The sequence below is a fragment of the Cyprinus carpio genome, chromosome A17 (genome assembly GCF_018340385.1).
Source record: "Cyprinus carpio isolate SPL01 chromosome A17, ASM1834038v1, whole genome shotgun sequence".
Taxonomy (NCBI): Eukaryota; Metazoa; Chordata; class Actinopteri; order Cypriniformes; family Cyprinidae; genus Cyprinus; species Cyprinus carpio.
Window position 1 is genome coordinate 2,775,791 of NC_056588.1, and position 249,633 is coordinate 3,025,423.

A 249,633-nucleotide genomic window follows, 5' to 3' on the forward strand; every position below is an offset into this window, starting at 1 on the left:
AGTGTCACCTGCTGGCTGAGAGTGAATCTGCTTCTCGTTCAGCTCGTCTGCTGTTTCTGTTTCATGCAGATATTTTTTATGTATAGTTCACAAAACTGAAGTCAAACCATTCTGTTTTTGCTTCAAATGTTTAAATTATACAGTCTGATTTAAATTAAAAACTGCTCATGTTGCATGTATGCAGCATCTTTGTTTGGATCATGATTAAAATGCAGTGGTTGCCTCTAATTTTAAATGGAAAAAACACAGACAAAGCCTTATTTTGTTTATATTAAGAGATTTATTTTATTTGTGTTATTTATTTGATTTGGGGCTTGTTTTAAAATTTCAATTTAGCTTTGTTATTTACATTTACATTCTATTTAAATTTTGACATTTAGCAGATGCTTTTATCCAAAGCTATGTACAAATGAGGACAATAAAAGCAATCAAAACCAACAAAAGAGCAATAATATGCAAGTGCTATGTTAGTATATTATAGTTATATTATGATTTCACAAAGAAATGTACAACATTTCATCCAAGCAATAATAAAATGACACAGTTAATTCATAATTTGTCCATAATTTTGTTTAAAAATAAAAATAAATCGTGAAATCAAAATCGTGAATCGAATCGAATCCTGAGTTGAGTGAATCGTTACATCCCTATTGGTTTGGAATGGCATGATAGTGATTTAATGGGGAGACAAATTTCATTTAAAGGTTTGGAATGGCATGATAGTGATTTAATGGGGAGTATTTTTTACTTAAACACTAGTGATTTTTTTTATGTTGTACATGATAGTGATTTAATGGGGAGACAAATTTCATTTTTGAGTGAACTAATGTCATTGGATATTTTTTTTTTCTTTGAAGAAGAAGGTGAGTGGCCCATCACAAAAAGCAATTATATGGCCACAAAGTCTTGTAAGGACACTGCTGTTGGTTTGACAAGGAGAAATTGTACTAACGAAAGTTGGAAAAAGGAAATCTCTTCTTGTGTGAATGCAGAACTACATAAAGTTCAACAGGCTGTAGAGGTATCATTCTTCAATATTCATTAATCTATTTCTCACTGCTGGCCAGATTTATCCTTAATACTAAATGCTTGTTTTCCTTTCATAATAACAGATGTTGGATAAAGGCATTGGCTTTATTAAGAACGATGCAGACAAACTTTTCAGTGAAATACAGCATTCAACCACTGTGGAGACATTCAGCTCATTTGCAAATATTAATATGTCTGTAGTCATTTTCCGAAAGATGAACAATGTGTCTATACAGCAGTTAAATCGATGGAATGATACTATCATGCCTGTATGTATGTTTTCTCAAGTTTCTTGTAACGTTATTATTAAAATTTAACTCTTCTTTAAAATCTTTAGTAATATTTGGTTCGGGAACAGGGCTACCGAACTTTACATGTGCCAAAACACCTGAAAATTAAAATTAAAACAACAATTTACAAGAAACTCAAAGGACAAAGAAACTATCATCTTAAATATTTCTTCTTCTTTTTTTAATTCCGTTAAACAAAAATTAGCTTTTGTTATTTAGAAAGTTGTTTATGTCACAAATTACGGGTCCAAAAGCAAATAATAGCTCATTCTTTACTGGAAACATGTCAGAAATGAACTCTAATTAATTAGAAGCAATACCATTCATTCAAAATGACAAATAATCAAATTCCTGTGTTTGCTCAAAGTCTAATCGCATTTCATTTTTTTTCTTGTTTTTACATTTCAGAACTTTGTCAGCTCTATAAGCAACACTTTGAATGACACAAACGCCTGGAAAAATCCTGAAACTGAAAACACAACTTTATCTGTAACATATCTACACACTATTGAGGAAATGATAAGGAACTCAAATCTGACCTCGAATGTTTCTCAAAGTTCTAAAAATGTTAAACTGGCGCTCTGTAGTAAGGCCAAAGGGGAACATTGCGGCGGCTTTAATGCCAGCGTCAGTGCAGACAATAGTGTTGTTGTCGTTGGATTCCGGAACCTCCATGATATTTTACCACAGTATGAGGGAAGAAGCTTAGAGACCACCGCCTTGTCAGTTACCACTGTAAATAATACCAATAAGAATAATTCCATCTCTGTTAACCTGGTGTTCGATTACGCTGAAAAAAGACTTCGGAATCATGAAATGTATTGTGTTTTCTGGGATGTAAATAAGAATGCGTGGTCTTCAGAGGGGTGTACATGGGGTGGTGCGGGAAGTCCAAAGTTGTGCACATGTGAACACAATTCTGCGTTCACCATACTGATGTCCCGAAGTGCAGAGACCCTTCCGTATATTAAGGAACTGACCTACGCTGGCTTAGGAATATCCGTCGTCTCACTTGTTCTGTGTTTAATCATTGAGTTTCTGGTATGGGATACAGTTGTAAAGTCAGACATCTCTAATTTTCGACACGCGGCCTTAGTCAACATCTCTTTATGCTTGCTGTTGGCACACTGTGGATTTTTAGCATCAGCTGTTCCGAATGCATTGCCCCCAAACTGGTGCTCCTTCCTCACAGTATTTAAACACTTTTTTTTCCTCGCCGTCTTCTTCTGGATGCTGTGCTTGAGTTTCGTGCTTCTTCACCAACTGATATTTGTCTTTGACCAGCTGCGGAAAAAGGTTTTTTTGGTATTGTCTATCTCTGTTGGCTATGTATGCCCATTAATATGTGTGGCAACAACCTACATTACTTTCGAGAACGGTAAAGAAGAGGAATACTATTCCAAAGACACCTGCTGGCTCAAATATCGGGGTGTGTTGAAGGGCTCCATCTTTTCCTTTGTAATTCCTGCCATAACTATTGTGATTGTAAACCTTTTCACGCTGGTTGTGGTGATCATGAAGATAGTAAATCCTACTGTGTCAGAGTCGAAGGCTCGGGACCAAAAGGATGTTGCCAGGAGTATGATTAAGACAATAGTTTTCCTAAGCCCTGTCCTCGGAATAACTTGGCTCCTCGGGATTTTGGTGCTGTACTTTGATCTCACACAAAAACCTTTTGCCCAAATTGTGGGCTATGCATTTACATTGTTAAATTCACTGCAGGTAAGGGTCAAGCATCAGACACTTTATCTGTTTATGTACTCATTTGTGCAGGTACTGTACATTAAAATAATTTGTTGTATTTCATTGCAGGGCTTTTTGATACTGCTGACAAACTGCGTGGGAGAGAAAAAGGTAACTATGTCCACTACACGTGCCCTCCGTATGATTGATCATAATTGTTTAAGTAATTTAGTCTGAAAATATAACATCGGAACCACTTTCATTCACATCAGTTGAGCATTACTGATCAAATTTGCAAGGTTTTAGTTTGTTTTTACAGTCAAGCTCAATATAATGATATTTAATTTTTCCCAAAGGTTCGTGATGCACTTCTGAAGCGTTTCAAATCCAAGGTTAGTATGTAAGAGAGAAATGTATGCTTTTACAAATGCAAAATGCATCACGAACATAAATACATGAAATAACACTTGCTCACGTTCCCACATTTTCTTACGTTAGCAATTAGTGCAGTCTAAAACTGAAAGCTCAACGAAAGCGACATCTTCAGTTATAATGAAATAAAGATTGAACAGATTAAAGGTAAGTTACATTTGTGCTCTTGAGAATATTTGTGACCCTGGAGCATAAAAGCAGTCTTAAGTCGTTGGGGTATATTTGTAGCAATAGCCAAAAAAACATTGTATGGGTCAAAATTATAGATTTTTCTTTTTATGCCAAAAATCATTAGGATATTAAGTAAAGATCATGTTCCATGAAGATATTTTGTAAATTTCCTACTGTATATATATTTAAACTTAATTTTTGATTAGTAATATGCATTGCTAAGAACTTCATTTGGACAACTTTAAAGGTGATTTTCTCAGGATTTTGATTTTTTTGCACCCTCAGATTCCAGATTTTCAAATAGTTGTATTTCGGCCAAATATTGTCTGATCCTAACAAACCATACATCAATGGAAAGCTTATTTATTCAGATTTCAATTTCAAAAACTGACCTTTATGACTGGTTTTGTGGTCCATGGTCACATTTTATTGAGTGTCTAACATATTTTTGTTCTAATGTTGTTTTCATCCCAAATCAGCACGTGAATGATTTAGTCGATGTCTTCTAAACGTACTGAAAGACACGAAACTCATGGGAAACTTGAAAAACATCATGGATTAAATTCTCTCACATTCAACAGCTATAAAACATTTAGTTAACTATTTTCTAGAACACTGTACAATCATCTGTGATATTGTAGCCCGTAGGATTTAAATATATGTAGATGTATTCACGTTAGTCATATTTATGAATGCGCTTAGTTTGAATGTATTTAGGGTGAGTAAGTTTTATTTCTGAAAATGGTTTATTCAATTCGATGTATATTCGTATTCAAGTATAATTATGCTTGTATGTCTAAAGCCTACTTGGTATTACTTAAAACTGGTAAAAGTTATAGATGAATATAAATTTTGGTGTATAATTTAGTGAATGAGTTAATTTTTCTTTATTCAGTTTTATGTTTATTTATGTAAATATAATTAAGCTTTTGTGTCTTTAGACTATTTGGTGTTATTTAAAAATTGGTTAAAGTCATAAATAAATATGAATTTTGGCTTGTAATTTAGTGAATATGGTCATTTTCATTTTTGAAAATGGTTTATTAAATTTTATGTATATTCATATAAGTATATTTATGCATTATACATATATATAGCCTACTTGGTAATTTTGGCTTATAAGTTTACTGTCCTCCAAAAATGCTTTCTTTTATGTTTTACATTTCATTTAGATGTACAACAAACATTGCAGATGTTGCCTATAAGCATCCATTATTTTCTGTTTTGCTCTCATTGCATAATAAAACCTACTTTTTAATGACTTGTTTTTTGGCTTCTTTTCTCTCCTGTTCACATTCTTTATCAGTATCATCTAAGGGCAGCCCATTTAACTTGCCATTTGCTGAATGTTTTTTATACATTTTAAATAAAACAGCAACTTTTGGTCTCGAAAGTAGGCTAAAACCTGCCTTTGGATGCTGCTCATTGCAGAGGGGTCCTCTTGTTCCAGTCTGAGTCTTTCTGATTAGGGTCACATGATTTTTTTTTTTCACAATTTCTTCCACTAGATCACAATCTCCAGCAGCAGCTGTTTCCTGATGCAACTCTGTCATCTTTTTTTTTTTAAATAGTAACATTAAAACTGAAACCCTCAACGCTATGACGACATCGAAGACTTATAATAAATAATAATTATTTTATTATATAAATATTCATTATGTATTTTCATTTCGCAATTTCGTTACACCACTGTGTAGAATAAACACCGCACATTTACGGCGTTGTCACGTGATACCTGTTACTTTTCTCAGCGCAGTTCATTATGAACCAATCAAAGCCATTTGTGATGATTAATAAATTTGTGATAGAGCTCGTTCTAGCGAATTTATATTTGCGTGTCAGGTACCACTCCGCCGAATTTATATACTTTTATGCATTGTAATGTACAAATGTTTTAGTTAACACGCACATTCTATCTGAATGCTGCTCGCCGAAGGCCGCAGTGCGCCCCCTTCAGAAATAACTTTGTACTGCATGCATAGTCGCTGCTGGTGACACCACACTTAAGAAATGAGAAACCATACATACGTCGTTTATAGTGATTCCGAAAGACAAACATATAAAGGAGATTCGCTTACGTTTGTTTACATTATTACTGTATTTTCGAGTGTCATGGTTCCACGTGGTTTTAGCCCGTTTACTGTAGTGCATTCAATGAAACCCAGCACATTACAGCAGTAGGCCTACTGAGTGAGAAAGCACTTAAAAGAAACATTATGTGTAGAATTAAAACAACTGAACTACACTGTCAAGGACACACTTAAAATTTTTATATATATATATATATATATATATATATATATATATATATATATATTACATACTGTATATATATATATATATATATATATATATATAAGGGTAACTTGTAACCTGTCCAGGGACTATGGGTGGAAAATAGCTAATTCTTGTACATTTACAGAAATGTTTTATTAATGTCCCTGTTAACAAAACAAAACAAAATAAAGCAACACGAACACAATTCTATGAACAGGTTTTATTGCAACAAACAATTATGACGATAAAAGAAAAATGAATACAAACTATATATATATTTTACAATAAGGAGAAGAAAAAAATATATATCACTGCACGTGTAATCCATACAAACTACAAACTTCTGAGTGAAGGTAAAGCAGGATTGTGGCCTGAAACACTTGTACTTTCTGTACAATCATCATTTCAATTCACAATTACTTGTGTAAAAACTGCATAAAAAACAAACAAAAAAAGTATCAACAAAACCTAACAATGCAATCAGACATGGCTCTTATTTTTAAAATGACAAGAAACATGACATGACAAGCGACATGGCAAAATAAAATCGCTAATCTTTCAAAGGCTGAGTTGTCTGTTTGAAACAATTATTTGTCAGTTCACATTCATTTTCCCCATGAAAAAAATATACCTTTTCACTATAAAGCTTAAAATTCTGTTCATTTTAAGATGCACTTAACAGAGTCACGTGAATCTTCAGTGCAAACCTACAAAGTAACAAAAAAAAAGAAATACAGTTATTAATTTAAAAACAAGATTACTGAATGTAAAAAAAAGGAAAAAAATAATCTCCACATACCAAAGAAAAAAAAAAGCATAAACAAAAAAGCAAATATCATGGGTAAAATTGGATTTTCTAATCCAGTTTCCCAGTCTGTACTTCTGCTTGCTGTCATCGGGTTGTCCTCTGAAAAATAAATAAGCATTGTAAAGTAAGCAAAATAAGCCTGTGACTAATTATCAATTCTTAAAATAAATGATTATATCACATATAAAATGTAATCAGACACAGTGGAAATTAGTTTTTTTTTTTATTGGCCCTTCAAACTTTAATCTGAAGCAATCTGTGTGCAGCAGCATTTGCTCAGTTGATACAACAGGAATGCCATCGTCAGATTCATGACAGACTTTGTGGATTTCTGAATCTAAATTCATCCTTGTAGGATCATCGGCATTGACATCAGAATTAATTACAGCAGCAATCACATCTGCTCCTTCTTCAGGTACACCATGCAAGTCACCTTTTACTTCTAATGGTTCGATCTGATCAGCTCCATATTGTTCTGCACTATGAGGTTCAATTGTGTGCATATCCTCTGTAGAGATCTCAAGGCTCACACTTGTCTTATCCTCAGAAACAAGTTGATCAGATGTTGATGCAACGGATTTTTCACAGGATTCATTCACCTCAGAAGATTTCTGATCATTTTGTGCAGAACCACTCCAAAATTTCGTTGTTAGCTCATTTACGAGACATTGCGGAGACTCAACTTTAACATAATATAGAGGGTTACTGTCAGTGCACTGCACAGTCACTTTCAGAGGTTTATCCACTAAGAGTTTGTAGAAGTTATCAGTAGCAGCATTGTCCCAAGATCCCTCGGAAGTATCAAATCCTTCCAACTGACACAGAAAAGCTTGAGGTGGACTTTCCAGCAAGTCACAAGGTAGTGCTTTAAGAGAGCCTTCGCTGGTTTCAGACTCATTTCCGAAGTCAACAAAAAGGACAGATACACTGTTTGTGCATTTATTAATAACCTGCGCACGATACCACCCCTTACGAAAAAGAAGTTTATTCAAGTGTGCTATACTTCTTTCAACCAAAAATAAGAATGTACTTTCAGTTTACTTTTTATTTACTTCTCAGAAATATACTTAGAATGACACAAGTATACTTGACTTATACTTACAAAAAGTCTAAATATACTTGAACTTTACTTAAGTATACTTAATTGTCAAGTTCTGTGTGTTTTTGCTGACTGACCACAGCTCTGCCCAAACTTGAAAACTGCTTTATCTCTGATGAACGCAAAGGACAACTCAAAACTGTTCACTTTCTTTTCTTTTATTTTCTTAAAGATGGTTTGATAGATTTGGGATGGAACAGAATAGGTTGATAACCTTTAAGATACACAAACAAAAAACCATGAATTAATTACAAATAAATCACAAATAAATCTCAATACCACTTTCTCAAAGTAATAATAAATGGATGTTAGTGAATCCTCAAACCAAACCAAACAAAGTCATTTAGATTAACCTAGGATCTCTAATAGTTAATTATTAAAATACCAATCCCATAATTAAAACTTATATAATTTAAACAATACACATGCTTAGAGTAACGTTACTTCTGCCAAGTTCTACATTGACATAATAAAGTCTTCGCTATTTAATTTAAATTTGCACATTACAACAAAGCAAAAAATCATATAGAAGCCTGAAACTCAAACACATTCAAACACAATCACATTCTGTCCTACCAGTTGCGTCTTTGGATGATCAGGAGCTGTGGTTAGAGTATCTTTTTCCAGGAAACGGGTGAGAGGGCCAAACTGAGCTCTTACCAACATTTCATGCCATGCACTCCCTGTGGGCGCCGCGCGGTAAATATGGTCCCCAGAGCACTTCCGAGAAGTTGGTTCCACCTCCTGTTGTATGGTTGCCCCCTGCAGTTTGGGAGTGCTCTGAGTATCTGGGTGAATCTAGGCTGGAGTGCTCAGTACAACTTGTAACCATGAATTGACACAACACCTCCCACTTGACCTCCTGGTTCTTCAACCCAAGGAGGTCACACCAGTACTGTGATATTTGGATTTAGTTACTCTATTTTTTTGATCCTGGTTGCTGATGCTGCTCTTCAACTGGAAGCAGGACAACTATTCGTCTGACATCCCTGTGAAGAACTGTTGCAGGTATCTTGGTTGAGTGTTTTTCATCTTTTTAGTGGGCTTCACAGTTGCGACTGGGTAGCTGGGGAAGGATCGGAGAGTATACATCCCTCACAATTCCCTTTCTGTCAGTATTGACCGTCAATAACTTTGGCAAGCCTGAACTGACCTCTCAAGGCATTCTGGTCAGCCGCCAGATGACATCTCCAATTGCCACATTCCTGTGAGCTGTGTGCCACTTAGTCCGGACAAACAGGGTTTGGTCCGGCTAACTGGCTCCATTTCCTCCAGAACCGGTCAACTTCTGCTTGGATGGTTCTTAATCTCTTGTAAGAGTAGCCTTCAAAGTCAAAGGTGGCCCTGGATCTCCTCTGGGTCCAGTTCTTCCAAGCAGAAGTGAATTTGGGCTAATGTATTCTACACAGTCCTCCCGGCTCTGAGTCGGCTGGCATCAATAGGTCGTTTCATTGGCGAGGTTGGAAGAACCTATAAAGGAAGTCTGAAACTCACCCCATGTGAAGACTCCATTACCCCCCAGATTGTGCAAAGCCCGCTTCACAGTCCGGACAGCAGCTTCAGCAGCTCCGTTCCTGTGAGGTGAGTCTGCTGGATGGATCCTCCCAGTTCCATTCTGTGCCATGCTTGGAGACTTCATATTCAAGATTTGATTTATCCAGTAGGTCCAAAAAACATGTAGAGCTCTTGAGGGCAGGTCTGGCTCCGACAAAGTTCTTTCCAGGAATCCGACCACAATCTCCCTCGGATGTCCTCTCAGTGCCGTAAATCTTTGGTAGGCTTAAACAGGAAGCCTTCAGCTGGACTGGTCCCTGACAAGGTCTGTGTGCATAGCTCTGGACGCCATGCAACAGAAGACAATTCCCCACACTTTGAGTTTCACCTTCTTTCTCACCTGATCATTTCACTTCGTAAGGTCCAAATAAGTCCCCTGTCGTGTACTCAAATGGATTGGCTGGTGTTATTCGCTCCCATGGAAGGTCACTCATGATTTGTTGGCATCTTCGGGCCCTAAGTCTCCTGCATGTCACACAATTATCAACAAGCTCTTCTGAGCTAATTTCCGGCCTCTTACCACTCATGCTTTCCTTCTGGAACAATGTGGCCGGAGGAGTTGTTGTGACTGCGATTTCTTCATGATTTGCCTTGTGGGCTTCTTGAGATAGAAGAGTGGATACCCAGGATGTGCAGGGCAAGATTGGGTACTGCAGTTTTTTTCTTCATTAAAGATTTGGAATCTTCCTCCACAGAGCAAAAGTCCAGTGCTTTCCTCTTTGACCACAGCAAGCCTGCTTGAGTGTGGGTCTGGCAAGGTTACCTCCTTTTGAGCTGCAAGGAAGAGATCCTGAGTGCATCTTCACAACTCCATGATGGTAAGTGTAGCTCCCTTGACTCTGGACTTGATCTCAAGAGCTGAAGGAATCTCCTTCCTTTTGGCTTGCTTGTGGTTGAGGGTCTTGAACCCAGCATTTCTTTCACTTTGTGGCAGCTCTCCACACCACCAGGCAATGACTCTCATCAACCTGGTTAAACTGCTGAACTTACTGATGTTAAGGATTTTTACTCACTGAAGAACCAGAAGGGCGGCCTTCGGACTTGGATTTGGTGCCCTTTTCCGCTAGGGCTGCTTTGCAGGTCCTTGTTTTGGTCAGAGGTTGGAGACATTGGCATTGCCAGTGGCAGGTGGAGCATGTTGGCTTTTTTTTCCACCTGTGCTCGGGTCAGTGCTACTGTAAAACATTTCCTTTGGAGCTTGTTTATACCTTCTTTGCATCTTCTGCAGCGACATCTTTGGGTGACTTTGGTCGGCCACTCCTCCACTGGTCGTTTCAGAAACTCTGGGCCATTTTGCCACACAGAGTTCTCTTTGAGTTCTTCTGGGGTTGCTCCTCTTGTTGTGAGGTCAGCAATGGTTTTTGCTCACCTGGAATCCATCTCCAGTCTTCAACTGATGTGGACTCTTGGATCTCTCCCACTCTGTTCGCAAAAAAAGGTCTGGTACCCATAACTGTCCCTTTGGATTGCACCCAGCACAGTTTTGACTGTCCAACAGATGGATCCAACGATCAAACATTTTGCATCCCGACTGTGCTTTTCAATGTATGAGTCTTGCAGCGAACACAGCACCACAGACCTCAGCCTTCACTGGTTCTCCCTTTTGGTCAAGTGGTGTGAGCTTGGCTTTGGACTCAACAAAGCCGGACCAGGATGCCTTTGCTCGGTCTCCCACCTGAAGTATGCAACAGCTCCATAGCTCTGGTCGCTCCCATCTGAGAATGTTATTCCCCAGGGTTCTCCCATCTTTTTTGACTGGTCCTGAGCGCTTCTATGGAAGGTAATTTGGTTGAGGCGTGTGTATTCCTCAACAGGCGGATGGTTCTTCTCTAAGTCTTCAGACACAGAGGTAAATCCCATGTGTCTCGTGTTAGAGTTTTGCCTCCAGCTTCTTGAAATGCTTTTCTGACTAGAATGGCTCCTTTCTGTTTGGCAGGTGTTGCAAGGCCTATTGGGTCATACAAACTAGCTACTTGTGGCTGAAGCAATTGTCTTCTAGTCAGTTGGGTTTGGAGTTTTTCTTCTTACCTCTTCTCCTCGACGAGAATTTTGGCTGATTCTCATCTTCTTTTTTTCTCTTTGAGAAGTTTATCGAGGTCATAAGATACAGTTTGTCTGTGTTCAAACCAGGTAACCAACTCCAAGGGCTTTGTTGTCTCCTTCTCCTCTTATTTGGTTGGGGAGAATGAAAGACTTCATCTGACGATGCTGGATGTTCTGATGTAGACGTCTTGCCTCCCACTTTGGCCTGATCGGACCCACGGCTTGAGGACAAGAATCCTGCCTCCTGCCTTCAGAATTTCTTCGACTCTTTGGTGGTTTCGTCTAGATTTTCCAGGTCATTTATGGGATGTCAGGATAATCCATCTACATAGGAATCCTCTTCAAGGACTCTCCGTTCCTCCTTCAGACGAGTGAACATTGGCAGCTTTGCTGTCTCTCTCCATGGCCAGTTGTGCGATGCACCCTGCTGGTCGATCGCCAATGTTGACCCTGGTGATGGCATATTCCTCATAATTTCTTGCCTCATCTTCACTGTTTCTCCAGAGAAATCTATGGAGGTGCATCTCCAGGTCTTCAAGCACACACAGAATTGTACCATCTTCTTGATGTCGCCGAGGGCAGCATGGACTCCTCTCCTGAACCTTAGTAGCACTGCTCGGATGGGATTAAGGTAGTCCATCAGGCCCTTTCAGGAGAAGGTTCATTCATGCTGATTCCTCTAAACTCTGGGCTGCTGTTCCATACCAGTCGGACAGGTTTGTTGTTACAGAGTGTGGGTTTGGTGCCCCACCAAATGACTGACGTACCATACCGGGTCCTTTGCCAATCAGCAATGGTCTCTCTAGTGAGTTTCTTTGGCTGCCTTCCTTTCCACCATCTCGTGGACTTGAGTTGTGTATGCTGCACGCCACTCTGGCTCTTTCTTGAGCTGTTTCTCCGTCCTCAGAAACGTGGCTTCCACTGCGCTTCTGTTGTTGGGCAGGGAACTTGGATCTTCAAATCCGGGGGTATTGGGGGGGGTTGTGTCCCCAATGAGGCTGGTCATGGAACTGACTATGCGCATCTGACTTCATATAACTGAGGCCTTTGCCTGATCATCTCAAGCTCTCTTTCTTCACTCAGAGTCATGTCTTTGCCTCCTGGTTGACAGTTACCACACCCGGGATCCTCCACACCTTGGGTTCGCAGGCCGCACCAATGCTGTCCCACTTCCACCAAGTCCAAGAACTCTCTGCCAATAACAGTGGTTTTGGTTTCAGCTCCAGATTCTTGCATCGTCAGCAATTTCTTGATACTTCTGCTGTGATTCTCATCGATCGTGCAAAGTGAGTCTCAGAATTGTGCAAGGCCAGTCCACTTCTTCACAGAGGTCTGGATGTGCTCCGCCAACGGTCTTTCCTAAAGGGCTTTCCCACAGGACAAGATCTCCTACTACCTTTACTCTCTGTGGAGCAAGTCTTCCTTCACGGTGGCTTATGAGAAGCTCCACGTGTTCTGGTCTGTGAAGATCTTCCAGGTTGGAATGTGGGGAAGAACTTCTTGAGTTGCTGTGCTTTGATTACTCTGTGAACTTTTGCAATTTCATCCAACCCATAACAGATCAGCTCATGAGCTCTCTCCGTGCCTCTAGGTGTCTTGACTCTTACCTTGAGTAAGTATCTTTTGGTCTTTACCTTCATGGCCATGCCTCCAAACTCCATGGACGACAAGCGTGATCCTTTTCACTTTGAAGCGTCAGTCTCCTGGCAGCTACATGAGTGGATGTAGTTGGTATCTGATGCTAAAGTCAATGAGAGTTCCAATTTTCTGTCCTGCGTTGGCTGGTTTACTTCGAGAAGCATAAGAATAACTGGTAACTCACGTGTGCTTGAGTCATCACTCCAGGAAGGCTTCTTCCAGTGCAGTGTGATTTTGCAGCCATGTTGGTGAAAGGCTCTCCTGAATTTTCTGCCATATCCGGGGTAAGCTCAGATATTTAATTCTCTCTTGCTCCTCTGTGAATGTTTGCCTCCTAGTGATCTGGGTTTTCCCACTTTCACAGATTCTTTCCCCTTGAATCCTCCTTTCAGGCAGAGAAAGAAATGGTGATCTGAAGAGCTTCCTCTCCTGCAGTCTCTGGTCCTGCACAGGTATGTGTCGTACATCCTCACCTCTGAATGACATCTGAGGCATCTTCTGCATGCTCCCCAGTCTTTCGACAGCATTCAGCTTCTCACCAGGCTTTAGTTATTTGAACTGCTGTACAAAAAGAATATCTTCTCACGGTGCTTTTCATCATCCACACAGACAACACATCCTCCTTTCCCCCTCGTGGACTTCCCCCCCTTTTTTTGTCGAGGCATACCTCTTCTCCAGGTATTGTGGATTTCGTTCAGGGTTTTCACCTACACCCAATTGGTCTAGGTTCTTCTCGTAGAATGGTCTCTTGGTGGTCTTTTAGAATGTAAGATGGCAAAGTGATTTTCAAGTGTGCTCCATTTCTTGTATGACCATGAGAAGTCACCCTCCCTCTTTTATATTATCTGCAGCTTGCTCTCTATGGCACTTCACCTTATAAATATTATAGATATTATAAAAATAATTTTACATATATTACGTGAATTACTAACTTTTTGCCTGAACAAATGTTACATGACATGAAATATCAACATCAGCATCAGCAATAAGTGTTTTCATTTGAATAATTTTCAGTTTTTATTTTACTCAGCCTAATGTCCAAACTTATGGAAGCCCATTTCTGCTAAAAGGAAAAAAAAAAAATCACACTTTGGTAAATCACTATTATGAAAAGAAAGTCTAAAATAATGAGAACAAGCTGAAATTAATTTACGTGATATAATAATGTTATGCCAAACTATGACTTTTTTTTTCATATACTGGGGTTCTTCAAGACTCCCAAATGACAACCAAAAAAAAAGTGACGCATGCTATGTCTTGCGAAATCATATGACAACACAAAGTCAATATTCACTGCCAGTCTTTTCCACCATCCAAGCTCTGACTTGGAATGCATTTGAAGATATTCGGAGTATTCATTACATAAAGCTATTGTATGCCTTGGAATTACTTTTTTGGTACTTTTTTTTTTTTGTTATTTCAAAATCCAAGAGTTAACTTTCACTCTTTTTTATTTGCAAAAGAGTGGCTAGGATATTCTTCAAAAATGTCCTTGGAAGAAAGATATAAAGGTTTGGAATGGCATGATAGTGATTTATAGGGATGTAACGATTAACTGCGAGCCGGTTGTAAAATCGTTTTAAATGCGTTGATTCAAATCGGTTGAGATGCTAAACCAATCTCGATTCATTTAGGTGTAGGAGTTCATATGAATGCATGTCTGAGTATGAACTTACTGTCTTTCGAAAAGTTTAGATGGGTATTTTGTCCTTTTTAATCTTTGCCCCTGTAAGTGTCACCTGACTGGGCTGAGCAGATGAATCTTGCTTCTCGTCAGCTCGTCTGCTGTTTCGTCTGTTTCCAATGCAGATATTGTTTATGTATATTCACTAAAACTGAAAGTCACCTTCGTTTTCTGTTGTTTTGCTTCCCAAATGTTTAAATTATAAAGTCTGAATTTAAATGAAAAACTGCATCATGGTGCATGTATGCAGCATCTTTTTGTTTGGATCATGGATAAAAAATGCAGTGGTTGCCTCTAAATTTTTTTTTTAAAAAGGGAAAGAGTCACAGGCAAAGCTTATTTTATTATATTAAGAGATTAATTTTATTTTTTGTGTTATTTTATTTGAGTTGGGGCTTGTTTTTCACAATTTTAATTTAGCTTTGTTTATTAAACATTTACATTCTATTTAAATTTTGACAGTTTAGCAGATATGCTTTTATCCAAAGCTATGGACAAATGGGACAATAAAATGCAATCAAAAAACCAACAACAAGAGCAATAATGCAGTGCTCATATTAGTATAATTATAGTTTATATTATAATTTCACAAAGAAATGTAACAGCCTTTTGTCCAAGCGAATAATAAAAGGACACATTTTAATTCTTAATTTGTCATTTAGAATAATTTCTTTTTTTTTAAAGTTAATTATTAATTTGTATATTGAAATCATTTTGTTTAATAGTATAGATTAATCGTGAAGTGAATCGTTACAAAAATCCTAGTGATTTAATGGGGAGACAAATTTCATTTTTGAGTGAACTAATGTCATTGGATATGGGTGAACAGTGAATTGTTTCCTGCAAACAGATGTATATTTTTTACTTAAACACTAGTGATTTTTTTTTATTGTATTTGTAAAAACAAAAATAATGAGAAAAACAAATCTGTAGTATTTCATTCCTTAATACAGCCAATTCAAAAATCTGTGAAGAAGAAGGTGAGTGGCCCATCACAAAAAGCAATTATATGGCCACAAAGTCTTGTAAGGACACTGCTGTTGGTTTGACAAGGAGAAATTGCACTAACGAAAGTGGAAAAAGGAATCTCGTCCTTGTTGAATGCAAGAACTACATAAAGTTCAACAAGGCTGTAGAGGTAATCATTCTTCATATTCATTAATCTATTCTCACTGCTGGCCAGATTTATCCTTAATACTAAATGCTTGGTTTCCTTTCATAATAACAGATTGGAATAAGGCATTGGCTTTATTAAAGAACGATGCAGACAAACTTTTCAGTGAAATACAGCATTCAACCCAAATGTGGGAGGACATTCAGCTCATTGGCAATATTAATATGTCTGTAGTCATTTTCCGAAAGATGAACATGTGTCTATACAGCAGTTAAATCGATGGAATGATACTATCATGCCTGTATGTATGGTTTCTCAAGTTTTTTTGTAACGTTATTATTAAAATTTAAACTCTTCTTTAAAATCTTTAGTAATATTTGGTTCGGGAACAGGGCTCACCGAACTTTACATGTGCCAAAACACCTGAAAATTAAAATTAAAACAACAATTTACAAGAAACTCAAAGGACAAAGAAACTATCATCTTAAATATTTCTTCTTCCAATTTACAAGGAACTCAAAAAACAAAAATTAGCTTTTGTTATTTAGAAAGTTGTTTAGGTCACAAAATTACGGGCTTCCAAAAGCAAATAATAGCTCATTCTTTACTGGAAACATGTCAGAATGAACTCTAATGTAATTAGAAGCAATACCATTCATTCAAAATGACAAATAATCAAAAATTCCTTGTGTTAGGCTCAAGTCTAATCGCATTTTCATTTTTTTTCTTGTTTTTACATTTCAGAACTTTGTCAGCTCTTATAACGCAAACACTTTGAATGACACACACGCCTGGAAAAAATCGCTGAAACTGAAAACACAACTTTATTCTGTAACATATCTACACACTATTGAGGGAAATGATAAGGAAACTCAAATCTGACCTCGAATGTTTCTCAAAGTTCTAAAAATGTTAAACTGGCGCCTGTAGTAAGGCAAAGGGGAAGACATTGCGGCGGCTTTAATTGCCAGCGTCAGTGCAGACAATAGTGTTGTTCGGCGTTGGATTCCGGAACCTTCATGAGTGAATTTTACCACAGTATGAGGGAAGAAGCTTAGAGACCATCCGGCCTTGTCAGTTACCACTGTAAATAATACCAATAAGGAATAAATTCCATCTCTGTGTAACCTGGTGTTCGATTACGCTGAAAAAAGACTTCGGAATCATGAAATGTATGTGTTTTCTGGGATGTAAATAAGAATGCGGTGGTCTTCAGAGGGGTGTACATGGGGTGGTGCGGGAAGTCCAAAGTTGTGCACATCGTGAACACAATCTGCGTTCACCATACCTGATGTCCGAAGTGCAGAGACCCTGTCCAGATATATTAAGGAAACTGACCTACGCTGGCTGTAGGATATCCGTCGTCTCACTTGTTCTGTGTTTAATCATTGAGTTTTTGGTATGGGATACAGTTGTAAAGCAGACACAGCCTCTAAGTTTCGACACGCGGCCTTAGTCAACATCTCTGTTATGCTTGCATGTTGGCACACTGTGGTTTTTTTTAGCATCAGCTGTTTCCGAATGCATTGCCCCCAAACTGGTGCTCCTTCCCCTCACAGTATTTAAACACTTTTTTTCCCTCGCCGTTTTCTTCTGGATGCTGTGCTTGAGTTTCGTGCTTCTTCACCAACTGATATTGTCTTTGACCAGCTGCGGAAAAAGGTTTTTTTTGGTATTGTCTAGTCTCTGTTGGCTATGTATGCCCATTAATATGTGTGGCAGAACAACCTACATTACTTTGCGAGAAACGGGTAAAGAAGAGGAATACTATTCCAAAGACACCCTGCTGGCTCAAATATCGGGGTGTGTTGAAGGGCTCCATCTTTTCCTTTGTAATTCCTGCCATAAACTATTGTAGATTGTAAACTTTTCACGCTGGTTTGGTGTGATCATGAGATAGTAAATCCTACTGTGTCAGAGTCGAAGGCTCGGGACCAAAAAGGATGTTGCCAGGAGTCTGATTAAGACAATAGTTTTCCTAAGCCCTGTCCTCCGGAATAACTTGGCTCCTCTGGGATTTTGGTGCTGTACTTTGATTCTCACACAAAACCTTTTGCCCAAATTGTGGTGCTATGCATTTACATTGTTAAATGTCACTGCAGGTAAGGGTCAAGCATCAGACACTTTATCTGTTTATGTACTCATTTGTGCAGGTACTGTACATTAAAATTAATTGTTGTATTTCATTGCAGGCTTTTTGATACTGCCCTGACAAACTGCGTGGGAGAGAAAAGGTAACTATGTCCACTACACGTGCCCTCCGTATGATTGAATCATCAATTGTTTAAGTAATTTAGTCTGAAAATATAACATCGGAACCACTTTCATTCACATCAGTTGAGCATTACTGATCAAATTTGCAAGGTTTTAGTTTGTTTTTACAGTCAAGCTAAATATAATGATATTTAATTTTTCCGAAAGGTCCGTGATGCACTTCTGAAGCGTTTCAAATCCAAGGTTAGTATGTAAGAGAGAAATGTATGCTTTTACAGATGCAAAATGCATCACGAACTAAATACATGAAATAACACTGCTCACGTTCCCACATTTTCTTACGTTAGCAATTAGTGCAGTCTAAAACTGAAAGCTCAACGAAAGCGACATCTTCAGTTATAATGAAATAAAGATTGAACAGTTTTAAGGTAAGTTACATTTGTGCTCTTGAGAATATTTGTGACCCTGGAGCACAAAAGCAGTCTTAAGTCTCTGGGGTATATTTGTAGCAATAGCCAAAAATACATTTTATGAGTCAAAATTATAGATTCTTCTTTTATGCCAAAAATCATTAGGATATTAAGTAAAGATCACGTTCCATTAAGATATTTTGTAAATTTCCTACCGTAAATAAATCAATACTTAATTTTTGATTAGTAATATGCATTGCTAAGAATTCATTTGGACAACTTTAAAGGCGATTTTTTCAGCAATTAGATTTTTTTGCACCCTCAGATTCCAGATTTTCAAATAGTTGTATCTCGGCCAAATATTGTCCGATCCTAATAAACCATACATCAATGTAAAGCTTATTTATACTTACCCTTATGACTGGTTTTGTGGTCCAGGGTCACATTTTATTGAGTGTCTAACATATTTTTTTCTAATGTTGTTTTCATCCCAAATCAGCATGTGAATGATTTAGTCGATGTCTTCTAAACGTACTGCAAACTTGAAAAACATCATGGATTAAATTCTCTCACATTCAACAGCTATAAAACATTTAGTTAACTATTTTCTAGAACACTGTACAATCATCTGTGATATTGTAGCCCGTTAGGATTTAAATATATGTAGATGTATTCACGTTAGTCATATTTATGAATGCGCTTAGTTGAATGTATTTAGGGTGAGTAAGTTTTATTTCTGAAAATGGTTTATTCAATTCGATGTATATTCGTATTCAAGTATAATTATGCTTGTATGTCTAAAGCCTACTTTGGTATTACTTAAAACTGGTTTAAAAGTTATAGATGAATTAAATTTTGGTGTATAATTTAGTGAATGAAGTTAATTTTTCTTTTATTCAGTTTTTATGTTTATTTATGTAAATATAATTAAGCTTTTGTGTCTTTAGATGACTATTTGGGTGTTATTTAAAAAATTGGTTAAAGTCATAAATAAATATGAATTTTGGCTTGGAATTTAGTTGAAATATGGTCATTTTCATTTTTGAAAATGGTTTATTAAATTTTATGTATATTCATATAAGTATATTTATGCATTAACATATATATAGCCGTATTGGTACTTTTGGCTTATAAGTTTCTGTCCTCCAAGGAAATGCTTTCTTGTTTATGTTTTACACTTCATTTAGATGTACAACAAACATTGCAGATGTTGCCTACTAAGCATCCCATTATTTTCTTGTGTTTGCTCTCATTGCATAATAAAACCTACTTTTTAATGACTTGTTTTTTGGGCTTCTTTTCTCTCCTGTTAACATCCTTTATCATATCAATCCCTAAGGGCAAGACCCATTTAACTTGCCATTTGCTGAATGTTTTGTTATACATTTTAAATAAAAACAGCAACTTTTGGTCTCGAACAGTGGGCTAAAACCTGCCTTTGGATGCTGCTCGACATTGCAGAGGGGTCCTCTTGTTCCAGTTCTGAGTCTTTCTGATTAGGGTCACATGATTTTTTTTTTTCACAATTTCTTCCACTAGATCACAATCTCCAGCAGCTGCTGCCTGATGCAACTCTGTCATCTTTTTTTTTCAAACAGTACCACTTCGCCGAATTTATATACTTTATGCATTGTAATGTACAAATGTTTTAGTTAACACGCCCATGCTATCTGAATGCTGCTCGCCGAAGGATTAGAGCCGCAGTGCGCCCCCTTCAGAAAGAACTTTGTACTGCATGCAGAGTCGCTGCTGGTGACACCACACTTAAGAAATGAGAAACCATACATACGTCGTTTATAGTGATTCCGAAAGACAAACATATAAAGGAGATTCGCTTACGTTTGTTTACATTATTACTGTATTTTCGAGTGTCATGGTTGCACGTGGAAAATAGCTAATTCTTGTACATTTACAGAAATGTTTCTTATTTTTGTTTCTGTTAACAAAACAAAACAAAATAAAAGCACGCCCACGAACACAATTCTATGAACAGGTTTTATTGCAACAAAAACAATTATGACGATAAAAGAAAAATGAATACAAACTATATATATATTTTTACAATAAGGAGAAGAAAAAAATATATCTAGCACTGCACGTGTAATCCATAACAAACTACAAACTTCTGAGTGAAGGTAAAGCAGGATTGTGGCTGAAACACTTGTAACCTTCTGTACAAGTCTCATTTCAATTCACAATTACTTGTGTAAAAACTGCATAAAAAACAAACAAAAAAAGTATCAACAAAACCTAACAATGCAATCAAGACATGGCTCTTATTTTTAAAATGACAAGAAACATGACATGACAAGACAGCGACATGGCCAAAATAAAATCGCTAATCTTTCAAGGGCTGAGTTGTCTTGTTTGAAACAATTATTTGTCAGTTCACATTCATTTTCCCCATGAAAAAAATATACCTTTTCACTATAAAGCTTAAAATTCTGCATGATGCAAAGTCTTCTACTGTCTGCCCCAAAGACACATATGGTTTCTTGAAGAGCAGCTGGAATGTTTCCTTCACAGGTTTGGTTATTAATTTTGGTGTATTTTATTCTATTTTTTATTTTTTTTCGGGTGAGTTGCCACTGGGAGTAATTTTAACTTCCCAAGTAATGCCATCTTCTTTGATAAACTTGCAAGACAGCGTGTTCTCACCAGCTTCACCAAATATTTTTTTGAAGAGAAATGTCTGCTCCATTCCTTTCTGCATCTTGAATCTATCATCTATACTGCAGCGAACGCTGAACCTCGGGTATGACAGTAGCTGCTCATCAAGTCTGCAAATTTTAAGGAGAGAAACAGTTGCCTCATTTCCAAAATCTATGAACTCTACCTGAATCATGCCATTTTGAGTTGACACCTTACCTGGTCCTATCATACGTGGAGGAAGATCTACAGCTTGAGGTAAACACTGCACTGATAGTTCAGGAACAATCATGCTTCCATCTACTGCTGTCAGTGTTGGGTACGTAATACTTTGCTCTTGAGTCTCGGCAGCAACTAATTTGTTCTGAGAAATCAGAGGGTCAAAGCTGTGAAGGTCAGGGTTTACATCATTTGATTTGATTTGACGCTATTTACCTTGCCAGAGTTCAGCTTGGGAGTGTCTTTCTGAACAGTTTCAGAGCTTTTTACTCCAAAACTGTGCTCACTTGCAGTAGGTTTTATTTTAGCACCCGTTGTCACTTTGCTACAAACTTGAGGCTTGAGGTCACACCAGTAATATTTCATAAGATCATTAACAATTAGCCTACATTCAACAAGGACGTTATACTGAGGACAGTTTGGAAGGTCAGGGGACATTACTGTATTCTGAAGAGTCACTCTTAAGGGTTCATCCACCAGAAGCTCAAAGAATTTGTCAGTTGCTGCATCGACAGACCCCGCTTCTAACTGACAAAGAAATGCTTGTGCAGGGCTTTCCAGGAGCTTGGTGGGCAGGGATTTAACAAAGTTCAGGTCAATTTCAGACTCATTTCCATAATCTATAAAAACAACAGAGACTGTTTTAGAATGTGTATTGATAAGCTGTGCACAGTACCACAGCTGGTCAGAAAAGAATGCCAGGCATGGTCAGTGGCATAACTGATCTGACTGAATTGGTTTTGTTTGACTAGAGTTTCCTATTTCTTGTGCAAGCAGGGAGATTTTGTCAAGTTCCTCTGAGTTTTTGAACTGGCACCAGAAGTAATTTGGTCCAACGATAGATGAAGCATATGCATCTACAATTTGTCCTTGAGTTACAGCTGGTTCCGAAGAACGGCTGGGTACCTTCATTGCAGTGCATTTGGGATTCGGGTTGAACACCTGGTTTAAGAACAGCATTAAACAAAGGCCTTTCCTCAAGTTCTAAACTAACAATCCAAGCAAGTTTTTTTAACCACTCATTAAGCTCACATTGCTCAGGTAATGTTACATTGAAAAGTTCAAACTGAACAGCCTGAATGGGAATGGATGCAATTGCACTAGCCTTTGGAGGAAGTGGCAGAATATCAGATTTATCCAAAACCACCAGGTCACGATAGTCTACGAATTGGACAAGTATTTTCAGATGCGCTGATTCAATTTGTGCTCTGTGCCACAGCCCATCGGCATATTTAGCAAGACACATCATCTTAGGGTAAATTGAAAACTTTGCTTGTGGTTGCTTGCACAGACGTTGAATATCTTTGGTCATTTTCATGACCGTATCAGTATTTTGTGCAAAATGGCCATAGAACTGATTTACACTTTGGACACAGGTTATTCTAACCTTCTCCTCTGCGCACAACTCAGTTTTGGGTGGTTTTTGGGTGTTTGATTAATTTTTGATTGGTTGTGGATGCAGTGACATTCGATGAGGGACGTCCCTCTGCGGGTTGTAGGTTTTTTCCAGTTTTGGTAGGTCTGTCTACAGTGACATCTTCAAGAGAATCGGAGCACTCGGTTAAAGTGGTTGAATCAAGAGAACGTACAGGCACATTTCTCCCATACATATATTTGTGTGCCATTTTGTTTAGAGTCTTAAGAGTTCTGTCGCCACAAATCCTTTCAGTCGTTGACAAACACTGCTCTCTGTGGCCAAAAGTGTCATTCACATCCACACTGTCATAATAAAGCGTTATATAATAGACACCCTCATTTGCACTGTAACGCTCAAATTTTCCAATAAGGATTTTATCCAGTACAACAGATTTCAGATAATCTATCTGTTCTGTCCTCCATCCAATGTCTTTTTCAATGACACCATGTAGAGAGCATGCATAGGTGACAACTGGCAATCTGAAGAACCTTGGCGATAAAGGTCTGATATTGCAGAGTTTAACAAAATCTCCAATTCCATTATCGACATGAAAGACTTTGACAACATCGGAGACATTGTTCTACTGAAGCAGAGATCGATACCACTTGCCATCACTTCCTTTGGTTGCACATGGAGACCCATCATACAGCAGCATTGGCATCTGAACAGAGAATGAGTCTTCATAGTATTCATGGAGCTGATCACTTAATTTCTTGAGCTCTTGTGATAAGACATGCAATTTGCAATAGATTTTCAATGGATGAATAACTTGTGTCACAGTTACGATCTCAACTGCTCCAGGCAACAACTCAGGATACAAGTATTGGTCCAACTTGACAGGGTCACTGTCATGCTCCTGCTGACCATTTGTAGTCACAAGGTCAGTCTGTATGGAAGGGTTTTTTCTTGGCAAATGCAGTGAATGCATTACAAGGCTTTTAAAGTCTTCGTTAGGCATATTTCTAGCAAATCCAAGTTCATACATTTGTTTGGATAAACTAGGAATGTCAAGAATAATGATTCTGGAAGGCATTATCTCATCCTGAACACACCCAGAGATGTCTTTCCCACACAGAGATCTGATGACCTTTGAAGCAGCCACAGACCATGAACTCTCAAGACACAGAGCTGACACACTGGCTAGTATGCAAAGCTCTACTTTGGGAGGTAGACTGCAAAGATTGTGTGGACATTTTGTCAAAACTTCACTTGGAACCCAAAGTAATTTACCATCATCAACGAGGAACACCTTGTATTCATGTTCAGATTTTGAAAGTATCCTTGCTCTTGGCCAAGTTCTGTCTTCATATACCAAGCAAACTTCTCCAGGTTTGCCTTCATAAGTATGCTGCCGCTGTCTAGGGATTTCAAGGTCTTTTTTAAGGTGTTGATATACTGGATATACTTCTCTGTTTTCTTGACCATTATTTAAACTCCCTCCAAATTCCACTAAGACAGTGTGTGGGTTTAAATTGACTCTTGTGATATGAACAGTCGTATTGGATCCAACTTTTGGCAAACCAGGAAATAAACTCATCTTGGTTAAGAATATTGTCTTTCAAAATGGTTTAAGAGCAGAAATAGGGAGAATCTGAAGAAAACAAAAAAGAGAAAAAAACACATTGTTAAAAGAATAGTTCACCCCCAAAACTTTTTAATAAATAATAATTTACAAACAAACACAAAATCCTCACTTGGGTTTCTTTCCCATACAATACAGAGCTGCAAGTAATGATAATCAATGGATTTCAATTAACTTCAATGAATGGATTATCAAAATAACTGACATTCTGTTTCTAAATTAACTATATTTAATGTTTTTTTAAAATAAATGAAATTTAGAAAAAAAAAATGTTTTTAAAGAAGTGTTGTCCTAAAAAAGTAACAGATGAAGATTATGAAAACAGATATATAGACATTCAGTGAAGCCTGTAAAGTTTATTGGTAACTTGCTGTCAGGACGAGCCTTTATGCAAAATGGAAATACTTGCATGGACTTCCAACATTTGCAAATAAGGATATACTGTAACAGCAAATTATAATTTGTCTCTCAAACATTACATGTAGCCTTTATGCAAAATGGAAATACTTGCATGGACTTCCAACATTCTTGCTTGGAGTTCAAAAATTTTCAAATTATTTTTTGCTGTTGAAGGGAATTATAATTTGTATCTATTTGTTTTCATTTTTTTTATCTTTCAAATCACCTGACAGGACAAAACATGTCAAACTATTTGTTGTAAACAAAAAAAAAAAAAAAAAAAAAAGATGCATGGATTAATTGTTCACAATTAGATCTATAGCTTGCATTTAGGAAGTTTATGATTACTTAAATTGTCAATGTATAGAAAAGAGCAGCATAGAAAATCTCTTTAATATTTTGTTAAATAGATGTTTACTTTTATATTTTTAGCTTGCATTTAGGACGTGGCAAAGGAGCCTTGGAAATGAGGTAAGTACAGTAAAATTAATTTGTTTAACCCAATTACAATTTTGATTTATGCCAGTCCAAAATTATGAGATCCTTAACTCTTCAGTTAATTAAGCAGAAAAATAGAAGACTAGTTAGGTACGCGGGAGCTAAGCCATTAAGGGCTTTATAAGAAGGTAGCCACAGAGGACTAATCATATTTCTTACCTTTAATCTATTTTGGGAAGTTAGATTGACAACACCTAGCAGTGCAAAGGGAGGTCAAAAAAAGCTTTTCTGCATCAGGAAACAGGTAAAATTACAAACTATACAATAGATTTTCAAATGCCTGGACTGTCTAATATAACCGCCATTTTTTTACAGTAGACAAACTATACAATAGAGGGAATGCCTGGACCCGCCACAGCATAATGTATTTTTACTAGGAGTTGAGATTTTTTGTTTTTTTGATGTAATTTAAATATACTTACTTATACAAAAATCACAATCTCATTGGCCACAGTTGCAATGGGCAAAAATATTGAATCATTATACTGTTTGTAGGAGATCAACAGGTGACTTTAAAGTACTAAATTATATTTTAGCAAAAATAAAACGCTTAATACGGTGATTTGCGATCAGAATATTCTACAAGATACGTTTATGGACATATTCATATAGCATAAATAAGCACATGTGGTGTGGAGTTTGACTGTCATTACTCGGAGGGTGGAGTTTGTTGAAGCTGCGCGCTGTCTGTCAACCAGGAAGTCCTCAATAAGACACATTCACTTTCCAGATGCAGAGGAATGGGTAAGTATATACCTGATTAATTTAATACAACTCATGCGCTGTTAAATTGTGTGTCCGTATGCGATTTGAATGTAACATTTGGCTGTGCACCTGTTCATCCATGTCAGTTGAATCATGTGTTGGCATGTTCGCAAGCGCATCTATTGTTCCTCTTTGTGATGCAGCATATGTGTTTATTAAGGCATTTCAGTGTCATTTTAGTTTCTGACATCAAATATGAACTTTCTTGCTTAAAATATAATGTTTCATAAAACTGTGCAGAATTAATAACCAAGTTAAATAAGCAGATAAACTATGTTGCTTCCAGATGCATGCTGATGTGTTTGTGTGCTCCTCCTGCGCTCTAGGCTGGGCATCTTTCTGCCATGAATAAGAGGAAGTCTTGCGTCCACAATGCTGTAAAACCTTCTAAGACTCCTAGGACGGATGGTAAAACCCATGTCCAGGATGAGGAGGAGGTTGATGAGGAGGATGAAGTCCAGCAAGATCACTCACTCTCTGCTTCGGTCAGTTTGGCGACTTCCTGAACAGACCCTGACGTTACTAAATGTTATAATGACGGTTCTGGTTTAAATAACATTTATCTTGTGTTGTTTCAGAGCGTGGGAGATATTGGCGTGATAGAAAGCATCACTTTGAGGAACTTTATGAGTCACCATTTGCTTGGACCTTTCAAATTTGGACCAAATGTAAACTTCATTGTTGGGAACAATGGAAGTAAGAACTGATTATTTTTATTATTATTATTTTGGATTGAATTAATCAAATACTCATGATTTACAGTACCATTCAAACATCTGAAAACACTTGAAAGCATTAAAAATTAATTTTGACTACATATGAGATTCTTTTCAAAAGTTTTTTTAAACATGCTTGTGTTTGAAAGCTGGGTACCGTGTTGGTTTCCCTGTAATTCGCCAAAAATTACCACTGTGAAAAACACTAAAGATTCATTTAAAAACAGAAAACCTCTATTGTAGCTTGTCAGATACTAAAAATAATTCACATCTGTTTTTATTGTGTTATTTCTATTGTGTTAAGGGACACCAAATGTATTTATTTATTTATTTATTTTCACAAGTATTGTAGCGACTATTTGTACACTGAGGTGCAAATAACTGCAAGTATGAATAAATAATTTATTTGTACTTGGTGTAAATAGTATTTATTGCTATTTGTACTACCTCAGAGTTTTTATTTTTAAGTTTTGAGTTTTTGAGTACATATCAAATGATAAAATGAGTTTCAACCAAAAAAAAAAAAAAAAAAACTACTTTTCAGTCTAGTACATGAGATCCAAACACATTTTTTGACTGTGAAACTTTCTTGAAATTTCCTACATTTCATAAGTTCTGATGTATTTCAATTTTAACGTATTTATATTTTAGTGTTTGACAAGTTAGTGTTGCGTTTTTGCAAATTGCATGGTAAAAAAAACTGGGTCAGTGGTGGAATTTGTACATCCTTTTCAAAACACATATTCTGTATGTGTCAAACATATTTTGCATGCACATTCATGACCCTGCATGAAAAATATGCACAAAATTAAATAGTTTAACCAGTAAATCTAGCAGTTTGAAAATCAAGTGTACGTCAAATTGACCCCAACACAAAAGTGGCTGTTGTTTGAAAGGATAATAAAGGAAAAATGTGTTTTTGTTTTGAAAAACATAAAAGTATTATCAATGTGGGTTATTGCTCAAAAACAGTCTTTTCTCAATGCATGTTTTTTTGTTGTTTATTCTACTCTAGCTGGGAAAAGTGCTATTCTCACAGCTCTTATTGTGGGTCTTGGTGGAAAAGCAACCACAACCAACAGAGGAACATCTTTGAAGGGCTTTGTGAAATATGGAGAGAGGCTAGTATATTTTAGAAGAAAAAATGCTGTATATTTCCTTCATAAGATAATGTTGTTTTTATAAGCACTCTGATTCTTTAATTTACAGTTTTGCAGACATTAAAGTGAAATTAAAAAACAGAGGGAACGATCCCTATAAAGGTGACATTTATGGCGACAGCATCTGCATTGAGCATCGGATCACAAGCGACGGTTGCAGGACTTGTAAAATCAAGAATAAAATTGGTAACATCATGACGTACTCCAGTTCACATGTAAAATCAGAAATAGGAATTCCTCATTTATATTCAGATTTGCTCTATTTTTAGGCCATGTCATTTCCACAAAGAAGGAAGAGTTAACTGCTATACTTGACCATTTCGGTATCCAGGTACTTTTGGTGAAAAAAAACCCCCAGCTCATATGACTTGCATAAAGTGCAATCTTTTAGTTATTGCTAAGTAATTATTTTAAAATCTAGTTGTTTTATTCCTGATAAACCTGTAATTGATTTTTTGATTCTGGATTAATTTCATATTACAGGTTGACAATCCCGTTTCAGTCCTCAATCAAGAAATGAGCAAACAGTTCCTGCATTCAAAAAGTGAAGCAGACAAGTACAAGGTGATTTTTTTTTCGTTTATGCCATCAGTAACTGAAACAGTGTTGCATGGCTAACTGTTTTCACACTATTCCTATCTTTGCTGTCCTTAATTTTTCATGAAAGCAACTCTTCTGGAGCAAATGAAAAGAGACTACATTCACATCAAGCAGACTAAAGCCTTGACACGCGAACAAGTGGAAAGACAAGAAGAGGTGATTTGTGAATTCATAGTCAGTCATCTTTATTAGCATTTTGAACAGGCGATCACCACTATCTTCACACACTGGTCACATCCATCTTTCTATTTTTAGTGTCTTAAAGATCTCAGGCAGTTGTTTTTGCAAAAGAAAGAAAGATATGAACGCTTGTCGTCACTCGACAATATGAGACAGACTCTAGAGGACCTGAAAAAGAAGATGGCGTGGTGTTTGGTAAGTTATTTTAGTGCATCTTGACAGAAGTGTGAAAAGTCGTTTGCATTAGAGAGTCTCTGTTAAGTGGTGTCTCTGTTTGTTGGTTGTAAGGTGAGAGAGAAGGAGAGGCATGTTGAACAACTGATAGAACAAATTGAAAAAGAAGAGTCTGACTGTAAACATGAAGAAAAGCTGCAGCTCTGTCAGGTTTGTGTGATCAGCTGTGTTCATCTGGAGTTTTACTGGCAGAACTATGTTTTATTATGTTATTTTAAAACTATGTTTTGGGGTTGTGTTTTTAAATGAAGTCTCTCCTGCTCACCAAGGCTGCGTTTATTTGATCAAAAACAGTAATATTATGAAATATTATTACAATTCAAAAGCCATGTTTTCTGTTTGAATATATTCTAAAATTTAATTTATTCCTGTGTTGCAAAGCTGATTTTTCAGCATCATTACTCCAGTCTTCAGTGTCACAAATCATTCTAATATGCTGATTTGGGCAAGCAGACATCTTTCAAAAACATAAAAAAAAAATCATAACTATTACAAACTTTTGACTTGTAGTGTAAACAGGAAAGTTTTGAACAGAACTACTGGTTAAACAAGTGTGTATTGTCCTCCAGACAAAACATTAGTAGGCATTTGACTGTAAAAATTCTTTCTCTTTGCTTTTAAAGCAAAGTTACCGCTGCTGAAAAGAGATTGCAGGACATTCAGAAGAAGCTTTGCACTCTTAGAGAAGAGCAGGAGCGTTTGGCAGAGGAGAGCTGTAAGATGAAGGAAGAAATTAAAGTCAAAACGAAAGCACAGAAAAATCAGGAGGTGAGATGTCTTTGTTTTCTCTTTCTGTAAGTTACACTTACTGAAGTCAGAGTTTTAAAAGACACGTTCACACATCTCTTTAATATTCATTTTAAATGAAGATATGCATCTTTTTACAGTTAGGATGAGTGTTCCAACATTTACATGTGAGCAACATTTGGCTGATGTACTGTAGTATTTTATTATTCTTAAAGAAACATGTCACCCAAAAATGAAAATTCATTCTTTTGTGGAATACATAAAGAGATGTTTTGAAGAGCGTTTGTGCTCCTCTTACCCATGCAGTGAAAGCGTTAAGTGGCCAGAGACTGTCTGCATACAAATTTTATGCAGATTGTTTGTCATTTTCTCTCTTTGATTGGATGGGAGAGGTATGTATGGATTGTATTTTTTTGTTTTGTGTGGGAGCAAAAGAGGGGAGTGTATGTTTTTATGTTTTTTTTTTTTCTGAGTGAACTACTGCTTTAAGTTAATAAGCAGGGTCCTTGTTGATTTCCAAAGAGTTTGTACAGATTTTTAGAGTGCCAGTTTTTCAGGTGGTTTACTTCCGCGCTGAGAATAAATTGAAACAATTAGAAAAGGAGCAATGCCTTCTTCAGGAGCGAATTCACAAAATAAGTCACGGGTGAGTCCTTTTGTTGAGGGAAGACCTCTTAATTTTTGAAGTATTTTTGCAAACCATTTTTTAGTTGGCATTTGTTTAAAGACTTAGTTGAGCATGTAAAGTAACTGACTAATTTGACGACGCTATCAATGTCACGTTTTTAGCAGTGGCAGAAGAAGCCATGAGACTGAGCAAGCACAGCACCTAAAAAAAATATCTGCCTTCAAAAAGCAGCTGGAAAAGCTTGAGAAAGAGTCCAGCGCTCTGAATCAAGAGATTAAGGACAAACAACAAGCTCTGCTTAAAGGAAGAGAGGAATATGATAAACTGAGGTAAAGTCTGGCTACTTTATTCATTTTTTATTGGACTTGACTGGACAGTGAAGAGGAAGACAGGAAAGTGGAGGGACACAAGGCGTACTCAACCCTGCTTTGCCATAAACACAATGGCTTTAATTTTATATGTTGCGTGGCATGGCTTGAAATTGACCTAAAATGTGAAAAAAATCTCCACCTTGTTATTTTTGTCATATAACGTTTCCTTTGTCTTTTGTGATTTCAAGAATTTTTTGTATTATGGATACATTCCAAGTTGCAAAACCCACTGTTCCATAAATGTGATAAAGATTTTCATGCTAAAATGCGTGACATGGCTCTTTTAAAGACAGAACCATCTGTACATGATTGATGATTTTGCTGTATCTTGATAGTTGTTTCTTAATTTTTTAGCATGGAGGAAAAGAACATCCAGGTCTCTCTGGAGTCCAAACTGAAGAGAAAAAAGCAGCTGATGGCCAGCAGATCCAACAGATTGAGACGGTTTGGTGATCAAATGCCAGAATTGTTGGAGTCCATCGACAAAGCCTTTGCTCAGGGCCGATTCATCAAGAAACCTGTGGGACCAATAGGTGAGAGGCCCTCAGTACCTTTAGATTATTCACTTAAACTTACAAAGAGTTAATCAACTTTGCGATGGCAAAACAAGTTGTGATTCATCTAATGCTGTTTTTATTTTTTTCATCACCAGGTGCATGCATCAGCCTAAAGGATCCTAGTTTAGCCGTGGCTGTGGAGAGTTGCTTACGAGGTTTCTTTAAAACCTTTTGCTGTGATAATTACAGGGATGAAAAAGTCCTGCAAGGACTGATGTCCTCATACTTCCCCAAAGGCAGCAGGCCTCAGATTATGGTGTGTCCATTCACAGACAGAGTCTATAACCTGCAAGGCCGGTAAGAAATATCTGTGTCCAGAAACTGAGTCGGAGGTCTCATGTAGCTACAGTATATATGATGTTTCTATGTGTTCTTGTCAGTGGAGTCCATCATCCTGAGTTTCCGTCTGTGCTGGACTGCCTCAATATCGAGAACCCGGTGATAACAAACTGCCTCATTGACATGAGGGGCATTGAGAGCATTCTGATTATCAAAGTAAGCTGTTAAGTAATAGTTATAAGTAAAAGCATTTATAATAATGTATAACACATAGCCAGTGGGGTGCAAACATCTAAATAAAAGACCTCTTTTGTGTTTAACTGATTTAGATTTGTTTTTGTAAATAAATATTTTTAAAAAATGTATTTGTTTTAAAGTTTGGGACCAGTAAGATTTTTCATGTTTTTTAAAGATGTTTCTTTTGCTCACCAAGGCTGCTTTCAATTGATCAAAAATGCAGTAATATTGTGAAATGTTATTACAAATTAAAATAACTGTTTTCTACTTTAATATACTTTAAAGTATAATTTATTCCTCTGAAGCAAAGTTGAATTTTCATCAGCCATTTCTCTAGTCTTCAGTGCCTTCAGAAATCATTCTAATATGCTGATTTATTATCGGAAACAGTTGTGCTGCTTAATTTTTTTTTTTTAGAACCTCTGATACTTTTTCAAGATTCTTTGATGTTAAAAAGAACTGCATTTATTCAAAATAGAAATCTTTTGTAAAAAAAGATTCAGTGTTCTGAGTGATTCATTTGTTAATTTTTTTTGTTCATTGGTTTTTTGTTATTTGTTAAACAAATATTTCTACCGTTAAAAAGTTTGGGGTCCATATGTTTTTATTATATATACTTTTTAAATATATTATTTAATAATATTAATATACTATTTATACTTTTTAAAGTAATTAATTATTTTATTCAGCAAGGATATGTTAATTTTGTTTTTTTTTAAAGTAATAATAAAAACTTATACTATTACAAAAGATTTCTTTTTAACTCTTTATTCATCAAAGAATCTTGAAAAAAGTATAACAGGTTCCAAAAAAATATTAAGCAGCCCAACTTTTTCCAATATGAATAAATCAGCATATTAGAATGATTTCTGAAGGATCATGTGACACTGAAGACTGGAGTAATGATGCTGAAAATTCAGCTTCGTATCAAAGGAATAAATTACATTTTAGAATAGATTCACATAAAAAACAATTATTTTAATCTGGAATCATTTTTCACAATCTATCCATAGATATTATTGCTATATAAAATATGTATATTTTTTTTGTTTTTGTTTTAAAACAGGAGAAAGCTTGTGCAAGAAAAGTCATGCAGGGGTCGAGACCCCCGAAGAATTGCCGTGAGGCTTTTACTGCAGATGGTGATCAGGTCTTCAGCCATCGCTATTACACACCTGAACATGAAGTACTGGTCAAATATCTTGGTGGAGACCCAGAGGCAGAAATACGGCAAGTGTGATCTGCACAAATACTGAATAATACTCTTTCATCAATTAACTTGCCTCTGATTGTACCACAAGCAAGTTAAAGACCTTTATGGAGTTTGAACCTACTATTTTTCAATTACAAGCCTGATTGTTTATGGCATGATCAGAGGCAATTATGTTCTTCTTTACTGATGTACAGTCTGGTGGAGTCAGAGCTGGAGAACAGTCAGGCTCAGCTTTCACGGTTCCAGCTTCACTTGGGCTCTGTGAAGGAAGACATTCAGTTCATGGAGGAGAAGCTGCGTAGTGTCATCATGGCCTGCAAAAAGAATCAGGTCTTGAACTGCACAGGCTACATCATTATGCACTTCATGTTCATGTCGTTATTTGTGTCCAAACATCTGTGTACTTGATGTTGCTTTAATTTTTCGTTTTTAGGAAAGTATAAATAAGGTTAAAGCTTCCATAACAGAACTTGAGAACATTGAAGAGGCGCAGGCTGAAGACATCAGCTCCCTGGTGAGGTCTCTATGAATTTTATCAGGCAAAAATATTGAGGTTTATTGTTTTGTTACACAGAGTAACGGGCTATTTGTCAAATGTGCAGGAAGAAGATGCACAAGAAAATGAACAGAAGATCGAGTTGGAGAGGAGAAACGTGAAAGAGGCTCAGGATGAGTTAAAGGAACATGAGAGAGTGCTTTCAAGAATTAATCAGAAATATAAAGATGTGAAAAATAAAATGGAGCAACTCTCAGATGAGACAGAACAGCTGAAGGTGAGAGACAGCGCTGGCCAAGTCTGTATACAATAAAACACTTAATTTACATATTTAAATATTTTGTTTTTCTTAAAACTGTCATTGGTATCAATCACTACAGGATTCCCACATTCATGGAAAACCTGGAAATTGTAAAATTGTGATTTTATGTACAAAAATATAATATAAACACACACATATAGTGTTTCTTGAAAGATGGATTTGTCTTGAATAGGAGGAGCAAGTAAAGGCAGAGGCTGTGTGCAGTAAACTTGATCAGACCTTGAAGATCTTGGAGAAGAAACTCGAGGATCATCAGGCTAATATTCAGGCCATGAAAGATGATTTGTCACTCAGAGAGGACGAAATGCAGGTGATCACTCCTGCATGATTTTTATATCATATAATATAGTATAAAACATTCCTTGTCAAAAATCATAGTAACACTTTACTTTCAGGACCAATTCTCACTATTAACTAGTTTCTTCTTAATATGCATATTACTAGCATTTTGGCTGTTTATTAGTTTAAAGCACATATTATTACAATTACCTTACTTACTATCAATAAGCATCAAAATTAGGAGGTTATAGAGGGAAAACTCAATGAAGTCACCAGATGTGCATATTGTTTTCATCTAAACAGCAGTATGGCAAAATATAGGACTTGTTCATTGTGTGGAAATGGTTTACTTTTGCAGGATTGTGAAGCCAAAGCCAAAGAGATCTGTCCTGTGCGACAGCAGGTTGATCAGAGTGCCAGATGTATCGATGCCGAAATCACACGCCTACGACAAAAAATCAGTGCGGAAGAGAGCAGCCATGGTGACAAGGAACAAGTTATCAGGTATGAACAGCTGTGCTTTCAAAAAAGTCTTCCAGATTCAGTATAAATGAAGCTCCACCGACACAAATTAGGAATGTGCATTTTATTTCATTTTAGTTTAGATCTTACATCATTTTTAAGGAAATAGTTTTGACTGATGCCTCATTTTAGACACTGGAAGTAGCATTTTGGAGAATTAAAAAGCAAATATGAAATGGAACTGAAATAAACTACTGAAGAATGTATTTTTCCAGAGAGTACGCAGAGGCTCACACTAATTACAAAAGCAAATCCAGCCAGCTGAGGGATCTCAGGAAGTTTATTGATCGTCTGGACCACATCATGATTGACCGTCAGGACAGATACAAATCAATGCGACGGTAACTTAGTATAACACTGTGAAAGGGTTAGTTCACCCAAAAATGAAAATTAGGCTGCGTTTTACTCACCCCGAGGCATCCTAGGTGTATATAACTTTCTTCTTTCAGACGAATCCAGTCGGAGTTATATTAGAAATTGTCTTTGATCTTTCAAGCTCTATGGTTGCAGTCAGCAGGTGTTGCATTCCTTCAGTCCAAAAGATGTTAAATAAAAAGCGCCCTTCCATAAAAAAAAGTGTCTCACATGGCTCTGGGGGGTGAACAAAGGCCTCCTGTAGCAACTTAATGTGTTTTATTAAGAAACATATCCATATTAAAAACATAATGATCACTTTTAATGTAGCCTGCACCAACAGTTGTACACAGAAGCAGGTCCTGGGGAGTGACGTATGGAGGTCAGTGATGCGCATGCGCTGGTGAGTCTAGTGTAAACCAATGTTTGTTTACAGGAGCAAAGGAAGAAGAGTTTGTTTACTTTATTTAGGGAAGGAAGGTCTGTCTCCTCTTGGCTTATATCGAAATCCTCCGACATTCTTCTTTACAAATCCTCGTTTTGTACTTCTAATTAGTGACCGATGTTTTGTTTTGATCTCTCCGCTGCATTTCCGCATGTGTCACTTCTGAGCAGCGCATGCGCAAAGCTGGCCACATACATCATCCGCCCGGAGCTGCTTCCGTGTACAACAGTGAGCACAAGCTACATTCAAGTGATTATTACGTTTTGAATATGGACAATTTTACAAAAACGCATCGATTCGCTAAAGGAGGCCTTTGTTCACCCCCCGGAATCGTGTGAGACTCTTTTTTTTTTTTTTATGGAAGGGCGCTTTTTATTTCACGTCTTTTGGACTGATGCAGTGCAACACCCGCTGACTGCAATGATAGAGCTTGAAAGATCAAAGACCATTTTTAATATAACTCCGACTGGATTCGTCTGAAAGAAGAGAGTAAAACGCAGTCTAATTTTCATTTTTGGGCGAACTAACCCTTAAAGCCACAGTTGGAGGCTACAATATATTTCTGTTTAAAAGATTGCCACTCCTGTCCTTAAAGTGTCTGTTTTGAATCGTGTTTCCAGGTCACTTTCTGTAAGGTGCAAGCTGTACTTCAACAACTTCATGATGCAGCTGAACTGCTGTGGCTCTATGATGTTCAATCACATCAATGAAACTCTGTCCATTTCAGTAAGTTAAATTTGGCAGTAAGTTGTATTTTAACTTCAATTTGCTCTGACAACAGAATGAATCAACTAACAGGATGAATCTCATTAAAATATCTCCGGGTCATATATTATTATATATATATATTTGTATTTTTACAGATTATTTGTTTGATCACATATACAGTTGAATTAGTAATATTGTGAAATATTCTCACAATTTATAATAACTATTTGAATATACTTTAAAATGTAAATATATTCCTGTGATCAAAGCTGTATTTTCAGCATCATTACTCCAGTCTTCAGTGTCACATGATGCTTCAGAAATCATTCTAATACGCTGATTTGTTGCTCAAGAAACATTTATTATTATCAGTGTTGAAAACAGTTGTGCTGCTTCATATTTTTGTGGAAACTGAATATTTGTGAAACTGTGAATACCAGATTTTGATGTATACGTAGTGTTAAAGTAAGTGCACAACATCCTGGGTTTTTTTGTGATGAATATTACTTGTTTTGACTCAGGTGAAACCCCCCGGTCAGGAAAAAAACAACGTCAATGACATGCGATCCCTCTCCGGAGGCGAGCGCTCCTTCTCCACTGTCTGCTTCATTCTGGCACTCTGGGAAATTACTGAGTCGCCCTTCCGGTGCCTAGATGAGTTTGACGTTTATATGGTACATACTCTTATCTATATAATAACTTTGAGAACACATGCCATGCGTTAAACATTAATATTTTACATGTAAGTATTTCATATGTTTAATAAAGCTGTTTTGTATTTTAAAGGACATGCATAATCGCAGCATTTCAATGAACATGCTTGTGGCACTTTCAGAACGTCAGCATCTGCGACAGTTCATCTTCATCACTCCTCAGTCCACCAGGTAGATAAAAGTTATTAAGCATTATAAGGTGAATCTCACCCAAAAACATGTCTGGTTGATATTTCACCCCAAAACAAAAAATGTAAAAGTAAATGAAAATCATCTTCTCCATCTGCAGCTTTCTAATCTACGTTTGAAAGTTAAAAACAGCATAAATAAATTGTTTTCTGATATTTTTATTAAAAAAATGAATTCAAACCGATTAAAGAGAGTTTAAGACAGGTACAAATCATAGGTGTTTAAAAATGAGAACTTCAGTATGAATATCATCATACAAAAAAGACTTGAATGTATGATGCCTGTTTTTAGGACCATCAGTTTTGTAATTTGTCAAAAATGAAAGATCAGATTTTCATTCGTATAATAATACAGTAATAAAACCATCCTTTCTGGACACATACTGTAGATTTCCTTTCTTTTTTTAAATGCAAATCCGTTCAGTACAACAAAAGTTATCCTGATATATATTTGTAATTCAGTGCTGAAATATGAGTTTTTGTGAGATGCTATATGTAGGCTCTCAGAGTAACAGTGTTCATTTATTATCAGCTTCTCCTGTCTTCATAATCGCAGTTATTCAGGCAGGAAATGCAAACAGTTTGTAGACCACAAACCCTAAAGCAGGTTTCTTAATGGCTTGCTGAACTAGTGCTTACTTAATTAGTTTGCAGTCATTAGGTAATCAAATGCATAATTGTAAACCAAGACAAAAGCGTATGAGTCTCATAATGAGAAAATTTACTTTGAAATGTCGATTTTTGCCCAGGGTCTCATTTGTTAAGGTGTTATGTCCAATTGAGATCCAAAACACTGTTTCCTTGCACAGCACTGAATTATAGATTTAATATAATGTTTTTGTATATAAATGTTAATGTTTCTTTGTGTTATCTTTCAGCCATCTGCCTAAAAGTGCCCATATTACGATCCACCAGCTTCAGGATCCAGAGAGAGAAGCGGAGGAGGAGTGAGATGTGTGTTAGGTACGGACATTGCCTGGAGAGACTGTACTGAAAGTGTGTAAAGTTTATATGTTTGTACAGTTTATGTGTTTGCTTTTATTTATTTTTAAACACGTTTTATGGTTCTAGTTCTTCTGCAAAGGATGTTTTAAAAGTGCAGAGCGTTTGCATAATTTGTGTGATTGTGAAGTGAAGTCCATGCCATTTCAAAAATAAAAATTTGCTGGAAATCTACTTTTCCTTCAGGCCATCCAATATGTATATGAGTTTGTTTCTTCATCAGAACAGATTTGGAAAACTGTAGCATTCCATCACTTGCTCACCAGTGGATGCTCTGCAGTGAATGGGTGCCGTCAGAATGAGAGTCCAAACAGCTGATAAAAACATCACAATAATCCACAAGTAATCCACAACACTCCAGTCCATCAGTTAACAGTTTCAAAGTGAAAAGCTGTGTTTGTAAGAAACACATACATTATTAAGAGGTTTTTAACTTCAAAAATAGCTCCAGCTAAAATACGAGTCCTCTGTACATACTGTAATATTGCTTTCTTTAGTAAAAAAAAAGTAGTTTCGTCTGAATCAGGAGAGAAATATGCACAGATCAAGCATGGTTTAAAAGCCCAAACTAATTAGTTCTAAACAAATATGTTGGTGGATTTTGATATGAGAGGACAACAGGGGATGGACTTTTTCACTGGAGGAAGCATTATTATGGATTATGGACTCATATTTTGACCAGAAGTGACGGTTTGAACCTAAAACACCTTAATGATGGACTCATTTATTACAAACACACAGCTTTTCACTTTATAAGATGTTATTTGATGGACTGGAGTGGTGTGGATTACTGTGATGTTTTTATCAGTTGTTTGGACTCTCATATTCTGACGGCACCCATTCACTGCAGAGCATCCATTTGTGAGCGAGTGATGGAATGCTACATTTCTCCAAATCTGTTCTGATATAGAAACAAACTCGTCCACATCTTGGATGTCTTGAGGGTGAGTGACTTTTCATTTTTGGTAAAATATTCCTTTCAGTTTCCAACCATTAGCACCTGCTCATGACAGTTTCAGTATGTTTAGAGTTAGTTTTTGTCAGTTTAAACCAGCATCCTCTGTAATAAACCACAACGCTGTTCCTAGATATTGTTAACCGTCTGATTTGTGCTCACACACGACCAAGCACCTGCGTTTTGAAAACAACCCATAGATAGTTTATTGATTTTAATCACGATGTCGTCAGTGCAACTGTTACATACCGAGCTGAAGACATGCCACAAATAAAACACAAACCTCATATTACACAATTAAATGACTGCTTCAATTTGGCTTTACCGTATTAGGTACAAATATTTACAGGGCAAACATATACACTATTTATTGGGCAGTTGCATTTTACAAAGATGTGCCTGTTCTCCTCCAAAGAGATTGACGCCATCCTGAGTGTCACAGGATGTGAAAGCGGGAGATCTGGGATGCCATATTTTTAAAGTCTCAAGAGAACACAACATACGGAGGTTACAAAATGTACAGAATAAAATAACTAGGGTACTGGAAGTAATTGTTGCTTCTGAGGGATGCAGCTAAAAACCATGGGTGCTGGAGTAGAAATACTGTTTTACAAAAAACGGTTGAATAAAAACGCAGCACACTAAGAGTAAACGTGTACCAAACCCATTTAGGATAAGGTTTTGTCATAATACCAGGGGAAGCGGATCCATTACTTAACACCCTCCAGGGAAAATTATCTTAAAATGTTATATTGCCCTTTCTTTATTTTTACTAAAACGAATTCACAGGCAACCATTCATGCATGTGGCGATGATACTGTGCAAAGTAAAAAAAGTGTAACACAATAAGAACAATGTCAGCGGTGGTGTTTTAACATTAAGAAAAAGAAACGTTGGTTTTAGACTGGTTATACTGGTTATTAAGTACTCGTGACAAAGTATGGTGAAAACAGCAGATGCAAATAATGATGGTGGCGGGGCTGGAACGTGTGCCTTACAGAAAGCTTTTACCACACACATCGTACGTCTTTAAGAGAGAACATGCACCCGAGGGAGAACATCTAATGGATAGATGAGTAACAAATGTAAATCTCACACATTAGTATTGTTATTGATACTATCATTTATGTGAGGCCTTCCTTGTATTATTCATCAAGGTTGCCAAAATGAAGAGAGAGTAGGTTTTTACACTTAGGACATGCATGCAAATAACTTACATTTATATTCTCAAGTACAAGCACATTTGGAAGGAGGGCTGCATAAACCTCTCCGCCCTCCTTAATTTCGAGTATTGAAGTTCGACAGACTTATTTCATCGTAACATTAAGTGTGACGTGTTTCGGTTCCCAAACTACTGCATGAAGTACAGTAGTAAATGTAGTGTGTGTGTGTGTGTGTGTGTGTGTGTGTGTGTGTGTGTGTGTGTGTGTGTGTGTGTGTGTGTGTGTGTGTGTGTGTGTGTGTGTGTGATCGGAAGTATTGCAGCTAGAAATGAAATACAGCGGAGCACTTCACTGACGATGGATGCGTGACTCGTTTGATTTACACGTCTCACATTGTTGCATGTTGGAAATTAAACGGATATACTCTAAACTCGTTAGCAGTTAACATTCTCATGCATACTAGTTGTGCAATCACAAAAAGAAAGTTCTTTTAAAAGTAGTCCAAACATGTTACTCTTGTGGAAATGAGAGTGGAAACAGATAACTCGTTCAGTCCGGAGCATGCTAGCATGCGCAGCCTCACTTCTGCATGTCGCACTGCAAGAGCAGTACGATGGACGGGTCGCTCTTGGCGGCTTCTTTGAACTCGTCTAGTGTGATCTGGTCGTCGTTGTTTTTATCCATCTTGCTGAAGATCCGATCCACTCTCTGCTCTGGTGTCAGACCGTCCTCGTTCATCTTCATCATTATCACCGTGCCCACCATTTTATATATAGCCTTCACACAAAGAGGAGAAAAGATTCGGATTTAATGACACGAGGAGGCGTCTGTTTTGCCATTGGCACTTTCCATAAATATGATACATTGAAGTTGAAGTGTCTGATTTATGCGTCACTAGCATCACCAAGCAAATTATGTCCAGGCCTGTTGAGTCACTCAAACATACAGATCACAATTCTGTTCGATGCCACTAATGGTGCAGACGTCACACACCTCACCTTTGAACAATTAGATATGAAACTAAAATAATCAATAAATAAAAGTGCTAAATAAGGATGAATCCACAACCTCGTTACTCATTCTGACATATTTTTATTTATTTTATTGATTTATTATTTCATATTTATTGCTCAAATATCAAAATTACAGTGTCTCTGTTTAGACATGTCCTAAAATAAATAATAAAATACAATTGCAATAAATAAAATGAGTAGAAAATAAATCAGCTTCACCCTTAAAGCATTTGTAGCCTTTTGTGTTAAGAGAACTATTAGATATAATCAAATAAATCCTCCCATTTATTGGAAATAAACATACTAATCAAGGATGGATCTCCATTCTTGTTACTCATTCATTATTAATTGTATTCATTATTTAATATTTATTGCTCAAATATCAAAATTCACAGCATCTCTCTTCTCTGTAAATATGTACTAATACATATATAAATCAGCTTCAAAGCACTGGAGGTATTTTATTTTGTTATGAGAACTATTAGATATTATCATGCAAATAATTTTCTTAAATTTATTGCAAATAAAAGCACCAATTTAGGATGAATCTTCAACCTTTTTATTCATTAAGACATGTTTTCATTTTTTATTATAATTTTTTTTTTTTTTTTTCATATTTATTGCTCAAATATCAAAATCACAGGACTCCTGTTTGGACGTGTCCTAAATTTTGATTGCAAAAATTGCAGACCATATATAAAATAAGTAGAAAATAAATCAGCTTCACCTTTATTAAAACATCAGATGAATTTTATTTTGTTATGAGAACTATTAGATATGATCATAAAATAGTTTTTCCAGTTTATTGAAATGAAAGGCATAATAACATAAAATTAGGATGAATCTCCAACCTAGTTAAGCATTATGAACTTTTTATTAATTGAATATTTATTTATTATTTTATATGTATATATTTTGTAATTTTTTTAAAACAAAGTTTTTTACAACCTATTGAAAACAATCACTAATTTAGGATGAGTCTTCAACCTTTTTACTCATTTTGATTTAGTTTAGTTTAGTTTAGTTTTATTGGATTCATCCACTGGCATTCGTTTCATGCAAATAAACCGATTTTCTGCACCTCTATGATCTCCAACATCTCCACTCGAGTGATCTTTCCGTCTCCATCCAGGTCATACATGTTGAAGGCCCAGTTGAGCTTCTGCTCGAAGCTTCCCCGGGACGTGATGGACAGGGCGCAGATGAACTCTCTGAAGTCGATAGTACCGTCACTATTCTTATCAAAGGTCCTGAATGCATGCTGTGCAAACTTCGATGCGTCACCATAAGGGAAGAACTGCAGGGGAAAAAATAAGATTTCAGTCTGTTAATTAATTTGCAAATGTTTTCCTTTAAATTATAATGATGGTCTCAATCTTTCACTAAAGTTTAAAGTTTAAAGGGGTGTTTAATGAACTGAGAAATCAAAATTCCTTTGATCTTTTGACATAGAAAAGGTCATTGTACTACAAAAACATCCTGCAAGTTTCAGAACTCAAAACTTTCTCTTTAGTCTAAAATCAGCTTATATTAAAACTTCAGGTTTTGGAATGTTCCACTTTATGATGTATTAGTGTGGCTAAACCCCGCCTCCGCAGAAAAAGATCGACACCTGCTTCAACAGCACTTCCTGTTTAGCTCCGCCCACCGATTCACGCATATACTGTAATTAATGAGAGATGCAACCGAAGGTCTATACAGAAATCAAATGATAAAAATGCTCTGAAGACATTAGGACACTGTACAGTGCCATATTGTTGAAAAACATCTTTGCATCACCTTCCTTCTGATCCCAACATTAGGAAAGAGTGATCAGTGGATTACATCAATTTTTAATGAAGTTCCAGACTATGTGACTATATTGGATCTGACAGTAATGTTGCACCACACAAATGTGAGTAAATGTGAGTTTTATTACATGCTCACTATTGCTTTATCTGTTATTACAGATCGTTTGATATTAACTGAGTATTTATGCATTTTTAACCTAAATCACAGCAGCGTCCACGTCCTGTGAAGGATGTAGGCTGTCAAATAGGGATGCACTGATGTATCAGCAGCTGATATTTATCAGCCGATTTTTCCTCAATTTACTACCATCGGCATATCGGCTATATATGAAAAAAGGCTGATATAACAAACCTATGGTTTATTAATTAACTGTGTGAAGGCACTGAGCTGTATAATGTCTGTTGCATAAACTTTACTGATGTTTTATTAAGTTTATTGTGTCCTTTTTCACTCCAAAAAAAAAAATCACCATAAGAGCTAAACAAAACACAGCACGAGAAGTGCACATTAAACTCTCTCTCTCAACTGCATTATCATCAGCATACAGCGAATTACACAAAACACTTATTACAACTAACAGTAAACAAATATATACAGATCTCATGCCTTTTCGGGGTGTGCTTAATAAACTGACAAACTTTAAAGTGGTCCTATTATGCTCTTTTGCAAAGTCTTGATTTTGTTTTGGGGGTGTACTAGAACAGGCTCTCATATTAGGTTGTTCGAAAAACATCATTTTTCACATATTTTACATTATTACAACACCTCTCTCCCCAGTCTGAGATGAATGGCTTGAATAGTTCCTGTATCAAATGAAGGCCCGCCTTCTGAAATACGAAATGTGCTGTGATTGGTTAGCTGGGACAGTGTGTGTTGTGATTGGCAGCACTCGGCTCCTGGTTCGGAAATGTCATGGCCCTTATCATAGCCGCCTGCTGCCAGCTTCAGTGTAAATATTGTGTCAAAATCAAATCAATTTGAGTGTGATTTAAACCTGGATGATTGTAACCACTCTAAGCTCGTCTGACTTGGGAAAGCTAGCGTGATAACACCAATGTCTTCTCTAGTGCAGCTCAACCAGGTCTCGTCCCATTCGTCAATATTTGTGAAATCACAAATGCCGGAAAATATTCGTTGTAGTCCAAAAGAGCCGTTTGTTGTAGTTTTTGAAAAGTGATTTCTGTTAAATAAAATATCTCCTTGTGAATTGGAGTTTGAGCTTTGTAATTTGCAGATCTTTTTTATGCTCAAACTGCAACATTACAGACTAACTGAAGTTGAAAAAGTGAAAAAGCATAATAGGACCCCTTTAAATCCGAAGAACTGCATGATTTCATTACCCATAATATGGCTAATATGGCTCTGTAGACCAGAGTCCCGCCTTAGTTAAGGAGAATTCATTTAAACTTACAAAAAATAATATAATGTATACAAAAACAAATTAGAAGATTAATCATCATAGTGTCTGTTACAATAAAGAAGGATTAATATGTATTTAATTTATAAAGTGAAGTGTTATTTTACATTTGTTTACTTTATTTCTGTTCCTGAAAACTGTTAGACCCACCTAAAAAGCACTGTTTATTTAATATGTATCTGTGTTTTGTTGTATTTATGTAGGCCTGCTGAATGTTGAATGGTTCCAATCCATGTTTATTAGAAATTATTTGATGATGCAGCAATAAAACTGCTAGTATAATTTAATGCAGGTGTTTTTGAACTTTGCTGATTTAAAACATGATCAAAATACTATCTATTTTGATGCCAAAATTTCAAATAAGAGAGGAAGTCATAAATATCGGTATCGGAATTGGCCAATAATTGTTTGTTAAAATCGGTATCGATATTGGCCCCAAAAAATCCTATCGGTGCATCCCTACTGGCAAACATACACAACTGTTAGCCAATCACAGCAAAGGGCATTTACTTCTGAGTCTACAATCCACCAAAACTAATCAAACAGAGCGTTCTGATGAGGGGGTCCAAACAGGACAGAAAATAGCCTATTACTTCTAAAATAAGATGTTTTTTGATATAAAAATCTTGATAAGTTTGATTTTCTGTGGAACATGAAAGAGAGAAAATCTGATTCTGAAGAATCTTCAAACAGTTATTTTATTCAATATTCTATAGTGACCTTTAAAAAACACACACACACAAAACTGTATATCAAACTACTTTTATGATGCTATTCAGTTCTTTTTGGTTGCTTGAAAAGTCCTGCTTAACATCTGCCCACATGAGGATCTGGATTGGTATGAAAGTTAGTAATTAATGACAGCGTTTAAATTTTTGAATGAACTGTTCCTTTAAGAGGGATTTGTGAACGCTTATTGATTTTCATGTTTGAATTTTCTACAGCAGCCACAGCAGGTTCTGTTCTTTGCTTCAGGTTCATTTCAAGGCAATTCATTAAAAAATAAGTGGGCACTGCAGTGGGCAGAAGTACATCTAACAGTGAGTTTTCACTGAGGCCCTCACATCTCACTGCGTCACATTCGTTCTATGAATACAATTTCACAGACTGTAGTTTGTGCTTCGCTCCAGTAAAATGTGTAACCATACTGTCTCATGTTAAACATAATATGCCACTCACTTTTCTTTTTATGCCCTAACTTTTTCTTTTTGTGCCCTCTTCTTTTTTTATCCTTTTATGAAATCCATATTTTTTCAAAACTTGCATGGTTATTTTCAGTAATCCTTAAAGTAGAATTTTATATTTCATGGTTGCTAGGGTGTTCTGAATGGTTGTCAGGTTTTCTTTGCTTGTTTTTGTTTTGTTTTACAGGCCCCAGGTTATTTTTTTTTTTTTTACCTTTTTCCTGACCTTTTTTATTAAACCCAACTATATTTTTTCCAGAACTTGCATGGCTGCATTTTCAATAATCCTCAAAGTAAAATTTCATGTTATTTCAAACTTATTAGTTGCCATGCAGTTGTAAGGGTTTTCTGAATGGTTGGCTGTTTTTTTTTTTTTTTTTTTTTTTTTTTTTTACAGGCCCAATTTTTAACTCTCTTGACTTTTTCTCCTGACCTTTTTATTAAATCCAACTATATTTTTTCAAAACTTGAATGGTTACTTTCAATAATCCTCAATGTTGAGTTTTAATATTATTTCATATTTACTTGTTGCCGTGGTCCTGCTCGTTGTGAAAATGGTGAAAAATTCTAATTAAGAACTGACACATATCTCAACATGACACATGATAGTCCATCCAAAATTGAAAATTCTGTCATAATTTGCTCAACCTCATGTCATTTCACATCTGTATGACTTTCTGCCTTCTGCAGAACACAAAAAGCAAAAAAAATAAATAAATAAATAAATAAAATGTTGACATACAAGACAACATTGCAGCCCATTATAAACAGAAAAAGATAAGATCAACAGAAGAAAGTCAAACAGGTTTGGAACAACATGAGGGTGAGTAAATAATGACAGAAAATTCATTTTTGGAGGAACTGTCCCTTTAAAACTTAGTAAAAGTCCAGAGTATGAGTTTGACTAGTCTCTCACCTTAACATAGAGCTGCTGGAACTCATCCAGGTTCAGTCGACCGCTGGGACAGTCTTTCAGGAAGCCCTTGTACCATTGCTTGAGCTCATGTTCATTAAACTCTGTGTTCTTCACAAGGTCCTCCATCACCTCTGGGGTCAGTTTGCTGTTCTGTTTTCCCATGATTACTGCATGAGAAAGAAAAAAAGAATGAAATAATATGGTGATATGGAAAAAGAAAGAAATAACATGGTGATAGAAAGTTCTCCAGTGGTGCTCTAACAAGAGATGCAAACTGTTAATGGATACAGCATCTTTACAGTTATTTTCTGACTGCTGCTCTTCTCCTGAAATGAGAATCTGAGTTGAATTTAAATTCATCTAGAGACACTGATCCCAAAATGGAGCAACAACATAAACTGTCATGAAATAATGTTGTTTAATTTGTGGTTGATCACACATTTTAAAAGCCGATACTGATAATCTGGATCAGCATCAGCCATTAAAAACAGCATATTGGTAAACCTATTGGTATCTAAGGAGCAGGTTGGCTGATATATGCATAATACAATAATAGCAAAAAGTAAGTACACTGTAAAAATATTTTTTGAAATTGTTAATAAAGAAAATACTATTTACATTTTTCTACTTCATAATTTTTTATTTAATAGAATGTTTACTTTGTAATAATTTGTGAAATTTACTAGCAATTTTTAAATGATATTTGTTTCTGCACAATTTTTTTCAGAGCACACAAATGCTGAAATAGCACTTATTTTAAACAGAATATTTATTTTTTTAAAATCACATGACAATGTAGATTCTTCATTTTTTTTTTTTTTTTTTTTTTTTTTTTTTTTTTTTTATATGTCAGTAAGGCCAGGACCCAATCGCAAGAAAACCTTTTGAAAAAAAAAAAAAAAAACAATAAAAACAAAATAAATAACTTGGTTATAATGAAAAGTGCATTGTCGTTTAGGGCACCTGCACACCAATATTTGATTACTTTGCAATATGAAATTTAAATTATTGCATCAGCCAATATATGATCTGATGGACAATCAACAGAAGTGGTAATTCCACATTCTGTCAGTTCTAAAAACATTATTTGCGACTAACGATTTGGAAATCTCTCATATTCAGAAAAAAAAAAAGCTTACTCCACATTGCAAAATAAGGTAGATGCATAAAGAAAGGGAGCAACATGATGTCATGCATATTAAATAATTTAAAATATTAATTCAAATATATATTTACAACTAGCCCATAATACAATGCACACAAAGTATTAGATGTAAAATTGAAAACACAGTGTTGTCAATTATGATCAGATGCGGTGCAAGCAGCCTGACTGTGTTGTGCTTCTCTAAACAGATCAAAATCACAAGAGTTTGTGTAAAATAGGCTACAAACGGGGAGGGGTTGGAGAGGAGCTTTTTATTTCCATGTGGAGCGTCTGTCTGTGTTTTCAGCCTCTGCTGCATCAAATGTGAGCGTGAAAAACAGAGCAGCCTCGAACACATTTGATAAGAATGCGGCTTTAATTAAAGACAGTCAGGAATTATTACCCACGACCCAATCTCGTGTCACTCTTATGTAATAGTGCTGAGGCTTTTTCAAGCACCAATGGCTGAACGGATGACCTTGAGAATGGAAACCACCGGGAAGCAATGCAGAAACGGAGGAAATGTTGGACTTAATCACGAAGATCTGTTGAAGAGCATAGTGTGACCATCAGTGCGTTCGCTTTAGATGCCATTTATACATCACGAGCCTTTTGACGTGAGAATATGGGTATAATACATTTGCATATACATATAACGGACCCTACTAACATTTCACATCCCAACCGATCATTTTAATGTGTTTTGGTAATGCACCAGTGTGAATTTGGACCGTTCCGACAGAGCCCGCAGAGAAAAGACGCAGTCCTATGTGTGTGCATTGCACTGCGCTCAAATCACATCAAAAATTTCTCAAGTGAGGCTGAGAAACATCAGTGCATCTCTCAAATTCATTACACAACACCAAAGGTTCGTCTCTGAGCAAATAGAGAGTAACAAGCAACCAGTGAGCTTTTGTTGCAATTGTATCAGTGGCTGTCAAATGCATCACAGAACTGCATTTAATGAAAGCCTAATACACCCTTAACCTGCGCAAAGTGCTCAAATCAGGCCACGTACTAATAATGCATGCGAGTGAACGTTTTCATTCAGTCACTCATGCATGTATTCATTCATTCACACGTTCACCCATTCACCATTGACGCCTGTTAAATCGTTTCGCTGGATTAAATAGCAAAAAGCAAAAAAAGAAACACACATGACTGCGACGCGCATAAATGTCTCACGGCTGCATATGCACGCATGCATCGCCTCTTACCTTCAAGTAACGCGTTAAGAGGCTGATGGAAATGTGCTGGTGCTCGCAAGCCGTCCGGTTTCGCGTGTGTCGAACCCAAATTCCTCGGATTCGTCGCGTTTACTGAACGCCAAATAATGTGTAAAGGTGATTCCAGCTGACACGAGCCCGCTTCCGTCTGTGTGTGTGCGCTATGCGACGCAAGACATGCGGCATGCAGAGAGCATCACCACCACACTGCTGCTCCTCGCGTGCGTTTGCGCAAATTGTATGCTTGCAACCCTGCTCTTAGAGAGCTCATGTCAGTAAACACTATAATATCCATCGTATGCATGTTTTACATGCGAATCTGTTGGTGAACTCTCTGTTACCTAATGCAAATTCTCTGTGTTCTGCATCTTTGGGTTCCCAGAGACTCCAATGCGATATGTGAGGGAATAATAATTTTTTTAACCTCATTTACTTCCATTCTCTTTAAATATGTTCATCTGACATAGTTAAAATCCAGAAGGCAGTATTCTTCTGTTTTAGTGTTCTTCACTAAAGCGTGCGCTTTACAGGATTTTAAAAATATTTTTTATTGAGAACCAAACATTTTGTGCAAACGTTATAACCAAACATGTCAGAATAAAATATATACTAAACAACTGCACTGCTTTCAAGTTTTTACTTTTAGACATTGTTTCCAAATACACGAAATGTCAGTTTTAAGTTGTTCAAACAGAAATGTGACTTATCCAGTAACGTGTTGCAGTTTTGGGTCAGTTTGAGTCCAGCAAAACACTGCAGAAAATTCAGTAAAAGAAATGAAAGGAAACAGCTGGTAGATTGTTTGGTTCACTCGGAGAACCTTTAAATGCATTTCTGTATGTTTCAGAAAACCCTAATATTTCCATGGGTGTTTGAAATGTTAATTTATCCACCTTATTTTAAGGTATTTATTATCATATTATTTGAATTTATTCTCTTAACTATAAACATACTGGTTTGTAGTGCAAATAGTGCTAATGTGTACTTTAATATGAATATAAGGGTTAAAAACCTAAATGAGGCTTTTAGCTCATGAAAAGATTTTCTAGTGATTTCTTGAAGGCTTATGGCATCATTTTGAAGGATGGATAAGGAAGGATTTCTTTAATCACTTGCAAACATGGTCTGCTTCCTTTTTGAATCTTAAACTCGACAGCTGCGGTACCAGCCAATTAAGCGGTTGGAAAACTGTTGTATATATAATTTTGCTCACATTAATTTTAATTGGCTTCAGTCTTTCAAGTCAATTTTAGTGGAAACTGTAGGCCTCCCTCTGTTTTGCTAGTCATTTACTCATCCTCATGTCACTCCAAACATTTTTTTTTGTGTGTTAAAACAAAACAGGAGTTTCCTAGCTGAACGTCCAAGCTGCTCTTTTCCAGAAAGGTTAATGGTGACCACATCTGCCCCTTTAAGGAAATGTCTGATACTGTAACATGCTTAATAACTCAGGTGACATTTTTATCTCTTACAGAATAAGTAATGACTAACGCAGAATGGCTAATGCCTTTCAAAAAAATAATAAAAATTTACTCTGGTGAAAGTTTTCATTTATCAGGGTTATTAATGTTTATTAACTATGTTGTAGGTATTGTGCTTTTGGTAAATGAACTGAGAGTTTCATATAAATTATAAATAATATTTGCTTTGATTCAAAAGTTTTCATTCACACATTTAGCAGATGCTTTTATCCAAGACGACTTACAACTGAGAAGCAACGGCAATTCATCAGATTATGATAACTTATGATAGTGATTTCTCTGGAAAAGTAGAGCATCTTTAACCAAAAATGTTTTACAGTTGACAGACCATTCATTTTTAGCATTGTGCATCTTTCCAACACTGAATAAATGCTGTTGTTGAGCTACTTTCCATAATCATATTTCCTATACCAACAAACTTTTTTCAACGGCAATTAATAATTAAGTCAGAAACAACAAATCAACAAATATGTGAAATATGACACACAAAATGTTTATTTATTTTCTCTCAATGTGACTTCACTTCAGATTCCTGTTTCAGTCCCAATTATTTGATGTGTATATCAGTCCTCAAATGCAAAGCATTGCCATCAGTTTCCTGTGAGAAAAACAGAATAATAATAATAAAAAAAAGTTTACATTTTTAAAAGTTATATATCTTATGTTTGCAGTAAAAGCTCTAAATGCTTTCTAAACACTTACATATGAGCATCTTTGATGAACCAGACATCATCCTCCAACCGTGTGGACTCTGTGGATTTAAACATTCGGAGAAAAAACGATGGAATGACATCATCTTGCCTTCTGATGTAACACGGCCCATTTTCTGTCCATTTCTGCTTCTCTTCTTGGTACAGATGAAGCAGGGTTTCCCTGTATACCTGCTGTGATGTTTCGTGAGCAGTGATGCGGGTTGAAGGGCTGCAGCATCAGTGAATGGGTGAAACCCGCAGGAGGGATGTGAGTGAATCACCGGGGTTCACTGAACATGACAGCAGTGCGGAATGATCCTCAGGATCCGGTGACTCATCTGGGTTTAGTGAAGTCAAGAGGAATCAAGTTTAGTGACGAATACTGTTCTTGAATGATGAATTACATGGGAAACACCATTAAGATGATGTGTCAAAGATCAAGTACCAGCACTCATCCACGTTAACATCAGCACATTCACTAATTCATTCATGTCATCTCACATAACTTCCTATATTCTGTCAGTGGATTCACGTGTTCTTTTGACCTCACTGCCTTTCAAAATATCTTTGTTCCACAGAAAAGAGAAAAGGTTTAGAACCACAGAACAGTCTTTTTTTTTAATCATTTTAATGCAAAACGTATGCTTCATTTATTATGTTATTAACACTTGAGAGAAAGAAACTCTACCAGATGTTTTCTCCTAGTTACACAACTAATTGTGTTGACAGTATTTAACTTAGATAATCAGGTGAGAAAATGTATTCTATACTACTGTTAAAAAAGGTTGGGGTCAGGAATATTTTTCTGAAAGCAATTCATACTTTTATTTATCAAAGATGCATTAAATTTATCAAAAGTGAGAGTAAAAACGTTACAGAAGTTCTATATTCCAAATAAATAATGTTCTTTTGAACTTTATATTCATCAAAGATTCTAGATAAATAAATCCATAAAAATATGAAGCAGAACAACAATACTATTAATAATAATACTGATAATGATGCTGAAAATGTAGCTTTGCATCTCAGGAATACATTTTAAAAGGTATTGAAATAGAAAACTGTTATTTTAAATAGCAAAACTATTTCAAAATATTACTGTTTTTATCAAATAATTTTGATCTATATATGATGATGAGCATAAGAGACTTCTTTCAAAAACATTAACACGTCTTACAGACCCCAAACTTTTTAATGATAGTGTAAATATATGTGAATAAATAGGCATAATTAGTCATGTTTCTTTATATTTTATTGTAAACCTTGTTTTGGACTAATGAAACTCTGCTGTTGTGTGAGTGTTGAATTTCTTAGAATTGTAATTCAACTTCTCTTCCTGTTATTGCAATTCAACTTCCAATTCCAATAAATCTCCAACTCCTGAACTGAGTGGAATTTAAGTTCATTAACTGAAACAAAATGCTGCATGTTTTTTTAAAACAATTTAGAATGTTTCATTAATTGAACATTCTATTAGAATAGACGGCACTGAGCTGAGGTCAGGTTAAGGAATGGTGCTTGCTTATGGAGGTGACATCACCATTCCTGGCTTCAGCTGCCAATGAGAGAATAATCTTTCAGTATACAGCCATAATATCTAATTAAAACTAAAGAAGATGCTCCACCGGGTCAGCTGACATTTAATCAATAACAGACATGATGGATGAATGCAGCAGCTGCTTTAAAGAGCAGTGCGGAGAATAAAAACAAAGTGATAAATAGATAATAGAATTCACTGTAGCCACATGAAAATCCATTTTGAACCGAATGAATGGTCTTTAGAAGGACTAACCTTAAATCCTGTTCTCACCTTTTCTTTGTAACCTTCATTGCAGGGAGAGACTGAGGATAGGGATTTAAAAGATCCATGTCGGTCTCCTTGTGAAGCGCTTGTGGTCCGGTATCACTCCTGTCTGGCTGGAGCCGAATGAGCTGCTCGATGAAGCTGATTGCATTTCACTCCTGTTGTTTGGCCTTTGTGCCGAATCCACAAGAGCGCACATTAGATCTATAGACAACAAACAGAGAATATTGAAATGTCTGGTTACAGACCATTAGTGTTTACTCTGTCAAAATGTGCTACTAACTACGTTTTTGGACTGGAGGACATTGGTGGTTCCCATGAAAATCACATAATTTACAGGCCTGGAAAATGTATTGGAAGTTTCTAGGGTCTAGGGTGACATTAAAAAATGCATATGCAGTAATCACAAGCAACTTAGTAATGTAAATTAATTGATTTAAGGGTGTGGGAATCATAAACAACCTACTTGGAAAGATGCTTGTTGGTGAATCTCAAAAAATAAAAGTTAAAAGTTAATTTTTATTTTGCAAAAATAAGTGAAAATGTTTACTGAAAATATTTTTAAAAATACACATTCCAGTAATGAAAAAAGTGCAGAATTTGCATCGAAACAATTTTCATTCAGAAATTGCTGTTTGGTCAATAATTGCAAAGAAATGGCAAGTAACACACTGAATTAAATGTGAATTTTTTAACATTTAAAATTATTTTGGATAAATGTTTAATCAGGTGAGAAAATCTTATATTTTTCAATTCATTTTTCAGCAAGGATGCATTAAATTTATTAACCGTGACAGTGAAGACATTTATAATATTAAAACATTTTTTTTTCAGTTAAATGCTAGTCTTTTGAACTTTCTGTGCATCAAAGAATAAAAAAAGTATCAAATAAAGACTTTTAGAATTTTCTTACAATATTCGAAAAACCTTTAAAATTATTTTTAGAATTTTTTTTTTTAATGTTTTTATAAATTTTTATAATGGTCATTATTTAGATTTCATAATCCATAAAACAGGCGTTTTTTCAAATTATATAGATAGACAGATAGACAGACAGACAGACAGACAGACAGACAGACAGACAGACAGACAGACAGATAGATAGATAGATAGATAGATAGATAGATAGATAGATAGATAGATAGATAGATAGATAGATAGATAGATAGATAGATAGATAGATAGATAGATTACATGTTGCTAAACACAAATAGCAAGACAAGCACTCACTATGCATTATGATCACGTTTATTAATTTTATTTTGTTGCTTTTTTTTAATTTTTGTTTTTTTTAGTTTTATTTAACAAGGCAGTTAATTATAGCTACTGTTATATATATATATATATATATATATATATATATATATATATATATATAAATTATAGCTACTGTTATTTATATTTTTATTTTTCCTCCCCCAAACTGCATCTCTAAAGGAGCCTGAGACTTCAGACATACAGGTTCACTCCTCTTATTAGACTAAATCATTGAGTGCAGGAGAAGACAAGTGCTTTTGTCATGGATACACACACATAAACATCCATCTCGCTTCACGCTGTTCAGCATGAGCCTGCATTAAGCAGCTATGGATACAGAATAAAAGCACTACACATAATCAGATACAACGAGCATGGCTAAAACAAAGATAACCTTCTCACCTTACCTTCCAGTGAAGGGCAAAGAAGGCTATGGTGAAAATAATGTCAAAAGCATTCAGGAAACCTTCAGAAGAGTTGCTCCTCTCATCATCCACAGCATGTCAGGAAGCCAAAGCATGTGTTTCAGTGTTCATGATGCTGCCCAGTGGCCGAGCCTTTCCTTGTTGTCATGGAAACAGGCATCCAGCTCCTGGGCTGCTTCCCATCACATGTTCATAAAACATTCTTCCATAATATACTGCTTTAGCAGGATCAGGAGATGGGATTATGGCTAGGCTGCTGGCTATCATTATATATAACTGTATTTTTAATGAGAGCATCTGGCTTACTCATTAATATCAAATCCTTCCACACATGGAAAGATTTTACACGGATGCTCACATCAGACTAACATGGGTATTATTAGCTGCAAAGAAGAAACAACACTGCATTGAAATGGAAAGAACATAAAATGAAAGAAAGGAAAGAAAGAATACAAACATGTAAACAAAGGATACCTCAATCAGGAAGAATGGTATCATAGTCCTTAAAATTATTGTTATTATTTAGACTTTTTAAGAGATTTCACAGTATTGGAAATCTCAGCAAGAAAGACTCAAATCTATGCAATGTGTTAAGAAATTTGTTATTGTGAATAATTAAGTTAATTAACAGTTTAACAGCATTGCACTGCCAGAACAATAAAGAAATATATTTTTCATTGAAATTTTTAATCACATTTTATAAAAGGAGATAAATGACAACTTAAATTTTTTCCAGTTTTAAGGAATACACATGAAAATTTCCCATTTTCCCCAAAAATAAATACATACTTTTTCCTGGCCAAAATATATTGTAAATATATGCTAAATATATGTTGTAAACAGTGAAGCTCAGGTTTTGAAATTAAGAATATATTTTTGCAATATATTTAGAATATAGGCAATTTTTTAGTTTAAACCTTCATATACCAAAATGTATTTGAGGGGCAAGAAAATTATTTTCCAATCTTACAGTAGGATAAATGCAATTTGTAGAATTGGTAGAAAATATATATATATATTTTTTTTTTTTTTTTTTTTTAATATATTTGTGGACATTTTTTATATTTTTGCCCTCCCCCCCCCCCCACCCATCCCATACTGTCAAAAATTGTTTCTGTAATATTTATGTGTGACTACCAGAGGTATTGCAACATTATAATAATAATAAAAAAAAAACCTTTAAGTGGTTTTTGCATAATTATTATCAAACAAACAAACCCTTTAGTGATGTTAACCTCAGACTTAATTTTGGTTTAGAAATATAAACTGTGTGTTATTGTTTATGAAACCTTGATAAGAGCACTTCGGAGTGAAAACAATCATGGCCGCCAAACTGAAGGGTCGTTCCAAACCGAAGCGTTCAAAACTGGCCACTTTAAGGGCCCTTCGGAATAAAGGGTTTCTAAGGGTACACTTCAGGCCCCCATAATTCCCTTTGCACAGGGAAGTTGTTTGGCTTCACACAGTTCAACTAGAATAGATAGACAGTTTTAATCCCTGCGTCCCAATGTTCATACTATCCATCCTAAATAGTATGTGAGATTAGAAGAAGTGTGTCCCAAAGCATAGTATAATGAAAAGAGCATGCCAAAAGTCCCCAAGTGGTCTACTGTTTCAGGTAGATTTTTTTAAGTGTGGATCCGATCATACACTATTGGCTAACATTGCCCACAATCCATTGCGCTTTGGCGAAGGATTCGGTTCAGAACTACAAACACGAATAAAACCCGTTAAAAACTACAAACATGGCGGACGTCGTTCGCTAACTGGAAAGGCCACGCCCACCCCTCTCCGCTCCAGGACGCACTTTCAATAAAGCTTCCGCATTTTGAATCATCATGGCAGCCGGTAAAGCGTCCTTGGTGGCGCTTGGACTTCAGTTCTGTGTGAAAAATAAGCTTCTGTTGAGTTCAGCTTTGCCTGGTATTGTCAGCTGTATTAAAAGAGGTAAGGGCTTTCAATGACACTTGAGTGGCAGGAATGTTTATGTGATAAATGTCATTATATTCGTCTTTCCTCTTTGACATTTTGACAAGAACACCCAGTGTATGTTCGAAAAATGTATTTGTCTCAAGGTATACTTTGTCAGGTTTGCATCTCCTTTTTCTCTTTAGTGGTGTATATATATACACTCTTGTAGTCTTCTTCAACTAGTTTATTTTTATATATTTGTATTTAATGTATGTCACTGTGATTCAACAGCTGTTATGATTATATTGTGATTTTAGTTTGTAGGACAGAATTTACATAAATTATCATTTTTGTTGATCTAGATTTTTAAAACTAACAAATAAAATCACCACTAGAGAGAAAAGGCTTTGTTAAAACTGAACTCTTTATTCAAAAACCTATAGTTATGAGGTACAACCATTGTGATAAATGATTAGAAACAGCAGGTTCGTGTTGAATAAGCTGCAGTCATGCTGATCTTGTTCAGCACATCTCATGCAGCTCTGTTCTGTCTTGCAGGTCTCGCCACAGGTGTGCTGTCACAGACTGCAGATGTTCCCAGTGCCACAACCTCTCCGAGCGGCAGTTTTTCCGGACCGTTGGAACATTACGACAGTCTCATTCGAGATGGACAGTTACGAGAAGATCTGCAGCAGAGAGCTGCTTTGGAAAAACTGGATCAGATGCAGAAGGATCTTCGAGGGTACAGCAATGATCACTCAACGCTTTTCTCAAAGGTAAACCACTCAAATCCGTGTGGATTAAATACACCCTGCAGATGTTGAAATGCACTTTAAACATATTTTAACACACTTCTTTTACACCCACAACAGTTCTTCTCCAAGAGAAAGCCGCCGAAAGGTTATTACATATATGGAGATGTTGGTAAGTTCTGTGGTGTCATGTTGTGGCTCAGTCAAACTTTGTTGTCTAGTTATAGAAATAAACTGCTCAGTTCTGTTATCAATGCTTAATTTCTCATTTTTCTCAGGCACAGGGAAAACTATGGTTATAGATATGTTTTATGATCATGTAGAGACAGTGAAGAAAAAAAGGGTCCATTTTCATGGATTCATGTTGGATGTACATAAACGTAAGTTTGTTATAATTTATGATTATGATTTTTTTTTTTTTTCAGATTGTAAATATACCCTTTATTTGTATTTTTTAATTTTTAATTATTTTGTTTTTTTGTTTTTGTGCACTGATAATTCTTAGGTTGTGTTTATTTTTTATTTTTATTGATTTTGTGACAACCTCATAACATTTGGTAAATATTAGACAACCAACACAACATTTTCATTGTTGTCTGAAATGGGCACTGTTTATCTTCAATGTTTTCTAAGCTAAAGACAGAAATTGGCTTAAAAATTTGACTTGTATTTGACTCGTATAGGAATTCAAGTTCTGTGTATAATTTATAAATGGATGCCAAAATTAGTAAAGTTAAAAAACAAATAAAATGTCCGCAATGTGCGAAGACAAAGTCCTGTTGCTCGAAAAGTTGCAATGAATAATTTTTTATGGAGCAGTGGGACGTAACATTTGTTTTTTGCTTCAGTTTGTCTCCTTTGTCCTGCACCTGAGCCCTGTTTGGGTTTGTGGAATGTGCGCACCTTTTTTTGTATTTCTGAAAACTAGTAAAGTTGCCATTATTTGCTTTTACTCAGATAGACTCATGTTTATATAGGGATCCATCGGCTCAAGCAAAGTCTGCCCAAGAGAAAAGTGGGTAAAATGGCGAAGGCGTACGATCCTATCGCACCGGTCGCTGAAGAAATCAGTGAGGAGGCCTGCCTTCTGTGCTTTGATGAGTTCCAGGTGAATGTTTTACTTAGTAATTGTCTAGTTGAGATCTAATCAAGCTTCAGCGTACTGAGATCTGCTTCAGTTATCTTTCAAATCCATGCAGTGACAGTCAAAGGGGTACAGAGAATGATCGGGATTGATTTTTAAGGTTTCTTTTGCTTTCTCTGTTCATTAGGTCACTGACATTGCCGATGCCATGATTCTTAAGCAGCTCTTTGAGAACCTCTTCTTGAATGGGGTTGTAGTTGTAGCCACGTCCAACCGGCCTCCTGATGGTAAGAAGCAATGAATCCAGCTAAACCAGTCTGAATGTAGTTGTTAATACACATTCTTTTGGTATGTGGATGTCACTTCTCAGTTGCTTATACGAATTGAGAGCCCAGCCGACTCTTTGAAAAGCCCATTATTTGCAAAAATGATTTCTTCGGTGTGATGCATATGTCAGTTTGAATTATTGACTGTGCAGCACTATAAAAAAATGATTTTTCAAAGTAAATAGCACAAATATTATTGGAGTATGTTTTGCAAGAAAGTACAGTGTCAGCCTTTCTATTTAAAAATGTCATGTTTAAAGGGGTCATGGCATGAGAAACCAAATTTCCCTTGATCTTTTGACACAGAAGAAGTCTTTGTATGCTTAATACATCCTGCAAGTTTCATAACTTAAAATTTCCTCATCATCAGTAAAAAAGCATCTATGTAATAACCCTCAGAAAACGGCTCATTTTGGATCAGAGGGACAAGGTGATGTCACCTGGGCACAGTCGTTTGCATATGACCGCCTCCAGAGCAAGACAACTACACCTATTTTTGCATCATTGCATCATTGTCACGATTACTCTGAAGAAGTAATTGTTTACAATAAGATTGCGATGCCAGGCAGACGATGTGCCGTTCCTGGCTGTGGAAAAACATCATGTTTGTAGACACTGCCAAAGGATCCTGATATCAGAGAAAAATGGATACAGTTTATTTTTAGTGAACGTCCCAGTCAGGTCAGTGCTAATTTACGCGCATGTTCAGTACATTTCACCGTTGAGTGTTTTGAGAAAAAAATCACAGTATGATGCTGGCTTTGCCAAAATATTTTTGCTCAAAGATCAGGCCGTGCCGACTGTTCTGGACCCAACAACGATGCCGCAAACTGTAAGTAACGTATTTCGTGTAAAAACTATTTTTAAAACGGTAATGCATAGGCAATGATGTTAGCCAATCATAAAAGTGGGCTGTTACACTGACCTCTTAAAGAGAAAACACCCCAAAACCGACTGTTTTAGTCAGAGGATGAGAAACAGGGTGGAAAAAGGTCATAAATGACTCAATTTCGAATTTTTTTCATCCAAAACACTTTAATTATATTATAATTACACCTCAGAGAACATAATAAAAAAAAAAACATGTCATGACCCCTTTAATTCAATGTGTTACTTGCATTTTCTTTGAGATTTTTTTTTAATGACATTTACTAGCAATTTCTGAGTGAAGATTGATTTGAAATCATGCACAAGTTTTTTTTTTTTCAAGTGTAGCCATCACACGATGTGCGGTTTCTTTCAGCACGTCTTCACTTCCAAATTCCAGTTTGTTTGAGCACAATATCTTGTTTTACAGATCTGTACAAAAACGGATTACAAAGGGTGAACTTTGTGCCTTTCATCTCTGTGCTAAAGGTAAGAACTTCAGCTGCAGGTGTATTTTCTAAAACACTTAGTGCTATGTTTATTGGTGTTACTGTACTTAAAGGAATAGTTTATCCAAAAATGGAAATTTGCTGAAACTTTACTCACCCTCAAGATGGTTCCAAGATGAGTTTGTTTCTTCAACAGAACAGATTTGGAGATCTGTAGCATTCCATCCTTTACTCACCAATGGATGGTCTGCAGTGAATGGGTGCAGTCAGAATGAAAGTCCAAACAGCTGATAAAAACATCACAAGAATCCACAAGTAATCCACACCACTCCAGCCTATCAATTATTGTCTTGTGAAATGAAAAGGTTATTTTATCAGCTGTTTGGACTCTCATTCTGATGGCACCCATTCACTGCAGAGGATCCATTGGTGAGTAAACGATGGAATGCTACACATTTCCAAATCTGTTGAAGAAACTCATCTACATCTTGGAAGGCCTGATGGTGAGTAAATTTTCAGCGGATTTTCATTTTTGGGTGAACTATTCCTTTAATGCCCTTGTTGAACTTTTGGGAAGAAGGTCAAATGATAATGCAGGTTAAGTTACTTTCTGCAAATAATCCAGTGGTCAAATGTCTTTTGAATAGGAGTATTGCCAAACACTACGTCTGGATTCTGGAATAGATTATCGGAGAAGAAATCGCCCTGCAGCTGGAAAACTCTTCTACCTGTGAGAAAATTCATGTCCGTGTACAAAATGAGATGCTGCATGCTTGCTGCATTAGTTTAGTCATCAACTTTTAATCAGTTATGCAAGTTGACTACTTTCTTTAATCAAAGACATGCATCTTCAATCCATCAAACAATCCAAACTCACAGTGTTGCTTGGGCGAGTCAGAAAGCTCCATGTTTTGAATATCATATGAATCGCTCCTGTTGTCTTAAGATGGGGTATTAAAACGTATTTTAACATCCAAAGCATCACATGCTTAGCTTGACAAGTCAATGTTATTGCTTTGCCCAAGTATAAATAAATAAAAAGATTGTATTATGAAGTGATTAATTATTTATTAAATATTTTCGGATCTAGTTCCAGTGAACCTGATGTTGATGCAATACTCGATAAGCTGTTCGATGAGATGGCCTTCAAACAGAATGACAGTAAGTTGGCTATAATGTGTTTGCTAAATAACAAAACACTCTCGTTTAATTAGCTGATGGTTTATCAGTAAAAACACCCTTACAAAAGAATTTCTGTGGCAGCCCATTAGATGTCATATTGCTACAGATGTGAATGTAGGTTACCATTACGTGTGTGTAATGCATCCAGAATTTTGTGAGTTGAGAATTTAATTGTTTTTTAACTTTTTATTTTATGCAAATTTGATTTGGGTTCAATTTTTTTTTTTACCACAGTTACTCGACCCAGATCTCTAAAGGTACATGGCAGGATACTGACACTTGCCAAAGCATGTGGGACCATAGCAGACTGCACTTTTGAGGAGCTGTGTGATCGAGTAAGCTTGTGTTTCCTATGTTGTTTCACCATCCTCCATTGAAATGAACTATTGAGTATTGTGTTGTGTTTACTGTTAGCCTGTAGGAGCCAGCGACTACCTGGAGATCTCAGCTGTGTTTGACACAGTTTTCATCCGAAACATTCCTTTGCTCACTTTGAACAAGAAGACGCAAGCCAGACGCTTCATAACTCTCATTGATGCACTCTATGAGCACAAGGTAGGTCATGAAACACTTGTGATTTCCGTTGGAAGGTCTTAAAGGAACCTCTCACAGTTCGGGGGAATATCTCCACAGGTTCGAGTCGTGCTGCAGGCCGAAGCTCCATTAGATGAGCTGTTTGTTCATGAACATCACGACCATCACGACCATCACGACACTCATGTTTTATTGGATGATCTGGGCATTTCAAGGGTAATTTACAAACATTTCCTATTTGAATTCTTTGAGAATTAAATAAGGAACCTGAATGTTGCCTTCGGAATTTTATTATAAATCTGAGAGAAGAAAATGAAATTCAAGGTGTTTTTTTTTTTTTATTAATATTTATTTTTTTATGTTTTTGTTTTGGTATGTTTGTTTTTTTTATTTTTTTTTTTATTTTTTTTTTTTATGTTTTATATTGTGCAGTATTATTACAATTTAAAAGAACTGTTTTCTATTTGAACATATTTTAAAATGTAATTTATTTCTGTGATGCAAAGCTGAATTTTCAGCATAGTATAGCATAAAAGTATCCATTTCTTTTTAAATAGTCTTACTGACCCCAAACTTTTGTTGCTTAATAGGACTGGGCAGAAAGAGAGTAATTAAATCACTATTGTGAATGTTCGGTTTCGTTATGGTAGGTGGGGTGTGCTTAATTGTCATGAAAATATTGAAAATAAAATACTCCATTAATACTGCATAATAAAACCTCTTAATGGTCTTAAAAAATAAACTAGTTCACCCAAAAATGAAAACTTCTTGACCCTCTGGTCATCCAAGATGTAGATTAGTTTGTTTCTTAATGGGAACAGATTTGGAGAAATGCAGCATTCCATCACTTGCTCACAAATGGATCCTCTGCAGTGAATGGGTGCCGTCAGAATGAGAGCCGGAACAGCTGATAAAAGCATCACAATAATCCACACCACTCCAGTTCACAATTCTTGTGAAGCCATTTTTTTTTTTTTTTTTTTTTTTGTGAGAAAAAAATTCATCAAGATGTTTTTAACTTCAATCTGTTGATTCTGGCTAAAATAGTCCATAATCCATAATATTGCTTTCTCTATTGAAAACAAACTCCTCTGCATCTTGGCTGACCTGAGGTTGAGCAGGTTTGAAAGAAACCTTTGATCTTTGACCTTGATGTGATGATCTCTTCACATTGATGGGCGGCAGTGATTTGATTTCCTCTTTTAATGCATCAGGATGCAGGCAGCTCGCTGGCGATCTTTACAGGAGAAGAGGAGGTGTTCGCCTTCCAGAGGACAGTATCTCGCCTTACTGAGATGCAAACAGAGGAGTACTGGGTTGCAGGAGATCGGAGCTCTAAGTAGCTTTTATCATTAATAACTCCATATACAGCGGCTATCTCAACTATCATAAGACTCAGCCTCTCATGAGGTCTTGGGATCAACTCCATTTTGATTTGGTGAGGACGGTATCTTAATCAGAACTGTATGGAATAATGCTGCACTTTATAAACGCACATGCAAATATGACTAGCCTCTTTTAGAGGTTTGGTCTTGAAAGATGGGCACGTTTGTTTGTAAAAGTTTGGATGTGGATCTGCCAAATATGTGTTTTGAAATCAGGCTGCCTTTCTGATTATAAAAATGGTTTGTGGAATATTTTATTGACAACCTATAGTTGTCAGACAGCTGATATGCAACCTATTTAAGATTGTGTTTGCATTAAAATTACATTTTATTGATGTCTGATTATTCTGAAGCTTTCTCTAGTGCTTCTGTTTCAGGTCTGTGATGTTTGCAGGTAGGTTTATGTGGTTTATTCATCATTATTTGTGTCCAAAATATAAAAAAACTACAATATTAGTCATGTATATTTATGTCTAATGAAGGAGTCATGGTCGGACCTTCGCTGTGAGGACCTGAGAGAGGTGCTTTCATTGGAAGCACTTGCTAAGGCAAGCTCATACTTAGGATTAGGGATTTGAGCAAACCCCAAATTTTAAGTAATACATTTTAGTGTGTATCTTCACTGTAGCACACATCGTGCATGAATTATGCCTCAGATTGTGTGATTTGTTGAAGAAAAGTGTGCAATCACAATTACTTTTGACTTGGCACCCTACAGCACCCTAGCAACGGAATAGCAATAACTTTACAGGGACAGTCAATTCCATTCAAAAAAGTATATATATATATATATATATATATATATATATATATATATATATGGAAAAAAATATATAGTTTTATATATTTTTAAGTAATGCTTGATTGTCATGAAATTAATGATACGTATAAGTACTCTTAATGGTCTTAAAACCATTTCATTTGTTATTTTTTCCTTTTGCTTTAGAAATATGAGATTTGCTGGGTTATTTTGGTGAGATTCCCCAGTCGCATTTTCTTCATAGAACGCAAACGCGTGGTTACATTCTATTGAAAGGCACGTAGACTGTCTAGAAGCCATTTATTCCAGAGAGTGCATAAAATAAGAGCTCTTGCGATGGCACATCTGTGTAATGTGCAGATGACGTGTGTGTGTGTGTGCTGGTGATCTCCAGTGCTGCTCTCCGGCCCTTTAAGAAGCAGTTCCTCCTGCTGATTCCAGGGGGCGGATGTTCTTTGTGTTGCTGTTCATCTCTAGTTTGCAGCGGAGCAGCAGCGCATTAGGGGCTTTGGTAGTGCTGGATCGCCCGGGTTGCGGGACTCAACGTCCTGCTCCGACATGGAACAGGGATCATGGAGTTTTATTGGGAAAAATCGTGTGTGTGTTAGGACTCATTCGTGCTGATTTGCAGAGGGACGGCTGTGGAGGTATGGCTTGATCGTTTGAGGACACTATTGCTCACGTACAGCCCTTCTGATCGCTTTAAATCAGCGAATTTAAAAGGCGGCAGCTGCGTCCCGAAACAATGTAACATTCGCATTATGATGTAATGTTACAATGTAACACATTCGCGGCGCGACGTCATGCAACAATTTAACTAATTCGACCGTCGGTTCTGTTCCATTCTTTATTCTTTTGAACCACGGAAGCTCTTTAAACGCGTCGAATAGCGGCATTTTCGCTCGTTTTGTCGTTTATTTAATCCTTAAAACTACCCAAATCGAGCGAGATTCATAAACGAATTCTTCTGTGTGCTGGAAGTGGCCATGAACGCATTTGTAAATATTCCTAAACATCTCACGACATCAATTCGATTCCCTAAGTGTCCCGCATTGAAACGTGGACTCTAGAAGTGACCCATTAATGGCATGCACGAGGCCACGGCTGCTGTTGTGTTCAGAAAAGCCGTCCATACATCATTCATTTGAAGGAGTCCAGGAAATATGGCAGAGGAGATAGATAAGCCCTTGGCTGTGGACGTCGACATAGACCCTGATTTCGAGCCCCAAAAAAGGCCCAGGTCCTGCACCTGGCCTCTGCCCAGACCGGAGTCCAATGCCGGGAAAGCAGAAACAGCAGATGTGGGAATCATTCCTGAGGAAGAGGTGGATGAAAATGGCACTGACGATGATGCACAAGCATCTAGTGGCATTACAGGCGCATCAAAGCCTGTCAGTGTGATAGAAGGAAACCAGGCTGTTGCTCCTGCCATAGAAACCAATGCTGCCGTCAGTGATAAAGACTCCTACGGCTCTCCTCTATCTTCCCAGCATGCTCTGCCCGCATGCAACGACTCCAGCATCAATGGTCTGATTCCTCAGCAGCCCAGAAAATCCTCTGCCCGCAGGAACGCCTGGGGAAACTATTCCTACGCGGACCTCATCACTCAAGCCATCGAGAGCTCGCCCGAGAAAAGGCTGACATTGGCCCAGATTTATGATTGGATGGTCCGGAATGTGCCATACTTCAAGGACAAAGGTGACAGCAACAGCTCTGCAGGATGGAAGGTACGTCAGGTCAAAGAGACGGGCTGCTTTTTAACCTTGTCTTGCTTTAAGTGCATGCCAGGACTGTTTATGTTCTCAAAATCCATTTGTTGCAGCTAATAGGGTGCATTTCAGGTTAATTGGGACATCTCAATGGCAAAAAGTATCCCAATTTACCAGAATTCACTTCTTTAGGTACTTCTATTCTTACAGGGTGCTATAAAGATGCTGGAAATGTGGACAAGTACAGTAGTCGTGTGGTTTGCTGATAAAGTGCATGATTTTGTGGTGGTCATGCCAAAGGGGCATTACAACAGATAAATTGAGGAAGGTGCCCCTGATAAAGAGCTTTTAAATGGTTACTGCTTCCCTCATAATTTCAACAAGTACCGAAGTGTGATCAAAAGAATGAGACAGCAATATCTATAACATTTTCACGAATCATACTTTGTATGAACAATAGGATTGCACCTTTTTTTTCACGGAAATAAACTCAAAATATAGGGCTTATGCTATGCTCACTTTTCATCACCCCCGTTTGATTTGAGGGATTAGCTTGGCCTGGAATGAAATCAAGTCTAATGAATGTTCTTGGTATAGCTGGATTGAATTAGAGAAAAACCTTGGGAAATCCATGCGCATTCCTGCAGATGTCAGGCAGTTGTGCAGATATTACATTTAAAAAGATGATTTGGCAGCTTCACAAACAAGCCATTTTTTTAAATGATATTTAAATTAATTTCTTATTTTTAGTTTATTATTCTTTTATTAAAATATAATTTAATTTTCTAATTTTAGAAATCAAATTATATTGTAAATTTAGTTGCATTTCATATTTACACAATATGCATAATTAATTTGAATAACTTTTGCCCTTTTTGCATAATCATTTAAGAGCCAGTGTGTATTTTATACATCTTAATGTTAGCAGTCCATAGTAACATGTAGGTTAGTTGCCAAATTGAATGTTTAAATCCTGTCTATTTGCTAAAACAGACATATTGGTGATTCTGTTAAAAAGGTCCAAGCAGATTGTTGGAACAGTTGCACTCAGTGCAGATAAAGCCATCCTGCAGAGTGTTTGCATCTGCCTGCCACTGAAGGAGGAAAAAAAGAGAAACCATGGGCATATCGTCAGTGTCAGGATTGCTATTGGCTGTTTCGTCCCCACCTCCACTTCTGATTGGCTCTTGGCTACAGCATAAGAAGCAATCAGCTGACTGGAAACTATGTAGGTCAGTGTGTAGCAACGTGTGAAAAGCTTTGGTGTTTGACTCTGAGAGACAGCATTGTGTTTAAACTGGCGGCGCTCCAGTGCTGTTCTGAGTGGTGCTTTGCTCAAAAGGGACTGCATCATGGCTTTCAGATGATTTCAGACCCTGTTTTCCTCTGTTAGAATAATTTTTCATGGTCCTGTGTAGATTTAAGTACAGAATCTTTCAAATGATTTTCAGTGCTACATTCACATAATCTGACACTCTAGTTAATGCAGTAGGTTACTAATGCAAATTTTACGAAGGGGTAAATCTCATGAAACCTGTCAAGATTTTAGACTCAAAAGCATTAGGATATAATAAACATATAGCATGTATGTGAAATGCTCTTCAGTTGTAATTGTTATTGTAATTGCAGGAAAATCAAACATGGATAAATTGAAATATTCTAACTGGTTTGAGCACTGATTCAATTTATCATTGAAGATACTGCTCTTATTCCAAGTGTAGTTGGTAATGATCTCTTTTGTAATCAATGTTGCTATGAATGTCAACAAACAATCTGATGGATGTCCTAGATTAGATTCTCAATCCAATCAATTCAGTTAACCATCTTAACAAAGCAGAAAAAGGAAAACCGCTTATGTACTTTAAGAACGAGTTGGGAAATGTTCTTCTTAGAGAGGAGAAAGTTAGATTAAATCCAGTAATAGACTAGAAGAAAAGGCATTAATGGAAGTGAAGTGTTATGAGGTCAGCCCATTCACTCGTTGAGAGGTTCAGAGGTTAGTAAGGTGATGTTTATGGACAGTGATGAGCAGAGTCCAGCATTCTTCAAGATGTAGCAGGCACTGCATTTGATAAATTCACACCATTTTTAGACTCCACATAAATGCAGCTTCACTGCACTCTTAAACTTTTTACACAATTGTGGAATTCTCCACTAATCTTTCAGCTTTCTCTGCAGTAGGAGAAATTTTAGATTGTTCACAGGGTGTATTACTACCTTGAGAAAATCCTGGTCAGCAAATGTGATGGTTCATTAGTGATTGCACTGGTGTGTCTACAGAATTGCCTGTTTTCTGTTGCAAATGCCAAAAGCCAACACCCAAAGTTACCCAGTTAAATTGCACAGGGTAGACCAATTATCTGCACAGCCCAACGGACAGCATAAAATGGGCTGATTTACATGTCGATTGGTCTCAACCAAAGAGACCAGACCAATTTGAACAGTGTGTGTGAAATTCAAATGAGAACAGTCCTTTTTTCTATTTTGTATAAAGCTGCTTTAGAAGAGTATATTCATTAAAAGTGTTGTGCAAATTTAGTTGAATTTCAGCACAGACTTTTTGGTTTCAAATCCCAATGGGAACCACGAATGCCTAGTTGCTAAATATTATTATTATTATTATAATATATTTTTAATTTAATTTACTTGTTTATTTATTTGTTTATATCCTTATTATCTAGTAATCAGCTAATCAAGGTCACCTCAAAAAACACAAGCAGGTTGAAAATAAAATTTGCAAGACAGTGTTCTCCAGCAGCAGGAGTTGATGACCTAGGCTTTAAATTCTTGACCTACACAAATGGACTCTATTGGTCAGAGAGGTCACATGACTCTTCAATCTCTGGTTAAAGCAATCAAGTCAGAGTGGCATTGTTCCTCACTCAGCATTAGGCCATTATTCTGCTTCTTAATGGCCAGATTGTTAATCTTAAACCAGAAGTATATGAATGTTTTAGGCATATGATGCACAGCTCATTATCTATTCTTCTCTTTTTACAGAACTCAATACGACATAACCTGTCACTCCACAGTCGCTTTGTCCGGGTCCAGAATGAAGGAACAGGAAAGAGTTCATGGTGGATGGTCAACCCTGATGGCGGAAAAGGGGGTAAAGCTCCGCGGAGACGTGCTGTTTCCATGGACAACAGTAATAAGCTCATCAAGAGCGCCCGTGGCCGTGCCGCAAAGAAGAAGGCTGCTCTTCAGGCTACTCAGGATGGAAGCTCTGAGAGTTCCTCCAGCCTGTCCAAATGGACCGGCAGCCCAACATCCCGCAGTAGCGACGAGCTCGACGCTTGGACAGATTTCCGTTCCCGCACTAATTCTAATGCAAGCACCCTAAGCGGACGCCTTTCTCCAATTCTGGCCAACCTCGAGGTGGAAGAAGTTCCCGATGACGACTCCCCCCTGTCGCCCATGCTGTACTCGAGCCCTAGTAGTATGTCTCCGTCCACTGGACTAATAGAACTACCCCGTCTAGCTGATCTTGCAGGAACCATGAATCTCAACGATGGCCTCTCCGACAACCTTATGGATGACCTTCTAGATAACATCAGCTTGACAGCTTCCCAGTCTCCGGGCCAAGACGAGAGTGGGGCCAACCTACAGGGAAGCCCTGTGTTTACCTTCAGCTGCTCTGGTAGCAGTCTGGCAATTCCCTCTGGCAGCTATGGCACCAACTCCATGTTTAGCCCTCCATCCGTCACTGGCCTGAGGCAGTCTCCAATGCAAACGATCCAGGAAAACAAGCAGGCAACATTCTCCTGCAGTTCCCTCTTTAGTGATCCGAGTCTGCAGGACTTGCTCAGCTCCGAGTCCAACAGTCACAGTGATGTCCTTCTTACCCAATCCGATCCGCTTATGTCACAAGCCAGTGCCTCCCTTTCTTCCCAGAATGCCCGTCGTAGTGCCCTTTTCCTGCGTAATGACCCTATGATGTCCAATCAGGCTGGGCCTGTAGGACAACTTGGGCTCAAGAAGGTGTCCCCATCTGGATGGCAGATGAACTGTGTCTCGAGCAGCGAGTCGGACTACCAAAGCTTGATGAAGCAACATCTCCAACAGTCTCCCTTCAGAAGCACATCTATGCAGCTCAACTCTTCCGATTCATTGTTGGCAGGTCTCAACGGCAGCGCAACCTCCGTTCAGTCGGTGTCTCAGGACCAATTCCCATCTGACTTGGATCTTGAGGCATTAAGTGGCAGTTTCGATTGTGACATGGATGCCATCACCCGCAATGATCTGATGGATGCTGAGGGCCTGGAGTTCAGCTTCGATTCGCATCTCATCTCCACTCAGAATGCTGACCTGACATCAGGGAGCTTCTCCCGTACCAAACGAACCTCCTCCCAAAGCTGGGTACCAGGTTGATCCAACCAGGCCCAGGAATGTAGGGATGGGGCAGAACACTGCATTTGAGCCAACTGTCCACTGTAAAGCAACTGTACATTATGCTGTAGAAAAGCTATTTGACATCTGTTGGAATGAGTTTGAGTCAACGTCAATGATTTACCCAGTCAGTGTTGTAGTTTTGTGGCTGTATGTTATGTATTGTCATGATTGAGGCTGGTTTGATGGACGTTGTGAAGAGTTTCAACAAATTTAACCTTTGAAGTGCTTGCAGGTTAATCTAAACACCAATGACAAGGTATTGAACTTGGGTGCTGGAATACTGTAAGCGGAGTACTGTAGAGAGAAGGTTGTTTATATATGAAGGCTTGGCCGACAGTACTTCCCTTAGTCCATCTAGAATACAAAATACGAAAGCATTTGGGAGTGTGAAAAGAGTCGGGTCAGTTTGAAAACCAATCAAATATCTTTAATACTCATTAGTAAACTGGTCCCTACGATAAGTGGTGCAACGTGAGAGACAGTTGTCTATATATAGGCTTGGGCAGCTGTACTTCCCTTAGTCCACCCAGAATACAAAATCCCCCAAACCCGCCATTGCGTACAAGGGTGCCTACATACTAGAGAAAGCTGTTTCAAAATCATTTGGGAGTGTGGAAAGAGTCAGTTTGAAGACCAAGTGAGAATCTTGAGTTCTCGTTGGTTAACAGGTACCTACCACAAGTGGAGGATCGTAGAGAGAAGCTTGTCTATATATGGATGCTTGGACAACTGAACTTCCCTTAGTTCAGCTAGAATACAAAATTTCCAAAACTTGCCACTACATACAAGGGTGCCTACAAACTAGAGAAGGCTCTCATGAAAGCAATTGGGAATGTGGAAAGAGTCATTCAGTCAGAAAACCAACTGGTCTACTGTACCTACGACAAGTGGAGGGTCATAGAGAGAAGGTCATCAATATATGAAGTCTTGGGCAACTGAAACCAAGAATCCCATCTAGAAAACCCACCACTGCATATGAGTGAAGAAAGATTTGGGTCAGCTTGAAAACCAAGCAAGAATTGTGTATTGGTCAGCTGGTACCTACGGCAGATTGCACTGCAGAGAAATTTTAAATATTCAAATTTTTTGGTAGTGTCACTTTGGCAAACCGTTGCATTTTCGTGTAGGCCTGTCGTTGTGATTCTTTCTCCCCACTGAAATCAAGTCAACTGTAGTCTATAGATGCCCTTAGTTTGTTGTAGTTTCTCGTAACCGTGATCAAGATTAATACATTTCTAGTCCTTAAAACAAACACTTGCCTTTTGCCAAACTAGTCCTCAGGACAATTGCAGCATTGGCCTGTTTACAACACAAACTCTTGAGAATGTTTCTGTTGTCCGAAAAAGGGCCATGAAAAATCTGTCTCTTTCTCCAGTTATTTTTTATTTTTTTTGTGTGTGTGTGTGAAGCAGAAAAAAGGGAAGAGGTTGTGTTTTTTTTGTGAAAACAGTGAACAATATATCCTTGACTCCTTTTATGGAAAAGTGAACTATGATATGATGATAAGCTATGTATTTAATGTTCTGCTGTATGAAACTAGTTTGTCAGTGTTTCTTATGGATTTCCTAACACAGCCTGTGCATTTATCTTGCTCAGAGTTCTTGAACACGAGCATCTCCGCCACCTCTAAGCTGCATTCACTTCCAAAGTCAACCATTTTAGAATAGATTATGAGCTATATATTTGTATTTCTGTATTTATACACACACACACACACACAGGACCTCATTCATGAAGTCATGGCCGTATAAAATAGTTTGTAAAATCAATGGTTTTTTGAACAATTTACACATCTCTAAATAGTTCTTAAATAGTTGCATTCAATGCCATTTAGTGTTTGTGTGCATTTACTGTACATTGACATGCATGCAACCATTTACCTAAAAATAGGTTAACAAATTTCTCTTTAAATCATACATTTCTTTTGTGCTTGTATTTCATGAATGAGGCCCGTAGTGCTTATGTGTATATGTGCTGTACACTAAAAATATGTGTGTGTCTATACACATAAATATTGGATTCATTCTAGAAATAAGATATATTAACAATTATACAGTTTGGAACGCTGATTAAGGACCACTAGATGTTTATGTATTTGTAGCAGGAAAAAAATGAAGCTAAGAGCATTTGGTGCTAAGTGAAATTGTGTTGGGTCAGTTCATACGGCTGGCATGTCACATTCTCAGCATTTATGTGTATGTATCTACACAATGGCTGGTGCTAGTAGAAAGTGTGTATCAGTTGTGATGGCAGTGTGTTTCAAACATCCTAATAGTTTTTAAAATGAAAGGCAGCCACATTGTAGTATTACAGCCTGTACGGATAAGCTATGTAAGAAAGCACCTATGTTGTACTGTATTCACTGTTGATCTTGAACATGCCAGACAACCAAATTCAAGGCTGATTAGAAATAATGCAACTGTTCCGTTTGATGAAATAGTAGTGCCATTCAGGGACAACTTGCAGATGTTTCAGTAGTTACACCTCATGTTGTTTTAACATCACAGTGGAATGTACCTTTTGTTAAGGTTAGATTCACGCCCAGAATTTTCATAAGCTTCTTAAGCACTGATTTTTATAATCTGCTTTTTATAATCAGTCACAGAATTTAAGATGACTATAAAAAGTTGATTGTGCTTGGTTTACCTTTGTTTTCTTAGAATCATATTGTGTAATAGGTTTTCAGCATTATAATTTGCTACCTTTAAATGCTTTTAATTAAGATATTTTCATTTTGTTAAGATTTTCATTCATTTTGAAATTTAATCTTAAAGAGGGAATTAACACGGATTGTGAGAACGTAATCTGCGTGTTTACCACCTCAACACAATTGGTCGTTTGTTACCATCCACTCAATGTTTGCTTGACTTTACCTGTGTATTTCAAATTTGGATAATGTAAACAAAGTAGTGCAAGGCAAGGTGCATGTAAATAAAGCTTGTACAACACAATGCATTTCTGTAGTCTTTATTTTAAAATAATCAAGTGATTTAAAGGAATAGTGCAACAAACTTACTTCAGGTTGTTACTTCAGTGAAACAGATTTGGAGAAATTTAGCATTATATCACTTGCTTACCAATGGATCCTCTGCAGTGAATGGGTGCCGTCAGAATGAGTGTCCAAACAGCTGATTAAAAACCTCACAATCCATCAGTTTATGTCTTGTGAAGTGAAAAACTGTGTATTTGTAAGCATCCAACCACATATTTGTTTACAGCTGTTTTATACTGTTTCCACTTATAATTGGTGCTTGATCTGTGCATATGTCTCTCCTGATTCATATGAGACAACTTTTGCACTAGAAGGAGCAATGTTATAGATTATGGACTTATTTTAGCTGGAAGCAAAGGTTTGAAATTAAAGGCACCCATTCACTGCAGAGGATCCATTGGTGAGCTCGTGATGTAATGCTTAATCTCCAAATCTGTTTAGATGAAGAAACAAACTCCTCTACATCTTTTTTGGGTGAACTATTTCATTAATGCCTGTGCATCTGTCCAGTCAAACTGATTACCAGATTGGAAAATGTAATGCTTTTAAACCATTATCTGCATAATTGCAAACAACATGCAATGAGGTCTTGGGGTCAGTTGGCAAACACCCTTTCATTTATTTGATTTTGGTTTTCTGTGGTTCATGAATGCACATAGTTAATTTAATGAAAACCCTGCTTACTCTCCAGGCCATACAGCTCTCATCTAAAATAATCTTTTAAAAACAGAACAGGGTTCAAACTATAAATTCTCAAGATTATGAGGCTTGAAAAAGTACCTTTTCAGCGGCTCATATTTGCTCAAACACATACATTTAAATTTCTCACCTCATTTTCTTCCTGTTAAGCCTCAGTTTTGACACTTAAAAAAAAATGATCTCAGAACAGGAAGTTGCCATTACTGTTCTTGACAGTGAAAGTGATGTGACTGAGATGTGTTTGGATTGCAACAAATAACAACAAAAGTCTAATCCGAATATAATTTTCTCCTAAGGTTTTGGGTTTGTTACATGCTTCTAACCACTTTCTCAAACTGACCAGGCCTGTGATGGCCTAAAGAGATGACTGGTGTCTGGATACAGCCTTGCGCTTCCAAGAAGGTTCAAACCTTTGCCAAGCCTTTTCTTTTTCTAGTTTTTCCTCCTATGAAGGGCGTCCAGATTGTCTGTGGTTACCAAGGAGACCCGTCTTATGAAAATGTATGCAATGTCCACTCAGATAGAGCCCCTGTTGTTGTTCGATTGCTGATATTTGTCCAAAATTAGTGTGTATTCATGCACACGTAGCAATCATGCGCTCATTCATACGCGCTGCACAATCAGTGGGATTGATTGTGTTTTAAGAAAATCATAATGTTTAACTGCTCTCCGCAGGGAAGAAAACAAGCCCTAGTGACAATAGCTGTAAAACGTGCCCTGTGTGCTCCTTGTGCACTCATCGGTGGGACAGCAGCACCTTGTTGGGGATCTCTGATTGGCTATCGGTTGCTTTTGCAACGAACCAATCGGTGCTTCTGTATCCAAGTCAACTTGGATTGTTGAGCTATTTAAATCCATACGAGGTGGATCTGATTTATTGACTATTACATTGGAAATCGCCTGATTGAAAGATTCTCGCAGTATGCTGAAAATGACAACCATCTAGTTTTTTTTTTTTTTTTTTTTTTTTTTTTTTTTTTCTTTTAACAAATATCTTTGATTTGCAGCATATTAACAACACACGGCTTGCCTACCTCGGTCAGCGGGGGGCTATTTGAGGTCTTGCATTTTATAAGATCAGTATAAGAACTCTTTCACCTGAAATATAGTGAATAAAAAATAATAATATCTTGTTGATGACTTAAGGTATACCTTTGAGACAGGTTTGTCCTCTTTGCTCGTGTCAGCGCAATAAAATTGAGTCACTTGACTGAGTTTCCTCGCCCTCTGCAGGTTAAAAGACGAATACATGCATCTTAATTTGCCTTCAATATTATTTGCTCTACAGATGTAACATATTTATATATTTTTGTGCTAAAAAAGTGCCTAAAGGAATGCCAGTGGAATTCCTGTGATAATTTGGAATCAATCCAAACAAAAATAAAACAATCAAATAATAGCACACTACTCATTTGATTTGTTTGACATTTATACATTTTGAGCCCTTAACTGTAAGCTGTAACTAATGTGATATGTAACTTCTTGCGCCAATCAAAGTTTAGCTCTAAAGCTGTGATTTACCGCCATTCTTTAAAAGTTTGTGCGTGCGCGTCTGGCGTCTCTATAGCAACTGCTCAAACACTGATACATTGTAGCAGACGTTTATACAGTAGAGACACTTTTAAAGTTCTTTTGTGTTCTCTTGATTGTTTTATAGCATTTGAACGCGCTGTATGTAGACTGCTCACGACTTCGTGATTTTACACGATAAAACTGCGATTGTAACTTGAAGATGTCACAGATATATAAATTCGGCTCGTCAGTGAAAGTAGAGCAGCTGGAAGAAGAACTGTCTGCTCAGATCGAAGCTCTAAAAACTGAGATTGAGGATAATGAGATTTTACACCAAATATCCTCAAAACCATTCAGGTGAGACAGCTGATAGTGTTCTTAACTTTTATAACTTTAATTAAAGTCATTAACCATCAAATGAATTATGTAATGCTTAACATTAGTTAATGTACATTCACATAGTTGAAAATGTCATGAAACTTGATTCATTCGTATTTTGATATATTCATATCACAACATGCATTTTATGTGGAAGGATAATATTGGTTAGTGATTGCATCATGTTTTCATAATTAATTATTCAAAAGTGCTTTCCCTCCTGATGTATCCAATAGACCAGAATATTATTTAAGGAATAGTTCACCCAAAAATGTACATTTTCTGAAAATTCACTCACCCCCACTCCATCCAAGATGTAGATGAGTTTGTTTCTTCATCAGAACAGATTTGAAGAAAGGTAGCATTCCATCACTTGCTCAACAGTGGATCCATTGCAGTGAATGGGTGCCGTCAGAATGAGAGTCCGAACAACAAGTAATCCACACCACTCCAGTCAATAAATCCAAAATCCATAATCAATAATCCATACTTGTAGATTATTGTGATGTTGTTATCAGCTGTTTGGACGTTCATTCTAACTGCACTCATTCACTGCAGAGGATCCATTGGTGAGCAAGTGATGTAAGGTTACATTTTTTCAAATCTGTTCTGTTTTGGATGTCCTGAGGATGAGCACATTTTAGCAGATTTTTGGGTGAACTGTTTTTTAATGATCTGCTCTTGCCAACTTTTTCAGCTCTGTCCATATTCCAAAAGATGTGGCTTACTTTCGTATGGAGAGGCAGCAGGTGCTCCTCAAAGCACTGCAAGTGAGTTCTTATTCAGGTTTTTAATATCATACATGTGCCTGCAGCTGTTTATTTGACATTTCTTGTTGTAAATGACCTGTGACTTTAGGTTTCATCCACAAAGCCTGTTGTGTCTCAATCAGAAGTTGCTCAGAGAGAGATGGAGAGCTGTTTGACCCAAGAGTACACACCTGATAGTCTGCCCTTACTGCTGCATCAGGTTGCTTATGAGCTGTTTTATTGTGTTCACACTATAAACTTGTGTGAAAACATTTCTGATCATTTTGACTCCATTCTCAACAGTTTTACACAGATCAAACTTATAAACTGGCACGGTGCAAATACCAGCTGATGCTGAGATGGAGGAGATTCGGCCACCATTCCACCGTCCTGGAGAAACTATATCCTCAATATAAAGTATCTAAATTCTGCATCTTAGAATATTTTCATGCATTCATAGGCAAAATTAATCAATTAATCGTGCCCCTATTGCTCTGCTTAGAAACAGATCACACATTTGACCAATGAGTTTGAGGATTCTGTGCATCGGGCACGTCGTCTTGCTGTGTCCAGAGAGAAGGTGCTGGCGGGTGTGGAGAGTCCAGTCAGTGTGGTCACACAGGAAGACGTCATCATTTACCTACAGTGGCTCATTTGCCATTTGCACTCTGTCAAAAGCATCCACAACTTTCTGCATGTGAGAAAACATAAGAATCTAACCAAATATTCAAGACTGGAGGAGAACAAATGTAAAAGTTTAAGATTTCTGAATTCTTTCATTTTAAATTCTGGTAGGGAGGACATTTCTCAATTAACAACTAATGATGATTATAAGAACAAGTTGGTTAAAAAAATTTTTTATCATATGTTGGTTGTAGGTTCTTCATTATCTCCCTTCTACTCAGTGGAATGAGGATCAGATGTCCAGTACTGTAGATTTGACATCTCCTGCATATTTTGATGGTAAAGAACCCATTTTTTAATGCTGTATTTTAGCTGAAATCAGGATTATTATTGTTAAAATGATAGTTCACCCAGAAATGAAAATTCCGTCATTAATTACTCACCCTCATGTTTATCTTAAGAACACAAATTAAGATATTTTTTGATGAAACCCGAGAGCTTTCTGCATTCACGACAGTTCCAATGCATGTGGTGCTGCTGATGCAGGAGCCATTTTTTGTTTGTTTCGGTTGTTTTGTTTTTTTTGGTACAGTTTCAAAAACTAAAGTCAGACCATTCAGTTTTTGCTTGCTGTTTTTGTTTCGTGTAGTTTTTTTTAAAAATGCTCATGTTGCATGTATACAGCATCCATGTTTTTTTGGACTGTGATTAAAATACAGTGGTTGCCTCTAATTTTAAATGTAAAATTATTTGATTTGGGGTTTGTTTTAAAATTTCAATTTAGTTTTGTTATTTGACATATTTTTAATTTCACAAAGAAATATGCTGCACTTTGTCCCTGCAATAATAAAAGGACACTTTTTCATTTATAATTTGTCTTAAATCTCATATTGTAAAAAAAAAAAATTGTTTTGTGAAATCAATATCATGAATTGTATCGCATCGTGAGTTAAGTGAATCGTTACATACCTACATGTTACTCTGTTTTTGCCCCATCCAGGAGTATTTGTATCAGTGTCAGAGGTCCCCCTGCACTCGGTCAATATAGAGGTTTTTAAAACCCAGCTGGACTTCCTCCTGTCACATTTTGACATCCAGTATAATAACAGAACCATCAAGACAGCTGGAGATGAAATGGAGCTCTTTAGTATGGTAATCTTGATTAGATTGCAATTAACATTTGTGATAACTAAATAAATTATAAATGAAAAGGAAATAAAGGAAAAGTTCACCTAAAAATGAACATTTGCTGAAAATTTACTTACCCTCAGGCCACCCAAGACGTAGATGAGTTTGTTTCTTCATCAGAACAGATTTGGAGAAATGTAGCATTACATCACTTGCTCACCAGTGGATGCTCTGCAGTGAATGGGTGCCATCAGAATGAGAGTCCAAACAGGTGATGAAAACATCACAGTAATCCACACCACTCAAGTCCATCAGTTAACATCTTGTGAAGCCAAAAGCTGTGTGTTTGTAAGAAACAAATACACCATTAAGATGTTTCTAAGTTTAAACCATTGTTTCTGGCAAAAATTTAAGTCCATAATTGAAAATAACACTTCCTTCACTGAAAAAGTCCATCTCCTGTTGTCCTCTCACATCAAAATCCACCAACATATTTGTTTGGAGCTGTTTTTAGTTGTAAATGGTGCTTGATCTGTGCATATTTCTTTCCTGATAAAAGAGGACTAGTATTTTAGCCTGGTTTGAAGTTTAAAAAGTTATAATGGTGAATTTGTTTTTTTATAAACACAGCTTTTGGCTTCACAAGATGTTAACTGATGGACTGGAGTGGTGTAGATTACTTGTGGATTATTGTGATGTTTTTTTCAACTGTTTGAACTCTCATTCTAACGGCACCCATTCACTGCAGCAAGTGATTGAATGCTACATTTCTCCAATGGCCTAAGGATGAGTACATTTTCAGCAAATTGTCATTTTTGGGTGAACTATTTCTTTAAAATGAAGTCTACAATATGATGAATTCTCATACATTATGAAAAATAGAGATTGTTATTGTTGATAATGTTGTTTATTGATAAATTGTTTGTGATTTATGTAGGTTAACTACCTGTTCAGGACTGTGTTTAAAAATCAGGAGGAGATGAAGACCTTCTTACAGTATGTCAGCACTGAAGCAACAGAGAGGAAGTGGGGGAGAAAGAGTCCGAACATGACGCTCAGAAAAGAGTCCAACTGGATTCCTCATATACAGGTCAAACAAGTGTCAGTGTTTTTACATGTGATAATTCATGACGTAATATGATGAAATATGACACTGTATCCCCTGTGGGAAACAAACAGATGAAACCAAAGCGAGATCCCTGGCAACAAAAACAAATGGCTAAACTCAAGGAGCTCAGATCAATGGATGAACTTCTCCAGATGCACAGCAAGTTCCTGGAGGTGAACGGCTGAATTTGCCACAACTTTAGCTAATGCACTAAACCTTTCATCAAGCTTTCTTTGCTTAATGTCAGTATTAGTTCAATCACGCATGCAGTTTGTCTATAGTTGTGTATCCAACATCACTATACTGATCCTGTTTTGCACTTCTTCTAAAGGAGTCCGATCTTCATAAAGTGACTGATGCTTTAAAGCAGTACATCGCATCTGTTTGTCAACAAGAACCCACAAAACCTTCATCCATCAGCACAGCGACCCTCAAAGAAGCTTCTGACATATGGAGAAGCATTTATAACACAGCAAACATGTTTCAGGTGAACATCTGTGTAACTGGTAGACTCTGTTTTCTTTTTAAATACATGTTTCTGGTCTTATTGTGAACAATTCTTCAGTGCACTTTGTTCGAAATAATGCAAATATTTATCTTTCATGTTATTTTTTAATTGTTTGCATTTTTTTTTCTTTTTTTTTTCATTGTTTTCTTTTTTTTTTCTTGTTGTTTATTTGAAAGAATTGTTAAGAAAAACTCTGAGAAAAAGAATGAAGGGTAATTTTCCAAACACTGAAATGTGTCTATGAGTGTGTTTGTGAGGGTTTCTTTCAACAGCTCTCTGTCTTCTAGCATTGCTGGTCAAAGCAGTGGTGCTTATCTTCTTGAGAAGGATGAAGATGCTGAAGATGGTGCCAAGGATCCTGTAACAGTTAGAGGAGCTTATGCATCTTTAATCTACCTGAGACACCTCAGGATCAGAGAACTTAAGGTAAAAAACTGTCAAAAACTGGCATTATAGATATAAAAGATTTCAGAGGTTTTGGTCTTTCCACCTACAGAAGCATCAAAAAGTTTTACCATACTTTTTTAAATGTGTACCATGCTAAAATGTTTTTTTGTTTTGTTTTGCATGAGTTACTTCTCCTGCTATCGAAATAAGGGTTTTATTTTATTTTTGTTGTATTTATGTTTATTTGTGTAGCGTACATGTCTGAGCATGCTAAACTACCTGCGGTCAGTGGAGAGGACTCTGGTGATGGACACTGCAGGTCTGGAGTTGGTTGGAGGAGATCTGGTGAGAAGTATGGAGGAGACAGGCTGGATGAATGCTGCTAGAGGAGACGATGGCTCAAACGGAGCTCTTGGATCACATCACTACATCTTCAACAGCCCAGTTGACTATAAGGTTCCTTACTTGCAGATTCATGCAGTGTTTTAAGGAAAAAACAATGCTATGTGAAAAGCAGAGAGTGTTAAATCTCTGCTCTGCTTTAGGTCCACTGTGCAGAGTTTATGGAGTTTCCTGAGGTGGAGAACCTCCATGACTATTACAGCACAGACGGGAGCTGCATCCACACGCAGGACCAGCGAGGTCTCTACATCATCTATGACGTGGCCCTGATGGACCTGGAGGAGCTGGAGCAACATCTGCTGCTCACAGCATCTCATTTCATACAGAGGAGCAGAGGTCAGGACAGAAGCTCTTGTATGCTCTTTCCTGTGGATTTTTATCCTTAAATATGCAAATTTTCTACTAGCATATATATGTTTAAAACTCTTTTTATGACTCACTCATATATTGCAATGACATTTGCAACAAGCAAAACTTTAAAAGTAAGGTAACAAATTCTGTGTTCAGAATCGATTTCTGTTGATGATAATCAGAAGAATTTCCATATGATAAAGGCAGGGTTATTATACTTATATATATATATATATATATATATATATATATATATATATATATATATATATATATATATATATATATATATATATATATTAATTTAGCTATTTGCCAAGACAACAATTCCAGTTTTTTAAATAAATTATTTTGGTTTAACTTGAAATACTAAAATAACAAATAATAAAAACTAAATAGACATATTTAAAAAATAATAATTTTGAATTAAAAAAACACACAAAATTACCAACAAAGTAACAAATTAAAAGTGAAAACAGAAAATCTAAAAATAAAATCCAATTCAAAATATTCAGCAAAACTATAATAGTATATCAGTTATTCTAAAATAAAAAGAAAACTATGTAGGTCTGTATGTTTAATTGATTAGAGGGCGAAAATTGTTTCTAAATATATGGTGATTGAATATGAGAAAAAGTAAGAGGGCTTGGTGTTATCTCTGATGCTACAGGGTCATATTTCAATATGGTTTAACACATTTTTATATAAATCAGCAGTGTAAAAACACTTTTAATTTGTAATATGTGTTTCACAATCATCATTTCATGTTGTTCTGTCAGAATCACATGCATCAGATGGATCTGGAGGAGAACTTTATTTCTTGGCTAGAATGGATGTAGATCGGTTGGCCGTGCTTTTAGACATATGGACATGTGAAACAGAATTTCTGGAGCACAAAATCCAGGTATGTGTCAGGTAAAATCCATTTTCTTCCTGTGATGCAAAGCTGGATTTTCAGCATCATTACTCTAGTCTTCAGTGTCACATGATCCTTCAGAAATCATTCTTCTAATATGTTTTTATCAATGTTGAAAACAGTTGTGCTGCATATTTGAAAGAAGCTGTGATATGTTTTTTCAGAATTCTTTGAGGAATAGAAAGTTCAAAAGAATAGAAATCTTTTGTAAAATTATAAAAGTGTTTACTGTCACTTTTGATCAATTTAATGCATCCTAGCTGAATAAACGCATTAATTTCTTTCCAAAAAACCAAAAAAACATGACTGACCCGAAACAGTACTACTACTGAAAAGTAGTGATAAAATGCCGTCTTGTGTTTGCAGCTCTTGAATTGCTATTTGGAGGCATATCAGCATGTCACGGATCTAGATGAATGGTTCAGGTTGGCTCAGGTCATCACAGACATCATGCACAGAAGGCCACAGATGGATCTTACTGCTGGATATTTTGTTCAAGCTTACAGGGACACGATTGTCTGCCTCCAAAGCCACCAACAGCTCATCAAACTAGTGCTGAACAATCAGGTAACCGAGCATTTGTTCTTTAATCATGTTGAACTCAGCTGAGCTTTCACATTCTCTGATGTTTTCTGAACATTAGATTGATGAGCAGAGACAATATCTGGAGAGAATATGGAGGGAGGGACAGAATGGCTGTCCTGGTGAATACGGCCTGCCACCAAAATACATCCCTAAACATCTGGTATCAGTCGGTGGAAGCAGGTAAATATCACAAAAATAAATCTTAAATGCAACATAAAATGAAATTCAAATTCACCCTGTTTACTTAGCACACAATACATGTCATTCCTGTAACAACTATAGTGAAGCATGCTGTTAGCAATGCCAAAGTCATGTGTTCAAATAAAAATAAAAAAGACTTAATAACTCTAGTCTTCAGTCTCAATCTGTGATGCTGAATTGCAGCTTAATTATTATCAATTATCACTGGTACTCAATTATTAATAATGCTTATTATTTTTATCAGTGTTAAAACAGTTTTTGGTGCTTAATATTTTTTGTGGAAATTAAGATTTTTTTTTCTATTTCTATTTCTATTTTTCTAGGCTTCCTTAATGAATAAAAAAGTTCAAAAGAACAGGTTCATTTGAGAAACAAATCTTTTGTGACATTATTAATGGCTTTACTGCTACTTTTGATCAATTGAATGCATCCTTGCTGAATAATATTATTAATTATTTACCCAAACTTTTGAATGGTACTGTATTCAAAAAATCATTTTAAAAATCAGCATATTAGAATGATTTCTGAAGGATCATGTGACACTGAAGACTGGAATAATGATGCCGAAAATTCAGCTTTGATCACAGGAATAAATAGCATTTTACAATATATTAAAATTGAAAGCAGATATTTTAAATGGTAATAATATTTCACAATATTACTGTATTTACTGTATGTTTCATCAAATAAATGCAGCCTTGGTGAGCAGAAAAAAAAAAAACAAATCTTGATCTTTACAGACTTTTGACCAGTAGTGTGCCTCCTTGTACTTTTATTGCAGGCCTGCTTTGAAGAGTGTGTATTTTTTAGAGATTCACCCCTCATTGTGTTTGGCGTCGCGGCTGTACGAGGGTCTTGAACGGGCCTGTGCTGAACTGTGTGAGCTGCACAGATCGAAAACACAGTCTCAAAGAGTCAAACTGGAGCAAAGTCTCTTGAAAATGGCCTTGCGACACTGGGACTTGCTTGCTGCTCCTGGCTCAACCTACAGTTCTCAGATCCAGAGAGATGTACGTTCTTTTTTTTTTTTTGCTCCAAATAAGCTGAGAGTTCACTGTCAAACCTTTTGTGATGTTTAGAGGAGAAAGGTACTTCTTTGTTAATCTTAAAGTGTTAATGAGAAAATTGTAAGTACCTCAGACAGACAAAGACTGTTTTCTGCACTAGCACACTGCTTAATGTTGTGTTAAATGCATTGTCACTTCACAGTACAATAAAGTTAAAATAGATATGCAAAAATCATTTAGAGGTGTCTGATACAGTTTCAGTGTTCTGTATTGTTTTAGTTGTTCTCCGAAGGGTTCATCGAGGACCCTGTCCTGGTAAGAGAGCTGGGACTGTCTGTTGTGAGATCTGCAGAGGAACAGGAGAGGAAGCAAGGCAAAGACAGACAGCTGTTCATGCTGAAGACGTTCTGCACATTGCTAGAGCTCGTCACGCTCCGTCATCGCATCACTGAATCAGCAGCAGAGACACAACACCTGGCCCAGTTGAGTTTCTGCTGAGCAGTTCAAATTTTCTTTGATTTTTGAAAATTAAAAACAGAATTTATCATACTATAAACGCAGAATTCAACACTTCCAATCCAGTTTCAGTTATTCAGTTCATACTATTATTTCCACAATGCAGGATGGGACAGAAATGTAACCCTGGAACGCAAAACCAGTCATAAGGGTCAATTTTTCAAAATTGAGATTTATACATCATATGAAAGCTGAATAAATAAGCTTTCCATTGATGTATGGTTTGTTATGATAGGATCTTTATTTGGCTAAAATACAACTATTTGAATCTCTGGGATCTAAGGGTGCAAAAAAATCTAAATATTGAGAAAATCACCTTTGAAGTTGTCCAAATGAAGCGCTTAGCAATGCATATTACTAATCAAAAATTAAGTTTTGATAAATTTACAGTAGGTACAAAATTTCTTCATGGAACATGATCTTTACTTAATATCCTAATGATTTTTGGCATAAAAGAAAAATCAAAAATAATGATGACCCATACAATGTATTTTCGGCTATTGCTACAAATATACCCCAGCAACTTAAGACTGGTTTTGTGCTCCAGGGTCACATATAGCTTGAAGCCCATTTGACAGACATGACAGCATGTAAACAGACTGTTTCAATTTTCAAGTCAGAAAGAGTGAAAAATTATCATGAAAAATTAAATGATTATTTCATGATTTGGGGATTTTCGAAGGAAAAAAAATGATATTAGTGAAAATAACTGTAATATTAGTGGGGAAAAAGACACACACAAAAAAAAAAAAAACGCTTCAAATGATGCCTTTTATTTGTTAATTCAAATAGTAAAAAAAAATATATATTGTATAAAAAGTCAATCATTCCGCTTTGGTGAACAAAATAACGTTAGTGGATCTCAGATGAAAAAATTAATACTATGGCCTATTGCAGTTTATATATATTAAACAATACAAACATTCATGGACCTCAGTTGGGAATAAAGATTTTAAAATATTCATTAGTAGATTTGACAGCTGAAGAAGCAGCCAAAGTCTTTAGACTCTCACCTGAATGTCTTGTGCGTTCTGTCATGTCGCTCTAGATTATATAAATCAGTGGCCAGGCTGATTGGCTTTGATGAAGTTCATTTGTACCTGCGGCCGGTGCAGTTTGAGTTCGCTGTGCGGAAAGAGATCCCAAAACAACTTCCTGTGTTCATCACGGCCCTCGAGGACGACAAACAGAATGCTGACAGGTAAAAGTCTGCAGAACTGATATCGACTCATGTCATGCTCAGGATTTGAGACACTATCAGCATCTGTTAAAAAAGTCAATCATTTGAATGCAGTGTAGTGTGTATGAGGTATGTAGTGCCTAAATACTATAATTAGTGGTTTTTTAAGGTTAGTATATCTATTACTATTGCTCACAGTTATTACACAAGTATTAACGGTATTAAAAATCTCCCGTCCTGTTTTATAGGTTTGTCCCAAACAGCCTGCCTCTCGCTGTTCAGGAGCTAGATGAGAGTCATATTGGCAAATTTAACTTTCAATCTAACGAAGGAGTTTTACAGGTAATCACATGATGATTTTTAATTATTATGCACATTATTTTTGTTCAGTGTATTAATCGTTTGACCTTGTGTCTCTGTCCTTCAGCTCATGAATCAGTCCAGCCTGGAGAACCTGCAGGTGGTTCTGGTGTGTCAGGTGGTGCAGAAGAACGCTCTGATTGGTGCACTTAAACAAACGTCCTTATGCTATATCACAGAGAAGCTGGATCAGTCTTCAGATACAGACCTGCTGCAGCACGGAGGAACCACTTCCTCTCAAACCAGGAAACATGCTTTAGCTACTAGAAACAGGTCTGCACAAAACTGATCCAGAACATGTCTAGATCATATTTCACCATAAGTGTATTTTGTATAAATAAAATATGAAAATTAAAAAAGAAAACATTATTTTCTTGACAGCATATTTAAAAAAATATATATATATATAGTTTATGCATAAAACAAAGACAAAATGTCTGTCAGTGGGGTGAGATAAATAAACTTAAATTAGAGGTAGAACAAGTTTGTTTTTCGTACCCCAATGACAAATATTTTTTCTTGTTTTAAGCATAAACTCATAATTTTGATAATTTTTCCAAGAAAAAAAAAACACTTACATGTCAAGTTAATGTATTTTGATTTAAGAATTATTAATTATTTGTAACAGAAACTAAAGCGAGACTGTTTTTTTATTATTAAAATAATACATCCAAAATATTTAGATTTTAAATACTTCAGTGTTTTACATCATGCTAGTGTTTGTTTTTCTGCCTTTAATTTGTTAATTTAAATAATCAAAAATAATTGTATTCTATGACTTTTCTTACAGTTCTTAATCTCTGTCATATTCTTGTGCAAAATACAATGCAACTCTTTGTGTAATTCTCCAATATGTGAAGTAATCAGGATATAAAGAATGGACATTAAGGCATGTTTTATCTGAGTATTGAATGATTGTGTGAAATGATTTTGTAATCCAGGCTTGCAGGCGCTTTTGTGTCCGTTCAGCTGGAGAAAGTGTGTCTTCGAGATGAAATGCTGAACACGTTTATAAAGAAGAAAGAACAGATGAGTGCACTGAAGTTAAACTCTGTATGTGAGCATGATTTTATTCGCAAAATAAATGGAAATGTACCTTAGTTTTCATCCATCCATCCTTCTCTCAATAGGAAGAAGTGGGCAGGATCAAGAGGAAACTGATTTTGGAGTTCTGTCACAAGTATGTTTAGCCAGTAAACAGTGTTTCCCTCTATTTATTTTCTATAAAATGAGGAAATGACCCTAACTTTGATATTATGGTGTTCTCTGCAGCAGCAATGATTACGTGTCTCTTTCAGATTTAACAAGCATATGTCACAGCATTGTGTCCGAGGGCAGATAGTTGCTCTTTGCCACAGTCTCTGCTCACTGCTGGATGAGGTGCCGCACATCCGTGACAATTACTTTGTGATGGGAACACCCAATGAATCCAGATCAGACCTGCAGTCAGATGACAGATTGTGTCCTGATCCAAGGTGAAGAAAATACAGACAGAATGTTCCGATTTTATGGAACAGACAACTTTGTGTTATGTTCATTTTTGTTGGCCAAACATTTGGACACTTATGGACACTGCTTAATCAAGTTAAAAACCTTTAACAAATTTTGATCAAAACAGGATAATTATAGTTAAATGAAACTAAAACTATAAAAATATTTTCATTGCCTGTAGTAAAATAACGTTAACTGAAATAAATTAAAAAAATGTAAAATTATTTTATTCTTAGCTAGCTTCCAAGACAACATTTTTCATTTCCATTGATGTACTAAAATAAACAAAACTGAAATAAAAATGTATAAAAACTACATAGATATATTATTTAAAATGCAAAAACTTATAAAAAGGACAAAAGCAAGCAATAAAATTACTCAAACTTTTATTAAAATTAAAATGAAAACTAATGTTTAATGTTAATAAAACCTATAATAGTATATATGATGCTTCAATATTACTGGAAAGTAACACTCGACAACAAGCGAAAGGCTTGTGCTTAAATGCTTGAATAGTTCATTTTGTAGAAAAATATAAATTGTTTAAAAATTGTTTTTTTTAATGCATGAGTTGGGCTGAATAGTATGGAAGCCCGTTTCCGCCACTAAATAAAAAATAAAACAAGCTAATTATCTTACAAGTCTGACTTCTTTTTCTTAGAATTGTGAGTTATAAAGTCAGAATTGCAAGACGTAAACTCGCAATAGCAAGAAAAAAAGTCCGAATTGTGAGATAAAAAGTTTCAATTCTCTTTTTTTTTTTTTTTTTTCAGTGGCGGAAATGGGCTTCCATAGAATAGTGAATGGTGGTAGTAAAAAATAAAAAATTAAATGTTTATATATTATTTTATATTATATATATATATATATATATATATATTTTTTTTTTTTTTTATTCATAATTTTGATGGATTTTATATTTTTAAAAATGTGGAAAGTAGATAAACAAACAAACAAATTTTTAAAAACAAACAAACAAAGAAATAATCATTTTATTTTAGTGCTTAAATGTTATGTTTTTCATAGTTTTGATTAATTTTTGCATCATTAAAAAAATGGGGAAAATTCCAAATAAACAACCAAACAAGACTAAATAAATAAATACATACATACTGTACATAAATAGACAGACAGATAGATAGACCTACATTTCTAAATGTTTACATTTTATTATATATTACATAGAAAATAGACAAAATAGTCAATATAAACAAAGAAAGAAAAAAGTAAGTAAGTATCATCAGTTTCCACAGAGTAAATGTCTTTCTAAACCATAACTGTTTCTGGCTGTTCAGGACATTTCAGCCTCGTCCCAGAAGGCTGTTTTCAGCTGATGGAAAGCGTCTGGTGAACCTGTGGTTCATCCCTCATTACACTGAAGTGCTGCTCATGTTCAGAGCTCTAGAGGAGAAGGTGACTAATAAACATGACACAGTGTCCCAGTTCTCATCAAAACACATTTTCCTCATCATTTTTGTTTGACGTGTTTGAATCAGCTGATTTTAGTGGATTCTTGTTACAGGAATGTCACCAGGCGCTTCAAAACACACTGCAGATTATTTCAGCTCTTCATGACGTTGTATATTACCTGGTGAGCTTTGCTCGGCTGGGGAATCCAAACACTTCCTTCAGTCCCAGCAGCACTCAGAGGCTCACAGCAGACTGGGGCGGCTTAGAGAGCATCGGTATATGATAACTCTGGAAACACGCATTTGATTTTGAGCTGATATAGTGTGTTGTCCAGCCCAGTGTTTCCTTATGCTCTGATGTTTGTCCAAAGGGGCTGAACTGTGGGACGTCCAGCGACAGATTGACTCTCTCTGTGAGCCCAGAAGTTCAGAGGCTGTCGCGCGGCTCCTGCAGCTCCACAGGGACGTGCTCTTCCTGCGCTTTGATACCGCGGTGCGCTACATGATCAGGTGCTGATAAATTACAGATTTCACAGTATTAGGGCCAGTGACAAATAATGATGTTTGAGATGATATAGAGGAGAACGTTTTTGAAAGATCTAGTTTAAAATGCATGCTCCAAAGTAATATTAAAGTAATATTTGTATTCATGCTGGATTCATACAGTTTTGAAAAGCTTTTATTTTCATTTTTATTTTCAATGAAGAAATATATTGACAACACCAGGAAATAATACTTAAGTAATATATAATAACATTTCCTAGTTTAATTAAACTTTGCATAGATGTGAATGTACACATTATTATTATTATTATTATTAAGGAAATAATAATTATTTTATATATTTTTTAATTTAATAGTTTTATTAAAAATATATAATGAATTTTGTTTGTTGTCGTTGCCTGAAATAATTTTTTGATTTTTATTTAATATTTATTTTTTTTTATTTATTAATTTTTTTCTTTATTTAATTTTGTTTTAATTTTGTTTTTGTATTAATTTGTATTAATATTTTGATTTTTTTTTTGTATTTTCTGTTTTCATTTTAGTTAAAGTTTTAGTTTTGTTTTTCCTTTTCATTTTTAATAGTTGTTTAAAATATGTGATATGTAAAATAAATTAAATTAATATATAACTATAAATTAATTGTTTTCTGTGATTGGCTGTTTCCATCAGAGCGGGGGAACACGGTGTGGCCCACCCTTCTTTCCTGGTGTGGAACTTATTTGCATAATCCAAACAAAGTTAGAAGTTAGAAAAGTGTCTCTAAAGTTTAACCAGTGCATTTCTCACTTTCCAAACCACAACCAGAGTACCTTTGGCAATGTTACGAACGCATTAAGTCCAAACATGATGTAAAAAGATTGAACTGTCATGTATGCATTCATTTGTTTATTAACAGCTGAGTTTGTGTAAGATGTTGCAATACACATCGCTCTCACTGAGAATACTTATTTCTCTGAATAAGTTCAAGATAGGTGTGTTGTAGTTTGCTTCAGTTTTATGTAGGAAAACATAGTTATGAATGAATTTGGATGGATCTGTGCGATCTCTCTTTGTTTCACCCACTGCTGCTGCATCCTGGAGTCCTACGGAATTTTTATGGCGGTCACAGACCAAAACCTTAGAAATCAGTCTGTAGGTGGGTGAAGGGCAGAAACAGCATCTTGACCAATGAGAAGTCCTGTCCTTCCCAGGCTTGGTACCAGAGGTTTGTCTTCTTGCCCTCTAAGAGGTGTCTGGCTGCTGTCCTAGCGTCTTTATCTGATGGTGTTGGACAGTTTGCTTTTGTTAGTCCATCAAGATCCAATCAAAATTCAGCAAACCTTTGTCTCCTATGGACCTTTTCACATTTCTGGGTTTCTCAGCAGCGGAAGAGCAGTGAATGGGAGTACCACAAATATATTTTTTGCATTCCCATTTGCTCAAATAGCAATAGAAAAACTCTACGATAGTGTTTTCCTGACTTTCAATAAAAGGGAAAAAACTGAGAGAGACTGATAACGGCAGTCAGAAGAGAGAACGATGTCAAATTTACCGTCCCTCCCATAGACGCTGCATTAGAAGCACCCGTGCATTAGCATAAACTAGTTTTTTTTTGTAATTTGATGCAAAGGTAATATAATAAAACAGATAGTGTTATAATTTTGTTATATTTTGTTATGTACATACATTTAAAAAAATATATATATCATGATGCTATGACCCATTATAATTGACACATATTCACATAGTTTTAAACATGGCATTACCATTTTTGTTTCACCACAAGGAGGCGTTCCTCTCCTCTGGAAACCTCTCGGCCTATCAGAGTGTGAGTGAAAACATGAGCCACGCCCTCCCAATCATGAATGACAGCATGATGGGAGCAGCCAGTTTCCTCTCTGTTCCTGAACCGCTAGAACCAGCCTGCCTTCAGGTGAGGAACCAGCAGGCCTGTCCAGCATACATGTTCCTCCTTCACTAGTGTTTAGTGTTTTATTTGTGGTTTCAGGCCCAAAAATGGTATCCATGGAGATCTTTCATTGCAGTCCATGGATTGCATCCTTTGACTATATGGGATGTTTCACCGATTGAGCATTACATGCAGGTGTGTTACTTTATAAATACTCTTTTTTTTTTAATCTTCCTCTGCTTCATTTGGGATCAGGGTCATGTAATCTTGTGTTTTTGTAGCTCTGCCTCTGTGATCTGAATGACCGCTGTAGAATGGAGGCTAATGGGGCGATTCTGGGCGTATCCCTGATCATTGATGATGTGCTGAGTAGTGGAAGAGATGCGGCGCCGCTCCAGCTACAGACCACAGGAGACCCCGACATCACCACAACATCTGATAGAGAAGTAATTCAGAGTTTAAGATTGTCTCCCATTCAGTTTATAAGTTGGAAAGCTGATTTAAGTACAAATGTCTAGTTCTGGAAGTAAAAACTTTTGATTTTAGCCATAATTTACAAAGCTGTAAAGACAGACCTGTTGTGAGCTCAGAGGTTGTTAATTGACTGTATATGCTTTTGTTTAAGCCGACATTATTTCAGCTTGAAATGATTGTGGAATTTGTGGTGGAAAAACTACATTTCCCATGATGCTGTGCAAAAATTCCAGCAATCAGAGTCATGTCTAGCATTTTTTGCAATAAACTGAAAATATATTGTTTCTACAGATATTATCAATAACTCTAAACAAATGGTTTATATTTCACCATCATATTAAAATAGATTATGTAATTCGCAATGCTTCATGGGATTGTAGTTCAAATTAAGTAGCTAGTCTTGTACCTTTTTCTTTTTGTTGATTCTCAACTACTTTTTTGCTTCAAATCAAAGTGTGTAATGTTGTGATTCACCTCATAGCTGGTTGGTTTGGTTCATGGCTTTTAACTCATTGACAAAGACTTTTTTTTAAATCCCTATGGGAAAAATGAATGGAAAATAATTCTTCCTGAACCAAAGCCACTAAAAAGTGATAACACTCTTAAATAGCCCAAACACCATAAGTAGTAAAAGTTGGAATGCTAATTTTGCATTTCAAAGAAATACTACATTTTGTGACAAAATAATCTTGAGGTGTTTGTTCTACATTTCTGTAACCTGAGAGTGTAGATTCATAGTGTGTTCATACATCTCTGTTTGTTGAAGCACATTTATCTCATTGTCATCATTCAGGTTGTTAATGATAATGTGGGAAATGAGGAGAGAATAACGGAGGTTGCATCTAAAACTCAAGACCCCATGGAGTCTCTGATGAAGCAGCGGGGATTTTTACTGCTCTGGAAGCAGATGGAAGCTCTTAAAGAGAGCTGGACTCATCGACAGACGGGTGTTGAGAAAATAAACACCACTGCACAGTTTAAACACTTGTCTCAGCTTTACAGGTCATGAACATTTCATCACTATTAAACACTCACTCTTTCATAAAGGTTTATGGTGAAACAAATACGTATGTGTTTACCTGACCCATGATCTTGTGTTGTAGGGTGGAGATTTACTTTCCCAGCATGCAAGCTCTGGCCCAGCAGATGGATAAGGAGAAGGAATATGAGATTTTGCTGTCTCAGACTCAGTCTGTTCTTCCACCACCTGGAGCAGCAGAAGTTGACGTCAAAATGTGGCAGGTAGTGCATGTGAAACAAGCTGTTATGGTTAGAAAAAACCTATGAGTAAACCTAAGAGTAAACCTATGAAAACATTTTTAATTTAAAATAAAACTAAAAGAAAAGAAAATGTAAATGAAAAATGTAAATTAAACAAAAAATAGAAATATTGCCTTGGCAAATAATCCTAACTAAAATTACTAAATCGAAATAACTGAAATAAAACAAAAATGAAATAAAAAGTGTTGAACCTAAATAGAAATATTAAAAAAACTAATAAAAATGACAAAGCAAAAAAAAAATTTTAATAAAAAAATGAAATTTACAATTAAAATATATAAATTTAAAATAAAAGCTAATTTGAAATATTAATGAAAGCAAAATTAGTAAAAATCAAAGCAAAATTACATAAAATCTGAAAGCATAAAAAATAGCTAATTCAAAATATTAACAAAAACTATAATGGCATTTAAATTATGAATTATAATAGTATATGAAGTTTAAGTTGAAGCACTAAAAATACTATCTGGAAATAAATGAAAACTAAAACTGAAATAAAAATTAAAACTAAATACTAATATTTAAAAAGCACAACTAATACAAATTATAGAACCACAGAACAAAATTGCTAAAAAAACAAAGTAAAATTAAATGTAATATAAATTTGTGTTTATTAAATAAAAAAAACTATAATATCATATGAATTATAAATTATAACTGTATATGAAGTTTAAGTGGAAACATAAAAAGGAATAACTGGAAATAAATAAAAACTAAAACTTAAAAAATAAAGTAACTTAAATAGTTAATTTACTAAAATACTAATACTAAAAATTAACTAAAATTAAAATGAAAACTGTATAAAATATTAAATTAAATCTAAAGCATTAAATGTAATTCAGAATATAATATAAATAAAAACTATAATAATATACTAAAATAACACTTATGTTTACCTGCTTTTTATTTTGAAACACTGGGCTCTGTAAAGCAGAGATTTGAACAATCAAGTGATTGTGCTCTGTGACTATGAAACAAGATAAGTGATACAGATTTGGGGAATATTCATTATAAATGTTATTTAAATATTATTTTATTGAAATTATTTATAAGAGTTAGATTTTGTGGTTGATTTTTGGCCGTTCATTAATAAGATTCTTTGGATTGATGTCTTTGGCATAGTCCATTTCAGACTGATGTTTTTGCCTGTTTGTTGTAGTTACTGAGACTCTTGGAGATCACGGAGTGTGACATGATCCGAGCGCTTCAGAAGAGGATTAACAGTGAAACGACTCTAGTGATGTCAGAGCGCTCACGGCATGATGCACGGCTCCCCGCAGGTACCCAGCATCAAAGAGCACGACGGGAGGATGGCGCTGAGCCTGATTCTCTCTGCAGGCTGTCATTAGAAAGCCAATAAACTTCCCCATAGCTAGTCTGATATATTAAGGATATTATAACATTTTCGTCCTCTCTGAAATGCATTGGTCTTCTTCTGCTCTCTTCACATGTCATTGAACTGTGGAAACGGCCTTCGATGAAGCACAGTGTCTCTCTAGAGAGGCCGCAGATTGTGGAGGATTTCATCCAGCGGTTGGGGAAAGGTGTTGAGCGTGAGATTGATGGACAGGTACAGTATCACCTTTCAGTGTACAGCTCTTAAAAAAGTGCGAAGAACATTGTAATATTCTAAAGAACCCTTTTCCACTATAAAGAACCTGGAAAGGTTCCGAAGGTTGTTCATGGAACCTTCAATGCCAGTAAAGAACCTTCATGGTTACGATAGCATTTTTCAATGTCATGATAAAGACTGATATATAAACAGTGAGTGTTTCCAGGTGACGTTCTCCAGCGCTCATCTGCAGGAGTGTTTGACTGAACTGGCTTGTGCTGTCATGAATCGCGAGCGGAGCGTCTTCCTGCGATATTCCCAGTTTTACGAGCACATCCTTCAACAGCAGGAACAACTTCTTCACCAGAGAGAGCAGGTGCATCTGCAATATTTATTGTTTTGTGTCTCTTTTGCGCACCAAGGCTGAATTTATTTGATTAAAAATACAGTAAAAACTGTAATATTGTGAAATTTTATTGCAATTTAGAATAACTGTTTTCTATTTTAATCTAATATGCTGATTTGCTGCGCAAGAAACATTTCTGATTATTAACAATGTTGAAAACAGTTGTGTTTTTGTGGAAACCATGAATTCTATGACAAATAGAAAGTTCAAAAGAACTGCATTAGTTTAAAATATAAATCTTTTGTAACATTAGAAATGTCTTTACTGCCATCAATTTAATGGATCCTTGCTGAATAAAAAGTGATAGATTCAGCAGCTGCAGCAAGATGTATGCATCTTTCTCACCTGTGAACATCTGTATCCACAGGATGTTAAAGAGCTAGAAGCCAAAGAAATGCAGGCTAGTGACCCCTACAGAAAGGTAAACTCGGGTTTGTGTGTATATCACCATGATCCTTCAGTACATGCTCAGTAAACACATCTAATCTCAGGTGGCGGATGTGTGTCGTGGGATGATGGTTGACATCACGGCTCTGCGTGCCAGAGTCAGTCAGCTGGAGGAGGAGAAGAAAAGCCTAGAGCAACATCTTAACCTCAAACACAGAGAACGCTACGACACGCTGGTTCGCCAGCTCTTCTCCTCATGCCTTCTTCTGAAGGTGTGTAAGCTTTCGGTTATGACATATGGACTATGATTTCATAAAATCATTAAAACATGAACTAAGTATGTGTAGCATGATGTCAGCTGGCTCAGCTCTCTGTGCCGCCCACAGTCACGTCTGGACAAATACCATGTGAATATGGACCATGGTGTGCGACAGCTGGTGAGCAGAGTGAGGAAGGAAGGCGTGGACAGAATCATCAAACTGAAAAATAAATTATCCTCCGCTAATGATAACGAGACCCTCATTCACACACTTCATGAGGTGAACCACTAGAATGAGCTTCATTATAAGGGAGTAGCTGAACGTTATATTGTTTAAATCTAAAAAAATAAAAATAACTTATATATATATACAGTATATACAGTATATATAAAATTATAAAATGGATTAACAAATTAACTAAAATAAAATTAATATAGTTTATATATATATATATATATATATATATATATATATATATATATATATATATAAAATATGTAATTAATAAAATTCTAAAAAAATATTATATATATATCATATGTATGTATATTTTAGCTAATTTTATTAATTACGTTTTATCATGTAATTTAGTGATCATTTACTTATGTTTTTCAGTCACATTACAATAAATCTAAATACTATATATATATATATATATATATATATATAGTGTATATTAACACATTTCCCAAATATTTAATAAAGTAATGAAAATAATCCTGTAGAAATAAGGCCTATTTTAGGACCATAGGTTTTCTGTGACCTTTTCTAATGTGAAAATTTCTTCTTATTGCTAATCTAATTTATTTATTTATTTATTTTATCTAATGTGGAAAAAAAGATTCCTTGAAATAAAGTGCAGTTGGAAGTATAGTGGTGTATGTTGTTAAAATTTAATTCAATTTAAAACATAATAATTATAGGATTAAATTAGATTTACAGTACAATAATGTAGATTTTGGGGGAAATGTGTTAAATTATCATGAACAATGTAGTATTGCAGAAAATTGTTATGATTTGTTTTTTTTTTATGCAAAATGTATTAAGCAATTTTTTTTCTGTTATTTGGGGTGAAATGTGACCTGGGCCTTTCTTTGTGACATTCAACCTTTTATCTCTTTGTTTTATTCAGAAAGAAGTATTAGAAGATCTTCATGCGGAGAATAGTAAGCTGGCTGGACTTGTGTGTAAACTGAGAGCCTTTAACCACTGGAGGCTGGTGATCGCTCAAGAGAAACTACAGAAAGAGCTGCTGCAGTGGAAACTGGTATTAATCACGTGTTCAGTAATACCAGGCTTGGGATAGCCTCTCCTCCTCTTCTTTTACCCTTTATTAACTCTGATTGTTGCTCCTGTGTGTCCAGAATGAGGTGTCGTGTAAAACCGAAGCTCTTAAAGTGAAGATGATCTCAGAGCAGAAGGAGATTGGTCTAAAACAAGAGCTGGATGCTGTGCAGGAGGCCATGCTGCAGTGTAAGAGTGAATATAAGCACATCCAGAGACAGATCATTCAGCAGGTACAACACTCTCAGCCTTCTCATCTTTGTATATGAGCATTTGGCTTTGCTGTGTGCATATTGAGCCATCATAAAGACAGGAAGTACCTGAAATATATACAGTGTTTCCAGACCGAATCTTATGATCTTAGTCCAGGGGTGTAAAAAGTACTGAAAAGTTGAAATGGAGATACTCTATCAAAGATTTTACTCAATTAAAAGTCTAAGTAAGAGGCAGTAGAGCTTTCGATGCAAAAACTTTATAAAAAAATCATTGTTTTCTTATTGTTGTGACAATGTGAAACTCTAGTACACTGCAGACGTTAAAGTGAACCTGTATACTGAAACCTGTAACCTTTCAGCTAAAATCTTTCGCAGATGATTTTGCAATGACATTTTTTGGAATATTTTTAGACTAATAAGCAAGCCTAACCATGAACCATGTTCACAATCCTTAAGTTGATCTATCTGCAGCTATGGTTATTATAAAAATACTGTAAGGAATAACTCACCCCACAATGAACATTTTGTCATCATTTACTCACTCGTGTCACATTAGAATAAATAAAAATACCACTTTTATTTTTAAATACAAAATATAATAATTAAGAAATGATATGTTCATTCATATATAGTTAACCAAGTTAAAAACTACAACCATAAAAACATTTTGCTACTTGAAATAAATGTTAACTGAAACAAAATAAAATAGAAAAACATACTTGTTTTATTTCAGCTAGTTGCCAAGGCAACAGTTCTCATTTTTTTATTTAGATTAACTCTATGTATTAAAAAACTGAAACACTGAAATTAAAATTAAACACTGTATAGACATAAAAAAAACAACTGAAACTAATAAAAACAACAAAAACAAGCAACAAAATTGCTAAAACTTTAAATATGAAATGTAAAAAATAATTAAAATATTAATAAAATCCATAATAGGATACCAGAATAACTCAAATAATAAATAATTTTTACCTTGTAAAAGTACAAGTATTCATTTTATCAGGATTCAGATAAAGTACATAATACTTTAGTACAGTAGTCCAGTACTATTACTCTAACACTTTACACATCAGTCTCAGAAGCTGCAGGACATGGAGCATCGCACCACACGAGACACACAGAGCCGACAGCAGCTGGAGGTGCTGCGCATGCAGAGCCTGGAGCAGCTGCAGGAAGACATGGAGGACAGACAGAGTCAACTCAGGGCTCTGAGCGCACAGCTCGAGAAAAACAGCAAAGAGACGGAGCTACGGCAACAACACAGCCACAAGCAAATCAAACACGTGAGTCTGAACTGCAGGCTTTATGATGATTATTATAAATGTTAAGTCAAGACTCTACAGGCAAACACACTGTTTTTTTCTTTTTTCTTGCACTGCTGAGTTTTGAGATTTTGGGGTACCCTTACCAAAAAGTAGTATACTTCAAGTTTATTTTATTAAGTATACTTAAGTAAAGTTCAAGTATATTTAGACTTTTTGTAAGTATAAGTCAAGTATACTTAAATGTCATTTTAAGTATATTTCTGAGGAGTACATAAAGCCCATTTCTGAGAAGTACATAAAAAGTAAACTAAAAGTATACTTTCCTATTTTTTAGTTTAAAAGAAGTATACTAATAGCACACTTGAATAAACTTCTTTTTCGTAAGGGGTAAGCTGCTTCCCTAACTTGTCTCCTTTTTGACTAGTAGAAAGAACACATTCAAAATACACATTTTAGTGTTTTTTTATGACACTTTTTTTTTTTTTTTTTTTTGCTTCAGTAAATTTCAGGTAGAATGCATATCTTTAAAGGCCATTTTCTCTCCATTTCAGCAGCCCTTACACCAAACTTTTATCTGTATTCTGAAGGTTTTTATAGAGAGGTTGGTTAATAAATTATTCAGCTGATCTATACAACATTTTATTCCTAAAAACATGGTGAAAATGTATTTTTTTCTGGCTGGGCGCCACAGCAAAAATGGCTGCCCACTGCTCCGGGTGTGTGTTTACAGTGTGTGTGTGATCACTGCTGTGTGTGTGCACTTGGATGGGATAAATGCAGAGCATGAATTCAGAGTATGGGCCACCATTCTTGGCCTCACGTCACATATTTAACAAGAATTTTGAACCTGGTTTTATCCAATGTTCAGACTTATGTTCTGGAAATGTATACAAATTATTGCATTTTTTTAAATTAGGTAATGCCTCATTTGCATATTTAAACATAATATTTCAGAAACTTGTAATACAGAACAATTGTCTTAATGTACTGTGATTAATCAACTGGAGGAAGTTTAGAGGTACCTGTTAGTGATATCAGTTTTCACCGAATCCACCTGTAGTGTCTTGCCATAAACTTCAACATCAAACAATTAAAACAAACCTTTTGTGAAAGTCTTAATTTTTAAATGTTCAGTAAAGCACAACGCTAACAACACCGAGGTCATGGGTTCAGTTCCCAGGGAATGAATGCATGATCTGATTAAATGTATTCCTTTACTTGGCTATGATTGAAAAGCATCTGCCACATGCATAAATGTAAAGTATCTTGTATTTTGAAGTGAGAGGTAAGCTTCATCAGGAGCGGAGCCTGAAACTAGAAGCGTTCCAGCAGGTGGACAAACTACAAAGTCAGATCCACGGTTTTGAGTCAGCGTTGTGTAAATCTACATTACCTTCAGGTGCTCACAATACTGATTTCTGTTACCTTTTTTAGCATTAAGGAAGCATTTTTATTCATATCACTCACTTTTTTCATGTTTAAGGACGCCAAAGCTCCTCCTCAAGAAGGCTGTATTTAAGAAACGCATCTGCAGGTAAATCAGTCAGTCGTTTTCTCTCTGTCTTTTGCTTCTAAACTTGACTTGATCACCTCTGTGGTTCGTTGTATTGCAGGTTTGCTCAGGAACAACTCGGTTATGTCTTTTACAAACAGCTTTATAAACACAACTGATGAGCTCAGTACTGAAATGGGTTGGAGAGAGACATGGACGCCTCTGGACAGACCCAAAACAGTGAGTTATTTGATTCTGTAGTAAGAGTCATTTAACATGCTAAGCATTACAGGAGTAGTCCAACCAAAAATACTCTTTTCAAAAATACCTTTAAATAAAAGTCTGATCATAGCACATAGAACATGAACTATGTGATGTGAATTTAAATATCTCTTCCAACATTCCATTGTTCTATTTCATAGAACTCCAATCGTCTTCGTCTGGACATTTCAGAGGCGCTGTTACCCAGTCTTCCTGATGGAAACGCTTCTTCTAACCACCTGACATACCAGAATCTTAGATTGGGTCACAAGTAAATAATCCGAGCCGCACTAATTGATACCTTTTGATTTATTTCAGACATTTGAACATTTTTACTTGTGCCCAAATGACCCTAACCTAAACCTGAACTAAACTGAATGACCCTGACAGGTCTGATTATTTATGGATAAATGGAAACTGAATGTTTACCATTAAGGGGTGAATTGGATGCATATGCATGACATGTCATTCAAAATCAAAATATTTTTTTTTTTTTAGTACCATGACGATTGTTTGCTTTCTCCTCCAAACTATCATTACTGTAATAATTTTGGAGCAGGACTATCTTATTTCTGACCAATGCCTTACCAGGTAACTAAAAGTAAACTAACTAAAACTGTTAAAGAAAACATTTTCTTTACTTGAAATAAAACAAACCTTAACTGAAATAAAATAAACTATAAAAGATCTTATCTCATTTTCATTTAATTTAACTTGTACTAAAATAAAAAAAAAAAACACTGAAATAAAAGTTTAGAAAAAAGTTTTGCATTACAGAAATTAGGATAATAGAGAAATTACATAATAATTATCGCCCTTTATCAAACTTTTCCTTTTCTTGCAAAAAATCTTAGAACATATTATGGCATTGCAGCTGCACAATAACCTTACAATAATCTTTTTGAGCCCCTTCAGTCTGGCTTTGAAAATTTCATAGTACTGAGACAGCCTTGGTCAAGTTCACCAATGACCTGTTAATAGCCTCAGATTCTGGTTCTTTCTGTATTCTTCTCCTTCTTGATCTTAGTGCCGCTTTTGATACAGTCAATCACAATCTCTTACTTAACCGTCTTGAAAATGTTTTTGGTGTGTCTGAGACAGTTTTAACCTAGTGTAGATCATATCTCTCTGATCATCAACATTTTGTCTGTATGAGTTGTCTGAGATCGCTACGGGTGTTCCTCAGGGTTCGGTTTTAGGCCCCTTACTTTTTAGCATTTTTATATTTCCCCTAGGATTGCTTTTAAGATCACTTGGGCTTAATTATCATTTTTATACAGACAACACTCAGATTTATATTCACTCTAAGACTGGTCAAAATTTGGATGTATCTTTCTTATCATTTTTCTGAGATAAAATCATGGATGTCCCAAAACTTAATATTTTAAGTTATAGATGGCTCTGTTTTGGAGTTACAAATTAAATTAAAAACTATAGGAGTTATATTTGATTTGAGCCTGTCTTTTGTCCAACATGTGAAATACACTAAGAACTCCTATTTTCATCTCATAAATATTGCTAGACGGCGTCCTATGCTATCCCTTTCTGTGACTATATGGCTTATTAATACTTTCGTATTTTCCCGCATAGACTACTATAGTGCACTTAAATTGGAATTTTTGTAAAAGTTTGCTGCAAGGATCCTGATTGTGGTCTGTAGGGGACAGGGCTTTCTTATCCTACGCTCCTGACTTTGGAATGCGCTCCCTTCTTATATCAGAGACGCACAGAATCTAAGTACTTTTAAATCTTACTTAACTCACTTACAAAACTCATTTTTTAGGTTAGCTTTTTCTTGATTATCTTAAATTTTAAATTCTAGTATGTTCTTTTAATTTGTGTTGTTCTGCATGTGTTGTATTTTTATCTGTTTATTATGTAATGTGCCTTAAGAAGCTGTTTTAAAGGCGCTATATAAAAATAAAGATTATTATTATTATTATTATAGAATCATATTTTGCAGTATGGCAATGAGCACTGGTTGAAATTTTTTTTGTCACTGAGTCAATTTTCCAGTGTCATGCTGGACAGTAACACTTAAATAAATTGTTTTTTGGACAAATAGTTTGGAGTTGCATTTATGTGAACCATTTATTGTCTTTAGTCTCATTAACAAGTACAAAAAAAAAAAAGAAGAATGGCTATGCTTTATGATCCATATCGAAGTCATTTAAAAAAACAAAAAAGATGTTTCTGCTTGTTCTCAATTAATCAGCTTGACTGATTAAAATATAACCATTTACAACAAAAGAGATTAAGTACCAGCATTGTTTTTTTTACAAACTCGTTCATAATGCTGGTGCTTGTTCTTTTTTGTTGTAAACATGAATTTTAACAAGTACAGAAAACAAATTATTAATGGCAATACTTTATGAAGTCATTATTTAAAAAAAAAAAAAAATCTCAATGAAATCAGCTTTAATCTCTTAAAATAGAACCATTTACAACAAAATAGAACAAGCATCAGCATTATGAACGAGTCCTGACGGATTCAAACTGTGTCAGTTCAGTTTTGTGGGGTCATGCTGGTGGTGTAGAGGTACGAGACGGTTCCAGCCTGGATCTGGAAGGTTTGGCCCTGAATCTGATCGCTGGGGATCTGCTCACTGGTCTGGCTGATGGAGATGGGCTGCCCGCTCTGGCTGCTGATGTGAATGCCTCCCGTTGGACTCGTCCGGATGGGATTTTCAGCAGGGCTCTCAGACAGCTGGTGGATCACCTGCAGCTGTTGTGGACCTCCGTGATGAACCTGCAGTTGCTCCATGGCTTCTTTAGTCAGCGTGATGACATGCATTTGCTCTGGCTGTCCGCTGCTCACCTGACTTCCTAAAACACTGATGGTTTGGATTTGAGCACTGGCATCTAATCCATCTGGCGTGACCAGCGCCAGGTTTTGGACGTGTCCAGAAGGTTGGGTAAGAAGCGTGAGACCCTGTTCCACAGAAGTATCTTCTGCAGTGATGATGCTGATACTTTGATCCTGGCACAGGTTGATGTTGTCCACCTCGCCGGTCACCACCAGCTGGATCTCCTGCTCGGGGTGGGTGGGAAGTTGGTAGGGCTGGAGTTGGAGGATGTTGTGCATTCCTTCAGCTCCTGACGTGGCCTCCACCGGCACAGGCCCCGTGTTCTCAGCTTCTCCTTGTTGACGCTCCTTGTTGTGAGTCTTGGTGTGAGCTTTAAGGTTGTCCATTCGGGCAAACGACAGGTTGCAGATGGAACACGTAAACGGTTTTGCACCCGTGTGAGATGCCACATGACGCCTCCTGGCACTGGGGTCAGAGAAGGTCTTATTGCAGATGTTGCAGACGTATGGCTTCTCTCCTCTGGATGGGGAAAGATAATTTCATAACATGGTGAGTATAGGGTAAAAAAAATGTAATTAATAGTTACCATAATTCCAACTCTTACCATAATTCGCAGCACAATTCCCCAGTTAATTGACTGCATTTACAATTTTTTGTATTACAGGTTTTTTGAAATGTTATGTTTAAATATGCAAACTATGCATTATCTTATTAAATATACACTAATGTGCATACATTTCCAGAACAGAGATCTGTACATTAGATAAAGCCAGATTTTTGTTTCATTTTGTTGACATAAGAGTTAAAGTTTTTTACAGAGGGGATTTTGAATATCTGTTTATCAGAAAATACTGTCAAAGGCAAACTCACTATGTTTTAGGAATAAAATGTATAAAATCAGGCAAATGATATACGAACAAAACCCTCTGAAAAAACCTCCAGAACAGAAGTAAACCTGTGAAGTTTAGTGTACATAAGTGATCTTGAAGTGGCAAAAAAAAACTCATTTTGAGAAAACAGATACTTATTGTAATTTAAATCTACTGATGCAAATAGATAATGTACAATATAATGAACACTTAAATGTATTTTGGATGTTTTCTTTCTACTCTGAAACAACACATTACAAAAAGCCAAACAGCCAAATCTCAAAACTAACTAGTGCATAAATAACAATGACAGTATTTTCTGATTTATGGAGTAAAAAATAAAATAAAACAAGAGATAACCAAAAACCCTTTGCAAAAAACTTTAATATGTCATCCAAATGAAATGAAATGATTTTGCACCTGGTTTTATCCAATTTTGGAATTTCTGTTCTGGAATTGTTTGCAAATGAGTGCACATTTAATTAGACAATACCTCCTTTGCATATTTACAAATAACATCAGAGAACTAATACAAAAATGTTTGCAATTCTTAATACACTCACTCCACTGGGGAAGTATGGTGATATCTGTTAGTTCACCTGTAGTGTCTTAATGTGCAAATGACCTTCAGTTCGTTTCTGACCTGTGTATCATGATGTGTGTCTGTAGTGTGCTCTTGGCTGTGAAACACTTCCCACAGATCTCACATGTGAACGGCTTCTCACCTGCAGCAACAAAGTGGGGTTTATACAGCACAGTAGTATGCAAGTTGCAATACAGTAAATCCGATGTGTTTATTACCAGTATGAGTTCTCAGGTGCTTCTTCAGTTGAGCTGCATCCATAAATTTATGATGGCATTGTGCACACTCAGGTAACGCTTTTCCTGTGTGAACACGGTAATGACTTTTCAGCTGCCGCTTCTGACTGAAGCTTTTTCCACACTTGTCACAACTGAAAGATTTATTCTCTGTGGAAAGACAACATCAGATTGTACAGTATATTCAGTTTTTTTGAACATGCACCATGGTGTTTTGGACATTTACTGTGATAATACCAATGCCTGGGGCGCTTTTTTATGTTTTTTAAAGTAGTTTTTCTAACAATGTAAAAGTTTTGATCAATGTAATGCATCCTTGCTGAATAGAAGTAGAATCTTACTGACCTCATACATTTGAATGGTTGTGTTATGAGCAGCATATCACAGTGGTGTGGTATATTTGTGTTACCTGCGTGTAGGTTCATGTGCTCCAGCAGCGAGTGTTTCGTGGACAGCGCTTTGGAACATATGGTGCAGATGAACGGCTTTTCTCCCGTGTGCATGCGCTGATGAACCAAAAGAGTGTGTTTCTGGGTGAAACCCTTCCCACAAACACTGCATCTGAAAGGTTTTTCACCTACATGAAAGAAAGTGCAATTTTACATTAAGATTTTCAATGTCGGCATTTTATTAATTTAATAATCTCTGCTGAAATGCTTGAATGTAATTAACAGAATCAGTGTTATTATAGTTAATTCAAACTAAAACCATTAAAAAACATTTTCGTTACTTGGAATAAAATAAACATTAAGTGAAACTTTTTTTATTTAAGCTAGTTACCAAGGCAACATTTCTCATTTTGATTCAGTTTAAGTACTAAAATAACTAAAACTAATACATAAAATTAATAAAAACAAAATATTACAAAAATACTAAAACTTTAAGTACAAACAGAAAATACAAAAAAATAAAATATAATTTAAAATATTAACAAAAACTATAATAGAGTATATAAATGATACTAAAATAACATCTAAATGCTTAAATATAATTAACAGAAACAGTTATTATTATCATAAACTAAACATTAACTTACATAAAATTTAATAAAGTTTAAACATTTTATTTCAGCTAGTTGCTGAGGCAAAATTTCTCATTTTCATTTAAGGTTGAAGTTCTATCATAACTAAAAATAAAATGATTAAATAAAATACATAAAAACACAAACATGAACAGACATGTTAAAAAATAAAAAAAACTAATAAAAATGACAAAAACAAAATAACTAAAACACTGTGAAAACAGAATATTTAATTCAAAATATTAACAAAATTTGTAAGTATATATCAGTGATACAAAATGTAAAAGTGAACAGAATACTGACTACTCACATGCTAGATTTCATTCCATTTAGTTCCATTAATGCTAACAAGATTTTAAAACAAGCCCTGAATTTTATTTGTTTGTGTTTTTCATTCTAATGTTCCCTCATTACTTTTGAGTCGATTGTATAGAAGAATAGAAACTGAGTTCTACCTGTGTGAGTGCGTTGATGTATCTTCAGAAACAGATGGTTTTTAAAAACCTTCCCACACTGCTCACACCGGGCCTCTGTGTCGGGGTACTTCCTCTTGCGTCCTCTCTTCCCCGGCTCCTTGCTCTCCGAGAGCTCGTCTCCTAACCTGTATCCCTTCAGCTTGACAGGCCGCTTTATTTTGCGCTTGCTGTGACGGGGTCTGTCCTCTCGGGGGTCATAGTCGCTGTCGCTGGCGTCTCTCGGTGGGGACGTGGGATCTAAGAGGGGTTCTGTGGACTCAGAGGTAGTTTGTGCTGGTAAACCACTTTCTGGATCCTCTTTTTGGCTTGAATCCTGAGTGTGAAGGCTCTTTTTCGGCCGCCCTCTTTTACGCTTTGTCTGTATGCATTCATCAACACTATCTCCCTCGGCAGACATCACATTTTCAATCGCTGAAGTCTCCTTTTGAAGGTCCTCGTGGGCTTTGAGCAAGTCTCGGATGTCCAGAAAGCGCGCCATGTCAAGCAGCTGCTCAGAGCTGCTCTCGTCCACAGACACATTTGCGCTGTAGATGAACTCGAGCACGGCTGAGAAGGTTTTCGCAGCCATGCCGTCCAGCTTGTACACCGACTGGCTTACCTGATCTTCAGCGGTGAACATTAGTGAGAAATACTCACTGCTCGCTGCTAAAAGAGCCTTGTGTGCCTTGAAGTGCACGTCTTCTACGATGAGGGTTATGTCACAGAGCAGTTCCCTTCTTCTGAGCTTGTCAAATTTATGCAGGATTGTGTCCTTGTGTGTTTTTGAATGCAGGGCGAGAACAGATTGAGACATGATGCTGTTACAGTGAGCTTGAATCTAAAAAGGAAAATAGAGCTCTCAGCTGGTTTTGCTTTTTGAACCTATCAAGTGGTGAACGAAACAAAACACCGAACCCATGTTTAATGTATTCTGGGTCATATTTTCTTTTACTTTAAATAGTCTTGTTCATGGTTTTTTAGGATGAAGGCATGTCACACAACCAGTCTAATTTGAATGGCTTCTACAAAAGTAAAACAAAGGATATGGGAAGCATTTTCTCCTCCCTCATAAACCTGTTTACTATATGCAAGTCAGATTATGCACACCCTTGTGAGATAGAAGTCTGCTGGACTGAACTGAATATGCACTTTGAATGCACCTTAAATCTTATAAGTATATTTATAAAAACCTGTCATTTATTATACTAATGAAATAACAGGCCACTTTAAAGGATAGTTCGCTCTTTTACTCACCCAAATTGTTTCAAACCTTTTTGTTTTTCGAGTTTTTCGTCTTCTGTTGAACACAAAAGAAGATATTTTGAACAACTGTGGAAGTCAATAGGGACCAGAAACCAGTTTGGTTACTTCAGAATGTGTTCAACTTATATTTTAACAGTATATAGTAAAGTATCTATTTAAATCAAGTGTTAATCTTTCATTGTGCTTGAAAGTACACTAGTTTTGATGTTGACTAACATACTATGATAAGTTAATATGTCATCATTTAAAAAAGTGTTATGATACATTTTCAACAGAAATGACACTGAAGTGTAGTTTAGTTTATCATAAATGCTTGTCAGCTCATTCAGCAGTTCATTTTAACCATATTTAATAAAATTATGAAATTAAGAGGATATATTTAAGTGGCCTTAAAAGCTCTCTAGAGTTAAGCTAATTGCATTTATTTCAATAACTTCTATCAACATGCAAATTAAGTATCTGAAACCTTTATTACATTCAGTTCCCAGCATAAGTAAAGTATGCTAAAGTTAGTGTTTTCACACAGGCAGTTACATTTCTATTTAGATCTGTTTTCACATCCTGTCACTGACCCATCAGAACACTTTTGGATTGTGACAAACCATGCATCATTAAAAATATATTTGAAGTTCCATGGTACAGTATTATGATAATCATTCAGAACCAAGGCTACTTCCATATTTGGACCCAAATCGCTTTATAAGCCAATATATATTTGATAAATTAGTTATTCTGAAACATTTTACAGCAAATGCATGCATGCATTTATCATGCGACACAGCTGTGCACGCGACCTGAGCTGTAAACACAGTCTAGTACAGTGCAGATCGTGTTCTGATTGCATCACAAACTGAGGTCAAAGACACGCGCCTGTAAATCTTCATGTATATCTACAGTATGTCAAAGGTCTTTGAACACAGTAAGAAATGAAGAAACGGCTTAAAGCCCAGCGCCATGTGTAGCAACAAAGAGCTGTTTCGCTTTCCCTTCTAAAACACTCTCCTATCGCCTAAAAACTAGCGCTGATTTGAAAATTACAACATTTAATCTGCGAAACACACTTCAAAGAATAACAACACTACTCTCTGAATACTATATTATACGATTAAGCTTTCAGGACCTCACCTTAAAGGAACCGTTTCAGACTGGCAAATCTCGCGAGACTTGCATCCCGTGACTTCAGTAAGCGTCACAGAAATGAGCAGAAAGAAGAAAGGCAGCAGTGGATGCCAAGACGGGCGGGGCGTGATTTGTCTGAATACTAATTATTTCTGTTTTGATTATTTGATATGTTTTTTTAATCAACCACTTTCAAAATATCTATTATTATTATTATTATTATTATTATTATTATTATTATTATTATTATTATTATTATTCAGAATGCATTGTCGCATGGTAGCCTTAGGTGCTATTGGATAACAGATTTTATGCAATAACATTAAATAGATTGTATATTTGTAGTTTTTGTATATTAACAGTCTGTGGATTGTAACCAGAGATGCGCCCCCTTTCGGAACAGCAATATTTGTTACCCGTTGTGTCTTATTTATAACTGAGGGGATAGAATTACAGTACTGTACATAAAGCATATTTATCCGCTACATTCTAAACCATTTATTACACACTAATATTTAACTATTAGCAAGTGCACACATGCCATAAATAGCTTCAGTGTTATGTGTACATATAAAAGCTCAGCACGTGCGTGTGTGTGTGAAATTGATAAACTGAGTTACCCATTAAGTGAGGCAGTAATTGACAGTATGAGCTACTATAATTCATTATAATGGAAAACAAGAATAGCTGGGGATTTTATTTTATTTTATTTTATTTTACAGTCCAGACTCGAACACGTGACTCTGATACTGAGCAGTGTTGCCAGGTCCTTGTCTTGGCTATGTTGTGAAAACCTGGCAACCCTGAACATGTTTTGCCTGCTCGACAGGTGCCTCGAAGCTTCAGTGTCATACATAACACTACTAACGCTGACCTATTAATGATTAATGTGCGGCAGTGATAATTCACAGACAGGTTTGGTTGTGTCTGTTCATTCAGGTCTCAGTACAGTAGGCTGGAGGTAAGTAAGCGTGCAAACCAAATGTGCACTTGCTTAAACATTCTGTAAAATGTATTTTAAATACTACAGTAGTATCTGGCATAGTACAAATAAACCTTCGTTCTACTACAGTAACAAATTGTACTAATTATGGCATTTATACAATGCTATAAACTGTCTGTATTGCGGCGATGTAGCCTATTATTATTACTACAGCCACAGTATGACACGTCGGTATGATTTCAGAATGTTAAGCTACCATTGCTTCTGCATGAAATATGCTTTATTTTATTATACTGACTAGTATGACTGCTTCAAACAAAGTAGGCCTATGAAAGCATTACCCAATGAAGACATAATGTGTAGTCTATAGTGAGGTTGCCAGTTGCTTATTGCTAATGTTTCCATTGAGTTATGAAAACGTTATATCTGAATGTTATCTGAACAATCAAAACGTCCATTTAAAAATAATAATAATTTTAAGAGAACCTTTTAATTTTCATTATTTTGCCAAATGTTAATTTTGAATGTTTTCTAAACCATATTAGACCAACATCCGACTAAATTGTTTTTGTAAAAGATGTAGGCTACAAATAATATTTTTGCTAGTGTGTTGAGAAAATTATTCGTAACTTTAGACAAAACAGCACAAGAGCACTAGCCAAGGTTTTGAGAGCAAGCTCTGCTAGCTGGATAAGTAGGGCATGTCTGTTATTAATTGTCTTTGTGCCAACATCAGCTCAAGCTATGACTGCATGGTTGTCTTGCATGGTTTTTAAAGGTCTCTGTATTTTAGTTTATTTTGTTAGCGTTATAAAACAATAGATTTAATTATCTTTTATAGATAGTTGAGTGCTTTTTAAACTTTTTACAATGATAATTCAGGTGAATATTCTCTGAATTTGTGTCTCCAAATAAGATATTAAAGTTAAGTTAATTTTTTTTTTTTTTTTGAAGTTTTATTGGAAAATATAAATTTTACAGATTGTTGGAAAATAGAAATGTAAACTCGAATGACTGTTGAATCACGTTTTTACAGTGCATTTGTTGGTCAGTATGTTGCAGTTGAGCTGAGAGATGAAGCGTGTGAAGGTGCTCGTGGTTGGAGCAGGTGTGGTGGGTTTATCCACCGCTGTGTGTGTCGCTGAGACGCTTCCATATTGTTCTGTGACTGTCATTGCTGAGAAGTTTTCACCGGACACCACCGGTGATGGAGCTGCAGGAATCCTCTTACCCAAAGAGTTTCCTGGTGAGAGGATGCATGATGTCATGTGTTTGGCATAATGCCTTTTTTATTGTTTAGGACACCTATTTGTCTACATGAATGGTCAAATTGATTGTCATTGTCCTCTCTTACTAGACATCCCTCTTGAACGGCAAAAGCGTTGGTTCAAGGAGTCATTCGATCATCTTCTGGCCATTGCAGATTCCCCTCAAGCCTCAGATGCTGGCGTGTACTTGAGCTCCGGGTAAAGCCCTGATGACAACAACAACAACAAAAAGCTAAAAGATGATACACTGAAGTGTTTTCATCTCTAATAATCTCTACTTTGCTTCATTTTTAGGTACCAGATTTTTAAGGATATTCCCAGCGACAAAAAGCCCTTTTGGTCAGATTATGTATTTGGATTCAGATACATGACGGATCGTGAAATGAAGCGTTTTCCTAATCATAAGTTTGGTCAAGCGTTCACCACAATAAAGTGTGAATGTCTGAACTACTTGCCATGGTTAGAAAAAAGGTACTGTTTAAAGTTTTATAATATACTGTTTAAAGTTAGCCAATTATTATTATCATTATTATTTTTTAAAGAAAGTCTCTTATGCTCACCAGAGGATTCATTTCTTTGATTAAAAATACAGTAAAAATAGTAACATTGTGAAATATTATGACAGTTTGAAAGAACTGTTTTCTATTGTCATGTATTTTAAAATGTAATTTATTTCTGTGATTTTAAAGCTGAATTTTCAGCAGTCATTACATCTTCAGTGTCAGTTTGATCACATGCATTTTTGCTGCATTGAAAAAGCATTCATTTCTTTATTTTCTTAACTAATACGTTTTAATGGTGGAGTATCATGGTTGACATTGAAGACTGGAGTAATGGCTGCTAAAACGTCAGCTTTGAATCACAAGGAATAAATTACATTTTGAAATATATTAAAATAAAAAAAACATCTATTTTAAATTGTAATAATATTTGACAATATTGATTTTTACTGTTTTTGATCACATAAATGCAACCTTGATGAACATTAGAGACTTGTTTCAGAAACTTTATTATTCCAAATTATTTTATTATAGACACACACAAAAAATGCAATGATACAATTTATAAAGGAAATATAAAAACTACAGGAGCATATAATAAATAAACCAGTGTTATATTTCCCACTAGGTTTAGAGCAGTTGGAGGTCAGATCATACATGAGAAGGTGACTGATCTTCATAAACTGGCCCTGAATTACGATGCCATCATGAACTGCTCAGGCCTCGACTCTCGTTTTCTGGTGAAGGATGAGGAGGTCTATCCAATACGAGGACAAATTCTGAAGGTTAGCGCTCCTTGGCTGAAGAACTTCATCCGAGATGGAGATGGCAATACCTACATCTACCCAGGCATCAGGTACGTCAGCATCGGAGGCACGCGGCAGGCGGAAGACTGGCGGCTGGAGGTGGATAAGGAGGACAGCGAGGGGATCCTGGAGCGCTGCTGCCGGCTGGAACCGTCTCTGCGAGGGGCTCAGGTGATGTGCGAGTGGGTGGGGCTGCGGCCGGGCCGGGCGAACCCGCGAGTGGAGCACGAATATCTGCATTTACAGGGCCGACAGGTGCCTCTGGTGCACAACTACGGTCACGGTGGCTGTGGTGTTACTCTGAGCTGGGGAACGGCTCTGGACGCGCTCGATCTGCTGAGACAGAGTCTGTTTGAAAAACCACCTCAAGCCAGACTGTGAACCTGCTGTCGTACTCTTACACTGATGCTGCTGTACATTGATATTTTTGCATGTTCTACTGATGAGAAATTATACTTTAATCTTAAAAACAGATAAATTTGTCATAATTTTGCATCTAAAATGTTTAACAATTTCTGTATTATTCATTTTGTTTGATGATTTCTACTTGCCACTAATTAGTAGGTTGTTTTCAATATGGAAGTAGAATTTATTGTTTACAGAATCTAAATCTTGAGCAAGATAAATTATGTAAATTGTTTGATGTTGAAAGGAATTTTCATATGCTAGTTTAATATGCTGTTTGAAAATTGTCTTTATTTTTGCATTTCTGCTTGACCATTTTTAACTAATGTTTGATCTGATTGTCAGTGTAACACCAAATATACCAGAATATTGTTTTGACAAGAAAGTCATTGATAACGTTACTGGTGTCGTGTCTTATTTCCCACAAAACAAAAGTACTCTTCATAAGTGCTAATGGATATCAGGTGTTCAGAAATGATCCCTAAATTCTCTCATTTTATTATTAACTACAAATGCAATGTGATTGATTGTCTAAAAATGATACAAAGAATTACCCAGCACTGTAAAAAACATTCAAATACTCTCCGATTCCCCCCCTACAACACGCATCATAATTTGTGAGAAAGTGTGACATACTAGAGCAAAACAGGCACTGGAATCAGCACTCCAAATTTACTAAGAAACATGTACTGAATTTCACAAAAATGATGCAGGGCTTTTTATATATATATATATATATAAAAGGTCAAGTTATTAAAATGTTAAATATTCTACAGTAGAAGAATGTCGGTAACATTCAGTGCAATCTTTTATCTTTTTCTTTTTACAAATAAACTAAATCATGATTTTCAAGCTTCGCCCAGTTTTATGGTTCAGTAGGACCTGAATGATCATTTATTTTAGACTCTAGCAGACATCTGTATCTGATCTGGTCTCAGAGCATCTCTCAGGTGTGTTCGGTCCACTCGAGTGAGTCTTCTGTTTCCTCTTCCTCCAGCTCCTCCTGTAGGTCTTTCCTCTGAAGCACACTAGAATAAGGTCTGGAGGGTTTTGGGCCAGATCTCAGGCCGATCTTCCTCTTGGTGAGGTGGAACTGAGCTTTGACAAAGTTGTAGAATTTGTACTCGTACTCCATGCGCTCATAAAGCACCTGCAGGGCCTCTAGATTAGGAGTCTGTTTGTGGACGGTGCCCGTCATGTTCCCCAGCTTCCTGTATTCTGAATCGAACAGAGACGCATAAAGATTTAGACACAAAATTGATTTTAATTAAGTTTAATAAAAAAATACTGCTGTACATTAATTGCACATTTTTTTGTGAATTAATATTAAATTATTTTAGGAATGTATAAATATATACAAACATAATTTAAATTTTATTTACACAATTGTAGCATTTTTAAATTAAAATATTTTAAAAAATAAAAATATTTTTATATAAATTTTCTAAAAATTATACTTACATAAAAATTGTGTTTACGTAATTTGACTCAATATTAAAAATTATATAGAAATCATATTACAATCATACTGCATGTTATATATATTTAAATATATAATATATATTGTATATAAATGTTAAAAATATATTTAAATGGTATATAAATTATATTTATATTAGGTATATACATTTTATATTTTAAGTAATTTGACATAATATACTTAATTTCTTAATTTAACTAAAAATTTGTTTTTAAGTATGTTTTTTATATTGTTTTATATTAAAGAATTTTTCTGACACTGCACTGCACAAAAAAATGAATTAAACAGTGGAATATTAATATAAATATTAATAAAAAAAAAGGTGACCAGTCAAACCATCTGAAATATACAACTTACATGAATTTATCCTGCCGGAAAAGTCTCACCTGGACTTTTGTAGATGTTCAAGACGTCAGAGAAGAAGTGTGGAAGGAGTCTCTCCAACAGAAGCAGCACATCCTCAAGTTCCTCCAACACTCCGACCAGCAGGTAATGATCCAGAACGTTCTGCTTGGCCGTCTCCAGCGCCCACAAACCCGGCTCTCTAGTTCATGACACATTATAATCAGCAAACGATGCTTTGTTACGTCATACAGGTTCGAACATTTATAAATTCCAAAATATTTTCAAAAATACACTTTCTTCAAAACACTTTGTAGAATGTTTGGGCCGAATTTTCATTGCATTTGCAATGTTTTGACCAGCAGGTGCTGCCAGACAGCGGTGTTTCGAGCAGCTCGATTTGACTGATTCACAGTTTATCCCATCTCCATCTATTAATTCAGAGTTGGATGAAAATGCTTGAACCAATAAAAATGAATCACATAAGTAGCATATGAGTGTAATGGTCACCTGCACTGAGGATGCTGCCCACAGAAATACGGGATAATGTAGAAGAGCCGAGGGTTGGAGCATTCTGGGTAGCTTTCCAAGATGCATGTGTTGATGTCCTTTGGTCAAGAAGAACATAACGGAAACATTTACAGTACTTGATGCATTTAGCAGGTTTTTTTTTTTTTTTTTTTTCATCCAGAGATGAACGAAAGCAATGTGTCAAACAGCCAATGGTAACATTTCACTGTTAGTTATGCTAGTGCTGTTCCACTCATTTAGTTGTTGAACAGGACCGAAGCTCTGAGAACAGTGATGTGTTTATGTATTCAACCACAAGGGGTCTGAACACACAAATGCTGTGACTGTGGGGTCATTCATATCAGTCTCCCACCAACCGCCCGCGCCTGGCTATTTCCTGCTGCTAAGCAAACAAAACCAAAGCATTCCAGGGAAAGGTGCAGAAAAGGAACAGATGAAAATTAGCATTTGAACAGAAATCATGCCTGTCTATGTGCATTGTGTAGAACGAATATGATTGCATTGGTATCTTTACAGTAGCTGTAAATTTCTTGTTGTCATGTGTGTTTTCCTCAGATGATGTCACACTGTATGTACTGTTTATACACGACCTGTAAAGCATTAGCACACGTCACACTAATGACTGACAGGAAAGCCAGCAGCACAGTCAGTCTCACACTAAAAATAGACCGAGTAAACCATGAACGAGCCATTCATGTGTATCACACACTCCACACTTCATTTATGACAGCCATAACGGCTTATTCAGTATTCATTCACTCAGTGCTCATTAATCTACATTTGTGTTTCTCGAACTTTGCTTGAACTACTGCTTTCTTCAGAAACATTTGTTTTAAATCTCTTACTAAGTATCTCTCGTCGTCTTTCATCCCAGGGGTCCGGACGACGTGATTCTCTTCCCCCCTCCAGTCGCCGAAGCGGCGGAAGAAATAATTGGACAGGAATCGGTTGATGGGATCTCTGATGATATTAATGTGCACGGGCTCATCCGTTCTGAACCTGATTACAGTACAGAGAGGACTCATGTTAAAATATACTTGATTTTATCTCTATTACACAGCTGCCTGGAAAAGTCAGATATTTTCAAATATTCACCGTCATTCATGGCAAAGATGGAAGTAGACAGCAGAGTTAGTTTGGTTTTTGATATTTCACACTTATGCAGCAATAAATGATAAATAAAATGGCTTTTTCCCCCCATTATTTTTGCTCCCCTTACGAAAAAGAAGTTTATTCAAGTGTGCTATTAGTATACTTCTTTTAAACTAAATATAGGAAAGTATGCTTTTAGTTTACTTTTTATGTACTTCTCAGAAATGGGCTTTATGTACTTCTCAGAAATATACTTAAAATGACATTTACGTATACTTGACTTATACTTACAAAAAGTCTAAATATACTTGAACTATACTTAAGTATACTTAATAAAATAAACTTGAAGTATACTACTTTTTGGTAAGGGTCAGTATAACCCATCTAACAGGAAATGATAACGTTCTGGCAAGTTTCTCTCAAAGTTATGAACAAACATTTTTCAAGTAACATTAATAGTTCAAAATCACACTTACTGTACCTGGTCTTTAATAATGTTCTTAAAATGTCAGCACAAAAAAAATCGTTCATGCAACATTTTTTTTTTAACGTCTTAGTTGGAAAATCATTAACATTTTTAAATGTTACTACATTTTTCAGAAAACATTCCAAAGTAACATTCTCATAATGTCTGCGGAATAATCAAAATGTAATGTAATGTTCACACAACCAAGAAAAACATAAAAAAAAAAGAATGTTCAGAGAACAATAATGCTTTCATAAAGTAATGGGAACACTGGCAAAACATTCTTAGAACATATTTTTGTTAATATTAATCTGCTACATTGTAACACTACTTTTGCTGCTTTCGGGTCTCTCATGATACACTTACACTAGTTTGTACACAAAAACTCAAAATGTCCCATTCTTGAGTCTTAATTACAGTTTGTAGTGAAAATAACCTGCGAAGACTTTAGCATTGTTAATATTATTATTAATAATTAATGATAATAATTATTCAATTAGTTGTTATTATTATTAATATAAATGATTAATAATTAGTACAGGTAAAATTGCTAAATAAATACCCAGATTTACAAAAACAAATCTATGTTTTTATTTACTTGATGAGTAGCCATGCATCAACTCACCTGCTAAAGTTGAGAAAATGCACATGTCGGGTATAAAGAAATGGCTGAGGAGTTGTGCTGATGTTTCTAATCAGATTTTCCTACACAGAAATTAAAGAACAATTCAAATGAATTACTAGTGATGGTTCAGTGGTGGATGAAGGCTGAAATATTGGTATACTGGAATTATAATGATGAATTGATTCAATGGCAGCTAATGTGACGCTCGTAAAACAAGACATTGTTTACATTGACAATTTATTTTTGATTACCTGTTCACGTTTGGTGAGTCTGGTCTTGTTGTGAATATCAGAGGAGATGAGAGTGAACCCATGTCTGTCCACCAACATGCGCAGCAACAGAACTAGAGTGCGACTGCCACACTTCCCCACCCTGTTATACACAACCTGACTCGGGAACGGTAGAGCCTGCAACATTCAAAGCATTTCCACTAAAGAACAATCTACATACTGGCATAAACATATATGCATCTGTCGACTGTAGGACATTATGATCACAAATGAGATTCAAGCACTCAAATATTATTATGACATGCAATGCTCTTACTCTGGGTGCTAAAGGTCCATGGCCACCAGCAAATCTTCCTAAAAAGTTTACAATAAAATACAAATAAATAGAAGTGCACCTGCCATCTATTATACATATAACTGTGCATATTGAATTTCACAAGTAGACGCTGCTGTGTGATAAACTCCTTACAGTTCTTGAGATGAAATGCCAAATGTTCCAACCATCTGTATAATATTTGTAGACTTGGTACTGAAACCTAAGACTGATATTTTTTATATGAGTATTTTAAGAACTGATGCTTTAGAAATCCACAGGTTCTTCCACTCCTCCATCAGTTTTAGTGACTGCTGTCTTTGTAGGACAATGAAAGGCCTCATATCATGAGTTTACATGGACTCGTGTGGAATTCACCGGTGGGTCTCATGCGCTGCTCTGAAAGCCAAGAACAACACTGGTGTCGTATAGACTAATAGTGGAGAGAGGAAACTTTGACAGTCTGCTCTTTATGAACCTTGACTGATGCCGCTGATCTGAGAACAGAACTACAGTATCACCTTATAACTTTAATGGATCATTAAGTTGCATTCAGTTAGTTAGACATGTCACGAAACTTATAAGTTCATATTTCTGTGTAAGCAACAGAAGATGTGTTTAGACCCTAATACTATTATACAATACTTTTAAAGGACACATTAAAGTTACTTAAAAAGTTTATTTTTTTCATGAAAAAATAAAAAATATATATAAAAATATATGAAATCAGGACAAGAAAAAATATATATATACTTTTTAAGTATGCTAACTTTAATAGATCCTTTAAAAGTATTGTATAGGCAGGTATTTCATGTTGCCAAATCAGACAAGCAGATTCCATTGTGCCAACTTACCCCATGACTCCTGATAAACGCACACAGTATGTTTAAGCTCTTACCGAGATAGTAACCCACATCCAGCAGGACTTTTGGTGCTCCTCCGTTTAACTGATAGAACACAGAGCCCAGGCAGAATACGAGGAGAGCGGTCAGACAGAAGAACAGATCCCGGCGCGAGACTCGGAGCAGCACCACCGCGAGCCAGTTTCCCCTGCGGCTCCTGACGCGCATGTAGCCGCTCAAGTGTTTATGAGAGAGAGGGTTTCTGACAGTCATCATATTCTCATCACGGGAATCCAGAGAGATGATACTAATCCATCTGATCTATGTTAACACACCACCGGAGTCCCACACTGCTCTCGGAGGAGCGGATGCGTTCAGGTCCGACTCTCCAAACTCACCGAGCGGCGCTAAACCTGCAGGTGTGCACGATGTTTGGGGGCGTGAGACTCTCAGTTTCTTGCATACTTAAATACATGTTTGAACAGTTAAAACGTTTCAGTGGCCAAAACCGTAAAATGACAAATTAGACATCACATTTAAAGGGGTCAAATGATATTGCTAAAAATAACATAATTTTGTGTATTTGGTGTAATGAATTGTGTTTATGCGGTTTAAGGTTAAAAATATTTTGGGTTGAACTGTTCTGGAACAGTGTTGTAGATACAACTTAACCACTGATTTCTAGCTGTGTCCTCTTTTGGAAGGCCAAAGAAAGTATTTTTGTTTTCACAATGTAACAGCATCTCCAAGACATGGCGCTGAATGCAACAGCGAGAATAAAAGTTAGCCTTCTTTCTTTGCATAAACATTTGGGTGGCCTTATGCAAATCTTCCCACATCATGACGTAGACATGTGGGGGCGTTTAAACGAGGTGTTTTAGGGGTGCGTGGACGAGTCTTAACTTTTATAAAGAATATCTCTTTGGATTTGAGACTTTAGTCTTTGCAACACTTCAGATCTTCTTTATGCACCAAGAGCTTGTAACACTACAAAGAGAAAAGAAAGCGTCTGCTAAATGACTAATTGTAAATGTAAATGTAAATGTAAATAGCATCATATGACCCCTTTAACTTTTCCTTAATAGTAAAATCTTTAAGGTAATCGGCAATTTGAAACTTGAATGTGCAAGCCTTCTGGTGTCTTTTTGTTAATCTGTTATTTAATTTTTTTTCTTACTCAAACACACTGGTTTGTAGCGCAACTACTTTTACCGTAGGCCTACTTTGTTTTCTTCTAGTTATTAGCGGCTTATGAATAAGAAATCTCACACATTCACAAAAAGAGCTTACTTCCTCTTTGCAAAATAAGGTAGATACTGTAGCACTTACACTATTTTATACAACTTACATTTCCAGCGTTTGCACATTATGTGTGTTAATTCGTAGAAATGTATACACAGTCAAATGACCATACATGGAAATAAACGAATTAGAGCTTTTTGACTTTATTAGCTTTTAAAACACATTTGTCTCTGAAAATCCATTTACAACCTTTTACAGTTCATTCACACCAACTTGCATTAGTCCATAAAATAACAGAACCCTTCTTTATCTCATAAAAAATGATTATAGATTAAAATAGGTGATAAATGTTACAAGAAAATAAATCCTATATTACAGCTGGAAATAAATATGTTTTGAAATCAGTTGAACATTACTGAAAATATAAGACAATGCGCCATACAGAAAACATGCTTTTTAGTCCGTGCAGATTTTTTAATATATATGTCAAAATAATAATAAAAAACTGCTTCTTTTGAAGAAAAAAAAAATGATGATGATGATAATGATCTATCTATCGAATATATCCAAAACATATTACAACAAATGTAGGTTTACACTACTCAGGAGTCACTATTATATGTACATTTTCAAAGGCAACTGTTTTTCAAAGGCAAAGTTTTAGGTGGAACTGTTGCATTTAGATCATTACATATGTGATTGATTCAAAAGAAATCACTCATCGGTGACTTCAAAACACAGCCACATATGAAAGTCAAACTATTTCAGTTTCTACCATGCTGTCTAAACCCTAAAAGAACATAATAAGTCAGGACAAATTCTAGCTGGAAAAACTTCCAGCTGAATCAAAAGCAAGTAAAATTCCACTAGGAGAGTCAATGAACCAGTACTGCTGTTTGATCCTTCCAGCCCTTCCTCCAAAGCTGCTCTCCCAGTTCTGAAATCCATTACGACGTGCTCAAGGAGTCACACATATCTCTGACAAACCTCTCAGTGGGATCTGTAAGATATGAAATCAAGTCAAAGTCAGACTCGTCTGTCCAGAACGTGTTACTGACACTCATCATACTGTAAGTCACCAGCAGGCAGACTCACCGCTGTACGATGCTGCTTTAGAAGCTGCTGGACTCTCGTCTGATCCATCACAATGGCAATGTCACCCAAAGGTTTGTCCAGATCTTCAGAATATCTCTGGACCAGAGAGAATGGCACTCCATAACGGCCATGCTGAAAAACAGAAATAAAGAATATCGACCAGATTTTTACATTTTCTGAAATAAATATGAGGGATTTTTGATTTGAGGAGTGTTTTTAGTTTGTTGTGATATTGTTGCCATCTTACTTAACCCTCTTCTGAAGTCAGTAGTGTAGACCAGTGTTTCCCAACTTTCTCTCTACTATATTTCATCTAGTGGTCGACCGATATATCACCAAGGCCTATATATCGGCCGATATTTGGCATTTTTCAAATATCGGCATCAACCGATACGTTTTTCCTGATTTGGCCGTTTGGGGACTTTTATTTTGACGGTGCTGAGAATGGCAGCGTCTGAGCACACAGTGCTCAAAGACAATATCTTTAAAATATACCTTGAATTAAGTCAGAAAAAAACATACCTTGTCAGAATATGGCTCTTCTGTGAGATTGATGCCATCAGAACACAACTTTTCCTCCACTAAAGTATCCAGGTTGGCCATTTTTCCAGAAAGAACTTTCTTTGCAGGTCTGTAAATGAGCGACTTGGAGATCCTGGGAATCTCTGTGCCAGAGTTTGACTTAGATGTGCTTGTAGAAACCTCCTTTCTCCCAAAGCCAGCATCAATGCTTTTCAAGGAAGGCAGTGGAAGAGGTTTTGGAGGAACTGGTGGTTTCATGCGCTGTGTGCATGGAGGAAGATCATCTACAGGCACCTCATCATACTCCACCTCTGAGACACTGGTGGACAGCTGAGCTCTGTTTCCAGTCTCTTCAGACTCGTCAGGTGTGTGAAGATTTTCCTGACCTTGACTTGTATTCTCCTCAATACTGTTGGACACCATTTCTAAGCTATACGGCTGCTTTCTCACAGGACTTTGGTGCAGATGAAGTTCCTCTAGTGAGAAGTAAAGTTTTCTCAGCTCAGTTTGAGAAGACGGCTGATCCAGTGCACCGGAACTGCGGCTCAGGAATCTTCCTCTGAACATGCAGTGGTTTCTTCTCAAATGAAGACTCTCGATGGAGTCGATCTGTAGTGAAAGTGGACCGTCTTGTCTGGTTTGTGGGTTCAACCTGCTGGAATGGCAGAGGGGTGGGATGGGAAACTCAGGGGAGGAGAGATGGCTGGACTCAAAGCCTGAGGAGGACCTGCTTAAATGAGACGTCTTTTTGCCTTTGCCTACAAGAAGATTCATGTAAAGTAGATGTGATTCAAAATGACAACAACACACAGGCAAAAATATGAGTTATACATGTTTGGAAACGAAACAACACTACCATTCAAAAATTTGGTGTCAATTAAAAAAAAAAAAAGAATTGCTTTTATTCAGCAAGGGTGCATTAAATGGTCAAAAGTAACAGTAAAGACATCTATAATTTAGTCATGACTTTTTTATTTAAAATAAATGTTCTTTTGAACTTTCTATTCATCAAGGTTTTCACAAAAATATTGAGCAGCACAACTGTTTTCAACATTGATAATAAGAATTTTTTCTCAAGCAGTAAATCAGCATATTAGAATGATTTCTGAAGGATCATGTGACACTGAAGACTGGAGTAATGAAGCTTTGCATCACAGAAATAAATTCCATTTTAACAGACATTCAAGTAGAAAACTGTTATTTTAAACTGTAATAATATTTCATAATAATACTGATTGTACTGTATTTTGATCAAATAAATGCAGCTTAAAAATAAATGCAAATAGTTGAAAACAGTTGTGCTGCTTGATAATTTTAAACCTTTTTTTTCCAAGATTCGTTGATGAACAGAGCATCAAAAGAACAGCATTTATTTGAAATAGAAATAGTTTGTAACATTATAAATGGCTTTAATGTCACTGTTAATTTCTTTCCAAAAAAAAGAAAAAATCTGACTGACCCAAAACTTTTGAACAGTAGTGCATTTACTTGAGAAAGATCATAGACTTGTGGAAAGTTCTGCATGCAAAGAGAAACTGACATGTTATGCAAAGTGATGAAATATATAGTTTAAGAGCGAGCAGAATGTTCTGGATGGAAATGGACCGGAGCAGACAGGAATAAGCAGGCGGTTCAGGTGAGTAGATCATAGAGTGTTTTATTCCATAGCTTCTGTAATGACAATGACTGACATCTCTCCTTCGTTCAGTAACACAGACAGAGCTCGAGTCCGGCGACCCATCAGAAGAGTTTCGTTCGGATCCATGAACACAGACCGTAGGATTTTTTAGCCACATTTGCAAAGAACATGTATGACATTTGTGAATGTGTCTTACAAAACCGGTCAAGAACATTTCCGGGTCATATATAATCCCAAATTCAGAGTAACCCTTTGCTTAAAGAAACAAAAACTATTTTTAGGATCGTTATGAAGTTTTTACATTGTGAGATGTCGGGAATTAAACACAGTCCCCCTTCAAATGGTTTAAAAAAATCTCAAAATGTATGTAATGCAAAAAATTATTCTAGAATTAATTAATTTTAATATAAGAAATACATTAATAATATTACAGATTAATTAATATGATTTAAAAAATCTAATAAAATTTTATAAAATCAATATTAATACATTTCCAAGTCATATATAATCCCAAAATCATAAGTAATATTTTGCTGAACACTATTTTTAGGACCATTATGCACTTTTTGCATTGTGTGATTGTCAGGATTAATTTCATATCCATTTTATTTTTATGTAAAATAATATTATTAAAATTAGAATTAAGGTACTAACAAATGGTTTTTCTGCCTTTATAGCTAACTTTTAAAAAAGTATTATAGTAATGACAGGCACCATTTAAAATAACTCAAACTCAAAACTAAAACATCTGGATGCATTTCTGTAATTAGAGTTTGCATGTACATGTACATTTAGAGGTAAATGTAAATGTGGTTAATACATATAAAAAGTGAAGAAAAAAACTTAAGAGGCCTTTTCTTTAAACAACAGTTAATATAGTATTTTTTACAAAAATAGATTTTGGGCTGAAATGCGTCCTGGACATGTTTTCATTAGATTCGATATTTTAACTGAAACTGAATTTCGATGAATTTCTAAAGAAAGTTTGATGTCATCGCAGCTCTGAATGTATCTTCTGACTCTACCTGTGAAGCAAAATGTACAGTTTTGTTTTGTCTGTAAATATATCTACTTTAGTCTCATATGTTTGCATATCACAAATGATTTTTAGGCACATCTAAAGATATTGTGCAACAATATATAACTTTTACTAGAAAAATATACACACACAAACAGCAACGTCTCACCAGCACAAGCAAAAAAAAAATAATGACATGGTCAACTCTTCACATTCACATGAGCATGTTATGACTAGAATTATTCTGTTCATCTAAACCAAAGCAAACGAACATTTATGTGATCAGATTTTCAAGCTGTAACAGTGAATAATATTGATTCAGGACCAAACTTCCTCACTCTTTTGGTTCAACACAAATTCAGCATGCGCAAAAAAAGCGTCAAAAGAAACGCGGTTCTCGAATGGAAATGGACTGAAGTGAAATCTCAACACAAAGTCACATGACGAGTAACTGATGCCGTGTTTTTGGAAATATGGATGAGAGATGCTGTGAAAGTCCCAGCGGAGGCACGTGTGCTCCTCACAGCAGAGAGAGGAATGAAAGCAGAAGACAGACATCAGCCGCTCTGACTGGATTCATGCAGAGATCACAGACAGGAGGAAGAGGAGGGCCGGAGAGTCACAGACGAGGAAGGCTGTCATTACCGTTCTCCAGGTTCTCGTTGCTCTCGTAACAGCCCGAGTCACGTGGAGAGTCTCCTGGCGGGACGCTGCTCTCGGACAGAAGCTTCTCTTGGGAGTCTCCGGATGATCCCTCATGCTCCGGGTCACTGTTACCTCAGATGAAACAACAGCTTCAGCTTAGACTGAATTAGTATTTCTGAATAAGTGCTGAAGACACAATACATGCATTTAACGTGATGACTATTTTCTTTTCTTTGTATAACACTGAACGTTGGCCTATAATGAATATTTGCAATGCATATAGATCGTTATAATTTATTTATATGATGCATGATGCTTTCAATCAATTCAAATATTCATTAATGATGTACTAAAGCACATGTGTAATTTTTTATTTTTATGTTATAGATTTAATGTAGGCGGGACACTAAAACATATAGCTGAACTTTAACTTAACTGTAGCTATCATATTTTTCAAATGTATTTTTTTTCTTCCAAAGAATGAGTTTGAAGGGTTTAGAAGTATTTTAATGAATAGTAAAGATGTATATGGTAATATTATTATAGTAATTACATTCTGTACTGACTGATATTTTTAAGTGAATTTTGAGAAATCCACAAATTTCGCAATTCCAGGAATTTGATATGTATAAATATATATATAGTATTTAAATAAAAATATTTATCATTACAGATAAATACTAATGATATAAATACATATAATATACTGTACACTAGAGTTCAAAGGTTTGGGGTCAATAAGATCTTTGGCATTTATTTGATAAAAAAAAATACAGTAAAAACAAATATTGTGAAATATTATTGATTTAAAATAAGTGCTTTCTATTTAAATATTTTATTATAATTTAAACTGTACTTTATTTCCTTGATTAAAGCTGAATTTTCAGCATCATTACTCCAGTCTTCAGTGTCACATGATCCTTCAGAAATCATTCTAATATCTTTTGTAACATTATAAATGTCTTTACTGTCACTTTTGATCAGTTTAATGCATCCCTGCTGAATAAAAATATAACCTCTTTCCAAAAATAAATAAATAAATAAATATTAAATAAAATAAATAAATAAAAATCCTAAATTGAGCCTAAACTGTAAATGGTAGCATAAGATTTATATAAAGTCTTTCATATTTTTTACCAGTAAAAACAATCTCTGTCAGGTGTGTGTGTGTGTGTGTGTGTGTCTCACTGTCACACTCCTGCAGCAGCTCGACGGCGGTGAGCAGCACGGCTCTGTGTTGAGGATCTCTGATGTTCAACTCGTCCAGATCTTCCTCCTCCAACAGTTTAAATGTGTCCAGATCCTCATAACCATTAAACAGGAACGTAGGCATGTGCTCCTGCGGGACCATGAACAGGGTTTTTATCATTAACTGAAACTAAAACAAATGTTTGTTAATTGAAATAAAGCTGAAATACAGTACAATAAAATATGAATACTAAGTTAAAAAGTATCTCAGTTAATGTTAATTTCAGCATTTACTAACACATTTTTAAAATCAAAAGTTGTATTTTTGTTAATATTATTTATTGGACCTATGCTAACATGAACTATGAACGCTTGTATTTTTATTAAATTACAATAACAATGATTAATAAATACTGTAACAAATGTATTGCTCATTGTTATGTCATGTTAGTTAAATGCATTCACTTAAAATTACAAAGCGGCCTTATTTCAAAGAGTTACCAATATTACAGTACTAACTGGGAATAAAATGAATAAAAACTGAAACTGAAATAAAACTTAAATTTTAATATTTAAAATAAATGAAAACTAATAGAAAATAATAATCAAAAAAAAAAAAATTTAAACTAAAATTAATATCAAAACAAAGTATGAAAATAAAAGATAATTCAAAAACTTAAAATAAAAATAAAATAACATAAGCAATTAAAATAGCGCATTGAAAACTGTCAGATAATTATGCAATATTACTTTGAGATTGATGCGCTCCAGAAGCTCCTCTACAGAGGTCGGTTTAGGAGGGTGACCTTTCCTCCTCTTCTTCACACTGCGTTTGGGTTTCTCCTCTTCCTCGTTCAGCACGTCCACGTAAATGAACTTAAACGTTCCCACTTTGTCACTGAGGAGCCCCATCCACGTGCCCATGGGCGGCTTACTGATGATGTCGATCAGATCTCCTCTCTGGAAGAGCAAACACACGCTACAGACGCAGAGCAACGGAAGCCGACGGTCAGTTTATTTCTGAGAGACCAGGCGGCTGACCTTGAGTTTGAGGGAGTCGGTGTCATACGGGCTCGGGGTGAAGTCTGTGTGGACCAGAGCTCGGCCACAGAAAGGTCCTCTGTACGGCAGCTCGTCTTCATCAGCGTCCTCTGATTTCACACTCTCACGGTTACTGGTGGACGAGTCTGTGGTGCTGACCGTCTGACCGCCTGCCAAAACAACTACCATAAATGACCTGCTATTCTTTGAAGTACCATGGTATATGAATATAAAAATCATTTAGTACCACCATAGTTCTTTTTTAAACCATATAGATTTATTATATAGCTTTCTGGTCAAATTGACAGTCAAACATTTCTGAACCTATAAAACTGTAAAACTGAGCAGTGTCCAAGACAACAATTTAGATTTTTTTTTCTCACAAATTAAACTATTTCAAATCAAAAATCAGTATTTAATGTCCGTTTATTTGATAAGCAGCTGTGTCATTAACAAAAATAATATACAGCCAGCAAGTAACTATCACAAATTCAAATGAGCATAACATACTCCTAAAAGGTTTATGTTGCAATAATGACCAGCAGGCTATATAGTATCTATTCTATTCTATTAAATTTATATTAAGTTTTAATCATTGTTATGTGCTTTCTTAATTTTTATTAGTTTTTTTTGTATCTATTTAGCTTTAATTGAAAACATTTTATTTCAGTTTTAGTAATTTTAGTACTTCGACATTTTATTTAGTTGCCAATGCAACACTGCGTATCTTCATTTAATGAAAATCAGAAAACTGATTTGTAATATTATACTTTATACATATTTATGTATTATACATATCTTTTATTATTTATATATTTTTCTGTCTTTTTTGTTACATTTTTCTATTTTGATTTAATTTATTTTTACTTAAGTTATAGTAATTTTACTTCAATTTATTTTATTTCAGTTCATTGTCAATTTTTTTGTTTCAATTACTATTTTTAACATTTTTCAGTCAACAATAGTCAACACTGCATTATAAATATCTATTATTCATAATTAATCTCCACAACCCCTTGGAGACCTTTGAGCTTTTTCATATTTTAATAAAAACATAATATGGACATTTTTTTCTAGTGATGCTCATGGTTTTATATTTGGCATTACGCATATTTTTTATGACTTTTTGTAAGGTTTTATATTATAAAGGCTATATTTGTTTATTTTAATATATTTTGTTTGACATTTTCACAGATGTGCCTTTCAGAAGTATGGTGAAGCAGATAAACTCACTCATGGAGCTCTGTCCACTGAGGGAACTCCTCAAACTCTCCACTGATCCTCCGGCCTTGAGTTTGGGTTTCTCCAGAGAGTCTGTGTCCATGCGAGGAGACAGTGGGCTGCTGGGAGCTCGGCTTGGGCTTGACTGAGAGTCACAGAGAACAATCACATCCTGAAATCAATACAACTGCCAACAGAGGGCGCCAGATACTTACAAATGAAGCTGAATTGTAAGCTGGTACATTCTACAGGTATTGACTACTAATCAATGACTAATATGTCATTTGGTTCAATGATTAGTGGTGTTTTTTGCTCATAGATCCATAGACCCTAAAAGCACATTTGGGCAAGCAACCCTGATGATTTTTGCTTTGTAGATATAAAATGGCAAACTCTTTTGACTTGTGCCAGTAAGCACCCACCACTCACAATTAGTAATGCACAAAAATCCCTGTCTTTACAAGTCCAAACTGTATTCTGCTTGGACAAAAAGGACAGAATTGCTATATTGGAATTGCTCAAATCTTTCCAGTGTCTTGCATTATGAATGAATCTTTATCAAACAATCACCTGCTCCGATGGAGAGGAATTATATTTCTTGGTTATGCGTTTCCTCATGGTCTCTTTAACAGATTTCACCTTCTTCCCCAGAGAGATACGGGAAGGTGTTGGAGATCTGGACGCGTCTCTCATGCTGATATCACCGTTTTCATTCTGGAGGACAGACGTGACATTATGCACACCCTTCATCTTCTCAAACAATAAGAATGACATGGACGTAGTCTGTCGTAAACAGATCTTAATGCATTTGGACTAGATTTTCTGAATTAATTTGCACGTTTACAACATGTCCTTACTGTGGGGTCACCGCTGCTGTTGCTCATGTACACAGATCGGCTTGTGAGATCAAATCCTCCAAAGCTGCAGGTTCTCTGTGACACAAAGTACAGTTAGTACTGAATCAAGTTTATATCATTACATTGAAATCTTGACATACAAGTTACATTTTCAGTGATTAATGACTTCAATTATGTCCATTCCTCACGCAAAGCTATTGTATGACTAGGGTTTTTTATAGTTTTGGAGGTAAACATCACCCTGGGACATGTGAAGTAAAGTAAAATGAAAGAAAATCTGGTTAAAGCTTACTATAGATAAACATACACAAACACACACACAAAAAAAAATATATAAAATATATCAAATACAAAAAAAAAAAAAAATCATAAAATACATATACAAAGAATATAAATAAAACAAAATTTATAAAAATAAACCTAAATAAGATATAATAAAAATATATATATATATATAAAAATAAAATAAAATAAAACAAAACATGGTGGAAGCACTCACTCCATGGTAGTTTGAGGGGCTCAGGGCTCGTCTCATCTCCCCATCCGTCACGGAGCGGGACAACCTGTGCTCGACCTCACCATCTGCCTCAGAGAAGGAGGATCCGCTGCCTGCGTCCAGCCCAGAAACCGCTCCGCTGGGTCCCGTCGTGGGCTCCAGGCCCTGACTGCTGCTGCTCTTACTGAAGGCCTTGAAGAGCTTGTGGCTGCTGTAGGTGTCTAAGCTGCTGGAGGAGGGAGACGTGGTCAGACTGTCCGAGTCTCTGTCCAGAGAGAGCTGTTCATGAAGCACGGAGCTCAGACAGTCACCCTGGGACACGGCGAGACGTTTGTGCACCCCAGAGTAGAGAGAGACACCCTCCTCGCTGGACGGGAGCGCTTCAGGACTCACAGGGTCTGGACGGGAAACAGAGCAGGTTTAAAGTCAACATAAAAACTACACTCACCCTATTTACTTTCTTAATACATATCCCTGGTCTCAATGCATGCTAGTCCAAATAAATCAACATTTAGCTTCATAATCATTCATTATCAACCTTTAGACTGTGGCTGCTTAACGGTTTTGTGAATTGGCCCAAGAGTGATTCTGCTATTATGATAAAAACAGTTTCTCATCCTAGATGTTCTGTGTTCATCTGCACTGCTATTTCAGGTGTGCTTTATGACATGAATATGTTCTGAAATGCATTCATCTCTCACCTTTTGAGCCATGTTTTTTGGCCTCATCAATTCGAATAAGTTTCTTTCTCACGCGTCGAGTTGAATTGACAAGTTTATGAAGTCGACGAAAGGTGGCTGACTCTTCCAGCTCATCTTCTGACTGTTCTCTCGACTGTACGGGATAAGGCACAGAAAACTGCTTCAGGTATAGTTTACTACTGATGAACACAAAAAATGAAATGAAATGAACTGAAATAAAATATATATATATAAAATTAAATTAAAAAATATAAAACAGACAAAATATTTAAAAAAAATATAAAAATATAGAAAAAATAATTGAAAATAACAAAATAAAATAAAATAAAAACTGGTTAGGGCATAGCTTACTACTAATAAACACAAAAATAAAAAATAAAATTAAATAAAAACAATATAAAATTAAATAAAATCATAAAATAAAATAAAATAACAATAAATATAAAATATAAAACAAAACAAATAAACTAAAATAGAATAAATAATAAAACAAAATAAAATATAAGATGAATTTAAATAGGACAGGACAGGACAGGACAGGACAGGACAGGACAGGACAGGAAAGGACAGGACAGGACAGGACAGGAAAGGACAGGAAAGGAAAGGAAAGGAAAGGAAAGGAAAGGAAAGGAAAGGGAAAGGAAAAAGAAAAAGGAAAGGAAAGGAAAGGAAAGGAAAGGAAAGGAAAGGAAAGGAAAGGAAAGGAAAGGAAAGGAAAGGAAAGGAAAGGAAAGGAAAGGAAAGGAAAGAAAAAGGAGAGGGTTAAGATGTTTAAGGTATTAGGTGTATTAGGTGAATTTAAGTGAATTTGATTGTATTGGATAGTATTATTGACCACATGCATTCATTTGTCTTCAGCATATGGTAAACCAAAAAGCCTACGTATTCAAACTATAAAAATAGATGACGTGCACTCAATAGAGAAGTTGCAAATATTTCAGACTCTCAAACACATGAACTTCAACATGCAACTCGTCCTGCAGTGTTTCTGCTCCAGGCATGACTGATTCCTCAAATCATGTGAAATGTCAAATACAGTGAGTGTGAGACTATTAGAGTCTGAGTGTTTGCTAATGTCTGCTATAAACGGCTCTTGAGAGTTGTGCTGCTACTTTACTAAATGATCAGACACACCATTTTCACCTACAGACACGCTGATTCGCATCTAGAGACCAGAATATCACGGAGACATGAGGGTGCCGGACTCATTTCTATCTTATTTTCAGCAGGTAGAGCAGCCTGTATTTCTCAGAATCATCTGTTTTAGCAGCAGACGGCTATGGGCTCAGAAACCACATGCAGGAGAGACAGACACATCTCAACTATAATTACCCCATCATTTACGGTTCATACTTATAATACAGAATAGCACGTGTCTGACAGAAGGTGTTAAACATGTGAGGCTCTCGCCACACTTCAGACCCATAAAACATCACAGGACCTGAAATAAACCCGGTGAAATGTCAAACACAGTCAGTATGAGACTATTAGAGTCTTCTGTAAACGGCTCTTGTGCGTGAGTCTTAGAACTGAACTATTTCAGCGGGTGGGATGTTACGCAACTGGCATCTGTAAATTTCAAGCAGAGAAAGTCAAACAATTGTCATTAAAAATCTTTCCAACCCCAAACTTTTGAACAGTAGTTCAAAGAATACCAAGATGCATGTCGGAAAAAAGCATGGTATTAACATGCACATGTACAAAAACATGATATTACCACGTAACCAACAAAATATAGTAATATCATAGCACTAGTTAATAAGTGAAATGATATGCTCAAATTCAGTTTAGATATCAGCAAACAAGTTTGTGACCTAAAGCTGGGTGAAGAGGAAGATTATAAGATATTTCACAGAGTACACATTCAGGCTAGATTTATTAAGAAAGGCATTGTGGTTTGCAAACATGCTCTAGAGAAGTTGAATTCATTTCATCTCGCTCTTTCAATGAGCATCTATGGGACTTTTTCATTAAATGCTGAAAAATTAAACATTTATTAAACAATGCAGGACTATGTACAGTAGATGCTGAACAGAGGTTCGTTCATATCCCTAACCTTAAAAGCCATCATAAGACTGATGCTCGTCTTTGCTAACACAACAACTAAAGTGCAAAATGATTTTAATTTTTTTTTAGCATGCAACAAATGGTAAACAGTGGCTCTGTCAATTGGAATTGGTGGAATGGATCCTGCATCTGAGCGCTTTAAGCACACAATCCCTGCACAAAAGAGCTGTGGGCCGCTGATGAGAGCGCAGCCCTGCATTCAACTAGCCAAAAATGCACAATGGGGGGGTTACAGCATTGAGGGGATGAATGGGACCCCGCCTGGAGGCCCAGAGGGGCCGTGGATCACATCTAGGACATGACGGGGGGATGGAGGGGCGACAAATCCCGCGGGTAGTGGGTGAAAACCCTGCTGAGAGTGTCTGTAGACAGAAGATCCACCAATAAACAAGTTCATCACAAAAAACACGGCTAATGGATGTTCACGCCTTTCATTTCCACGCGGGTGGCTTTGGGGGAGACCTGGATTTTCGCGAGAAGTTGACATTAGCAAACACAGAAAGTAACTGGGAAGCTTACATTACAGTAGGAGGATTTGGTCATGGATGCACTGGGTGTGTCGGTCCAATCGGCCGTGTCCACGCTGTTGGACAGCTTGTTCTGCATTTCATACTCTTTCAGCTGAGGGACCAAAAAAAGCACATTAGCGAATGTTTGAGGAAGTAAAATCAAGTCCCATCCTCAGTGGTGGACTGTAACAATGTATTTTTGGGAAGTATTTTAGGACATTTTTATTCATCATTCACTACATTCCAATGCACAATATCATATGAACCTGTTGAACTGATTCACAAATCACACTGAACGATTCATTTGTGAATCGGACTGATCAACAACACACTGATTCAATGATCTGGTCAAAACAGCCAGGAACCAGGATATTGTCAAAGACACATGTGACTGATGCCGCAAAAACTAAGTTAGAAATGCACAATTTTAGTATTGCCTGTTGTAAATGAAAATCATATTTAGGTCAGTGTCAGTTATTTGTGAAGTAAACCTGCTATAAAAGCCTGAGCTGTTTAAACCCACTGAAATGGTTACATGTTGACTGAATGTCACTGAATCTTTCACGCTGCTGTAGTTCCTCTTAAAATGTTAACGCATTTTTCCCCATTTGACGTCTGCACATTGTATAATTTTTGTCACCACATTTAAAAAAATAATAATAATTTGTTTTCCCAAATTTTTTTATAATATCTGTTTTTTTTTTTTTACTTGAATTATCAGTACTTCAACCTGATATTTTAGTGTACTGAAGTTTAATGTTTTGATATTGTATAATATGTTTTGGCAATAAAATATAAAGTTTGATTATTTACAAATCAATACATAATAAATGTCTGCACTAATCTTTCTTATGACTAGTTAGACTAGTGCTGTCTTGAATAAATAATTTCAGTTTATCGATCAGTACTTTTTACTTTTAATACTCAAGTACATTAAAAATCAAGTACTTTTGTACTTTTACTCTAGATTGAAACTGAGTACTTATTACTCATTATTTATTTTCAGTGGAGTAATATTTTATTAGGTTATCTATACTTTTACTCAACTACTTGATTTGTGTACTTCATCCACCACTGCCCATCCTACATTGTTTTTGTTGAGCATCTCGTTTTCTCAGAAATATATCACGTTAGGGAAGTAAAATGGGTTGTGAAGTGTTTCAGACCCGAGCCAAGGCTTCCTCCACTGTGATCATCTTCTCCTTCACCATCATCATCAGCTGGATGCGTTCTTCATCACTCATTGTGATCTCACTGGCCACGAAGCCCAGATCCTCTCCTGTAAACCAGAGGTCAAAGGTCATGTGTATAATTTAAAGCAATATTTCATTAAAGACTGAATAGAACTGCGATTAGAAGTGGGTGAAGAACCTTTGGGTGGCATTCGAAGGCCCCCTTTCTGTGCCTTGCGGAAGTTTTGCCAGAACGATTTGTTTTTCTTTCTGTCCCATGTCCCTGCTGTTAGAAACACAGTTTGAAACTCAATGAATGTCTGAAGAAGTAGTTCTTAAGCTATATGAGAACTCAAAAGTCAAAAGTTTGGACACATTTTTTAAATCACGGGAATAAATTACATTTTAAGATATAGTCAAATACAAAACAGTTATTTTAAATTGTAATAATATAAAATTTTTTTTTTACTGATTTTACTGTATTATTGATCAAATAATGCACACTTTGTTGACAAAAACAAACAAACAAGCAAAAAAAAAAAAAAACACCTCAAACTTTTGAACAGTAATGTACAGAGCCCCGCAATTGGCATGCAGGAAAAAAATAGTGGGCTAAATCATGCACATGATTACTAATTTGTTCCCTCGATTTATTAATTGTGCGCATGATTTACTAATTCGTTCCCTTGATTTGCTCAATCGTGCACAACAATTTATAAATCAAGAGAACGAATTAGTAAATTGTGCACTTGATATAGCAAATCGAGGGAACTAAATAGTAATCGTGTGCATGTTTTAGTACATTGAGGGAACAAATTAGAAAATTGTGCGGACAAATTAGCAATCGAGGGAACTAATTAGAAAACTGAGGGAACTAAATAGTAATCGTATGCACGTTTTAGTATATAGAGGGAACAAATTAGTAAATTGTGCGCACAAATGAGCAAATCGAGGGAAAGAATTAGAAAATCGAGGGAACGAAATAGTAATCATGTACACGTTTTAGTACATCGACGGAACAAATTAGTAAATTATGACCAAAAATTAGCAAATCGAGGGAACAAAATAGTATTTTTGTGCACATTTTAGTACATCGAGGGAACAAATTAGTAAATTGTGTGCACAAATTAGCAAATCGAGGGAATAAATTAGAAAAATCGAGGGAACTAAATAGTAATTGTGTGCACGTTTTAGTACATCGAGGGAACATATTAGTAAATTGTGCACACAAATTAGCAAATCGAGGGAACTAAATAGTAATTGTTTACACGTTTTAGTACATCAAGGGAACGAATTAGTAAATTGTGTGCACAAATTAGCAAATCGAGGGAAAGAAATCGTTATCGTGTGCACGTTTTAGTACATTGAGGGAACAAATTAGTAAATTGTGCGCACAAATTAGCAAATCAAGGGAACGAATTAGAAAATCGAGGGAACAAATTAGTAAAACGTGCGCACAATTTATTTATTTTTTCTTGCATGTCATGTGTGGGACTACGTAGTAATGTAATTGAAAAACAATTATTTGGACCAGATAGTGAAGGGAAATTGTTGCAGATGTGGAAAAGAGTCATAATAAATAATAAGTAGGTGTGTCTAAAATCTTCACTGACAGTGAATTTCACAGGGTTCCAACAATTTTTGACCAATGAATTACACCACCACAACTTGATGAGATTTTCTAAATATTTTTATAGGGTATTAACAAAAGAAAGCTGTTTAACCAATAACAATTTGATTATTAAATGTTGATTAGAAAAATGTACATTCACTTTTGACTTTTCCAGGCGTTTTTAAAATTCCTTGATACTCCCACTGACTGTGTGAACCCTGTGTGACTTTACTTGTTTTTATACAACAATCAAACAAACAGACAATACGGTACTAACCAGATCCGTCTTCAGAGCTGGATTTGTTCATTGTTTGCCTGCAAGCAAAAGTACAAACATGAATGAACTCCAGGCAAACACGTCTCCATCAAAGCATCTTCACAGCGTGCCTCATCTCACCTGCTCTCCCCCATTATTCTCTTCATTTTCAGCACCTATCCACTGATTTCTAGTTATGTGTCCCTGTCCTAACTGGTGTCCATGCTGTCTGTCAGAGCGCATACAGACACATGCTGCTGTCTGCCGCCACACCACACCACACCTCACTGCAACAATGGAGGCTTTTTCACGCACCGGAGGGGTTTTACAGTGACAGAGCAATCACATGGCTCATGAATTCCTCTCCCTCTCTCTTTATTTGTCTTCCTCTCAGCTGATGTTAGCATGTACCTGAGCTCTTTGAAGCTATGCAAACGTTTAGCCGTATGAGGGCAGATATATGTAGAAACTGCAAGCAAACGTGCCTTACCGCTGCATGTTCAGTACAACCATTAATGGCGATGATGTTACAAATAAACATTGATATTAAAAATATCTCCTTTAGCAAGTAATATTATTTAGTAGATAAAGAAATATAGTTAGTTAACACAGCTTAGTAATATAGAATTCATCTGCATCACCTATTATAAAACAGATTGTATAGTATATGTACTACTACTTAAAAGTTTGGGATCAGCACGATTTTTTATGTTTTTGTTCTTATGTATATATAATATAGCACAATTTTTTATAATATTTATTTATATTTATATAATTTAGTAGAATTTTTTTTATTTAACTGTTTTGTTTTTGAATATATTTTAAAAAGTAATTTATTTCTGACACAAATCTTAATTTTCAGCATCATTACTCCAGTCTTCAGTGTCACATGATCCTTCAGAAATCATTCTAATATGCTGATTTGATGCTCAAGAAACATTAATATTATTATCAATGTTGAATACAGTTGTGCTGCTTAATATTTTTTGTGTAAAACGTGATAATTTTGTTTATGGTTTTTAATGAAGTTCAAAAGAACAGCATTTATTTGAAATAGAACCTCTTTGTGACATTATAAATATATTTACTGTCACTTTTGATCAATTTAATACAAGTACTAATTTCTTTTTCTAATTACCCTTAATTATATTTTAAACTATTGAATATAGTGTCTTTTCTAAATGCAATAAACCCTGAGAGACATTACAGTGATTTAACATTTTTAGGGGGGTTTACCACAATTACCATCCTTTAACTATGGAAAAAAATCACTGTATGTGGCCTTTTCTTGCTTATTGTTTTATTTCACAATAGCTTTGACTGTGGCTCATTCACAAGAATCTGTTTTATAATAAGTTTTCCTTCATCAATGTAGTCGAAACTGTGAATAATAAAACAAAAATAACTAAATTGACTCGTGCATTACATGTATTAACATGCTGATGGTGGCGATTCACATCTCATCCAGTGCACAATGGAAGGAAGGAAAAAGAGAAATGAAGAATAAAGAGGTCAACAGGAAATGCATGCATCATCTCCAATGTCCCGATGACCGGATGTAACTCTCAGGCCTGCCGTGTCTCATTTATGTACGTCCAGGAACTCTAAATATCTCATTTCTCGTTGTCATACCAGCTCTAATGCAATCTTAGAAAGTCCCTTAATCATGTTCTTGGAACAAGCACAGTTTGCAAAGACTGGATGAGAAATGCTAAAAATGCAACAACACACACATACCTCCTCTCGACCTCAGGTGTGGACACGGCACTAGACAGACCCAGCGACTCCTGGGAGGAAAAATAAAGACATTTTAGACTCTTAACAACAAATACAGACTGAGATGGTGTTTGAAAAAAAGTGTAAAGATGACACTATAAGTGTCTTTCCCATAAAAGCACAACTTCCTGGACGGGTCATTCCCTCCGCTGACCGTGATTCATTACCCACCTGGATTTCCAAGCGCAGCTGAAGGGATGTTGTTGATTCAGCCTTTCCCTGAGAAAAAAGTCATGCAGCAATGCATTAAACAAAGCCCTCAATGATAAACTGCTCATTCCTTATTCTCTGATAACCCTTATCTAGTGGAGCCAAATGACACATCTAACCATAATTTTCATTGTGACGCAATATTTCACAGAGGAAAAATATCAGGATTTTCTGGCTTTTTTCTGGATTTTCCGGGGTATTCCTGGCCTAATGGTTAGAGAGTTTGACTCCTAACCCTAAGGTTGTGGGTTCGAGTCTTGGGCTGGCAATACCACTACCAGGCGCCGCAGCATAAATGGCTGCCCACTGCTCCGTGTGTGTGTTCACGGTGTGTGTGTGTTCACTGCTGTGTGTGTGCACTTCGGATGGGTTAAATGCAGAGCACGAATTCTGAGTATGGGTCACCATACTTGGCTGTATGTCACGTCACTTTTTGAAATGCTAGACTACTTGAAAAGTTTCTGGTCTTACTTTTTTTGTAAAATGTAACACTTTTATTCAGCAATGATGCATTCATTTATAATGTTACAAAACATTTTGATTTCAAATAAAAGCTGTTATTTAGAACTTTCTATTCACTTAAAAAGTCCAGAAAAAAATACTGCATCATGGTTTCCACAAAAATATAAATCGCACTGTTTTCAACAATGATAATAATAAGTGTTTCTTGAGCAGCAAATCAGCATATTAGAATGATTTCTGAAGGATCATGTGACTCTGAAGATGTAAGTAATGATGGTGAAAATTCACCTTTGCATCAGAGGAATAAATTACATTTTAAAATATATTTCAATAAAAACACCTAATTTAAAATGTAATAATATTCCACAATATTACTGTTTTTTCTGTATTTAGGTGAGCAGAAGAGACATCTTTCAAAAACACTGAAAAACCTTGCCAACCTCAAGAGTAGTGAAAAAATATATGCAAAATATGCCTTAAATAGAGTCTCATCTAATTAATTTACCGTTTCTGCTTCTTGAGTGACTCTGCGTTTTCGTAACTCCTCCATTCTGTCACACACTTCGCTGTAGGACGTGCTGTAATACTCTGAATACTCTTGGACCAGATCTTCAATGTTACCCAGAGAGCCATCCTACAACACACACAAACAATACAACCATTATCTGCAGCCTGAAAACAGCAGTGAGGAGAAAACCGCCTCATTAATCTTGCAGAGTTGTGATGTATATCCAGTTCTCAGACTAAGCAACAGTCAAAAGAGCAGGTCTGGACCTTTGAAAGCTGCTTCAGATACACTCTGAGCCTTATCAACTTCCATGGAGGTGGTTATGGTGTGTATTGGTGTATTAGCCTGAAAGCCAATATTCCAGGTCAGAAGAAAACAACTTTCCCTCAGCATGTCTTCCTGGTATTGTATGACAGACAGAGACGTGACCTCTTTTGTTTACTCACTGGAGAACCAGAGGGCAAAGCATCATCTCAAGATTTGTAAGCTCATTTCCTAAAAATTTCCCTCAAATATTTTTAGCACACAGACATTTTAGTCAACTATGTCACCCACATGTATGCATGGCACATTATACACTTTGCTGGCAATGAGAACGTTTTGGAATGCAGGAAGAACCTCTTTTAAAGCAGACAAATAAATATTGAGCATTTTAACGGCATTAAATAATGTGACAACAATGTACTTCAGTACAAAATCCCTCGGTTGAAATGCTGGTAAAATGACCCAAAAAACACACTTGACATTAAAACAATGACATTTAAAAGGCTACTGGGTCTTATTTTTTTATATTATTCAAGTGAATTGTCATCAGATGTCAAGTATCACATCCCCAGGCTTAATATTAAATATCAACCATATCAAAAGTAACGTTAAACTCACTTCCAGTAAATCCATAAGTACTTTAAATCCATAAAGTAAATCCATATGCTTTCACTAAATATTGTTTAAATACAACATAAATGCTGAAGATGTAGGATGCATGCTAAAGAGAACTTAAATAGATATAAGATATAAATAAACACTAAACATCCACATAATAATACTAATAATCACAAGAATAATATTAATAATAATCATAATAAAGATCAATAATGAAAAAAAAAATACAACAACAATAAAATTTTTATTTAAAATTAAAAAATAGAATTTAGTTATATAGAATTATTGAATAAATTATTTATATAAATTAAAATTTTTTCAAATATATTTTTTATGTATTAAAATTTTATAGAAAAACTGTCTGGTGTGCTCAAATCCCCACAAATTTCTTGATCAGTGTTTGTTTCATTATCCATAGTCAAAGTTATAATATACTGCTCTAAATATAAAACTGAGATTTAAAGGCACAACCTCACAGACAGCGAGAAGGACAGCAAGAGCCAAATGCTCTTCATCCTGTCTTCAGATTGTAAAACATAACTGAAATATACAGCAGTCAATGAAACGGATTAAAAACAGAACAGAGCTGAGAAATGAGAATAACTTGTTGAGTCCTTTTAGAAAAGCTTTTAATATTGTCCTGTATGAGCGCAGAAGCCCCTGAACGATTCCGGGATCCCTGCAGTCGGAGTCTGAGCGCACCTGTGCGTTGATGGCTGATGTTCACAGACACTGAGCAGCTTATTGAGGGTGATTAATATTCACAGACTGAGCTGCGCTGTGCTGGAGGAAGTGACACTTCCAAAGACTGACTTGGCTCAGATTTACACACATCAATGAGCCTCAGAGAAGGACATTCAACAGCCAGACAGCCTCGGAAGACATCAACAAGGAGATTCATTATAAAAACAAACACAACAACCAAAATAAGACGAGCATGAGATGAGTTTAACTGATAAATAGGTCTATATGTTATGTATGAAGACGTTAATTATCACTGCTTGCAGCATCAGTATTATTATCGTTCGAATAATGAGTTATTTGACAAACGGCTTACAGTAGCTTTATTCATGCAGTTTGTTGTTTGTTGAAAAGATGTATGCAGTTACTGCTCTACGTGACCAGATTTTTGATTTTCACTTGATTTTAACCACTTTGCATTACCCTAACAACATCATAGTAACCACTTAGAGCACCCTAGCAACCACATAGCAATGCACTATTAAGGACTCTGAACACCTTAAGCAATGTGCTAAAAACCACTTAGATCACCTTAGCAACTGCTTAGGTAACCATCCACAACATCCTGGCAACATCGTTGGCAAACACTTGGATTTTATTATCAGTGATATACCATTATAGATTTTATTAATATTTTGAATTAGTTTTTTATTTCCATATTTTCTGTTATTATTATTATTATTATTATTTGGGGAAGTCGTGGCCTAGTGGTTAGAGAGTTTGACTCCTAACCCTAAGGTTGTGGGTTCGAGTCTCAGGCCGACAATACCACGACTGAGGTGCCCTTGAGCAAGGCACTGAACCCCCAACTGCTCCCCGGGCACCGCAGCATAAATGATACCCACTGCTCCGTGTGTGTGTTCACAGTGTGTGTGTTCACTGCTGTGTGTATGAACTGTGGATGGGTTAAATGCAGAGCACGAATTCTGAGTATGGGTCACCATACTTGGTCTTTATGTCACGTCACTTTCACTTTCACTTATTTATTTAATGTCACTTAATTAGTAGTTTTGTTGTATGTTTTTGTCATTTTCATTAGTTTTTTTGTTGTTGTTGTTGTTAAATATGTCTGTATACTTATTGAGATTTATTTCATTTTTAGTTTTAGTTATTGTAGTACTTCAAGTTTAAATAAAATGAAAATTAGAAACTTTGCCTTGGCAACTAGCTGAAATAAAATACATTTTTAAATATTGTATTTTAGCTGACGTTTATTTTATAAAATTGGATCCTCTGGAGTGAATGGGTGCCGTCATGTTTATAAGAAACAAATCCATTAATTAAGACATTTGAACTAATCCGTAATAACACTTCCTCCACTAAAAAGTCCATCTCCTGTTGTCATCAAAATCCATCAACATATTTGTTTAGAACTGTTTTTGCATGTAGATAGTGCTTGATCTGTGCAGAAAAAGATGACGTTTTAATGGGGAAAAATATTATGGATACAGGACTCATATTTGAAGTTAAAACCATCTTAATGATGGATTTGTTTCTTACAAACATGCAGCTTTTCAGTTCACAAGACGTTACTTGTTGGACTGGAGTGGTGTGGATTACTTGTGGATTATTGTGACGTTTTTATTAGCTGTTTGGACTCTCATCCTGACGGCACCCATTCACTTGCAGAGTAAAAAAACAAAACAAAAAAAAAATCTTCACATTCTGGAGAAACATTCATTTAAACAATGTAAAAATCTAGTGAAAAGGAAAATGTGCATTTACTGGATGGTAAGAACTTGCTAAACATAAACAAGCCCCCTAAGAAACATGTCTAATAAAGTCAAGTGAACCTTGAACTAGCCTAATTTCACAATGCTTCATTAATACTAATTAGTCAGCTAGTCAGTTTTGAAAATATGACACACATATCTAGTGTGTTCAGCACTGTTCAGATGGTTTAACACACTCATTCGGCTCAGTTGCAGTCATACTGGGGTGTATTTCTGTATTCTCACAGACACAATCTAAAAGTAGAGTGACCACTGTGAAACTCTGACCCACGGCTTGTATTTCTTTTCCCACAGTCCTCAGGAAATGTATGAAAAAACATGGGAGATCTCTTTTCAAATAATCAGGCATGTCTTGGGTTAAAAAGCTAAACTGCAGTTTGCTAAAAATGGCTCAAATGCTTTAAGAAAATGCTGTAATTTAATATCGACGAATGCAGAGAAGATCTGAGGCACAAAATAGATTGTTATACTCGTGAGATGATCTGAGACGCTTCCTTCATCTAGCTCAAAACATGCGCATTCCTCCAGTGCGAGAGGCACAGGGGTCTCGTGCTCTCTGTGACTAGCTCGACTGTCCTCGAAGACAGAAGCATTCATTTGTTAAGTGACATGCCCTCCAGTCAATGCTGCGCGAAATCTGGCCACTTTTCATCAGTTAAGAAAGCCAGCGATGCTGAAGAGAAAAGGCTGATCTGAGCTGCCAGACACAGCCAGCCTGTGATAAACACTTTATTATGGTCCAATCACATGATCTGCCTGCTGTCTCTTGTGTGCAGCCCTTTCATTGCAAGCAAAGAGCAATTTTCAAGCCATTAAAAAGAGCTATGAAGTATTCATGCACAAAAGCCGCATGAATTAATCGTAACAGCATATGTATCATGCATGGAAATCAATTCTAAACTGTCAGAGAGAACTCTCACAAAGCTTATGATCATGTCCAGGTCACATTTCAGCCCCAAATTAAAAACGTGTCAAATAAATAAATAAATATTTATTTCTAATTTTATTTATTTAGATTATTTAATGTATTTATTTTATATTTCGTTTTATATACTGTATTTATATATAAATAAAATTATATACATTGTATATATTATATATATATAATATATATATATAGTATTTATATATATATATATATATATATATATATATAATTATGTATTATGTACAAATTAAATGTATAATAGTAAATTTAAATAAATATAAAATAAATATAAATTAGAAATAAATATAAATCATTTACATTTATTTAATAAAATAAAATTTGACATTTTTATATAATCCACTATTAAGAACTTATGTTAATCATCAAGAAATTAATTCCTTGCACATACATAAATGCAAATCTGAACATAAAATCACTGGCTAGTGCAATTAGCACAATCAAACCTCTACATATGATTCAGAATGCAGTGGCACTACTGGTCTTCAACAAGCCCAAAGGAGTCCATGTTACACCTCTCTTTATCTCCTTGCACTGGCTACCAGTTGTGGCTCGCATCAAGTTCAAGACATTGATGCTTGCATATAGAACAGCCACAGGCTCAGCACCCGCCTACTTCCACTCACTACTACGAATCTACATCCCCTCCAGAAGTCTGAGATTCGCCAATGAGCGACGCCTCATGGTACCATCACAGAGAGGCTCAAAATCACTTTCCAGAACATTCTCGTTCGCCGTTCCTGGCTGGTGGAATGATCTTTCCACCCCTATCCGGAATGCAGAATCCCTGACAATTTTCAAACAACAGCTAAAAAAAACTTATCTCTTATGAAGCTACTTTATTTCATCATCATTAAAAAAAAAAAATTGTCTTTCTCTTTATTTATTCCTTCCTCTTTCCTTCTCTGTTTCTATCGCTTTGGATCAAAGCATCTGCATAAAATGACTGCTTTGGATAAAAGCGTCTGCAGAATGACTAAATGTAAATGTAAATTAATGCATTCAAACCTTACATCAAACATCTCAACCCACCACCGGGACATGAGCATGACATTTTAGTTAACGGGGTTTTAAATGAGGTACAATGTCACACCACTCTGAACAAAATGAGAGTGTGTGAGCGGCTCGAGGGTCTCAGCATGTGTCGGGATGACGGTCCCGGCTGAGCAGCAGCTCATTTATCTTCTCCTCTCTGTGGAGCCGGTCAAACAGGAGTCGACTGCACCTCCTCATTAACCAGGGACCCTGTGCTTGATGAATGGGATGACGGGGAATATCACATCAGCCATAATGGCTCTAATTCCCCGGGTTATCTGACTGCAGGACTGTAAGAGTAGCCCAGGGTCAAGCCACATTCACCTCAATTAGTTTTCAACAGCTCCTGGGAGATGATATCTCTGAGGGGAATGTGGCTGTCGCATTAATTACATTTCATACGAACCCGCTGCCAACCTCAGACTTCAGCTACACGAGGACGGCTATTTTAAGGCAAGGCAACCCAGGTGAATAGGGTAAAAAATGTAACTAACAGATATCACCATACAGTACTTTCCCAGATGACTGATAAAATTAACAACTGCAAAAATGTTTTGAATTACAAGTTTTCTGAAATGCTATGTTTAAATATGCAAATAATGCTTTATCGAATCAAATATGCACTTATTTATAAATATTTTCAGAACAAAAATGTGAAGACTGGATAATGTTCAGTGGATATTGTTGATTATAGCTGTCAACAGTGAAAAAAAAAATACATTTTCATAATGTTTTTATGAATAAATGTTGAATAAAATCAAGTGAATGATACATAATTAAAGCTCTTTGTAAAAACCTTCAGAATACAAGAATAAAACTGTAACTGTATTTGTTGCAAGTGCTGCTGAAGCAGAGAAAAAAAACTCATTTTGACAAAAACAGTCTATAAAGTATTGTAAATGGAATCTATATTTCAGTTAATTTAATAGTTTAAATGCAATAAAATAAACACTTAAAGGTGTATTTTGGATGTCTTCTTTTCCATTATAGTCTGAAGCAACATGCTATGAAGAGTCAAATAACCCAAAATCTAGTGCCTGAAAAAAATGTTTTGTCTGAAGCACAAGGGATTACATTCAAGGTTTCTAAACTGGATTTTTAATCTAAACTGGACTATTGCCATCACAATGATACACTAGGACATTACCGTTTCTTATTTATACTTATTTTGTCCTGGTTTATGAACAAATGAGGAAAGAATTCCACAGACGCACACAGAAGTCATATCTACAGACCAGAATTTCACATAGACTTAAATGTGGACTTTCAGTGAGAAACTAGACCTTAGCAACCACAAAGAACACCCCAGCAACCACATAGCAACGCCTGGGTACTATTCAGAACAACCAAGCTTGGCAGCAACTTTTGCAAGTATGATTTTCTTTAAGAAAATGTTCAAAATCTATCTGCAAATGTTCCTGTCACAAATTCTTAGTTAAAGCGCACTCTCTTCCTCTGATTCATTGTGAAGGAAACCAGAGATCCTGATATACACGACAGGGTCTCGTCACCAAATATCAACTTACAGTAAGTGCTTAAACACATCAGTACCTACATCTGCACACACACATGCTCCATAAAGCAGGCGGGACACGTTCTGGCACCAGGAAACAGGAAATGACACAAGCAGGATACATTTCAGCTGCATCACTGTCATTGGTTGGCCCAAGCACAAACGTCTTAAAGGTTTATAAACGATGACTATGTTCTCCAGCTGGAGACCTTTGCGAGCGTGTGAGGAATTCTTGGTTTGCTCTTGCTCTGCCTGTGGGATCTGTGAACGTGCTGAAACGTATAAACCAGAGAGCTTCTTTAATCAAGTACATATGCTCTGATCTGTTTCTGTATGTTTCTCAGCCACTTCCTGTCTTTAGTTCAACACACAACCTTCATTTCATCATGTTAAAGCACATTATTCATCTACTCCTTCGAAGTTGTGCTTATCATTATCATAGCAAATTCTAAAACGCGCACAAATACATGAAATAAAGGCAGCGCAACAAATACATTATATAGTTTTTTTTTAATCAAATGAAGGAAAGGATGAAGAATTTTTTTTATTCCTATACTTAATTTCATCATGTTCAAACAGACAATTCAGAAAGTTTGTCATGAGTGAAATTAACAAACAAAGTGTTGACTTTGTTTTAATCAAGTGAAGGATTTGTATTTTTAGTATTTTTTTTTTTTGTTTTGTGATCTTGTCTTACAAGGTCAGTGGCCAAACTTTCTTTTTGTTGTGAGCTAGAACAACCGAATGAATGACATCTACTAAATCATAATCAAAGCCAGACAAGCTTGAACTTCCAGATTAAACAGAGCAGAACGGGGCTAGTTGTCACACGGGATGCTCTCAGAAAGTCTATAGGTTTTTTTTTTTAACATGTCAAGATGGGCAAAGTTGTCTTATATTTTAAATGTCATAAATGTGTCGGTGCTGAAGATAAACAGACGCAAGAAGGAAAAGATCTTTGAAAAATATTCAGTATCCAAAGAAAAAAGACCAATGGGAATTAAGTATCCAACTACATGTGAGAAAGAAGACCAATAGGAATTCTGTATGCATATACTGAACATTCTAATGCAAGTTAATAGGAGGTTTTCAAACTTTTATTTTAAATCCCCCACCCCCACACACACATAATATAAAGCTGAAATGATCCATAAAATAATCCATAAATACCATTAATTACAGAAGTTTAACAATGTTAAAGATTTAAAACAAACTAACCTGAAAGTTTGAGCAGCATCAATGAAGAGATCTTAAAAAGCATCGACAACACATTCCTATTCACACATTCAGTTCTGTTAACAGCAATCATGACAGTTCCACTGGAGAACAAAGCCAAAGCCCTACTGAAAAGTCACACTCACCACTGTTTTAGAGTCTAACATGCGGCTCCTCAGTCCTGAACATGCATGTCTGAAGCTCTGCTTGACTGCTGAAACTTTCCCCGGACACTCAGAGAACAAAACATGCTGCTCTGACGGAGGACTGACCCCACACATCCATCACACAGCGGCCAGCAAGCGGAGAGAGAAAATGACATGAAATATACTGCAGGGTGGAGCTCTCTCTCTCTCTCTCTCTCCAGCTGTGGGACAGTCAGAGCACATACTGCCACCACAGTTGAATAAACTCCCTCCTATGTGCTTTTAAAACTGGCCTCTGTGAGGCTGATGGGGCAGAAGCAGATAAGATTACTCTGACAAAAGCTCAAAAGACCTATCTTATTATCAGCATGGGTAAAAAGATACATCCCATATGCTGCTGACGGGAGGAAATCTAATTAAGGAGGGGACAGAAAAACACTTTTTTCTGTGTGCACTTAAACAGATGAATGACAGCCCCCCCCCATATTTAGAATAAAATTAAGCCTATATTTAGGTCCATTAAGAATTTTTTTTTTTTGTAATGGAATAACAACTTTTCATTCTTAAGAACATATTTCATTCAATATTCTAATTACTATAAAAGTATGCAGTATACTGTATATAAAAAGACACAATATAATTTAACCTAATAAAATATAGAGCATAATATGATTTTTACTCCTTTTTTTCTTTTTGATTAGCAAGGAAAATATGACTTGCATAATAATAATAATAATTTATATATATATATATAAAATGGAGTATGGCTTGCATAACATATCATAACAACATAACTGAATAAAAAGAAAAAACATGACTTGCATAATATAATAATAAAATATTAATCTTCTTTATGCAAAATAATTTCCTGTTTCTTTTTAATTTGAGAGCAAAATATGATGTATAATAACATATTATAACATGATATATTAACTACTACTAATTGTTTGGTGAACAACTTAAGCTCACAAAGACTCATCAACAGAACTCATCTGAACAAACAGAGCTGTACACACCAGCAGATGGCAGCAGACAGCAAGACTTTCATGTCGCTGTGAATCAGAAGAGGTTTGACTGCTGGACTGAGATCAATGTTCAGCTTATAACCTCTGAAAACCAATACAAAAACCACTAATGCCATAGTACATATTCACAGTACCAGAACCAATCATGTGCCTCATTGATTAAATGTGTGCTGTTACTTTAGAAGCAATTTCACCTGGTGAACAATTAAGTATGAAGTAGGAACCATCCTATAGACTTAAAATGAAAGAGTGAATATTCGTATTAACAGTATTCAAAGCTAATCTTGAAATAATTTAGTGAAGTAAAACTCACATGGACTGTGCATAAACACCAACATTGTCAAATGGCTGCAGTGATGCCTTTCAGTAATTATAATGAGAGTGATCTAGTTTTGTTGTAACATGCCGTTGTCTCTCAAACACAGCACTACTGATCTGTGAGAGGAAGTGGCTGTGAGTCTGTTTGTGGTTCTGGACATCATTAGATCAGTGGCAGATGGCCGGTCGGGGATCTGCATCACGTCTGTGTGTATTTGTGGACGGACGGGCACATGCCAGAGGGCACAGCGATAGCAGTGCCAGTGCCAGGAAGGGCATTTTTGCGCACCAGTGCACCGGCAGAGAAACTGAGCCTGTCCGTCCGCGCCTCTTCTCTGGATTTCACATCTCACTGGCTGTCTGAACTCACTCTATACTGCACTCTACACAACTAAGAGGCCACATCTGAAATAAATACACTTCTGATTTTCCATGTTCACTAGTCAGACCATTTGTGGAAATTAAGCTGCAAAAACAGGTCGTTCAGAAATCACCACGAGCAAATGCTCGGAAACCTGAGGAATGACAGTGTAAACTATGTCTATATATATGGAGGTTAGCCAGTTCGCATATACATAAAAATAGGCTTTTTTCTTTTTAATTTGAGAATAAAATTGTATTTGTATAATATAATATAATATAATATAATATAATAATAATATAATAATATATAATATAATATAATATAATAATATAATATAATATAATATAATATAATAAATAATATAATAATTATTGACTTTTTCAAATTGAAATCTTATTTATGGAAAATTTGTATATAATATAATATAATATATATAATATAATATAATATAATATAATATAATATAATATAATATAATATAATATAATATAATATAATATAATATAATATAATATAATAATCAAATGAGCTGAATTGATGGGTTTTTGTTAAATGTGAGCCAAAATCATCACAATTAAAAGAACCAAAGACTTAAACTACTTCAGTCTGTGTGCATTGAATTTATTTAATACACAAGTTTCAAAATTTGAGTTGAATTACTGAAATGAACTTTTCCATGATATTCTTATTTATTGAGATGCACCTGTATGTATATATTTACAGCTTTTTTGGCACAAGAAACCTCGTCTAACATTGTAAGTGGAGAATCCAAGAATCTGACCCCTTTAGTGAGAGTTGCAGAATCACACAGCTCTCGCAACAGAGTTATTCACATGGGCTTGACTTTCTGTTTGTTGTTTGTTCCATCCAGTCAAGCGAGAACACATGTGACTCATGCCCATAACAGCTATCACTCAAAATCTAGTGTAATGCTTCCAGACACTGGATATCTTGCTCTCTTGTTGGTCATGTTGTGTGATTGTGAACTCAGCATGACCCTCTGTGTCTGAATAGCCAAAAGCACATCCAACGGGTTGTAGCTGTGCACAGAAAATTCATTCAGCTTATTTAGTTTAGCATTACGTGGCTTTAATTCTGCCCTCTTAAAAAATCAAGGCTGATTCAGAGGTTTGCCAGATGTTTTGACGTTCTAGCATCTCACACAATTATACCAATCAACATTTCTGTGCTAATTACATCCACTAATTATAATTTATGAACCCATTTTGTGAATGCACTGCATTTTACGAATGCATCTTCATGTTTTGTTGTTGCTGATTATGGTTTTAAGCAAATCACTCACCATATAAATATCAGCAATACAGCATCGGCACCTCATTTTACTTTCATAATGTGACACATTTAAAACAGGATATTGAGTAGTGATTACCTATAAACATTAAAAGAATAGTTCACCCAAAAATTAAAATTAGCTGAAAATATACTCAGGCCATCCAAGATGTAGATGAGTTTGTTTCTTTATGGGAACAGATTTGGAGAAATTTAGCATTACATCACCAGTGGATCCTCTGCAGTGAATGGGTGCCGTCAGAATGAGAGTCACAGCTGATAAAAACATCACAATAACCCACAAGTAATCCACACCACTCCAGTCCATCAGTTAATGTCTTGTGAAGCGAACTGCTGCATGTTTGAAGGAAACAATTCCATCATTAAGGCATTTCAAATTTAATAGGTTGTGTGTTTGTAAGATTTAGAGTCCACAATCCATAATGAAAAAAGTCCATCTCCTGTTGTCATCGCACATCAAAGCCCACCAACATATTTATAAAGAGCTGTTTTGGCTTGTCAATGGTGCTTGATCTGTACATATTTCTCTCCTGATTCAGAAGAGATGACTTTTCCACTGAAGGAAGCAATATTATGAATAGATGACTCATATTCTTTTAGCCAAAAGCAATGGTTTGAAGTTAAAAATGTCTTAATAAGAAAACATTTGTTTCTTACAAACACTCAGCTTTTTTTTTTATTGTGATGTTTTTATCAGCTGTTTGGACTCTCATTCTGATGGCACCCATTCACTGCAGAGCATCAATTGGTGAGCAAGTGATGGAATGAGATTTCTCTAAATCTATTCCCATAAAGAAACAAACTCATCTTGGACATCATGGATGGCCCGAGGATGAGTACAATTTCAGCAAATATTCAGTTTTGGGTGAACTGTTAAATAATAATAGCATCAGAAACTTACATAAAAAAAAAAAAAAATCACATTGACATTAATAGTGACAAATGAAAGAAGCATGACACTCCCAGCGGATAGAGATCTTGTACAGTTTATAAACTGTAAATAAGCCGAGCTCTGTGTTTAAGACACTGCATCTGTTTTGACCGTGACGACCTCCCGGACAGCAGGGTGGTGTCTGTGTGGCCCGTCTAACGAGGACAGACAGCTAAGTGAATTTTGACAGGTCTCTGGAGACACAGGGTTAAACAGACGTGCCTCTTTGTAGCCAGCTGTCAGTCACCCATGTGCTTCTGTCACATGATAAACCCAAACGCTGACACACGCTGCCAAACAATCTCCTATAATACTATGCTTGTGTTTACATATGGAATTAAATCCCTTAAATATAATGCAGCTCAAACCTGAAAACAATATGAATATCTTGGAGCAATATCAAGACAGGCTGCTACGCAGATAAACAACATGAAACTAAATTTATACTAGAGGTTGCCAGGGTATCGCTATGTAATTGCTAAGGTGTTCCGAGTGGAATTTACTTTTACTTTGCAGTTGCTACAGTTTTCAGAATGTTTATGTGGTTTCTAGGGTTTCAGAATGTTTATGTGGTTTCTAGGGTTTCAGAATGTTTATGTGGTTTCTAGGGTTTTCAGAATGTTTACGCCGTTTCTAGGGTTTTTCAGAATGTTCATGTGGTTCAACTGTGCAGTTGCTGTGGTATTCAGAGGGACTTTCACAGTAATTATGCAGTTGCTAAGGTGTTCTAAATGGTTTGCACTGTATGTGGTTGCTAGGGTGTTCAATGTGTTTTTTATTTTTTACTGTAACTGTGGTCTCTAGGATGCCCTGACTGCTTTGCACTATATCTGGTTACTAAGGGGTTCAAATGTTTTGGACTGTAACTATGGGGTTGCTATAGTGTCCTGAGTAATTTTACTGTAGGGACTTTTACCATAACTATGCAGTTGCTAGGGTGTTCTAAATGGTTCAAAAGCAACTGCATAGTTACAGTAAAAGTCCCTACAGTAAAATTACTCAGGCTTGGGTGTTTTCTTTTTGTTTTGTTTTTTTACTGTAATTCTTGCTATGGCATTCAGATTATTTTTATGGTCTTAAGAGCATTTTTGCTCTACAACTGTGGTTGCTATTGTGTTCAGATTATTTTTACTGTAACTATTTGGTTGCTATCATTTTCAGAGTGTTTTTTTACTGTAACTATGCAGCTGCTATGGGGTTCTGAGTGTTTTACTGTTACTGTGTAGCTGCTATGGTCTTCAGAGTGCTTTTGTACTGAAACAACCATAAATATATAATGGCTGATATTATATATTTTCATAATTATGCCTAGCATTTTCCCACATCACTGGATTCAGTCACTATGACATCACAAATGTCACAAATCCTTGTACAGGCAGACAAAATCAGAATATCACAGTTCATCTGCCTCATCTTGCAAAAAGAGTTTTCCCCCAGAAAACAGACCACATACAGTATATTTATATACTGTAACCTCAGGATCGTGTTTATTTCAAAGGAGCCGGCATTATACTATTGATGAGTAATGTGGAATTCCCATGGACACAGTCTGTGATCCACCACAAATCAGTCTGCAGGGAAAATTTCTAAGCGTGTTATCACCTCAAAAAAAAAAAAAAAAAAAAAAAAAAAAAAAAAAAAAAAAACTTCATGCTCTCACCTGCTGTAAAGTCAATAAACTGACCCAGTCACAATGACCTCACTTCTCAGTGACTGACCCACATACAGAAAGCCAAGCTCCACCACAGAAGAATGACCTGAAGACATCTGTACCATAACAAATCCTACTGGTGACATTACCTTGACCTAAAGCGTCTGTTATGAAAGAGTGAGTATAAATCCAGTATATCTAGTATTAATCTCATCTGACAAACTTCAGCAGATCAAAGTGGATTTAAAAGAGGAATTTCTTTTAAAATAACATGAACATGAGTCTGTTTTAGATCCTTGCACTTGACTTCGGAATCATATATTACACAACGGCAAAATGAGAATTAAATTATTAGCCACATGCAAAGTGACCACATTTGGTTTTTGACTATTGAAAAATGTTGAAATTCAACAATTCACAAACAGAGCAGCATTGCCATCCCCATATCTCTGGGGGTGAATACAAGAAAAATGTATTAAGAACAAGAATACCTCTTGAGTTACAAGCATGCAAATTTTGGAAAAGAGAATATTTATGGCAGACAGATATGTTCAATGCAATTGTTTTGATAGAGGAAAACAAGATACATTTCTAATTTCAATATTATGACATTCCTCTTTGAAAGTAAAAAGTATCATCTGTATGGAAAGTGACCCACATTTTGTTTTTGCCCACTAAAAATTTGCACAATTGAACAATTTACTCATGGAGCCAAACTGAAATCCTTATATCTCTGGGACTGAACCATATAGGGCCTTAAAAATGAAGATAGCAAAAGGACAATTTGTTAAGAATTAGAATCTAAAAGGACTTAAGATATATGTAATACCTCTTGAGTTACAGGCATGCAAACTTCAGAAAAACACAAGATTGTTTTTTCCCATGGTCACCATTGGCATACAATGCAACAAAGATTGCTAAATTCAACAGATTTTACTAATAGACCTACCAATCTCAGCATAATGATGCTGCCATCTTTCTGAAGTAATTTTTACAACCCTGTAATCTGGCTCCATATCTCAGGTGAAAATTGTCATTTTGACCCTCATCTACAATATAGTGGATTACTCAATAAATACAGTATACATCAATGGCATCTAATATTCTGGTTTTTCTTCATTAATGCATTTCTTTCACCAGAAAAAAAAGAAATCAAAATCAAAATTTCTGGTTGCACTGGCATGGAATTTCCCCAACCCCAAAGAAAATAAGTGAAGAATGAAAAGACACGGATCACCGTGAACATTTCAGTTCCACATGACTGCAATCTCATTTCAGCTTCACCTCCACCTACAACTGCAAAACATCACTGTTTCTTCCTAAAAGAGGACCCTTGTAGTTCTCATCTAGTACTGAACATAGGACTATTGCGCTGGGATGTCTGTTTCTCTTTCTGGTGGCGTATCCTCTTGTCTTCAGCTCTGAATCAGCGCTGATTTCTCTCTGCCATCTGATCGTTGATGTTTCTCTGGGCTCGTCTTTTCCAGCACACTGCCTCTGACACCTTGATGTTGCACTAAGATATGTTCTAGGGAACGGGTTTACTGGTTACATAACGTCCAGCACATCACCTATTCACATTATAGCAGATTCATCACCGACCCCCAAATTCCTGACAACCTGTAGATTTTTCCATAACCATCCTAGTGTCCAGATGCATCTGAACATTAACTTAAGAATACAAAATTATTATAAATTATATATATATATCATAAAATTAAACCTGCTATATATGTGTGTGTATATTATAAATATTTACTTTAGTATTTTTTATATATTTAAGCATATTTTATATATATATATATATATATATATATATATATATATATATATATATATATATATATATAAAATATGCTTAAATATATAAAAAATACTAAAGCAAATATTTAAAATATACATATATACATATACATATACATATACAAATATACATATATAAATGTGCTAAAATAAATCAAAAATATTTCTACATATTATAGATTAAAAAAAATATATATTTCCAAATCACTTATACTTGCTAAATGACTTTATTATGAGTATATGTACACACCCACACACACGTATAAAATGTGCTATAATGTACGCATATATAAATATATAACATATCTAGATCACTTATATAAAGTGAAGAATGACTAGATCTACAGGGAATTGACTGAATGGTCAAAAGTGACAAGATTCCCAAGGCAAACATTTTTTTACTTTATAATACATCACATACAGTGATGAATTGTGCACAACAAGATAATGAACACGCATGAAGAAAGTAAATAGGGTCCATTTTGATTTCATGTTGCATTTCTTATAGTATATGAAATTCTGACTTTGAAAGCACATATCTCTTTTGGATGATTATGTTAATTAAAAACAAAACAATTAAGCGTCTTTTGTCTTCAGAAATCATGTACTTTAGACATTAGACAGACGAGAGAAGCAGCATCACATGCAATGATGAAGGAGTGAAAGCTGTGCTGCTGGCATTCAATACGCATCATGAATCATGAACTAGATTGATTTTTCAGTCGATGCATCCAGCCCTTCCCCTCCCTCCCCATGTGGCCAATTTAAGGTTGGTTGCCCAAGTGTCAGGTTTTCACTGCTTTCTGCCCCGTCAATAAGAACTGATTCAGCTCAGAGTCTGAGTCTCCATCAACACAAGAGCCCGTCTCCCCTCACCCGCCACGATCCTCAAAACATGCTGACACAGAAAACCCCAAACATTCAATAGCACAAGCACACTGAGAAGAATATACAATCTAATATTATCTCTAAAAGAAAATATTTCAGGACTGCATCATGTCAAGAGTAATCTGAGAAGCGGCATGAGACATGAACAAAGACATGATCAAATCATCTTAAAGGGTTAGTTCACCCAAAAATAAAAATTAGCCCATAAATTACTCACCCTTGAGTCATCCTAGGTGTATATGACTTTCTTCTTTCAGACGAATCCAGACAGAGTTATATTAAAAATTGTCTTTGATCTTTCAAGCTGTTTCATGGCACTCAGCGGGTGTTGCAGTGCATCAGTCCAAAAGAAGTTAAATAAAAAGTGCCCATCCATAAAAAAAAGTTAAATAAAAAACATGGCTCTGGGGGGTGATCAATGGAATACTTTAGTGAATCGATGAGTTTTTGTTAGTGTAGCGAATCGATGCGTTTTTGTTAGTAACTTTAATGTAGCCTGCACCAACAGTTGTACATAGAAGCAGTTCCTGGGGAGTGACGTATGGAGGTCAGCGATGCGCATGCGCTGGTGAGTCTCGTGAAAACCAGCATTCGTTAACAGGAGCAAAGGAAGCAAAGTTTCCTTACTTTAGCAAAGGAAGACCAGTCTCCTCTTGGCTTATATTGAAATCTTCCGACATTCTTCTTTACAAATCCTCGTTTGTACTTCTAATTAGTGGCCATTGTTTTGTTTTGATCTCTCCTCTGCGTTTCCACGTGTGTCAATTCTGAGCGGCGCATGTGCATCACTGACCTCCATACGTCATTCCCCCAGAACTGCTTTCGTTTACAACAGTGAGCGCAAGCTACATTAAAGTGATTATTACATTTTAAACATGGCTATTTTTATTACAAAAATGCATCAATTTGCTACAGGAGGACTTTGAGTCGTGTGAGACACTTATTTATGGATGGGGGCTTTTTATTGAACTTCTTTTGGACTGATGCACTGCAACACCCACTGAGTGCCAAAATAAATTTTTTATATAACTCCGACTGGATTCGTCTGAAAGAAGAAAGTCATATATACCTAGGATGACTTGAGGGTGAGTAATATATAGGCTAATTTTCATTTTTGGGTGAACTAACCCTTTAAGGTGTAGTTTTAGGGTGATTTTCACATAAAAACAGCTTTAATTGTAGGCTGTGTAATATTGAATCACACTGCAGTCAAATAAACGTCTCTTTCTATTTATTTAATGAGTGTCTCCGTATCTCAATCCTATCTTCAATAGCAGCAGCACCGCTGGGCAGATTGATATCTCAATTACCCTGCTGCGCTCCATTCATCTTCCTCTCTGTCCGTTTACTTCCTCTCCTCTCGCTCTATCCCTTTCTAATCTACCGCTTTCTCTCACTTCATTGTTCTTTCCATTTCCAAAACTCTTTATATTTTCCCATCCAGTGCAATTTCTTGCTCAGAGGACAAATTATAAAACCCTCCTCAGTCACAGACGTGTTTAAGAACAAAGAAAATTTCAGACAAACACCTATAAGCAACCCAGCAGATTCCACTGGAACAATATGATAAAAGACATCAATTCTCCATTAATAGTTATAAATATTTAATAATAAAAAATAACAAGAATCATTATTATAATTATTATTGGTAATAATATTGATGAGAATAAAATGTATGTTAACAGTCCGAGTTACAGCAATGCTGTATAATAATAATAATATGGTAAAAAAAAAACTACACACATACACACACACATATACAGTATATATACTGTTTAGGATGGTTATGGGAAAATCTACACATATATATATATATATATATATATATATATATATATATATATATATATATATATATATATATATGACTAATATATTATATTTTAGATATATATTTAAAATAATGTATTATTATTATTATTATTATTATTACTTAAAAGAAAAATATACAATTATTCACACAAAAATAAAAAATACATATGATAATATGATAATAAAGTAAAATAATATCTTAATTATTTACATTTTTTATTGTTATTATTTTTGTTGTTTATAATATTTTTAATTATTTAAATTTTTTAATGTAATTATTTTATTTATTTTTAAATTTATAATTATTATTATTTGTTATTGGAAAAATATAATACAATTTCTAAATATAAAATTTTTATTTTTTCAGTCTGAAACTCTGAAGTGGGAACAGTATTCTGAGGTGGAGAGTTGGCTAGACAAACAGAGAAGCTGATGAAAAGCTAATGTGACTGGAGAGTTTACTTTGATGAGATTTATGCTTCCCTTCATACTGAGAGAATATTGCTCCTCTGTGCAGGGATATTAGCTTTCAGCTTTAGCGAATCATCACAAACACAAAATCAGCTCAGAGAAACCACACACAAGCCTCAGACTTACTGTCTGCTGGCTTTAGAGGCAAATCGAGGATATTTTTGATGGCTGTTTCCTGAAGAGCCGCTTAATAACATCCTTGTCAGCCAGTTTCCCCTTCATTTCTCATTTTCTAATAAAAATGTTCAATGTGCATTTCGGTACAGAAAACCAGATTCACAGCAAAGCTCTTGCAGTGTGAGATGAATGCTGAATCAGTCAAACCCCAGGGCTCACCAAATGAACACATCTCCTCTTTGTTTGATCTTGGTTAAACAGTTGAACTTTAATGGTAAGTTAGTGGTGTTGTGGGTGGACTGAATCAAGTGACCTCAAAAATAAAGGACGATACAAAACAAACAAAAGTACCATCAAGCAAAACACCAAGATTTCTGCCTCTAACCACAAACAGAGAAGGAAGGAATAAGGCAAAAAAGCCCCAAAAAGCTTCCAATTCAAGAACAACCCATTCTAAATGAGACACTGAAAGTACTAAAAAAGGTTATAAAGTTAGTTATAAATATCAATGTGGCAATAAAAACACATTATTCTCAATAGACCTTAGTACATCACAGTACATGCAACATTTCATATGACGCAAGCACCTCATTCAGAGATCAACAATACTGAAAAATAATGACCTACAATAACTTTCACTCAGAAAGCTCTTGGTACAAACATAAATACAAACATGTATGACATTGACAACAGAAAGAACATTTAAATTAGACAAAGAAATAAAACAATGAATAGTAATAATAGTAATAATAATAATAATGTGGCACCTTATATGTGTACACCTATAATTTTTTTAATCAGTATAATCCAACATGCCATAAAAAGCTGCATCACTTACAGTCTGATGAAGAAGCTTCAAAGCAGATGTGCTTCATTTATTGTGTCTCAAGTTGTCTGTGCCGAACACGGCAAAAGGCCAAACTCAGAAACCAGAGAAACTGACAGGAAAAACAAGACAGCTACTGAAACAGATGCTCCCTTTCACACCACACAATGAGTGAGAGAGAACAAAACACCAGAATCGTCTTTCAGGACGTCTGGAACGGAGACATTTTTTCAAGCGTGAGCACAGAAAGTGAAAGTTTTTCCCCATAAATTCCAAAACAAAATTAAACGATATTAAATTTTCCTCAACATGTAAAGAGCATTTGCAACTCATTTCACTTACAATATGTGATATAATGTTACATAACGTTAGCTTATCTAATAAAGATGGTATCATGGAAATGGGGATAATTGTGGACGTCATAAAAGAAAACAGAGCATGCTGTGGAGTGTCACCCTGTGATCAGCACACAGAAAGTACAGTGAGGCCGCAGCTGTGTAATTATCACTGTTTCCACTAGGATGCTCTCAATCCGCTGAAAAGCAAAATCTGGATTTTTGGGAAAACTAAAGGTAAGAGAAGGATCAAATCTGATGTGATGGCCTTTCAGTGACCATTCATCATAGTGACAGGACGTCACAGTCAGTGCACGGAAGAAGATTCTTGGGGCGAACCTCAAACCATCCGAGCGCAACCGCTGGAGCGGGACAGAGAAACAGCAAAACTACCGGAAACATGGATCGGGGCCGAATTAAAGACAACAGACAGAAGTCCAAGACTGCTTCTGTCCACTTGCTTTTGTTACTCTTACATTTTAGTACTATTTTTTATTTATTAAAAATATATGCGTTTGGGGTCACTATGTTTTTTTTTTAAATGATTTTTTTAGAGGTGTTTTTTTTTATGCAAGGATGATTTTTTTTTTTTTTTAAATATAGTGTAAACATTTAAAATCTGAAATGTTATTACAGTTTGAAATCTCCAGTTTCTATATGAATATATAGTAAAACATAATTTATTTCTGTGATGCAAAGCTGAATTTTCAGCATCATTACTCCAGTCTTCAGTGTCACATGATACTTCAGAAATCATTCTAATATGCTGATTTGTTGCTCAAGAAACATTTCTGATTATTATCAATGTTGAAAACAGTTGTGCTGCTTCACATTTTTGTACAAACAGTGATAGATTTTTTTTTCAGGATTCTTTGATGAATAGAAAGTTCAACTTTCAAAATAGAAATCTTTTGTTGCTGTCACTTTTGATCAATTTAAGGCATCTTATGGACGGACCCCTTACTCATACACACACACTTTGTAATAATAATTAATAATTGCTGTAACTTTTTATAGCTTTTATATAAATATTACTATTATAGTTTCTAAATATTAAATTATTATAATTTTCTAAATATTTAACTATTTTCACACTTTTACAGAGACTACGGTTACATTGACTGATCTTTGTTTACAGCATACTGTGAATTATAAACGAATTACAGAGATTTTAAGAGCTTATAAACAGAATTCATTCTTTACAAATGAATGTCTAAAAACAGCAATAATGGTCCTGCATTGAATCATTCTGAACAAGTTATATATATATAAAATAATTAGCTATTGACAATGTTGCTTCATAACTGTAAATTATAGGAGATAAACTGTAAATTGACTACACAACAATGATTTGTAAACAATGTTTGTGTTTTTATGTTATGCAAAGATCATCACAGTAATAGAACATAATGAGGGTTGTGTGTAATTATGCATGTGCAGAATCAGATAATTATGTCCCCTGTAAATACACTGACTCTTGATATGCTCTGAATCTGGCTGCAGATTTGTGATTAGTGTAATTAATTTCCTTGAAATACATCTATTCGCTGCCAACATATAGAGCTAATGCCATAAAGAATTAACTGCCCTGTGAATAATAAAGCTCAGCTTGGGCTTCTGGGCAACTCTAGCACTTTTAATGGGGCACATGGGAGCTATTTGACCTTGAGTGTTAACATGAATATTCTTTAGGGTTTCTGCGACAACACTCCAGCCGTTAAGTGCTTTTTTTTTGGCTGTGATAGAAGCGCTTAGGAGCGAACGGATGGGTTATATACAATTCCCCTGATACTAGTGAGGGTTTTATGTGGGTTATATTTCCCTACAGCCATCTCATTTCAGTGACTGTGGGAGAAATACACAAATTATGGCAATACAGCAGCACTTTGTTATTATACTAGTACACAAAACAATCATCTTCTGCTTCAGCTGGTTCAGTTCCCACATTCAATATTCATCAGATTACACAACAGCATAAGGCTTTCTGACAATAATATTTACCTAGATGTCATATTAACCAAACTGCCACAAGTTAAAGGGACAGTTCACCTAAAAATATAACTTCTGTCATCATTTGTCTGATGTTCCAAAACTGGGAGACTTTGGTTTATCTTGAAACACAAAATAAGATATTTTAATGAAACCTTAGAGGTCTCTGTCCCACAACTTAGAAGATTCAAAAAGTTCATAAATGTATTGTAAAATGAATCCATATACATCAAACTGTTTAATCTAAGTGCTATAAAGAGATATGATCACTTAACAGAACAATTTTTGGGGGGGTAAACTGTCCTTTCTGACCCTTCTGATCACTTTTCAAAGCAAGTACAAGGGATTCTTCACAATTTTTTTATGTAAACAAAGCTGAGAGATTATTGAAGAAAGTTTTACAGGTAAATACTTCTTTGGTCTTTCCACTAAACAATTTCACCCAAAAATGAAAATTGTGTCATACCCACATTTTTTTTTTTTTTTGGCCACAGTATTTTGGGTGAACTGTTTAAGATCCCATATCCATATATCAGTATATCATGATTCAGCTACAGATCCTTTTGATTGCTTTTACACATTTGTATACATATAAACTTGCACTTGGTTAAATTTAGGAAAAACAGCTTGTTTAATTGTAAAAGTTAGAGAGGCTACAGAATGGTCATGAGAAAGTAAGCGCAAAGAGTTTTCAAGAAACAATTTTGGAAATCTCTCATCTTTCCTTGAACGATCTTGATGTCAAATCAATGTTTCTGGAAGAATGCATCCACACGATGCACTGAGCAGCTAAATGTCAACAGGCCAGACACGCTGCCATCTAGACACATTTGAGCTTGTGTTTTCATCAGGGGTTGCAGCGACTGCTTTCACATGACGGATTTCAAGTACAAACTCAACCTAAATGCAAGCTGAATATGATAAAAAATAATACCTATAATTAATAAAACTCTATTTCTGAGTCACTAAAGTTACAGGGGACTCCTACTATGCAGTACATTTGCATGTCTTCATCATACTGGAATCTGAATATTAGGAATTTTAAAGAATTTGTAACCGAAATGTTCCATAAAGACATCATCCTCAAGGAAGTGACATCATTTTGGAGGGAAAGCAGCAGCACAGTCATCATTAAGTATTATCAATGAATTTGACTGCCTAGCTGGGGTTTAAAGACACATAATATTCAGAAATATTTTCGATTTGACTGCACTGACACTATTAGATGAGATCAAAACTTGAACTGAATTGAGATGAATGACGACACTATTGTCTTCTGTACAGCTGCTTTAGAGCTGAACTGACTTCATAATTCATGAACTTTGAAACATGTTATTAAACTGAAGTGATCGGAGCTGAATAATGACACTAGAACTTACAGCATTAATACAGTTAGTTTCCTGTTTATTACCGTGAAGCTGCTTTGAAACAATCTGTATTGTATAAAACGCTAGATAAATAAATGTGACTTGAATTAATGTTTTATGGCGTTAGTTGCTTGGTGCCAATAAACCATTCAATCCTGTTTGATCAAATTACACAGATTAGTCTATAATATCGACATTTCTAAAGGTTTTTTAACAACGCAGCAAAATTAGTTTAAAAGGTACTGCAGAACAGAAACGACCACCAGACAGTCATTTAAGGACACGTGGAGATAAAGTTTCATTAGAAATGTCCAATCTGCTTTATATCTGAACATCTGAGTCGCCCACAGCTGAAATGACAAAGAGCCACATGGGAAATAAAAAACTGTAACTCATGTTAGTGTGTTTAAGTCTCTGTGCCGGACAGCGGAGTTCATATAAATCACTGACCTTATAAAATAAAGTCCTTCTGCATGAGTTGAGTCATACAGAGTGCTCTGAATTATTCTGTCACATGCACATTTAACAATAAACTCAAATGCAACCACACTGTAATTTTTTTCCCCGAAGAAGATTATTGTAGTATATTTTCTAACAGTTTTTCTACCTCAAAATTTTACATTTACTTCAAAGTGTTAAGTGCCATTTCTTTCCAGCTGTTTGTGAAATTTACTAGTAAATTCAAAGAGCAAAATAAGTCAAATCCAACCCATTATTTTTCAAAGTTGTACATATAAATATGTTTTAAAAGAAAATACTATTTCACTCTTTGTACTGTACTTTTATGTTTAATTCAATGTGTTATTTGCCTCTTCTTAGAAATTGTTAAATCTCAATTACAGAGTGAAAACTCTTTCATTGTTTTAGAAGTGGTAAATAACAAAGATGATTAGTGGCACATGTCAACAGACCCAGGATGACTACATGGATGGCGTGCATGTCAGGAGTGTAGCAGATGCACGGCCTTCAGCACTCTGGATAAACTGCTCTATTTACTGCATCGCCAATTAAGACTTAACAGCTGAGTCAAATATATAACCTGAGGTTAATGCCAACCTGAAAATACATGCTCTATGCAAGTACATGAACATGGATGCTTGGTCAGTGCAGTGCAAGAGTTCCAGTATGACAAACCTGAAGGGGGCGATGTAGTTACCGTCAAATTTCTGAGCTCATTATTCAGATTGCAAGCTATAATCAATATTTGACATCAAACCTTGTACAACAGAAAAAAATTAACATTAAATTTGAACTTTGATTAAATTGTTGAGTTTGATAAGATAATAACACTTGCAGGGTTTTTTAAATTTAAATTTTATTTAATTTTTTTTTTTTTTTTTTTACAAAATTTCAGGTTTAATTCAATATGTTATTTGAGGTTTCTTTGTAATTTTTGTGAAATTTACTAGCAAACAGTTTAAAAGTAAGTCAAAAGCAACCACACTAAAAAAATAATTAAAGTTATAAAATAAAAATATATTTATAATAAATATTTTTATATCCATTTTACAGGTTTGTTTTTATTATTTGATAAAATAACATTTTATTATTATTATTATTATTATTATAAATTACATGATTAAAGTCTGAAAAAAAGTACAAAATACATGAATAAAGTGTGGATACTTATTTGCCCATTTCTGAATTTTGAATTTTTAAGTTTGAGTTCAAGCTGAACTTAATGTTTAAGTTGAGCTAAACAGCAGACTACTATTAAGATGTGCGTACTGTTAACTTGCGCTCTATAAATGATGGATGAGGATGGCTGGGTGAAGCCTCCACTACTGTCCCATGAATAGAGGAACAGGAGATTTCTTTGAAGCAGAAGATAAGCAGCACCTGTCAGTTGCTCACATGAACACCTCAGTGAGTGGAGGAGAGAGACAGAGGTGGAAGAACACTGATAAAAAAAAAAAAAGAAAACCAAAGGACGTCTGATGCAATGTTCCAGCATTACGGACCACAGAGTTCATATAAATCACTGACTTTATAAAATAAAGCTTAAAATGAAGTCCTTCTGCATGAGTTGAGTATTACAGAGTGCTCTGAATTATTCCGTCACATGCACATTTAACAGATATAATAACTAACAGACTTTTCCATTTTTGTGCATTAAATGAATAATTCTCATTCACCCTTATCTCATGTCAAACTGACTTTCAGCTTTGCAATGCCTTTATCAAACATTTAAAGTAAACTTGAATGGACAATGCTGACTTCCAAATATGACGAATAACACAACTGAAAGAATCATAAAAGTGCAAATAACTCATGTTATTTATTCTAAGACTTTTAAAGTCATGATAGCTTTGTGTGTGGTCATTATTCACTGAATCATATTCAGTTGATTTACACCAACCCATGCCATTTGGAATCACTAACGTCAAACCTGCTGCACCAATCTGCAAAAAGTACCAGATCAAATTTCACTTCGACTTCAACAAAATTACCATCGAGCTGAAGAGAGTTTAAAAGGTCCTGCAGAACAGTAATGACCACCAGACAGTCATTTAAGGACACGTGGAGATAAAGTTTCATTAAAAACGTCCAATGTGAAATAATATAAATGTTAAAAGAGAAGCTTTAGGATCTCCCTACAGATTTCTCCCTAAATACAAGCTTGATGATTTAACGTTTGAAAGCCTTTTATTAAAAACTAGTTTTATTTAACACTATAATTATTATCTTATAATTAATAAAAGTCTTAAATACTAGTTTTTATTGTATTTACAGTACAACAGTGCCATTACTATAATAATAGATTTCTTTATTGGTTTGTTTTAAAAATAAAATAAAATAAAATAAAATAATTATACTAAATAAGTTCCTATAAAAATGTTAGATATATTTTGGGCCATGGTTTGGGTTTGAATTTCCGATTCTAAAATAGATGGAAAAAGGTTTGTCTAGTAACTGGTCAATATATATCGAAAAAGCCAATAAACTTTGTTTTCGGCATGTATTTCTATGTCTTATGTGATAATAAAAACTGTAATACCATATATAACATATCATTGTTTAAAGCACCTCTATGCACTATATATTCAGAAAGCATCATCATAACAGCCTTCAGTGAGTCTTAGAGGAGGTGAGGAAGTGGAGTAGAGAAATGATTAATCAAAAAATATTGTTATATTGTTTTCAGAGTATTTTCAGGGGATATTGTTATTGTTTTGCTGTGGAGGCGGAGGAGGAGGAGATATGTGGTCCTGCAGACATCAGCTGCTTTTCATTTCAAGGCCTCATGGGTAATTTTAGCATGGGCACACGGGACTCGCCCAAGCTGATGTTTGTTTGTTTTCTCTCTCTCTCTCTCTCAGGCTGTAATTGGTTACAAACATTAGAGAGAGGGTGTTTTGCACTCACATCATAAGGGTAAATTGGAGAGACTGGAGACCTGTAAGACCTCTAGGACTCCACAGAGTCCACCAGATAACAGACGTGTGACTAAACTCAAAACAAACCAATTATTCTCAGCAGGGCGCTGAAAACTGAGACTGGATTAAAGGATCTTGGAGTGACAAAAACCACATACTGTATTATTCCATGCGCTTTCAGGTCAGACCTTATGTTTAGACGTAATTTAATCCTAATTACTAACAAAAATGTGTAAAAACACCTACAGAAACAACAGGCAAAGCATATGTCAAGAGTACATAAAAAAGCATATGACTTGGATCGGTCAGCATGGCTGATTTGTTGATGAACAACATGATAGTCAATTAGTGAGGTTGATTAATGATGTTTCTTTCCTTCTTTCTTTCTTTCTTTCTTTAGCTCTGTCAGCATGCTAAAAGCCTCTTTTGCATCTCTGAAGTATTTTTTTAAAATTTTTTCAAAATGGAAATTACAGACACATTACTGAACATAAGAGTACTAAACAAACAAAAACTAAAAATTGTGCAATATGATCATTTCATTGAAAATGTAAATTATGTATTAAATTAATTATGTCTTGTGTATATAGTTTTTACTTAGTTGATTGATCTGAGACAGAGAAAAAATATATATAAATAAATAAATAAATAAATAAATAAATAAATATATAATAAATAAATAATATATATATATATATATATATATATATATATTATATATATATATATATATATTACATTTTTATTGCTGCAACACCAATCAAAGCTTTTGTAACAAACGCACCAGCTTCAAGAAAGCATCTCAATCTAAAAGCCTCCACACTCCGTCCATGACCAGTAAACTGCAATTTAAAGCAAAAAGGCACAGAAGTTACTAAAAAAAGGCCTTATCAGACATGCAAAAATATTCACATTAAACTTGTAGATATTATAATGTCGTGCAGCTGATTCACACTGCACAAATGAACTGTATTCAGATGAGGCGCGAGAGAACATCATGAATATTCATCTGGTGAAAATGGGCCAGAAAGATAATGGTTCCAGCAGATGTACAGACACTCACCAAATCAAAACCCAGTATATACACGTCTCCATCACACAAGACCCGAAACACAAAATAATCTGAACTTTGACTGCCTCTCGGATGCACAAGCAGCTTTTCTCAGCTTTGTTTTCCAAGAAATTAGATGCATACCAAAGTTGTCGTTAAACTTGTCCACAAACTGGTAAAAACTAACCTTTTTAGCTCATTCAGAAATAGCACTGATTTCAATTTTGTAGCTCAACAGCACATGAATAGCTTTTGCCAGTAAAATTGGCATGAAAATAAGAAATACGTTCTACTGTAATTCAAAATCTGTGGACTAAAGGACTAATCCAGATTTTCTGCATGGATAAGCGGGACAGATCTCCATTTAACAATCAATGTCATTATCTACATGCTGTAAAATCAGGCTAGGGTGACTGGAGGAGGGGACGATGGCCTTTTGGTCTCAAATGGTCTTTTTTTTTTTAAAAATTTTTTTTTTGACAAAAACAAAAAACTGCAAATGTAAAATTTTATCTAATCATTGGCATATGACTAAGCAGTCAGTAATAATACTGATTTTAGGCTCACAAACCGTCACTAAAGTAATAAGAACACAGAGTTCAGTAAGTGAGTCAGTTACAGCGGTGACTGATTCAGTCAGTTCAGATTTGTCAGAATGATTCATACCGGTGATATGAGTCTTTTTGAAAGATTCTTTAATAGAAACTGCTTTTTTGTTCTTGTTTCTATGAGAAGAGACTAGAATATCATAGAGACTTCACTATAAAAATGATATGATCAATAAGTCATGGCAACATATGCTTTTCCATTACTTTAACTCATTAACCAATATTTTAGTATTATTTAAATGCGTGTTACGGATTTTTTTAATATTTCTGAATTTTAGTTAAAGTTTTAGCAATTTTATTGTGTTTTTGTCATGTTAATTTTATTAGTTTTTTTGTTATGTGTATATAGTTTTTACTTATTTTTTTATTTCAGTTTTAATTTTAGTTATATTTTGGCAACTAGCTAAATTAAAATTAAACAGTTTTTCATATATTTTAAAATAAGATATAATTTTTTAAAGTTTTAGTCAATTTTTTTTATATATAATTTAATAAAATATATTTTTACATATATTTTTTTCCAGATTAAATTTATGTCAGTCAAAGTTTATTAAATTTCACATGATGATTTTTTTTCATAGTTTTGGTTTTAATTATAACAACCCTGCTCATCATAATTAATCAACCAATTCCAAAAATATTTTTCAACTAGACAAGATTATAAAAAAAAGTTGACTTGTACAGTCACTTGATTATACTTAATTTAAGACAGTAAATGAACTTAAGTTTTTAAGTTGGAGTAGGAGAACATTTTTACAGTGTTGACTTTGCAATCTTAGTAACAACCCTAGCAACTGCATAGCAACACCCTGGCAATAACTCCAGCACTGACATGTGATTCTACTTAAGATCAAAGTCAAGCCGTCGATAAATCTGCACTGTATATCTGAAACTTCAGATGCACGACACAGCATTAGAGGAAAGTCAGCTGACAGTGAGCCTGAATTAGCTCTCACAGGTGAGTCACGCAGCACCGCTGGCGTCTCCATACAAACCGGGCTCCATTCAGCCTGATTCACCCTCTTTATGCCATATGCGCTCCTGAAAGAACTCATCTACTCTCATTAAGCTGCGAGCCGGCGGGCAGGTCACCCAAAGTTGCAAAGGTGAGCTGTGGGCATTCTGGGTAAACGCAGCTGTCTGCGGACCACGATCAGACTCAAGAGCACACCAGCACCGGTTTGTGTCTGAGTAAATGTGTATAATGCATCATTATCTGTGATTTCATTTAAGCCAAAAATCCAAAAAGAAAAAGTAGAAATGCACGATAAATATCGGCATGATATGCCAGCATGCGCATCGGCATGCGCATCTCGTCAGTAAATCCGGTTCTGTAATGAGCGGTAAATCTCTACACGTGCGTGCTTTCACATGGAGCAGCATTTACTACACAGAGCCGTTGTTCACTGACAAGATGCGCAAAACCACAGTCATATTTTGCGCAGGTTTTTCACAACTCATCATGAAAAACTGCTGTCATGTCAAAGAACTGTTGGCACAGATATGCAATGGCTGAAATAATCCTTGTGCTGTAACCTGAAATTATTCTTTAAAATAATGATGACAAAATTTAGCCTACATTTTGGAGTGAAATATCCCTTAAAGGAAAAAAATCAAAAATAAATATTATGCGTGTATGTATATATGTAGATATTATGCAGAAAGTGTAGAATTCAGTGTTAGTCTGTGCACTAGACTGATTAAAGACAAAACTTGAACTGAACTGAGCTAAATTAAGACACTATTGCCTTCTGTAGAGCTGCTTATAATGCACTCGTTTCATTATTGATGAACTTTATACAGTCAAACTTATACAGTTTATACAAATGAACTGAATTTAGATTAATAACGACACTAGTGTCTTTTAGAGCCGCTTTACAGCAGAATTTGAATTTTGCTCATATTTTATATATGTTTCATTTAAAGTTCTATACTTCAGGTTAAGGATTTGAACAAAATCTCTAACCCCACGAGGAACTGTAATAGTGATGCTTGAGTTAGCAAAACCCATTAATGAAAATCACGAAGGCAAGTCTATGAAATAGACGATGTGTGAACAGAGGGAAATGTCATTTTACATTTTATTTATCACTTTATCTAATTAAGAGGACGACAACCCTGCTGTCCACCCACCTCCCCGCGAGATAACTAATGATCGCGGCGCTTTGACGTGATGCTAAGTGACAGATCCGGCCGCAATTTACCGCCCTAATGAGTGTTTAATCTGTGCTGGTGTGAGATAACCTCCCAGAGGGCTTCCACTCGTGTTTTTACCGCCGATAAGCTTTCATTTATCACCAGTTAATGCAGCTTCCCGCCAGCAGCGTCCCGCGCTCCACATGCCCATCTTTCTATCATCAGCGTAAGCCCACCGGACAGCTGTCCATCAACATCAGCGACCGGCTGACAGAAGAAGCAAAAACAGCCCGGTTGGCACAACATATTACAAATGACAGATGCAAAATCAGTGATCTATGAGACAGATGGAAGATGAGACGGGAAGGGTCATAGGATGGGGACGACGAACAATGTCATACACGTAAATTCAGCCGCTCCCGTGAGGAGAGGCACGACTGTGCTGTCAATTACAACATCAATAATTAAAATAGTTGTAGGTCCCATTAGCAGGGATGTACTTCCATAAATAGTTAATGATCCTAGCAGGCACTTTTACCACGTGACCCTTCGAGGTAAAGTACACTCTCTGTGAGACAGAAATAGGGTCCCAGCATGGCAGCCTCTCTGAAGCAGGAGTGCTTTTCGACAAAGAAAACCTGCCATCCTGAAAGAAAGTGACAGTCCTGCTTTGTGCTATTTTTACATCCTGATGATCAGCCTTTAGAAACTGAAACCTTGTTTTTTTTTGCATTTGTAAGCACAGGAACAGAGAAAATGTTACCCAATCACATAGATATGACAAACGTGTGAATCTAAAAAAAAATACTTGTCATATTTCACCTCTAACGCGATAGAAAGACACAAGAAATTATATTTTGCACATAGAAAATTTAAAATTGTGATGTTTTAATTACTCCCTGATATATGGAGATTATTTTCAGATTATCAGTACTGTTTGTTAAGTTGTCTTGTTGAATTTTTATTTTGCAAATACTATTAGGGAATACTAATTATTGATTTTTATTTTTTCTTTTATATGATGATCACATGAAAAAAAAAAATAGCACTATTTTAGTACAACAGCAATAGAATTGCAGTACAATATTGCATATATTACGTAGAAATACTTCAAACAAGATCATTTCAAAATGTAAAAATATTAAAATATTTATATTTTCCACATTATGTTTTATTAAAATATACAAACAAAAGTAAATGGTCCTAAAAATAGGTTTCACTTACAAATACAATTGTGTAATTCTTGATTTTGAAAATTGAAAACTGAAAATTGAAAAAAAATAAAAAATAAAAAAATAAAAAATAAAATAAAATAATAAAATAAAATAATATAAAATAAAATAAAATAAAATAAAATAAAATAAAATAAAATAAAAAAATAAAAAAAAATAAAAAAAAATAAAATTAAATTAAATTAAATTAAATTAAATTAAATGTGACGTGTCTTGATTCTCTCGTGAATGGTGGTAGAGACTGACCGGAAGAGAAGAAATTGTTTAATAAAGTCATTGTCTTTGTTTTCTTTGTGTACAAAAAAGAATTCTAATAGCGTCATAAAATTACGATTGGACGACTGAGGTCACATTGACTATTTTAATGCTTTGTTGGATGAAAAACCTCTTCCCTTATAGACACATTAAGCCCCATGTGAACTGAATTTCACTTACAGATGGATAGAATAAGCTGTTTGAAAGACAATGCAGATGAGATTCTGCATTAGAGAAGAATTAAACCTCACTAAAGCAAGGACAGTGAGATTACAGACGCCGACTCATGCTGGCCTAAAAAATGATGTCTGCACAAAAACAAGAGATTAGAACTGTACTGCTTAAGCATTCATGTCAACCACACCAGACCATAGATCTGTGCTGCCCAGACTCAAACCGACCTCAGATTAACAGAGCAGGTGCATAGCTGCCCTCCAAAACGTATAGCTATCAGCAATCCAGTTCCAGTTCAGATCTGAGCGCTTCTGAAACTGATATGATGACAGAACAGAAGCTGGTTTTACTTCAGGAACCAGACTGTACTTTGGGAAATCAAGTCGCAACCCAAAACAAAAGCGAAATGCTGTTTCATACAAAACTAAACAAGAATGTATTCATATAAAACACAGAAATGTATTAATATTACTAGTCTCAATGATTACAGCAACCTATCCATGCTGGCATCAGTCTAAAATGATTCTATCAAGTGACAGAATTTGAATCAAAATATTGTAGAGTTTGATTAGATATAAAGCCTTTGGCATCAACAACATTCTGAGATTATTAATATCAGTTGTTAATTTTAGGGAATTAGGGAATACTACTACACTATACTATATTATTGTTTTTTATAATTAGCCCAATCAATATATTTAAAATGCAAATGTACCTTAAACCAGAATTATGTCTGGTACTTTCACAACACAGAGATAACAAACTTGTGTATTTGACATTCTTTAGTGGTACTCAGAGTGTGATATAGTGAATCTGTTTGAGTCTCTGCTGATAAAAACTTATACTATATTTGTTTTTAATAAGATTTTAAATTTTGCAATAAATTTTATATGTTGTGAATATTTAAGAAGTTCTTTATTTTTGCGATAATTTTTTTGGGTTGCAAATGCTGTTTTATTGACTAATCTAGAAAACTGCCAACCAAAGTATGTTTACAGTTAGCATTTACAAATGATACTGTCCATCCAAAAGTAATAACTAGGCCACTGATTATTTCAGTAGACATAATTCACAGTTCTACTCTTAACTACACTGATTTTTTTTTTTTTAAAGTTTTAAAAATATTTTTGGATTATCCACTTCAAAATTTCATGTTTTATAACTTGCTACTTGCTTGTTACTTGCATTTCTATGTAATTATTTAGAAAATTTACCAGCAAGTAAATCCTATGCTGATTTCTTTTTTAGTGCAAGTATCTTTCAAAGATCTTATTAGATTAGATTAGATTAGATTAGATTAGATTCAACTTTATTGTCACTGCACATGTAAGGTACAAGGCAACGAAATGCAGTTAGCATCTAACCACAAGTGCAATAAGCAGTAAGTACAGAATATACAAGGTCTACAATATGTACAATAACTATACAGATAAGTATTATGGACATAATTTACAGATTTTAAATTTTAAATACTATCAGCATGATATACAGATAGGTGTACTATGAACATACTATACAGATGGAATATGTGAAAATGTATGTACACTATAGGAAGAACTATGAACATATGAACATAATTTACACTATTGCAATGGAAAGTAAAGTGCATAGAAAATATTTCAGTGTGCAAATGGGTTATTCAGTGTATCTGGATGAACAGACAGTAGTGCAAGTAATAACAAGTTTACTGTTTTGCTTGTTGTAAATAAATAATAATAAATAAATCGGGCAGATGTAGTGATGAAGTGGGGGAGGAGTCTGTGTGTATGGTGTGGGGGGTGTTAGAGGGCAGAGTTCAGTAAGGAGACAGCTGTAGGGAAAAAGCTGTTCCTGGATCTGCTGGTCCTTGTCCTGAGGCTCCTGAAGCGCCTCCCGGAGGGCAGGAGGTTAAACAGTCCATGGTCAGGGTGAGAGGAGTCCTTAAGAATGCTGCGAGCTCTACGTAGACAGCGTTTCCTCTGGATGTCCTCAATAGCAGGAAGTGGTGTTCCTGTGATGCGTTGGGCAGTTTTCACCACCTCTGCAGTGCTTTGCGGTCAGCCCACCGAGCAGTTCCCATACCAGACTGTAATACAACTGGTCAGGATGCTCTCGATCACACACCGGTAAAAGTTCACCACTATAGCTGAAGACAGTTGGTTCTTCTTCAGTGTTCTGAGAAAGAAGAGGCGTTGGTGAGCCTTCTTGTTCAGGCTGGAGGTGTTTGTGGTCCAGGACAGGTCCTCCGTGATGGTGGTTCCCAGGAACTTGAAGCTGGAGACACGTTCAACAACCATCCCGTTAATGTGGATAGGGTTATGCGTGCTTCCTTTCTTCTTCCTGAAGTCCACAATGAGCTCCTTTGTCTTACTGGTGTTAAGGAGCAGGTTATTGTCAGCGCACCATGTGGCCAGGTGCTGTACCTCTTCCATGTAGGCAGTCTCATCGTTGTCACTGATGAGGCCAATCACCGTGGTTTCGTCTGCAAACTTAATGATGGAGTTGGATCCATGCACAGGCTTGCAGTCGTGGGTGTAAAGGGAGTAAAGGAATGGGCTCAGCACACAGCCCTGTGGTACAACCGTGTTAAGTGTGATGGTGGTGGAGTGGGTGTGGCCTGACCTAACATGCTGAGGCCTGTTGGTCAGAAAGTCCATGATCCAGTTGCAGAGGGAGGTATTAATGTCCAGGTCTCCAAGTTTTGTGGTCAGCTTGGAGGGAATGACGGTGTTAAATGCTGAGCTTAAGTCAACAAACAACATCCGAACATATGTGTTGTTATTGTCCAAGTGTGTGAGTGCAGATTGCAGCACTGTGCATACTGCATCCTCTGTGCTCCTATTTCTGCGGTAGGCAAATTGATGTGGGTCCAGTGTGGGTAGGAGGCAGTCTTTGAGGTGTGCTAGGACCAATCGCTCAAAGCACTTCATAATGATGGGTGTGAGTGCTACGGGGCGATAGTCATTCAGGCACATCGGGGAGGAGTCTAAGCACACGTCCAGGAATACCGTCCGGGCCAGCAGCCTTGCGTGCATTGATCCGGCTCAATGCAGTGTAGACATCTGAGGAGGTGAGTTTGTGGGGTTGGTGATCTGCTGAGTGTGTGGTTTTGGTGGCCGTCTCCTTGCCGTCGCTGTTGAAGCGAGCATAAAAGTCATTTAGCTCGTTAAGGAAGGAGACGTCCATGACCGTTGGAGCGGAGTTGCTTGGCATGTAGTCACTGATGACCTGGATGCCCTGCCACATGCGTCGGGGGTCAGAGTTGGAAAAGTTTTCCTCTACCTTCAGCTTGTAGCAGTACTTGGCCTTTTTGATGCCCCTTTTCATGTTAGCCCTGGATTTACTGTAGGCCTGAGCGTCATCTGACCTGAAGGCAGTGTTGCGGGCTTTCAGCAGAAGTCACACCTCCTTGTTTATCCATGGCTTCTGATTAGGGTATGTTGTGATCTGTTTTTCAGTTGTAACACTGTCAATGGTGGTGTTGATGTGATTCAGTACAGAGGAGGTATAGATGTCGATGTCCGTGTGAGAGCCACAGACAGCCTGAGAAGCAAACATACTCCAGTCAGTGTGTTGAAACCTGTCCTGAAGTAAAGAGTCTGCTCCAGTTGGCCACACTTTGATGGTCCTCACTGATGGCTTCACACGGTTGATGAGGGGTGAATACTTAGGGGTGAGAAACAAAGAAAAGGTGATCAGACTGTCCGAGGTGGGGGTAGGGGGGTCGCGATGTAAGCTCCATCAATGTTTGTGTAAACATGATCCAAAATTTTGTCTCCTCTGGTGTGGCAGGAAACATGCTGGTGAAATTTGGGGAGGACTGTCTTTAATTTGCAGTGATTAAAATCACCCACGACAATAAAAGCAGCCTCCGGGTGAGCAGTCTGTTGTTTACTAATGGCTCCATGAAGTTCGTTCAAAGCAAGCTTGGCATTAGCATCCGGTGGAATATAGACTGCAGTTATTATGGTGGAAGTGAACTCCCGCGGCAGATAAAAAGGTCTACATTTAACCATGAGAAACTCTAGGTTAGCTGAGCAGTGACTCCCAACAGTGACAGTGTTTGTACACCAAGCTTTGTTGACATAAATGCACAATCCACCACCTCTTGTCTTGCCGGAGTCATCTGCTGTTCTATCTACCCGGAGCGTGTAGAGTCCGGCTAGCTCAATAGCATTATCGGGTACGTCGCTGTGTAGCCATGTTTCTGTGAAAACCATGACATTGCAGTCCAAAAGTCTCTTACTGTGGGTGATGCGAAGTCGTAAACTCATCCATTTTGTTCACCAGTGACCGCACATTAGCGAGGAAAATGCTCGGTAAAGAGAGCCGGAGCGGTGTTAGCTTTAGCTTAGCTCTTACGATCTCGACGCCGCCTGCGAGCACTTCCGCCCGGCCGGGTAGAGTGCGTAGCCTCGGGTGTTCTGCCGATCTCAGGGATGAGTCGAAGATTGGTGATAAAACTGTTGGAAAAGTCCTCACCGATATCCAAAAGCTCCCGCCGGGTGTATGATGTTAAAGCAAAGCTGTTCAGTATGAACAGACCCGAGATGAGCAGGAAAAATACTGCAAAATTGCAAAAACTGGAGAGACGCTGAGCCTCGCGATGTGTACGCGCCGCCATCTTGGTCTTTAGTTATACCACTAGCCTGGAAAACTATGGCATATTTAGTGATTAGTTCTCCCTCAAAAACATTCACTTAATCAGCCTTTATCACAGAATATTTGTTTTCGATAAGACTTGCTCAGTTTAAAAGTAGACATGTCAAGCTTTCTATAGATCTATCTCTCATGTCTCTGTGTCGAGTATTCACTGAGTTACAGTTCATTTTAATGACGCGTTTCTAAATGAAGATCACGCAGAACCAAGGCGGGAGACAGCGCACTCTGTTTGTTTCTTTATTTTATAAATGTATAAAGTTTTGTTGTTATTATGTGTGTATACAAATAAAAGTAGACCCTTTACAGATTTGATTGATGTATTGCTCTTATCTGTACGATCAAAACTGAAAGTGTAATTTAAGTTCTTTTCGGTCTTAACAGGAGAATATGCCACAAAACGCGTATCTGCATTAGTCGACCCCAGAGGGTTAAAAAACAGCGATGTGCCAACTCTATTTTGACACTTATTAAGCAAACAGTCTTCAAGAACTTCTTGAATTCCCCCAAATCACATCAGCTGCTGTTTCCACGCAGGGATAACTGCACTCATCGGGCTATTTGCATTTGTTTAGCTCCCTCCACCCACAATCAAAATGCAAATCCAAATTGATATGAAGCGTGACCAATGGGAATTTCATGCGTTACACTGGGGAAAGAGGCACGAGAGGCCGGATTTGAACTTTTCCTGATCTGTAATGCATCAACTGTCCATCAAGGAGCAAATGAAATAGAGTGCAGCAAGAATGAGTCCTAAAACCCAGAAACCCAGAGTTCTTCTGTTTCCATCGTTAATTGTTTTTTTAGGCGGGTTTGTTTTTGTTTTTTTTTTTGATGTGTGGTCTGGTTAACACAAAATCAAGACATTTTTATGTTTTATTCTAAACATAAAAAACATCAGTAATACCCCACATTTATGTGTCTTGAAAAATGTGATTATTTCTAAATGGGACTACAGAGATTGTCAGGAACATTAAACTTCATCACAACAAACAGCAAAGCTCATCTACTGACCAGTCACTTTTACAGTCTTACTGTGTTGAAAATCATGCTCTTGGAAACTATTCAAACTCTAAATGTTCAACTTGTAGATACCTTTAGCCTTTTACTTTAATCAGTTCACCAAATCAGACTGAAGTGTCTGAAACAGTTTGTGGCTCGAGCAGCACAGATCTAGAAGTTACTCAATCAAACCTCACTTTTGGAAATCTGTCAGTCACTCAGACCTCAGACCTGCGTATATGATCTTATGATGCTGTTTTTTGCCAATTCATTCAGTGCTCCAGTTCCTCTAACAGTCACTGAACTGAGGAAACAGTTCCGACTCGGACCGAAGACGAATGAGCCGGTGATAAGTGCATACATGAACCGAGCACATGAATGAAAGTTTTTTTTTTTTGATTTCTTAATGGTTTATGCAAAAAGGTGTGTTTTTTTTAGATTAGTTTATTTTATTTATGTGTTTTAGATATCGTTTCACAACGAGTGCTTTAATAACATACATATACAGTACGTCTTCGCTTGATTACGCAAACAAACTTGTGAATCAGTTTTTTGAATCAGTTCACTTAAATGAACTGTTCGTAAGAACCAGTTTGCGAAAAGAATTGGATTTCCCTGTTTGCCTGAGGCTTTGATTACAGGGACTGACTGATTGTTTCACTTCATAAGACCTCGATACATCGTCAGGAGTCACTGGTATTCATTTTGTGCTCCCTGATATGCTTTTTTTTTACTCTCATACTGCCGGTAGGATCTGCAGAAAACATTATGAATCACCATGGACCACGGTTTCAGACAATTTAAATCTTTACGGTTCCACTGAAGGAAAAAAAAGTCACCTACATCTTGAATAACAAATTTTCATTTTTGGGTGAACTATCCATTTAAAAGCTTCCACTTCCACTAAAAATATATATATATCAATCTTGATATATCAACTATCAATCAGATGACAAGGCATTTAGTAGATTGTGTACAACCGGTTTTGATCATGTTGATCAATTAGAAGCCTTATAAATATGATACAGTAGGTTATATATGGTTAAGGACATTTAAATGCATTGAAATTTGAACTCAGCTGACCCACTTTGCATTTGGAGAACTATCTATTTAAAACATCAAGATCAGGCAGGTTATAGAAGATATAGAAGATATACAACAAGGCACTATACAACGCTCAGACCCAACAATGAATAACTCTGGGACTCTGGGCAGGATAAACACGCTCCATGCTCACTGTCCCAATTCCATCACCATAAATATCGCATAATTTATCGAAATATTTCTCTTTGATGGTGTGGCCCAGTTATCTTTCAGACCTACAGCGGTTGTTCTTGATGAGATGCAGGCCGCACATCTTCAACACTCAGATTCCAATCGGGTGAGCAACTGAAGACTCTCGATTTGAGCTAAAGAAGAGAGGTCAAAGTGTCACCAATGTGTACAGAAGTACGGGTGGCCATTTATAATTCAGCAGCTCCAGTTTGGCAAACAGAGACCGCAGGAGTATGTCAGTGAGGGAGAAGATGACAGAAAATCAAGCTTTGTTGTTGAAAAGGAGGTTGATTCATATATATATTTTTTTGTGAGGGGCGTGTGGAGATATTGAGGATCTGCAGAAGTTTCAACGAATCATTAGGGTGCAATTGGAAAGCATGTAATTGAAGTGGAACAGAGGATGGTTTATGAAGGTTTGGAGTGATTCAAATGAGATGGAAAATGGTGGTTGCGATGATGCATTAGAGCAGGGTTTCCCAAAGCCCCCCCCCCATTGCTTTTTGGAACAGATCGTGCACTAGGGTTTAGTTTATTTACACGTTCGCATAATTTCCAACATTGTAGATACTTCTAACAAGCTTACAGCATTTCACATAGCATTCAGTCAAAATTTGTAACGTTAAGAGTTCAACAGTTTGAACATTTAGAAGTGAAATATTTAAGACATAAATATTAGTATTGTAACTTTAAGGTAAAATAAAATTATAATTATCACCAAATATTTTTTTATTTTACAATACAATTGTAATTTGCAACAGTCTTGATTTTTATTAGAGTTAAAACAAATAATAATAATAACAAAAACAAAAATTATTTCTTGATATTATTTTTACTCGTCAGTGTTGTTGTTATTATTAATAACATCCATATTATGTTATCATTATTACAGCTATTGTTATAATTATTATTATTATTATTGATGATGATGATTATAATACTAATAATTATTATTACTACTACTATTACTTTACATTTTTAAAAATATATATAGTACGGTTGTAAAATGCAATTGTACTGTAAAAAAATAAATATTTGATTTCTTTTAATTTATTATTATTAGTATTAATATTATTAATCAACATTTCGAAAACACCAGTGTAAATGTTATGTGTGGACTGAGATACTGTCACAAATAAAAAGAGGTAGGAGTCCACTTTTAAAGTCCTGCTGAAATATTAATTTAAAATCTCTTTCTTCAAGTAAATATTTTGGGTCAAAAAAAAAAAAAAGTTAAAAAAGTTTGGTAACCCCTGCATTAGATGTAAAGTTGTTTTTGTAACATCACATGAAATAGGCCTGATGTCTGTCACTAAGGGCAAAAATAATTATGGTACAGGTGACCGTAAGATCCTCTAGATCTCATTTGAGCACTATAATCTCTGACCCATGTCATATAAAAGTCAAAAGATACTGTAACAGCAGGCAAATCTGCATTTAATCTGCTGCAGTACACATGCATACATACATTCTGAACACATATAATCATGCTGAATGAGTAGACAGCACTGCATTTTAATCCCCAGACATCCAACATATAACACTGCAGCGCTTTTCTCTTAGTTTAGTTTTGAGTTTTTCACACACAAATACATCTGGATGAAGTTAGACTCATGAAAGTTGGAGCAGCTTCTTTTAAGATTCGTTTCATGCTATGTGACCCGTTTCAGATGCAGTTGAGAAACCCGGCGAGTTGGGTTTCTCGCACACAGTCTGTGGAGGAAAGAGCAGAACAGCTGCTGTCGATCAGATGCTTCAAATGCCTGAGGATTCATGTATACCGCAGTATATAAACACCTCAACGGCAGTGATAAGTGATAGTAGCAACAAAACATGTCCTGTTATGGTTACTGCTATTATAATGACACACACAACATAAGCTCTCAATTAGAGAAGAGACAAGAGAGGATTTCACACGAATCCAAAGTGACCTCATTAACTTCCCTAATAAATGTTCCTGGTCTTACGGCTTTATAATTGGTCATCAAACTGAAAGAGAAGAACCTATAATATAAACATTAGATGAAAAATCTGTGTAACTAATGGCACAAACACAAACAAAACAAAAACATAAAAATTATAATAAATAATTACCTGTGTGTGTGTGTGTATACAAATTGTGATGGCACGGCTGCCACCCCCTAATTATCACTGACAGCCCGTCCCTTAAACTGCCGTCCTTCAAGAGGAGTGTGTGAGAAACTACCAGGGCTGGCGGCGTGTGATGAGGCACGCCTGAAGTGAATGGAGCCTCATCACCGCCGCCCTTAAATGCCAAGCGCGCCTCTTCTTGAGAGACCGGTCTCTTCCCCAGTGCATGCACACTGGTGTCCTCGTGGGTCTAGGAAGGGAGTGTGGAGGGACTCCTGCACATCCAGAGACGTGAGCTGCCGGAGCTGCAGGAACTGTGGCAACGTCTCCAAGATGCTACAAGAAACCTTCCTGTAAAGCTACCTGAAAAACTATGCAGAAGTGCACCTAGGACACAAGCTATTTTAAATGCAAAGTGTGGTCGCACCAAATGTTGATTTGATTTAGTTAAAACCATTTTTTTTTTGTTGGTTAAAATACTAATGGCCTAATGTGACTTTTGCACAGTACTGTGTGTGTGTGTGTGTGTGTGTGTGTGTGTGTGTGTGTGTGTGTGTGTGTGTGTGTATGTATATATACATATACATATATATATATATATATATATATATATATATATCATATATAGCATATATATATATATATATATATACACACACATACATATATATATATATATATACACTTTGGTGAAAATAATAATGGCCTAAGACTTTTGCACAGTAGTGTATACATCTAAACAAAAATGAAAATGACAAAATAAAAAAACAGAAATGGAATAAAAAATAAATAAAAACAGAAATAAAATAAAAAAAAAAACAGAAAATTAACTAATTAATAGAATGCCAAAAACACAACATTTAAAATATAATTAAAATGAAAACTGAAAATATAATTTTTTTTATAATTTTAATATTAATAAAAACTATAATAGTATACTATATGATAATGTAAATTATAAGTGAAATTACTAAAATATACTATAATTCTATAATAGTAATAATAAAGAATATACTATAATAAATACTATAATAACACTGCACTAAATACCCTTTCAAGGCAAACACAAAACTTCTGTGCAAATAAGATTCTGAAAATAAACAATGGATATCATTGGTAAAAGTAAAACTCACATTTTTAGTCTTAGACTGCAAAAAAGAGATTCAGAGAAGTGAGCTTGTATTTTTTTCAGCCAATCAAAAAAGCTTCGTGCCTGTCAATCAATTTGCCCATTTGTTTTGTCTGAAACCTTTTAAAGCCTCTCAGTGAATATACAGGAAAGCAGAATAAACTGACAGCTCATCCTATGGAAAAATAAGTCTTAATCCTTCTAAAATCTCTAGAGTTGTTTATAAATCTGAATGTAAGTAATTCATAAGCAACAAACAGCATTTCTAAATAATGTGTAGTAAAATCTGCCGAGCTCTCGAGGGTCTGTGACTTAAAAAAGCTGGATCATTCTTTAATGTCATGGGCTGTATGGGAACAGATTCAGAAGAAGACCATGATATTAATCTAAATCATGCTTCATATCTCAAAGATTGTATTTTATCTGACATAAATGACATTTCATTTCACCTTTGCCTAATTCGGGGTATGAACAGTGAAGCAAAGGTGATTTTAGCACCTGAGGTGTGACTGATTTCAGTGAAGCAGAAAGACAATAAGCAAGCAAGCAGAAACCCTGCTGGGGTTTATCAAACTCACACCATACAATCAAGACGAGGCTGATATTGGAAAGCAGATATAGGCCCGACGAATTAACCCACCGTCTGACGAATAGCAGCCCTTCTGCAAATTGTCAGGCGGGCGGTGACTGCTTGAGTTCATTACTGTTTCATGAGATCTATGGTGTCATGCGGTCTGTCTAGTGAATAGCAGATGAACGTGAGCGTGACCTTTATTTTCTGCTGCGCCTGAAGATGGAAGAAAGAGGGTCATGTGATCTTCTGTATTTCATGCACGCACGTTTAATATGACTTCTTTCTTTTAAGAATGTGCAATTACTATTGGCACGTCCTGGCATATGTTGAGTGTTATGCAACAAAGAGGGTTGTGAAAAGGGGTGTGAAATGCTGGCGCCGGAGCTTTCAGTCCAACTTGCAGTGTTGCATATGCACTGCATGCAAGTACATATACATCCATATTTCATATTCATTTAGATGAGCAGGATTACAAGCATGTAAATGTGTCCATGCAATAAGGTATAAATGTAAGCGGACAGTAATTTGTATAATATCATGAGAAATGTCAAGCAGAACGGGTTTCCACAAACTCTTCTAACCCTGACAGACTGGAAGATGAAAAAAAACAAAACACAAAGGGCACATCAGGCATGCTGGAACGAATCATGACTTTGATGTGTGAATATACAACTCAACAGTGGCATTTGATGAAAACTACAGATCCTCAACACATGACAGACACACGTTTACATCAGCACTTACTCCATCATTTGGGCTCTGTTCAGCACGATGCATTTGCTTCCAAACGCTTCGTGACAGACCGACTAAACTGGCTTTTTAACAGAAGCTGCAGGCCTATTTAATTAATTTACAAACTAATTAATTTAGAAGCTTTATTTAGTTTTTTTGATGGTTTCAGAAATATATATATATATATATATATATATATAATATATATATATATTATATATATATATATATATATATATGCTCAACACATGAAAAATGCTTAAAAATTGTGCATTTCAGAGAAAATGTAAATTGCTTAGAACTGTTATAACTGTTATAAGACTTATTCATGTTTTCAAATAAAAAAAAAGTAAAAAAAAATAAAAAAGGTAGAACAATAATATAGTGTCTGTGCATTATCAGAGCTCCTCACGGCTGCTCATGAGGTGTGAACGTCTCCTCACAGAACAGCTGCAATCATAATGTGTGTGACTGTGTGAGGCTCTAAAGGGCTCATGAAAGGAAAAGGCCATGCAGGAAAGAGGCCATAAACAAGAGCGTCTGATTGGCTGAGGGAAGAGCTCTCCAGCGAGTGGCACAAGAGCACTTGAGAGAGCAATTACTGCCAGAAAGGCCGTGCAGATTCACAACAGCCCCAAAATCTCCAAACAACTATGAGCTGTAATACCGAAGGCTGTGTTTGCTACAGAGTCAGACACATGGATAATGGGGGTTAGCAGAATATTAACTGCAGCCAGCAAAAATAAATGATCATTATTAATCACTAATTATTCAAATTTAATAGATATAAAGTCATTTTCAAAACATGATCAACTGATTTAAAATTGAGCATTTTTAATCGCTCAGAAGTTTTTACAGCCTGTAAGTCTTAATGAAAAAGAAGAACACTTTAGAATGTCAACACTTGGCATAGCAACACCCTAGCAACCAGCCGCAACCTCTTAGCAACCTAATTATATAGTTACTGAGATCAATCAGTACAATCATCTGACACCTTGTATAAAATAGTAGTAAAACGAACTGGAAGGTTCAGCTGTTTTAGTGCATGAATCTAGATTTCAATTTATAATGTGTGATTTCGTACACCCAAGAGAAGAGTCTTTATTTTTTCACACAAGGCACATTTCTAACATAAAACACATTCACAGTGTGCTTGGAAAGCTGCATGCACACAGAAATTTATACCGTCTGCTCAGGTTTAGACAGAGCCGCTCAATCTTGAATCTATAACCCGTCTGGTATAAAGTTCATCAGGAGCTGATGGAGCCGAGCAGAGCTGTTTCTAATAAATACTGCGTGCCAAAGCAAGCTGATCGATTCTCTTTGGCTCGAAGCAGGATGGTAATTGGTCGATGGTAACTGGTGACATAATCAATGATTAGTTGAATAATTGTTCTAATAATCGTTACGTAAAATTGTGTCAAATTTTACATCTTTGTGTCTTCACTGTCTTAACTTTATAAAGAGAAGCTTAGGAAGCAGTTATATCACTTTAAGATCAAGCTAATACATCACTTATGTCTTGTGACTATGCATTTAAATAAGTGTATTTTAAGCAATTAAGAACATTGCACTTCCTAACATTCCAATTCAACTTCCTGTGGAATGTGGCCAATTCATTCTAAATTCCAACACATTAATTTAAAATTCTAAATGCCTTTCTGTAACCTTTAACTTTTATTAAAGAAAAAAGGAAATGCGTTAAAATAATTGTATATGATAATCAACACTTTGCCCCAAATCAAGCATAACTTGTATTGAACCTGTTACATTTTGAATCTACTCGGTTTGATCGAAATGGTTCTTTTGAAAATCAATCTTTAATATGGTCAAAAGGCTAAAAATGATCAATATGGAATCTTTTCGCAACATTGCCCAGCCCTAAGACCACTCCAAAGGGTCTCTATGAAACCCTAGAAATGTAACCTCAAATCTATTGCATTATGCATGATGGTGAGCCATCTGCTTATATTCTAAAACTCATGGTAAAAAAGTATAACATAAAAAAAGAAAACCTTTTCCTTTTAGCCATGCTTTATAAAGTGCTCAGGTTCATAGAGGATGTATTAGAGGATGAAACAGAGGAAAATGTGAGCATATGTTAGGATATCTTAAGATGTATGTCTGTGGGGTTATGTGAGGTGCATTTGCACAGTGAACCAATAACAGTTACTTCATAAAAGCTTCCATTAAACAGTGTTCAAGCATGCATAAATGATAGCACAACCAGCGGTCGGATAGTGCTGCACTGGCCTGAACTCCAGTGGAAGATTTGTTTGGCCTGAGGACTAATTCTGCTGATACAGCCTATTTAACATGGAAACAAAAATAGCTTGAGGTGAGAACACAGTTTAAAAATGTCAGCAAAGTCACGACTCAACGAAAGAGAAAGAGATAGAAAGAGAGAGAAGTGTGATCACGCTGCTGTAAGCGGGACTTGTTCTTGAGGAACAAATACACTTTTTCCATCGATACGTGGCACATTGGAACGTGGAGCCGTTCTACACATTTCTAAATATTTCTAATAAAGAAAAATGCAGCACCTGAAACCGTTATCAATACAAAAACAACTCAAAACTAAACTAGACAGCTTCTAACCGATGTTGAACACCGTTCATATATTTGTTGTTCATTTAATTCCTGAATTCTAAATCAATTGGAAAAGAGGTAGCAACTACAATTTCCATTTAATGTAAGGAGGTATATTAAAAAATGTATATATTACTACAGTATCACTTTTACATAAAAACAAATATTTAGTTGCCTTAAAGACTTGATTGACAGTCTTAAAAGAACATTAAAAAGACAAAAAAAGAAACAAAGGAACTGAGATAGAACAATACAATACAACAACAGATAGAAAAATAAAATGATAAAATGATGAGATGGCAGAAAGACAAAGATAAAAGAAAGATAGAGAAAGATAGAGAAAGAAAGAAAGAAAGAAAGAAAGAAAGAAAGAAAGAAAGAAAGAAAGAAAGAAAGAAAGAAAGAAAGAAAGAAAGAAAGAAAGAAAAAAGAAAGAAAGAAAGAAAGAGCGATAAATATTCAGATACAGACTGTAATTCAGTAAACTTTACTTCATGTCATTCCAATTCAAATTCTGATTGAACTTCCTGTGTGTTAAGGCCAATCCAATTCACACTGACACTCATTAACTGAAAGAACCACCTCTTTAATTCTGAATATTGTCAGTTACATTACCATTCGACTCTGAATTAGCGGAAACACGGGTCGGTTCTACGAGCTTCTCAGTTCCCACAAAACCACTCTTCCCCAGCGTTACAGGTACACAACACAGCTTCCTCTCTTTTGTGCCTTTCTAATGACACTTCCGCTTCAGCTTTTACCTCCTTCGCACCCACAGATTACCACCATCTCCAGCTTTCACACTCTCTCTCGACAGCGGCACAGAAACGCCTTCCCTTTCAAGTCTTTGCGCTTTAATTAAGAGCCATGTGACTAGCATGTGTCTGTGAGCTGACGGCTATTCTCTCGGCCTGATTGAAATGCAGTGCACAGCGTCTAGACGCCGGGACCAGCTTTAGCATTGTTCAGAGCAGAATGGCCACAGAAAAAGCCTGATTTGTGAACATCCAGAGGGAGGGGAGGATGTTGCAGGGGTTCTGACGCAGCCTCATGTAAAAGTGACCTTCACTAAGTGTTTTTAAACACGATGCCCGTCTGCTCGCAGAGACATCACCAAATCTTTTTGTCTATAAAGATTAATCCTTCACCATTAGGTCTTTTATCATGTCTGGTAACCCTTTATAAGACCTCATTTCCCCGCTGGAGATTTAGGTCAGAGAGAGTGGCTTTAGAATAATGCTACATTATGAAATCATGCATCATTGTTTATTGAAGCAGGTTATATATTCATAAGGCATTTCAATGAAGCTGATATAAGAGGGGTAGTTGAGCATGAGTTGTGATGCTTTTTCATCTGAAGCTGCCTTCAGCAGTGCTGATGTTGATTTTACAAGGGAACTGTCATCAAACAAGTTTCTCAAACATTTCACAAGTATTTCTTGTCGAAGAAACAGACAGTCCCATCTCAAAAACAGTTAGATGAGTCAATGTTGCTGTCTAGATGTGCAAAAAAAAAACAAAGCAATGTTTATGAAAGCAACACGGTTTTGCACTTTTCATTAGATTACTTAAATAAAAAAAAAAGAGGGCAAAATATATAATTTTGTAAATATTTTATTTTGACCTAGTTTCGCACTTTTTAGTAGTGTTCTTGCAAACAAATGAACAAACGAACAAAACTTACTTTTATGTTACAAACTGAGCTGGGATTAAAAAAATAAATAAATAAAATAAAATATTAAACATAACAGAACAGCCTTTATTCTGAAATTATTTTTATTCATCATCTAAATAGCCATTTATAAACAATCAGGTCTAAAATGAATTATAAACATGATGATAAAGTATTCATTAAAAAAACAGCATAAAACTACTGACTATATGGTATTTTAAAGTATAAAATATAATTTAGTTCATTGTGAAATATCAAAATAAACACGAATAAGTGGTTTAGAGACTGAGATTGGTACAAATGTTGTGACGTTAAGTGGAAAACTAAACTATGGCTCATACCATCTCTTTACAGCCTCATAAAGTGTTCACAATACTGTCTTGAAAAGGTCATACATTAGCCCAAAAAATCAATGTCTCTATGGAGAACGTGCATGGGATTTTAACTTCCAGATTCCAAATACAGCTCTCTATAAAACTCCTGATACATGATGAAATATTAGCCTGTCGCTCATGCTGCTTATCAAAAAGAGTGGAAGTTGTGGCCTAGTGGTTAGAGAGTTTGACTCCTAACCCTAAGGTTGTGGGTTTAAGTCTCGGGCCGGCAAAACCACGACTGAGGTGCCCTTTGAGCAAGGCACCCGAACCCCCAACTGCTCCCCGGGCGCCGCAGCATAAATGATACCCACTGCTCCGGGTGTGTGTTCACGGTTTGTGTGTGTTCACGGTTTGTGTGTGTTCACGGTTTGTGTGTGTGCACTTTGGATGGGTTAAATGCAGAACATGAATTCTGAGTATGGGTCACCATACTTGGCTGTATGTCACTTCACACTTCACAATAAAGCACAATTTATCAAACAACTTCCACATTGCTATCGTTTATTCTTTGAGAACTGCAACAGATACAGATGCACAACTTTTCTTTAACCTGTATCTTCGCATGGTCTGCGGTCTCAAGAGACAAAATGTACATGAAAAGCACATTGCAGCTCCACACTGCCCATGTTCTACAAGCAACATTTCAAGGTACATGTCAAGAAATGTGACAAAATGAGGACAAAGAAGAGGGAATATCTCTTCTTAGATCTGAACGCAAGAACAAGCTGTTCGTTTCTTTCAGTGTGTGTGTGTGTGTTTGGAGGTGAACAGAGGACAGGTGGTGGACTATGAGTGCTGTGAGTTGAGTAGAGGTGCGAGACAGACCCGTATGCCCGCCAGACGGCTCAATTTTCCCATCTTGAGATCCCATTTGGGAATTTGATTGCACAAGGAACGTGTGTCTACTAGGACTGAGAATCAGGTTCCATCTTTCAAAGAAGACTAGCTGCAACTGATTCATGAAGGAAGTGTTGCATTTTTGTTTTTAAATTCTGAGAATGCAAAATGTATTTTAGGGTTAGCATGTAATCATTTTAATTAGTTTTAGATAAAAACAATCAATCAATGATCGATCAATCAGCACACAGCAAAAAGTCATTTTCTTCCGCAATATTTTTGTCTTGTTTTCCAGTAAAATATCCAAACATTTTTGAATCAAGAAACAATATTAAATTAAAATGACATATTCTGTTTGATTTCTGAGACATTTATCAAAATTACATGATTTATTATGCTTGAAACAAGAAAGGATACCTGCCAATGGGACAAGAAAAATAAACTTAATTCAACAAGAAAACATTTATTTTTCTTAGTTATTAAGAAAAATGTATTTTGTGTCATTTTGCCTCACAAGTAAAAGTTTCTTGAAAATATTTGTATTGCAAAACAAGACAAAAAAATCAATTATTTTTCTTAATTTCTTTTTTTAATTGTTTGTTATTATATTCATTTTAATGCATTTATCATATCTTATATCATTTTACATATCAAATAAAATGTAATTTACTTGATTTAGAAGTTAAAACTTAATTTCAGTTAATTTGTTTTGGAAAACAAGACAAAATACTAAGGGAAAACAAATTAACTTTTCTTAATTTCTTATTTTAATATTTAATATTTTAATCATAATATATTTACTTTGTCTTGTGTCATTTTGACTCACAAGTAAAATTTTCTTGACTTAAAAATGTTTAGATATTTGTAAAAATACTAAGCAAAATTCAAAGCAAAAACAAAATTTGAAAACAAGTTTATTTTTCCAAATTTCTTCATTTTTTATTATTTTAATATTAATTTATTCATTTTACCTTACGTCATTTTGCATCTCAAGAAATGCATCTTAATTTAGATGTGCTTAGATATTAGTATTGAAAACAATACAAGTTTTTGCAGTGTAAGGTTTATTAATCGACTGCAATCTGGCCATTTTGACCAGTTTTGTTCAATAATGTGCTTGGTTTGGTGATCAACCCACTAAACCAGAGGACTGCTATTGGAAAACAAACCTTTTCTCTCTTCACATTTCTCATTTGCAATTGTATTATGTGCACACTGCATTACATCAACCATCAGTCGTCCTAGTTTTCAGACCAGTTAACATTGGTTCTCCACTAAAAATAACAATAGATCCAGGCATGTCCTTATTTAGATTCCAAGACAGCACATCTATTATAACTCAAACAGTTTAGAGGAGCAGCTCATCTTATGGAAAATTCCTTGTGCCAAGAAACAGGTCTCAACGGGACGGTCATGCCATGTGCCTGTCCCACATCTGAAGGAAGTATTCTGTCCGTCCCATCAAGAGAAACTGTGGCACATTCGGCCCGCCTTCCAGCAAAATCATACAGACACCCCGGGCATTTGAGTTGTCATGGTAACATCGCCTAACCAGCAGGACTGAAGCATATGAGCCGACTAAGACATGCAAGCACACATCCCCCCGAAACAAAAGTGCACAGACGCAGGACCGGTTCAGCTCACCTCTCCACTGATCCCTCAGAGAGTGAGGGGTGTGAGGGAGAAGTGTCGGACAAAGCCGATGACTTTCTCTCCTTCAAGCCTCCGCAGCGCTAAATCGAAGCAGAGGTGTGAGAGTGCAAACGTTCACTGCAGATGCAGCGCTAATCCATTAAAAACAGAACCTCCAACAGATCAAAAACCAGCACAGAGCATCACATTACATGCTTGTAACTGCCAGAGACGCACTAATAGAGAATTCTCATATGATATTCATTGGTATTGCATTGAATTCTGGTTCCGATTACATGAATGCACTGAAGAAACTGTGAATGGAAGCATCTTTGATAACAATAACGTCACAGTAAAAATATCTTCCGAAGTTCATTTCATGCAACATGTTTACAGACAACAAATAAGGACTAAAAGATGTCTCATATATTTGTTATTCATGCTAATCACATTCAAGAACCAAATCTCGACTCCCAACCTGCAATAGCCAATATTTATTCACATTCATGTGCAGATAGCCTATATGACGGACAATTTTAGAAATTGAAACAATTTTGCATACTTTTCATTCTGAACACAAGCAAAATTGTTGTTCCACAGTAAATATATAACTATGTTTTTCCAGAGAAATTGGCCATTACAACTTTATAATAAAAATTATAGATAACTGTTTAGTAGGCCTACTTCTAAAAATAAGCATAAAAAAACTAAAATGAATAAGCCTTGATGCTGGCTACCTTTTCTTTGTGCAATAAAATCAATGCACTAAATAATATGACAAAGATGTATCTGAGTTTGTATGATTTTAAGTTTAAAAAATTAAAACCATAAAAAAAAACTTTTGGTTCTTGAAATTAAAGAAATGTTAAGGCCAAGGCAACATTTAGTTTAGTTATTCTTATTGTTTAACTAAAACTACTAAAACATAAAAAATAAAAATTAATAAGCAAAAACAACATACTATATAGCTAAAACTTTGACTAAAATTTAAATAAAAATAGAAAATTAAAACAAATATATAAAAAAAAAATATAAAAAAAATATAATATTGCCTCAATGATACTAAAATAAACTTGTTTATGATAAAACTGGTTTATCAATATAGTCCATTACTAAGGCTGTTTTTATAGGATACTGCCATCAAAAACAAGTGACTCTTTCAGAAATACTGCACTCGTGGAAACAAGCATTTATCTAAGTACTACTCTGAGAGTAAATCTTTAAATACTACAGCTCAAGCTGTTCTCTGAAACCAAGGCAGACATTATTCTTCCATGAAGAATGGGGGTCAGACCTGGCATGAGCTTTACATCTCTCAAACGACCGTCTGAAAAGACACACACAGCTGTCAGCTGTGAGGAACCGAGGGGCCGCGGGCCCCATTCACAGATGAGCTTCTGCTGGACACCTCCTGACTGACAGCGCTCGCTGCTCTCCAGAGGAGCTGAAACTACGGGCCGATCGTTTTCTCTGAAAGACACCGGTACTGTACAGAAGAGAGAGCGCTCTGTTGTTTTGGAAGTGGCAGCGGGGACTTGTCCAATCAGAGGGTTTTGTATGACAGGACACTTCCCTGGGGCCCCGGCTCTTGGAGACAAAGGAAAATATTTACATGTGAATTCAGCGGAAAAGTACATTACGGTTGTCTGTTCCATCACACGCGCGTTTTGCTGCGGACTATCGAGTGTAAAATGAACACTGACTGATATCCCACTGAACAAAATGAGCCTCGGATGTGGAAGAAAAGATGAATATTGCACATTTCATTTAGCACCTGTAGCAGCTCCCAAAAGAAGCGGGAAGAGATTTGACACCTGGAATATAAAGAAAATGGCAACGAAATGGGATGCCAAATGCACTGGGTTCCTAGATCCAAAAAAAACTACATTAAAAAGATGAAACCAACCAAACATGACTCAAGAAAAGGCTTGTTTCATTAAATAAATTACTTGTTTAAATAAGATGTAAACCCAGAATCTTTTTAAATCACAATTTATTATAATATGTTTTAATATACATGGCAATTTGATATATGAAAAAAAATCATTGAATCTCCAGCTAAAATATCACGATATACCATTATCATTATACTAGATTATTACAATTTTCAAATAAATAAAAATTTGTTAAAAATGTCAAATAAATTAATTCATTAGTTTTTCCAAAAACAAATAATTTTACCAGCTCCCAAAAAACCTGAAATATAAAGAAAATGACAGTGAAATTGGATGCTAAAAGCTTTGGGTTTCTATAGACCCAAAAAGCAACAACAAAAAGATGAAACTAACCAAACATTAGAAAAAGCTCATTTTAAGAAAGAAATAGGTTGTTAAACTCGCAATCAGGTGAGAGCTGTACACCCAATTTTTTTTTTTTTTAATCATTTCATTTTTTTAATTTCTTAAAATGTATCACAATATAGTTATTTTTGCTTGGAATTTAACAAAGTTTATATATAAATGCAAATTAAATACAAATTAAAAATAAACATAAATAAACATAATGCAATAGAATTAAATAAAACTATTTTATTTATTTATATGCACTTGACAGGCTTAACACTGCATTGGTTCAAGTTACACATTTTATCAATTCATGCATTCCCTGAGAACCAAACCAATGCTCCAATGTTTCAGCCTCATATATTTCATGTTTTCCATGATGAAATATATCAAGCATTAATGTACATACAAATAACAATAAACAAGGAGGCCATGAATTAGAAAGACCCTGATACAAAAATTCACTACAATGTTCACTATTGCAATCACTACAATTCACTACAATTTTGCTTAGCAGTTCCATCAGGTTATTATGAAGCATTATGAAAACTCTCGAGTCTCTAACGAAAGCCGTTTTGGTGTGATTTTAAGAGCGCTGAAGTGGATGGATCTGTCAGTAGATTAACTCTTGACTCTTTGTTAGAGATGTGCTGGACATCCACTGCGTCTGACCGCCGTCTGCCAGCGGAAGCCACAGTCACAGATAACTAGCAGCTTTCACCCGAGCGGAAAGGATGTGATAGTCCTCAAAATAACAACATATTATTATGATCTTCCACTCTGCTATAATGATCACTGTGACTTACAAATGACAAACTGTCAAAATCAGATTAGTTTATAGTGATTCTATCCTGATTCAATCCCAAGTATTAAATGTGTTATTTTTTAAAAGCAATTAAACTATGATATTTACACAAAATATTCTAAAAACAAACATTTTGCAATAGCAAAAAATGCCCATTAATTGTGCACAGAAAGAGCAGGGACATCAATTTAAAAAATGCAAAAATGGTCCATTTTGATTTCACAATGTCTTGAAACATGTTTTTTTGTGTGTAGCACAACTCTACGGACGTTTGAGGGTCATTAAACAGAGACTCTTGTGTTGAAGAGCTCTTCTGAGCAGCCAGTAACATCACGACGCACAGCTGTGTTTGTTCGGCTAAAGTGTGCATTAAAGAGGATCTCCATCCCGCCTGTCTGCTCACAGAAACCTAAAACAGATGCTGAACACGGAGCAAAATGCCCGGTCTCTGAACAATTAACCACCAAACATCCATACATTAGAACTGATGGTGTGTGTTAAAGAGTGATTCAAACTCTAAAATCTAAACATGCCAATGATTGAAAAAGAAAAGAAATATATGAGAGATGCAATCATTGTTGTACAAAATAACATTAGAGTTACATCAGTGTTTGGAAACAATCAAATCAATTCACACACACTAGAACTGGCCAGTATGACCATATACAAATGGCATAATGCCATAAACTTCATATTAATGATTTATCCAAATAGAAACAGCACATGGTTATTTAATATATTTAAACATTTATTTTTTTGAACAAAGAAAAACTATTGTGACGTATATCGTAACCATGATACTAAATTTAGTTAAAAAAAAATAAAAATTGTTACAAAATTACAAAGAAACTAATTCATTCATTAGTTTATCAAAAATAATTACCATAATTTTCAATATATAAAAAGGTTTTCATTGAATTTTCATTCAAAAACTATATTATGAAATATACCATTTAACTTTAATACCGAATTATTTAGTTAAAAAAAAAAAAAAGACAGACAGACAGATAATTAAACCAATAAAGAATTATCACTACATGGTTATTTAAATGTAAAAATGTTTTTACCGAATTTCCAGCAAAAAAACTATATCATGATATACTTTAAACAAATGATAAATAAAGTAGTTAATTAATCAGTTTACAAAGTTTCAAAAGAATGACCACTAAATTAACATAAAAATGTTTTTATTGAATTTTGAAAAAAAAAAGGATATATACTGTTACCTTTACACTAAATTATTCATAAAGTAATTAATTTGTTAATTTAACCAAAAAGAATAACATGGTTATTTAATATACAAAAATGAATTCACTGAATTTCAAGCAAACAACTATTATTATTATTATAATTATTATTATCATACATTGTTGATGTGATACTAAATTACTCATACAGTGACATAATATTTTGGTCCTGAGGGATATTAATATGAACTGGCTTGTTATTGTAACACACTGAACTGTCATATTTCGATTAAACACATTTGGCTGTTAGGTCACTTACAGTACAACAATCCTTTAATACAGTAACTGTTCGTGCCTGTTCAAAGCATCCGTGCATAAAGACAGAGGCCAACGGCTACAAATTGATTGTGCAGTGGAGCAGACAATCAAAAGGACAGCCACCATCAAAAAGCACATCCCAGTTTCCCAGAATGCCATTGGACCTGTTACATCCGTCAAAGATGGTCCATCAACATTGATTTGATGCGGAGTATTTCCTACAAACCTAGTCTACAGGGTTTACTCTACTCCAGTGATGTTATGAAGACTGCACACACGTGCTTTCTATTTTTGCTCATAATTGTAGTACTTGGCTATTGAACCCGAGCCGTTTCCATAGCAGACCTTTGCAAAAACTGTTTATTTGCAGCAAACATGCAGTTAATATATCATAAAAAGACAACAATTTGATGCATTTGTAATGACAATGCAACAAAGCGATAAGACGGCACTCATTTTTAAGGCAATATGAATATCAGAAAACACTGTAAAGCTAAGCAGATTTTATGCAAATGTGCAATGAAGTGAAGATTTCTAATAGGAAAGCGAAAAGTGGAGGTCATCTGATCCACCATCACAAACCAAATGTCTATTTGAGACTGAGTTTAGCAACCATACAAGAAAAATTTACTAGCTTCTGCTTCATGCCATCCCAAGACTGAAGAAAAACAGCACTATAAATCCAATCAGACTTCTAAGTAGGTTTTAAGCGCTGCTGCTGTTGTTGTCAGGCCATAAGTTCATGTGAAATAACGCTCATATTGGGTGGTAATCCTTCAAAATCCAGTAATCTTTAAGTGTTCGGGTCACAGCTGTGAGGTGGATTCACCCCTCACCCTCGGGTCACACAGAGATCACAGCGCACTTCCATCCAGAGAGCCAAGAAAATTCATTTATCTGAGCTCAGAAATGGAGGCGTTACGTGCCAAAATGCAGTACTATTGGTTAGGGATTTTTAAAAAGAAACTTACATGCAAAATCCTCTCAAAAGAGCTCTGAAGTCCCTCTATAGAGTTTCTGTCAGACTTATTCAGAAAACACATCTCTGATGCCCTCTTCGCTGCCAGCCTGCTCTCTGGTTCAGTTTAAAACTGACAGGAGAACAGATTCACTCTGATTTAAAAACAGCAAACTCAAAGTATGAGTCCAAAACATGATGTAGTTTGTCCTGAAACGACGGGCCAGTCAAAGAAACTTCTAAAATGTCTCTGCGCCCGCTGCCAGACAGAAACCTGAGAGAAATGTCTGAAATCACAAAAACCCTTTGCTCAGATCTAATGAAAGGTCAGCGGTGACTCATACTATGCTTTCCAGAATTCTGCCCTTTACAGTTTGTGCCTGAATCTTTTATGAAACATTATCCAGCAGAGAATCAGTGTGCTTCTGTTCTCTCTGTCCTCAGAAAACACATATCTGCATGGAAGTTAGGTCTTCATTAGACATTATTTGTGAAAAAAATCATTTCACAATGAAAGTTCTACTCACCCGGTGTTGTTTGAAAGCCTTGGAAATGTTTTTGGAACCCAAAATAAGCCAAGCAAGTTGCATTTTCACATACAATTAAAGTAACCGGGGCTGACAAGCTCCAAAATGCCACTTTCTATGAAGAACTGAATGCAAACCATATTCAATGAAAACTGACAAAATAAAGAGTAGATGATGACTGATGAGGAATTTCCATTTTTGCCTGAATTATCCATCAGAAACAGAGCTGAAAGATCAGTAATTATGCAAGTCTTAAATCTGAATTCAGCTGTTAAAATAAGTGTTTCAATGTAAAAAGTATCTTTTATATTTAAAAATTTACAGACAACTTGAATATTTGACTTGAATTATGTTTAATCCATAAAAGTTATTCTAAATTTAACACTAAATGTTAAGCTGTGATAACTAATTGCAACTATCTTTTTTGTACATTGATATTAAATGACTTAGTTTTCTAATAAAATACCATAATGTGAATAATTATCAGTGTAATGTTATGAAAAATAAATAAATAAATAAATAAATAAATAAAGTTGATTATTTTACAACTCCTAACTCACTAAATTTGAAGTTGTGCCAACTAACTGCAACATTTTATTTATTTATTTATTTTTTTTGTTTTTTTTGTTTTGTTTTAAAAAGTACAATCAATGCTGACTTGGTTTACTTCAGTAAAGAAACTATTTTAAAAACAACAACAACAACAACAATAATAATAATAATAATAATAATTTTTATTATTATTATTATTATTATTATTATTAATGTTTATTGTTTTATAACATTTTTAATAACCTATCCTGACATAAATAAAAAGAAAGGCTAAACTGGATAAAATAAAGTCCAGCTCTATTTTTTCCTAACTCAACATCCTGTTTGAAAACAAGTGTCATTGCTGACGCAAAATATGTTGTGACCTTAAACTAATTTGTCTGGCAGTAAAAACTAATTTAAATATGTAAAACTGTCAGCAAATATTTTACGGCAGGAAAATTGATGCCTTAAAACAGTTTTTAAGTCCCAGTGAGAGGCATTTCCTAATACAACTCACATATGATGAAGAAAAGTGATTCAGCAAAAGCCCAGCATGAAAAAAAGAGATCTGAAAAGCCAAAACAACAAAGTTCCAAAATACAGCTTAACCAGATTAGAGGCTTTGCCAGAAAATATAGTTTCAACAATAGTCCATCAGGCAAAACAGCTCATCTCAAAAAGCCGGAAGATTCGTAGAAACATTTATATCTGAAGAGTTACATACTGAAGTTTAAAACTAAAGGTTAAAGGTTAGTTCAACCTGAGCACAGCATAGTTGCATAAAGGCATGAAACACTCACAGTTTTTTAAAAGAGTGCCATGTAGAATAAAAATCAGGACGCTGCTTCCTAATGTAAAGAGACAGACTCCTGAGTCATTAATGAAGCCAGAAAGAATATGAAATTGATGCCTGATCTCTCTTGCCACATGCCACAAGGACCCGCTCACCCTGACCAGACACGATTCATGCGTTGTGACACACGCTTCACTTACACAAGCTTTTTTGGAAAGACACCAGTTTGAGAATGACACCAATTTCTATCTGAGCATACACCCTCATCCATTCATAATACAGGTCAGACAGAATACGAGCTGCACTTAATATCAAGTTCCCACTGCCAAGACTTATCCAAACAGACTAAACGGTGGCTGGATGTCCGGACAGTGATTACTCAATTTCCGGTGACATGACTAGGTACAATGTCAACGGACAACTTTGTAGAACGTCATTGCTGTAATTAATCAACAACTGGCAGGACCAATCTCTTTTCAATATTATTTTTTTTAATTTTCTTTTATAATTAATTTTTGGCTGAAATATAAAATGTCAACTAGATGTGATCATTACCTGACTAGCAATGTGTGTTTATGCTGATATATACAGGTCCTTCTCAAAAAATTAGCATATTGTGAAAAAGTTCATTATTTTCCATAATGTAATGATAAAAATTAAACTTTCATATATTTTAGATTCATTGCACACCAACCGAAATATTTCAGGTCTTTTATTGTTTTAATACTGGTGATTTTGGCATGCAGCTCATGAAAACCCAAAATTCCTATCTCAAAAAATTAGCATATCATGAAAAGGTTCTCTAAACGAGCTATTAACCTAATCATCTGAATCAACTAATTAACTCTAAACACCTGCAAAAGATTCCTGAGGCTTTTAAAAACTCCCACCCTGGTTCATTGCTCAAAACCGCAATCATGGGTAAGACTGCCGACCTGACTGCTGTCCAGAAGGCCATCATTGACACCCTCAAGCGAGAGGGTAAGACACAGAAAGAAATTTCTGAACGAATAGGCTGTTCCCAGAGTGCTGTATCAAGGCACCTCAGTGGGAAGTCTGTGGGAAAGTGTGGCAAAAAAACGCTGCACAACGAGAAGAGGTGACCGGACCCTGAGGAAGATTGTGGAGAAGGACCGATTCCAGACCTTGGGGGACCTGCGGAAGCAGTGGACTGAGTCTGGAGTAGAAACATCCAGAGCCACCGTGCACAGGCGTGTGCTTTTGAACCAGAAACAGCGGCAGAAGCGCCTGACCTGGGCTACAGAGAAGCAGCACTGGACTGTTGCTCAGTGGTCCAAAGTACTTTTTTCGGATGAAAGCAAATTTTGCATGTCATTCGGAAATCAAGGTGCCAGAGTCTGGAGGAAAGACTGGGGGAGAAGGAAATGCCAAAATGCCTGAAGTCCAGTGTCAAGTTACCCACAGTCAGTGATGGTCTGGGGTGCCATGTCAGCTGCTGGTGTTGGTCCACTGTGTTTTATCAAGGGCAGGGTCAATGCAGCTAGCTATCAGGAGATTTTGGGAGCACTTCATGCTTCCATCTGCTGAAAAGCTTTATGGAGATGAAGATTTCGTTTTTCAGCATGACCTGGCACCTGCTCACAGTGCCAAAACCACTGGTAAATGGTTTACTGACCATGGTATTGCTGTGCTCAATTGGCCTGCCAACTCTCCTGACCTGAACCCCATAGAGAATCTGTGGGATATTGTGAAGAGAAAGTTGAGAGACGCAAGACCCAACACTCTGGATGAGCTTAAGGCCCGCTATCGAAGCATCCTGTGCCTCCATAACACCTCAGCAGTGCCACAGGCTGATTGCCTCCATGCCACGCCGCATTGAAGCAGTCATTTCTGCAAAAGGATTCCCGACCAAGTATTGAGTGCATAACTGAACATAATTATTTGAAGGTTGACTTTTTTTGTATTAAAAACACTTTTCTTTTATTGGTCGGATGAAATATGCTAATTTTTTGAGATAGGAATTTTGGGTTTTCATGAGCTGTATGCCAAAAATCATCAGTAGTTAAAAAACAATAAAAGACCTGAAATATTTCAGTTGTGTGCAATGAATCTAAAATATATGAAAGTTTAATTTTTTTCATTATTTACATTATGGAAAATAATGAACTTTTTCATAATATGCTAATTTTTTGAGAAGGACCTGTATATATATATATATATATATATATATATATAAACAGTTTGTCTTTTCAAATCTTCTATCGCGTGTGATTATATTTATAGAGTTGGCTCATCTGGTTTATGTTTTGCGCTTCAGAAATTTAATAGAATTTCTGGTAAGGGAACATAATAAGCACCGGTGCACTGTGGGATTTTTCAGGGAGTGAACGTTCCAGTGCACTGGAAGCATTTCACGATTGAGACAACCCTTAAAACGGCCGACTCCCTGATCAGTGCCCTGACTGCTGAACTAGGGAGCTGACTGGGACACACCCCAGGTCTTCTGAATGATGCAACTGTTTTTTAAGGCCTTGCTTACTGACATCTTCACCATAGCTCTCAAATTGCAACAGCATTCTGCATGACAAATTACATTACGAAGTGTTTCATTTTGACCTGCAGCACAAAACTCAGCGGAGTCATTGGAAATGTTGGTTAACCTAGAGTCACGAACATGCCTGCACAGTTTTGACACTCTAAGGTGTTGTGGGAAATGAGTATGTGCATTGCAAAAGTCATTTGTATCGACACATTTTTTAAATTTCGGTACCGACGTTGGTACTTTTGACAACACTATATACTGTAAACTTGACAGATGCTTTTATCTGAAGAAATATGGACTGTGTTGAAGACGTCCATTTTTATCAGTTCAAGCATGCAAGTTTCACTGGGAATTAAACCCATGACCATGATCTTGGCCTGGCTAGCCTCATGTATACACAAAATAATTTAGGGTCATTCCATGTCAACTGAGCAAGAGGTCCCTAGCTCACATTTTTGAATTATCTGCAAGAATATTATTTTATGAAATATAACAGCGGTTTGCACAACTAGGGTAAGTAAATCATTTTGGGGTGAACTATTCCTTTAAACTGCAGTTCTCCAGCCCAAATTCCTCTCAGTCCATGGATACGTTTGGGAAAAAACCTGGAAAACCACAAATACATGTTTAAATCAAGCTCACTCAAGCACACTTTGTTGTTAGTTGCAGCACAAATGCATCTCAATTTGCAAGACAATTTGGGAGGCAGTGGTTCACATACCGTGAAACCAAGGAAGCAAGTGAAAACATTTGAAAAGTGGGCCAGTCTTTACAAATGCAAATGACAGTAATGATAATGAGGACTTTGGCATTGCATGAGACATTAAATGGCTCTCTAAACTCAAAGCGCAGTGAAGCCATCTGTCACCAGAGACTCGACGCTGATAAATGCGCTGATAAGACGGCATAATGGAAACACGACTCGGACAAGAACAAAAGCAGCGGTGGAGTCCAGTGACAGCTCACGACAGAGGCATGACAAGCGCTCAGAGAGCCGCACTGCTTCAGGTGGATACGCCGCTGAACGGAGCGGTGCTTAATGAGACCCTGTCTGCTCATGAAGACTGTTTATTATCTATGCTGATATGACAAGGAAAAAATATGCATTACAATAAAAGACCGAGAGGGACTCAATTTATTTAAAAATGTGTAACCTTTATATTGATCTATAAATGTCATTTAAATTTAAAATGCAGAACTCTACGGAAGAAAAACTGTATTTTTTATTATATATACACCGATATCAGGAGGAAAAAATATACATTACAATAAAAGATGGAGAGGGACTTAATTAACATAATAAAAAATGCGTTACCTTTATATTTAACTATAAATGTAATTTATGATTAAACTGAGGAACTCCATGGCAAAAAAAAATAAAATAAAATATGCATTACAGTAAAAAACTGAGAGGGACTTAATTTATTTAAAAATGTGCAACTTTTATATTAAACTATAAATTTGATTTATATTTAAAATGTGGAACTCTATGGTAGAAATACTGCAACAATTTTTTTTTTTATTATATATACTGATGTAAAGAGCAAAAATTATGCATTACAATAAAAGATGGAGATGGAATACATTAATATATTAAAAATGTGTTACCATTCTATTTAATTATAAATGTTACTTATAATGTGGAACGCTATGGCAAAATAATAATAAAAAAAAATCTTAATCAGTATTTTTCCAGTAAAAACATCACAGTTGTGTACAATAAAAAGACTATCTTTTAAATAATATATACTGTTTTTTTTATTATTGTAAGCATAAACATCAATACATTTTGTTAGAATTATCTTTAAAATAAGAAAGAAAAAAAATAACAATTTGCTAAGTGTAAAAAGTTGAAGATACATTTTAATATGCACTTTTACTTTTTAAATGAATATATCTTGTTTTAATAATGTTCAGATATGTTTACTGAAAAAAAAAATATATGTGAATGTCTGAAACGATCAAACATTATATTCACAACTTTCATTTTCTCATCCTTAATTTGTTTATTTTTTTAATTGTTTTAAACATAAACATTACTAAACTGTGGTAGAATTATCTTTAAAATAAGAATTGCCAATAGAGTACAAAATTAACTGAGGATACATTTTAATATGCAGTTTGACTTTTCAAATGAATATACAGTTTTATTGATGTTCAGATATTTTTACTGGAAAACAAGACAAACATATATTGTAAATGTTTGAAATGATCAAACATCTGCGCTGCTGTAAAAGCACTAGTTTGTGCTTCATATAGTTTAATCAGTCATTGCAAAATAAATTCATTTGAATGAATCACTGAAACTAAACTATTATAAAGAGTTATGTTGCCCTAATCGCTTCTCAAGATCCAAAACATCACTTCCATAATTCAAATTCTGAATCTGATCATGTAAAAAGAGACAAGTGCAATTGCAAATATACTTATAGAAATGTTTATGAAACGTTGCACTTTCATTACATTAGCCTTCCCATTATTTAGAAGCTCCTGAGCTTTGGATGATGCTCAGTGGAGATAATTGTACAATATATCACTCTATTAATAGCATTCAGTGTAGTTAATGGATTACAGTTCTTGTTCTCCAGGTTATCGATTAGAGCCAAGACTCGCCCGCTCTCAAAGCCCCAGAGTGCACTAATAAATAACAACTTCAATTAAGGTTGTCTAATACTTCAAGGTCTCTAGCTGGATAAAATCATCTGACTTGGAAAGCATCAAGCATGCCGCAGCATGGAACTACAATACTATTCTAAACCAACAAGACATCAGTTTATGATAAGAACACAGTAAGATACCTACCATGTTGACTGTGCTGCCACTCTAAATAACTGCTTGCTTGGCTACTTGTACGCAATACTGACGGACCAATATATGAGAGGCAGAATGATTATACAGGCAATATTTGGACTATAATTTGGAGATTATAAGCACTGGCCAATGAAAGAAATAGTTCATCCAAAAAATTTAAATGTACTCACCCTCAGGCCATTCAAGATGTAAATGAGTTTGTTTCTACATCAGAACAGATTTGGAGAAATGTAGCATTGCTTCACTTGCTCACCAATGGATGCTGTGCAGTGAATGGGTGCCGTCAGAACGAGAGTCCAAACAGCTGATAAAAACATCACAATAACCCACACAACTTCAGTCTATTTGTTAGTAACAAATCCATCAAGACATTTAATGAACTTTAAACAACTGTTTTCACTTGTGAACAGTGCTGTGCATATTAATCTTCTGATTGAGTTGAGATAAGTTATTTTTTTTACTGGAGAAAGCATTATTATGGATAAAGGATGTGTATTTTCACCAGAAGCAATGGTTAGAAGTTAAAAACAACTTAAGGATGGATTTGTTTCTTACAAACACGCAGCTTTTGGCTTCACAAGACGTTAACTGATGGACTGGAGTGGTGTGGATTATTGTGACTCTCATTCTGATGGCACCCATTCACTCCAGAGCATCCATTGGTGAGCAAGTGATGCAATGCTACATTTCTCCAAATCTGTTCCCATGAAGAAACAAACTCATCTTCATCTTAGATGACCCGAGAGTGATGCAATGAAACTAAAGCATTGGCCATTAAAAGAAAACCTTGTCTTGGTCGACCACCAATGCACAAGTAAATATAATAATGAATGACATTTACAAGAGACATTTTTTGCAGGCACAACCTTTCTTGGATCTTAATTACTTCAAAAACAAGACTAAACACACACCAGCTGGGTAATTTTCAAGCTAATGGGTATCCTTTGGAAGCAGGAAAACAAAGAGATGTTGCAAACGTTTTTAGGTGATGTGACAGTAACAATAATGGTGTAAAGGTTACTCACTTTATACGAGTAGGGCATTTTGCTTAGGTCAATTCCATCCTTCACCAGCTTATCCCTTATCATTATCTTCAGCTTGAGTTTAGGATACACCACCTGCTCCCTGTGGTTCTCTACAGCTTTGATGTCATTGGAGAGTCCAATCCTGGGCCTGTCCCGAGTAGAGCTGACCCAAGACTTGGTGCATTTCTGTTTGCAGTCACTAATTTGAGGGCATGTGCCATGTGGAATGGGTTCAAGGGTGAAATACAGTCCCGGTGCCACCTTCTTGTCTTCATCTCGGAGTCTCTCCACGGCCCGGAGAACCTTTTCCCGGTGATGTGGGGTGAAGACGCCGATGGCATCCAGGTCAGGGTCTCCTATCTGTTTGCACACCTCCAGGTCATCATAACCATTGTCAACAAATGACTCCACATACTGACATAGCTGGAGGGTTTTCAGCCACTCGTAGACAATAGTGGGTCCGTTGTCCATCGTTCCCAAATCAGAGGACATACCCAAAGTCCATTCCCAAGTGCATAAGATAGCCTACATTCCTCACATCTTAAGTGCTATAAATATCAACACTGGCAGTCCATCAACAGTAAGCAAGACTTTCCAGTGCTGAATTCACTAATGAAAGGCAGAAAAGGACGAGTGTTACATAGCTAAGCATATGAAGGAATACTAAATCTTAAATAATTTTGTTTTCAGTGCAAACATGTGAACAAAGTTTAAAGTGCATCATATTTACCTTAATACTTTAATAACCTGTCGTGTCATATCGAATCTGAAATGATACAAGGTTCAGCATATGATAATCCCCTAGTAAAAGTGTATCTTTCGTCACATATCCAGTCTCGCAGCGTGTAAGTTTCCTCTTTAATCCTCACAGCATCAGACCGTCACAGGACGCCAGCCGCTTGTATCCAGTGTCGCTTTCTTCCGCGGCTCGGTTTATTTTCCATTGATCCGATCCTTAAATAAACAGGGGAACAGGAATACAAAGAAGATGCAGCTTCTGCTGTGCTGCGAACCAGACAGACTGAGCGAGTCTAAGTAATTCAACTGAGCGCCAGACGCCAAATTGAAGTTTCCCTGCCCTTCATTCTGATGCGCTTTCGTGGCTGCTGTTTGATTTTAGAGTCCCCTGCAGGCCTTATGAGGAACTGCAGCGCTGTTTGTCTGCAGTCATTACCACAGAGGTGGAAGTTTAAATGACTAAAAAACAAAAAAAGATTTTTTTTTAATGGCTTTTTTTCTTTTTAATTTGTAAGGCATTCTAAGTCGCCCAAATCACCTAATATTAAAGAACACACATGCACAATTATTATTATTATTTGCAGTTTTAGCTGCAATTTACACACAAATTATATTGTTTAAAAATACCTTGTCTATAAATAGTAAATTTGGACTCGGATAAATAAAAATAAGGGTTATGGTGACAATTTTGTAGAGAGAAATAGCATAATTGTTATTACATAATTGTTAAATCAATGATTAATTGATATTTAATGTTAGCTTTAAATAAATTCTGACACTTGTTTGCTTTGATTAGGCATATTATATATATTTATTTTTATATTATTTATTTAACATTTTTATAGACACCTAATTAGAGCGTAGAGGTGATATAAATGCAATGTTTCTGGTTTCTATTCATATTATACATTTATTTCATATATCTGTTTATTTAATATAGCTATCTAAAAGGTCAAATAAGAACTGGAAACATTGCATAAATAACGTTACATATTATATACTGATCCTTTCATAATAAAATTATAAATCTAATTTGTAAAATCAGTGATTTATTGCTATATAAAACCTTCAATGCAACTCTCTCTGCTTTGATTAGGCTTCTATTAAAACATATATTATGTATATTATAGAAACATATATTTTTGTAAATTTATATATATGTGTGTGTGTGTGCATATGGTTTTTATACAGATTATACATTTACTTTCTATTTTATATTTATTTTAAATGGCAAAAAGGTTATTATTTCTTTCGAATTGAGAGTTCAAGTTGTAAAACCGTGACATCTAGTGGCCAAAGTATGCAAAAGAAAAAAAAGTGTGGAATCAAAACGGCTGTAAATAAATCTTTGTTACATTTATTTTCCATTGCACAGTTATGTCTATAAACATGTTTTCTTAACTGTTGGGTGGCAGCAGATAAAGACAAACATTCATGTGAAAGTCTGAATAATAAAACTGTACAATAAGTCGGCTGTGATGAGAAAGCCTGCAACCCCACAAAGAATCATTCCCAAAACCAACCCTTTTCAAGAGTTTTTTTTTTTTTTTTTAATGGAGTACAGCTATGATGTTCAGGGAAACTCAAATAACAATGAAGTGAGTATACTATCAGAAAAAAAAATGATAAAAAAAATCTCGCTTTCATAATAATCAATAAAAGAGAGTAAATACTTGTGATTTGTTCCTTTATAAACATCTGACTAGCAGGATTAAAGAAAAAGAGCCAAAATATAATGTAGATGGATGTTTCAAGTTTGTAAACACGATATCATGCTGCCTTTTGTGCAAGAGAAATCAGAGGATGAACAGTACACGGAGATGGCCAGTGATTTCAGAGATTCTTCAGGTCGACTTTCCCTCTACAACTGACCATCAAGCAGATGACTCACCAGAAAATGTTTCATGTTTCAGAGATAATATATACACAACCCATTCATCTCAAAATGCGCCCTTTCTTTTCAAACAATATAAGTATCCATTTGTAAAGTAAAGGTAAATTTTATATATATATATATATATATATACTTCAAATGTATAAATATATATATCATTACACTGGCAATAAGGACAAATCTGAGAGTGTGAGCCACATTTACACCAGCATCTGTCTAATTTTGGTCCTTTTTAAAGAAACAAAATGTCCAAAATAAAGAACAATGCCAACTACAAAAAATATTGATAATAAAATGAAGCATATAATGCAAAAACCACACAACTGCTCCTAGAAAATAAAAATATATGAAGCAGAGAAGCTGGATTAGATTTTTGGTCAACATTGAAAATTGTAATTTTGGTAGGTATTTACACAAACACCATGGCAACACAAAGGAGTAGTTTGCTATATATATATATATGTGTGTGTGTGTGTGTGTGTGTGTGTGGAGATGCCATGAGATTTTAAATTGTAAGGAACATCCTCTCCTCCCAGTGAGATCAACTTTCACAGCAAAGCAACTCTTTGGAGTCTAGTCAGATCATGGCCACTGTATATTCAGTAACTTTGACTGCATCAGCACTCTCAAGTTTGTCTTCGAGAATATTAATATTTACAACATTTGGCAGCAATGTGACGAACAAAAAACAAAAACAAAAAAAACTAAGAAAAAATAACAGAAAAGCCTTCATGGAATAGTTCACCCAAAAATTAAAAAAATTCACACATCCTCAGTCTATCCAAGACGTAGAGGACTTTGTTTCTTCATTGGAACGGATTTGGAGAAATTTTGCATTACATCACCTGTTCAACAATGGATCCTCTGCAGTGAATGGGTGCCGTCAGAATGAGAGTCCAAACAGCTGATAAAAACATCACAGTAATCCACACCACTCCAGTCCATCAGTTAAAACAAATCCATCCTTCTGGCTAAAATATGAGTCTGTAATTTTCGCTTTTTCTAGTTAAAAAAACAAAACAAAAACCCTGTCTCATCTGATTCAGGAGAGAAATATGCACAGATCAAGCAGATCAAGTGAAAGTTCAGAACAGTTCTAAACAAATATATCAGTGGAATTTGATGGAAGAGGACAACAGGGGATGGAGTTTTTAACTAGAGGAAGTGTTATTACGGATTAGGGACTCATATTTTGACTCGAAGTGATGGTTTATAGTTAAAATGCTTTAAAGATGCATTTGTTTCTTAAAAACATGCAACTTTTTGCTTCACAAGACATTAACTGATGGACTGGAGTGGTGTGGATTACTTGTGGATTATTGTGATGATTTTATCAGCTGTTTGGACTCTCATTCTGACGGCACCCATTCACTGCAGAGCATCCACTGGTGAGCAAGTGATGCGATGACACATTCCTCCAAATCTGTTCCCATGAAGAAATAAACTCATCTACATCTAGGATGGCTTGAGGATGAGTGCACTTTCATTTTTGGGAGAACTAATTCTTATATATGTCTGATAGAAAAATAACAAGCGTGAACAGATTTGACAGATGCTCCTAATTTTAAACACAAATAGCAGCAATATCTTGAACCTCATAAATAAGAAAACACACTTAAAGAAAACATCTCAACATATGCTTTCAAATATATTGTATCTTTAGTTTATATAAACGTGAGCACACACATATTCTTGCATACATGTATGTTCACAAACACATGTATACGCACACAAGTCGAGGTTAGCATATGTTCACGGGTCGCAAAGCAAAGGCAGAAGGTAACGCCCTCTGGATGACACATCTGAGGGCTGCTGATCGAGAGTATGGAGTTGCATTGAACATTTAGTGGTCACCTCCACTGCAGCAACAAACACAGAGATAGATATATTCACCTCTCTGTGAGGATGACAAACTCATGCATTAGTCCATCCGAAAAAGCTTGTTAGAAAAAACAGAATTGAACTTCAGATGAGGAAGTCACCTGGTACTGTACCGAGTCTCGCATAAGCCTTGAGATTTTCATTTATCATGGGAAATGAGGAGGAGGAGGAACTGTTTTGCATATGAAGTATCAGTACTCTCGGCACATTCCACCGGTGTCCCTCATATCTGGAGAGCGGACGGGTTTCTGACATGTCAATCATCACAAGGCACATAATCAAGATCATGCCTCACACTTCTCAACTCTCACTCGCACTCCTTCATGACAAAAATAACCTGACCAAAATAACCAAAAATAATTTACGCATTACAGATCTCTGTTTGTAGATAACCAGCACAACTCAGCAGTTATTCACCTGGGTGACATCTTTTAAATACACGTCTGGGTCATATTTCACCCAAAAAAATCTGACAAAATAGAAATGATAGTTTGTTTACAGAAACTGAAAGCTATGTTTTGCACTGTAATTAATTAGGCACATTTTTATTCTGTAATGCAAAAAAAGTAATTTTTTTCTTAATTTACCAAAAAGTTAATGTGTGTGTTTTGATTATTTTTATTTTTTTTTTGTAATGAAAAAGTATATTTTTATTTATTTTTATTTTTATATATATATATATATATATATATATATATATATATATATATGTATATGTGTGTGTGTGTTTGTGTGTGTTCATTTAAATTGATAAATATTTATATATCATGGTAGTATTTGTACTTTTGAAATTTAAATAAATGATTTTGATATTGGTGTTAAATATGAGCCAGACATTTTTTTTTTCTTGAGATTCACCAACACAAATATATATATATTTATATATATTTAAAATGAACATCTTTCTCCAGTGTCAACACAGCGTATAGAGTACATCAAAGTCAGAGCTCTTCCGTAAAAGCTCTTTTGAGACCTGATCAGTGTAAACCAATACGTCCTTTAGACGAAACAACAAAATGATGCATGATCAGATCAGCTTCGCTGCCCAGGCCTGTCTCCAATTTCAAATGGCAAAATAATCACATGATATGTGGTAAATACAGCAACTTCCAGCCCTTTAGAGGTGAAATTAAATGGTACTTCATTGAACTTTATGTAAGACAATCTGGCCTTTTCCACAGCTAACATGATTACTAGGTGAATCTCATGAAATCTAGTTATGCTTCAACCTAAAATCAAAATCAATGTAATATTTCGCTTAAAGAACACACCTGCCTCCTAAAAATAGGTTTTCTTTATGCAAAATATTGATTTTGGGGTGAAACATTACTAAGATGAGATTCATCCCAATTCCAAAAACAAGAAAAATAACTAATTTCCTAAATTATATCACTAGACATGCAACCTATTCTTGCTCTAGTGACAGATTATCAGAAGCATTAAGCTTGGCAATGCTGCAGATGTTAGACCTTCTTTTGTCAGCTCTATGTCCTTCTGACCCATTTCATTCATTTCCCAAAATGTCCTTTCTGTAGTTTCTTTGCAGACAGAATGGCAGTGAAAATGACAGCATGGCAGATGAAGGTATAAGACAGGGGGCAGCACCGGTGAAGGGCCTCCTCTCGCAGGACAAGATCCACAGCTTTGTTTTCAGGAGAGGGAACTCAACTGCCTCTGAGAAGGGAAGGAAATCCCACCCTGATGCGTTTCTCCTGTCCTGTTCCTTCCCCTCCTGTCTCCTCTGTCCCTCCGCAGCTCGAGGTAATGCCACGTGACGTTGTGCTGAGCGAGAGTGGCAGTCTCTGGACATCACAGAAAGAGAAAGATACAGGAAGATACAGGAAGAGAAGGAAGAGACGGAGGAGAGATGATGGATCTGCGGTCTTGATAGGAAGGTGTGCTGACCTCAGAGCTGGTACCATTTCTTGTCCTTGCATTTCAGCATTATCTGGGGAAGAAAGATGGATTACTTTCTATGAAAATTATTCGACATAAATATCATTGTTTGACAAAGAATACATCTTAAAGAATGCATCTCAAAAGCTAAAGAGCTTCCTACCTAGACAGCAATTTTTGTACATCAACACCAATGAAAAGTCCTGATTCTCAACCAAATATTAGTCCCACCAGGATTTCACAGGATTTTTTTCAGATTTTTGTGGCCTAAAATTACTGAATTTTCTGAAGCTTTTCACAACAATTACAGCAATATATGTGCCATTTTTTATTTTTGCAATGAAAAAAAAAACATATATATATAATTATAATATACTATACATTTTAAAAATGTTATAAATTATTATTTCATGTTTTTACAATTTAACAGTTATATCATTGTGTATTGCGATTGCCTTTTTAAAAACAGACGTACAATAGATTATCGGTGATTGTATTCACTCAAAATATTTAAAAAGTGCATTTACTGTATAATAATGTACTTATTTAAATCAAATCTACTGGCTTAATCAAGCATTATGGGGACTAGCAAATATTTGCTTCCATATACATTGTATTCAGCAGTACCTACAGTAATTTAATAATCAATGACACCATTATAAATAATTATTTCATGGATCACTCACACAGCAGTGTCTCTCTTGCACCTTTTGGAAGCGAACGGGTTGAAAAGACAATATACTTCTAAAATATACATAATCTATATAATATAAAATACGATATCAAATACTTTCTTACCCAGAATTTCTGGCTTGTTTTCCAGTAAAAATATCTGAACATTCTTAAGTCAAGATTTAGTTAAACAAAATGACTGGAGTTATTTCAGAAAATAAGACTTAATACCTTAAGCCATTTCCCATCTCAAGTAAATATATCTTCATTTAAGAATGCTGATATTTGAACTGGAAAACAAGACAAAAATACTGAGTACAAAAAGTCATTGTATGCAGCGTACGACTGCATTCAATTCTGTGATCGCAGAATCTTAGAGGGACTGAAATGTGCTCACTAAGTTTTGAAACTATAAAAAGCAGCAGTCGTGGTGATTTGCAAGAGATCATCTCACATCATGCGCGTGTTTAGAGAAGGAGTCTGCGCTGGCCATCATGGCTGCTGTCCTCTCCTCCAGCTCGCCTAGTTTCTGTCCTCTCTCGTCCAGAGCTATCCTCGCCCGTGCCAGTTCTCCCACCACACCGGACGCAGCCCCCTTCATGCCCTCCATACCACCTGGACCCGGTATGTGCTGCGCCAGGCTGCGTGAGGCCTTACCAGCAGCCACCTCTCCGACTGTAGGTGAGAACAAAAATGAGGGGTATAACTCCATGTCAGTATACATTTTTCAAGCAAGTACAAGTTCTAAATAACACATAAGACATAATTTCTGATCGCTTATACTATTTAAGTCATTTAAGAAAAACATATTAGCACTTACACAGGTCCTCTCTGTCTAAGGACTGAGCCCCGCCTCCAAATAAGCCCTTGAAGAAGCCTCGGTTTGGAGCCTCTGGTGTCTCCACTGGAGTAAACAGCTCTCCAAGCATCTCCTGCAAAAATGAGCACCTCAGAATAAATGCCAAAATATTTCAAGGTCAAAATTAAAATTTTGCCAAAATGCAACAAGTTTGCAGGAATGATAAAATACAATATGACCTGCAGGTTATCATAGGTTTCCTGGCTATAGGTGATTCTTTGGATCTCAGTGGGCGATGTGAGGTACAGGGCTTGGCCTTGGTTTGAGAAACAGAAGGTTCTGGCTATCCTCATGTCCGTCAGGGGAAGGTAGTTTACATCCAGCAGTGGCCGCAGGCTGGGCAAACTGAAAACAGATGGTTTATAGACTTACGAGTTAAAAAAACAGAATATTCAATGGCTTTGAATATCAGATTAATCATGTTACCTGAGGGTCATAATGTGGCCATTGGCACAGAAACAGGCGATGGCGACCCCTGTGGTCATTGTCACCACGTCAGCTCTAAGTACGAAGGAGGTCTCTGTGATGTTGTGTTCATAGACACAGTTTTGGGAGGGCAGTGCCACCACCTTAGCCTGTTTCTCTGAGCAGACCACAGCGTACTGACAGTCCGGGTTCTCCTGAGAAGGAGGCGAGGTGAGCCGGTGTCTCCGAGGCTGTTCTCTCTCCTCCTCAGGGGCGTTGGGCTCATACCAGGACTCGTAAACGTGGGGCAGAAGGATCCCGCTGGCATCCAGCTGGGCCATACGCAAAATGCCTCCCTTCAAGCGCACAACAGGACCTGTGATGACAGGAAGTCAAGTTCACTATGCACATTGTTTCAAAGCAACTTTACAGAAAATCATGATGTTAATGTTTATAATATATTCATGACTTAAGATCACATTTAGCATGTTAGAGCTGGGCAGTAATACATTTTGCAATGATACAAGCAATTAAGCAGTTGAGATTTACTATATAATGTAATGCCTTAAGTGAGTAAAATATCTGTATGCAAATAAAGTTCGACATACTTATATAGCAACTATATAAACAATCACATAGCCAAGAATTGCTTCATAACACTTTACGTGGGTGTATTATATACATGCAAATAAAGTTTAATATACTTTAATATACTAATATATCCAATTTATATAAAGAGCTGGGTGATAATATAGTTACATTTTGTGAGATTTGCTATATTGTATTTATGGCTTTACGTGAATATACTGAATGTATGCAGGTCTCTTTTCCCATCAGCAGCTGTTTCCATCCAAAGTTCCGAAATTAATATAAAGCTGCAAATTTAACTTGTGCAAAACAATACTGCATAAAACATTGTGAATAAAGCACTGCTTCCATCTTATGTTCAAGAGAACAAAATCATCACTTCCTGGGAAACTTACTAATTTCAACAAGAATCCATGCGACTGGAAGTTTAGTGCTGAGACGAAAATTTCCTCATGCAGATTTTGGTACATTCAAGTTGATCACACAAATGTTGACTCACTGAGTTTAGTTTGAAAGTGACTTTTGTCTGACTTGTGCTTCATACATCGCTAAACTATTGACAACAGTGTGACCGCACCTTTAGACCAGTTATCTAATCACATGATCTACTGAGGCAAAGCCACATGAGTTTTTTGTTGCACATCTAGAAATGTATTCGCTGAATGTGTTTCCATTGTAGTTTATGTGCATGCCTCCTTATCTGAAAAAAATAGTCTGCTTCCATTAAGCACATATGTTTTAATGCACATTTTAAGATTTTACATGTATTAGCATTTCCACTTTGTTTGTTTTTTTATGTAATATACCAAAATTTTGCTTTACAGATGTAAAGCAAGTCTTACCACAGAAAGAGACGCCCACAGGCTGTTGCATCCTCTGCTCTGGTGTGGAGGGCACAGTTAGGGCGATGGCCAGCATGCTACCCAATGAGGTGCCCACCCACAAGCTGGGCACTGCCACAGTCTCACTCTTCTTGGACAGCCAGTCACAAAAATAGAAGGAGGAAATGACCTCACGTGACTCTCTGTCAATGCTGGCCACACTGGAGCTGCGTGAGCGGCTGAACGAGTTATCCCTGGCGTCTGAGGACACGGTGACCCATCATGGACAAAAACACAACAATAAGAGGAAAATTAGTATGACTTTTTTCAAATCAAGTCTGAGCCACCTCAGGACACCTGAAATCAAAGGACAAAAATAGCTTAATAACCATTAAGCAGTTAATATTCTGATGATATATTCTTAGTAAATAAATAGCATTAATACAAACTTTATGTTTCAGTGTAGTGTGTAAGACATACAGCAACTGCACACAAAACCTTGCCATGAAATCACCATAACATTTCCATTCAATAGGAACAAAACTTGCAATCACTAATAACAGAACATTGTTATACTGTTTTATTTTCACTCTCAGAGACCCAAATCCATTCAGATATCTTTCTGGCAAGCCTATAACACTAAATTTAGTATAAATGCACATTCTAAAAGCAATGCAAAGATGAGTCTCACCAAAACTGATAAAAACATGTCTGGCTCATGTTTCACTCCAAAATCAAAAGAAAAAATAATCAACTATTTTCTGCATAAAGACTAAAGCCCGACCGATATATCGTTTAACCGATATTATCGTCCAACATGAGCCTGTCTGTCGAATATGCCTCCGATATATATATATATATATATATATATTTTATAGAACATATAATGCAGATTAAATACTTCTGAATGGTGTAATTACTTAGTTTGTCTGTGCTCCATTGTTTGCTACTGGTGATCCAGGTCACTGTCACTGCGTGGATGAGCTCACACTTCACCCGAGTCCGCTGCTTCAAATAATCTGCCCACCACCCACCCGCACCTATTTGATCATCACATTACAATGATTCTAATGCTTAGTTTTGCATGATAATACGATGAATGGATGGTTAATTTTTAACAGCAAATTCAGTGACGTTAGAGAATAGAGCTGATCTGTGCATCACGTCACGTGTCTGCGGCACATTAAAGCCTGTGTTATGGCCACCGGAGCTGATAGCGAGCACATAGTCAATGCTGGTGTTTTTATTGTAGAATTCTATTGTATTTTGTCGCGCCGCTCACGTCCAGTGTAGAATAGAACCCATCATAATCAGTGATGTTGTCTACACTGGATGCAGTAAACTGATGCCTTGTTCTATTTATGACGGTCGTTTTGTCGTGTTCTGTTGTGGCACAGACATGGTGTCAGCATAGTTTGTCAGTACAGTCAGTACGTAGCAGATGAAAAAGTTAGTATCTTTCTGCAGTCCAATAGACGGCAGTGTGGTGGTGGCTTGAGTCTGTTGAATGGTGATTTAACGCTACGTCGTCACCTAGTTGGAGAGACTCAATGCTGAAGTAAATAAACAACAATGTCCCCGTCTTTTACTCTCACAATGAGCTTATCATATGTTTACTACATTAGTAGGGCCCTATGATTTCTGTGATGCAGAAAACATGGATGGAATCACATAATCCAGTCATAAAAACATAATTTACTGTATAATGCAGAATCTCATGGAAATTGTCTTATTTTAGATGAATAAATATGTCAGTACGTTTATATAGACTTTGTGAATATTAAACTGCAAAAATATGATTTAAAATAAGAATGTTCTGCATGCTCATTGGATTACCAGAAAATGCACAAGATAGAGTTTGTGGGGAAAAAATAATTATTAATTATTATTATTTATTCATTCTAGATGTTTACATTTGGAAAAGCTGTGCTTCATGCATAAACCTGCCCATGTTCGTTTGGCAGTACATAGGCCTATGTTTGTCACATCATTATGAGTGTTTGATCACCACATTTGAGTTATCATTGCAAAAATGTGTTTATGTATATTTTTTTTGTTTATTTAGGATATTTTTTTTATTATATATAAAGTACCAATCAAAAATTTGGACACACGGATGGGAAGTGTGTCCAAACTTTTGACTATACAGTAATATAGCCTACACATAAAGAATATCGGCCGATATATCGGTATCTGTCTTCTTACTCCCTTATATCGGTATCGGCCCCCAAAAAACTCATATCAGTCGGGCTCTAATAAAGACTGCATAAAACCAAAAAATCAAAAAAAATATTTTGGGGTGAAATATGACCCAAGCTTTTTTTGTTTGTGAGATAAAATGTCTGAAATGTGTTAGTAAACTTAAAAAAATAAAAAAAAATAAAAAATTGATGTGTTTTATATGTATGTGTGTATTTTGGGATGATGAACATTTTTTTGGGTTTTGTGTAACGTTTCTGTATTGCACTAATAATATCATACTTGAATCTGTTTAAAATCAGACTACGGAGAAAGAAAAGCTGAGGGAATGTTTCAGTTTCACCAAAACCGACATTGGACGGCATCATTCAAGACAACAGGCAAAGCCCACACAGCAGGCTCCAGTGAGAGTTAGTATGAACCAGACCAGGTCAGGTCAGCCTAAAATAAGACCACTCACTGAGGTCACAGAATGAGGTCTCACGGAAAGACACTGTGCGCTGCTTCTTCATTTCCTTCACTGAACTCTGCTGTTTCTTACCAGGGAGAGAGCAGTGACGCTGTAACCTCCTTTCTACATGCACAACAGTGTAGAGTACATACATTGCACCTTAAAACATCTGTTCATTTTTCCATTCTTGCATGCAAGTCTAGAATCTTTATAGACCTGTACATTATAGGTCTATAGCACATGAAGCTAGAAGCTAGTGCATAATATCCTGGAAGCATGTAGGATTTAAAGTTATTTGCTGCATGCAAAATCATTGCATTTATTATCGCAGTGTCTATCATTTTAAATTTATTCAACTGCCACATAAAAACAAACCCAATGGTGACTCTTGTTTTTTTTTTAGACCTTTACTGTTTAAGTGTGCAGTTTAAGACCAGAATAAGATGCAAACTGAACCAGACTTTTTGCTGATAATCTACTGTATGTAGACCGATTAAAGTAAGGCCTAGTTTATGTCAGCATGGAAGAAATTCATCCCCTGCAAAAGTGTCACAGCTACTCCTAGAAACTAAAGTGAGAGAACAAACTCTTACCATCTTTATGATCAGCAATCATGTTAATTTTCCGGGATATCTTAGCTGGAAAAAAGAAAACATTGTTCTGAACACATAATCAAAGCCATTCATCTGGGAAATCATGGTTACTAAAGAAGTTAAATAAGTATTAATCGACCGGTTAAACAGAGAAATAAGCAGGTTGAGACAAAATTGATCAGCTGGAGGAACATGATGTAGAATGAAGCCAAAGAGCAGCCATAAGCCCATCAGCAGCCTTAAAATGAGATGTTTGATCATCTAGTATGTTACAATCAGAAGCAACTCGATCATGCCTGGAAAAATGCATTGAGATTAGTGGCAATGAAACCAGCACCGATCAAGAGTCAGAACACCAAGAGCCTCATTTCTCTTCTAAAAGTGTGGGTGTGATTGCCCTGTCTATGATTTCAGATGTTCAATAGAGATCTGTGTAAAAACATGGTCCAAATCAAAAATATGTTCAATGTCTGACATAATTTTCATCATCCTGTGTATTTTTTACCCTTGAAACGCACCAGAGCAGAGTAAAAGCCTGTTGAAAAAAAAAGGTTAGAAAAAAGCACTCCTACAGGAGATTTTGAAATGATGAGAATAAACCAGTTTTAGTCTTAAAAAACATCATGTGCAGTTTACAATCCATTTCAGGAAAAAAATATTTATAGAGTAACATGCAATTATTAATCATTCACTTTAACAGTGATAAATACGGCTCTCAAATAAGTTTTTACTGGTCCACCATTTATTGGCACACTCAACCACCAAGCAACAGACTCCAAAAGCTCTAGCTCAGCTCTACTAGACACTTAAGCGAACCCATTTTAATTTGTTTGGTTAGTTCATTTGGTTAGTGCACAAGAGCCCATTTAGCACAGAAACGGAGAGACCTTGACTGCTGTAATATGAACATTATACAGTACCAAAGTCATTGGCAACAGTCTTGGATATCCTCCTGCTTTTGGACTTCACTGAAAAATGTGTTAAATGGAACCAGTCAAAGAAAATAAAAGCTTTCCTAGTTCAAAAAAGCCTTGTTTCTAAAAGGTGTGTTTACAATGTACCATACCCTTGTCAATGAACGTTTGTTTGCTGTCTTCATCAGAATTGCACGGTGAACCGGAGCCTATATCAACAACACAGTCTGCATAATAATGTTATACAGCCCATGGATTCTTATGTAACTTTTGGCAACTATCTGCATATCAAAGTCAAATTCCTTGTAAATGAAATGTACTTAGTCAGCACACCTGACTGGGATTCTGATGACACTTGCAGAATTGTTTTAACTTTTTGCTGTGCTATAGAATTTTTAACTATAATAGAGCTTCACGTCCAATGCTTTGGCATTGCAGTGTTTATCAGTATGTCTGTCTATAAGTTGCAGTGTGTCTTTTCTGCATCACCAATGGAATTGCATTAGTTTGGCGGGACTACCAGTTTGTTCAAACCATGCCGACATGAGTCTTTAAGTTCAGTTTAGTGCTGCAGAAATGACATATTGCACCTTAAAAGCACATTCCACACAAAATGAACATGTCATCATGAACTCATCCTCATGTTGTTCTAATACTGTTTTATTCTCCTTTGTTAAACAAGTGGCTAGACATTTATTTTGGCTCGGCAACATGTTGCTTTGCATTTTATGTTAAAAACCTAATATATACATATATATATTAGAGGTCGACCGATATGGGTTTTTCACTGGCCGATGCCGATATTTAGAAATCAGGGCAGCTGATGGCCGATATATGATGCCGATTTTTTGGCCGATTTTTTTTTCTTTTTTTCATTCATCTCATAAAAGTGAGTTTGAGCAAATTATTATTGCCGGGTACAAGATAGTAATAGTAGTAGTAGCCCAATTTAGAGTAATAATACATTTCACATGCAAATGACTTGTTGCACTTACAGTATGAATATGATTACTTTCCGGCATCAATTCTAGTAGGGTAAAGCATAATTACGCTTTCGAAATGGGCTGTGTTGCCCTGCCATTAGCTGAAGCTGTGTGTGAACAAGCCGCTGCTGCAGAGTGTGAGCTGCTCCATCTCTCACGCAGCCTCAGAGGGAGCACCACAACAATGCTTAGCTGCCCGCCGTACGCCTGCCTATAAATCGGCCAAATCTGCAGCACAATCGGCCAATGAGGATTAATGAAAAAATTTCAAAAATCCACTGATTAATCGGCCGGCCGATCAATCGGTCGACCTCTAATATATATATATGGTTTGATGTCAGTGGCTCTCACATGTCATGTGACCACAACCATAATGAGATAGGAGGTCTGGTCTGTTAATCTCAGTTAATGTATAGATTCAGAATACTTGAAATACAGATGCATATTATATTTTCCATTTTTGGTGCTTGGCAGTATAAAATGAAAGTGGGTGGTGATTCATGAAAAACAAACATTTCTGTTCTGCCTCCTTCAATACATGTGTGGAACAACACAAGAGTGAGTAAATTATGACAAAAGCTTCATGTTTGGGTGAACTGTTCCTTTCAGGGTCTGTCAATCAACTCATCGGAAAACTACCATCAATCCACGCTCTCAATATGTTTTGTTTTTTTATCAATAAAATCTTACAATGCAGAAAGAATGAGGACATCTTTACCTGAAGTTGGTGATTTGCATCTCTCCTCTGGTGTGGCTGATGCATCATTACCATCACAAAGACCTGTTGAAAACAAACAAGTCTAAACCGAACAGCCAGCCTGATTTTACACAATGAACATCACATAACACTTAAATACGTCAACACAAAAATAGAGTATAGTGTTAAACAAAGAGAAAAAGAAGAATGCAGACAGACAAAAAGAGAAGGAAAAGACCTTTGATGAGTGCCATGTGACTTACTGAGGTAAGAAGAACGAAGCTTTTTCACAGATTCAGAATAAAAGTTAGAGAGGCCGGACATGCAAGACTTCTTATGCAGAGTGTCTTTACGAAACCACAGAGAGAGACGAATATTGAAAGGGTGAGACAAAACAATGACACAAATCAAATGAACAGCTCGAAGGCCTTTGTACTGACAGAGAGTCCACAGACTGAATTCAGGACAGTTTGGACATTTGTTCTGCTTGATTATTTTCAATTATCAAGTGAGGTCTAAAAATAATAAAGAATAATTGACATTAAATGCATAGCAATGCAAAGCATTAGCAGTTTAAATATTGTTTACTGTACATTAAAATTTAAATAAAAATTATGAATAAACTGCCTTTTCAAACACCACTAAAAATTGGTATTGGTCAGATTTTTTTGTATCAGTGCATCACTAACAATAATGTCACATGGCCTTAAATTCAGTCTGTTGGCATCTGTGTATTTCAAAGACTGAAACTCAGATGAGTGAACAACAAAAAGAACAAGCAAAGATATGGGACAGAAAAGAACAAACACCAGCAGCCCTTTTGGAGCATATGGATCAGATGATTTTCTAAGATCGCTGCAGATGGCTCCTCGTCCAGAGATGACCACCTGCAGTTTGAAGGATGCAGGAGCATCACGGTCCATAGACTGACACTGCTCATGATGAGTGTGTGCTTTACTTTATCAGACAGAAACACAGACTGACAACATGCAGAGGTTATGATTATTAGTAAGAAGACGAAGCTTTCTCTTTGTTGTCTGTTCACCTGCCGAGGGCTGTCTGGTTTTGCGGGGTGAGTGTGGTTGTCTGTGGTGAGGATCTGTTGAGCCATACAGCTCAGCGTTGCTCACGTTCACAAGGAGAGTTTTCTGAAGGTAATCAACCACTGCAAGTCCGTTACCACTGCCAAAAGCAACTCTGTAAAACAGAAACCGGTCAAAATTTTGGAATCATGAAGATTTATTAAATTAAGGTTTGGAATCATTAAAGATTTTTTTTTGCTCACCAAGGCTGCATTTATTCAATCAAAAATACAGTAAAAACAGTAATATTTTTAAATAGTATTACGATTTAAAATAAGTTTTCTGTTGTAATATATTTGAAATTTGTATTTATTCCAGTGATGCAAAGCTGAATTTTCAGCATCATTACTCCAGCCTTCAGTGTCACATGATCCTTCAGAAATCATTCTAATATGCTGATTTGCTGCTCAAGAAACATTATTATTAGCAATGTTGAAAACAGTTTTTGCTGCGTAATATATCTGCCAGCGGTTAAAGTATGGGTTTTATGTCAACATTTAATTGAAAATAAAATTGCCTATAAATAAAAAATGCCCTTAAGCATCTACAACTAAAAAGTAAACTGCTTTTTCTTAGCTTTGACAGTTTGCTTTACAACATTTGCACAGCATTGATTTAATCACTATTTCTATTCAAGGCTCCAGGACACACCAGATATTAAACTCCACCCTTAAACCTGCTACCTGAAAATATTAAACTTTAAATTCAGCAACAGATGAGTTTATGGTAATCAGATATAAGAGCATATTGTGGCTAATTACATTCATGCATTTCAATAGTGTTTGAGTAGTTCAAAATCTTAATTATTGTAATAAAGAACAATTATTCAAGCATGGCTGCTAGGTTTTAACAATATAAATCATGACAAATAAAACTTGTTTGAAAGATAATGAACAGCTGTTGTGGAAAGGAAGTGTTTTTAATTGCTCGGTAAAAACATCAGTAGCTTGTGCTGTCGTTTCGTGGACTTACAGGCCATATGCAGAGTTGACGGTAAGGCTGGTGATCTGTTGTGGTGGCTCCCCGCTGACCCACACCAGCTGAATGAGCAGCTCCACCTGGTAACCCGGAGACTGTTTGAGAGGAGAACTCCTGACCCTGGCCAAGTAAGACACGGGACCCAATTAACTACATGCTATTATAAGCACTGACCAAATCATGTGGGTCAAACAGCCAGACATTTAAGCAAAAATCTAGTCCACATGGCCAAATTTATGGCCCAAACCTGTGAACTTACACAGGAAAAGACCATTTCATTAACATGTGAAGTGATCAAAGTCTGAATTAGAGGTGAGTAAATCTGAAAACAGACTGTACTTGAGACAGGGCACGTTATCTCGCAGGCCGTCAGATGAGTTGTTGCTGCTGCTGGAAGGGTGGGACTGAGGCAGGCTGGTCTGAGGGCTGGATGAGGTTCCTGGGGTGGACACAGCCGACGCCTGCTCACCTCCGCACTCGGGAGACTCCACTTCATTCAGCTCACACTGCATACGCACCTCCAGGAGCTACAGACACAAGACAACTGTCATTAACTCTATACAAACATATGCAAGTTCACAGATCCATATGCCCATAGCTGGAGATACAGATTTCCATGAACTTCACAGCCAAAAAAAAAAAAAAAAAAGTTTAAATTCTGGAAAAAGAAAAAATTAAGAAAACTCAAAATTAAGAAACAGAAGGACTAACAAAGGAATACCTGGCATTAAAGGAAATATATAGGAGGAACATTAAGTTGAACTGCATATGGTGACACTGTTATCAACAGTTATCAAATATAAACACAATATTATGTTTTTATACACAGATTTCTCTTGTAAAGTGACTCACAACATTCATTTCTAATTGAGAGATCTCTTGGGGAGCCCTACTATTATATAATATTGCTAATCAGGACCCCAAAAGGAAGATTTCTTCCAGGCTCTTAAGTATAAAGAACAGTTTTACCAGCAATTAATTCCATTTGAAATATTTATGTGGAGCTACTTCCATGTTCATTTATTCAGTCCTGCGGTGTGACACCTCCTCATTAAAAAACAAGGTTTTTAACATTAATAAATATAAATAAGTGAGAGCTTTACTCATTTGTGTGGAAGCAGCATTTGGAAGTCTAACTGTTGGAAAACATGTGTCAAAACAACTTAATGTTCAACGAAATATCCTGCAGTGTGCATACTAAACTCCATCTAAAACGGCTTTAAACAACATTTTTCTAATTGCATTATAATCACCATGCAGTTTTTTGCAACCTCATATTAATATTAAGCATTTGTCATATAGCAGAACCATTTAAAACTAATACCTTGTTCATTTTTCAACTACACATATATACAATCTGTATTTAAATAGGTCAGACCTGAACAACTTCAGTGGTGACTTCCTGTTTGCTGAACCTGTACACTATGACATGAGCTGAGACTCCAGCCACACAGAGCACACGGCTCTCTGGACACCAGGACAGAATCTGGATGGCGAACGGATCTTCATCCACAATTTCAGTGCTGGATTTCTCCTCTTTACTGCGGGGCTTCTCAAACACCTTCGCTGTTTTCAGCTTATACAAAACCTGCAGCATTACTGACAGATACAAAAGATCATATTCATTATCTTCAATAGCTGTTGCTAAATGTTTTTTATTTGCAGATGGAACCTGCAAACTTCAACTCCATTTTCTGATTTAAAGTACAGAGAAATCTGCAAAATCTGTAAAAATGTCTTAAATGCAGCTGAGAGTGCTTTACTCTTATTGGTACCTGAAAGCAAAATCAAACTGACCAACATATTTATCTGATTATTACTATTTTTCCAACTCAAAATAATGCTGTAGATTGTACTTCTGACATAAAACATAAAAGTATGTTTTCTGAGACAGAAACTCACATGCTGAGGCATCCCAAAACTTGATCGATCCATCAGCATGCCTGTTGTTTCAAGAACAAAACAGAAGAAAACAATAACAGCCTGGCTCCAAACCGAAAATCATTTTTACTTCTAACACCAAAACTATTTCCCTCTCTAATCCAAATATTAAACGTGAAAAGGCTTCAGTACAGCAAAGAAAGCGTGTATGCGAAGTATTGCTTACCCAGTGATGATCATCTCTGAGAAACTTAGTGTTCCCTGGCCCCAGTTACCTCCACTTATGGGCCATTCCTGCATAAAAACACAGATTTGGATCAGCCGTTTTAGAACTATACATTTTCTTAAACAGCGGAGTGCAGAACGTTACCTTCTTACTGAACCCTTGTCTCTTCTGTCGGGAGCCCTCTGAGTAAAGTGCAGGAATGACTTCCGCTGGACAGTCCGCAAAATATTCGCAGCAGGTCACCGGAGACTCGTGGATGGACAGAGGATAAGGATTCTCAAAGATCGGATACCTGCACAGAGAGCTTTTTATAAAACAGCTGCACAAGCAAAAACAGCCTGTTTCACATTTGGCATTTACCCACCCAATTTGTGCAAGGTCAATGAGAACCAAATCCTTCTCCAGCAGGACAACAACCGCATAAGGCTCCTGGAAATCTGTGGGGTTACAGAAGGAATAATTATTTTAAACACTTAAATGGGACATTTTCACAAAATACCATTTATTTTTCTTACTTATCTAGTGATTTTTTTATTTTGATGAATGCTTTTCATAACTAGATTTTTATTTTGGTTCTTGCATAAATGACCTACTTTGCAACAACTTTCTGGTCTAAAAATTATTGTTTGTTAAAAGAAAAGAAATCTAAAGTCTTTTTCCCCCATTACATTGCCCAGCGTAGAGCACACTGTCTAGTTTTAATTCATCAAGATATAACTACAGAAATAAATAAATAAATAAATAAATAAATAAATAAATAACATCAACACGTCATATATATGATTCATCTGATTAAAAGGAGTCTAAAATATTTTTTTCCATTATATCGCCCAGCCCAACATACAGATCTTAGTCCATTTCTAATTTGTAAAGTTTTAACTACAAAAAAAATTTAAATCATTAAATAATATAAATAATAATACAAAATCAAAAAAAATTATATACTGTATATGAACATAACTTTAAAAAAATGTAAATCAATGCTGCTTTGTTTTCTTTAATTGTATTTTGGCTCTGTTGTTTTTAAAGTCACTGTTAATTATACAGTAAACGTTATGGGAGCAAATCCAGCGATAGGTGGGGCAGTGACTTGCCGTTTGGATATGGGGTTTCACACAGCGTAAGGAAATCCACTATGGGGTAGTCCATCTCCAGCACTGCAGTGCTTTTCCCATGCATCACAGTCAGACAGGGTCGCCTACCCACTGTATCATATGACAAACCTCCACACAGTATCATGAATGGGTCCTTAACAAAACAAATGAACAAATCTCATTTTTCCAAGATGCAAAGAGAAGCCGAGCCGGAAGCTTCATTCAGAAAGAGTGGAATGAAGAAAATGATTAAAACCCATACAAAAAAAATATTGTCATATTAGCTGTATCTATGTAGGTCTTCTGAAAAACATCATGTCATCCCTGTAAAACCCATAAAACAGAAGCATCTATGCCAGACAGTCTCTCGCAATGCGAGGTTGCACAAGTCTCAAACCAATGCATCATGCTCTGTTTGCTTCCTGAATGCAACCCTGAGAAATTGTATTGCGATATTAGCTTTATATTTTATGTCAGTCTTCTGAAAAACATCATGTCATCTCCTTAAAACCATAAAACTGGATCACCTGTGCCAGACAGTGTCTTGCAATGCAACATGTGTGATGCATCATGCTCTGTTTGCTTCAAGAATGTGACCCTGAGTTCAGCTTCCACTGACACCTTACCCTGCCCTGGTAGTTTTGTACTCCACTTTCAGGATGGGTTTGCATGGCTCCGGCTTCTTTCCATCCTTAGGCTGTTTACCTGGGAGAGAATATTGCATGTTAAACAAGGTGTGCAAATAAATATGCCTTCAGGTATTTTTATTTCATTTTCTATCGCCAGTATCTATGTATTTTTATCATAGGTACCAAAATAAATTAAGGGTAGAAGTCTTAAAGCTGCACTCTGTAACTTTTGGGGCTCGCGTCAGGTGGAAGAACAGGTGGAAGTACTTTTTTGTGTTTGCTTCTTTTGTGTGTTTAGATGGTATTGTGCTACTCTGCAGCGTTGCCGACCCCAACCAGACTAAAATAGTCCAAATATAAACACTTATTATAGGTGTACCGTAGTGATTCAGGATAAGACAAAAACACGGTTTGGAAAAAGATTCATGATGTACTCACTCATTATATATATTTTTACATTTTCAACACAAAACAACACTGTGGCACAGCCCTGAGTTGATTGGACCAGAAGACCCGGGAGCGGTGGATTTTGTTTATACTGGAGAGAAGTAGCTCCTGCTACAATGTTCTCCCGCCATACGCGAGCCCCAAAAGTTACCGACTGCAGCTTTAATGCATCTCATGGTTTGATTTTAATCCATGGAGTCATAATTTGATTCCAAAACCATTTTCGATGCACCTATTACTCACTTATAAATACTGATAAATTTCTGTGGACAGTGTCTGCATTTTTAATTAAGAATCATGATGCATTTATAAAAGGTTTGCTTTGCTTCAGCCGTAAGTATATGATGTTTTTAGTGGGAAAAAAACTGCATTATTAATTTTCTTCCCTATTTAATGTGCAGTGAAAACTATGGACGCTTTTCACATTTCCAGGGTTTTCAGAAACAGAAGTTGTCATAGTTGGGTAAACTTCTATAGTGGTGAACAACAACGCAAAATATAATTTTTGCTCTCCCATTTGCACTAATAGCAAAAATCCATGATAGCAATTGTATGACTTTACAAATAAGGAAAAAAGTATAGATTAAGAGATTAATAACATTGGTCAGAGAAGAGATCACTCCTTTCAGCCGTTGTGTTAGAAACACTCACACAGTTAGTTAGCATTAACCATTTTTGTGTAATTGAATGCCATGGTAATGAAACACAAATTATGATTTTAAAAAATATATATTATTTTATGGAAATACACATGACTTTTAAAATCATTTATAGGCTGACTGTCTGAAATTATAATGACTTGTTAAAAACATTGATCTTTTTCAGAAACCTGTTTGGAAACCATCATTTTTATTTCACTGGTGCTGCTAACGGAACTCAAATGACACACTTCCCCCTCTACGGTCTTTCGATATTTATTCTGTGCTCCCTGAAGCGCTCAACCTGAGGAACTTGGAAGGGAGTTTGTTTGGGCAGAAGCTTACCATGTGGCGTAATGATCTGGGCAGGCTTGGCAGGAGCGCGTATATTCCATGTGGTAAGCGTGCCATCCGAGTGACTGCACACAAACTGTTTGCCCTCGTGATGCCAAGCCACAGAGTGGATCGCCTACATGCCAAACAAAGGATGAGTTATCAACCACATTGAAACCAGGTCAGGCAAACTATGGTTCATGTGTTGTGACAGTAAATATGAGTCAACAAAAACAAACAACTTAGTTCCGTTCCTCATAGATAACACAAAGGCTTCTGAAAAAAGGTTACTTCCTTTAGACTAGAGTTGTTTAAATGAGTACTCTATAGATACTTTTTTGATGTTGTAAATAAAACAAAGGTTATTGGTCTATGTTTTACAAGAAAATGCTATTTAAAAATGTTGTGATTATCAATATGGCTTTAAAATAATAAGAATATCAATTATTATTTTTAGTAGTAGTAGTAGTAGTAGTAGTAGTAGTATTTTTATTTTTTACTAAATAAAAATATAAAAACGACTTAAAACAAAATATTAAAACAAAACTAATATTTAAGAAAAAAACATTTATTTTACATTACAACTGTAAAATAACAATGTTAATATTCATCTTAATTCTTTCATTTTCAAACATATAAACCAAGAAAATACTTCAAAAATGTTTTACTTGACTTTCTTAGTAATTAATTGTGAAATTTACTATCAAGTGAACATTTTTCCCTATTTTTTAATTGTGATGTGCAACTTTTAATGTGTAATTTACTGTCTTATGATGTGAACAGCAAGTTACCACCAAAAATGTTATACTGTAACATATATATTTTAAAATTAAACACGTGAATGGAAGGTTAACTGGAAATGTACAGCTGTTAATGAATTTTAAAGTAAAGTTTATTGTATTAAAGAAAATAACAAGAAATTATTGTTGTGGTTTTTTTGTTTTTTATCTATTATGTCTTATGTGTGTTTTTGGTGTATATCATATCTATTGTGGAGTTTTTTTTTTTTTATTTTTGTGTGTTTTAGAGAAAAAGTGTTTTTATTTTTTTTAAACAATGCTTCAAGCCTGTCCGAAATTTAAAAAAAAAAGACCTAGACCTCAAAAATGTGACATCCAGCTAGGATGACTGGTCCATATCCTACAATAACAAAGCCTCACCTCATCATAGCTGTACCGATAGTCAGCTTTCTTCGATTTCAAGTCCCACAGCACAACTATGCCACACTCAAAACCAATTAAAAGCTGCAAAAAAGAGAGACAACTTTTCTGAAATTATGCAAACCGAAAGCCGAGCAATCAGTAAGTGTTTGTGGGAATATATTTAATCCCAAAGTGTTAAGATTTCATACTTTCCCTTCGTCCATAGGGTTATCGCTGATATGAACTACAGGTCCAGGGTGAGTCTTTGAGGAACTGTTGAAGAGAGGTGAGAGTTTGCGCAGAAAATATTTCAAGGTGGTATGCAGAGTTCATGCATGATGACCTTGAGTAAATATTTGTACATAAGACCTTTAATTAAAATCTCTCAAAGCCAAGAGTAGAAGAAAACACATGAGAATCACTGGAGATCACTGTTTCTAGACACTCACAGTTCAATGGCTTTGTTCCACATGATCACATAGCCTGAGAGGGTGAAGGACTCCACATTGACAATGTGAATGTTCCCTCTTTCCGTGCCAACGTACAGCCATTTACTCTGAAACGGCAAATGGCAAAACGTGATCCTGCCAAAGACAAGGAGAGAGCTGACCTTAATCAAAGTGAAATATTCCCTGTGATTATCTCATACGATGGCGAGCATTTGACTGATTTGTGCCTCGTGACATTATTAAGGATGAAATGGCAAAAACAGCAGAGCGAAATCTGGCAAAATGAATGAGTCACGGTTGATAAATCAACTGGTATTGATGTGGACGACTGTGCATTACTGCCATTGTGTGTCTTCTGAATTGGACACCAATCAAGACTATATGCATTTGAGGACACTTGAGAACATTGTCCTGCCCTCTCGTCTCTGAACAAACATTTATTTCAAGCCTTCATGGTCTGTTGGTTAACAGAAAACATAGAAACTCAAAAGTACATTGCTACTTAAAAAAAAAGACAAAAACTTTGAAGGCCCAGTTAAAGGTCAAATTTTGTATTTTCTGATGAAAATGTAAGTGGTGTTAGCCTGTGCAAACCTCCCTGCCACAAAACTGCAGGGAGCCCTTAAAGTGCTTCTCATCAAGTAAGGGAAGACGTTTGGTGCATGTTGTGTTCCCAAATGCATATAAAAGTGACCCATTCTCAGTGCAGATGCCATATCACAACAGTTGTGCATGGTTTATTTGTACACAGGATGCTTACCTCTCCCGATTAAATTTAAGAGAATGAAGGATGGCTGGAAGTTTTTGCCTCAGATTCCACAAATGAATACTGTCATCTGCCAAAGCGCTAACCAGCGCCCCCTATGTACCAAACACACAAAAATTACTGAAATAAGAGAGCTCTACATTTGTAATTCATTACATTTTGAACAGATTAAAAGACTAAATATTCAACCAAAAGGTACAGGCAATGTCAGGACTGGAAGAGGGATAAGACGTGGAGAAATCTAGGAAGAGGAAATCACTAAACAGATGGTCAGGGAAGAACTCACTTCATTGACAAGAAACTCCAGCTGGATGACAGCCGATCCGCTCTCATGCTGGCAGAAACACTCCACTCCTGCTCGACCGAATCTGTAGACTCAGTTAAGGTACATACATCTCTGAACACCTTAGAGTCCCTTTCAAATGGGCTAAACACAAAATATGACTACTGTATATAAATGCATTGCATAACTAAAGGGATATTTCACTCACGCTCATATAATTAATTGTGCCCTCATCTGATTATCACATGTCAATTCGAGAGAAAACATCTTGGAGATTTGCACTAAAACTCATCAGTTTTCATTGTACAGAAAATAGCACACTGTTTGACCAAGATTCTCCTTTTTCAAGAAAGAAAGAAAAAATACAGGATGCATTGTAATAGAGAGACTACAGATTATGCTCTACTGTAGGACTATTTAAATGAACAGCATTAAAAGATAAGCACCTTCATGTACATTTTACCATAAAAAAAGACCTCTCAATATGTTCATGTTACTTCAGAACAACCCACAGACAATGTAAGTCACCAGGGTTCGGCAATAGAGGCAAACTGTGTTCCCAGAGGTCTGTGCGTCATATTACTGAGGGTCTTGTCCATTCACTTAACTAAATGGATTACACAAAGTCCCTTATTAGAGTCTTAAGTCTTCTCTGTGAATGTTGCTTCAGTCCTCTGGAGTAATGCACTGTAAAAATGCTCCCACAGAGCCCTTCTCCAACAGGACAACAACGACTGTCTCAATTCATATTCACCAGCAGCACTGTGTTGCACTGCATGCTTTTTTATGTTAATTTAGGCACAAATGCAAGTACTGTTCCATTTCAGGTGGCAGATTCCAACCTTTTATAATGGGTGAAGAAACTGTTGTGTTGTTGGATGTTTATGCTAACGAGAGCTCTTTAGATTCTCTGTTAGATCGTAATATCATTCAAACACAGCCAAAGAAAACCCACAGATACTTTACACAGCTTACACTCTTATAAAGGTTACAAAAATGAGTTTTCACAGTGATGCTATTAAAGAACCATTATGGGTTCTCCAAAGAACCTTACAGTGAACAATTCTTAAAAGAACCATTTTTGATTAGTGTGAAGAACATAAAGAACCTTTTGTGCAATGGAGAGGTTCTTCACTGAACCATAGATGTTAATAAAGAACCTGTACCTGAACCTGAGTGTACGGTCAATGTCTGTATAATGTAACATACAATACGGGTGAGTACGAAGAGCCCTGTGGGCAAAGGCTATCTCACTCTCGTAATATCCTCAGATTAGAAAGCTTCCTATGTGCCAAATAAAATCACTAAAAAACAACATATGGACACTGTATGTTGTTGCCTCAGGACATCTAACACATCTCATGCCAGGGAATGAATGCTAAAACAGTTGACACTATAAACAGGAAATGGTTTTCTCATCCGTACTGAATCAGTGGTTTCCTGCAGCAGTGTACTAATTTCCTCTTGAGTGTCTTAACATATTTATAAGACCTGAGAGCCCTACAAGCACACAGCACCAGCTTACAGTATGTGAATCTTGACGGCGTCTAATACGTTAAATCTGTGTTCTTCGGTCACACGCATCCTACCATTGAAATGTACCATGTGTCTCTGTGAAACAGATCAATTATGGTAAACAACACTGCGCACATGAAAAGAGCCATTACACTGAACATGAACTCACCTTGCTTACAGCACCAGAAAGTGTAATAGGGCAATAAACTAAAAACTTGATGAAATTAATGCCTTTTTTATGCATTTAGTCTTGTTTATATTTCACTGTAACACGGCTTCTTTATGAAATACACTAGAGATTCACTGGTCTAGAAACTTACAATTAGTTAGCCACTATTATATAAGGTTCAAATCCCTAACCTATAAATTTGCTAACATTTATAACCTTATATTTTGCAAATTCAGTGAGTAACAAGGCACCAGACAACATAAAAAGTTGAGCTTTTTTACTTCCCTGTGGCCCCAGCCCTATTTATCATTGAGACAATATTAGAAAAATGGATATACAAGATATTATGGACATCAAAAGCTGTCAGGATAACATTAACATTTCAGCTGCAATCTTTGCACAGGCATGCACCAGCATTTTTATTATGGCAGGTAATAAGTACTATGGAAAAACGATAAGGTTTTGGTTTGTAGAAAAAACTGTGTTCTACTATATTATGTTATTTTGACGTAAAATGAAAAAAAAAAAAAAAATACAATAAAATATTACAATGAAATAGACTGAAATAGTTTTGGAGGGCCGAAATCACTTCAGACAGTGCCATTTAATTAGATTAGACATTACTTCTCTGATGATGTGTTTTGACTGTCTCAGCATCTATTTCATGCAAACAACATGGATAAGCTACAACAAGTAAAAATGTCAGCAATGTGGACCAAAAATAATGCTAAAATAGCAATATGCAAAATTTGTTTAGGTGAAACATCAAGATGGGCCTTATTGCAGAGGAATTTACCTTGACTGGCATACTGAGTTCAACCACCCAAATTTAACTACCAAAACTTTATTTTCAGTTTCAGTTTTCAGGTAAAATGTCCATTTTGTTAAATCATTATTAGGGATAGCATTTGGCTCTCTCCTACATTCATTTCTTGGAATGTGCTGATTGGAAACTGAACAGGAATGTTTACACAGCAGGTTTGCCTTCACCTTATTTGGCAAATGGACTGAATAAATAACAGAGGGCTGTTATAAATAAGTTGCACTGGACCACTGACTCATAATTTATTCATAACTGTAAGCATCAAGCCCTGGACCAGCCAGTTTCTCCTCGGCTTAAGCTCTCGGTGGCGCTGGATCAGAGCCCATGGTCAGACAGCAGCTCTCCACATTCCATGGGAGCCGGAGTCCAACCGAACAAACAGATCGCTGTTCGATTCTATTACTGGATATAATGATCACCACAAACCAGCATATAACACTCTTTCAGGAGAGACACAGAAGCGATAGAACCAAAGACAAATGCTGTCAATATATATTAAAGTTTTCATTTCCCTGAAAACCGAAAATACATTAGTAATTACATTTGGGTAACTCAGTATGCTGTTCAGGGTGTCGTGTTCTCGGGTGATATGAGTCAAAGACAAAAAAAAGACATATATTTGAATTTGCCCTGTTTAATTTCTTTTTTTTTTTTCTGAGCTTCCATTTTTTTCAGCAGGAAGTTTTTAAAATATATTAAATTATATTAATATATAATAACATTTAGTATGACCTCTAATCCTTTTATATATTTAATAAATCAGAATAAGTATGTTGTTTAATTTTTAGATAAATGTTACACTGAATACATTTTATTTTCACAAAAGTTATTTGAAACATTATACTCTTTATTTGCATTTAATTCACATTTTATGAATATAAAATCACTTTTGTGAATTTTATTTGACGTGGGCACGAAAATGGGGCGTCTCGTGTTTGACATATATATAAGCTGCAGACACTAACATCATCATTATTAAAAATTACTATGAACAAAACATAACAATGAACAAAAATATTTTTCTTAAAAATAAATTACTTAAAAAAATGCATAAACACTTCATTATAAACAAAAACAGAACAGAATGTATTTTCCCTTTTCTTTAAACAAATGGCTAACACTTGGTTGCACACTGGTGAATTATTGTTATATTTAAATTCACCTATAAATAAAGAGTTCAGATGCAAAAGCCTCTGTAAAGTACTGTCCGAAATTTTCATCTAAAATGAGCATTTTTATCAAGCTCCTATATTTGTTAATTTATTTCACTTTAATGGCATAGAAAAGGACCTATACATTGCCATTGAAGTAAAATGACTGAACCTAAACATAGGAGCCTGATAAAAATGCTAAGTTTAGAGGAAAGATTCAGACAGCACTTAGAGCCTTTTGCATCTGAACTCTTCAAATATACGTTATGGGGGAAAAGTTAACTGATTGATTGCATAAAATGCCAGTCAAATGGCCACTTCCTGTTTAAGTTGGCAATTCTTTGCCAGAATACACCATAGTCTGTGAGAATAACTTTAAACAGACCATCCACTAAACATAGGCTTGAGATGAATGCTGGAAAAGATGATTATGTGTGCATAAGCATATGTGAGGATCTAGATTCACTAAAATTAAACATTCCAGCTGGGCTTCAAACTAGGGACACTTCACAATGAGTCAGTTTGGGGCCAAAACAAAAATCACTGTCCTGTAGAGCAGAAGTTTGCTGATCTGTGAGGTTCCATCTGTATAAACTGGCCTAGAAAACACAAATGTGCTCCTTGTGTACATTTTCTTTAACTTCTTTCTTATTGTCTGGATCTTTTTTTTTTTTTTTTTTTTTTTTTTTGCATTGTGACTACTTTCATGCCAATTTCTCATTACAATAATGCACATTAATAAAATTTAAAAACCTACTGTAGTGCAAGCGTCTATGCTGATTATCAAAATAATCTAAAGCAGTGCAACAATAATCACTCCAACTCATTTCATTCTTTTGATTTTGGGTCAAAATATGATCTGGATGCAACACTATTATACACGCTAATAGGCGCAAACGAACAAAGCTCTGTAACGTTTCAAATGGGAAATCCACACAGAAGTTTTACTTTCTAAAGCATCACATTGCCGACCACAATGGGTGACACACTTCAAACAACAGGGGCTTCCGCTGAGAGCAAACAGCCATGCAATCTGATAAGGGTGCTGTCATACTATATGCCCTAATAATACAGGCCTCAAGAGCAAAAGATTACAAAGCAGCTAAAGCAGACAGACTTGTCAACGTTCCCTGCAACCGCTGACATTTGTTCCTGGGAACTAAACACTGCCAACACGGCAGTAAAGCAGCTCTCAAAAGAGAGAGCAAGGAGGAGAAAAGCACAGAAGAGGAGATGTGAATGAAGGTGAGATGACGTGGAAGGTGAGGACTAGTCAGAAAACTATCCAGAGCTCCAGAAACAATCAAAGCTTTACACACATGCTGGTTCAGCAAAGCACGAGGTTGTACATCTTTAATAAAACTGCCATCGGAGCATAATTAAAATTCTGTCTCTCTGGCCAAGAGCTGCTTGATTAGTTCATTAAATGAGACTTAAATATATATAATAAAAAACACAATCTATTAACTAGGAAAGGAAGCTCATCTAGACAAGATTCTTGGCTCAATGTCTTGCTGGAAAATTGTTAAAAGTTTGCCTTAGAGTGAGGAAGACAGACAATAGATAATGGCATTGCTACGTGATGATAGGGTCCTGATATGTGGTTGCTAAGGTGTTTCCGAGCAGTTGCTAAGCGGCTGTCAAGGGGTTCAGAGTTAGTCCTGTCGCGATTATTGATTTATCGTCAGATCATGGTTATTTGATCTTATCCCAATTATGTGAGAAAACCACACATTTCAATCATATTTTGCAATTTAAATAAGAGAAATTTAAGCATTTAAAGAAATGCCATCAAATGCAAGTAGTAAATAAAGAGGGAAAAAGGAATAGCCGGCAGAAAAAAAACAACAACAACAACAACATTTATTAGTAGGGCTGAACAATTAATTGCATTTGCGATAATATCGCGATATGAAAAACATGATTTTTCAATCGCAGAGGCTGCGATAACACTAGGTCACGTGACACGCGAGAGTAAAGAGGTGTGTTCTACTGGACTTGAAGATCGATCGGTGTATGACATCAAAGTACGACGAGAGAAAGCATAAGGAGACATCCGCTCTCTTAATTCAGATTTGACTGACACACTGGGATTCTGACCAGTGACTCATGCTTTCTAACCATATCTCCACTTTTCCCATTTATATATATATATAAATATAACATAAAAATAATTAATTACAGAAACATTATCAATTTTAACAGCACTAAAATAAATCATATGGGCCAATTTTATTATCATTTTTAATTTATTTTATTTATTAACAATTCCAGGTGGAACAAACAAACAAACAAACAAACTCTGTATAAGACTTGCACTTTAAGTGACAAACTGAACAGAACTAAATCATTACATAAATTATTTGTATGACAATTAATCATCAGCATCATCATGTGATCATGACAGGCCTGTTTTAAGTGGTTGCTAGGCATCACAAGACTGTTTAGATGTTCTCGTTGCTAGGGTGTTGATAGGCAGTTGCTAGGGCATTGCTAAGCGACATACCATAGACAAAGACAGACAGTAACATAATGGCATTGTTAGGTAGCTGTTAAGGTGCTTTGAATGGTTGCTAGGACACTGCTAGATAGATAATAAAAATATTAATATCTAATATCTTCCAATCTACAGCAGAATCTGGCAAGCTTCTTCAACGTGCTACTGCAAACAGACATGCACATACCACATTTATGACAAGCTCTGTGTGCAATGCAAAAAGCATAAAACTATTAAACTATTAGACTCCACGCCTTGTACTCTTCCCTTTCTCATCCCAGCTGAACTCGAGCCATTAGTAGGTTTCAGAGTGATAAAGTTGAGATAGGATCTGTCCAAACAAGATTAAGAACAGTAATCAAACAGGCCCTGGGTGCCTTAAACTCTGGAGGAGTCTCAAATGGCCGTTATTTAAAGCACTGGGAGTTGGATGCTGCCAACAGAGGCAACAAGAGCAGCATAAAGGACATGGTCTTAGATCATGAGGCAATCAACACTGAAACACCATTGATGATACTAAAAATAGCACTAATCAATTCAATTTATACCGCGCTTAAGCCTAATAAAAAAATTATTTGAGCATGAATCGTAAAGCGCCACTACCTACATAAATAAGCATGGAGAGAACTGAAGATGATATCAGTTTTCAGCACACATTTACTCCTCTTGGTGAGATCCGGGAGGCACTTCCTCATTCAGATACGTTTCTCAATCCACAATTCAGAGCGGTTATATATTAACTTGTTAACTGTCAGCGTCCTTGGTAGCAGGATGCTTGACACTCTTTTTTTATTGCCTTTTTGCCCAATCACATATTTTAGTAATCATCCTCATTTAGATATCATTTAAAAGCTTAAACAATCAAAAGCCATCCTGTGAAAATGGTTTTGTAATCTGACATTGCATTAACCTGAAAATGGTATCCTTTTAACAGGCTCCCCCTCTAGTGGGAGGTGTCAAGTGTCGTAATACAAAATTTACTAAAATATTTTATAATCAAAACCTTTTCTGATCTTAACAAAACACATTTTTTTAAAGGTCTGAGGCTCAAGATTCAATATTTGTTTTGTTTTTTTGGGATAAAAATAATATTGTGACAGAAATGTATATATTTGTGACACGAAAATGTGTAAAAAATTAAATCTCAAAGGAATCTAAATTTTTGTGATATCAACTTCAAATTTGGAAAAAAACTTAGGTCAACTGATTGATTAATTGGCATGATAGTTAATGGCTGGAAAAAAAATTCATGCCACAGAGCGCCATGCACACAGTTTTACATTAAATTACATTATATTTGTCCCAAACCGCTGTTAATGTGCATAAAGACTTGACCCTATGCTGGAAGTATCGTGCATTTTTTTAGCGAAACGTTTGTCTTTCTGTGGCTTTAATAAAGTCTATGTGCTTCTTATAGAGAGCTATAATATAGATGACGCTTCCTTCTTTCCGTTTTGCTCTGATTTGTCAAACACCAAACTTCAAATTCATCGACACCACATTGTTCATTCTTGAAGTGAACTTTTGCCTGTTTGGTGATTAACTGTTTTGGACCGCCACATGAATTTAATGCGTCCGGTATGTGCTGCCTTGTAGATGTGACACGGTGCTTTTTTTTTTTTTTTTTTTTTTTTCTCGGTGAGTGACCGTCATATTTTGTTATTTTGATTAGATAATCACTTGTTCTAAAATAAAGTGTGACAGTATACATACAATGTACATAATTTCAATGCTATGGCCTTTGTGTAGATATTTAAAGATGGCCTTATATAAGCATGACTGTATGGATTTATACTAAATGGTAACACTTTGTGTAGTTTTTTTTAGTTGGATTTATTTAGGTTTGTATGTTTTGTTTTATTTTCAACATTTAGCTAATACAATTTTAAAATTTAAAGTTGCATCTGTTAACATTAGTTTGTGAACTATGAACTAAATTAAAACAATGTATAATTTATATTTAATATGATTATATTTATTCAATTTTAAATGTGTGATTCAGTAAAAAAAAAATATATAAATATATTTTTTGCCATAAAGTTCAACACTGTTTTATCTATTTTAAAACTATCGGTTGATTAATCGGTTATCGTCAAGTGTGGTCCAACCTAGCGGTTGACCTCTATTTTGATTTTACAGCAATTTTAGATTCCAAAATATTTTGTAAAATAATTATTTTATATAAAATTAAAAGATTTAAGTACAGTACATTTTCTTTACAGTAAACTTCTTGACATGCTTACACTTCAGCAATAATCTGCTGATTCTCTTCTTTAAAAAGAGACCAATTTTAGGTCTGTATTCACTGCATTTTCACGTCTATGCTAAAAAAGGGAGGTGACTGTTGAGTGGTTAAACTTGAGTTATATGTTCTGTGTTTGTAATGTGTTCTGAGTTGTTTTTAGTGCATTGCTGCATGTTTACTTGTGATATTCTGGTCTCTAGATATGGCTCAGGACCCACTTTTTTATTATATATATATATATATATATATATATATATATATATATATATATATATATATGTATTTTTTATTATTTTTTAACTGATGTAAGATGTAAACATTGTAAATTGTGTTAAACAGAGCTGAGAGAACAACATTCTTGATAGAAGATGGAAGTATTATAAAATGAGAAAAAATATTTAATAAACAAACAAACATGAATGATGGATGTTTATATCCTCTGCAAATCTGATAAGATTCCTTTCTACAAGTCACCTGATTTGAGATCTCATTTACAGCATGTCTGCAGCACAAACACGTGGGACGAGTTACAAGGCAAAGTTAAATATTTTGTGTATATACAATTTTTATAGTTCTCTTCATATTAAGAAAAGCAGAAATAGTATATCCAATGTACTCTTTAGCACATTAGATGATTATGCTAAAAACAGGATTAATCAATTAAATGTATATCATGCTACAGCTTAATACAAAAAATTAGTTACATATAATTATAACCTACGCCAGCAGTCTTACAGCATTATGCAGTACTCATCTTTAGTGAGACGGTTGTGAAAAAAGAAAGGATGAAAGAAAGTTGCATTCTAAAACAACAGAAGGCAACTTCCTCATTTGGTAAACCACAGTGGTTTGTGGTGTTTCTATACACACACATGCAAAGAAGGCTTTCCTCATTCGACTTTACAATGTAAAAATGTTATGCTCGACCCAGGCTCAGGTTTTTCAAGTTTTTGCGGGTTAAACACAGAAGATTCTGATTTCTTGTTTTAAACATATCATAAATAAACACTTGTTTCTTAAACACTTTCATTGGCAGTGTTTGATTAAGCTTTCAAGTCTTTACCATGCATAAAACTTCATCAGATCAAAGTGCATAATCAGAACAAAAAGCATTCAACAATCATCTATTCGTAAATTATTCATGCATAAAACCTCACAAACGTTTGCTCCTTAGCTCTGTAATTTGGAAAAACATTACCAAGAGGCAACGAGACTGCATATTAAAGAGCGCCTAACTGTTTTCATGCCGCCAAGCATTTCTAACAAACTGCTAGTATTTAATATCAACCCAAGACAGCTGAAACTCCTCCAAACTCCTCAACGTCCAGCAAGGTTTCTATATGAAAACACACAGATAGAGACACAAGGGACCAATCATGTAAAATTAGATATTACTGTTAGTAAACACCTCATTGAGTTTGTGTCAGCTGATCTGTGGCGGTGTTTCCCAATGCTGGGGGCAATGAGGCAAATCGATACATCCTGTCTTTTGATAAATAGCCCAATCGACTGAATGACAGTAAGCCCATCAGCTCTCTCTGCACATTAACACATCCAGGCAACAGCTGAGCAAGAGGAGCGAGCCAATCAACTCAACTCTCCACCACAGAAAACATTGACCTGGTGGGTGGCTTGTGACTTCCCACAAGGACAAAATGCCATTGACACAGTAAAGTCTTGGACAACGTACTGCACACCATTACAGCAGCGTAATAGAGGTGCACTCCTACGATCAAGATTCAAATCTGACAAAACCAAGTCTGGCCTTCAACCATGCAATCTTTTCTGGTACGGAGTGTGTCATGGTGTATTTCACAAAATAGAAGATGACATGAAATATTTTTGGGAAGTAGACATGCAATGTGACTTTCTAATACATTTTTGATAATAAACTAGAAAAGGTAAAACAGATAAAGAATTTCTGAAAAATAAAATATTTCACAGGGCTCTGTTAATTTTTTTTAATACATTTTTATATTTCAAAAACTTTTGAAATCAATTGATTAGACTTGTTTTTGATTGTTAACATTTCATAAAACCATTTAAATGGAATCCATAACAATTAATACGGAAAACTGAGAACATGAAAACAGACTTTGTATGGTCCTAAAAAAAATCTTTTTTATTTAACTTTTAATGAATGTTTGTTAAACTGTATAAATTTAATTAAATTAATTAGATACTTTTTAATTGCTGGAATTTATCAATTAAATCAAAATCCAGAAAAAATGACATTTTGAATAAAATGAAACAGAATTGGGGGGGGGGGGGGGTTTGGGGAATAAAAGATTTTATATGGCCCTAAAATGCTTTTATTATTATTATTATTATTATTATTTTGTCAAATTTGTAATAAATTATTTTTTAAATTAAATAAATGTCATTATATCAATTATTAAGACATGCTTTTGATTGCTGTCATTTGTTTGTTTATTTGCATGCAACAATTACTTTACTATTTACAGACTGTAAATAAAAAAAAGAAAAGATTTGCAAGTCATAAACTCCTTTTTTTACTTTTTGCTTTTCATTTTACATACAGCTCAGATTGTTGAAATCTGTTTTATTTTTTTTATTGTGATGTTCAAAGTAATTGTCTGTTTTGGATTTTGAATAACATAATCAAAATAATATTAAAATTTAAAAAATTTACCATTGCACAGTATACAATAAAACACCCAGCCCTACTCTATAGCCATGTTTCTTTTGACAGAAACAATGATGTGGTGTATATCTGAATATGAAAACACTCAGAAATAAGATGGCTCAGATTGGCTGAGTCTGTGTGGCTCTAACAGACGTGCCCAGCAGGACCAGCGATGTTTCCAGCACGTGCGAGGTGGCTTTCTGGCAGATAGTCAGCAGCACCAATGATGAGACGAGCTCTGCAACATATGGCAGTGGAGCTGCTCATGCCACAGTGGAGATATCACTAATGAGCGCAGCTCCTCTAGGAATAAAGACCCTGCTTCTAGGAAATGTGCCTCTGAAATGAGGCTGCTCGTATACATGACTCTGTGAGAAACTGGCTCCTTTGATTTTTACCGCCTGGAATCAACTGACCTTCTCACTGATGACTGAGCATATAGTACATTAAAGCATCAGTTTTTAAATGCTCATTGTTTTTATGTTTTGCATTTTAGTCAAGCAATGTAGGTACTGTAGATATGCGGCTAGTCTAATATATATGAGATTTTTGCCACTGGCCAATAACTTACTTGCCTACTTGCTTGTATAATAGATTTGTGAATGTTTAAAAATACAGAGCATAAATGCACATTTTTAAAACTAAATAATACTGTTTCCGACATTTTTTACAAGCAAAGAGCCACATAGTTTTACCACAGTTAATATATATTAAAAATACATACCTACATTTTAAAAGATATTAGATATCAGCATTATATCAGCCACCCTGCCTTAGATATTGTCACCAATATCTGTAACTGAGTAACATATATCAAGTTTATCAGTGATACTAGGCATGTTGATTTGCTAACGCTGATTTTTCCACAACCTGGAGGGTGTCTTTCTCTCAGTGTTTTTTTTTTTTTTTTATGTGACTTGAGTTAGTAGCTACTATGATGCTTCTCTAGGGTAAATGTTCATACATCCTAGGGGAACAGCAAGGCTCTTAGAAGTTGATATGCCAGCGGATGTTTACTTGTATTTTGCAACTTATATAATCATTTGTTTGCATGGAGGTTAGTAAAAAAGAACCAAACATGCTTTGAACAAGTTAATTACTTTGTGCAACAAGACTTCCAGCACAGAAGGGTGGGAGGACTGCCCTTGTTTAAAACTACACAAACAACAAGACCACATTTGACACTTATTTTTCCCCCGGTAAGTTAGGCTGGGTATGTTGCCAGCTCTTCATATAAAGGATACAGTCTCAGGGCTCCACTCTGTGTGCCAATAGCCAAGATTTTCTGCACAGGGTCAAAAGCCATGGAGGAGGGTTGATAGGGAAAGCCATGTCGCACTGTCTGTGAAGCAGAAGATGATTTGCATTAAACTACAAACTGCCTGGTGTTCTTAAAGGCAAAGTTCAGCCAAAAATGAAAATCCTTGCTTACATTTTGAACACAACCTGTGTTGGCCATCAAAAGCACTATATTTTAAGTCTTCTGAAGCCAAAAGATCAATTTGTAAGTGGAAATGACAGGAATATAGACTAAGTCATGATTTGCTGATAATAATGTCCATAACTAAACACACTGGACAAATTTGAAAATGTGAAAATTATTTTTTTCAGAATTTTTTTTTTTTTTTTGATGAAATAACCTATATTTCAATCTGTCCCTCATACGAAGCAGGGTTATTATCCTTAACTAATACTAAAACCATAATTAAAAAAATAGCAAAATAACAATTAGCTGAAATAAAATAAAATAAAAAAACTTATTTTATTTCAGCTAGATGCCAAGGCAACATTTATCATTTTCATTTAGTTTAAGCTGAAATACAAATAAAAAACTAAAATAAAAACTATATAGACATTTAAACAATAATAATAATGAAAATGAAAAAAAAAGTTAAACCTAGTTAAAAAAAAAATTAAAATTAAAACATATATCAAAAATATAGAATTAAAATCAATTTCAAAATTTTAACTAAAACTATGATAGTCAAATAAAACTGATACAAAGATACCAGATTTCCTCAGAAGACTAGGAATATAAAGCAAGTTTTTTTTTGAGATTTACAGACATGTTACTGCATGCACAAAGCTCTACAAAAAATGTCTGTTGGTGTTCCATGGAAATACTCCATGAGGCTCAAGTATTAACAACAATTTTTTGGTGAAAAATACACAGGAAACATGATTCCATGTCAACCATTTATAGCAAAAGAACCTGTGAAAGACCCGAGCAAAGAAAACATGTTGTTGGTTAAACACTGCATATGCAGAAACATCTTTAGGTCAGTGCACATTCATAATACAGCCTAGTTTGATTAAGTCAATATATATGAGGGACATTGATGGACCTTGCAGATAACACCAACAACACAAAAATAAACAATAGGCCTTTATCCAACCATGTGGAGGAACACAAACAAGTAATGACAATTCAGGAAAACACAAATCATTCAAAGCTAGCAAGGCCTCTCTTTTTATTAGTGGCTTTAGTAATTAGGTGGGGGCCAGGAATTCCAATTAGGATTTAATTACATAGGAATTAAAACAGATATTAAAGATGAGGTTCAGACCACAGGATGCTGGGAAGCTGAAGTTGACAGCCGATTAACATCTGAATTACTGTGGTGGTACCCCGGTAAAGTGATGACATCAAATGGTAATACTTAAATGTTTACCATGATACTGAATAATTACCATATTCATGTGCTCTGGTATTACAAGGACTTTTTATTTAGTGAGAGTAACTATAATCATTCTGTGGGTAAATATTTGAGTAACACTAGGTTATTGTGGTCGTTTTCAGGGACAGTCCCGGTTTTTGGTGTCCTGTTCCCAAACATGGCGGCATTTAACATCCCACATATACCATATATACACTACAGAAGCCCAACCTAATACAGACCGCTGGTTACCAGAGCATTTGTGTATTGACTACAATTACATATGCAGAAAACGCATATCTAAAATGCAAAATAAAACGCCAAACCATAGATATTGAGGATCCATTCCAAAAGCTCAAACATAACATTTGAAACTTTTAAAAGTTGCAATTACTGCATACAGTAGATTCGGTCTGAGAAAATGTAAATACTAAATATGTTGACATTTAATTTGATTAATTAATCCATGTTTAAAAACATTTTGTTAAATAGTTTTAGTTATCAGATGTTCTCTTAGTTTATTTTGTAATTTTAAGTCATCATTTTGTTATAAACATTTTTTGAATGGTTACTATTTACTACTTCATAGCGCGATTGTTGGTGAAAGTCAGTTTGAACCACAAAAATCATAATAATTAAGAAATAAAAACATATAACGTTAACAATGTATTACAGATAATACCAAGCGAGATTGATAATCCACACAAAATGAATGATCAAAATTAATCATTTTGTGTCTAAAAGAAGAAAGACACTCATACAGGTTTGGAACAACCTAAATGAATAAATAAGTGAATAAATTATGACAGAATATCCCTTTAATGATATTTTGATCACTTAACTAGGAAATTCTATAATTTAAAAAAACCGTCGTCACTTTTAAACTTACTTATCTCAGTTTTAAACCGTTTAGTCAGCGAATCAGAGCATGAACTATCCGTTCACACTAGTAAAAGAGACGATTTGGTCTACAATCCGAATTAAACTGCATGACTAAACATCAAGCACAGGTATTTCTTGACAGACGAGACTGGCACGTCTTTCTATATTACAGAAAGGAGTTTGTCATTCTAACGTTACCTGATATATATCAGTTCCGCTCGTTCCAAAAAGTAATTTGCGCGTTAAATGAATAACCGCCACCGATTCCTCAACCCTCAACTCTGGCCTCACGCGAGCAATTAACGTTAATCTCGTGAACCGATCTTTGGGTAAATATTCCAGCCGGTGATGGTTAAAACCGACTCTGAGCTGATTTAACCGTTTTTAAAACCGTCGACCGTTGGCAAACTGCTGTTCTTCTCGCGCGCATTAGAATATTGAGGCGAGTTGGCGCCACTCATCACCCCCCCACCCCCATGAGATCACAGTAACTAATCCCACCTTGCAGAGCTGGAAATGCTCTGACTGCAGGGTCTCCTGAATCAAGTCATTCTCCCGGTTTCCCGACTGAAGGGACGCGGCAGCAGCGGAGGAGGAAGAGGACGCCGCAGTCAAGCCGTCCAACACCTTCCTGATATTAAACTTCTTCATATTGCCTCCAGCAAATGCAGAATGTGCATCGACAGAGCGAGTATAAACAGAAGGTGGCGGAGACAGCCGCACAAGCGCACTGTTGTTGTATTCGTCCTGATGTCTCACATGTCAGGCAGTGTTGTCAGCTCGTCTCGTGACCGCGCGAATGTCATGAACCCATGCTCATTTCCTAAAGACGGCCGCGGGGTCGAATGTCACTTCTTTTTCATTTTAATCGCGACACGGGCAGCGTAATCCAGTTAGATTCGTCCAATCTCGCTGTGTTCCGTTAATCTCGGTTTGTTACGTTGAATCGCATAGGGTTGCAATCACCGCGACGTTCCTGCCCGGTGGTAGCGAGGAAAGGATGTGCGTGGGGAATTGGCTCATGGTCAGCGCGCTTGGCATATATGGCAGTTATCTATTATAACCTTCAGGAATGTCAACAGTTCCAACATTACATGATGATTATGATGAAAATAAGGGCAGTGACCCACCCTGATGGCTTTAATCGGTTTCATTTTAGTACACTCAATAATAATACAGTTATATTGAATCAATATATATATAAAAAACTATTTAATAAAATAATATAATTTAATTATATTTAATTTATTATATTATAATTATATAAGTAGCATTATATATAATTAAAATGACACTGTTATTATTACCGTTATTATTATTATTACCTAACAATATTTAATAAAGTAATACTATTTAGATTTATTGTGATAATACAATAATTAAATACTATACTATAATACAATTATATTATGTATAATGCTGTATTATAATAAAAGTATAATATTTACTTATATAAATAATTATAACTATAACTATATAATGTCATTATTATTATTATTTATTTAAAATAAAAATGTTTACATTTTTGACCTTAAATAAAAGGGGAGACTAAAGGTAGAAAATCATACTTTTTCCTCTCTAATTGTCCAAGAAAGAAAAAAAAAAAAGATGAGTTATTTGACCCTTTCTGACAACATGCAACATCTGAAGTCGGCCCTTTTTGCAGTAGTTGTCACAGGGGGGATCTGTCAACATGTAGTCTATTATAATAAGAAATAAAATTAAGCAAAAGAAGCAAAGAACAAATCATAAACATCATATATACAGTACAGGCCTAAAGTTTGGTAAAATTACTATTTTGAATGTTTTTGAAAGAAGTCTCTTCTGCTCATCAAGCCTGCATTTATTTGATCAAAAATACAGAAAAAAAAATGTAATATTGTGAAATATTATTACAACTTAAAATAATAGTTTTCTATTTGAATATACTTAAAAAAAATAATTTATTCCTGTGATGCAAAGCTGAATTTTCAGCATCATTACTCGAGCCTTCAGTGTCACATGTAACATCCAGTCTATCACATGATCATTTAGAAATCATTCTAATTTTATGTTTTATTATGAGTGTTGGAAACAGTTCTGCTGTCTAATATATTTGATGAATAAAAGGTTAAAAAGAACTGCATTTATTAAAAAAAAAAAAAAAAATCTAATAATATATATTCTAATAATATATTTTCTTTACTATCACTTTTTATCAATTTAACACATCCTTGCTGAATAAAAGTATTGATTTTATTTAAAAAAAAGAAAGAAAAAAATTACTGACCCCAATTACTGACCAGTAGTGTATATTATTACAAAATATTTATATTTTAAAAACATAGCTGTTTTTTTTTTTTTTTTTTTTTTTTTTTACTTTTTATTCATCAAAGTATCCTAAAAAAGTATCACATGTTCTGAAAAAATATTAAGCAGCGGAACTGTTTACAACTTTGATAATGAATAATCATATTAGAATCATTTCTAAAGGATCATGTGATAATGATCCTAAAAATTCAGCTTTGCATCACAGAAATAAATGATAATTTAAAGTATAATAAATTTAAAAACAATTATTTTAAATTGTAATAATATATCACAATATTGATTTTTTTTCTGTATTTTTGATCAAATAAATGCAGGCTTGATGAGCAGAAGAAACTTCTTTCAAAAACATTCAAAATAGTAATGTTTCCAAACTTTTGACCTGTACTGTATATGTATATGTATATGTATATGTATATGTATATGTATATGTATATGTATAAGGCAACAAATAGGAACTATTCAGCCATTGTTTTGGACAAAAGCTTATAAAATTAACATATAAAATGTGAAAGCCTTCCTTGATATAAGTGTGGCAACTTGCCCCATCTAAAATTGATGAAAAACACTCTTGACCTGTACAACCTCTCATTTAAAATCCACCTACAGCAGGTAATATACAGTAACTGACTCATGTCTTGGGCAATTCACAAAAATTAAAGACAGTTTTGATTAAAAAATAATAATAAATGCTGCTAGAGCAACTGAACTGTAAAAGCCCAGTAAACCACAGAGTTGCTAAAATATTATTTTATTCCAATAAATATAAATATATACATTTACAACAATTTGCATTTAAGATTCCAGCTCAGATTGCTTTAGAAAAGTGACAGTATAACTAATTAACTCAACAGTTTTCTCTCTGAGTCAGGAGTGATTTACTGGTTCATCAGGTCGTCTGGGACTCTCAGTCTGGGTACAAAATATTCTCAATGAAGCCTGTGGCAGACACATTTGGCTCGTCCCACCTGTAATGGCTGCTGTTTCCACGGTCTCCTCTCAATGTCTCGGGAGTTTAATGACGTAATTGTCAATCCGACACTATTGTGTATGGAGAAAATATTATAAAATACTATATAATAATGTGCATACATAATAAATGCAGTGTATAATGATGCATTTTGGGACAGTGGATCTAAATATAATTTGTATATTGGTTACTTTATCGTCACAGTAGCTTTAAACTAAACTTTAAACTTAAACTATACTTTTAAACTTTTGAAATTCATTATGGGTAAACAACAAATTTCAGTCAGAGAATTTAATCCAGCACAAATACTGCCCCCTTTGAAAGCTGAATTAGAGGACAGTCTGTGTTTCACCCACTAGATGGAGCTATAATCATTCTTACGTCCCAAATCAGCATTGACATAAATGAGGCTGAGAGCAGCTACATTGTATTTCTATTCAATCATATGTTGGATATTAAATGAAAAATGAACAATTTTGTGTTATAAGAGAGAATGTCTTAATTATATAGCATCATCAGCAATACTGTCTGAGAGCAGTGAAAATGCTACTGTACAAGTTATAATTTCAGCATAACAATTTGAATGCAAATAAAAATAAATAAATAAATAAATAAAATTTTTGGTACCACTTAGCAATAAGGTCACATTAGTTCATGTTAGTTAATGCATTAACTATTTACTATTAACTGTTGTTGTTAGTTCATATTAAATCAGTTCTGTTAGATAATATCGACATCTTAACAAATGTTGAAATTAACATTAAGTAAGATTAATATATGCTTTAAAATAATTTTTCACGTTCATGTTAACTATGTAGTTATCTAATGTTAACAAATGGAATGTCCTAAAACGTGTTTCTGTTCATGAAAATCACAGATTTTTTACATAGACCCCATTTATTGGCTCGACACAAAAACACATACAGTATGAAGTGCAGAAAGGTCATGCGTTGCATTGCAGCTCTTCATGTGTCCTGTGGACTCTCTTCTGTCCAGCTTCCCTCCTACTTGTGTGATTCTCAAGCTCTGTACGTCAGCAGAGTCATCCGCTTCTCCATGAGAGCCATCTGCTCACGCACATGGAGCCGCCGCTTTACCCATCAGACACAAACGCAGCCCCTTTGTGTGCCATGAAAGAGTTTATTCAGGATAAGCTGTCAGGCATCGAGGGGAAAGTTGATGGAATATGTAAATGACTTATGAGTGCTTATTTTGCTGCAAATGACTCAAGATGACACATACAGACAGGAAAATATTTAACATTCAGAAAATATTTAACATTCTTTGCAGTATCCAATGGAGTTCTGACAACCAGACTGACATAACAGTATTTATTGCTGCAAAACTGCTGTCATTATCAACAGAGCCACTGACACACTTTACCCCACAGATACCAGTTTGGCCTTCATTTAGTAATTCACTGATTTTTAGGCAGATGGTTAATACACTGGGAATTCTATAAAAAGTAAAATATATTTTAAAATATATTTTAGCCAGAAATAATGGTTTGAAATTTTCTTACAAATATGCACTTCACTTTACAAGATGTTATTTGATGGACTGGAGTGGTGTGGATTACTTGTGGATTATTGTAATGTTTTTATCAGCTGTTTAGACTCTCATTCTGACGGCCCCCATTCACTGCAGAGGACCCATTGGTGAGCAAGTGATGTGATGCTACATTTCTCCAAATATGTTCTGATGAAGAAACAAACTCATCAGCATCTTGGATGGCTTGAGCGTGAGTGAATTTTCAGCAAATTTTGGGGTGAAATGTGGGGTAAGAGAAATAATCTTTATTCAAAGGGAAAACAATTTTATTTTTTCCTTTCTTGTTTTAAGCTTAAAGTCATGCAACAAGGCTTAATATATTGTGTCATTTTGCTTCTCAAGTTAATGTATCTTTAAGAAAAAAAAATACTGTCTGAAAAACATCCATCTGCTGACATTAATGCTAAAATTTCTTAAAGTAAGCACTTAAAAAGAGAAGAATTCTGAATTTTTTTAAATATATTATACATGTAATATTTTTGTGCTTATTGTTAAAGGATTTCCCACAAACCTTCCTTCACTGAAACTAGGTCTGAAGTATGTAGGACACAGACTTTGTCTTTAATGGTTTTCCTCCAAGTAAAATATCCACTTCAAATGCAACCAGAAAATTTATAATGCATGTGCATCTATTAGAGCTGAACGTTTCAAGCAGCATAAATCAGTCACATTTCATACAAAGTACCAAAGAGTTGCTAAAAGTTTCATGTCTTAAGTTCAATAATAAAGACTCTCAGGCTTCATCAGGACGGATGAATTCACTCCACATTATTTGTAAACAACTGCAGCGGAGGGGCTCAAATAAGTGGTATGTAGAACAGATCCCTAGACGCACACCAAGGACTCTACAAAGTAAAACTACGGGACGGTGCGGAACAGATGGGAGAGTAAAAATATCTGCCCTCCTATACACACCATGTCAGCAAAAACCTGCCTTCAGGCTCAGCGTTCACACATGATGAACCAGAATGAGACCACCACAGTAATGAGTGAGACCAGAATGAGACCACCACAGCCCACTGTCCAAGCAACTGAGATATTAGTCAGCAAACTGTTGACAGACAGAAGAAGGAAATGTTAGTCATTTTAATAGAAAAACTATAAAATGTACAGCTCCTCTTCAGTGAATGGGTGCCGTCAGAATGAGAGTCATAGCTGATAAAAACAACACAATAATCCACAAGAAATCCACACAACTTTAGTCCATCAAATAACATCTTTTGAAGTGAAAAGCTGCATGTTTGTAAGAAACAAATCCATCAAGGTAATTTAACTTTAAACTTGCTTCAAGCCAAAATATGTGTTCATAATCCATAACGCTTCCTCCAGTTAAAAAATTCCATCTCCTATTGTCTGTCACATCAAAATCCACCAACATATTAGTTTAGATCTGTTTTGGACTGTTTTCGCTTGTAAATGGTGCATATTTCTCTCCTGATTCAGATAAGAACCTTTTCACTGGAGAAAGCAAAATAATGTCTGGAAGCAATGGTTTGAAGTTAAAAATGCCTTAATAATCGATTTGCTTTTTACAAACACACAGATTTTCACTGGAGTGGTGTGAATTACTTGTGGAATATTGTGATGATTTTATCAGCTGTTTGGACTCTCATTCTGACGGCACCCATTCACTGCAGAGGATCCAAGACGGAATGCTACATTTCTCCAAATCTGATAAAGAAACAAACTCATCTACATCTTGGGTAGCCTGCGGGCAAGTAAGTTTTCAGCAAATTTTCATTTCTGGATTGCTGAAATTTTCACAGAAAATTTGCATATTCATTCACCAATAGGCCTATTCTTGGACAATACAATGGCATAATTTATTCCTAATTTTATAATCCTGCTCTCATTTTTGAGCAAATTAATTAAAAATCCACTTCCTAATAAATGTTTAATTGAATCACAGTTCATCTTCAGCAACAACAATATAACGCAACAGTGCTTTCTTGTTTCCTCACAATACTATCATGGAAATCTGCCAGAAAAGGTAAAAGCGCTACACCTGTACAACCTGTCTAGCTGAGCTAACAGATGGGAAGTGCTTACGGCTGAGACGGGAACGTTTCTCGTGCCTCTGGGGGAACGCGCTGAACGGCGCATCATCAGAACTGTGTGACATGATATAAGGCTGCAAACGAGCACAAAAAACTCTTGAAAACCATTCAAACCTGCTTT

The 249,633-nt window shown here is 35.7% G+C and overlaps 13 protein-coding genes and 1 long non-coding RNA gene across 25 annotated transcripts in view; 7 read left to right on the top strand and 7 right to left on the bottom strand.

Annotated features, from left to right (window-relative positions):
* adgrf3a (adhesion G protein-coupled receptor F3a) overlaps window positions 1–4,866 on the top strand; it is an 11,245-nt gene extending 6,379 nt beyond the window's left edge. Inside the window, exons 12-18 of the mRNA XM_042773373.1 lie at window positions 846–1,021; window positions 1,113–1,298; window positions 1,728–3,041; window positions 3,132–3,173; window positions 3,359–3,394; window positions 3,501–3,581; window positions 4,085–4,866. Of these exons, the coding sequence (XP_042629307.1) occupies window positions 846–1,021; window positions 1,113–1,298; window positions 1,728–3,041; window positions 3,132–3,173; window positions 3,359–3,394; window positions 3,501–3,563 (1,817 nt within the window). The 3' untranslated portion in view covers window positions 3,564–3,581; window positions 4,085–4,866. The remainder of the gene's footprint in view (window positions 1–845; window positions 1,022–1,112; window positions 1,299–1,727; window positions 3,042–3,131; window positions 3,174–3,358; window positions 3,395–3,500; window positions 3,582–4,084) is intronic.
* Window positions 4,867–6,546: 1,680 nt separating this feature from the next.
* LOC109108325 (tudor domain-containing 6) lies at window positions 6,547–24,268 on the bottom strand. Its single transcript, XM_042773374.1, is given in 17 exon segments — window positions 6,547–6,589; window positions 6,931–7,658; window positions 9,697–9,808; window positions 10,150–10,279; window positions 10,713–10,765; window positions 10,935–11,178; window positions 11,736–11,998; window positions 12,092–12,340; window positions 12,438–12,578; window positions 13,356–13,538; window positions 13,692–13,780; window positions 14,764–14,818; window positions 19,717–19,780; window positions 21,105–21,438; window positions 21,522–22,206; window positions 22,208–22,761; window positions 22,763–24,268. Coding segments are annotated over 17 exon segments (5,433 nt in total).
* Window positions 24,269–25,826: 1,558 nt separating this feature from the next.
* Window positions 25,827–38,174, top strand: smc6 (structural maintenance of chromosomes 6). The gene is made up of 27 exons (XM_042773522.1): window positions 25,827–25,954; window positions 26,302–26,460; window positions 26,554–26,671; window positions 27,707–27,812; window positions 27,901–28,037; window positions 28,121–28,182; window positions 28,335–28,415; window positions 28,506–28,607; window positions 28,707–28,826; window positions 28,920–29,015; window positions 29,487–29,633; window positions 30,170–30,258; window positions 30,402–30,569; window positions 30,966–31,144; window positions 31,264–31,465; window positions 31,549–31,663; window positions 32,751–32,914; window positions 33,092–33,227; window positions 33,331–33,411; window positions 33,500–33,670; window positions 33,888–34,025; window positions 34,353–34,498; window positions 34,732–34,857; window positions 35,936–36,041; window positions 36,545–36,697; window positions 36,810–36,907; window positions 37,803–38,174. The coding sequence occupies exons 2-27, from the start codon at window positions 26,320–26,322 to the stop codon at window positions 37,873–37,875; spliced, it is 3,255 nt and encodes a 1,084-aa protein (XP_042629456.1). The 5' UTR covers window positions 25,827–25,954; window positions 26,302–26,319; the 3' UTR covers window positions 37,876–38,174.
* A 2,112-nt stretch (window positions 38,175–40,286) lies between these two features.
* vsnl1b (visinin-like 1b) lies at window positions 40,287–49,090 on the bottom strand. Its single transcript, XM_019121027.2, has 4 exons — window positions 48,727–49,090; window positions 46,366–46,532; window positions 42,139–42,354; window positions 40,287–40,821 (listed from the first exon to the last, which is right to left on the bottom strand). Exons 2-4 carry the CDS (start codon window positions 46,525–46,527, stop codon window positions 40,624–40,626), a joined length of 576 nt encoding a protein of 191 aa, XP_018976572.1. The 5' UTR covers window positions 46,528–46,532; window positions 48,727–49,090; the 3' UTR covers window positions 40,287–40,623.
* A 278-nt stretch (window positions 49,091–49,368) lies between these two features.
* LOC122148262 lies at window positions 49,369–54,590 on the bottom strand. The gene is made up of 4 exons (XR_006162210.1): window positions 54,377–54,590; window positions 52,719–52,916; window positions 50,919–51,246; window positions 49,369–50,814 (listed from the first exon to the last, which is right to left on the bottom strand). It is a non-coding gene; the product is annotated as an uncharacterized LOC122148262 (long non-coding RNA).
* A 1,598-nt stretch (window positions 54,591–56,188) lies between these two features.
* Window positions 56,189–66,456, top strand: afg1la (AFG1 like ATPase a). Of its 3 annotated transcripts, XR_006162097.1 has the most exons (14): window positions 56,189–56,341; window positions 56,864–57,081; window positions 57,178–57,229; window positions 57,336–57,437; window positions 58,035–58,165; window positions 58,329–58,428; window positions 59,765–59,823; window positions 60,431–60,513; window positions 60,874–60,944; window positions 61,200–61,300; window positions 61,380–61,520; window positions 61,599–61,715; window positions 62,714–62,937; window positions 66,372–66,456. XR_006162097.1 is itself a non-coding variant. In XM_042773523.1 (13 exons), exons 1-13 carry the CDS (start codon window positions 56,233–56,235, stop codon window positions 62,840–62,842), a joined length of 1,413 nt encoding a protein of 470 aa, XP_042629457.1. In that variant the 5' UTR covers window positions 56,189–56,232; the 3' UTR covers window positions 62,843–63,219. The 3 variants fall into 3 exon arrangements, 2 of the variants coding, with proteins under 2 accessions (XP_042629457.1, XP_042629458.1); XM_042773523.1 differs by lacking the exon at window positions 66,372–66,456 and having other exon boundaries at window positions 62,714–63,219; XM_042773524.1 differs by lacking the exons at window positions 61,599–61,715; window positions 66,372–66,456 and having other exon boundaries at window positions 62,714–63,219.
* On the top strand, window positions 63,837–72,696 carry foxo3a (forkhead box O3A). Its single transcript, XM_019121026.2, has 2 exons — window positions 63,837–65,371; window positions 68,354–72,696. The coding sequence occupies exons 1-2, from the start codon at window positions 64,808–64,810 to the stop codon at window positions 69,722–69,724; spliced, it is 1,935 nt and encodes a 644-aa protein (XP_018976571.1). The 5' UTR covers window positions 63,837–64,807; the 3' UTR covers window positions 69,725–72,696.
* Window positions 72,697–74,988: 2,292 nt separating this feature from the next.
* Window positions 74,989–79,807, top strand: LOC122134389 (putative uncharacterized protein C6orf183). Its single transcript, XM_042773375.1, has 11 exons — window positions 74,989–75,305; window positions 76,024–76,096; window positions 76,185–76,295; window positions 76,379–76,492; window positions 76,578–76,772; window positions 76,954–77,038; window positions 77,700–77,851; window positions 78,765–78,917; window positions 79,007–79,108; window positions 79,267–79,441; window positions 79,716–79,807. Exons 1-11 carry the CDS (start codon window positions 75,169–75,171, stop codon window positions 79,805–79,807), a joined length of 1,389 nt encoding a protein of 462 aa, XP_042629309.1. The 5' UTR covers window positions 74,989–75,168.
* Window positions 79,634–100,232, top strand: LOC109108323 (coiled-coil domain-containing protein 162-like). Its single transcript, XM_042773525.1, has 36 exons — window positions 79,634–79,655; window positions 79,731–79,869; window positions 80,083–80,286; window positions 80,376–80,568; window positions 81,363–81,487; window positions 81,866–82,066; window positions 82,143–82,264; window positions 83,067–83,295; window positions 83,572–83,774; window positions 84,857–85,009; window positions 85,237–85,330; window positions 85,416–85,621; window positions 86,290–86,401; window positions 86,479–86,528; window positions 86,647–86,823; window positions 88,135–88,252; window positions 88,362–88,524; window positions 88,620–88,758; window positions 90,520–90,667; window positions 90,743–90,838; window positions 90,925–91,089; window positions 91,911–92,119; window positions 92,221–92,359; window positions 93,558–93,678; window positions 93,856–93,968; window positions 94,177–94,326; window positions 94,724–94,777; window positions 94,848–95,015; window positions 95,130–95,282; window positions 96,136–96,270; window positions 96,368–96,520; window positions 97,582–97,791; window positions 99,052–99,172; window positions 99,257–99,307; window positions 99,387–99,505; window positions 99,688–100,232. The coding sequence occupies exons 3-36, from the start codon at window positions 80,098–80,100 to the stop codon at window positions 99,799–99,801; spliced, it is 4,893 nt and encodes a 1,630-aa protein (XP_042629459.1). The 5' UTR covers window positions 79,634–79,655; window positions 79,731–79,869; window positions 80,083–80,097; the 3' UTR covers window positions 99,802–100,232.
* Window positions 100,233–100,290: 58 nt separating this feature from the next.
* zbtb24 (zinc finger and BTB domain containing 24) lies at window positions 100,291–107,952 on the bottom strand. Of its 2 annotated transcripts, XM_042773526.1 has the most exons (7): window positions 107,886–107,952; window positions 106,752–106,794; window positions 105,498–106,335; window positions 104,431–104,598; window positions 104,004–104,171; window positions 103,846–103,927; window positions 100,291–102,852 (listed from the first exon to the last, which is right to left on the bottom strand). In XM_042773526.1, exons 3-7 carry the CDS (start codon window positions 106,309–106,311, stop codon window positions 102,033–102,035), a joined length of 2,052 nt encoding a protein of 683 aa, XP_042629460.1. In that variant the 5' UTR covers window positions 106,312–106,335; window positions 106,752–106,794; window positions 107,886–107,952; the 3' UTR covers window positions 100,291–102,032. The 2 variants fall into 2 exon arrangements, with proteins under 2 accessions (XP_042629460.1, XP_018976569.1); XM_019121024.2 differs by lacking the exon at window positions 106,752–106,794 and having other exon boundaries at window positions 107,886–107,927.
* A 653-nt stretch (window positions 107,953–108,605) lies between these two features.
* Window positions 108,606–112,202, top strand: ddo (D-aspartate oxidase). Of its 3 annotated transcripts, XM_042773529.1 has the most exons (6): window positions 108,607–108,840; window positions 109,875–110,068; window positions 110,180–110,288; window positions 110,385–110,561; window positions 111,219–111,810; window positions 111,849–112,202. In XM_042773529.1, the coding sequence occupies exons 2-5, from the start codon at window positions 109,897–109,899 to the stop codon at window positions 111,775–111,777; spliced, it is 1,017 nt and encodes a 338-aa protein (XP_042629463.1). In that variant the 5' UTR covers window positions 108,607–108,840; window positions 109,875–109,896; the 3' UTR covers window positions 111,778–111,810; window positions 111,849–112,202. The 3 variants fall into 3 exon arrangements, with proteins under 3 accessions (XP_042629464.1, XP_042629463.1, XP_042629462.1); XM_042773530.1 differs by having other exon boundaries at window positions 108,606–108,840; window positions 109,859–110,068; window positions 111,219–112,202; XM_042773528.1 differs by having other exon boundaries at window positions 108,609–108,840; window positions 111,219–112,202.
* Window positions 112,192–118,294, bottom strand: LOC109107861 (uronyl 2-sulfotransferase). Its single transcript, XM_042773527.1, has 8 exons — window positions 117,779–118,294; window positions 116,884–116,921; window positions 116,589–116,744; window positions 116,338–116,417; window positions 115,000–115,153; window positions 114,134–114,231; window positions 113,668–113,825; window positions 112,192–113,019 (listed from the first exon to the last, which is right to left on the bottom strand). Exons 1-8 carry the CDS (start codon window positions 117,996–117,998, stop codon window positions 112,748–112,750), a joined length of 1,176 nt encoding a protein of 391 aa, XP_042629461.1. The 5' UTR covers window positions 117,999–118,294; the 3' UTR covers window positions 112,192–112,747.
* An 857-nt stretch (window positions 118,295–119,151) lies between these two features.
* Window positions 119,152–203,651, bottom strand: sash1b (SAM and SH3 domain containing 1b). Of its 3 annotated transcripts, XM_042773531.1 has the most exons (21): window positions 203,233–203,651; window positions 202,503–203,111; window positions 137,957–138,085; window positions 136,951–136,998; window positions 136,741–136,790; window positions 135,025–135,062; window positions 133,335–133,421; window positions 133,130–133,242; window positions 131,974–132,075; window positions 129,388–129,520; window positions 128,690–129,084; window positions 128,191–128,265; window positions 127,904–128,047; window positions 127,346–127,478; window positions 126,113–126,282; window positions 125,822–126,031; window positions 125,072–125,222; window positions 123,884–124,015; window positions 120,582–121,339; window positions 120,060–120,191; window positions 119,152–119,964 (listed from the first exon to the last, which is right to left on the bottom strand). In XM_042773531.1, exons 2-21 carry the CDS (start codon window positions 202,992–202,994, stop codon window positions 119,923–119,925), a joined length of 3,534 nt encoding a protein of 1,177 aa, XP_042629465.1. In that variant the 5' UTR covers window positions 202,995–203,111; window positions 203,233–203,651; the 3' UTR covers window positions 119,152–119,922. The 3 variants fall into 3 exon arrangements, with proteins under 3 accessions (XP_042629465.1, XP_042629466.1, XP_042629467.1); XM_042773532.1 differs by lacking the exons at window positions 202,503–203,111; window positions 203,233–203,651 and adding an exon at window positions 146,171–146,382; XM_042773533.1 differs by lacking the exons at window positions 136,741–136,790; window positions 136,951–136,998; window positions 137,957–138,085; window positions 202,503–203,111; window positions 203,233–203,651 and adding an exon at window positions 135,145–135,502.
* A 4,140-nt stretch (window positions 203,652–207,791) lies between these two features.
* Window positions 207,792–243,545, bottom strand: stxbp5b (syntaxin binding protein 5b (tomosyn)). Of its 5 annotated transcripts, XM_042773538.1 has the most exons (29): window positions 243,129–243,545; window positions 240,333–240,430; window positions 228,045–228,126; window positions 227,753–227,853; window positions 226,993–227,127; window positions 226,753–226,816; window positions 226,562–226,645; window positions 225,414–225,537; window positions 223,981–224,059; window positions 223,355–223,509; window positions 222,625–222,697; window positions 222,405–222,552; window positions 222,261–222,328; window positions 222,056–222,096; window positions 221,532–221,752; window positions 220,493–220,680; window positions 220,148–220,273; window positions 219,139–219,290; window positions 218,357–218,440; window positions 218,115–218,177; window positions 216,566–216,622; window positions 216,420–216,467; window positions 215,500–215,544; window positions 212,278–212,517; window positions 210,869–211,223; window positions 210,622–210,787; window positions 210,404–210,515; window positions 210,038–210,258; window positions 207,792–208,963 (listed from the first exon to the last, which is right to left on the bottom strand). In XM_042773538.1, the coding sequence occupies exons 1-29, from the start codon at window positions 243,276–243,278 to the stop codon at window positions 208,922–208,924; spliced, it is 3,522 nt and encodes a 1,173-aa protein (XP_042629472.1). In that variant the 5' UTR covers window positions 243,279–243,545; the 3' UTR covers window positions 207,792–208,921. The 5 variants fall into 5 exon arrangements, with proteins under 5 accessions (XP_042629472.1, XP_042629468.1, XP_042629471.1 ...); XM_042773534.1 differs by lacking the exon at window positions 218,357–218,440; XM_042773537.1 differs by lacking the exons at window positions 218,357–218,440; window positions 243,129–243,545 and adding an exon at window positions 242,826–243,038.
* Between the last annotated feature and the right edge of the window lie 6,088 nt (window positions 243,546–249,633).

Excerpts from the sequence above, each read along its gene's own strand:
- LOC109108323 (XM_042773525.1), top strand. The coding sequence starts at position 80,098 with ATGCTAAACTACCTGCGGTCAGTGGAGAGGACTCTGGTGATGGACACT. Across the intron at positions 88,759-90,519 it reads GCGGTGCGCTACATGATCAG|GGAGGCGTTCCTCTCCTCTG; the intron begins GTGCTGATAAAT and ends GTTTCACCACAA. Across the intron at positions 92,120-92,220 it reads CACTTGTCTCAGCTTTACAG|GGTGGAGATTTACTTTCCCA; the intron begins GTCATGAACATT and ends CTTGTGTTGTAG.
- afg1la (XM_042773523.1), top strand. The coding sequence starts at position 56,233 with ATGGCAGCCGGTAAAGCGTCCTTGGTGGCGCTTGGACTTCAGTTCTGT. Across the intron at positions 56,342-56,863 it reads TGTCAGCTGTATTAAAAGAG|GTCTCGCCACAGGTGTGCTG; the intron begins GTAAGGGCTTTC and ends TCTGTCTTGCAG. Across the intron at positions 59,824-60,430 it reads CTTTCATCTCTGTGCTAAAG|GAGTATTGCCAAACACTACG; the intron begins GTAAGAACTTCA and ends TCTTTTGAATAG.
- smc6 (XM_042773522.1), top strand. The coding sequence starts at position 26,320 with ATGAATAAGAGGAAGTCTTGCGTCCACAATGCTGTAAAACCTTCTAAG. Across the intron at positions 28,416-28,505 it reads GTGAAGCAGACAAGTACAAG|TTTTTCATGAAAGCAACTCT; the intron begins GTGATTTTTTTT and ends TGCTGTCCTTAA. Across the intron at positions 30,259-30,401 it reads ATTCACAAAATAAGTCACGG|CAGTGGCAGAAGAAGCCATG; the intron begins GTGAGTCCTTTT and ends TCACGTTTTTAG.
- foxo3a (XM_019121026.2), top strand. The coding sequence starts at position 64,808 with ATGGCAGAGGAGATAGATAAGCCCTTGGCTGTGGACGTCGACATAGAC. Across the intron at positions 65,372-68,353 it reads ACAGCTCTGCAGGATGGAAG|AACTCAATACGACATAACCT; the intron begins GTACGTCAGGTC and ends CTCTTTTTACAG.
- ddo (XM_042773530.1), top strand. The coding sequence starts at position 109,897 with ATGAAGCGTGTGAAGGTGCTCGTGGTTGGAGCAGGTGTGGTGGGTTTA. Across the intron at positions 110,289-110,384 it reads GGCGTGTACTTGAGCTCCGG|GTACCAGATTTTTAAGGATA; the intron begins GTAAAGCCCTGA and ends CTTCATTTTTAG. Across the intron at positions 110,562-111,218 it reads TTGCCATGGTTAGAAAAAAG|GTTTAGAGCAGTTGGAGGTC; the intron begins GTACTGTTTAAA and ends ATTTCCCACTAG.
- LOC122134389 (XM_042773375.1), top strand. The coding sequence starts at position 75,169 with ATGTCACAGATATATAAATTCGGCTCGTCAGTGAAAGTAGAGCAGCTG. Across the intron at positions 76,296-76,378 it reads TGCCCTTACTGCTGCATCAG|TTTTACACAGATCAAACTTA; the intron begins GTTGCTTATGAG and ends CATTCTCAACAG. Across the intron at positions 78,918-79,006 it reads ACTGGATTCCTCATATACAG|ATGAAACCAAAGCGAGATCC; the intron begins GTCAAACAAGTG and ends GGAAACAAACAG.
- LOC109107861 (XM_042773527.1), bottom strand. The coding sequence starts at position 117,998 with ATGATGACTGTCAGAAACCCTCTCTCTCATAAACACTTGAGCGGCTAC. Across the intron at positions 116,418-116,588 it reads GACTCACCAAACGTGAACAG|GAAAATCTGATTAGAAACAT; the intron begins GTAATCAAAAAT and ends ATTTCTGTGTAG. Across the intron at positions 113,020-113,667 it reads GAACATCTACAAAAGTCCAG|AATACAGGAAGCTGGGGAAC; the intron begins GTGAGACTTTTC and ends TGTTCGATTCAG.
- stxbp5b (XM_042773538.1), bottom strand. The coding sequence starts at position 243,278 with ATGAAGAAGTTTAATATCAGGAAGGTGTTGGACGGCTTGACTGCGGCG. Across the intron at positions 226,817-226,992 it reads TGGAACAAAGCCATTGAACT|TTCCTCAAAGACTCACCCTG; the intron begins GTGAGTGTCTAG and ends TCTCTTCAACAG. Across the intron at positions 212,518-215,499 it reads GATTGCTGATCATAAAGATG|ACGCCAGGGATAACTCGTTC; the intron begins GTAAGAGTTTGT and ends CCGTGTCCTCAG.
- vsnl1b (XM_019121027.2), bottom strand. The coding sequence starts at position 46,527 with ATGGGAAAACAGAACAGCAAACTGACCCCAGAGGTGATGGAGGACCTT. Across the intron at positions 42,355-46,365 it reads TCCAGCAGCTCTATGTTAAG|TTCTTCCCTTATGGTGACGC; the intron begins GTGAGAGACTAG and ends TTTCCCCTGCAG. Across the intron at positions 40,822-42,138 it reads AGATGTTGGAGATCATAGAG|GCTATATATAAAATGGTGGG; the intron begins GTGCAGAAAATC and ends CTTTGTGTGAAG.
- sash1b (XM_042773531.1), bottom strand. The coding sequence starts at position 202,994 with ATGTCCTCTGATTTGGGAACGATGGACAACGGACCCACTATTGTCTAC. Across the intron at positions 136,791-136,950 it reads AGCTGCGCTTGGAAATCCAG|GAGTCGCTGGGTCTGTCTAG; the intron begins GTGGGTAATGAA and ends TTTTCCTCCCAG. Across the intron at positions 119,965-120,059 it reads TAAAGCAGCATCGTACAGCG|ATCCCACTGAGAGGTTTGTC; the intron begins GTGAGTCTGCCT and ends CATATCTTACAG.
- zbtb24 (XM_042773526.1), bottom strand. The coding sequence starts at position 106,311 with ATGTCTCAATCTGTTCTCGCCCTGCATTCAAAAACACACAAGGACACA. Across the intron at positions 104,599-105,497 it reads ACATCAACGCACTCACACAG|GTGAAAAACCTTTCAGATGC; the intron begins GTAGAACTCAGT and ends TCTTTCATGTAG. Across the intron at positions 103,928-104,003 it reads GCACCTGAGAACTCATACTG|GTGAGAAGCCGTTCACATGT; the intron begins GTAATAAACACA and ends TTGTTGCTGCAG.